The sequence below is a fragment of the Hypanus sabinus genome, chromosome 4, assembly GCF_030144855.1.
Source record: "Hypanus sabinus isolate sHypSab1 chromosome 4, sHypSab1.hap1, whole genome shotgun sequence".
Taxonomy (NCBI): domain Eukaryota; kingdom Metazoa; phylum Chordata; class Chondrichthyes; order Myliobatiformes; family Dasyatidae; genus Hypanus; species Hypanus sabinus.
In genome coordinates this window covers 11698720-11945710 of record NC_082709.1, presented here as the reverse complement: position 1 = coordinate 11945710, position 246991 = coordinate 11698720, and the positions used below count along the sequence as shown (strand labels likewise).

Below are 246991 nucleotides of genomic sequence, written 5' to 3'. Positions count from 1 at the left end.
TAAGTATACCAAAATAATAGTGGGACTAGGTGAGAGTAAGCGTTCAGCACAGACTAGAAGGGCCGAGATGGCTTGTTTCCATGCTGTAATTGTTATATGGTTATAAGTGGCATCACAGGAGTTGCCAATGAGTGTTGAACTCAATGCAGGACTGCCTTAACGAATCCAGCTCTAGATTTTTCCTCAGGGTTCATTTCCAAAGCCCATGAGTGGCTATAATTGCAAAACAGCAGAGGTTTGAGATCAGTTTCCCGTCTCCTAGATGAGCTGCCAACCTAGCTGACGAGCCTTGTTTGCCCAAAGTGACTGATGGTAAGGTGCCAGTAACATGCCTTTGCCCCTTTGGATGTCAGTAGAGACGGATCCACTGGGTTTAGTAGCTAAACCTCACATGAAGGCCAAGAATTGGATTTGGTTGTCAGGCTATTTGAGATGTACGCAATCAGGAGCATTTAATAGGTAGTGGGAGCTTATCCCTATTGCTTTTTAAGAGTAACTTCCAATCTGGATTAGTAAATAATCTTACTGTTCTTAAAAAGAGCCACACATATTACTGCTATTTCAGTCCTGCCAACAGATGCCAAATATTGACCTCAGACTGTGCATATGGAATCCATCTAGCATGTTGAGGTGTTTTCTGTAAACACTATGGAGAGTATTGTGGTATGAGAGGGGTGATGGGAACATGCCTACTGCTGTCCTGAGAAAGGACAAGAGTTGTAGTTTATGGAGGTGCGCTTTCATTTCTCCTCCAGGAGAACCATGTCATTGATTGGTGGCTTGCATGCCTCAACGACCTGGAGAGCCCATGCCAAACAGGTCCAAGGGTAGAGACCGGACTAGGAATACTCCACCGCTCCTCCAGGTTCAGGAGCTTAGCTCAGGGCTAACCCTGACTGGTAAAATAAAATTGTTACAGAAAAGCGATAGAAGAATCCTTCTACATCTGAGTGTGATGGCATTCCTGAGTCTCCACCTGGGACTTGCATGAAAACTGAGAAGCTACAGATATGATGAAGGAAGCCCTGACCACTAGAGATGGAGGATCTTCATTGCTGCCCTAAACGCTTGTGGCATAACGAGCAGTAAGTAAGTAACCTTCCACTTCTCTGAGTCAGTGCCTTAGCAAATAATTTTAGGAATACATTGAAGAACAAATTGCTGGACTATGGTGACACCTTGAATTGGATTTTAATAATGTAGTGTGTCAACCTTGATTGTGCATGGAACATAATACATAATTCTGTTGCTTTGTTATTTGTGTACTGTAATCTACATAATGGCAATGTATACTTTTGTGGCACTTTCATCACAGCACACAGAAAAATGGCATGTTGTTGCTTAAAAAAAGATAAATATTTCAGAAATGACAAATTTCACAAATGGAAGAATGAAGAAGTGATTGGCTGTGGCAGGTGGATAATGGTCTAAATTGCTCTGACTGCTTTAAAATGCTTGCAGATACAGTTAATAAAAATCCTCATTCAGCACAAAGCTGCCTGCTGCATTGACAGCTGTGAATTGCCTTGAGCTTTGACTGCTCTCCATATGGACTCAGTGCCTGCACTGTGCACCTTGTAGGAAGCATTTAACAAAGATTCAACGAATTTCTTCTCATCACAAGCAAAGCCCTTGACTTGTCATGCTAATGCTTGCAAACCCTGAACAACAAAGTATGAGGAACTGTGTCTTCTCTTTCCTGTAGGTTTTCTGATTTCTAATCCTGGCAATGTCAAAGAAACAGTAAAACGCTGGAAGCACTCAGCAGGTCAGGCAGCATCTGTGGAAAAGAAATAGGGTGAATATTGGATTTCCACAGTAATAATATCTTTCCTTCATCCCCCATAGGAGGTCAGGTGCATCTCCACTTGTCCTGGACTTGTGAAACGTGGAAGTTAGGATGTTATCCAAAATTGCCCAGTCCTGCTGGAAGAGGTAAGGGTATCACTATTAGGGAATGGGATGGCTATGGTGATCAGGAGGGATTTGGAGTTGAAACAAGCAACCACAGCAGCTGTGATCTTATGGAATGGGGAACTAGACTGGAGGCATAGCGAACTGCTTCTATTGCATATGTGCACGGCTGGATGGGGAAAATGCTGCACGTGAAATTCTCCTGCTTGCCTTTAAATACAACTGAATTATTCAAGTATTCACAATCTAGCTTAGACCATAAGATATAGGAGCAGAATTAGATCGTGTGGCCCTTTGAGTCTGCTCTGTCATTTCATCACGACTGATCCATTTCCCTCTCAACCCGAATCTCCTGCTTTCTCCCTGTAACCTTTCATGCCCTGACTACTCCAGAACATATCAAGCTCTACCTTAAATATACCTGAAGGCTTGGCCTCCATAGCCGCCTGTGACTATGAATTCTACAGATTCAGCTCGCTGTGGCTAAAGAAATTAAACCTCACCTCCGTTCTAAGTAGACGCCCCTCTGTTCCGAGGCTGCTTACTCTGATCTTAGGTTCCCCCACCATAGGAAACATCCTCTACTCTGTTGAGGCCTTTCCATATTTGATAGTTTCCCATGAGGTCCTCCCACCCATTCTTCTGAATTCATGTGAGTACAGGCCCAGTGCCATCAATCAATCCTCATTTGGTAACTCCTTCAATCCTGGAATCAATCTTGTGAACCTCCCCTGAACCCTCTCCAATGTCAGCACATCCTTTCTTAGATAAGGAGCCCAAAACTGCTCGCAATACTCCAAGTGAGACCTCACCAGTGCCTTATAAAGCCCCAACATTACATCCTTGCTTTTATATGCCAGTCCTCTCAAAATTAATGCTAACATTGCTTTTGCCTTCCTCACCATTGAATCAACCTGCAACTTAACCTTTAGGGAATCCAGAGCAAGGACTCCCAAGTCCCTTTCTTAAATTTATTAACTTTAACAGCATAACCCTTAATTGTTATCAGATAACCACTTTGAGAATGAACTTTTCCAACCGTTGAGTTCGCATTCCTAAAAGTTTCAGTCATTTTCAAGTTTCGAATTTTTCTTTTATCTGTCTCATAATGCTGCGTTTCTTTTCATTTATGTAGTTTCCTATGCGCAAGAACATTAGAAACAGGAGCAGGAGTCACACATTGAGCCCGGTCTACTATTCTATAATATAATGTCTGATCTGGCCATGGACTCGCCTCCGCCCGCTTGCCTTTTCCCATAACCCTTAATTTCCCTGCTAGGCTAGTATTGATTGCTCTAATTGATTCAGATATTAATATGTTTTATTTAAACATTCTTGCTACTCTTTTTAGTGTTTTGAGTTTATATCAGGCATGAAATTCAGACGTTGTGCCTTCAGAAATGGAAAAGATTTTTTTACTGTGGAGTATGCACTTAATGGTCCAAACAGCTTTGTTTCAATTGAACAAAAATGGGAAACATAAAGGAATTAATATCTTTGATGTGAAAATGTAATATTATTTGAATTTCATCATCATTATGTGCCATGTCTTATGATGTAGCTGATCATGGTCTCATGACCATGATTGTTCTGGGCAAATTTAGTTTTAACCTGTTATAAATGATATATCATTTATTTTTGTAATACTTTCAAATTTTTAGCTTCATTTTGTAGCTATGATATAAAACAACAGGATTAGTATGACAAGGTCTAAATTTCAGCAGGTCAGGCAGCAACAACATTTATGGCCACTTTATTAGATGCACCTGTCCACCTGCTCATTAACACAAATAGCTAATCAGCCAATCATGTGGCAGTAACTGAATGCATAAAAGCATGCAGACATGGGCAAGAGGTTCAGTTGTTCAGACCAAATACCAGAATGGGGAAGACACATAATCTAAGTAACTTTGATAGTGGAATGATTGTTGGTACCAGAACAGGTAGTGTGAGTTTCATAGAAACTGCATTTGGAATTGGACAGCTGCATCCAATTCCAGCTGTGTGGCCACAAAGTCTATGTGCACGGGAGCATTTCAGTTACTGTGTAGCCACGCTACCGCGCAGCTGAGAGGAGACAGTGAGTATAGTATTGACAATAATCTGCTGACTCCTTGGAAAAATGAAGAAATATGTTATAATATGCAACTAGAATGTTGCAGTTCAACTGCTGGTTTGACCAGACGCAGCTGATTCCAACCACAGCAACAGTTAAGGCAAAGTTATTGTTTTTTATTGATTAATAATTAAGTAGCTTACATTGTAAACATTAGCTGGAATTTAAGCAATAATATACAAAAGTGATGAAGATGAACTGAATGAGCTGCCAGATGAAGTGGTGAATGCGGGCTCACTTTTGACACTTAAGAAAAACTTGGACAGGTACATGGATGAGAGGAGTTTGGAGGGATATGGCCCAGGTGCAGGTCAGTGGGACTAGGCAGAAAAATGGTTCGGCACAGCCAAGGAGGGCCAAAAGCCTGTTTCTGTGTTGTAATGTTCTATGTTTCTATGAAAAGGAGTACAACAGCAGCTGCTTCATCAAGCATCATCAAATGAAATATGATGTAGTCAAAAGAGATGTTTTGTTAAATGATTAAAAGCTTGATTGGAGTGGATTTTAAGGGCTGTCCTGGGGAGGAAAGACTGAAGGGTATAGGCAGGGAATTCCAGACTGCAGTGCCCTTGTAGAGGTAGGTGGTACCACAAATGATAGTTGTTAAATTCAGGAATGACAGGGATGCAAGAATTATATAGTTGTAAAGGTATGGGTGGGGGTGTAATAGTTGGCTTACAAATTACAAACAAGCAAGAAAGACAAAGGAGAATTGGTGGATGTTGTGTATTTGGAATTTCAGACGACCTTTGACAAGTTGCCACACACGACAGTGCTAAACAAGTTGATAGCCCATGCTATTACAGGAGAGGTCCTAACATGGATGGAGCTTCGGATGCTTGTCAGGAGGCAAAGAATGGGAATGAAGGGGTCATTTTCTGATTGGCTGCTGGTGACCAGTGATGTTACTCAGGGGTCAGTGTTGGGACAGCTTTTTATGTTGTATGTCAGTGATAGGACATAGAAAACATACAGCACAATACAGGCCATTTGGCCCACAATGCTGTGCCAAACATGTCCGTACCTTAGAACTCTCTAGGCTTTACCCATGCCCTCCCTCTATTTTTCTAAGCTTCATGTACCCATCCAGGAGTTTCTTAAAAGACCCTATTGTTTCTGCCTCCACCACCACTGGCAGCCCATTCCATGCACTCACCACTCTCTGTGTTTTTAAAATAAACTTACCCCTGACATCTCTGTACCTACTTCCAAGCATCTGAAAACTGTGCTCTCTTGTGCAGCCATTTCAGCCTTGGGGAAAAGCCTCTGACTATCCACACGATCAATGCCTCTCATTATCTTGTACACCTCTATCAAGTCAACTCTCATCCTCTGTCACTCGAAGGAAGAAAGGCCAAGTTCACTCAACCTATTCTCATAAGGCATGCTCCCTAATCCAGGCAACACCCTTGTAACTCTCCTCTGCACCCTTTCTATGGTACTATTATATAGGCCTTTAAGATTTCATCTGGACTATTGCATAAACATTTCTTGGTCTTACCAGGAAGTCTCATCTTGTTGCAGTGTGAGTATAGTGAACATTCTCACTCAATGGGTCAGTATGCTAAGAGGCATAGAAACGTACAGCACAAAAGCAGGCCTTGCAACCTATCTCATCTATGCCAAAACCATTTAAATTGCCTACTCCCGTGGACCTGCAACTGGACCATAACCCTCCATAACCCTACCATCTATGTACCTATCCAAACTTTGATTAAACATTGAAATCAAGCTTGCATGCATCACATTCCAATCTTGCACAACTCTGTGAGTGAAGAAGTTTCCCCTCATGTTCCCCTTAAACGTTTCACCTTTCACCCTTAACCCACATGACCTCTAGTTGTAGACGTACCTAACCTCAGTGGAAAAAAGCATGCTTGCATTTATCCTATCTATATTCCTCATCATTTAATATACCTAGAATGAGCATTGAGGGTGGTTCATGAAATTGAGAAGGTGAAGGAGGTGAACCTGTGGAATTCATTGCCACAGGTGGCTGTGAAGACTCGGTCAATGGGTGCTTTTAAGGTGAAAGTTGGTAGGTTCTTGATTTGTCAGGGCATAAAGAGTTTGGAGAGAAGGCAGGAGATTGGAGTTGAGAGGGAAATGGATCAGCCATGATGAAATGGTGGAGCAGATTCAATGGACTGAATGGCTCAATTTTACTCCTATGTTTTACAGTCTTAAAGGAAGCATCCTCTCCCGCATATACCTTTCTAAGAGGTCTACAACTAGTAGAGATGTTGTCAAGGTAATAATTCACCTAAAGCTGGAAAAAATTGTTCGCCTTGAGAATGGTAAAGCTTCAGAATTTTTTATTCAAAATGGAGATTGATACATTTCTAGATACCTGAGAATTCAAGAGATAGGGTGACATGGCATAAATGAGTGCGGTCAAAAGTGATTTTTAAAAAAAAAATAGAGGTGTATAGTGAGGGAACTGAATGGCTTTCAACCATCCAGGACAAAGCAGTGCACACTAAACAATCATTTGCACAGGGGTTACTGTATATACACAGGGGCAGCAAGGTGACACATCTGCTTCTCTAGTCTTTACCTTGGCTGCTGACTGTGTGGGGTTTGAACGTTCTCTGTGTGATCATGCCATTTGAGGTAATTTACTTGCACATCCTCAAGATGTGTTACTAGGCAGCTAACTGTAAATTACCCCCACTATGGATAAGTGGCAAATCATACAAAAACCGGGGGATTTAATAAGCAGGTGAAAGAAAATGAATTACAGAGCTACAGGGAAATATGGAATGGGATTCTTCTGAAGAGAGCCAGCATGGACCATGTGGTCTTTCTCTGTGTTGTATAAGGTCAGTAAAATGTTCATCAGTTTCTCACTTAGACCAATCATGCTGCTGTCTGTAAGGAGTTTGTACGTTCTCTCCGTGATTGCTTGGGTTTCCTTTGAGTGCTCCAGTTTCCTCCCACAGTCCAAAGACCTACCAGTTTGTAGGTTAATAGGTCAAATGTTGTAAATTTCCCATTATTAGGCTAAGATTAAGTAAGGGGATTGCTGGGCAGTGTGGCTCAAAGGGTTGGATGGGCCTATTCAGAGCTGTATCTCAATAAATAAATTAAAATTTTTTTAAAATCAAACTGCGACCTTAGTTAGAATACAGGACAATGTTAGTGACCAGCCATTGTCATGGGATCTCTTGCAAGATTGCTCCAAGTTGCTCATCAACCTGACTTAAAAATAAATCAGCACTCCTTGTCACTGGATCTGAATCTGGGAACATATCACTAAGAGTAATAGAGTCATAAAAAAATGCAGTGGAGAAACAAACCCTTCAGCCCTTCTAGTCTATGCCAAACAATGTTAAGTTCCCAAGGTTGGAAAAACAGTGGTGCCTTTGCCAATCAGATTCATATTTCAAAGAATGAAGGAAGAAATTAGGCAATTGAGAAGTAACCTTGAAGGAAGAGTTGTTGAAAGTACTACTTTAACGAGTTTTTTTTTGTGCAATCTGTTTTTTGCCAGTAGAGCAATGTAATATGAATTTAAACTGGTAAAGTGTTCAAATATATAAAGAATTTCAATCAAAGCATTCAGTACTTGGACAGATTAATGGGGAAAATAATGGAATTATCTCAAATAACTGAATCTGCTGCATTCGGAAAAGCCAGAGATTTTCTTAAATGGGCAAGTGGAAATGTCATTTTTGCAGATTAGGTGTTATTGGCTGAGAGTAGGTAATTCATGTTGGGACTTTGTAGATCATTAGGGTCCAGCCAGAACATTCTGGTCACCACATTGCAGGAAGGATGTGATGACATTAGAAATGGTTCAGAGGAGATGTGAAAATGTTGGCAGGGTTGGAATATTTCAGTTATGAGTGGCTTGGCTGAGATTGTTTTCCTCAGAACAAAGTCCAAAAGCAAATTAAAATGTGTGTAAAATTGAGAGGCTAAGAAAGGGTGAACAGAGAAAAAAATCTTAATTCCCTGAGAAGAAATCAAAGTACCAGATTAATAATCTTAAATTCATTCATAGCGGGATTAGAGAGGAGTTGAGAAATGATTTATTTCACTGAGTTGTGAGAATTGATTCTCATTTTATGAAAAGGTGAAGTGAACAGTGAACCTCAATGTACGGTAAACCTCAACATCAATTGCACAGCAGTGGACAGAGGACCGGGAAATGCAAAGAGCTAAAGAGATTTTTTAAAATCAGATTCACTAAATATCTCCAAATTTTACCTACAGTACTGTGTAAACATCTTAGACATGTGTATATAGCTAAGATGCTTAAAATTATTGCGCAGTATTATAGTAATTTTATGCACTACACTGTACCTGTGTTACAAAAAAAAACAAATTTCAGGATATGAGTGATGATAGACCTGATTCTGATATGGATCTCTATTGTGGACTGAGAATGGGAAAGAGGCAAGGAGAAGGGGAATCATGCTTGGGAAAAAGTGGTTGGGGGGGGGGGGGCTGGAAGCACCAGAGAAACCTTATGCAATGATCAATAAACCAATTGACTGGAAGTCAATTACCTTGCCTGGTGTCTTATGACTGGGTGTGTCTGCACTTGTGCCAACCCTCCCCCACCCCGTCCCTTGCACTCCTACCCTGCCATCTGTCCAACACCTCTCCCAAGGCACTTCATCATCCCCAACATCCTTTGCTCCCACCTGATTTACAAACTTGTAAATCACTCTCCTCCTTGCTGACAAATACAGTACTAGGTTTTTTATATATGTATGTGTGTGTGTGTGTGTATATATATACACACACACACACAGTACTGTATAATTATGAATCACTTATTGGCATTCAAAACATAGCAGGTGCTACTGACGATTGCAATAATTTGGGAGGATATTAATTAAGATTGTGATCAGCTTCCAGAAATTAGTATTTGACCTATTTGACCTTTCTCTCCAGTAAAATACACACTAAGTTCAAATAAATTTGAAAATACTGGTAACACTCAGCCTGTCAGTCCATGCATGTTGAAAATGAAACAAACTGAGATTTCATGCCAAAGATTTTCAAAGTTCTGACAGATTTGATAGAAAAACCTTTCAGAAAGACCTTGGTCAGATGCCCTTGGACTACTATGTTCAGTTCTGGTCACCTCACTACAGGAAGGATGTGGATACTTTAGAAAGAGTGCAGAGGAGATTTACAAGGATGTTTCCTGGATGGGAGAGCATGCCTTATGAGAGTAGGTTGAGTGAATTTGGCTTTTCTCCTTGGAGCAATAGAGATGAGAGGTGACCTGATTGACGTGTGAATAGGCAAAGGCTTTTTCCCAGGGATGAAATGGTTGACATGTGGGGGCATAGTTTTAAGGTGCTTCTAAGTAGGTGCAGAGGGGATGTCAGAGGTAATTTGCACAGAGAGTGGTGGGTGCTTGGAAAGCACTGTTGGTGCTGGTGACAGTGGTGGAGATGGATACAATGAGGTCTTTTAAGAGATTCTTAGAAGAATCTTGGAAAAATAGAGAGCTATGCAGTAGGGTAATTCTAGGCAGTCTTGGGTAGGTCTGTAGTCTAGTGTAGTTTTTGTGTTGGTTTACATAGTTCAGTGTAGTTTTTGTATTATTCATGAAGCACCATGGTCCTGAAAAACATTATCTCGTTTTTACTGTGTACTGTACCAGCAGTTATGGTCGAAACGACAATAAAAAGCAACTTGACTTGAACTTGAGCTTCTGGAGTAGGCTATATGTTTGGCACAACATTGTGGGTCAAAGGGCTTGTAATGTGCTGTAGATTTTATGTTCTATGTAATCTGAAACATTAATTCAGTTCCTATTTCCATTAGTGTAGAATCCAGAGTATGTGTCACTTTAACTAGTAGTCATTGTTAAGTCTTACAATGGATTCTGGTTAATTGGGACATATCAGGACCAGTACAATTCTGGCTCAGTTAAGCTGATACCAAAGTTTCATGGAAATTGTTAAAAAGGTTTTGAAAAAAAAATGTAACCCTACATTTAACTGAATGACAAATTATGTATTTAAATGAAATACAGAACAAATTAGAACACCAATATCACAATGGTACTATAAAACTGTATATTAATGCCTAATAGTTATCAATAGAGGACTATTATGCAGCTATGTCCTTTTGATTGTAAATGAATAAAAATTAGTGCAGACAATGGACTGCTTTCATACAATGCATCCTTCAAGTCTTCATTGTTATTGTAACATTCAAGATGAATGTTGATACAATGCCAAGTTCTTCATAGGTCCTAACTTGTTGAAGTAGTGAAATTGTTTCATTTTCACTCCTGGTCATTTCTGGCATCTCCAAACCTGAACGGTTGAAACCACAATGAGCAAAACAGTTCAGTATTGTCTTGCTGCTTATTTCTCACCAAATGTCAGTGACAAAATTCACTGCTGTTTGAACACAAACACACACAACTAAGGCTATTTAAAAACTATTCACTGTAAGCTTGGTGTGGTGTCTAAGCATGGTGTGGTGGCAAGTGGACGTGTCTGGGTCTAGTTAGAAACTGTACGGCAACAGTCTGCTGTCTGGATTAAGTGGAATAGTGTCCTAAGTAAACTAACTGAATCCTGGCTATTTTCTTAATTAGTTTTTGTTGTTTTTTAAGAGTTGTCCCAAATAAGCATCAACCCCAATTAACTGACAGCCCAATTAACCAATATCCATTTTATATATACAGTGATATTTTTCTAATGAAGCAAATTGATCCTGAATGAATTAGATACCCCATTTTTAAAATTTTCAGCATGCATTGGATACTTTTTGTTCCTTCATGAGGTAAAAATGCATTGAGCAGTGTTTGATGAGCATGAACTGAGACAACCTTTGTTCTTTTCAACAAAGTTCCAATAAACAAGTGACCCTCATACAGGTGCACAGTATGTAAATTAACTGACATTTACTACTAAATCTGTGTTAAAAGTACACAATGATCATCGTTCGTGAGACTACAAGATGGCCAGCACTGGGAAATGAACATATCATATTATTAGATAAGGGTAAAGATGGGGGAAAGTGGTAGAAGGAAAAGTTTTAATAATTCAGAATGAATTACTTCAATAATGGGATAGATGTGATGAGAAAGGGAGCTTGGAAATGCTATTGAGAGTGTTATGAAATGGACAGGGAATTCTGACTATTGTGGGATTGTGTAGATAGAGGATGTGAAGTGGCAGAATACACAGATACAGGTGAGTTTGTACCCAATGGGGGAGGGGTGGGTTAAATTTTGATGAACAGATGATCTCATTTCTGAAGAATATTTAATTGTTACACCATCAAGATTACATCTAGACCAGAGGTCCCAACCTGGCACCCACAGACCCCTCAGATAATAGTAGGGATGCATGAATTTAAAAAAAAAGTATGGGAACCCCTAATCTAGACAAAATACTGGAATTTTTTTTTAGCTGTTATAAACTCTGGTCCAAATGGCCTATTACTTTTTCATTAAACTTTCTTTGATTCTGTAAGTGTGGTCCCAACAGTTTTCTGTAAGTTTTTTTAAGCAACCACCACTGGAGGATCCCATTGTAGATTTTATGACGAGTGCTGAGATAGATCTAACTGAAAACCTGATTTTGTTAACGGTAATCAAAATATAATCAAATCACTGCAATGCTTAAAAGGGAAATGAAAGCTCCAGATTTCTTGGTTAAGGGAAGACTGCCAACAATGGGAAGGGAATATTAATAAAGCATAATTTGACGGCTAAGAGGGAAGTGTTCGCAAAAGAATTTTATATAATGTACAATCAGCTTGTGACTTAGGAAGGCAAGTATTATTTTTCTTACATGGGGGCAGGAGAAAGAAAAAAAAGGTCCAGAGTAACATAAACTCTTTGAAAATATAAATAACAACAGTTTTTTTTTGATCCATCAGATTGCCTAACAGCAGCTCTGTTAGGAATGGTTGTCAGCTCTTCATGGTTCATGTCATTCTGGAAAAGATTTAAAGTATGCTCAGTGAAATGTGGAATTCAAAATGTTTGGAAGATTAGATGCTGATCTACCTGATCTCCTATTCTACTGCTGGACTTCACTTGTCTTTTTTGAAAAAAAACATTTTACCGTGCAAATAGTTGCTTTGTAAATACTTGAGATTAAATGAAATAATATATTTTTAAATATCTGAGGCTATCCAACATACTTAAATCCAGTTCAAACCTTTCATGGTGATGAGTTTGCCCAGGGGCTTTTTAAAATGGAACTTTCTGAGGTCTAGTCACTTTGAGCCATCTCTCATTTATGAGTCATGAAGAAGGGTCTCTGCCTGAAACGTTTAAGTTTATCCATTTCTATAGATGCTGCCTGGCCGGCTGAGTTCCTCCAGCATTTTGTGTGCTTTGCTTTGAATTTCCAGCTTCGGCAAAATCTCGTGTTTATGACTTGCTGCTCTACTGTGGTGTCTCTTTGAGGAATGCCTACCCTGATGACCCTCTCTCACTGCTCCCCTTCTGTCCTCCAACTCTCTGATCATGTGCTCACCCAGACCTGGCACCACAGCCACCTATCCTCCCTGGGAACTTACCTTCGCTGCTATCTTGTGCTGAGTCTTGATGAAGGGCCTCGGCCTGAAACATCGACTGTTTACTCTTTTCCGTAGATGCTGCCTGGCCTGCTGAGTTCCTCCAGTGGCTTGTGTTTGTTGCTCTGATTTATGGAAACCTTGATTAGGTCATTCTGCCCTCTGCATCCAGAATTTTGAAGGGCCAAAAGGCCTGTTTCTGTGCGGTAATGTTCTATGGTTCTATGCAGGTCAGTGGGACTAGGCAGAAAAATGGTTTGGCACAGCCAAGAAGGGCCAAAAGGCCTGGTTCTGTGCTGTAACGTTCTATGGTTCTAATAGGATGCGTCAGTAGGTAAACTCTGGGGGTGGAGAGTCTGGGCAATTTAATTGCAAAAATATTTTGTACCAGTATTTGTTGTAGAACATTTTGAACATACCAAGGAAACAGATGCATGGCTAGCAAATCTACTGCCTCGCAGTGCCGGTGACCCAGATTCAACCTTAATCACAGATGCTGTTGGTGTGAAATTTGTGTTCCTCCTTGTGTGTTTCCTTCAAGTTCTCCTGTTACCCTTCTCGTTTCAAAGTGTTTAGGCGTGAGGTCAAATCTGGAGGTTTGATGGGAATTAACTGGTGGGTTGAAGGGCATGAGCTATGACTGTAACAGGTCACCTTTATTAAGCAAGTTTACAGTCAGATGGTAATCAGTTACAAGAGAAGTTGCTGATTTCTGGGATCAGGTTCTCTAGGGTTTTTAAATTAATTGAGCAGATGTAACAAGAATTTAGTAGGACTGTCAGGGTGAGATGATATAAATTGGTGATATGTTGACAATAAAATTTGTATCAGTAAGCAATTTGCATGGGTGTATTAGACCATTAGATATTGGAGCAGATTTAGGCCATTCAGTCCTTCAAGTCTGCTCTGCCATTTCATTGTGACTGATCCATTTCCCTGTTAACCTTATTCCGCTGCCTTCTCCCCATAATCTTTCACACTGATTAATCAAGAACCTATTAAATTCTGCTTTAAATATACCCAGTTACCTGGTCTCCACGGCTGCCTGTGGCAACAAATCCTGCTGGCTAAAGAAATTCCTCATCATCTCTCTTCTAAAAGGACATCCCTCTATTCTGAGGCTGTGCCCTCTGGCCCTAGACTCCCCATCACCGGAAGCATCCTCTGGCATTGGTAAGAAATGTAAAGAATTTTCACTCCTGAAAGTAGATAATTCTAGATGGCAAGATACTTGCATATTCTCACATTTAGGGAATTGTCCCATTTTGGATGTCACCTCTGTACTTACGGAAGTTATCTTACCATATGTTGTGAAGTTGTCAGAGTTCAATTTTAGGGATAATGTGATCGATGAGTTTCAAGATTTTAGCTGATCAAAAAGAGATTCCCTGGACCAGGGTTTCCCAGCTGGGGATCCACAGACCCCTCGGTTAATGGTAAGGGTCAATAGTTTTAAAAAAGAGTGGGAATCCCTGGTCTAGCGTATAGAAGAATGAGGGGAGATTTGACAGAGGTATACAAATGGTAGCATAGTGTTTATCGCGATGCTATTACAGCTTAGAACATTTCGGAGTTTAATTCTGGCCGTGTTCTGTAAAGAGTTTCCATTGTCTCCCTGTGGAATGCTTGAGTTTTCTCCGAGTCCTCTGGTTTCCTCTCACAGTCCAAAGATGTGGATAGTATAATTAATCATGATAAATTGTCACAGGATTAGTTCAGGAATAACCAGATTTATGGCGTTTTTGGTGGTATGGTGTGAAGGGCTGAAGGACCTACATGGCACTGTATTGCTAAATATTTCTTTTAAATTTTAAGTGTATAGTAAGGTAAATGCAAGCAGGCTTCTTCCGGTGAGGTTGTGTGAGACGAGAACTACGGGTCATGGGTTAAGAGTGAACGATGAAAAGTTTAAGTGGAACATGAGGGGAACAAGAGAGGGTGCTGTAGAATGAGCTGCCAACACAAGTGGTGGATGCAAATTTGATTTCAACAACGTTTAAGAGAAGTTTGGATAGGAGGGGTATGGAGGGCTGCGCAGATTGATGGGACTAAGCAGATTAATAGTTTAGAATGGGCTGAAGGGCCTGTTTCTGTGCTGCAGTTTTCTGTGACTATGTGAGGTAGTTTATATTAGGCCAAACAGATTTAATATTTTTGATTAAATTAATAGGACACAAAGTTAATAGTGAATTTTGGAAATGACTGTGCAGCAAGAGACAGGTAATCGAAAGGAATCCCAATTATCAAGGTGTGACTGCTCTGCCTTTGTGACTTTATTACACTTCTTCATTACTTAAATGATGAGCAGAGAGCTGATGATATTAATGAATTTCAGTACTGATAATTGTGATGTCATTCACTTGTAACCTAAAAAAAATGATCAAAGCACTTTAAAAAGTGACTAGGTAGAATCAGAAGAGAGTAGGAATGTATAGAACATTCTAATTAGTGAAGCTGATTGAATACCCACCTTTATCATTGTAGAAACTAGCATTAACTTACTAGTATTTAGAAGGTAAAGGGCAGATAAAAAATTTCACCACTGGAAGGAGAACTGGTAATTTAGAGACAAAACATCTGTTAGTGATTAGTCTAAAAAATGGAGCCAGGCCTTCAAGGGGTAAGTTGTGGGGGGAAAAAAGATACTATTTATTTGGAAATCAAGACAATTAATGACATTTGCCTATGAGTTCCACTCTTCACTCTGGGTCAGGTAGGTCAGATTGAAAAGGTCAGGGTGTCGGGGCTGGAGACAAAAGGACAGGCTGGTTCAGCTCGCTGTACCACAATGTTTATTTGGTTCTGGTCTGAAGGTGATTTGCTTGCTTTTATTGTTTACATGATTTGTTTTTTTTTCCTTCTGCTCATTGGGTGTTTGATGGACTCTTTTAAAGTTGGTTCTTTTGAGTTCCTTTGTGGCTGCCTGTAAGGAGGCAAATCTCAAGGTTGTATAATACATTAATAAACAAACAAACTGAACTTCCATGCTACTACTGACAGATTTTTGATAATGAAAATATAGTCAGCAATAAGTTAATAGATCAGTTATTAGATTAGTGGAAGGCAATTGAAGGGTCAGAGACTTCCTCCTGCTCTTGTGTTTAAAATCTACCTATTTCACTGAACTTTTGATCATAGGCCTCCATTAGTCTTGATAGATCATGGATTTGTGCCTTGGAAAGTTTCCAGGGCGCAAGCCTGGGCAAGGTTTTTTTTAATGGAAGACTGGCAGTTGCCCAAGCTGCAAGTCTCCCCTCTCCATGCCAGCAATGTTGTCCAAGGGAAGGACATTAGGACCCATACAGCTTGGCACCAGTGTCATCACAGAGCAATGTGTGGTTAAGTGCCTTGCTCAAGGATACACACATAGCCTCAGCCAAGGCTTGAACTAGCGACCTTCAGATCACTAGACAAATGCCTTAACCACTTGGCCATGCGCCAGCTTTCGATTACCTGTCCATTATCTCTCAATCATGTAATTTTCAAAATTTTTGGGAGGAAATAGAAAGCAGGGAGAGTCAGCTGCATTTATTACTGATAGGACATATTCTGGAATTAGGGTATGTGGCAAATATTAATTTCAGCAACCAATCTTTAGACCCAAGTCTAGATGTAGATTAAATTTAAAATGCATTGCTGAAGAATAGTTCCCTGGAGCCGTGGTCAGCAGTTAATTGAAAACAAGATGAGATCAATTAACATCAATTTTGGGTGGCTGGAGCATGAGTGCGAAGGAGGTGTGAGGATTATATGTAATAAAAAGGAATCATTGTAGGTACATTGTAACTATAGAATTGTCCTTTGATCTTTAGCATATAAAATCATATTATATTGTATTGAACAGGCCTTTTCCATATTACAATTACCACCAATATGCAAGTTGTAAGGTGTTCTACATGAGTTCATTATCAACTAGACTATGTTTGCCAGTAAATAATTATTGCTGAAAAAATGTACAGAAGAAAGTACCAGATGTGAGTGATGGAAATTCATTCAGTTCTGTATTTTGGCCTCATTTCCTACAGCAACGTAGAATAATTAAAACATAGAATTTTCACATTCTGACCATCTATAAGCAACAGCTGTATGTGCAAAGAAGACAACGAACTTCTGAAACAATACATTGTCTAATTTTTACAGGTCCCAAAGATGCAAGTTAATTGTACAAATATCAAGTCTGCACCTTGCAATAGCTGGAATACAAACAAGTAGACATTGTAAAACTAAAGCTCATATAATACATACAGCCATAACAATTAGCACTAATGTACTAGCAACAAAAAAAGTTACAGATATGAATTTGCAATATACTGTTGCAACAAACCACAATAAATACATCGAATGTCTGCATTATTCATTCATAATAAATACTGAACAGATAAATACTACCAAGTATACAGCTATTGGGAAAAATTTTATTACAATATATAAGACCCGGCTTGATTTCAGTTCTTGGGATTGTGTAATAGTGTAGCCTACCTTCTCTTTTGGCAAAACTGGGATCACAGGTAGACTGTATAAAATGCAATATCTAGAGTTTTTTTTAAAACAGCAATGCAAAGTATTGCCTGGATGGTAGGATCCTGCATGAGACAACTAAACTGCTTGTCAAATTTGAGTTGTAAAATTTAATGTGATATTTTAATTCCTCTTATACTTACGCAAAATATAAAGTAGTGTCCAACAATTGTCCTTGGAACAGCAGTCTGTTTGAAACGTATTAGCTGTCATATAAACTTAGGTCCATTTTGATCTTTAAAAAAAAGATTTCTTCTAAAAACATATGGAGAACTATCTTTCTGCAGTTTTCTCCCAGGATGAATTATTGTAAAAATAACAATAAATGAATGTACAATTTGTGATCTATATATGATTAACACTTCTGTCATCAACAATTGGAACAACAGCTTTTTCTTTAACACACCTTTCCTTTCCCTTAATGGCCTCAGTGCACTGGACAAAATACTGTTCAAGTCAGTACTTGAAGTGATTTTTTGTTACCAAAGCATTGAAAAAGAAAATCTAGTTGCAATAATCATGTCTGAAATTGTCCCTTGAACTATTGACCAAGCAAATTATTCATTCATATCTCTTGTATACACATTGTGCTCCTACAGTCCACTATAAACTTAAAAGGATAAGCTCTATTTATGTAGGGCAACGTGATCTAACACAGGAGTTCCCAACCTTTTTTATGCCACGGACCAATATCAACGCCAGGTCGGAAACCCTTGGGCTTTACAGGTACTAAATCAATCATTCAGCTTGCTAGTTTTTTTTAAATTTCTCAAATGTTATTGAGCCAAGGATGATGTGATTGTTTGTAAATACTGCAGTTCATAGATAGATACTTGTGCAAAGTATATTGTAAGTTGTTTAAAAAAACATGCTGCAGTCTTGATGTTGCCTAAAGTAGTACAAGTAAATCACAAGTAATTTGAAAGGTAAAGAATGTTTGTAACCTTAAGTTGTAAAATATCTGAATATTAGTTGCATATGTTGGATGTTCAGCCAATGGAATATTATACGTGCCAATTTTAACTATAATTCTGAAATAAATTAAAGGAGAGTAAATTTTCTCATCCTTACTTAAGTTTCCCTATGGATCTGAGTTTGCAGCACTAATACAAGTTTACGGTGGTATTTTCCACGCTGTCGCTGTGCTATGAATCCACTATCTGATTGATGCCTGCATGTAGACAGTAGTTTCCATTCAGATGAATGGGAGGTAACAAGTGGCAGGAAATGGACAGTTTGTAATGTTAAATGCTAACATGAAGTTATTTTTTACTGACTGTTAATGTAAACTTATCCAAAACCAGTAGCACGGACCCTCATTTAGCTCAGACAGGTAATTGGTGGAGGTGTAGCCCCAACAGCTACCAAAGCTGCTTCGGGAGTGTAGTCTGACATCTGTGCTGAGACAGTCTATTTGGTCAGGCTGAAGTTCTGGGAGTTGACCTGCCAGAAGAAAACAGACCAACAGCAATACCTGAATCAGGCACTCAGGGCAGATCAGGCAATTAAAAACAAAATTTAACCATGTCAGATATGATTGCTTTGATAATAAGATTTGTTTGCAAATAAATTAGTCATGCAAAATTATAGGACAGGTTAATCTCCATGTTTCAAAATGTGATTTGAAGTCTTGACTACTTTAAGCAGTAATGTACTTCTGTTTTTTTAAGTCACTTTATAAAGAAACTGAAAATTAAAGCTTGCCTGCTTCATAAAAGCTGTATTTTAAACAAAAACTATTCATAGTTAAATTAATTTTGGCCCTTCTTAAAAAAAAATGCAAGTTAATCCAATTATTGATATCAGATTCAGAATTTACAACTAATAAGTTTTAGTTGAGTTTGGGGTTGAAATGTTAAAAATTACCAATTTGGAATTCTGAACACTTATTCCAGCTGATTGGAGATAGCAGCTTGTTTCCTTCTGATACAAGCACAAATAATGAACAGTTATGATTGTATTCTGTTTACATGCCAAATCTGAAATAAATTTCAATATTAATGACGAAGCTCCAACTTAGAGTAATTACCTAGATCACTTTAAAAGCTAAGACATGTTTGATAACTAGACAGAATTTAAAGTGCATGACTATTTTAAAAAATAAAATCATACTTTGACTTTTTGAACCTTTCAATAATGTTTTGTTAAATCACGACCTGAAATCCAAGCTTTTATACACCGACGCAACATACTGAGCAGGAGTACTGTTTAAAGTATGATGTATTGTGTAAAATGAACTTGTCACCAAGAAAGGATGTATTTCCCTCCCTCACCTCAGGCATAACTTCACACCCCTCTGATTGCTGTCAAAAGATAACAGGAATCATATAATGGAGTGTTAAAATGAGGCTCTCAGAACAAATGACCTTCACCAGGGTTGCCTGTATATTTTCTTCCCACTCCATAAGCATTATTCCTCCCTAAAGGGAATTTGTGATGCAGTGTTTTCTTGGAATGCCTCTTGAAAAGCCGCGACTTGATCAAACATTGCACGGATTGTTTCTTGAAATTTTTTTTATCTCGCTACATCTGAATGTCCGCACTATTCCATTTTGTGAACTGTTTCATGCAGTTAGACATTGGTAGTACTATTTACACTGTTAATAAATTATAAATCACAGAGGAGTGACACAAAATAGAAATACATTGCCAGATAAAACCTCGATTCCCTTTCTTTAAAAAATTCAATCTTAACTTGAAAAACGTTACAATAACTATAAAGAGCAGAATCTTTCTTCTGTAGTAACAATTTCACTCAAGTTTGCTTAACAGAAGTGATACTCTTTTAGTGATCAGTAATAACAGGAATAGAATTCCCCTCACTACCACTTTTCTGTGTTTCCCACAGAATTATTAAATGTGTTATCTGCACAATGTGGTCAGTAGTTGTGGGGCAATACAGGATTTCTCATTCAGCATTGCTCATGCTATAAGCTGAAATAGAAGATTCTGTTTTGGGATAGTTTCCCCACACTTAAGAGACACTTTTTATAGAGTTTAGCTTTTCTGCCAGCTGTTCTGCCTTTACAATTCCATCGAGTACTAAATAAAAACACAGCAAAGAAAGAGCTGTATACGTAATCAGTTCAAAATAACTCCTTAAGTGAAAATGACGTCTTGATCATTTCAAACAATCTTTGCTGTTATTACAAATTGGATTATCAGTTGCCCTTGCCATTAATCAAAGAAATATTTAACATATACTTCACGTAATTGTACACTGACTGGCATAAATAAATTCACAAATTATTTTCACGATTTTCACATGTACAGTACATAAATAATCTTTCCACGTTTCTGATGAAAACAGGGACCTTATTTAAATTTTTTGAGATTGTCACATTGAGAAAAAGCCAAGAAGGAAGATTCAACCTGGCTGACTTGGTGTCCATTATCAGTGATGCTTATTTAACAGTTAAAATGCATTAGAAAGTCAAATAAATTATTAGTGACTTGAATGGCTTACATTAAATCACAATGTTTAATGCAGTGTTTCACAGCTATGCATGAAACTCACTTCCAATTACATTTTTGCCTTCTTTAAACCACAGAAATTAAGTGGTATTAATCACCGCTACTGATCAGTTGAACTAAAGGTGACGACTGTTTAAAAACTGTAAACTATTAAATAGTTTTTTCCCCATTCTGACAGCAGCTGATCAAACTAAACAGACAGAGCTTCCACTACTGATGTTTTTGATTGTCTCTTCTAGCAACGCACTACCCTCTGGGAGGATGATGGTATTTTCCAGTACCTGCTTGGGTGCATAAACATCCCCGTTTGAAGCTGCAACGTAATCGTCTTGCATGTGGTTATTTAAATAGCTCTGTAGCTCCGCTCGAGAGTGGCTGGGCTGCTGCTCAGAGTATAAACCGTTACACTGTGCATTGTTTTCGTGTGCCGAGGGACAACACACGATCACAGAGGGTGTTGTGATGGGGTAGTGAGCACTCGTAAAGCTTCCCTCTGGCTGTTGCTGCGTGTACTCAATGTACTGATCTGTAGCTGAACCGTAAGGCACCAAGGAAAGTGCTCCCGTCTCCTGACTCCTCTCAGTATAGTTTGAGGTTAAGGTGGCTTCTACACAGAAAGGCTCGTTGCCACAATCCGTGGCAGCGGTTGTGGTGCTGGTAGTAACGGTAGTGGTGGCAGCCGTGGCGTTACACTCTATCTGATAGTACAGTGTTGATGAATTAGTATAATAAGGGACGGCCTCTAGTGGTGTGCCATCATGCACCGAAGTGCCATCAGCATAACATAATACAGATGGAAGGGAAACAGCCTCAGGCTGTGCCACAACAGGGGCGCCCAGTACTTTGCTGTCTGCCTCCTCGTCTGACTCGCTGGCTGCCAAGCTCTGAATGCTAGAGTCTGTGATGACACTACACAGACTACTCCCATCATCGTCCTCTTCTTCCTCCTCTTCCTCTTCCTCCTCCTCTTCCTCGTCGTCATCTGCCTGCCAGTCCAGGTCCTCGGCTGACTGTAGGTGCATCACCGCCGTTTCCGGTTCGTTTTCGATGTCAAAGCTTTCCGCGACAGGATAGTTGTGGGGCTGCTGGCTCGGCACCAAGTGGCCAGCGTGGGCGTTCACGTCTCCTGAGAAACCGTTCTCCATTCCAAGCTGCTGCTGGTTTTTTTCCAATTCCAGCTTCATTATCGTGTGCAAAAAGTGTGTCCGTACCCTGATAGGGTTGAACTCAATCCTGCCTGCGGAATTGCTGCACCCTTCCTTTGTGCATCCACACGGAAAAGACATACGGTCCACCTAGGGAAAATGGGACATATCAATTATTATGCTATAGGTTCCATCCCAGGGGCCCCAAAAAACCATGTTAATGTCTAATATACTGTACGCTACAGCAGTTAATGCTATGTGCTTTCCTGGTTTCATTTCTTAGTATAGGATGCTATGCAGCCCCACGCTCAAATCCTATTTCTCATCTGTTTTTAATGAAAAAACAGGTCAGTGACACGCACAGCCTCCCTGTGGAATGTGCAGGATTTCTATGGGTGCTCCGATCTCCTCCCAGAGTCCAAAGGTGTCCCAGGCGGGTTAATTAGTCATTGTAAATTGTCCTGTGGTTGGGTTAGGGTTGATCAGGTTTGTCAAGGGTTGCTCAAAGGTGCTGTATCGCTAAGTAAATAAAATAAATAAATAAGATGATTTTTTTTCTCTCCTTAGGAGCTGTAGAGGATGTTTCCTGTGCTGGGAGAGTCTAAGACCAGAGGACACAGCCTCAAATTAGACGGGCATCCTTTTAGAATGGAGAGGAGGAGGAATTTCTTTAGCTGGGGAGTGATAAATCTGTGGAATTCATTGCCATAGGTGGCAGCCGGAGACCAACTGTTTATGCATATTTAAGGCAGAGGTCGAAAGATTCTTGATTAGTCAGGGCACGAAGGGATACAGGGAGAAGGCATGAGAGGGAAAATGGTTCAGCTAAGATGAAATGGCGGAGCAGACTTGATGAGCCAAATGGCTTAATTCTACTCTTTATATCTTATGGTCTTAAATAATGATAATAACTTGAACTTGACAAAGAGAAGCTAAGCAGCCATATTCACCAATGACCATAAAAAGAGTGTCTATAGCTACTGTAACTATTCCATGACTTGGAATTTCTTTGTACTAACTTTTGCCTTCAATTCACATACATCGTTGGCATCCATCAGTCAGGCTGAAGAGCCAACTACAACTGGGAAACTTCACAAGCAGCAAATGTTGAGAAAAGCAAGATGTTTAGGTAACATTTTAAACATTTTACAGAATTTTAATAACATTTGGAACATACATTAGATAAATGCAGGGACTGAGCTGACAAAAATATCTTTAAAATAGTTCACTATATTCTAAAACCTTTGAAATACACAAATATAAAATTACTGATTGTCTGTTAAGTAATGATTTTATGAATAATTTAAAAAACTCACACCCCACGCTGTGTGAGTTTAACACTTTCAAAGCATTTGACAATGAGGTCAACTCATTATTTTCATTGTTTCTTAGATATGATTCTACAGTGGCAGAATGTTTGTGAACAAAGCAGGAAATTGTTGAAAGCATCTTTAGGACTTCTGTGTATTAATTCATTTTTCTTGAATTTCAAGTCAGTTTCAAATTCTAATGATAGAAAAAGCTGGTGGATTTTTTTATCAGTTATAAAGAATGACTCAACACACACCACACACACAGGCACACAGGCCACTTTTTATAAAATTACCTTGTTTACCAAAACAAGGCCTTTCAGTCATTCCACTCCATAAGATATGGGAACAGAATTAGAGCATTTGGCCCATCGAGTCTGCCTGGCTATTTCATCATGGCTGATCCTTCCTCCTCTCAGCCCCAATCTCCTGCCTTCTCCCCGTAACCTTTCACACTCTGACTAATCAAGAATCTATCAACCTCTGCTTTAAAAGCAGCCGGTGGCCTAGTCTCCACAGCCGCCTAGGGCAATGAATTCCAGTGATTCACTATCCTCTGGCTAAAGGAATTCCTCCTCATCTCTGTTCTAAGTGGTAGAACAGAGCTCTCGTGACAGTAGCGCGCGAATCGTTTAAAAAGTCTGCCATATCCAGGCTGGGTCGGAGTGGGCAGCACAGTAATAGCGCTTTGGCTCAGTGGGCTTAGGTGGTAACAGGAGGAGGCAAGATAGGTTTCACTGTGTTAATTGCGGGAAGGTACGTGTGTGAGGGCCAGTTTTCTGTGCTCGGTGTCAAATGTGGGGGGTCCTGGAGTCTCCCAGCCTCCCAGAAGGTCATATCTGCACCCGGTGTGTTGAGCTGCAGCTCCTGAGGACCGAGTTAGGGAACTGGAGATGCAGCTCGATGACCTCCACCTGATCACGGAGGTGATAGAAAGGAGTTACAGACAGGTGGTGACACCAGGGCCACAGGAGACAGACAGGTGGTCATAGTCCGGAGGGGGAAGGGGAAGAGTCGGATACTAGAGAGTGGCTGTAACTCTTGACAATAAGTACTCCTGTTTGAGTACTGTTGGGGGGGGGGGGGGGTGACAGCCTACCTGGGGGAAGCGACAGTGGCCGCGCCTCTGGCACAGAGTCTGGCCCTGTGGCTCAGAAGGGTAGGGAAAGGAAGAGGAAGGCAGTAGTGAAAGGGGACTCTATAGTCAGGGGTTCAGACAGGCGATTCGATGGATGCAGGAAAGAAACTCGGATGGTAGTTTGCCTCCCTGGTGCCAGGGTCTGGGATGTTTCAGATCGCATCCAAGATATCCTGCGGTGGGAGGGAGAACAGCCAGAGGTCGTGGTACATATTGGTACTAATGACATAGGTAGGAAAAGGGAAGAGGTCCTGAAAAAAGACTACAGGGAGTTAGGAAGGAAGTTGAGAAGCAGGACCACAAAGGTAGTAATCTCGGGATTACTGCCTGTGCCATGCAACAGTGAGATTAGGAATAGAATGAGGTAGAGGATAAATGAGTTGCTGAGGGATTGGAGCAGGATGCAGGGATTCAGATTTCTGAATCATTCGGACCTCTTTTGGGGCAGGTGTGACCTGTACAAAAAGGACGGGTTGCACTTGAATCCCAGGGGGACCAATATCCTGGCGGGGAGGTTTGCTAAGGGTACAGGGGAGAGTTTAAACTAGAATTGTTGGGGGGTGGAACGGAACTGAAGAGACTGGGCAAGAGGAGGTTGGCTCACAAATAGAGAAAGCTTGTAGACAGTGCGAGAGGGAGGATAGGCAGGTGATAGAGAAGGGATGTGCTCAGACGGAAGGTTTAAGATGTGTCTATTTAAAGGCAAGGAGTGTTGTGAACAAAGTGGATGAGCTTAGAGCACGGATCAGTATTTGGAGATATGTGTGGCCATTACAGAGACTTAGATGGCTCAGGGACAGGAATGGTTACTTCAAGTGCAAGATTTTAGAAGTTTCAGAAAGGACAGGGATGGAGGCAAAAGAGTTGGGAACATGGCACTGTTGATCAGAGATAGTGTCAATGCTGCAGAAAGGGTGGATGCCATCTACATTTGTGTTTGCTAATGCTTGAGTTCAAACGGTTTATTAATGGAAAAGGTATGGCTCCCAAAACAATCTTAGCTGAAATAGCATCGTTTCTTTCTCATTGCTTACTTTCTTGTAATCTACGTCTAAGTTAATACCAATCGTAAAAAGAATGCTTGCTAGGCAATCTGCTTCATAAAAAATGAAATTCGTAAAGTGAAACAATTTTAGATATAGCAGAGACTGAGACACATGAGAGCAGGTTGAAAAAATGAAGGCAACGAAAGCTGTGGGAGCGCGTGCGCGTGCACAACTGATCCGGCCCGCATGAAGTCGCATTTTTCTCAATCCGGCCCGTGACCTAAAATGAGTTTGACACCCCTGCCATAGAGGGTTTGTCTATGGAGTCTCTGTGGGTGGAGGTTAGGAACAGGAAAGGGGCAATAACTTTACTGGGTGTTTTTTATAGGCCGCCCAATAGTAACAGGGATATCGAGGAGCAGATAGGGAAACAGATCCTGCAAAGGTGTAATAATAACAGAGTTGTTGTGATGGGAGATTTTAATTTCACAAATATCAATAGACAATAGGTGCAGAAGTAGACCATTCGGCCCTTCAAGCCTGCAACCGCCATTTTGAGATCATGGCTGATCATTTACTATCAATACCCGGATCCTGCCTTGTCCCCATATCCCTTGATTCCCCTATCCATAAGATACCTATCTAGCTCCTTGAAAGCATCCAGAGAATTGGCCTCGACTACCTTCCGAGGCAGTGCATTCCAGACCCCCACAACTCTCTGGGAGAAGAATTTTTTCCTCAAATCTGTCCTAAATGACCTACCCCTTATTCTCAAATCATGCCCTCTGGTACTGGACTTTCCCAGCATCTTGAACATATTTCCTACCTCTATCTTGTCCAATCCCTTAATAATCTTATATGTTTCAATCAGATTCCCTCTCAAATCTCCTTAATTCCAGCGTGTCCAAGCCCAGTCCCTCTAACCTCTCTGCATAAGACAGTCCAGACATCCCAAGAATTAACCTCGTGAATCTATGCTGCACTTCCTCTACAGCCAGGATGTCCTTCCTTAACCCTGGAGGCCAAAGCTGTACACAATACTCCAGGTGTGGTCTCACCAGGGCTCTGTACAAATGCAAGAGGATTTCCTTGCTCTTGTACTCAATTCCCTTTGTAATAAAGGCCAACATTCCATTAGCCTTCTTCACTGCCTGCTGCACTTGCTCATTCACCTTCAGTGACTGATGAACAAGGACTCCCAGATCTCTTTGTATTTCTCCCTTACCTAACTCTACACCGTTCAGATAATAATCTGCCTTCCTGTTCCTACTCCCAAAGTGGATAACCTCACACTTATTCACATTAAACGCCATCTGCCAAGTATCTGCCCACTCACTCAGCCTATCCAAGTCACCCTGAATTCTCCTAACATCCTCATCACATGTCACCCTGCCACCCAGCTTAGTATCATCAGCAAACTTGCTGATGTTATTTTCAATGCCTTCATCCAAATCGATTGGCATCTCCCTAGAGCAAGTGGTTTAGATGGAGTGGAGTTTGTTAGGTGCGTTCAGGAAGGTTTCTTGACACAATGTATAGATAGGCCTACAAAAAGAGAGGCTGTATTTGATTTAGTACAGCATTGGGAAATGAACCTGGTCAGGTGTCAGATCTCTCAGTGCGAGAGCATTTTGGAGATAGTGATCATAATTCTGTCTCCTTTACAATAGCATTGGAGGGAGATAGGAACAGGTAAGTTAGAAAAGCGTTTAATTGGAGGAGGGGGATTATGAGGCTGTCAGGCAGGAAATTGGAGGCTTAAATTGGAAACAGATGTTCTCAGGGAAAAGTACGGAAGAAATGTGGCAAATATTCAGGAGATATTTGTGTGGAGTTCTGTATAGGTATGTTCCAATAAGACTGGAAAGTTATGGTAGGGTACAAGAACCATGGTGTACAAAAGGCTGTAATAAATCTAGTCAAGAAAAATGAAAAGCTTACAAAAGGTTCAGAAAGCTAAGTAATGTTAGAGATCTAGAAGATTATAAGGCTAATAGGAAGAAACTTAAGAAGGAAATTAGGAGAGCCAGAAGGGGCCATGAGAAGGCCTTGGCAGGCAGGATTAAGGAAAACCCCAAGGCATTCTACAAGTATGTGAAGAACACGAGGATAAGACGTGAAAGAATAGGACCTATCAAGTGTGACAATGGGAAAGTGTGTATGGAACCGGAGGAGATAGCAGAGGTACTTAATGAATACTTCAGTACTTCAGTATTCACTGTGGAAAAGGATGTGTGTAGTGATGACTTGCAGCAGACTGAAAAGCTTGAGCATGTAGATATTAAGAAAGGATGTGCTGGAGCTTTTGGAAAGCATCAAGTTTGATAAATCACCGGGACCGGATAAGATGTACCCCAGGCTACTGTGGGAGGCGAGGGAGAAGATTGCTGAGCCTCTGGCGATGATCTTTGCATCATCAATAGGGACAGGAGAGGTTTTGGAGGATTGGAGTGTTACGAATGTTTCTTTATTCAAGAAAAGGAGCAGAGATAGCCCAGGAAGTTATAGACCAGTGAGTATTACCTCAGTGGTTGGTAATTTGATGGAGAAGATCCTGAGAGGCAGGATTTCTGAACATTTGGAGAGGTATAATATGATTGGGAACAGTCAGCATGGTTTTCTCAAGGGCAGCTTGTGCCTTACAAGCCTGATTGAATTTTTTGAGGATGTTACTAAACACATTGATGAAGGAAGAGCAGTAGATGTAGTGTATCTGGATTTCAGCAAGGCTTATTGAGAAAGTAAGGAGGCATGGGATCAAAGGGGACATTGCTTTGTGGATCCATAACTGGCTTGCCCACAGAAGGCAAAGAGTGGTTGTAGACAGGTCATATTCTGCATGGAGGTCGGTCACCAGTGGTGTGCCTGAGGGATCTGTTTTGGGACCCCTACTCTTCGTGATTTTTATAAATGACCTGGATGAGGAAGTTGAGGGATGGGTTAGTAAATTTGCTGATGACACAAAGGTTGGGGGTGTTGTGGATAGTGTGGAGGGCTGTCAGAGGTTACAGCGGGAGATTAATAGGATGCAAAACTGAGCTGAGAAGTGGCAGATGGAGTTCAACCCAGATAAGTGTGAAGTGGTTCATTTTGGTAGGTTGGCAGTGTGGAGCATCAGAGGGATCTTGGGGTCCGAGTCCATAGGATGCTCAAAGTCGCTGTGCAGGTTGACTTTGGTTAAGAAGGCATACAGTGTATTGGCCTTCATCACTCATGGACTTGAATGTAGGAGCCAAGAGGTAACGTTGCAGCTATATAGGACCCTGGTCAGACCCCACTTGGAGTACTGTGCTCCATTCTGGTCTCCTCACTACGGGAAGGATGTGGAAGACATAGAAAATGTGCAGAGGAGATTTACAAGGATGTTTCTTGGATTGGGGAGCATGCCTTATGAGAATAGGTTGAGTGATTTCGGCCTTTTCTCCTTGCAGCGACAGAGGATGAGAGGTGACCGGATAGAGGTGTATGAGATGACGAGAGGCACTGATCATGTGGATAGTCAGAGGCTTTTTCCCAGGGCTGAAATGGTTACCACAAGAGGGCACAGGTTTATGGTGCTGGGGAGTAGGTACAGAGAAGATCTCAGGAGTAAGTTTTTTTACTCAAAGTGTGGTGAGTGCATAGAATGGGCTGCCGGCAACAGTGGTGGAGGCAGATATGATAGGGTCTTTTAAGAAACTTTTAGATAGGTACACGGAGCTTAGTAAAATAGAGGGCTATAGGTAAGCCAAGTATTTTCTAAGGTAGGGACACATTTGGCACAACTTCGTGGGCTGAAGGGCCTGTATTATATTGTAGGTTTTCTGTTTCTATATTCTATGTATGGACATCCCTCTACTTTGAGGTTGTGCCGACTTCCCTACCAAAGGAAATATCCTCTCCAATCCACCCCATCTAGGCCTTTCAACATTTGATAGACTTCAATGATTCTTCTACATTCCAGTGAGTACAGATACCTTTCATTTCTGGAACCATCCTTGTGAACCTCCTTTGAACCCTCTCCAATGTCAGCACGTCCTTTCTTAAATAAAGGGCCCAAAACTGCTCACAATACTCCAAGTGAGGCTCCAGTAGTGCTTTATAAATCCTCAGCATTAAACCTGGCTTTTATATTCTAGTCATTCAAAACAAAAATGAGCTGAGAACAGCAAGCATCACAGAATACTAATCCTATTTTATTTCCACAAATCTTTTCAAATCTTCTCAGGTTCAGGGTGAGTTTATAATGACTGATGAACCTAAATGTCTTGGGGATGTTCGAGGATACCAGAACTCTCTGAAGAAACTAGAACACTTTGGGGGGAAGCTTCACAGTCACAGGGAGAACATGTAAATTCCACACAGACAGCACCAGAGGTCAAGACCAAACCCATTCTGCTCCACATGTAGTTCACCAAATGAAATAATGTTGGGAGCAAAAGCACGAGAAAAAGGCGCAAGTTGGGCATGTGAACTCAATTTTGGATGCACAGGTACGTGGATGATAAGGGTACGGAGACCTATGGACCTGGTGTAGTTTGAAGCAGTTTAAATGGTTTGGCATGAACTAGATGGGCCAAAGGCCCTGTTTCTATGCTGTACTTTTTTATGGCTGTATATGAAATACTCTGAACCGGACTGGGACAAGGAAACAAACACTCATTTGATTTGCATCACATAATAAAAGTATTTGTATCATGAACCGAGACCGAGAAATAATAAAATATGTTTGCAACTATCTTAAATCTATTGTTTTTTCTACATAACAAGTTACTGCTTACCTGGCACTTAATCCCTGCTTGACTACAAGCACAAAGTTCAGGATCACAATAAATTCGACAGTCACAGCCACAATCTTCCCTAGACACTCGAATTGCACGCAGCTCATGCTTTTCTTCTCCATCAATCTTTTTAACACCTGAAGCTCGTAACAACGCCCTTCTCTTTTTGGTTGGCAATGGTTGTAGGAAGAAATAGTCATCTACCTCCGTGTTATCGAGATCAATGTCATCATCAGAAATATCATCTAATGTGAGTGTATTGGCCTCTTCAGATTCCACCGTTCCATTTTTCGTTAGCTGCATTGAAAAAAAGTGACTTAATTACATCCTTCCTCAATAAAACTTCACCTGGGTTAATTTGCATTGTTAAATTTAGGTTTTAAAATATTTTTAAACAAAACTCAAGCAACACCTATTCAATTCATAACATTTCTAAAGTAGTACATTTTCATGCATGATTATCTGAAAGGTTGGTTGACAGATTGGAGATACGGTACATTTCTACCAAAGGAGGTGTAAGGTGCTCCTTCCCTCCTCTGGCCTGCGCAGGTCACCCTTGGGCAAGGTGAAGAACCTGTTTAGCACCCTTATCAGGGTCTCGTGAGGTCTTGGGAGCAGGAGTTAGATGGTTGTATGAGTAGCTGATGTATTATACAAGTCCTGGTTACATGACCACTGACACCAGGCAGAAAATCTCTAAAGAGTATTGATAATGGCTAGGGTCACCCATCTTGTAAAGACACTGCCCAGAAGAAGGCAATGGAAAACTACTTCTGTAGAAAAACACAACTTAAGCAATGTCTGTTCAATGCATAAAACTTCTAAAGTTGCACATTTTTATGGGTCATTATCCTAAGGGTGTAAAGCAAGGCTTCCCAGCTTGGGGTCCGTGGACCACTTGTTTAATGGTATTTGCCTATGGCATAAAAAAAGGTGGGAACCCCTGGTGTAAAGGCTATAAGCAGAAATAGTAAAACAACCACCATCATGGAGATCAAGGCAAAACAGTGGGGATGCTGGAAAGATTTTAAATAAAAGCTGAAAATTGTGGACATACCCAAATGGCTAGCCAGCATCTCTGGAAAGGAAAATCAAATGAATGTTTTGGGCCAATCACAAACAGGAGAAAATCTGCAGATGCTGGAAATCCAAGCAACACCCACAAAATGTTGGAGGAACTCAGCAGGCCAGGCAGCAACTATGGAAAAGAGTACAGTCGATGTTTCAGGCCAAGGCCCCTTCATTGGGACTGGAGAAGAAAAGATGAGGAGCCAGGGTAAGAAGGGGGCAGGGGAGGAAGAAACACAAGGTGAAACCGGGTTGGGGGGGTGGAGCTGGGAAGTTGACTCATGAAAGAGATACAGGGCTGTAGAAAGGGGGGCAGAAGGCCATGGAAGAAAGAAAGGGTGGAGGAGCACCAGAGGGTTTGATGATGAGCAGTAAGGAGCTAAGGTAAGAGAGGGAAATTGGAATGCAGAATGGTGAGGGGGGGGGGGGACATTACTGGAAGTTCGAGAAATTGAGGTGTCGGAAATGGACTAAGTAAATTTGAGGGCAGGGTGGAAGTTGGAGGCAAAGTTGATGCGTTCCGCGTGGGTGCAGGAAGCAGCACCAATGCAGTTGTCGATGTAGCATAGGAAAAGTTGGGAAGTGACACCAGTGTAGGCTTGGAACATAGACTGTTTCACGTAGCTGATAAAAAGGCAGGAATAGCTAGAACTCATGTGAGTGCCATGGAGGAGCCAAAGAGGATCTGTTCCACCATATGGAGTAGAGTGGTGGTGGAGGGGAACTGATTGGCTCTGGTGTCCAGAAAGAAACTGATAGCTTTGAGGCCTTCCAGGTGGGTTGGAAGTGTATAGGGACTGGATATCATCCCATTTCCTTCAAGCAAAAGTTGGGCACTCGTCAACTTCATCAACTTTGCCTCCAACTTCCACCCTACCCTCAAATTTACCTGGTCCATTTCCGACATCACTCTCCCCTTTCTTGATCTCTCTGTCTCTGGAGACAGCTTATCTACTGATGTCTATTATAAACCCACTGACTTACACAGCCTCCTGAACTATCTCTTCCCACCCTGTTACTTGTAAAAATGCCAACCCCTTCTCTCAATTCCTCCATCTGTGCTGCATCTGCTCCCCACTGATATGCACCTGTCCCTACACCTCCTGCCTCACTACCATTCAGGGCCCCAAAAAGTCCTTGCAGGTGAAGTGAAACTACACCTGTGAGTCTGTTGGGGGTCATCTACTGTATCCGGAGCTCCCAGTGTGGCCTATATATTGGTGAGACCCAACCTAGATTGGGAGACAGTTTACCAAGCAACTACGCTCCGTCTGCTAGAAAAAGCAGGATTTCCCTGTGGCCAGCCATTTTAATTCCACTTCCCATTTTCCATTCTGACATGACAGTCCATGACCTCCTCTACTGTCGTGATGAGGACACACTCAGGTTGGAGAAGTAATACCTTATATTCCATCTGGGTAGCCTCCAACCTGATGGCATGAACATCAATTTATTGAACTTCTGCTAATGCCCCACTGCTCCCCACCCCCACTTCACCATTCCCCTCTCTCACCTATCTCTTTACCTGCCCATCACCTCCCTCTGGTGCTCCTCCCCCTTTTCTTTCTTCTGTGAACTCTCTAGCTGCCACAATTGTTTATTGTTCATTACGGACACCCTTCCAGGGTGACACTTCTTTATGTGGCACCGGAGTTCAAGTGAGTATGCTGCCAGCATCGCCTACTGATGAGAAGGCAAAGAGTGACAAAACCTTACTGGAGGCTGCCAACGGCAGCAGGGCCCAGGCCTACGGGTCACGCCGGGTGACGCTCTGCTTCAGTGGGGGTGTTACACATGCGATTTCATCCTGGCTAAAGTGGTTAGACCTCTGTTCAGTGCAAATTTCCAGTGTACTCAAGGACTATTAGATGATCTTAAGAACTACCAGCTTGTGGATGGCAGAGAATTGGAGAAGAAATCTTGCTGTTCCGTAAACAAACATGTAGACCTCGATCCTATTTATGACGATGCAGGCTAAATCCCAGACCACAATGCACAAAGTTCAACACACAGCCAATCAGCGAAGAGATCTCCACCCCCACCATCACAAATGGGTTTCCGAAATCACGTCCAATCAACTGATTGAAAAGTGTTTAAAGGCCAAGCATTCAGAGGACACACCACTGACAAAATCTCATATGGTGATGAAATGTTTGTTAGTAAATTGGAGAACAACTTAACAGAACCATCAACCACCCAGGCAACATATCTTCAGAATTATTTCCATGGACTACTTCTATATTTAGTCTTAATGGCCTGTTTGTGACATAGCACGAGTTTCCTTTCTGTGATAGCTTGTTATTTAACAATTCTTCTCACTGAAATACATCTTTCTGAAGTAACCAGTAAGTGATTTGGCAAAAAATTGGGTGCCATGGTAGCTCAGCGGTTAGCGCAATGTTCTTACAGCAACTCCAGTGCTGTTCTGTAAAGAGTCTCTGTATGTCCTCACTATGGAATGTGTGGGTTTTCTCCACATCCTCTTTATTTCCTGCGGAGCATCAAGAAAGCTCACCTCTGTCCCAGGATACTGACGGACTTTTACTGCTGTACCATTGAGAGCATACTCAACAACTGCATCTCAGTGTGGTACGGCAATCGTCCCGTATCAGACTGCAAAGCACTCCAGCGTGTGGTGAAAACTGCCCAGTGGATTGTCGGCATCCAATTGCCCACCATTGAGAACACCTACCATAAACGCTGCCTGGGCAGGGCGAAAAGCATTATCGAGGATGTATCTCACCCTAACCATGGACTTTTTACTCTCCTCCCATCCGGTAGGCGCTACGGGAGCCTCCGCTCCCGCACCAGAAGGCACAGGAAGAGCTTCTTCCCTGAGGCTGTGACCCTGCTGAGCCTCACATCACAGCGCTAAGCAGTATTGCACCCATATTGGACTGTCTCAGTACTTTTATATTTGTGTGCTGTAGCACTTACTTTTTATTCACAGCTATTTTGTAAATAACACTATTCTTTGCAATTCTGGTTAGATGCTAACTGCATTTCATTGGCTTTGTATCTGTACTCGGCATGATGACAATAAAGTTGAATCCAATCTAAACTAATCCTCCGGTTTCTTCCCACAGTATAAACACTTACCGGGTAGCTTTGCAAATTGTCCTGTGATTAGGTTAGGGTTAATTGGGATTGCGGGGTCGCTGGTGTCATGACTTGAAGGGCTGGAAGGGCTGATTCTTCACAGATTGCTAAACAACTAAATAAAGGTTTCTCCTGAAGACAGTATACTGCAGTCACCAGTGTTAAATGTACATTAACATGAGTAACACAAATATATCTTTAGCATCTTTGTTATTCTTAGAAATCTGCATCCCTTGTGTTCTGGGAACACTATTCACAGCCAGAAAGTGCTGAGAAGCTCTGTGAATCAACATAGCATGCTCTTCAACGGGAGCAAGGACATTTTTGGAATAATCCACAGCAGGAAATACACACAATCCTTTTCAAAACTGTAGGAAATTAGGTTTAATTACAAGCACATTTCATATATTGGCTGTAACAATGTGTGGTCTCCAGAATGACAAAACCACTGACCTCACCCTGTGGTTAAATCTGTAGAACATTTGATGATATGGTTCACAAGTAATTATCTGGGAGGTGAGGTGGGGAGGGGTAGCTACCAAAAGTAAGTCTCTCTCTCTTTGATAACTATCTTCCCAATACTTCTCATTTACTGAAAGGATCTGTCACACACCCCTGCCACGGCACTCCATCCTTGCTATTCCCAACATCGTTTGCTCCCACCAGATTTTACAAACTCACTCCACTCCATGGTGACAAATACAATACTGTGCAAAAGTCTTATGCACTCCAGCTGCAGTATATGTATGTACCCAAGACTTTTGCACAGTACTGTACAAAGAGCATATCAGGCTGATATAAATAAATGGACTGCATAGGAGCAGAAAAAGATAAAGAGTCAAACTGCAATTTCAAAAAGAGTACTAATCTGCATGGTGTTGGTGAAAAATCTGACAATACTGAGAGTGACACAGGACTGAGTGGTCTTGAGATTTACAGTGTGAAAATTAACAATAGACAAGCAATATGATTTACACCAGAAGTGAACAGCAAATTAATTAAAATGGAATTAGACATTGGCTCCACTGTTTCAGTCATTTCACAAAATGAGTTTCCACAGCAAAGATACTGAAGTGAAGACTGCACATACTCAACTAAGAAACTATACTGGAGATGTGCACAATTTGACCAACTGAATGATGTGACATCGAGGAAGGTCTCATTTCCCCCCCGAGAAACAGGCACCCTTGTTTGGCCGCAGCTGAGGTGAAGGGGATTCTAGCCAGGGTAAACCCATGCAAAGCTGTGGGGCCAGACAACACACCACTCAGATCTTGAGGGAATGTCCAGCTCAACTACCAGAGGTCTTAACGGACATTTTTAATACCTCACCGAAACAGCCGGCTTCAAGGCAGTCACCATCATTCCAGTGTGTCAAAGAAGCAACATTAGCCTTAATGATTACTGTCCAGTGCCATGACTTCAACAATCATGATAGCTGCAATTGGGAATGGATCACATTATATCCCATCTTCCAGCTGCACTGGACCCTTTCCCGTTCACTTTTCACTCAAACCGGTCCACTGATGATGTCATAGCCTTGGCCCTTCACTCCATCTTACCCCATCTAGAAAAAGATGCCTCAGTGCCAGGATGTTGTCCATCCATTTCACCTCAGCGTTTAACACTATCATTCCTCAGAGGATGGTGGTAAACCACCTTTCTCTGTAACCAGCTCTTAGACTTCTTGACAGGAAGACCACAGAGAGTCTGAGTTGGTAGCAACATCTCGAGCTCCATCACGCCGAGCACTGGTCCACCCCAGGGCTGTTCCTATTGCTGATTCATAACTGCATTGCCAGATCCACCTCAAACAGCATCATCACATTCGCTGGTGATACAACAGTGGTTGGCCTCATCAGCAACAATGATGAGTCCGCACAGAGAAAGGAGGTAGAGGGGCTTCTCTAATGGTGTGAGAACAACAACCTGAGTCTTACTATGTACAAGACAAAAGAGATGATTGTGGAATTTAAGGTGGCACAGGTTGAACACTCTCCATTGCACATCAATGGCTCTACTATGGAGAGAATGAAGAGAAAAAGTTTTTTGGTGTGCATGTAACAGATGATCCAACCTGGACCCACGACACATTCTCACTAGTCAAAAAGGCACAGGAGCTTCTATACTTTCCAATAAGACTGAGTCATGCAAGGCCCCCTGCCCCCTTCCTAACAACTTTCTACAGGAGCAGCATCAAGAGTGTCCCATCTGCTACATCATTGTGTAGTATGGAAGCTGTAAGGCACTGGACCGCAAGACCCTACAGAGGACCGTTAAAAACCACCAAGAGGATCATCAGGGTCTCCCTCCCCTCTACCTGTGGCACTTACTGGGAGTGTTGTAGATGAAGGGCCTGAAGCTTTGTTGAGGATCCCTACCACCCATCCCACAACCTCGGAACCACTACCGTCAGGAGGGAGGTACAAGAGCGTCAGGAGGGAGGTACAAGAGCATCAGGACTAGGACTGTCAGACTGGGTAACAGCTTTTTCCCCTCAGGCTGTGAGACTAATTAATAACCTGCCATAACCGAGATCTCATCACTAAGGCAGCAAGCTGTTTACCATTTACTATACTGTTTACCTGTGCTCTGCGTCACTACATGCATGTTGAATAATGTTTTGGCTTTTGTGCTGTGTGTGAAATACCTTGTGTGGGTGCATCGTGGTCCGGAGAAACATCGTTTCATTTGTTTGTATATATGTACAGTCAGACGACGATAAACTTAACTATGAATTTATTTACTGTCACATGTACCGAGATACAGTGAAAAGGTTGTTTTGGCCATCATTCATACAGATCAGATCATTACACAGTGCATTAAGGTAGACAATATAAATCAATAACAATATAGAATAAAGTGCAATAAACAATCTATATTTATAGACCAGACCAATGACCTAACAATAAGGAATTCATTCCCACTCAGGGTGGAGCAGCAACATTCATATTCCACCTGGGTAGACTCCAACCGAATGGCATGAATATTGCTTTCTCCTCTGGTTAAAAACAATTCCCTCCTCCTCCCCTCTTCCTCTATTGCCCACTTTGGCCTCATGCATCTTCTCACCTGCCTTTCACCTCCCCCGGGTCCCCTCCTCCTTCCCTTTCTCCCATGATCCACTCTCCTATCAGATTCCTCCTTCTGTAGCCCTTTATCTTCCCACCCACCCGGCTTCACCTATCAGCTTCTAGCTGTCCTCCTTCCCCTCCCGTCACCTTTTTATTCTGGTGTCTTCCCCCTTCCTTCTCAGTCCTGAAGAAGGGTCTCAGCCCAAAACATAGACTGTTTATTCACCTCCATGGATGCTGCCTGACCGGAGTTCTTCCAGCATTTTCTGTGTGTTGCTTAGCAACTAATGGAGATTTTCCTCTGGCTTTTACCCACATCTCATAGATAGAAATAACTTTCAACAAAAGGAACCCCTTCCACCATCTATGATGGACAATTCAGGACATGAGGAACATTCTCTGCTGGCCTGCCTCCACCGTTCAAGTCAACACCATCCATAACAGAGCAGCCCACATGTCCGGCATCCCATCCATCACCCTAAATACTCTGTCTCTATTCTTGTCACACAGTGGCTGTAGTGCCAACCACCTTCATGAATGTATTGCAATTGCTCAAGCTATTTCCAAAGCACCTACCAAACTTGTGAGTTCCGACACCAAAACCAGCAAGTACTGAAGGCAGCATGAGAACTCTACTAAAAGATTCCTTTCTTGCTGCACTCCATCTTTAGATTTCTGCAGCTTCTGTTGGTCGGGGTCGACCTTGGATGTTGCGTCCCAGCTGTCTAGATACACAAAGCCTGGGCAGTACAATATGGAGAGCAAGCTGTTACCCATGTAGCAAGCTCCCACTCTCCATACATCCCTTGAAACCGAAGGAACGCCAGAGACTGATACAGATTGGAACCAGCAACATCGCAGGAGTTACCAATCAGCATTGAACTCAACGTAGGATGCCTTAGGGACACCACCTCTGGATTTTTCCTCGTGGTTAACTCCCAAAGTATTTCCCGTATGTGGGTGCAGCTGCAAGGCAGCGGACGTTTGAGATCAGAGTTTTCCTTGTACTAGATGGCCGCTGATGGCTGACGAACCCCATCTGTCCAAAGTACCAGTAACCTTTCTTTGTCCCTTCTCCTGTCAGTAGAAATGGTTCCACTGGGGTTGGACACTAAACCACACGTGCAAGCCAGGAGCTGCACACAATTGTTAGAGGCTATTTAATGTGCACACCATGGGGAGTATTAATAGGTAGTGGGAGCTTATCCCCATTACCACCTCTGGCTATACAATCTTATATACCACTGCCTTTATATTACCACTGATGTAAGTCCTGGAAATCCCTTCCACACAGCCCAGTGGGAGTACCGTCAGGGAAAGGAGTGCCATTACCATCTAAGAGGGGGTTTCCCAACCTGGAACCCACGGCATAAAAAAGGTTGGGAATCACTGTTGTAGGGAAAGTAGGATTGGTATTAAGTTCTGCCCTTGCCAGAAATGGGAAGACACCAAAAACGTTGCCATAGAAATACACCAGCTGATGGGCTGCCATGACGGTGTGCACTAGGATGCTGATCCAAAGATGTAGCTAGAGAACTGCAATCAGTTCCTTTCCTCGGTTGGTTACCGCTTTGATCAGACAAGTGAGATGTATCACAGATCGATGAAGATCAGTGTTGCCTGAGATTGGTAACCAAGGTGCATTCATGTTTTTGTTCATGTAGATCTGGGCCTAAGGGAGATCAGTTTAAAAATATTGTGAAAAATAAGAGACCACTCCAATAAAAACTTGCAAATATTCCTTCAGGGTTTTAAAAATGTGTTCTCCACAAACTATAGAACTTCCCACCACTGCATATATGTCAGGTAAGGATATATATTAAACTCTGGCAACCCAGCACCTTGAGGCTTTGGTGGCATCAAACCAGCAGAATCAGAATCAGGTTTATTATCACCGGCATGTGATGTGAAATTTGTTAATTTAGCAGCAGCAGCTCAATGCCATACATAATATAGAAGAGAGAAAAAAATAAAAATAATAACAACAACAAGTAAGTAAATCAATTGCAGTATATGTATATTGAATTGATTAAAAATGTTCAAAAAAACCCAGAAATACTGTATATTAAAAAAATTGAAGTAGTATCCAAAGATTCAATGTCCATTTAAGAATCGAATGGCAGAGGGGAAGAAGCTGTTCCTGAATCGCTGAGTGTGTGCCTTCAGGCTTCTGTACCTCCTCCCTGATGGTAACAGTGAGAAAAGGGCATGCCCTGGATGCTCGAGGTCCTTAATAAAGGATGCTGTCTTTCTGAGACACCACTCCCTGAAGATATCCTGGGTAATTTGTAGGCTAGTGCCCAAGATGGAGCTGACCAGATTTACAGCCCTCAGCAGTTTCTTTTGGTCCCGTGCAGTAGCCCCTCCATTCCAGACAGTGATGCAGCCTGTCAGAATGCTCTCCATGGGGTACAGCTATAGAAGTTTTGGAGTGTATTTGTTGACATGCCAAATTGCTTCAAACTCATAATAGTATAGCCACTGTCTTGCCCTCTTTATAACTACAACGATATGTTGGGACCAGGTTAGATCCTCAGAGATCCTGACACCCAGGAACTTGAAACTGCTCACTCTCTCCACTTCTGTTCCCGATTGGTATGTGTTCCTTCATTTTATCCTTAAGTCCACAATCAGTTCTTTCATCTTACTAATGTTGAATGCCAGATTGTTACTGTGGCACCACTCCAATAGTTGGCATATCTCACTCCTGTATGCCCACTACCAACAATGGTTTTATCATCAGCAAATTTATAGATGGTAATTGAGCCATGCCTAGCTACACAGTCATGTATATATAGAGAGTAGAGCAGTGGGCTAAACACACACCCCTTAAGTGCGCCAGTGTTGATCGCCAGCGAGTGAGGAGAAGTTATCACCAATCCAATTAATTCAATCAGTCCAATTAATATTCACACATAGTTCGATTTCACTTTTTTTAAAAACACAAGACCATAAGATATAGGAACAGAATTTGGCCATTTGACCCATCAAGTCTTCTCTGTCACTTCATCATGGCTGATCCATTTTCCCTCTCAGCCTCTACCTCCTGCCTTCTCCCTGTATCCTTTCATGCCCTTTAAGAGTCTATCAACCTCTGCCTTAAACGTCCTGACTGACTTGACTTCCACAGCTGCCTGTATCAACAAATGCCACAGATTCACCACTCTCTGGCTAAAGAAATTCTTCCTCTTCTCTGCTCTAAAAAGACAGCCCTCTATTCTACCACTGCCACCTGTGTCTTAGACTCCCCCACTGTAGGAAACATCTTCTCCACATCCACTCTATCAAGGCCTTTCAACATTCAGAATATTTCAATGAAGTCCAATGTTGCACATAATGCCCAGTAGCATAATAAATGTTCCAGTAAACCTGGTGGGGTTAAAATGGGTGAGAAATAGACAAGTATTTCAGATGCCTGGCTCCAGCCGAACACAGAATTTACTCTCTGGACCCTTGGCTCACATTCTGGACCAATGACTGAGCTAGATAGATGAATCATAAGGTTTTCTAAACCACCAGATTCCAGAGTCTTAATGTATAAAGAAATGATCCTACCTTCAGTTTTAATGAATTCAGTTTCTCCTCCTTCAGATGTTCCTTCAGCATTTCTCCATGGAGTCTCTCTTGTTCCAGTGCAAATTCCCCAAGTGTGTATTGTCGTACACACTTGTGTCGCTTGGACATTCCCAGTGTGCTGCCCCCTTGGCTGGGAACGCTGGTGAAGCCCTGTCTCCGTGTGAAGTAATACACAGTCACATAATCAAAGCGAACATTCTTTGTTCTCATCCGCTTCTCCCTTTTCAGAATAGATGACGCTAGAAGTTGCAAAAGGATAAGTTAGTTCAGACACTATTTTCCACATATTAACCACAATCGATGAAAGGTATTTAGTTTACAAATCCCAGCAGACTCTTGAACCAAAGGGGGTAAATCCACTCAACTTCACTTGTCCCATCATTGAAATGGACTCAGTTTCAAGGACACTTCATCGCATGTTCCATATTAATTGTCCGTCTATTTATTTATTTGTTTGTTTGTTTGTTAATTATTACTTCTTTCTTTTTGTATTTGTACAGATTGTAGTTTTCTGCACTCTGGTTGAACGTCAAGTTGGTGGGGCCTTATGTCCACAAGAAAAAGAATCTCAGGTTTGCATATGGTGACAATATATACTTTGATAATAAATTTACTTTGAACTGTGATTCTTTGTTGGCAAAGTCTGCTGCCACTAAAAAACAACAAATTTCTTGAGATACATCAATAATAATAGACCTGATTCAGATTTCTTGCTTTATTAAATTGGCAACTCATACTCTACGGGGAGTATCTAAAACTGTGGTAAATGCTATATATATCTTTCCCTGACTTAGTGAAGGAAATACACCATCTGGTGTACTTTTAGCTGCATGGATCGGCAAGGTACAAGGCTCAAAATCAAGGTTGTGTTGATTTGCTGATCTCAGTCAGGACCGAAATTGGCAATATCATTTCTTTAGTGTCCTCAGCATACAGAGAATAAAATCAGTCAGCACCAACTTGCAAAGTTCACAAGTTCAAAATAAATTTATTATCAAAGTACATATATGTCACCATTTTCTTGCAGGCATACTCAATACATCCATAGAATAATAACCATAACAGAATCAATGCAATGCTGTACCAACTTGGGCATTTAACCAGGGTACAAAACAGCATAAAATCAAAAATAAAGAAATAGCAATAATAAATAAAATAGCAACATACATTGAGAACATGAGATGAAGAGTCCTTGAAAGTGAGTCCATTATTTGTGGAAACTTTTCAATGATGAGGCAAACATTACTAAATGTAAAATATCCCAGAATTCCAGCAAAGGAAAAAGCCATGTCTAACTGACACGTATACTTTTAGTGGAATCATGAAGAGACACCTCCAAGAGGACCACAGCCTTCTTGTGGTTTGGAAGCTTGCGTGCCTCAATGACCCAGAGAGCTATCTTGGCTGGAGTCAGGGCTTTATGCTTTAGCTCTTTGTAGGGTCACCCATGCTAAACAGGTCAAAGAGTTGAAGCCAGACTAAGAGTGGTCCACCGGTCTTCCGGGTTTGGGTGTTCAGCTCAGGTCTAACAACCCTGACTGGTCAAAAGAAATTGTTACTGAAACAGCAAAACAAATAGCTGCTCTAAACACCAGTGGCATAACAGGCAGTAACTAATATATTTGAAGGGAATGTATTCATACCAAGTAATGTTAACAGTTGGCAGAACAGATATGGCATCAGCTGAAATTCTATGCACCTTTACTATTCTGTGCTGTTAAGCTTGCATCTATTTATGGAGCAAAGTTTGTATTTTGCACAACGATGCAAAAGTTAAGCACAGTTCACGATGCTTTCATTTGATTTTGTCTTTTGTAATGTTTATAATATAATTTTTGGTTAAATTTATTAAAGTATCTTGGGTGTAGTGTATTATTAAATTTTGTGATATAAATCATATTATTAAAGCAAAGTTGATCCAATTGTTCATACATAACCCCAGGCATTCCACATCTTTAACACCTACCCTTCTGCCTCTGTATTCAATGGAATCTCTGCGAAATGTGAGCAGAATTGAGATCCTAATGCAACTGTACGTTAAGATAAGCTTAATTTATTTGAATGTAGTTTAGAATAACTTAAATCTATCCTCTTAGAAATTCACCTTTACTTCCTTTACAGTTTTAAATCAGCAATAATTGTCACTATATTCATATTTGAAATATCTAGTGAAGAAAATTGTAAAATTCATTAAGGGCATATTCAGAAATAGCAAGTGGTGCTGGTTGAGTTGTCTTTGTGAAAAGCAGGTTTTCTCAATTTTCAGTCTCTGGAGGTATTGAAATATCCTTTAAAATATCACACCATAATAAAATCAGCACTTTGAGGAGTTCTGACAAGGTTGAACATGGAAAAGCTCCAGACCAGGGTTGCTGAACCTTTTTGAGAACACGAAAATTGTCAATAATCTAAAAAAAATCACTTACGTGCTGTGCTAATTTTGAGAAGAGATAATCAGTGACTAATGAATTAATCACAATAATTATGACTTTTTAAGGGAAAAGGATGAGTCCTGTTGCTTATTTAAATGTATTCACTGTTATACTAGTAATAAAAGTATAACAGAGACAGACTGAAATAAATGAACCATTTTAGAAAACATGTTCAAAAAAAATCTTTTAAAAAACAATTGAAGAATAATATTTCTAAATTATATTGTTATTGCTCCTTGTATGTAACAAGAAATCTGAACATGGAATCATAAGCATACTTTGCTTACTTTTCCTTGATCCTTTATGAATAGTGAGATGTTTGTTGCCGCACTAACAATGATGAATGTTTCATATCCAGCTTATACTTGGGTAGTTTTGAGAGCTGTGTTTGCAATGCCAGTTTCATCAGTAAGCCTACTCAAACAATTGGACTTGACCAAGGCCATTACTGAAAACAATGACACAAGAATGTTGATGAAATTATAAGCTGACACTGCTACTGCAAGATTATTTCAACAGAAGTTTCTGGAACAGAATCCCAGAGATTCAGAACCTGATCTCCATGGTCATCTTGTCCTTAAATACCACCCAATCAGCCTCCGCATCCAACACAATATCCTCCACAACTTTTGCCAACTCCAAAGGGATCCTAACGCTGAACACATCTTTACCTCCCCCATCTCCACTTTCCTCAGAGATCGCTCCCTCCGTGATTCCCTTGTCCATTCGTCCCTCCCCATTAATCTCCCTCCCAGTACTCAGCCCTGCTACGCCAGCCAATATGCCTCCTCCCACAACACCACTGAGGGCCTCAGGCAGTCCTTCCAGATGAGGCAACACTACATGTGCGAATTTACTGGGGATATCTATTGTGCTGTCTCATTTCCATTGGTGAGACCCGTTGTAAATTGGGAAACCACTTTATCGAGCACATCTACACCATCCACCACATGGGACTTCGCCATGGCCTTACACTTTAATTGCGATTCCCATTCCTGTTCCAACATGTCAATCCACGGCCTTCTCTTGTGCTGAGACGAGGCCACCTTCAGGATGGAGGACAACACCGTATTTTCTGTTTGGGTAGCCTCCAACTTGATGGCATGAATATCGATTTTTTCTTCTGGTAAACAAGTTCCACTCTCCCCCTCCTCTATTCCCCACTCTAACCATTTACTTCTCACCTGCCAATTACTTCCCCAGATCCCCTCCTCCTTCCCTTTTTCCTGTGGTCCACTCTCCTCTCCTGTCAGGTTCGTTCTTCTCCAACTCTTGATCTTTCCCACCCACCTAACCTCACCTATCACCCTCCAACTATAATCCTTCCCCTCCTCCCATGGTTTTATTCTGGCATCTTCCCCCTTCCTTTCCAGTCCTGAAGAAGGCTCTGGGCCCAAAATGTCGACTGTTTGTTCATTTCCATGGATGCTGCCTGAACTATTGAGTCCGTCCAGCATTGCGTGTGTGCTGCTTTGGATTTCCAGCACCTGCAGCGTTCGTCTGGAATTTGATGCTTTCAAAACCTCTTCGGATTTTGATGCTTTGCTCCAATCACTAACCGACCTCTTTCAATATTTTCCAATTCAGCTCTTATGTTGACAAATTTTTGCCTACAGATCGAGTGGCTTTACAAATCATCAATTGCATTTCAAATTATCCAGATCACTTCATTGCAATGTGTCCAAATTCAGTCTATCTAATGTTATACTGCAGCATTTGCTAATCCAGTTTACCACATCCTCATCCAAATCATTAACATTGATGTGAAACAACAACAGACCCAGCAACATCACTTGCAGTGCACCACGAGTCACCTGCCTCCAGTCAGAGAGGCAACCATCTGCTACCACACTCTGGCTTATCCTGTGGAGCCAATGTTCAAAGTAAATTTACTATCAAGGTACATATATTTTACCATATACAACCCTGAGATTCATTTTCTTCTGGGCATACTCAATAAATCCGGAATAGAATAATAACCATAATAGAATCAATGAAAGACTGCACCAACTTGGTCATTCAGCCAGTGTGCAATAGTCAGCAAACTGTGCAAATACAAAAATAAGGAAATAATAATATTAAAAAATAAATAAATACGAAATATATATCAAAAAGATGAGATGAGGAGTCTTTGAAAGCAAGTCCATAGATTGTTGGAATATTTCAATGATGTGGCAAGTGAAGTTATCCCCTCTGGTTCAACAGCCTGATGATTGAGAAGTAATAACTGCTCCTGAACCTGGTGCTGTGAGTCTTGAGGCTCCTGTACCTTCTTCCTGATGGCCACAGCAAGAAGAGAGCATGACATGGGTGGTGGGGATGATGTCCCTGATGATGGGTCCCTGACCATGGATGTTGGTTTTCTTCGACAGCGTTTCATATAGATGTGCTCAGTGATGGAGAGGGCCAAACTCATGATGGACTGGGCCACATCCACTACATTTTTTTGAATCCAATTTACTACTTCATCCTGAATAATAAATCACTGATCCTTCTGAACCAGTTTCCCATGAGGAACTTTGTCATGTACTCCATGGTTACACGTCTCACATGGATTTTGTAAATCCCCAGTTCAGTTACTGAGAACACAATGTGAATTCAGAACTGACTTTTCCTGACGCTATTAGTGGGATAGCTAACTGACTGAAGGTTTTTCTAAAGCAAATTGAGTTTAATGGTTTAGCAAATGCATCTCTTCACACACCTACAGTACTGTAAGTAAATCTCTGCAGTACTATGATATCAATCTGATGCTTAACTGGGATAATATAGTACTGTACAAAAGTCCTAGACACATATACAGTATATAGCTAGGGTGTTCAATCTGACGTTCACTGGGATGACAGAGTACTATGCAAAAGTCTTAGGCTTTAGAAAAACACTTAGTCTCTCTCCTCCCAAAGATATTCCAACAGAGAGTTACAATCTCATTACCAAGGGAAGCATGAGTACAAATATCAGATGCTGCTATTTTTTAAATTCTTGGTTAATAATCCAATGTTAATGAATACATAATATATTCCACACATTATAGTGGATCTACAAAAACTTCCTACTCCAATAATATTCATTTGGAAATAAAAAGGTGCTAGTACCAGTTTTTAGGTGATTATTCTGGACTTGAAAGCCAATCTAGAACTTTAAAACTTCTGCAACAAAACACACAAAGGTGTATGCTGGTCAGCAGATTCTTTAATATGTGGGATACAATTTATGTTTTAATGACAACTTCCTCTTTTTTATGTCTATTTTTATTTTTTAAGCTTGGTCATATGCCATCTGTGATTAAGCAACCTGCGATCAAACCTCAACCAAAATCCATGGTTCATGACCAGTTATTACCCCTTAACCATCAGGCTCTTGAACCAGAGGGGGATAACTTCTTTCAACTTCATCTGCCCCATCATTGAAATGTTCCCCCAACCTAAAGATTCACTTTCAAGGACTCTTCATCTCATGGACTTGATATTAATTGCTTATTTATTTATTATTATGATTTCTTTTTTTTCTTTTGCATTGCAGTTTGTTGTCTTTTGCACACTGGTTGTTTCTCTGCCCTGTTGGGCATAGTCTTTCATTGATTCTAGTACAGTTCTTGGATTTAATGAGTAAGACCTTAGTACCCCATATCCCAACCATCAATGTACCTATCCAAACTTCTCTTAAACATTGAAATTGAGCTTGCATGCAAAACTTGTGCTGGCAGCTGATTCCACGTGCTCCTAACCCTCTGAGTGAAGAGGTTTCCCCTCATATTCTTAAACTTTTAATCTTTCACCCTTCACCCATGACCTCTGGTTAGAGTTCCATCCGATCGCAGTGGAAAAAGTCTACTTGCATTTACTCTAACCATACCCCTCATAATTTTGTATACCTCTATCAAACCTCCTCTCAGTCTTCTACCTTCCAAGGAATAAAGTCCTACCCTATTCAATCTTTCCTTATAACTCAGGTCCTCCAGACCTGACAACAGTCTTGTAAATATTCTCTACACTCTTTCAACCTTGTTTCCATCCTTCCTGTAGGTTGGTGACCAAAGCAGCACACGATACTCCAAATTAGGCCTCACTAACTTCTTGTACAACTTCAACATAGCATCCCATCTGGACCTGTATTCAACACTTTGATTAAGAAGGCCAACGTGCCAGAGTCTTTCTTTATGACCCTATCTGCCTGTAATGCCACTTTCAGTGAATTATGAACCTGTATTCCCAGATTCCATTGTTCTACTGCACTCCTCAGTGCCCTACACCATTCACTGTGTAAGGTTGTGCTCTGGTAGGTCCCACTGAAGTACAACAGCTTGCACTTGTCTGCATTAAATTCCATCTGCCATGTTTCCAGCTGATCAAGATCCTGCTGCAAGGCATGGGAGAGAGTCTTTCTCACTGTTCACTACAACCCTAATCTTGATGTCATCTGCAAATTTGCTGATCCAGTTAATCACACTATCATCCAGATTGTTGATATAGATGACAAACAGCAATGGAACCAACACTGAACCCTGCAGCACTCCACCAGTCACAGGCCTCCAGTCAGAGAGGCCACTATCAACTACCACTCTCTGGCTTCTCCCACGAAACTAATATCCTCTCCAATTTGCTACCAAAAACCCCTTACACTTCCAAAAGTGATGTGATTACTGATATTTAAGTGTAAGAATGATGAAGATTTTGGTTTGCACGTCTTGTAATTATTTGAAGAAATATTTAGATGAAGATATTTTATGGGGGATGTGCAAACCACTTAAGACCTAATTCTGCAAGTTCCAGGTGCTAAGTTCATATTTCAGGGACAAACAACAGTCACGTATATTTAAGGCAGAGGTTGATAGATCCTTGGTTACTCAGGGCATGAACGGATATGAGCAGAAGACAGGAGATTGGGGCCGAGAAGAAAATTGGATCAGCCACGATGAAATGGTGGAGCGGGCTCAATGGGCCAAAACGCCTAATTCTGTTTCTATATCTTATGGTCTTACAATACCGGGAGTGAGGTGGGGGTGGAGCAGGGAGAGATGAGGGAAAGGGAGTCTCCACTCAAAAGCAAAAAGACTGAACAAAGTAAGTTATAATAAAACAAAATAACTAGAACTGAAAATACACCAAAAAGACTTAGATTGAACAAAAAGCATCTCGAAGTGAAATAACAATTAAAAATTCAAGATAGTGATTCGGGTTGAGGAAAATAGTAAGCTAGCCATAACTGAATGACGGAGCAGACTTGATCAGCTGAATGGTCTGTAATTCTGCTCCTATGTATGATGGTCTTATGAAGAATTTTCTTTTAATATGTAACATATCCTTCCAGCTCATAACTAAATATGCATTACTCTATAGATATAATCAGATATCTAGACATAAACATGTCTGAATTAAGAATACTGTACTAGGAAGGAATTAAAACATAATGTCATACAAATATATTTATAGATACAAGTATCTGTCGGTCCCAAAGGAAAATTTTTATTCAATACATATTATTAATTTAGCAATGCTATTATTAAGAGGAATACTGAATGTGACCTCAGTGACACAACTAAAACTTATGCCTCATTGTCCAGTCAATGTTTAGGATAAAATTCATCTACACTCAAATGAATATTGACACATATGTCAAGATGAGGCCAACCTCAGGCTGGAGGAACAAAACCTTATATTCCATCTGGGTAGCCTCCAACTTGATGGCATTAATATCCATTTCTCCTTCCAGTAAACAACATTCACACCCCACCTCCTTCCTCTATTCCCTACTCTGACATTTTATTCTCACCTGCCTAATACTTCCCTCTGGGTCCCCTCATCCTTCCCTTTCTCCTATGGTCCACTCTCCTCTCCTATCAGATTCCTTCTTTTCCCCCCTTTACTTTGCCCAACCACCTGGTTTCACCTTCTAAGCTTTTTATTCTGATACCTTCCCCTTTCTTTCCAGTCCTGAAGAAGGGTCTCGGCCCGAAACATGAACTGTTTATTCATTTCTGTAAATACTGCCTGACCCACTGCATTCCCTCAAACACTTTGTTTGTGTTGCTTTGACACATACAGTCAAATATACGCCTTGTGTTTAATTCCGAGTCCTAAACAAACAGAATGAAGGCTGCAGAAATGCTATATCAAAATAATTGTTTTAATTTGGCATGGTATCTTTAATGAGTCTTAATACATGACAAAACAATAGATAAATCACAAAATGTTTAGAAATATATTGGAACTTGATGATGTGTCCAAACACTACACTATTGTGCAAAAGTCTTAAGCACCTTGGATTTTCCCGATGGTTTCAGAATGCATGGCCTCTGCAGAGCCCTGATCTCTACATTACGGAGGCTAACTGGAATTACCTGCAGAGACAGAAGACAGCCAAAGTCTGCAGAACTGTGGCAAGTTCCCCAAGATCCTTGGAACAACCTAACCAGTCGATTTTCTTATAAAACTGCACATCAGTGCGTGTACGAGAATTGGTGCAGTTTTAAAAGCAAAGGGCGGTCACACTAAATATTGATTTGTTTCAGATTTTTTTTTTACCGTTTACTGCTCTTTATCATAAATTCCTTGATGTTTAGAAACTGCTCATTTCACTATTTTTGAAAGCGTCTTCACTTTTCGGAATTTTTTTTACATGTGCCTAAAGCTTTTGCAAACTACTGTATGTTGCACAAGGATTAATCAGTGTCACATAAGAACCATTTTCTAATGTGTACAAAATGTAATCTGACAACTGCACAAGTTACAGGCATCCTTATTGCCGACATGTCTTACAGAAACTGCACAAAAAGCCAAGTCACACGAAAAGGGCAACCCACCAGCTGGTTTATTTATTGAGATACAGTGCGGAGTCGGCCTTAGCGACCCTTCGAGCCTCACAAACCAGCAACCCCTGATTTAATCTTACCCTAATCATGGGGACAATTTGCAACGACCAATTCACCTACCAACCAGTACATCTTTGGAATGTTGGGAGGAAACCGGAGAGCCCGGAGGAAACCCACACGGCCACAGGGAGAACGTACAAACTCCGTACAGGCAGAGTGCGAATTGAACCTGCGTTGCCTGTATCGTAAAGCATTGTGCTAAGCACTATGCTACCGTGCCACCCCAGTTTTATAGGAAATCTGATTACCAGCGAGGAACGTAATTGAAGTATCAGTTCCCAAACAGTGAGATTGTGTTTTCTGTGAGTGATCGATGGGTAAGAGCACCACTCATTTCATAAAGCTGATGCTACAATGTACCAGTGGAAGAAGGCATCCGGGGCATGTCCTTTGTCCCAACCATCTACCCATGTGGGCACCCACTAACCCTAAACACAGGCAGGTGAGATGAAAAAATGGAGTTATAAATGGGATTAAGGTGGAAACAAATTATAATAACTTCAATATTCCCATATGAAAACCTCTGCTCACCCATCACAGTATGAGAGATAAGCAGTTTTACAGTCACGAGTTAATGAACTGTGGTGATGAGCTGGAGCTGAGACCTGTCAGCCTGTCCGTGGAAACTAATGTTGTGATTTCACATGTAGTCAGCGAGGGGTCGTGTGTGGCGAAGGGATTTGGGATCCATAAATGAGCAAGTGATTTGTTTGGCTTTGCCATCCCTCATCTGGTGTCACAGGACTCAGGAGATTCGAATGGAATCAAAACAGAATAATTGACCTACGCAAACATACACAAAATGCTCACAAAGTCCTGAAGAAGGGTCTCTGCCCGAAACGTCGACAACGCTTCTCCCTATAGATGCTGGCTGGGCTGCTGTGTTCCACCAGCATTTTGTGTGTGTTGTTGTTTGAATTTCCAGCATCTGCAGAATTCCTCGTGTTTACACAAAATGCTGGAGGAACTCGGCAGGTCAGGCAACACCCTTGGAGATGAATAAACAGTCAACATTTCAGGCCGAGATCCTTCTTTAGGACTGAAAAGGAAGGGGGAAGATGCCGGAATAAAAATATGGGAGGAGGGGAAGGAGGCTAGCTGGAAGGTGATAGGTGAAGCCAGTTGAGTGGGAAAGGAGAGGAGAAGAAGGAACCTGATAGGAGAGGTCATTGTAAATTCTCATGTGTTTAGGCTAGCACTGAATCAAGGAATGCTGGGCGGTCTGACTCAAAGAGCCAGAATACATTCTGTGCTGCAGCTCAACAAATAAATAAATAATCAAATATTTTAACTGGTTCTTCCTACCTTATGCTCAGCATGGCTCAATTAGAATCCTTTCCTTTTCTGTGAAGCTTGCCCTTTTCACACAGGTTCTGGATTCGTCATGAAGTACATCATGGTGTTAATATAATAAATGCTTTCCAGTGCAAATCCTCTCAGTCAGTCTGATGAACCACTCAAAGTCAAATGGACCACGAATGCTGCTTGATCATCACTGACTGCACATTCTGGAATATTAATAATTAGCTCAAGGGATGCAAACCTCCAGGAGGAGCAGACCCTTGTCATAGGGTTTGGAGGCTTGTGTTGCCTCAGTGACCTGGAGAGCTATGTTGGCTGAAATCGGGGCATTGTGTTTTGGCAGGGTCACCCCATGTGGAAAAGTTCGAAAGGTAGGGTCCAGACTAAGGACGATGCACTGCTCCTCCAGGTTGGGGGCTGAAACTCAGTTCTAACAATGCTGACTGTGGAAAGCACAATGAAGAACCTGTCTACATCTGTGTGCGACAGTCTGGGCAGAGATGGAAGGCCCTCACTGCTGCCCCAAACGCCAACGGTGTAATGGGTAGTAAGTAAGGGGATGCAAAGGACACTGGCGGTTCTGAAATAGAACATTTTAAGATATACTTACGAGTGAAATGGCTGGAAGTGGATGGGTTGACACTGTCACCACTCTCAGCACTCTCACTCCCAGAGACTTCATCATCCGACTCCCTCACAGAGAAACATGGTGAGGTTCCTTCAACATCTTCAAACTTTCGCTTCAAAATTCCGCTCATGGTGCTTCAAAATTATTTACAGCAACTGCAACTAAAGGTACAGTAGGTTGAATAACGTTTCATTTTGAATTCAACAAGAAAAAAAAAATCACAGCCCATCACAGATCACAACTGCAATACGTGAACTGCTATCTACTGCAATAAAAACAATTAATACTGCGGTAATCTATTAATAACTAAGCCAAGACTGTAATCAAGTAATAGATTTGCTTCAGTGCTCTCTATTTTTAACGCAGATAGATGAGACACACAAATTGGAGTGTGAGGTAGCACTTCATTTTCTCTGTTAATTCTGACCCTAGTTTCCACAATCAGTAAGATCTGTAACAGTTTAGTATGCAGATCAGTAGTAGAATTGTACAAGCTGCACACACACTTCATTCCCTGTGAGGAAAATCACATCTATTTTAAAGATGTTTTTCCCTCCTCTGCACTTTTAGGGGGTTTAAAAATGCAATAATTCATGAAAGAAAAATCAGTGTTTGCAATTCCTGAAAATGTGTGTTTCATTTAATTGTTCATGTTTAATTTGATGCCACATTTGGTCAATAAGCAAATATTGTGAACATTTATAATATTCAAATTGGGCACTGCAAATGGTATCTTGTTTTGCAAAATAAATATAAATATTCCTGAGGCTCTTAACTTACTATTGAATGAAAAGCCTTTCCACACCTGAGTAAGATGGTTAAAATGCTGACGTGCTTCTCAGTTGCAAAATAAAATGAAAATTCATCTGAGTTGAATTGGCTTTATTTCTTGCATCCTTCACATACATGAGAAGTAAAAATCTTTACGTTACATCTCTGTCTAAATGTGCAATGTGTAATCATAGTAATTTATAATAAATAGAACAGTCAATGTAACATGGACACACACTCAAATCAGCGTGAGTTTATCTGTCTGATGGCCTGGTGGAAGAAGCTGCCTCAGAGCCTGTTGGTCCTGGTTTTTATGCTGCGGTACCTTTTCCCAGATGGTAGTAGCTAGAATAGATTATGGTTGGGATGACTTGGGTCCCCAATGATCCTACGGGCCCCTATTACACATCTGTCTTTGTAAATGTCCTGAATCATGGGAAGTTCACAACTACAGATGGGCTGGGCTGTCCGCATCACTCGCTCTAGAATCCTGTGATTAAGGGAGGTACAGTTCCCATACCAGGCAGTGATGCAGCCAGACAGGATGCCCTCAATTGTGCCCCTGTAGAAAGTTCTTAGGATTTGGGGGTCTATACCAAACTTCCTCAACGTCTGAGGTGAAATAGGCGATGTTGTGCCTCTTTCACCACAGAGCTAGTGTGTACAGACCACGTGAGGTCCTCGGTGATGTGGATGCTGAGAAACTTAAAGCCATTTACCCTCTCAACCCCAGATCCATTGATGTCAATAGGGGTTAGCCCATCTCCATTCCTCCTGTAGTCCACAACCAACTCCTTTGTTTTTGCAACACTGAGGGAGAGGTTGTTTTCTTGACACCACTGTGTCAGAGAGATGACTTCTTCCCTGTAGGCCACCTTGTTATTGTTTGAGATTAGGCCAATCAATGTAGTGTCGTCAGCAAATTTAATTAGCAGATTAGAGCTGTGGGTGGCGATACAGTCATGGGTATACAAGGAGTAAAGGAGGGGACTTAGTACACAGCCCTGAGGGGCTCCTGTATTGAGAGTCAGAGGGGTGGAGGTGAGGGAGCCCACTCTTACCACCTGTCGGTGATCTGACAGGAAGTCCAGGATCCAGTTGCACAAGGTGGGGTCAAGGCCGAGGTCTATGATTTTCTTGTTGAGCCTGGAGGGAACTCTGGTGTTGAATGCTGAACTGTAGTCCAAGAACAGCATTCTCACACAAACATCCTTCTTCTCCAGATGTTTAAGGACAGTGTGTAGAGCTGTGGTGGATAATTTGAAGCAGGTGGGCAGTGCACACTTTATTAAACTTAGCTGAACCTTATTGGAACAGAATATGTGGATAATATACTTAATTTAACCCCTCCCCCAATATTTTGAATTGTTTGCAAACAGACAAATCCAGATGTGGCACCTTTGGAATTTTATGGAAATCCAGCAAATTTAGCAAATAACTTCCAAAGACCAAAACTTATATTTAACAACCTATTGAAGTACGTGGATAGTAACTTGATTATTTCAGCTAATTCATGATAAACTTCCAGGACAATGGGAAAGCAACATACACAAAATGCTGGAGGAACTCAGCAGGTCAGGCAGCGTCTCCAGATGGAAATAAACTGTTCACAGCAGAAACATTCTCTGTTTATTTTCCTCCAGAGATACGCCCGACTGCAGAGTTCCTCTATTAAATCTGAAAAAAATCAACATTTTATGAAGAAACATAAATATATTCACATATTAAATGAATTTCTGAAATGGTAATTGTTAATAATACTGGCTCTATTAAATGGATCTGAATTAATATAAAACTGTATTTGAGCTAAGGTCTTAGAACTTAAGGATTTGAGTGCAAAAATCAATCCCTGCATGGATATTTTTCCACCCTTATTATTCTTAACCATTTTCTTCAACAATGAGATTAAATGACCCGAAAGGTGACCTTAACTGTGTACCTGGTGGAGCACTGAAAATCTGTGCCAACCAAACTGGTGGGAGTGTTGAAGTACATTTTCAATCTCTCTCTGTTGCAGTCGGTGGATTCCACCAGCTTAAAAAGGGCAACAACTACACCAGTGCCCAAGAAGAGCAGGGTGAACTGCCTCAATGTCAATCACCCAGTCTTCTACCACGATGAACTGTTTTGAGAGATTGGCCAAGGCCAGAAATAACTCCTGCCTAAGCAACGACCTGGACTCTCTGCAATTTGCCTGTCGCCACAGGATGTCTGCAGCAGATTAAATCTCACTAACTTTCCACGTAGCCTTGGATTACTTGGACAATAGCAACACCAACAGTATATTAGGCTGCTGATTATTGATTACAGCTCAGTGTTCAACACAATCATACCCTCAGTTCCAATCAACAAGCTTCAAAACCTGTGTCTCTGTACCTCACTGTACAAATGGATTCTTGACTTCCTCAACGGAAGATCACAATATCTCCTCCTCACTGTCAATCAACACTGGCACAACTCAAGGATGTATGCTTAGCCCAATGACACTCTTTATACCGGCAACTGTGTGGTTAAGCATGGCTCAGATGCCAGCTGTAAATTTGCCAGTGGCATAACTGCAGTTGGCAGAATTTCAGATGGTGTTGAGATGTACAGGAGTGAGACAGATCAGCTGGTTGAGTGGTGTTGAAATAGCAACCTTGCATTCAACGTCAGTAAAACCAAGGAATGGATTGTGGACTTCAAAAAGGGGAAGTTAAGGAAACACACATCAGTTCTCATTGAGGGATCAGGAGTAGAAAGGGTGAGCAATTTCAAGTTGCTGGGTGTCAACATCTTTAAAGATCTATTTTGGGCTCAATATATTGATGCAATTACAAAGGAGACATGACAGGGGCTAGATTTCATTAGGAGCTTGAGAAGACTTGGTACATCACTAAAGACCCTCACGCCTTTCTAAAGATGTACCATGGAGAGCATTCTAGTACGGAGAGGCCACTGCACAGGATTAGAAAAAGCTGGAGAAATTTGTAAACTTGCCCAGCTCCATCGTGAACACAAGTCTCAGATACCTTCAAAAGGTCACGCCTCAAAAAGGTGGCATCCATCATTAAGGATCCCCATCACCTGGGACATGCCCTCTTCTCATTGATACTATCAGCGAGGAGGTTCAGGAGCAATGGTTCAGTAACAGCTTCTTTCACTCTGCCATCAGCTGACCATGAACACACAGTGGATTCCAATTAAATGAGACACATCGGGGCCAGTATATTTTGGCCTAATTGAGCGGCTGCCCCAATTAGCTAAAGTTTCATGATTAAGATATAAAAAAGACAAAATATCATTTAACTGAAAAACAAATCATGTATTTAAATAAAATACAGAACCAACTAGAACAATACCAGTACAACTATAGCACTATAAAACTGTGTATTAGTTACTAATAATTAATGATGGAAGAATTCATCCAATGTATGCTGCTATGCTCTTTTGCTAGACTCTAACTGAACAAAATCAGTGCAGACTTCTAGTGCAGGAAATGGACTGCCTTCATTCAATGCTTTATGTTTTGTAAAACCAGAAATTAATAGAAACAAAATCATGGGAACCCAGGAAAACATGTCTACTTTGTTTTACTTTAGTGAGGTGTGCACATGACATGGTGCCACTATGACATATGCCATTCGCATACTTTTTACACATAGCCCATAATGAATTATATAAACAAAGAATATTTAATCAAACTTTATATTTACAATATTACTTAAATATTAAATACACAACACTTTCAAGAATTGTATCTCCTAAGCTTCATTTTCATTGTAAAATTCCAAATGGTTGTTGTTGCTTTCAAATTCTTTGTAGTTCCTAACTTGCTGAAGTACTGAAATTGTTTAATGTTCACTCCTGTTTGTTTCTGGCATCTCAAGTTTGAATGCTTGAAACCACACTGAGCAAAGCAGTTCTGAATTGTCTTAATGCTTATTTCTTGCCAACTATCAATGATGAAAATCACTGCTTTTTGAACACAAACACACACAACTGCAGCTATTTAAAAACTGTTCTCTCTAAGCACTGTGCAGTGTCTAACAGTCACACAGAGTGGACATGACTGCTCCCAGTTAGAAACTATTCAGCAACAGTCTCCTGTCCCTATTAAGTAGCATAGTGCCCCAAATATACAAAGGCAATCCCTTTTTTTTTTGCTTATTTAACAGCTGTTCCAAATAAGCAGATGGCCCAATTAACAAGAATCGACTGTACACATTTCTTATTCTAATGTATATTCATTTTTTAATTATATATTGCAATGTACTTTGGCCACGAGACAACAGATTTCACAGTACATGCCAGTGATATTAAAACCTGATTCCGATTCTGAAATAAAATTTCTGACACAGACATAGTTCCTGAACCGTGAGGAGTGCCTGAGGAGAAGTGAGTAATATATCTGTGATATATCATTTGGCCACACCAACTTGCAATGTATGAAACAATTACACTGGACAACAAAGGTTTTGCTTCCTGAATACTTTTGGGTGTGTCTTATGGAATTTGGGCTGCTGGTCATGAAAGTTGGAATGAGATTTTCCAAACACACCTCATTTCTTAAAAAAATTGCCTGTCTTTGATATTTCAATTCATCATTCAGGTCAATTCAAATGTTGCCCACAATATAAGCTGAAAAGTTTTCTATCTTGTCCAAGCGTTCCTGGGCATGGTTAGGCAGGGTGGATGCTACATGGCCGGACAGATTTTAGAAAGGCTATACATTTCTGTGAAGGATTTCTATATTTGAGACAGATGTTTCCCAGAATAAATTACGCCAAGATTATGGAAAGAATTTTTCGGTGGTCCACAAATCAAACAGGTCATCAATGACAGGCAATTCGAGGAACTTCTAGTGGGATTGGAGAAAGTCACATAGAAGGCATTCAAGGACATTGCTGAAAATTTTCTTGGCAACTACAGAGCACCAAACTACATGCGTCTGGTTAACAACATGCTTCAAGCATACAAAACCATGAAGTGTAACATGCTATAAAAAATTCATTTTCTGCATTCTCATTTAGACCTTCCCTGCAAATCCTAGTGCTATCAGTGATGAGCGTTGGGAAAGGTTCCACCAGGACACTGTAGTCATGGATAAAACAGGAATCCATCAATCTTGGATGATTATTGTTGGACACTTAATTGACAAACCTCAGACACTGAGTACAAATGAAAATCGTCAACATTTTAGCTCATTTGAACTATTGCAAAACATCAACACCATTATGCAATTAAATGAATTATATTCAATAAAAGATAATTTCTTACTTCTCCAGTAGTCTGAGTTTATATTTGTGTTCAGTATCAAGCAGTCTATCATAAACAAAACAATTCTGAGGAAGCAATACTTGTGAAAAAATTGTTGTTCAGTGTTATTTTACCCTAGTTTTTTTTTCAACCATCCTTAGTCAATCAACAATTACTTAATATTTCTGGGTGGAAAAGCTTCCGGCAATGGTGCAAGTTTAATCCTTGAATGGAAAGTGACCCTAAACTTTCAATCATGTTTAGCTGACCCTTTCTTGTGAGTAGATATCAGATTGTCCATTGTTCACAGCATATCCACCATAGGTCTGGATATATCATTAACACAGCTGGAAGAGTAACTGAACACTTCTCTCTGTCGTGTGGGTCGCCCAGAGGTTAGGAATCCAGCAATTAAAGATGCAGTACCAGTGAGAGACTTCTCCAGACCTCGACCACAGCCCTTCATGGATCCTTTGAACTTCTCTTTTCTGCAAATCCACTTTCCTGTACACTGTCACTATGGAAGATAGAAACGTAGAAAATCTACAGAACAATACAGGCCCTTCAGCCCACGATGCTGTGCCAAACATGTACTTACTTTAGAAATTACCTAGAGTTACCCTTAGCCCATGTACCTATCCAAGACTCTCTTAAAAGACCCTATTGTATCTGCCCCAGCACTGTCACCGGCAGCCCAATCCATCCACTCTCTGTGAAAAATTTACCCCTGATATCTCCTGTACCTATTTCCAAGCACCTCAAAACTGTGTCCTCTCATGTTAGCCATTTCAGCCCTGGGAAAAAGCCTCTGACTTTCCACATGATTAATGCCTCTCATCATCTTATAAACCTCTATCAGGTCACCTCTCATCCTCCGTCGCTCCAAGGAGAAAAGGCCGAGTTCACTCAACCTATTCTCATAAGGTATGCTCCCCAAACCTGCCAACATCCTTGTAAATCTCCTCAATCTCCTCTGCACCCTTTCTATGGTTTCCACATCCTTCCTGTAGTGAGGTGACCAGAAATGAGCACAATACTCCAAGAGGGATCTGACCAGAGTCCTATATAGCTGTAACATTACCTCTCAGCACTTGAACTCTATCCCACTGTTGAAGAAGGCCAATACATCGTATGCCTTCTTAGCTACGGATTCCAATATTCCTCTGATCCTCCACACTGCTAAGAGCTTTACCATTAATACTATATTCTGCCATCATATTTGACCAAAATGAACCACCTCACACTTATCTGGAATGAACTCTATCTGCCACTTCTCAGCCCAGATTTGCATCCTATCAATGTCCTGCTGTAACCTCTGACAGTCCTCCACACTATCCACAACACCCCTACCCTTAGGGTCATCAGCAAATTTACTAACCCATCCCTGCACTTCCTCATCCAGGTCATTTATAAAAATCATAAAAGGAATGGGTTCCAGAACAGATCTCTGAGGCACTCCACTGGTCACCGGCCTCCATGCACAATATGATCTGTCTATAAACACTCCTTGTTTTCTGTGGGCAAGCTAATTCTGGATCCGCTAAGCAAGGTCCCCTTGGATCCTCGTGCCTCCTTATGTTCTCCATAAGCCTTGCGTGGGGAACCTTATCAAAAACCTTGCTAAAATCCATATACTCTGCATCTACAGCTTTACCTTCAACAATGTATTTAGTCACATCCTCAAAAAATTCAATCAGGTTCGTAAGACATGACCTGCCTTTGACAAAGCCATGCTGACAGTTCCTAATCATTTTATGCCTCTCCAAATGTCCATAAATCCTGCCTCTCAGGATCATCTCCAACAACTTACTGAAGTAAGACTCACTGGTCTGTAATTTCCTGGGCATTCTCTACTCCCAACAGCTGTAACCCTCCAATTCTCATTGATGATGCAAAGATCATCAGCAGAAGCTCAGCAGTCTCCTTCCTCGCCTCTCATAGTAGCCTAGGGTATGTCTCATCTGGTCCTAGTGACTTATCTGACTTGATGCTTTGGAAAAGTTCCAGCACATCCCCTAAAATTGTCAAGATCCTTTTCCGAAGTGAATACTGAAGCAAAGTATTTGTTAAGTACCTTTGCTGTCTCTTCCGGTTTCATACACACTTTTCCACTTTTCCAGAATCTGTCTCCCTATCTGTTCCTTGATATCCCTGTTACTACTGGGTGGTCTATAAAAAGCACCCAGTAATGCTATTGACCTCTTCTGCTTTCTAACCTCCACCTACAGAGACTCAGTAGACAATCCCTCCATGACTTCCTCCTTTTCTGCAGCTGTGACACTATCTCTGATCAGCAGTGCCACACCCCACCTCTTTTGACTCCCTCCCTGTCCTTTCTGAAACATCTAAAGCCTGCCACTCTAAGTAACCATTCCTGCCCCTGAGCCATCCAAGTCTCTGTAATGGTCACAACATCATAGCTCCAAGTAGAAATCCACGCTCAAAGCTCATCCACTTTGTTCATGATACTTCTTGCATTAAAATCGACCTACCTCAAATCATTGGTCTGAGCATGTCCCTTCTCTATAACCTGCCTGTCCTCCCTCTCACACTGTCTCCAAGCTTTCTCTATTTGTGAGCCAACCGCCTCTTCCTCCTGTCTCTTCAGTCCAGTTCCCACCCCCCAGCAATTCTAGTGTAAACTCTCCCCAATAGCCTTAGCAAACCTCCCCGCCAGGATATTGGTGCCCCTCGGATTCAAGTGCAACCCACCCTTATTGTACAGGTTATGCCTGCCCCAAAAATAGTCCCAAAGATCCAGAAATCTGAATCCCTGCCCCCTGCTCCAATCCCTCAGCAATGCATTTATCCTCCACCTCACTCTATTCCTATACTCACTGTGAAGTGGCACAGGCAGTAATCCTGAGATTACTACCCTTGAGGTCCTGCTTCACAACTTCTTTCCTAACTCTCTGTAGTCTGTTTTCGGGACCTCCTCCCTTTTCCTATCTATGTTGTTGGTACCAATATGTACCACGACTTCCGGCTGTTCACCTTCCTAATTCTGGATATTGTGGACACAATTAGAAACATCCTGGACCTTGGCACTTGGGAGGTAAACAACCATCCCTGTGTCTTTCCAGAGTCCACAGAATCGCCTGTCTGACCCCCTAACTGTAGAGTCCCCTATCACTGTTGCCATCCTCTTCCTTTCCCTACCCTTCTGAGCTACAGGGCCAGACTCTGTGTCACAGACGCAGCCACTGTGCTTCCCCCAGGCAGGCTGCGCCTCCCCCCCCCACCCCGGAACAGTACTCAAACAGGAATTCTTATTGCTAAGGGGGACAGCCACAGGGGTACTCTGTAGTATCCAACTCTTGCCCTTCCCTCTCCTGACTGTTACCCACCCCAGTCCCTGGAATGACTACTTGCCCATAGCTCCTTATCCATCACCTCCTCACTTTCCCTGACCAGACGAAGGTCACCGAGCTGCTACCCTGCATCCTCATGGATAACCTGCCTGATACCAGCCCCCACCCCAATCCCTTATGGTGGGAATTCTATCCGGCTTCTACCACCAGGGACGGTCTTCTTCATCCTCTACCACTATCGAAAACGTGCTTATACACAGCCTCAGCGTGGACAAACTGCTCAGCGATTCCTCACTGTCACTGTGAACAACCTTTTCCCAGCTGCACCATGGAGAAATGTTCTTGCTCTCCGTTGTCGTGGCAAACTTGTCCAGCTTCCACAACCATGGACAATCATCCCACACTCAGCCAAACTGCTTCATCAATTTTCTTCATGGACAACATGCCCAATATTCCTTCCTATTTGATACCATGCCCACACTACATTTGTATTGACTGAGTCAGTGTCACTGGCAAGGCCAGGACCCGTAGCACACCCATCATTTCTCTTGGTGACTACTGGTGGTGGCGGATGGCTACTCCTCCTTTGACATCTGTGACAGAGGGAGAGGCAGGGTTAGAACCGAGCAGTCATCAAAGACTGGTGATCTATTTCCTGGTCAGGATGATCCATAAGGAGTGGATCATCTCAGCCAATTGCCTTTACCGTCCATCACTGAAAGTGATACAGCTCCCTGGCGAGGTTGTACCTGGAGTGTCATGTCCCTCCTTAAGTAAAGATAAACAGGTACCTGTCCATTATTTGTCTGGTTAACCATCTCCTATGTGGGAAATGGATTGAATTCTTTGCTTGAATCACAAATTTTCTAATTTTGTTGAGTTACACAGTGAATAATACTATACAGAGAGTTATATAGTGTTCAGCTCACTTCTCCTTGTCAGCCAAGGTCCCCGTTCCCCCCCCCCCCCACCCCCGAGCTCATCCCATCAGCCTGCGTTTGACCTCTTTTCTGCTGCCACCATTGAGTGGAAGGCGCAGGAGTCTTGAGTCTCATGTCAGCAGGTTCGAGAGTAATTGTTGGCCTGCAGCTGTCGGGACCAGGACTGGCTTCACTCGCCTCGGCACTGAACGGACTCTGCAGCTATGGCCTGTGTCCTGTTTTTTATATGTACCGTGGGCTTCTAATAACAAAACATATTCTGGAAGAATAGAACTAGAACTTTTATTTACAACAGCAACAACTACACGTGTGTCTTAAAGTGCCATGCTTCTAGATCATTCTGTCAGTTCTGCGCATGCTCGGAACTCTGTCCAATCACGTTCCTACACGTGACACGTGACATCACCTCAGCCTGCAGCCATCGTGCTCCTGGAGTGACCTCACTCACCTCCAAGATGGTGGGTTCACCTTCAGAGACTTTGTGGCTATGTTCTGTGTATTATTTGTTCACTTTTTTTTTCCTGTTTGCATGATTTGTACTTGCTTTGTACATTGGATGTTTATCAGTCTTGGCTGTGTGGGGGTTTCATGAATTCTGTTGTGTTTCCTTGTCTTATGGCTGCCTGCAAGATGAATCTCAAGGTTGTATAAGCTACACCTACTTTGATAACAAATTGACTTTGAACTTTTATTGAAACTTTGAATAGGATGCACCAGAAACAGTCTTTATTCCACACATCATGACAGGACTACAATGCAACATGTAGCACCAACTGACAACCTTGACTGAAATAAATCATTTTGAGAAACAGCTTTCCATAAGCCCGTGGCCCGGCACCAAACTTTCAAAGATTCAAGGTACATTTATTATCAAATTATGTAGATAGAATACAACTCTGAGACTTGTCCTCCCACAGACAGCCATAAAACAAAGAAACACCATGGAACTGATTCAGGAAAACATCAAAGGTCTAATGCTCGAGAAAAGAACAAAAAGCACAAACGGCAAGAAACAAGTGAACAACAAATAGAATATTAAATATCAAACCAGGAGATGAGTAGTGTTCAGTTTAGTTCCGCCTAGCACTGTGCCGCAAGCCCATTCTTTGCCGAAGCACAGAGTACCCATCGATCACCCCAAACAAACCACTCAAAAACCGCAAAAAACAGAGTAACCAGAATCCAGATCCACATGCACCATGAACCTCAAAGTCCTCCGAAAGAAAAGAGTATCCTACATTAAAAGCTCATCCTACATTTCGTGACATAGCCGGTAATATCAAACCCGATTCTGTTGTAGACAAAAGCTGGAGCTAAAGACACATCAGCCAGAACAAACATTGTGATTTTATGTGTTTGCTTAAGGCTTGGGTGAGGATTGCCTGTTCACACTGCCCAATGTACTGAAGAATGAACAATCTTGAATATACCTTAGAGAAGCTGCAGAATTATACCATGTATTGTTCAACTGGTCAAGGCATCAAAGGATATGGCGAGAAGGCATGTGTATGGGGTTGAGTGGGACCTGGGGTCAGCCATGATAGAACGGCAAAGCAGACTGGATGATGAATGGCCTAATCCTGCTCCTGCGTCATACAGTCTTAGAACTAGATGTTTCAGCTAGGACAGGGAGGAAGGTAAAAGAGGTAGGGCTTGGCACTGCTGATCAGAGATAGTGTCATGGCTGCAGAAAAGGAGGAAATCATGGAGGGATTGTCTACTGAGTCTCTGTGGGTGGAAGTTAGAAACAGGAAGCAGTCAATAACTCTACTGCGTGTTTGCTGTAGACCACCCATTAGTAACGGGGACGTCGAGGAACAGATAGGGAAACAGATCCTGGAAAGGTGTAATAATAACAGGGTTGTTGTGGTGGGAGATTCTAATTTCCCAATTATCAATTGGCATTGCGCTAGAGCAGGGGTCGGCAACCATTACCACTGAAAGAGCCAATATGGACCCATTTCCCACAGAAAAGAAAACACTGGGAGCCACAAAACCCGTTTGACATTTAAAATGAAATAACACTGCATACAACGGTTTTTTTTTGCCTTTATGCTATGTATAAACAAACTATAATGTGTTGCATTTATGAAATTGATGAACTCCTGCAGAGAAAATGAAATTACATTTCTGCATGCAACAAAAACATTTTGAACTCCGAAAAAAAGACGTTGGGTTGAAGGTAACTCCATGGTTAGCCTACCTTCGATCGAAAAATTAAAAGAAATCGCGCACTGGCGGGTGTCAGGCTTTGGCAGTGGTGGCGTATATTAATAGCGATAAAAAACACGTTGTGGTGGTGCTACACGCAGCGCTAAAATAACGACACTGCAGTCAAAGATAACTTTATTCGAACTAAACAGCCTTGCTTTAAAGCCTCCCTCAACCCGCCCCCCGTGGGCACAGATACTCCAAAAGACACGTACTCACAAACCCCCGTAGGCTATCTCCCTTAGCCGGAACGGTGGCTAATTGTGAGCCGGTTCAGATGTGCTAGGAAATGGGGTCGTCACAATCTTGTACAATTTAGATTGTACAAGATCACCATAATCTTCAAATTTCTTATTACATTTCAAAAACTAACAAACCACGGGGAGCCGCAGCACAGAGATGAAAGAGACGCCTGTGGCTCCGGAGCCGCGGGTTGCCGACCCCTGCCCTAGAGCAAGGGGTTTAGATGGGGTGGAGTTTGTTAGGTGTGTTCAGGAAAGTTTCTTGACACAATATGTAGCTAAGCCTGCAAGAAGAGAGGCTGTACTTGATCTGGCATTGGGAAACGAACCTGGTCAGGTGTCAGATTTCTCAGTGGGAGAGTATTTTGAAGATAGTGATCACAACTAGAAACATTAGAAAACCTACAGCACAATACAGACCCTTCAGCTAGGCCAAACATGTCCTTAACTGAGAAATTACCTAGGGTTACCCCATAGCCCTCTATTTTTCTGAGCTCCATATACCTGTCCAGGAGTCCCTATTGTCTTCGCCTCCACCACCGTTGCTGGCAGCCCATTCCACTCACTCACGACTCTCTCTGTGAAAAACCTACCCCTGATATCTCCTCTGTACCTACTACCAAGCACCTTAAAACTGTGCCCTCTCATGCTAGCCATTTCAGTTCTGGAAAAAAGCCTCTGACTATCCACACAATCAATACCTCTCATCATCTTATACACGTCTATCAGGTCACCCACCTCTCATATGGTAAATTCTATCTCCTTTACTGTAACATTGGAGAGGGATAGGAACAGACAAGTTAGGAAAGTGTTTAACTGGAGTAAGGGAAAATATGAGGCTATCAGGCAGGAATTTGGAAGCATAAGTTAGGAACAGATGTTCTCAGAGAAATGTATAGAAGAAATGTGCCAGATGTTCAGGGGATATTTGCATGGGGTTCTGCATAGGTATGTTCCAATGAGACATGGAAAGGATGGTAGGGTACAGGAACCGTGGTGTACAAAAGTTGTTGTAAATCTAGTCAAGAAGAAAAGTAAAGCTTACAAAAGGTTCAAAAAAACTAGGTAAAGATAGAGATCTAGAAGATTATAAGGCTAGCAGGAAGGAGCTTAAGAATGAAATTAGGAGAGCCAGAAGGGGCCATGAAAAGGCCTTGGCGGACAGGATTAAGGAAATCCCCAAGGCATTCTACAGGTATGTGAAGAGCAAGAGGATAAGACATGAAAGAATAGGACCTATCAAATGTGACAGTGGATAAATGTGTATGGAACCAGAGGAGATAGTGAAGGTACTTAATGAATACTTTGCTTCAGTATTCACTACCGAAAAGGAGCTTGGTGAATGTAGGCATGACTTACAGCGGACTGAAAAGCTTCAGCATTTATATATTAAGAAAGAAGATGTGCTGTTGCTTTTGTAAAGCATCAAGTTGGATAAGTGACTGAGACTGGACGAGATGTACCCCAGGCTACTGTGGGAGGCGAGGGAGGAGATTGCTGAGCCTCTGGCGATGATCTTTGCATCATCAATGAGGATAGAAGAGGTTACAGAGGATTGGCGGGTTGCGGATGTTGTTCCCTTATTCACGAAAGGGAGTAGAGATAGCCCAGGAAACCAGGAAATTATAGACCAGTGAGACTTACTTCAGTGGTTGGTAAGTTGATGGAGATGATCCTGAGAGGCAGGATTTCTGAACATTTAGAGAGGCATAATATGATTAGGAATAGTCAGTATGGCTTTGTCAAAGGCGGGATGTGCCTTACGAGCCTGACTGAATTTTTTTGAGGACGTGACTAAACACATTGATGAAGGTAATGCAGTAGATGTAGTGTTTATGGATTTCAGCAAGGTATTTGATAAGGTACCCCATGCAAGGCATATTGAGAAAGTAACGATTCATGGGATCCAAGGGGACATTGCTTTGTGGATCCAGAACTGACTTGCCCACAGAAGGCAAAGGGTGGTTGTAGACGGGTCATATTCTGCATGGAGACCGGTCATCAGTGGTGTGCCTCACGGATCTGTTCTGGGACCCTTACTCTTCATGATTTTTATAAATAACCTGGATGAGGAAATGAAGGGATTGGTTAGTAAATTTGCTGATGACACAAAGGTTGGGGGTGTTGTGGATAGTGTGGAGGGCTATCAGAGATTATAGCGGGAGATTAATAGGATGCAAAACTGGGCTGAGAAGTTGCCGATGGAGTTCAACCCAGATAAGTGTGAAGTGGTTAATTTTGGTAGGTCAAATATGATGGCAGAATATAGTATTAATGGTAAGACTCTTGGTAGTGTGGAGGATCAGAGGGATCTTGGGGTCCAAGTCCATAGGACACTCAAAGCTGCTGAGCAGATTGACTCTGTGGTTAAGAAGGCATATGGTGCATTGGCCTTCATCAATCGTGGGATTGAGTTTAAGAGTCAAGAGGTAATGTTACAGCTATGTAGGACCCTGGTCAGACCCCACTTGGAGTACTGTGCTCAGTTCTGGTCGACTCACTACAGGAAAAATATGGAAACCATAGAAAGGGTGCAGAGGAGATTTACAAGGATGTTGCCTGGATTGGGGAGCATGTCTTATGAGAATAGGTGAGTGAACACATCTTTTTTTCCCTTGGAGCGACGGAGGATGAGCGGTGACCTGATAGAGGTGTACAAGAAGATGAGAGGGATTGATCGTGTGGATAGTCAAGAGGCTTTTTCTCAGGGCTGAAATGGTTAACATGAGAGGGCACAGTTTTAAGGTGCTTGGAAATAGGTACAGAGGAGATATCAGGGGTAAGTGTTTCCCATTTTAGGTTGATGCCCTGATACTGTGGCAATTGGAAATTGGTGGCTCTCAGGCTGAGGCATTGTGGAGAGATATCGTAATCACTTATGACTGATCAGTTGGCACTGAATTAGTTTTATTTTTATATTGGTTATGTATACCCAATGTTTCTGTTGGGTATACATAAAAAAATGGAACTTTCCTGGGTCGATTATTGAGTGTTACCAGTTATCCTCTTGGTTATTGATTTATTTATTGACATACAACGCAGAACAGGCCCTTCCAGCCCTCTGAGCCACACTGACGAGCAAACCCACAATTTAATCTCAGCCAAATCACAGGACAACTTACAATGGCCAATTAGCTTACCAACCTGCACGTTTTTGGATTATGGGAAGAAACCAGAGCACCCAGAGGAAAACCAGGTGGTCATGGGGAGAATGTGCAATTCAGGCAGTGGCGGGGATTGAACCTGTGTCACTGGTACTGTGAGGTTTTGTGCTGGTCACTACACCCCCACACTGCTAAATACCTCTTAGGACTGATCCAGTGCAATCACAGATATTCCTGAATTTGCAATTTAAAACTAAATATGATTCATTCAACCCAGAATAATTAAAAATACCTTGGTTCCTAAGGAGACAAACCCAACAGTTTGTTTAAACTGCACTGCTCGGCACCTAGTGTTTGACAAATTCTATGCATGTAAGCAGAGAATTGTGGACCTTCTCATCTCCACAATTTCTTGGAAAATTTAACAGTGATTTATTGCAGTGATATTATTCACTTTTAGTAGGCTTAATAGATCTACTTTTATTACTTTGTAGCTCGGGTTTTGGCTCTATGATCTAATGATTGGTATTGAACATGCTGAATAATGCGTCCATTAACCCATCATTTATGAGAATGAGCTAAGTCCACAGTGCTATAATTTAGAAGCACAAATGCTACTTAAATTATTATGGTCATGAGATATCCAGGACAATTTTTACATCTGCATTTTGGTGATGTGTTTTCAGGCTGACTGAGTGACAGATATATGCTGTCTCTGAGGGAGTGCAGGGAGGTTTTGAGAAACGGGTGCTGTCTCAAGGCCAAGAAGCCTGGAGAAAGGGCGTTAGCCTGTGACTGACTCCATTTCTTGCCAATCTCACCAAAGCGCTCCTCTGTCTTCTGTTTGGGAAGTCGGATCACTCCTCCCGCTTCCTTCTGCCGACATACAGGCAGTTCTTGAAACAAGAGGCAGCCATAGTTAAAACCATCCACTGTTGGTCCGACTAATCGGTCTCCATGCTGCAGGACTGCTCTGATGATGTCAACTGAAATGTCTTTCATGATGAGTTCACAGATGGGGTCACGAGCTTCATTGGGAAGTACAAACGACCATCGCGGATGTTGTCCCCCCCAAAAACTGGTCAGGGTCTATCCGAGCCAGGAGCCCTGGATCAACAGTTCCATGCGAGCAGCACTAATCGTGTGAGACAGAGCTTATGTTGCTGTAACCAACAGGACCTCAAGAGGTGCAGCTATGATCTACACAAAGTCATCAAGGCAGCGAAATGACGATACAGGCACAAGATCCAGACACAACTCTCCAGCAACAAGAAACACAGCTTATGGTAAGGCCTGCACACCATTGCCGACTTCAAAGCTAGGTACAATGGTGCTGTCAACATCGCTGCCTCTCTCCCAGATGAGCTAAATCACTCAGTTCGATGTTGCCAACACTGAGCCCCTAAGGAGAGCTGCAGAAGCAACCGGCATCTTGGTCATCGCTGAGGCCGAACTGCGCAGGTGTTTCCAATGAGTAGACAGTTGGAAGACAGCGGGATCGGACGGCATCCCAGGGCGAGTACTCAGGATGTACACAGCACAACTGGCAGGTGTGTTTACAGACTTTTTAATCTCTCCCTCTCTCAGTGTAGAATGTCCCCCTGCTTCAAAACAACCACCATTACCCTGTACCTAAAAAGACCAAAGTAACATTTCTGAAGGACTGGCATCCTGTCGCACTCACCTCGATAATAAGCACATACCTTGAGAGGCTGCTCAAGGACTACATCTGCAGCTTGCTGCCAACCACACTGGACCCCCTACAATTCACCTACCGACACAACCGATCGACAGATGACGCAATAGCTACAGCTCTACACAGTGTCTTTACACATCTGGAGTAGAAGGATAGTTGTGTGAGAATGCTGTTCTTGGACATTCAACACCACAATTCCCTTCAGGCTCGACAAGAAGCTCAGAGACCTCAGCCTTCACCCTGCCTTGTACAACTGGATCCTGAACTTCCTGTCAGATTGCCAGCAGGTGGTAAGTGTGGGCTCCCATACCACAGCATAAAAGCCAGAACCAAGCAGCTCTGGGACAGCTTATTCCACCAGGACATCAGACTGATTAATTCGCACTGATACAATTGTATTTCTATGTGATATTGACCATTCTGTTGTATATACTATTTATTACAAATTACTATAAATCACATATTGCACATTTAGACAGAGATGTAAAGATTTTGACTCCTCGTGTATGTGAAGGATGTAAGTAATAAAGTCAATTCAGATGTTCCACAACTTAGTCGTGGCCAGCTGCCTGTGGCAATGAATTCCACAGATCCATGATGCTCTGGCTCAAGAAATTCCTCTTCCTATCTGTTTCACAGTGATGTCCCTCTATTCTGAGGCTGTGACCTCTGGTCATAGACTCTTCCACTATAGGAAGCATCCTCACCACATATATTTTTTCTAAGTCTTTCAATAAGTTTCAATGAGATTCCCCCCATCCTTCTCAACTCCAGCAAGTACAGTCCCAGAGCCATTAAATGCTTCTCATACTTTAACCCTTTCATTTTCATGAACCTCCATTGAACCCGCTCCAGTACCAGAACATCTTTTTTTAGATAAGGTGTCCAAAACTGCTACATCACTCCAAGTGCAATCTGACCAATGTCTTATAAAGACTCAGCACCTAATCCTTGCTCTTATCGTAGTTCAAAGTAAGTTCATTAGCAAAGTACGTATATGTCACCATATACAATCCTGAGATTCATTTTCTTGTGGGGATACTCAATAAATCAATAATAGAATAACAAACATAATAGAATGAATGAAAGACTGCACCAACCAGAGTGCAGAAGACAACAAACTGCAAATGCAAAAAGAAAAAAACAATAATATAAATAAATCAGCAATAAATACCAAGAACATGAGATAAAGAGTCTTTGAAAGTGAGTCCATAGACTGTATGAACAATTCAGTGACGGGGTAAGTGAAGTTATGCCCTCTGGTTCAAGAGCCTGGTGGTTGAGGGGTAATAACTATTCCTGAGCCTGGTGGTGTGAATCCTGAGATTCCTATGCCTCTGCAAGAAGGGAGCATGTCCAGGATAGTGCAGGTCTCCGATGGTGGATGCTGCTCCTATGTCTTATGGAGATAGTTTCCAACAGATGTCTGTGCTAGAATTATACTGGAGGAAGCATTGTAACCCAGAATGCAAACAAGCTGCAATGTTAAAACCAGTGGAAGCTTTCTCACAGGACGAACTGCCACTTTAGACAATCTGAGCAGGCCTTTCTGGTCACAGGCCTCTGTTCCCAAGGTATCACATTTTATGGCATTAATGCCTCTACCCTCTCTACCAAGCATACCATTTCAGCCATTTGAAACACGATACAATTGGTTGGGTTGAACCAATTACCCTCACAAAAATAGAATTTAAATAGTGTCACAAGAGTGCACATTATGTTTTTAAGTCATGGTATTGCTTTAAAATGGGATCATTAAGATGAATTAATCCTTTGGGTCCCCTTCATAGTCATTACGTTATTCCCAAGATGAATGGCAATTACTGATTATCTTGATCGCTGCATTTCAGATAGAAAATTATAAGGAAGTTTTAAATATACACAAATATTTAAGGATGCTAGTTTGCATGAAATTACATTTTGCACTACAAATAATATTAATTTTAAAAATACTGATTTTTTTTCATACTCTCATCCTGGGATTTCAACTATTGCTGATAATCCTAACTTAATCACTGTTTCAGATGATACATATAACTTTTCTTCACAAGCAATTTACACAATAGTTAAAAGTGCCAAGGCTTTAAAATCTGATCTCAAAAACATACAAATTACATCTATTTATATGGTGACTACAATTATCTTTCGTTATCTTGAGGCACATCACAGAGTGCTTGTTAACCAAACTGTTCATTGAGCCACGCGAAGGTGTGCGAGGGAACACTGGTCCAGGAGTTACTTAAAGAAAGTAATGAGTAATGAAAAGCTTGTGAAGGAAATTCGAAAGAACAGAGGCTGGTAGATGAAAGACATGAAGAAATGCTGCTGTAATTCCAATTTACGATGGCCAAAAATCTGAAACACAAGGAGCACTGACATTGGACGGGTTGCAGAGACAGGGGCAGCACATTAGAAAGCAATGCTCCCTCTAATTTTTTTTAAAGATGCAGAGTCTAACCATTGCTTTGAGGAGGAAATTTTTACACATCCTGAAAGCTGCACGGCACTTTAAATGTTTTTTGTTAATAATATGCAGACAATGAATGACTAGACAGTGTTAATGTTCAGCAGGCCTGTGGTTTATAACAAAGAGCTACTGGCTTCCATTCTGTGTTTATTGTTACAATTTGTAACAGTCTTGTAACTTGAAACACTGACAATGCAAATACATTGAAGCTCTAAAATGCTTTTAAGTAAAGGCTGTGGTACTGATATTATTGAGAAATTTTATGGATTATATTCCTTAACACAGTTAATTACAGGGTACTTCACAATTATATTGACATGTATATAGCCAGGGTGCCTAAGACTTTTGCACAGTACTGTATTTGTCAATGTGGTTTGTATATCTGTTGGGAGTTAAGGATGTTAGGAATAGAGAAGGTAGCATCCATGGGAGTGGTGAGGGATAGGTGGAAGGGAAGGAGTACCAGGGGCAGAAGTTAACATAAACCTTGAGACACTAGGCAAAGTCATTTGATTCCAAACAGTTGGTTTACTGATCATTACAGAATGTCTCTCTGGTGCTTCCCACACCCCCTCCTCTCCCTTCCCCATGCCCCAACCATGATTCCCCTTCTCCTGCCCCCTTCCCACTCTCAGTCCACAATACAGACCCATATCAGAATCAGGTTTATCATCACTCACATGTCATGAAGTTTGTTTTTTTTTGCAGCAGGACAGTGCAATACACAAAATTACTGCAGTACAGTGCAAAAATCTCAGGCACCCTAACTATGTATATGCACTTAAGCCCTTTGCAAACTATTTATTAGCATAATTTCAAAATTATATTAACAATGGCAAAATTACATTAACACTACATAAGAGAAAATCTCAGCTGCACAGCAATTAAAGCAACGTGTATGGGGTAATTTCAGTTTCTGTGCGGCCATGCAGCAGTGCAGTTTAGAGGGAACACTGCAGGGAAACCTCAGGAAAAGAGCGAGAATATTAAAATAAAAGAGCTAGTGTTGCTCAGCCATTATAATAGTGATGGGCAGTGAAGGGCCTCAAAGTGAGTAAGGTCAAATAATAAAGTTCTGTATCACCTCACATTTTAGCAGAACATTAGATGTTGACACTGTCAATTTTTGAGCTAACAAGGGTATTGCAGCAGTTAATCTGATGCAGCAATATGTCAAATGGTTACAGAGTTGAAACCGAGTAGCATAAGCATGTGGTCATATGGTGTTTATCGATCAAGGGGCCAGACAAACTGAGTGAGCTGTACAATACAAAACATTTTTTGAACAGGTACTTCTGAGACAATGAGTACAGTTAAAGAACATAAGGGTGGAATCCTTAAAAAGAGTGTTTTATGAAACATTCCCCTCACGGTGGTTTCCTTTGTTTACATAATGGTAAGTCGATGAGCAGTTCAACAAAGGGGTGGCACAATAGTGTAGTGGTTAGCACAATGTTTTCCAATACAGGTGACCCAGGTTCGATTCCCACCACTGCCTGTAAGGAGCTTGTATGGCAGCCTGGTGGTTAGTACAACACTTTACAGTACAGACGACCAGGGTTCAATTCTTGCCGCTGTCTATAAGGAGTTTGCACCCCATGACGGCTTGGTTTCCTGTGGGTGCTCTGGTTTCCTCTGACATTCCAAAGACACACCGGTTAGAGGTTAAGTGCTCATGGTAAATTGTCCTGTGATTAGGCTAGGGTTAAATTGGGGGTTGCTGGGCAGTCCGGCATGAAGGGCCGGAACAGCCTAATCCATGCTGTACACATTTCCTTTACATTTAAAATGTCCAAGTTAAATGCATGATATCTTTTAATAATGACTGGATTGTACGCTCAGTATAATGCAGTTAAACAAACTGGAGTCAGCCTTTGATTTCTAAGCTATCAAATAGTGATATCAGGCAGGGTAATAATACTGTTCGTACAATGCAGGACAACCGTGACAAAACACAACCTCATCAGTCTGCATTAATGAAACAAATAGACATATAGTACGTATTGAATGCCAGGATAAGTATGCAGTTAAAGACTCACAGCATTTTCCCAGCAGCTTGGATGCTAAAACACTGCAAGTGCAGATCTGCACGCTGAATTTGAAATGTGAGGGAATTTATTGATCCATTGTGCACTGCCAAACTTGAATGGAGGGTGCAATAAATAACATCATTTTCATGATATTTAGTACATAGTGATTGTCTGCTTTCAGTTGTATCTCTGCTGTTACAACCTCATTAACAATACTTTGATACGAACAAAATGTTGTTTGTATTGAGGTAAATTTAAATTGCAAAGCACTACATTTCCGATTAGTCTCTTCAAAGAGACGGCACGGTATCGTTGTGGTTAGCACAACGCTTTACAGTGCTGGCAACCTGGGTTCAATTCTCGCCACTGCATGTAAGGAGTTTGTATGTTCTCTCCGTGTGACCGTGTGGGTTTCTTTTGGGTGCCCCCGTTTCCTCTCCCAGTCCCAAAGACGTACTGGTTGGTAGGTTAATTGGTCATTGTAACTTGTCCTGTGATAAGGCTTACATTTTGATTGCTGTCTTGAAGGGCCAAAAGCACCTATTCTACGCTGTATCTCAATAGAAAATGCCTAACAGTTGCTGTAGGTAGAAAACCACATTGTGACTTTTACCAGTCCTTTTAAAACATCATTTTCTTTACCACATTAACAAGAGATGTACAGTACCTTGTGTAACTTGGATTCATTCAGCTCCACAGGAACCTCCTCAGATCTGAAACCGCTATGCTCCCCGGCACAGAGAAAACTACAAGCAGCATATGCTTTTATCGTTTAATGACAACAGTAACACACTGTACAAGGGCTCATTAGCTTCTGCTGCCTGAATAGCTCCAGTCTGACTCGGGCTCCCTGTGCAATCACTTGGGAGGAATGTCTGAAACAGCCCAGCATGCCAGTGTTCCACTGCCTGGGGATATTTTCAACAGCTCAGGGAAACATACGACCAGGGTCCAGCCATTATTCCACCTGAATAAATGATACGGGCTTCCTTTGGTGTGCATTGACCCACAGAGTCTCTGGTAGGGAAGTGGCTGCGCTAAAGTCGGGAAAAAGATGAGCGTATAGCGCAAATGTTGAAAAGCAAAGGAAACTTGTCAGCATTTTGCTTCAGTAATTGCCTTTCTTTGTAAAAATCTACCCTGGGTCCAACATATCAATGCAACATGACAGCAGCTATATCTCATTAGGAGTTTGAGGAGATTTGGTAATGCCACCAAAGACATCCGCAAATTTCTACAGATGTATCACGGAGAGCGTTGTAACTGGCTGCATCACCATTTGGTATGGGAGGTGGGGGTGCTGCAGAGAGTTGTAAACAGAGCTTAATGCCCCAACATGGGGACTAACCTCACCAGCATCCTGGACATCTTCAAGGAACAATACCTCAAAGAGGCGGCATCCATCATTAAGGACCCCCCATCACCCAGGACATGCCCGCTTCTCATTGCTACCATCAGGGAGGAGGTACAGGAGCCTGAAGGCACACACTCAGCACTTCGGGGGTCACTTCTTCCCCTCTGCCATCCGATTTCTGAATAGGCACTAAACTCATGATCTCTCCCTCACTACCTATTTCACTTTCTTAATATCTATACCTCTTACAGCAATTCACATTTTATTATTATATATTGCAATGTACTGCTGATGCATAACAATAAATTTCACGACATATGCCGGTAATATTAAACCTGATTCTGATCTTTTTAAAGTGAAATGCATGACGTACAAAAATGGCACTGTCAGCTGAATTCATTTAAACTTGGACTTTTATCTTCAGCTTTTGGGAAGACTCCGCACTGATCTTGTTCTTCCAGCTGTAACAGATGTAGCCAATGGGAACAGCTAGATAAGTTTCCCTCGGTTGGCTTATATCTAGAGGGAAACTGAAGGCCACAGGTTATACGTTCATCTTCTTGGCAGGGGTGCATAAATAAAATCTGCAATAAGAAAGGTAGCCACTGGGGGATTCTTGCTAATGACTCTCCAGGATTATACTTTAACTGTAATAATTTGACATTTGGTTTGAAGATGGATCTCAGCTCCAATGACTGAAGTCACTTGGATAAAAGCACCCCCCCCCCCACTTAATTCTGGCCTGTGTTGTTTGAAGTTCAAAATACATTTATTATCAAAGTATGCTTGCATTATGTAACTTTGGGATTTGTCTCCTTACAAGCAGAAACAATGAAACCCCAAAAGAATCCATTATAAATAGACCATCGAACACCCAATGTGCAGAGAGAGAAAGAGAACAAATCGCACAGACAATGAAATGAAGCATATAGCATTCAGAATTGAACTTTTACGAAAGACACAAAAGCAAACATCGTGGCAGCTGGAGCAGGCTACTGCTTCAGTTCATCGCAGAGCGGAGTAAATGTCACGAGGGACATTAGCTAGAATGTCTGTTAACGATCCCACAATTACTGTTCCTTGCACGGGTGCGCAGCCGCACAGTAACTGAAATGCTCCCGAGCACTTAGTCTTTGTTGCTGTACAGCTGGATTTTCTTTTAGAAAATGTCAATATAATTCTGAAAATATGCAAATATAACTTTGATAAGTATGCCAACACTGAGTCATGTCATCTGCAGAAATTCTCTGATCACTCACCGATAGTTGGGTGTATAAAGTGAGGACAGGAGGATGAATACAGGCCCCGGTGGAGGACTTTGTCCAATGGTGCAAGCTGAATCATCTGCAGCTCAGCATCGGTAAAACAAAGGAGATGGTGATGGACTTTAGGAAGTCTAAGCTTGCACGGTTCCATTGTCACTATTGATGGTGAAGATGTGGATGTGGTGAGGACCTACAAGTATCTGGGGGTTCACCTGGATGACAGACTTGAGTGGAACACCAACACCAACACAAGAAGGGTCAGAGTCGCTTTTACTTCCTGAGGAAACTGAGGTCCTTTGGAGCATGCAGGCCTCTCCTTCACATGATCTACCAGTCACCAGTGGAAGCTTGTATGTGGCGGTGTGCTGAGGCAATGGCATCAGCAGGAGTGATGCCAACAGGCTCAATAAACTGATTAGAAAGGCTGGCTCTGTTACAGGGGTCAAACTGGACGCACTGGAGGCTGTGGTAGAACAAAGGACCCTAGGAAAAGTCCTGGCAATTCTGGTCAATGTGTCTTACCTCCTTGGCTGAACAGAGGAGCACTTTTAATAATAAACTAAGACAACTGTGCTGCTCCAAAGAGCGTTATATGAGGTCATTCTTACCCTTGGCCATTAGGCTCTATAATTGGTCAATCTATAGTCAGGGAAGGGATGACCCTCCCTCCTGTTAGACTATTTAAGGTAACTTATATTTTATTCTTTCTTACTTCTCTTTCAATGTTTGTAATGCTACTGTGACACTGTAATTTCTCTTGGGATCAATAAAATACCTATCTATATATTTAATATAATTGTGAAATATCCTGTAATTAATTATGTGTTAATGAATATAATGTAGAAATTTTCTAAAAATAATAAACATACCACAACTGTTACCTTGAAATAGTTCAGATCTTCAACGTATTTACATTGTCAGCCTTTCAAATTATAACACTGCTACAAATTGTAGCAACGAACACAGCATGCAGTTGGTAATTCATTGCTAATAAATGGCTGGCCCGCTGAACGCCAATGCCATCTAGGTTTAAAAGTTTATAAAACGTGGAAGTTCTTCCTCTGTTGTACTGTATTTCATTATAGCCATCAATTAATAGATAAAATCAAAAAATTGTGATTTTGAATTTTCATATATTGTATATTACAAAAAAAAAATTGAAAGTGCCATGCAACCATTTCCTGATCAGAACAATAGTTGGTCCGTGCAGCTGTAAAAAAAAATAAGAGAGAACGTTGCATCACAATTTATGAGACCAACCAGAAGATTGTTTATTCACTCCCTGCTGGAAAATTTGGGTGACTATTTCATAAGAATTAAACTAGATTCAGTTGTAATGCTGTTATAGTTGAATAGTTTTCCTGTATTTAACTAGTCTGCCAGCACTGTAAGACTCACAGATGAAGAACAGCATTTGGGCAATGTACCCAAGATACTTGCCAACTATAAAACAATATCCCAATAGGAGTCAACACATGCACAAAGATGAAAGGAACATGAATCTTAGCAAAATAAAATTCTAATCTCATTGCAGAAAGCCCTGCAGTTCCATGGTATATTTAGTTATGCTTGAAGCCTTGGAAATCAGTAATGTGCATAATAAGCACATGATTAGCATACCGTTGCCTTCACCCAGAAGATCTATGAGATCACTCTCAGAATTTAATTTAAACAGCAAAATTATTCCTCTGCACCTAAGAATAACTACGAGGCCCAGATTCTGCCAAGCATTCTGCATAATTTTAAGATATACCTGAAACTAATTAATCAACCAACCAGGAAAAGATCTTATTTTATTCATTAAGTGAAGACTAAATTATTTTACTTTTATGCTTAATCAGTTCAATTGAATGAAAATAGGAATATATAAAAGTATAAAATCTGAATTAGGATTAATATCACCGGCATACGCCGTGAAATTTGTTAACTTTGCAGCAGCAACAAACACAATGCAAAACATGATAAATATAGAAAAAAACTGAATTACAATAAGTATATAACTGAATTGAATAAGTAGTGCAAAAATGTAAATAAAAAGCTAGTGAAGTAGTGTTCATGGGTTCAATGTCTATTCAGAAATCGGATGGCAGAGGGGAAGAAGCTGTTCCTGAATCACTGAATGTGTGTCCTCAGACTTTGACACCTCCTTCCTGACAGTAACAATGAGAGGAGGGCATGTCCTGGGTGATGGGGGTCCTTAATGATGGACGCTGCTTTTCTGAGGCACCGCTCCTTGAAGATGTCCTGGATACTACGGAGGCTAGTGCCCATGATGGAGCTGACTGAGTTTACAACTCACTGTAGCTTATTTTGATCCTGTGCAGTAGCCACCCCCCCCCCACCCCTTTGCAGACGATGATGCAGCCAGTTAGAATCTGCAGAAATTGGCGAGTGTCGTTGGTGACATACCAAATCTCCTCAAACTCCTAATGAAATATAGCCACTATCGTGCCTTCTTTGATACGTTGGATATCTATGTTGTTAACTGAACATTAAAATATAAATTCTGAATTAATTGAATTGAAACATTACCTCTTTTTATCCCTCTAGTAGTGTTGATTGTGTTACATGGTTGACTGCTTATTTATGGTATCACTTGCATACGTTTTAGACTAAAATAGGGTTTCCTATACTGTAAGGCACTGTCCGGTCTGAAAGTCATGGCCATACCTGATCAAAGCAAACTCTATTAAATACTGAGGTAATTTGAACCTTTTCTACTCAACAGATTTTTCTGATTCTACTTATGCACCAGTTCAGCCATTGAAAACGTAGCCACCTGTCTTAGGGCTGAATATGGTCAAGGTTTAATGGGATTCTGGTCACACTTTAACCTCTGTGCAATCAGTGAAGCTAGATTGTTTTTTCTGATAAATCCAGCTCTGCAGCTGGCAAAATAACAAATGCACCATCCATAAATTAAATAATGTTCTCAGACTCTGAGACAATAACATCTCAACTAAGCGTCATGAATTGCCTACTTGCCAGTGAATTTTCCTTTGAAAATTCCTCATCACCTGCTGACTTCTGAAATTCCATCACTGTTTGCCCGCTTTAAACTGAACTTGACCGGTGAGCTGACCTGTTACATTCTGCTTCTCAAGAGTTAAAATACCAAGCTTCGGACATGAGCCTGTGTATGCATTCTGCCCTCTCCGTGACCCTTCCCAAAGATTCACCTCCACTTCACACATAGCCTGCCTGTATTGTCAAGTCACTTTTTATTGTCATTTCGACCATAACTGCTGGAACAGTACACAGTAAAAATGAGACAACGTTTTTCAGGACCATGGTGCTACATGAAACAATACAAAATCTACACTAGACTACAGACCTACCCAGGACTGCATGAAGTGCACAAAACAGTGCAGGCATTACAATAAATAATAAACAAGACAATAGGCACAGTAGAGGGCAGTAAGTTGGTGTCAGTCCAGGCTCTGGGTATTGAGGAGTCTGATGGCTTGGGGGAAGAAACTGTTACATAGTCTGGTCGTGAGAGCCCGAATGCTTTGGTGCCTTTTCCTAGATGGCAGGAGGGAGAAAAGTTTGTATGAGGGGTGCGTGGGGTCCTTCATAATGCTGTTTGCTTTCTGGATGTAGCATGTAGTGTAAATGTCCGTAATGGTGGGATGAGAGACCCTGATGATCTTCTCAGCTGACCTCACTATCCGCTGCAGGGTCTTGAGATCCGACATGGTGCAATTTCCAAACCAGGCAGTGATGCAGTTGCTCAGGATGCTCTCAATACAACCCCTGTAGAATGTGATGAGGATGGGGGTTGGGAGATGGACTTCCCTCAGCCTTCGCAGAAAGTAGAGACACTGCTGGGCTTTCTTTGCCATGGAGCTGGTGTTGAGGGACCAGGTGAGATTCTCCGTCAGGTGAACACCAAGAAATTTGGTGCTGTTTCCGATCTCTACTGAGGAGCTGTCGTTGTTCAGTGGGGAGTGGTCGCTCCGTGCCCTCCTGAAGTCAACAACCATCTCTTTTATTTTGTTCACATTCAGAGACGGGTTGTTGGCTCTGCACCAGTCCATTAGCCGCTGCACCTCCTCTCTGTAAGCTGACTCGTCGTCCTTGCTGATGAGACCCTCCATGGTCGTGTCATCGGCGAACTTGATGATGTGGTTCGAGCTGTGTGTTGCAGCACAGTCGTGGGTCAGCAGAGTGAACAGCAGCGGACTGAGCACGCAGCCCTGGGGAGCCCCTGTGCTCAGTGTGATGGTGTTGGAGAAGCTGCCTCCGATCCGGACTAACTGAGGTCTCCCAGTCAGGAAGTCTAGGATCCAGTTGCAGAGGGAGGTGTTCAGGCCCAGTAGGCTCAGCTTTCCAATCAGTTTCTGAGGAATGATTGTGTTGAATGCTGAACTGAACCTATGAACAGCATTTGAACGTACATGTCTTCTTTGTCCAGGTGGATTAGGGTCAGGTGGAGGGTGATGGCAATGGCGTTGTCTGTTGAACGGTCGGGATGGTATGTGGACAGCAGGGCATCCAGTGAGGGGGGCAGCAGGGTCTTGATATGCCTCATGACGAGCCTCTCGAAACACTTCATGATGATGGATGTGAGTGCAACGGGACGGTAGTCATTGAGGCAAGACACTGCTAGGTAGTTTGCAGTCTATCTTAATGCTATAAACTTATGTCACAGATAGAAACATAGAAAATAGGTGCAGCAGTAGGCCATTCGGCCCTTCGAGCCTGCACCGTCATTCAGTATGATCATGGCTGATCATCCAATTCAGAACCCTGTACCTGCATTCTCTCCATACCATAGGAAACCTTTACATTGAAAAGCTGAAGAAAAGAGTTAAAAGAATTAGTTATGCTCTATTTTCGCCATGTTAGAAACACAATAGAATTGGCAAATGCTGGAAACACAAGGCAACACACACAAAATGCTGGAGGAGCCTGACAGGTCAGGCAGCAGCAATGATGGAAAAGAGTACAGTCGACGTTTCGCGCCAAAACCCTTCAGCAGGATGAGCAGGATTCATCTCAGAGAATCTCTCCAGGGACCAGCACGTTAAGTGCCATCACAAAGAAGGCACAGCCATGCCTCTACTTATTGGAAATATTTATAGATTCAGCATGTCAACTAGAACTTGGACTAACACCTACAGATATACAGTGGAGAGTTCCTGTCTGGCTGAAAGCACCAATGTTCAGAAAAAGAAAAGGCTTCAGAAAATATTGGATACAGCCGAGGGCATCACAGGCAAAGCCCTCCTCACCATTGAATACATTTACATAGAGCACTTCCTAAAGAAAGCAGTATCTATCATGCAAGACCCTCACTGCCCAAGGCCACTTTTCAAGTTCCTGGGTGTCAACATCTCTGAAGATCTCTCCTGGGCCCAAATAATTGATTTAACTATGAAGAGGGCATGCCAGCAGCTGTATTTCATTAGGGATTTGAGGAGATTTTGTACATTACCAAATTCCCTAGCAAGTTTCCACAGCTGTACCACATAGAGCCTTTTAACTGGTTATATCACTGTCTGGTATCAGGATCGAAAGAAGTTGCAGATGATTATAAGCTCAGCAGCTTCATCACAGGAACAAGCCTCCCCTGCATCGAGGGCATCTTCAGAAAGCGATGGCTCAAGGCAGCAGCCATTATTACGGTTCCTCACTATCCAGGTCATTATCAGGATGGAGATGCGCCTCTACCAGAGGAGGTTTAAGGCACCCCTTCCCTACACTAGCCTGCAGGTCACCCTTGGGCAAGGTGCAGCACCTGCTTAGCCCTCTAATCAGGGTCAGGTGAAGCCACGGGAGCAGGTGGTGGATGGTCATATGAGCAGCTGGTGTAACTCACAAGTCCTGTTTATGCGACCACTAACATGAGGTAGAGAATCTCTGAAGAGTAGTGATAATGGCTGGGGTCACCCATCTTGTAAAGACACTGTCCCGAAGGCGGCAATGACAAACCACTTCAGTAGAAAAATTTGCCAAGAACCGTCATGGTAATGGACGGCCATGATCACCCATGTCACACCACATGGCACATGAAGATGATGACGACTACCTAGGACATGCCCACTTCTCACTACTATCACCAGGCAGGAGATACAGGAGCCTACAGCACACACTCAGTGTTCTTGGAACGGTTTCTTCCATTCACCATCAGATTTCTGAGTGGTCCATGAATGACAGGGGCCTGCCTGGCGACAGTGGTCACCCAACCAGGACATGCGACATGAACAGCACCTCATTATTCCTGCTTTCTTACTATCAATTTATTTTACTTCTTGACATAACTTATAGTATTTTTATGTGTTACACTGAACTGCTGCCACAAAACAACACATTTCATGAAGTCAGTGATAATAAACAGAATTGCATATATATTTTTAGACATAAATAATAAAAAAAATTAACAGCAGACTACTATAACAACTGCTGTGGGGAAAATACTCCATGATTAATGAAGAAGTGACCAAACACTTTGAAAATGTCAGAGGATAAAAGAAGGCTGGCCTGGATTTTAAAAAATGGAGGTCATGTTTGATGGACCTTATTGAATTTCTGACTAAAGTAATGGAGTCTATCAAGGGATGTTATTTATTTAGATTTCCGGAAGGCTTTTGACAGGTCCCTCCGTCAAAGACCGTTAGCTGAAGCTGACACTGAAAAGTAAAGGCAGATTATTGACCTGGTTAGAAAACAGGCTGAGTGTCTGGAGACGAATGAGAAATGGCCACTTTCCTAATTGGAGGAACACGTGACTCATGTCCTGCACTATTCAGGGCTCAACTAGCCGCTGACTGTTAGAAGCAATCTGAAAATAAATTAGTGTTAAAAGTAATGGGCTGGATTTAGTTGTAGTCAAAATTATGGGGCTATGAGAGCTTACTATTATTTTTTTTTTAAATTTTATTTATTTATTGAGATAAAGCATGGAATAGACCATTCTGGCCCTTTGAGATGTGCCATCCAGCAACCCTACATTTAACTCGAGCCTAATCACAGGACAATTTACAATGACATATCAAGCTACCAACCAGTACATCTCTGGACTGTGGGAGGAAACCTCACACAGTCACAGGGAGAACATACAAGACAGTGGCAGAAATGGAACTTGGGTTGCTTGTACTGTAAAGCATTGTGTTAACCACTACACTATTATCAAAGTATAAATTGAACAGCAACATTCACAAACTTTCAGACAAATTTAAATATAAGAGTGAAAAAAACCCTGCTGTCTCGGTTGCCCACCCTCCACTCACTTCGCTATTACATCATCCTGTCACACAGTTTGATGTAGTTGCTTTATCTAAGTTCACTAAACATACCAGGAAATACCAGCAATTATCCATTCTACTACTATAAGTTAAAATAAGTGTAATAAATATTAATGAAAACCAGGTAACCCTTTTGCACTGTGAAGTCACGTTCTCCTTCAGCAATGCTTCTATACTAGTGCTGCAGATTCAGTACAGAGGTGGGGGAATTCCTGTTGCCAGGCAGTGGTGAATCTGTGGAATTCTTTGCCACAGGTGGATGCGCAGACTAGGTCACTGGGTATATTGAAAGCGGAGGTTGACAGATACTTGATTAATCAGGGTGTTGAAGGTTATAGAGAGAGGGCAGGAGGTTGGGTTTGAGAGGGTTGATAGATCAGCCATGATGGAATGGTGAAGCAGACTTGTGGGCCTTAAGAACTTAAGTTCTTAAGTCTTAAAGACTTCTGGTCTCTCTGGTGAATGATGATATCCACGTGGAACATGTGAACTCTGCCATAGGCTGGGCTAATGGCGCATTATGTTCATGGCTGGGTGGGTAGTATGTGAGATGGTATATGTTTACACTGGGTTTCTATCTGCTCACAACAATGAGACACAATATCCTCCGTGTGATTCTGGGTACCTCATTCCTAGCAGTCAAGAACCAAGGAATCACATGAGTCTGTGGGAATTCTATATTTGATTAAGAAAGCTTTGAGAATGTCCTGTAAGTTACTTCTCTGCCCTTGGTAATTCTTTGATGAAACTCGAAGTGCTACTTTTGGGAGCCTGGTGCCAGACATAAAAACTATGTGGCCCACTCACTGGACGTGGTTGAATGTAATCCGAGCCTCAACACTAGACATTCAGGTCTGGAAAGAGGAATCCAAAGATGGTTCAGTCATCCTTCTAATGGATTTGAGGGAATTTACAGAGATAGTTAGAAAGATTGAAAAGCATTTTCCCCTAGAATTTTATCTCAAAGTTCAAAGTAAATTTTATTATCTAAGTACTTTTATATCACCATATATAACAGTGAGATTCATTTTCCTGTGGGCAGGCTCAGCAAATCTATGGAATAGTACTTATTATAGAACCATAGAACACTACAGCACAGTACAGGCCCTTCAGCCCTCCATGTTGTGCTGACCCATATAATCCTTAAAAAAAGTACTAAACCCACACTACCCCATAACCCTCCATTTTTCTTTCATCCATATGCCTGTCCATGAGGCTCTTAAATACCCCTAATGTTTTAGCCTCCACCACCATCCCTGGCAAGTCATTCCAGGCACTCACAACCCTCTGTGTATAAAAACTTACCCCTGATGTCTCCCCTAAACTTCCCTCCCTTAATTTTGTACATATGCCCTCTGGTGTGTGCTATTGGTTGCCCTGGGAAACAGGCACTGACTATCCACTCTAGCTATGTCTCTCATAATCTTGTAGACCTCTATCAAGTCCCCTCTCATTCTTCTACACTCCAAAGAGAAAAGTCCCAGCTCTGCTAACCTTGCTTCATGTGACTTTTTCTCCAATCCAGGCAACATCCTGGTAAATCTCCTCTGCACCCTCTCCATAGCTTCCACATCCTTCCTATAATGAGGTGACCAGAACTGAACACAATACTCTAAGCGCAGTCTCACCAGAGATTTGTAGAGTTGCATCATGACCTCTCTACTCTTGAACTCAATCCCCCTGTTAATGAAGCCTAGCATCCCATAGGCCTTCTTAACTACCCTATCAACCTGTGCAGCGACCTTGAGGGATGTATGGATTTGAACCCCAAGGTCCCTTTGTTCATCCACTCACACTCCTTGTTTATAAAGGATCAACAACTGTGTAAATATAAATATAAGTAAATAAATAAATAGCAATAAATAACGAGAACATGAGATAATGAGATAAAGTGTCCTTAAAGTGAGATAACTGATTGTAGGAACATTTCAACAATGGAGCAAGTTATCCCCTTCTATTCAAGAGCCTGATGGTTAAGGGGTAGTAACTGTTCTTGAACCTGGTGGTGAGCGTCATGAGGCTCTTGTACCCCCTACCTGATGACAGCAGTGAGAAGTTGGCGTGACCTAGCTGGTGGGGATCTCAGATGATGGACGCTGCTTTCTTAAGACAGTGTTCATATGGCTGTATTCAATGGTTGGGAGGGCTTTACTTGTGATGTAACGGGCTGAATCCACTGCCCTTTATAAGATTTTTCACTCTAAGGCAATGGTGCTTCCATACCAGGCTGTGATGCAACTAAGCTCACGCTGTCAAGTTTGAAATATTTACCTGGATTTAGAAAAAGATGTAATACAGATAAATAATTACTTTGCTGCTTACGTACCATGAAAGTGCCAGCAGTTTCTAAAGGCTGCCAATGAGGTTCAGCAAGGAAATGCTGAGGTTGCTGTTAGTAATGTCCCACCGTTCCACAGATTAACCAGTGTACTGCACGTTTGCAATTTTTAAAAAAATAGCCTTAACTTTTTATAATTCATTTGTGTGTTGAAAACTCTTGAAAATGTTATCAAAATATCAGCATACCCTTGAAATTTGAAATGGAAGTAGAAAGAGGTGGGAAATCTCAGCAGGTAAGGCAGAATCTATGGAGACAGAAACAGTTAATCTTTCAGAATTCTGAAGAAAGGTCACAGACCTGAAAAATTAGCTGCTTTTCTCACCACAGATGCTGTTTGACTTGCTGAGTTTTTTTTTCTGAAAATATTATGCCTTATGGAATGAGACGTAATGTAACATTCAATACTATAGAGAGCATCCTATCCAGATGCATCACAGCTTGGTATAGCAACTGCTCCACCCAAGACTACAAGAAATTACAGTGTTGAGGACACAGCTCAGTCTGTCCGGAAAACCCACCTCACTTCCACAAACCCAACAGAATCAGAGGCTTTATTACTGATGACATATGTCATGAAATTCATTGCATTGCAGCAGCAGTACAGTGCAAAATATAAAAAGTACTTTCAGTTACAAAAATATATAAAAACAAATAAAAGCATAAAAAGAGAGTAAAATAGTGAGGAAACATTTTAATTCTGATTCCCGTTCCCATTCTGACATGGTCTCCTCTTGTGCCAGGATGAGGCCACCCTCAGGGTGGAGGAGCAACACCTTATATTCCGTCTGGGTAGCCTTGAACCGGATGGCATCAATATCGATTTCTCTTTCGGGTAACCAAATTCTCCCCCACCCTCCAATTCCCCACCCTGACCTCTTCCCTCTTCTCATCTGCCTATTACTATCCCCTGGGTCCACTCCTCCTTCCCTTTCTCCACTCTCCTCTCCTGTCAGATTCCTTCCTCTCCAACTTTTTACCTTTCCCAACCCACCTGGATCACCTTCCAGCTAGCCTCCTTCCCCTCCTCCCACCTTATTACTCTGGCATCTTCCCCCTTCCTTTCCAGTCTTGAAGAAGGGTCTTGGATGAAACGCTAACTGTGTACTCTTTTCTGCAGATGCTACCTGACTCGCTGCGTTCCTCTAGTGTTTTGTGTGCAGTGCCTTGGATTTCCAGCATCTGTAAACTTCCTCATGTTTAAAGTAGTGAGGTGGTGTTCAGTTACAGATCTGATGGTGGAAGGGATAATGCTGTTCCTCAGGCTCTACACTTCCCGTTGCCTTGGGAGAGCCACAAACATCATCAAAGGGATCTCTCAGCTCCCACTTCTTTCCACTAGGAAGAAGATACAAATACTGAAATGGCTGACTTAGCACTGGGCTCAAGGACAGCTTCTGTCCTGCAGTTGCAAGACACTTATATGATAAAGCAGAGTACTTGCTGTCACAATCTAGCTCGTTATGGCCTTACTCTCACTGTCTAAGTGCACTGTGTTTTCTCTGTGATTCTGTTCTGCATTCTGTTATGGCTTTTCTCTCAAAACCTGGCGTTCACAACACTTTTTATGCCAATACCATTATGTAAGGGGGTCCGTGGACCCCAGTTTGGGGACACCTGCCCCAGTACTATTTCGATGTACTTACATCTTGATCTGTATGGACGGCATGCAAAGCAATATCTTCTACTGTATTTCAGTACGTGTGACAATAATAAATCATTTAGCAACAGGAGAAAATCTGCAGATGCTGGAAATCCGAGCAACACACACAAAATGCCAGAGGAACTCAGCAGGCCAGGGAGCATCTCTGGAAAAGAGATTTCGGACCAAGACCCTTCACCCATCCTGATGAAGGGTTTCAGCCTGAAATATCAACTGTTCACTCTTTTCCTTAGATCGGGGTGTCAAACTCATTTTAGGTCACGGGCCAGATTGGGCAAAATGCAGCTTCATGCGGGCCGGATCAGTTGGGCGCGTGCGAACGCAGCTTTCATTGCCTCCGTTTTTTCAGCCTGTTCTCATGTGTCTCAGTCTCTGCTATAACTACAAAGTGTTTCACTTCACAAATTCCATTTCTTATGAAGAAGACTGCTGAGCAAGCATTATTTTTATGATTGGTATTAACTTACAATCATAGGCTTCATATCGCTGGGCCATTAATAATTAAAATAATAGATCTATCTAAAACGATCTCGCGGGCCGGATATAATTGTATGCCGGGCCGGATATGGCCCATGGGCCTTGAGTTTGACACCTATGTCATAGATGCTGTCTGATCTGCTGAGTTCCTCCAGCATTTTGTGTGTGTTGCATGAATCACTTACTGTTTATTTTAATGGAGTCCAGTTGAAGTACCTAACAGATGGAGCAGTATCTTCTGGGGAAGATATGACATGTACAAAAAGGAATGTTACACCTGCATTTGAATGGCACCAATATCCTTGTGGGCACGTTTGCTGGAGTTGTTGGGGAGTAGACTAATTTGGCAGGGGAATGGGAACTGGAGGGAGAGGGCTGGGGATGGGGCAGTTGGCATACAAGTAGATGCAATGTACAGTGAGACTGCAGATGTTAGGGCAAAGTTGCAGTCAGTAGAATGAGTTGAAGTGTAACAGGGTGGGCAAAATTGAAAAAGGTAATGAATACAGGATTGAATATGTTATATTTAAATGCACACAGTGTACAGAATAAGGATGATGATTTTGTAGCACAGTTAGAGATTGGCAGGTATGACGTTGCGGGCATCCCTGAGTTTTGCCTGGGACCTTAACATCCAAGGATACACACTGTATTGGAAGGACAGACAGATAGGAAGAGAGGTTGGGTGGCTCTGTTGGTAACAAATCCTTAGAAAGAGGTGACAAAGGATCAGAAGGTGTGGAATCCTTGTAGATAGACACTGCAATGGTAAAAGGACCCTAATAGGAGTTACATACAGGCTTCTGAACACTAGCCAGGATGGGGGCTACAAATTACAACAGGAAATATGAAGGTAGATTGGGAAAACTTGGATTACAAGAGAGGGAATTTGTAGAAAGCATACAAGATGGCTTTTTAGAGTAGGTTGTGTTTGAACCCACTAGGTAAAAGGCAATTATGGATTAGGTATTGTGTAATGAAACAGATTTGATTAGGGAGCTTAAGGTAAAGGAACCCTTAGGAGGAATGATCATAATATGCTAGAATTCACCCTGCTGTTTGAGAAGACGAAGGTAAAGTTAGATGATATCAGTGCTACAGTAAAGTGAATGGAATTGTAGAGGCATGAGAGAGGAGATGGCCAAAGTTGATTAGAAGTGGATACTAGCAGGGATGATGGAAGTACAGCAATGGCTGGAGTTTCGGAATATATTTTGGAAGGCACAGGATGGATATATCCCAAAGATGAGGTAGTATTCTTAAGTGAGAATGAGACAACCATGGCAAGTCAAAGACAGCACAAAAGGAAAAGTGTAGCAAAAATTCAATGGAAGTTAAAGGATTGGGATGCTTTTAAAAACCAACTGAGGTCAACTAAAAAAGCACAAGGAGGGAAAAGAAGAGCATAAGTTCAGAGTTCAAAGTAAATTAATTATCAAAGTACATTTATATCAGCATATACAACCCGCCTTGTGGGCATACTCAATAAATCTATAGAATAATAACCATAACAGAATCACTGAAAGACAGCCAACGTGGGTGTTCAAATCAGAGTGCAGAGGACAATAAGGTAGCTGATAATATAAAAATGGATTCAAAACATTGTTTCAAATACATAGAGTAAAGGACAGGTGAGAGTGGATATTGTCCTGCTGGAAAATGAAGCTGCAGGGGTAGTAATTTATTTGGTTACAAGCTACACCATTCAGCAACCTACAATTTAATGCTAGCCTAATCACAGGGTAATTTACAATGACCAATCAACCATTACGTCTTTGGACTGTGGGAGGAAGCTGGAGCATCTATTGAAAACCCATGCATTCCTTAGAGATGACGCTGGAACTGAACTCTGAACTCCAGTGACCCGAGCTATGACAATGCCATGCTAACCGCTACATTACTGTGGAGCCTCGTGGGGGACATAACAAGTCTGAGCACATAAATAGTTTGACTGATCATATCCGTAAGGAAGTGGCTAAAATAGATCAATCTGATGGATGGGATTTATCTGACTGGGTTCATTTAAGCCCTTGAAGCTGGGGTTACTCAATGTGATGTCATATTACTCAGACTAATATACTTTATCATAGTTTACATCTCTTTTACTCGTTTAAGAATCATTAACAGACCAGTTCAAATTCGCGTAAGTCTGCCTTCTAATCTGCCTAATAATGACATTATCCTATGAATACCTTGAAGAATATACACTATACCGACCTTGAACACCTAACGATCAAATGCCATCTGTTCCACTTACCAATGGAGTTCTCATCCGTGATCCTGACCACCAGCAGTCAACTATAATCAAGTGCTTGAGATACCGCGTGATGCCATCTCCAAACAAGAAACAGCCCATCCTTATGCATTTCAAGTCATAGTCGGGAATTTCATTCGGGCACGTTTGAAGAAATCCCTGCCCAGTTACCATCGGCCTATAACCTGTAGCACCAGAGGTCCCAACACACTAGACCACTGTCACAGTGAGATAAGGAAAGCCTAGCACTCCATGCCCAGATGGCATTTTGGGAGGTCTGCTCTCTTGCCTGTCCTTCTCTTACCTGCATTCTGGCAAAGGGTAAGGAGCAAAGTTCTAGACATTGGATTAACAAGGAGGTCGTCTGGGAGGCAGAAGAGTTGGTCGTGGGATTGCTTTGAGGTGATGGTGGCCTGGGCTGTGTACAAGGGCATGAATGAAGAATAGATTTCTCTATCCAAGCTTAGTCACTGCAGGACAATGATTGATATATTCTTAAATCAAGGGATACAGGGCGAGTTCAGGAAAATGGTACCAAGGTGAAAATCATTCAAAGGTGGAGCAGGCACAAAAGTTTGAACAGCCCATTTCTACTCCTATGCTCTCAGATATTCAAATGCTTAGAAGCTGCACAACTGAGCAACAGGGACAGACGCTGTTTCCAGAAATGCCCAGATGGAACAGAGAAGCAGAAAAAAGCAGCCAAGTGACCTACTCCCTCTTCTGCTATTGGCCAGCACAGTAGTGTAGTGGTTAGCACAACGCTTTACAGTACAGGGGACCTGGGTTCAATTCCTACTGCTGCCTGTAAGGAGTTTTGTACGTTTGCCCAATGACTGCCATGTGGGTTTTCTCCAGGTGCTCTGGAGAATCAGAAGACATACTGGCTGGTAGGTTAATTGGTCATTGTAAACTGTCCTGTGATTGGGCTGGGGTTAAATCTGGGGATTGCTGGGTGATGTGGCTCAAAGGACTGGAGAAGCCTATTCCGCACTGTATCTCAATAATTAATTAATTATGCCCTAATGTTTTAGTCATCTCCATTCAATATAAGAAGTGTAAATAGTAGAAATATTTTGCATGGCAGACATGAGGAAATCTGCAGATGCTGTAATTTCAAGCAACACACAGAAAATGCTGGTGGATCGCAGCAGGCCAGGCAGCATCTATAGGAAGTAGTACAATCGACGTTTCGGGCCGAGAAACGTTCAGGTCTAACGAAGTAACGACTGTACTTCTTCCTATAGACGCTGCCTGGCCTGCTGCGTTCCACCGGCATTTTCTGTGTGCTACATGGCAGACAGTGCCTGCTGGGAGCCAGTATTTCCACTAATATTTCCATTCTGCAAAGATACTTTCTGATATACTATATTTATGAGACAATATGTAGGTTACATGGTCAGCACAGCATTGTGGGCTGAAGGGCCTGTAATGTGCTGTAGGTTTCTATTTGCAGTTTTATTTCTATATTAACTAATTCCAGTGAGGAAGTAATCCATATTGTAGTACCGATAGCAATTGTATCTCTCTAACTGCAGAGTCATGTTTTCAGTGACATATCAAAACCAAATGCAACTTCCAAGTCAATAATTTTGCCTCTTGTTTTTAAATTCACTTCAACACCTACGTGTGGATAGACAAAACTATACAATAGTTGGAGGGTTATGGGCTGAGTGCAGGTTGATGGGACTAGGTGAGAGTAAGCGTTCGGCATGGACTAGAAAGGCCAAGGTGGCCTATTTCTGTGCTGTAATTGTTATATGGTTATATAGTATAGAAGTGGTTTTAGTATACAACTTTAAATAATTTACAACAGGAAAAGAAACTTAGAGTTGATAACGTATGATTTAATATCTCAAAAAAAAAATGATGAGAAAAGGGACACAAGCTTTCAGTGACAATTCTCTTGTCAAGAGGTCAAATAACAACAGTGATAGTTCCTGGAGACACATATGTTCATGGTTTGAGGGCAGGTCAGTCCATTGTACCATAGATACAAGGGCTAATGCACAGCACTGTAATCAGTCACTTACACACAAAGAGATTCAAAGAGACAGCAGGCTCCATCTGCTCTTATGGCACTTGTGTGTGTGGCTCTCTGAAGGTGACCCTAAAACGCTCAGGAGCCTATATTTAAACATTCGAGGAGTCAGAAATGAAGGCAAACAGTCAAACATTAGAGTAGTAAGGAATGTGGAAGGGATCGGATTGCAGGAGATGGACATTATTTTGTGCATACACTGAATTTAGTGACGTACAACACACTAGAGAAGTAGAGGAGAAATACATGCAGGTACACCAGTGGCTCGAAACATATCTGTCCACATTCAAAACCCCTCCAAGAGCCAAAGAATAGAAAGCATCCGATTAAAAAAAAACTCCCAATACAAAATGTGCAGGAATGAGGTGTTCCTCTGTAGGATTGCTTTAATTAGTTGAAGCACCGAGTTCAGAGGTCAGGAGTTTATGTTGCAACTTTATAAAACTGTGATGAGACCACATCTGGAGTAGTGCATCCAGTTCTGGTCACCCCATTACAGGAAGCATGTTGAGGCTTTGGAGAGGGTGCAGAAGAAACTTACCAGGATGCTGCCTGGTTTAGAGGCTATCAAAAGAAGCTGCATAAAGCTGGGCTGGTTTCTCTGGAGTTCTGCAGGCTGAGGGGAGATCTGATAGAGGTTTACAAGATTAGGAAAGGCATAGATAGAGTGATTAGAGAGCGTCTGTTCCCAGGACTAAAATGTCTAATACCAGAGGGCATGCATTGAAAGTGAAAGAGGGTAGGTTCAAGGGAGATGTGAAGGGTAATTTTTATACTCAGAGAGTCGTGAATACCTGGAATGTGCTGCCTGATGTGGTGGTGAGGCAAATACGTTAGAGGCTTTTAAGAGATGTTTGGATAGGCACATGGATGGAGGGATGTTGGCTTGGCACAGTATTGTGCACAGAGTGGCTTGTTCCTGTGCTGTACTCTTCTTTGTTCTATGATTCGTTGTTTACTTATATAACTGTGTTAGGTTTGAATATACCTTACATGTTCTTGTTAATAATATAAAAACAATATTGTAGCATTTCATACAAAGACAGTTATTCGAGTGCAGACATACAATTCAGGTTATCTCTATAATCAGGGAGAAATTGCCTATATACTGTTTATAGGAACCTCTCCTTGTACTGTAAATGGACCAGAACACAGGCATTCTCCCTAGTCTCTACCCACGAAGACCAAGAGGGCACAAATTTGACTGGGCGCCATTGAAAGTCATGGCAAAAGCAATCACGTGGTAGGTAAAAAAATTCCTAGAATCATGGATTTTCACAAACAATCCTGTAAACAGATATGTAGACCTCAATCCTATTTATGGGCCAACTTGGACAAAATCCCAGACGAGAACACATGGAAGTTCACTGTACAACCAGTCAGCAATGAGATTGAGTTTCTGTGATGATCACCAGTCGGCTGATTGATAAGTATACAGAGGCCAAGCTTTCAGAAGACACACCACAGTCTACAGCGCACTGATGATGTTTCCTCATATGGTGACGAAACATCTTGCAAGTAAATTATCAAGATGAGAGAACAACTCAACCCAACAATCAACCACCTAGGCTGCACATTTTCCAAATTATTTCCAACACACGGATTCAAGTAGGGTCCATCTTGGATACTGGTAGCAGACTCTGAACACATACCAATCCAATCCATTGTTGAATAATTGGAATCCAAAGGTGAAGTGTTGATATGCTGGGATACCCCAGCACTACAGAAGTACCTACATTTCACATCCCTCTCTCTCATCCTACACTAGCACAGGTTCAGAGATCCTATCAATTTGTATGGGGTTCGTGACCTGGAATTTAAGGTTAAAAGGTTAAACTATTTATTTTTACTGTTTCCTTATTTTATTTTTTTAAATATATTTTGGTTCTCCATGATCACACCCACTAACCCCTCCCCTCCCCCACCCACACCAATACCCCAAGGAAAATATAGGTTAGGAAATTAATTCGCTACTGTAAATGACCACTTATGTAGTGATGGTAGGAAAATCAGAGGGCAGTTAATGACTATTGAAAAAAAAAGAGGTTTTAATGAAAGAAGTGCAGGAATGGGATTAAAGAGCTTGTTCTGAGAACTAGCATGGACCTAATGAAGTAAACAGCCTCCTTCTCTCTGGTAAGGAAATATATATATTTTTTTAAGTATAAATTAGGTGGAGGAGTAGACCATGACAACTAAAGGCCTACTCTGGCATTCAGTAAGATTATGGCTGATCTGATTGGCGTCCCAGCTCTGCATACTCATCTTCCTGTGGTAATATTTTCAAAACCTTATTTATCAAAAACCTAATTGCCTCTGCTTGAAAAAAATATTCAATAGATGCTTCTAGCTTACTTTGAGGAGGAGAATCCAAGGACTATTAGAAAAAAAACCTACTTATTTTCATCTTAATGAATGACCCATTATTTTTAAACAGTGATTCATAATTCCGGATTTTCTCACCAAATTAAACATTTTTTTCCACTTACACCTTATGTTTACATTAAGATTCCTCTCACCCTTCTAAACTAAAAAACAATTGTGCCTAGCCTGGCCAATTGTTCCTTAGAAGGCAATCCACCTACTCCAAATATCAATCTCGTAAATATATCTGAAAAAATCCAAGTACAGTAATATGGTTCTATAAATAAAACTATATACTTCAGTGAAGATCAGTTGGTATAAATATTCACAAACAACTATAGCCACTCCCTTCTCCAATCTGTGGTTCCCATCTGCTTCCAGAGACTTCCATCATCGAGGTAACAAAGAAGAATTCAATTCAATCATAGATGAGTACCCATGAATACAGCTGAATGAGACAGCATTACTCTGGGACCAAAGTGCAAATCACAGTACAAAGTCATACAGCACAATGCACACCCAGCCTGTAGAAGACACCAGGCACGTAAAGGTGTCAGTAATATATAGCCATGCAGTACAAAAGTCTAGAGTTGAGCCACAATAGAGCTTATTTTTGGATGAGTGAACACCAGGGGGCAGCACTGACTTCAGCCTGGACATTGTGCCACTCAGCCCCAGTGGCTCCAATGCCTCTTTCCTGGCAGGCGAGACTGTGGCTTGGGGTATCATGCTCATGCATACAAGGTAGCGAGAACATATAAGATTTCAGTAAAATACAACCTTGCTATATTTGATTGCTGGTCATTCTATACGTCAACTCTAGCCTCCGAGGGAATCTAGACTAACTGCAAGTTAGCTACCTTCGAAACAGGTCCATGGCCGGTGCTATCTCCCTGGCTCTAAACTTATCTCTGGAACAACTGATTAATGAAGACATCGACGTCAAACTCTTATTTAAAACCTTATCTCCAGACCCAGGTCCCTGTACCCCTCTTCTCAACTGATTCTTTGACTTCCTGACCAACAGAGCACATTTGATTTAATGGTGCTGGCGTGGTGATGGTTGAAAGCTTCAAGTTCCTATATGTAGATAATACCAACAATTTGTCCTGGTCCAGGAAGAAAGCACACCAGCACTGCTACTTCCTCACAAGGCTAAGGAAATCCAGCACTCTCTGACAGATATTACCAGTTTTCGCAAACACACCATTGAAGCATCCTTTCACAACTTGGTATGGCAACTGCTCTTCCCAAGGAAACAAGACACAGCAGAGTGTGAAAGTAGCCCAGTCCATCGCACCAATGAGTATCTGCTCCACTAGTATGAAAGACTCTGCCAATGCCGGAAACCTTGAGCAACACATACAAAATGCTGAAGGAACTCAGCAAGTCAAGCAGCACCTATGGAGGGAATGAATAGTCAATGTTTCATTGGCGTTGATAAGTCTGCTCAATTGAACTCTACATTTCCTGCTGTCTCAGGAAAGCAGCCACCACGATCAAAGACTCACCCCAGCACTCCACCCTCACCAAATTCATTCTCTCTTCTATCAGGCAGAAGATACAAAAGCTTGAGAACGTGTACCGCCAGATTGAACCATAGAACCATAGAACACTACAGCACAGTACAGGCCCTTCAGCCCTCTATGTTGTGCCGACCCATATAATCCTTAAAAAAGTACTAAACCCACACTACCCCATAACCCTCTATTTTTCTTTCATCCATGTGCCTGTCCAAGAGGCTCTTAAATACCCCTAATGTTTTAGTCTCCACCACCATCCCTGGCAAGTCATTCCAGGCACTCACAACCCTCTGTGTAAAAAAACTTACCCCTGATGTCTCCCCTGAACTTCCCTCCCTTAATTCTGTACATATGCCCTCTGATGTTTGCAAAACAGGTACTGACTATCCACCCTATCTACTATACTCCAAAGAGAAAAGTCCCAGCTCTGCTAACCTTGCTTCATATGACTTGTTCTCCAAACCAGGCAACATCCTGGTAAATCTCCTCTGCACCCTCTCCATAGCTTTCAAATCCTTCCTATAATGAGGTGACCAGAATTGAACACAACACTCTAAGTGTGGTCTCACTAGAGATTTGTAGAGTTGCAATATGACCTCTCTACTCTTGAACTCAATCCCCCTGTTAATGAAGCCTAGCATCCCATAGGCCTTCTTAACTACCCTATCAACCTGTGCAGCGACCTTGAGGGATGTATGGATTTGAACCCCAAGGTCCCTTTGTTCATCCACACTCTTAAGTAACTGACCGTTAATCCTGTACTCAGTCTTCTGGTTTTTCCTTCCAAAATGCATCACCTCACACTTATCCGGATTGAACTCCATCTGCCATTTTTCTGCCCAACTCTGCAGCCTGTCTATATCCTCTTGTAACCTTTGGCAACCTACAGCTCTATCCACAACTCCTCCAATCTTCATGTCATCCACAAACTTACTCACCCATCCTTCCGCCTCTACATCCAGGTCATTTATAAAAATCACAAAGAGCAGGGGTCCCAGGACAGATCCCTACGGCACTCCACTAGTCACTGACCTCCAGGCAGAATACTTTCCTTCCCCAACTACCCTCTGCTTTCTTACTTTGAGCCAATTTGCTATCAGAATTTTAGGACTGCTTTGTTATCAGACTCTTGAATGGACTTAAACCATAAGACCAAAGGTTATAGGAGCGCAATTAGCCTATTCAGCGCTTCAACTCTGCTCCATCATTCCATCATGGCTGCTTTACAATCCCTTTCAACCTCAGCTTTAAATATACCCAAAGTCTTGGCCTCCAAACCCATCCCTGGCGAAGAGCTCCACAGGTTCACCACCCTCTGGCTACAGAAATTCCTCTTCATCTCTGTTTTAAAGGAATGGTCCTTGTTGTGCCTTTTACACACAGGACACAGAAACCGCTGGTGGTGCAGTGGCATCCGCACCAGGTTCGAATTTTGCGCGTTTCCTCTGTGTGCTGGGTTGCACATTGAGCGAGAAGCTCAACCTCGTAAAACAAAACAAACAGACAAATGCGAAAGAGATGGCAAGGCATGGAGAGGAATCCTTCTAATTTGATAGAACAGAGAACAGTACAGCACAGGAACATGCCCTTCGGCCTTTTTACTTAAAAATGCACAGAAAGTAATCCCTTCTATCGACACAATGTCCATATCCCTCCATCTTCTTCATATTCTTGTGCCCATCCAAACATCTCTTAAAAGCCTCTAATGCATTTGCCTCAACCACCACACCAGGCAGCGCATTCCAGGTATGACCTGGAAAAAACTTACCCCTCATATCCCCTTTGAACCTACCCCCTCTCACCTTCAATGCATGCCCTCTGTTATTAGACATTTCTACACTAGGAAGCATACACCCTGTCTACTCTATCTATACCTCTCATAACCTTATAAACCTCTATCAGATCTCCCCCTCAGCCTCCAATTCTCCAGAGAAAACAACCCAAGTTTGTCCAGCCTCTCATGACAGCACATGCCCTCGAAACCAGGCAGCATCCTGGCAAACCTGTTCTGGATTCTCTGCAAAGCCTCAACATCCTTCCTATAGTGGGGAGTACATTACTGGTTCAACTGTAACCCTACGTTGTTCTTCACTGTATTACCTCAATGTACTTTGTACAGAATAATCTGCCTGGATGACGTGCAGACAAAAGCTTTTCATTGCATCTCATTACCCGTGACAATAACAACATCATCACTGAAATTCTATCTTTTTATTTATTTTGACATGTAGCTAAGAACAGGGCCTTCGGGCCCAATGATTTGTGCTGCCCAGCGACCCACCTATTTAACCCTATAGCCTATTCACAGGACAATTTACAATCACCAGTTAACCTACTAACTGGTACTATACTTCTTTAGACTGTGGGAGAAACCCACACACTTATGGGAAGAATATATAAACTTTCTTAGAGAGGTCACCAGGATTGACCTCCCAACTCTGACTGTGATAGTGCTGCCCCAAATAACTGAAGGAAAACCTCATACATTTATATTCAATTCCTTTGCAATGAATGATAATACTCTTGTTGGTTTCCCTGATGATCTGATACATTGCACATTCAGACTTTGCAAATTATGTACTAGACATCCAGATCTCTCTGCGATCTCCCTATTTAGACAACATGCTTCTTCTCCAGTTTCCCGCTAAAATGGACATCTTCCCACACGGTTGCTTATCTTTGTTTTTTGAAAGAGTAATAGAGTTAACATTTCGCGTTGAAAAATGGCAAAGGTTTCTCTTTCCACAGTTGCTGTCTAACCTGCTGATTATGTCCAGCATTTTCTGGTGTATCATTCTGCCTACATTTTCCTGCCTACTCACTCACTCTCTATTTGAACAAAGGAATTACAATGTCTCCTTTCTAAATTTATGGAATCTTCTCAAAATTTTGGAAAATTAAAAAAGTATCAATTTTATCACCACCTATTTTATGTCCCAAGAATGACGCCTATCGGACCTCAACTGCAATTTATACAGTTATTGGATTATGCCTCAGTTTCTCTGACCCTCCAAACTTAATCATTAAATGTTCCACTTATTAAGCACATTCTAAATCCTAACAGTTTGCTGTTATATTTAATCTATTCGCCCTTTGCCCAAAAAAAAAGCACTAGACTGCAGTAATTTGGAAGGTACAGGTTATATACATCCCAAAGAGGAAGAAGTAATCTAAGGACAAGATGACACTGAGAAGTCAAAGCCAACATAAAAGGCAAAGAAAGGACATATAGAGCAATAATCAGTGTGAAGTTAGCGGATTGAGAAGCTTTTAAAAACACACAAAAGGCAACTAAAAAGTCATTAAAGATGGAATACAAAAGTGAGCTTGCCAATAATATTAGAGCTTCTCCAGATATATAAAGTGCAAAATGACATGAAAGTGGATATTGGACCACTGGAAAACGATGGTGGAGAGATAGTAAGTTGGAATACAAAATGGCTGACGAACAAAATAAGCATTTTGCAGGTCTTCACTGTGCAAAGCACTGGCAGAGTGGTGGAAGTTACAGGTTTCAGGCGTCATGAAGTGTATGAAGTTACCACCACTAGAGGGAAGGTTCTTGGGAAACTGAAAGGGCTGGGCCAGATGGTGTACACGCCAGGGTTCGGAAGGAGGTGGCTGAAGAGATCATGGAGGCATTAGTAATGATCTTTCAAGAATCACTAGATTCTGCAATAGTTCAGGAAGACTGGAAATTTGCAAATGTCACTTCATTCTTCAAGAAGGACAGAAGCAGAAAAAAAGGAAATTATAGACCAGCTAGTCTGATGTCAGTGGTTGGAAAGATGTTGGAGTCGATCGTTAAGGATACGGTTGGATGTAAATGATAAAATAGACTTAGTCAGCCTGCTATCCTCTAGGGAAAATCTTGCCGGACAAATTTGTTGGAATTCTTTGGAGAAATAACAAGCAGGATAGACAAAGGAGATTTGGTTGATGTTGTGTACTGGATTTTCAGAAGGCCTTTGACTCCTTAACAAACTATGAGCCCATGGTTTTAAGACCATAAGATAGAGGAGTAGAATAGACCATCTGGCCCAATGAGTCTGTTCTGCCATTTCATCATGACTGAAACAATTGCCTCTCAGCCCCAATCTCCTGCCTTCTCTCTGTAACCATTGACACCTTGATTAATTAAGAACCTGACAACCTCTGCCTTAAACATACCCAATGACTTGGCCTCCACTACAGGAGAGATTCTAGCATGGATAAAGCAGAGACTGATTGGCAGCAGGCAAAGGGTGGGAATAAAGGGAGTTCTTCTGGTTGGCTGCCAGTGACTGGTGGTGTTCTACAGAGATCGGTGTTGGGACCGATTATTTTTACATTATATGCCAATGATTTTGATAACGGAATAGATGGCTTTGTTGCAAAATTTGCAGATAGTATGAAGATAGGTGGAGGGGCAAGCAGCACACACAAAATGCTGGAGGAACTCAGCAGGCCAGGCAGCATCTATGGCAAAAAGTACAGTCGATGTTTCAGGCCAAACCCTTTGGCCCAAAATGTTGACTGTACTTTTTTCCATATGCTGCCTGGCCTACTGAGTTCCTCCAGCATTTTGTGTATGTGTGATGCTTGGATTTCTTGCATCTGCAGATTTTCTCTTGTTTGTAGGTGGAGGGGAAGGTAGCTTTGTGTAAGTAAAGAGGCTACAGAAGGACTTCACTTAGGAGAATGGGCAAAGAAGTGGCAGATAAAATACAGTGTCAGGAAGTGGTCATGCACTCTGGTGGAGGAAGTGAAAGGGTTGACTATTTTCTAAATGGAGAGACAATACAAAAAATCTGAAGTACGAAGGGTCTTGGGAGCTCTTGAGCAGAATTCCCTAAAGATTAATTTGCAAGTAAAATCTATGGTGAAGAATGCAAATACAATGTTAGCATTCATTTCAAGAGGACTAGAATATAAAAGCAAGCATGTAATGTTAAGACTTTATACAGCACTGGTGAGGCCTCACTTGGAGTATTGTGAGCAGTTTTGGGACTCTTATCTTGGAAAGGACATTTGGAAACTGGAGAGGGTTTAAAGGAGGTTCAGGAAAATGATTCCAGCTTTGAATGGTTTGCCATACGAAGATCATTTGATGGCTGTATTCACTAGAATTCAGAAGAATGAGGGGTAACTTGATTGAAACCTATCGAAAAGTGAAAGGCCTTGATAGAGTGGATATGGAAAGGATGTTTCCTATGATGGAAGAGTCTAAGACTAGAGGACACAGCCTCAGAATAAAGAGGCATCCTTTTAAGACGGAGATGAGGAGGAATTTGTACAGTCAGCAAGTGGTGAATACAGGTGTCCCCCGTTTTTCGAACATTCACTTTACGACAGCTCGCTGTTACGAAAGACCTACATTAGTACCTGTTTTCACTAACCTAAGAGGATTTTCGCTTTTACGAAAAAAAGACGCCCACTTTATACGTGTGTTACCCCAAAGAAAGACTACCATGACCGTAAAGCCTTGTGCGGGCAGTTGTGCGCACATGTGTGTACGTGCATAGGCGTGTATGTGCGCTTGCATGTTCTTGCCGATTTTTTTTTCTCCACATCGAATTTGGCTCACTGTCTTCCTGATTTTGATAAGTGAAACTACACCATACATACAATATTTCTATTTTATATAGTCTGTATACTTATCACATCATCCCTGCTTTTACTATGTGTTCGTGTTATTTTAGGTTTTGTGTGTTATTTGGTATGATTTGGTAGGCTATTTTTTGGGTCTGGGGACACTCAAAATTTTTCCCATATAAATTAATGGTAATTGCTTCTTCACCTTATGACATTTCAGCTTACAAACAGTTTCATAGGAATGCTCTGCCTTTGAATAGCGGGGGAAACCTATATGTGGAATTCCTTGCCACAATCAGCTGTGGAGGCCAAGAGTTTATGTATATTGAATATGTATATTTAAAGCAGACATTTACAGATTCTTGATTGGTGAGGGCATGAAGGAATATGGGGAGAATTGGGACAGATGAAATTTGGATCACCCATGATGAAATGGTGCACATCGATTTTGAAAAAAGCAGATGTGATGGGCCGAAAGGTCTAATTCTGCTCCTATATCATATGGTTATGGCTTCTGGTAAAATGTAGTTGCTACTTATTTTATGCAGTTAACCTGTCAAATTACAGTGGATTCTAGTTAGTTGGGACACATCAGGACCAGTACATTTTGGCACAATTAAACAGTTGCCACAATTAGCCGATGTTTCACAGAAATTGTTAAAAAAGTATAAAAAAAAGAGACAAAGTACCAACTAACTGAGTAACAAGTTTCTTATTTAAGTGAAGTGTAAAACAAGTCTGAACACTATGAATACTGCTACATTGCTATAAAACTGTTTTAATCCCTAATAGTTATTGATGGAAGTATTCATCCAGTGTACACAGCTGCGCTCTTTTGATTGACTATCAATGAACAAAACCAGCAAAGACACCTAGTGCTGGTAATGAACTGCTTCATACAATGCTTTCGATGACTGCTTCCTCCAAGTCTTCATTATCATTGTAACATTCAAGACGATTGCCATTAGCTTCAAATTCTTTACAGTTCCTAACTTGTTGAAGCAACGAAATCATTTCATTTTCACTGCCGGTTGCTTCTGGTGTCTCCAAGCCTCAATTCTTGAAACTGCATTCAGAAAAATGGTCCTGAATCAGAGACAAAAATCATCACTGCTTTTTGTATACAAGTTTATGCAACTAATGCTATTTAAAAACTGTTCACCCTAAGTGTGATGTAATGTAACGGCCACAAAAGAGTATGCATCTGATGCTAGCAGAATTGAATGGCATAGTGTCACTGTGAAGAGAAACTCTCTGTGTGTGTGTGTGTTTAAATACTCACACACACACACACACATATGTATAACATGCATAACAAATAATGACTCCTTAAATGAAGGAAACCTGACCATTTTCTTGATCAGTTTTTTAAAAAAAAATTTGTTCCAAATAAGCTGCTGTGCCAATGAACCGATGGTCCGATTAACCAAAATGCACTGCACGTGCGCTGACGTGCTTTTGATTCTGCAAAAGATTTGCTTGCCGTGTTTGTGATTTCATTGGAACAGTGTGTTTACCATTACATTTTATTTTTAATCAATTATCCACCTTGCCTAGAAGGAAAACAGAAATGTTTCTTCAGACAAAACCATCAGGCCAGACAGATTTTTTTCTGGGACATGCACATCCTTGTCTCATGCTCAGCAATAAGCACAGCCTCATAAACTACAGAGTCCCTTCATATATCAGACTGCGAATTATAATAGATTGTCTTTATAGCTGAACCTACTCACAGGCAGAGTTTATGGCCTCCAATTTAATAAATACACTCAACTCTTGGTAACGCTGACCCTAGCAGATATTTTCTTAAAGAAAACAATACATAAAGTTATAATCACGCATTTCCATTTTTTTTCCAATAGCCACATTTTTTAAAAAAAGTTTCCCTTTTCTTCTTACCAAGATACAACATTTCAAACCGCAAAGTACCTTGGATAAATCTTTCATGTCTGAAATCAGCCGGCTCTTTGGACTCTTCATCATGTTCAAGCTATTTCTGATGCAGTTAATGGCAGACATTCCAATGAAAACCATTCAATAACAATCAAGAGAAAGTTTGCTGCCTGATTTTCCTGTCTCCAGCCTGGGTATATTGAAACCATTTGTGGCCTCAACCATTTCCCCGACTGAGATCACGTAACTTAATACGGGTGAGGATTAAGTTGTGACTAACTGCAATGTCTTTCCCGTTTTAACTTGGTGCCAGAAATGCTGAGAAATCTTGGACATACTTTGAAGATCTGATGGCTTACTACATAATCACCTACCTCATCTAAGAATCAAAATGGCTGAAAAGCATGCCTTGGTTATCACACCGCCTGCAACAGACAACTCCACTGAATACTTTTTAAAAAGTTGAACATGTGAATTAAATCACATTTCAGTGGTTGTTAAATATTCGTCTCCACTTGCTTCTGTATCATATTACTGAGCACATTGTTTGATGTAAGTAGGACATTAGAAACTCTAAATAGAATAATTATTCTGTGCTGTTCAATTACTGAAAAGGTCTGTTAACATTTTACCAAAAGCAGAACATTATACCATTTCATAGATCAAAGCTTTTGTCATCTACGCGCTTGACTGGCCGGTTCAGAATTGCATTTCAACACAATGCCATAATCCCGTAGGTAAAAATACTTTGTGTCTTACATTCTGAGGAAAAAACGGCCAAAGATTTTGGGAAAAAAACCAGAAGCCAGCTTTAAATACCAACTAACTTGCTTTCACCGATTTTTAAATTACATGTTAGGAGCAACAAACACAAAGTGCTGGAGGAACTCAGCAGGCTAGGCAGCGGCAATGAAAATTGTAAACAGTCGACGTTTTGGGCCAAGATCCTTCATCAGAACTGGAAAGGAAGGGAGAAGATGCTAGAATAAAAAAAAGTTGTAGCAAGGGAAAGAGGATAGTTAATAGGTGATGGGTGAAGCCTGGTGGGGAGAAAAGGTAAAGGGATCTGATAGGAGAGGAGAGTGGAGCACCAAAGGAAAGGAAGGATGAGGGGACCTATGGAGAGGTGGCGGGCAGGTGAGAGGCCAGAGTGGGGAATAGGTGAAGAAGTGAGTGGGAGGGAAAAAAATTTTTACTGGAAGGAGAAATCAATATCCATGCCATCAGGTTGAAGGCTACCCAGATGGAATATACACGAGGAAATCTGCAGATGCTGGAAATTCAAGCAGCACACACAAAATACTGGTGGAACACAGCAGGCCAGGCAGCATCTATAGGGAGAAGCACTGTCGACGTCTTGGGCCGAGACCCTTCATCAGGACTAACTGAAAGGAAAGATAGTAAGAGATTTGAAAGCAGTGGGGGGAGGGGAAATGTGAAATGATAGGAGAAGACCAGAGGGGGTGGGATGAAGCTAAGAACTGGAAAGGTGATTGGCAAAAGAGATACAGAGCTGGAGAAGGGAAACAATCAAGGGATGGGAGGCCTAGGGAGAAAGAAAGGGGGAGGGGAGCACCAGAGGGAGATGGAGAACAGGCAGAGTGATGGGCAGAGAGAGAAAAAAAAACTAAATATGTCAGGGATGGGGTAAAAAGGGGAGGAGGGGCATTAACGGAAGTTAGAGAAAATGTTCATGCCATCAGGGTCCCCCAACCTGCTTCTCCGATAGATGCTGCCTGGCCTGCTGTGTTCCACCAGCACTCTGTGTGTGTTGCCAGATGTTGTTCTTCCACCGAGGGTGGCCTCATTGTGGCACAAGAGGAGGCCATGGACAGGAATCGGAATCAGAATTAAACTGTTTGGCCACTGGGAAGTTCCAGACTGTATGTGGCAATTAAAATGAATCATGTGTCAATTATGAGACAGCATAACTTTCAAAATCTCTTATACTGACTGAAAATACATTTTCACCTGCCATTATATTGTTGCCACAAGGGATTTGTCCATGAGCACACAGAATTTTATGTTACTTTAGAATAAAGAAATGGAGTCAAGCTTTTTCAGTATTCATAAATTTTGTTCAATATTTTATCCAGACACATGCTACTTCAAAACAAAAGGAGATTAATTTTCAAAGATGCTGCATTAAAGAAGTTTGCTCTTCAATTGGATTTCCTTGTACAATGCACATCTATTACATGTCTTTTAGAGCAAGTGTTGGCCAACAGTTTCTTCCCAGCGGCATAAGAAAGTAATCAAAAGTATCCCATGCAGCTACACTTTGATGTCCTACATAACACGACTGCCAAGTAAAACCTAATGGAAATTTCCATTTGCTTATATAAAAGTTACAAGTTGTACTCTTTACTAAGGTTAAGAGCAAAATCTCTTTTAAACACTACTCTTCCCAATTCCCAATACATCTTTTTATGATTCCCCTTTTCTTCAAACTTTCTTTATCAGTGTCCATCATGAGAGATCCCCAACACCCAGGCCACGCTCTCTTTTCATTGCTGCCATCAGGAAGGTGGAACAGGAGCCTCCGGAGTCACACCACTGGGTTCAAGAACTAAAAACTAAAGCATGTGGAGTCTATGAAAAGTACTGCGCTTAGGCATTATATATACATATATACACACATAAACCTGAAACTGACATGAACTGATACTATTGTGGACTGAGAGTGGGAAGGGGGCAGTGAGAGGGGAATCATTGTTGGTTAAAAGGGGAAGGGAGACAAGAGGGAGCAGGAAGCACCAGAGAGACATTCTGTAATGATCAATAAACCAATTGTTTGGAATCAAATGTCCTGCCTGGTGTCTCAGGGCTGGGTGTGTGTCTGCACTCACATCATCCCCTGCCCCTGGCACTCTGTCTCTGCCACCTGCCCCACGCCCCTCCCATGACACTGCACCTCACCTTTCCCAACATCCTTCACACCTGCCAAATTTACAAACTCACTCTCTGCTCTACGTTAACAAATACAGTACTGTGCAAAAGTCTTAGGCACCCTAGCCAGATATATGTGCCTAAGACTTTTGCATAGCACTGTAGGTTTAAGAGGGAGAAGAAATGGTGGGTGCCTGGGACTTGAGTTTTTCTACTTAGGTAACATTGATGTTGGTGGAACTGTAATACAGTATTAAGATTAACTGCGGCATTTCTCAAAGTTACAAGTTACTTCACTAGCTCTAATCCAATCGTAAACAAGAGGAAATTCTGCAAATGTTTGAAATCCAATCAACACACCCACACTCCTTTAGGATCTCAGCAGGCCAGGAAGCATCTATGGAAAAAAGTACAGTCATTGGTTTGGGCCGAAACCCCTCGGCAGAACTGGTAAGGAAGGGGTAAAATGTCCTGACAAAGGGTTTTGGCGCAAAACATCAAATGTACTTTTTTCCATATATTCTGCCTGGCCTCCAGCATTTCATGTGTTTCACTCACTGTAAAGTATTGATGTTGTGAAAAGTCAATACTTAAAGAAATTGTTTAGTAAAACAAATCCACTATTTGGTCAGGGCATGAAGGCATATCGGAAGAAGGCAAGAGACTGGGGCTGAGAGAAAAATTGGATCAGACATGAAATGGTGAAGCAGACTCAATGGGCCATATGGCCTAAATCTGCTCCTTTATCTCATGGCCCAAATCCTTTAGTTTCATTACATGCCAAGGTCTGGTGTGGTTATGAAGAAGATTTGTATGGACTATCATTTCATTCTAATAGTACTCTGTCTTTCTGCTTTCTGTGTCCATTTACAGCAGCATGTTACAGCTTTTGCTACTGAAAATAAGCCTGCTATTCTACAAAGAATCAGATCTGGTTTATTATCACTGACATGAAGTGAACTTTGTTGCTTTTACCTATTGCGTACAATAGTAGCTACAATAATAGAGATAAAAACAAAACCTATGTTAAAAGAGATCAAGATAGTAAGGTAATGTTGGTGTACCATTCAAAAATCTGATGGTGGTGGGGAAGGAGCTGGTTTCTAGAACTACTGAGCGTATGTCTTTAGCTCCTGTCCCTCCTCCCTCATGGCTGTAATGAGAAGAGAGCATATCGTGGATGATGAGGGTCCTTACCACCTTCTTAAGGCAATGCATTTTGAAGACGTCTTTGACGGTGGGATGGCTCATATCCGGTGGAGTTTACAATTCTGAGGCATCTTTTCCCCCAATGTCCTGCCTGATATTACTGCCTTGATACTCCTGCAACCTCTGGCAGTTATGCATTCCTTTTTGATAACATGCAGTTGTTACGAGTTTCAGTGCTTTTAGTACCTTATACATAAGGCCATAAGACATAAGCAGAATTAGGCTATTCAGTCCATTGAGTCTGCTCCATTTCATCATGGCCGATCTACTGCCCTCTTAACCCCATTCTCCTGCATTCGCTGCCATAACCTTCCATGCCCTGACTATCAACCTCCGCCTTAAATGCTACTCAGTGGTCATGCCTCCAAAGCCACCTGTGGCAATGAATTCCACTGATTCACCACCATCCAGCTACAGAAACCCCTCCTCATTTCAGTTCCATTTTGAGGCTGTGTCCTCTGGCCTCCAAAGGAAACACTTTTTTACATCTATCCACTCTCTCTAGGCCTTTCAGAATTCAATAGGTTTCAATGAGATCTTTCCTCATTCATCTAAATTCCAGCGAGTACAGGCCCAGAGCCATCAGATGTTCCTCAAATGATTAGCCTTTCAACTCAAGAATGGTTTTCATGAACCTCCTTTGAACCCTCTACAATGTCAGCACATCCTTTCCAGCAAATATAGGCCCAGAGCCATCACTCCTCATATAACCTTTTCATTCCCAGAATCATTCTCAATTTATCTACATCTGTGTAGTTGAACATGGCCTTTATGTGAGAATGCAGTCCACATCGCAAAGCCATGAACTCTCTCCTTATGGAAAGAAGATGACCTATTTCTCAGCCTTGGGAAAGCTATGATTTATAGTCCAGAGATCCTGTTGAAGGAGGTTTCAAAGGACTGTGATCATCTGGAGAGGCGCTGAATTCTTCTTTCTTTGATCTAGGAAGGTGATGCATGACTGGTAGACCCTGTGCATTGAATTTAGAAGCTGCATATGGAGTCCCTCAACTACTTAGTATTTCATCCACTATTTTCAGAGTTCAGATACTGGTGATGGTGATGACAATTGAAGATATAATTCACCCATGCTTCTCAGAAGAGTGCAGCAGGAATGGCTTTCATTATAGGTGATGAGACTAAAGGGATGTGAAGCAACAATATATAAAAGTCATGGTCTGTACACTGGAAATTGTCTTGGTGACTAAAAACAGAATGATCATAGTGTGTTTCTGTGAAATTAAGCCCCTTTTAACTGCCGCACAAATTCTCAAATTCCAGCTCTGATAGCTTCTGGTAATGTGTATCAGGAAATCAAGTTAAACACAGTGGTAGCCAGCATAACACCACTGGAGAATGTTTTCTTAATTTGGATTTTGCTTCCCTGTGTCTGAGGTCGGAATCATAGCCCGAAATGTCTTTTAAGATTTTATGAGTTGGGAGTGTGGGGGGGGGGGGGGGGGTGGTTCTTCTCAGTGCAACCAAAGAAAGTAATTTCACTGCAACATCAAAGTCCTGTCCCGAGCCTTTGTGGCTCATCAGGCCGGTGTTTATGCCAGTTTCTGTGGCGTGAAGCGACTGAGAGTCCGAGAATCCCCCCTCCCCCACCCCTAGATAGGATGCCAGTCTATCGCGAGGTTGACCCCCAGCATTTTCCTGCCGGTACCCATTTTTCAGCTGGGTAGACTGAAGCACTGTGTGGTTAAGTGCCTTACGGACACACACGCTGCCTCAGTTGGGCTCGAACTCACAACCTCCAGGGTCGCTAGTCGAACACCCTCACCGCTTGGGGTGCTAAACACACTGCAATATATATTGTTCTTATTGGAAGGGAAGGAGTCAAAGAGACTGACAAGTTAACAGCCAGCCATTTTTAACAGCACTTAATTCATTATGGAAGTACGAGCCACCTATCTATTTTCTGTCTGAATTGTATTTTGGATTGTGCATTTATAATGAATGGGTAATATGCCACGCGGGTTGCGGGAGGTAGAAATGAGTGAGTGTGGTTACATATTCAAGTTTAGTCTGAGTCAGTGTAGTCTGGTTAGAGACAGCCAGGGGGTTGGAGGTGATTTTTTTTGTTGACCTCAAGTGCTTAAGTTCACTGTTACATATTGTATATTGTTATTAGTCGGCTTATTTTGTTATATCGCTAGTTTCAGTACTTTTGTACAATATCACGTGACACTACAAGAACTCTGGAACACTACAAAAATCCTGGCAGAAACACAAACAAGAGATGAAGTAAATTCTTAGAAGCTTGGTTCTCAACAGAAGACTCAATTAACAAGTATGTTGAACTGGATGCAATTTACGAACCCATGGGTCTGCGGGATCGGGACCCAGGGATGAGCAGCGGGCCCCTGAAGAGCCAAATCCTCCCAGTGACTGATAACCAGGGTCACAGGCCGGCAGAGGTCACTCAGCTACCCAGCTGGCTGGGACCCCGTCTATGAACCAACCCGCCAGAACATTGAACGTGAGCACTCCTCAGAAACAACTGTGCAATGTACTGTGTATGTGAATCAAAATGGCTTCTTTGTTTTGTTAAGAGTAGGAATGCTTCTTTGTATGATAAGTGCTTTCTCTCGCAGTTGTTTAGCTTTAGGCTTGCTGATATTGGGATTGTATTCGTTTGTTGACCAATGGGGAATGTTATTTCATCTTGTGGGGCTGGGAGCGGGGGTTTCGCGGTCTTTTCAGGGGAGGCGGGAAGGAGACGCCGAGGAAGGCGGACGTGCGCTGCACTGCTCAGTCGACCACCCGGGTGGTCCCAGGTGCGAAGACGTGGAGGTCGGAGGAAAGCGACGAGGGGTCGAATGGTTCGATGGTTGACCTCCAACAACGTGCACTAAACTGACTGAACTTTGATAAGTTGGCGCCTTTTACTTTATTTTCTTTTCCTTCATATATACTGTATTGCATAGTACTCTTTCAGTTTTAGTAAAATCTTTAAAGTGTATTCCATAACGGTATTTGGTGTGAGTTTGATATGGTGTGTGTGCATGCGGCATAAACTTGATTCTAACAGCACCTGCGTGTACGGGAGGTGGGATTGGTGAGTGGCTGGATCTCCTTTTCCCCTAGACCAGGGGTCGGCAACCCGCGGCTCCGGAGCCACATGCGGCTCTTTCATCTCTGTGCTGCGGCTCCCCGTGGCTTTGGAAAATAAATGATGAGTATTTAATTAAAATGTATTTTATGTTAGTTTGTTAGTTTTTGAAATGTAATTCGAAATTTGAAGATTATGGTGATCTTGTACAATCTAAATAAAACGTTGTGGCGACCCCATTTCCTGGCACATCCGAACCGGCACACAATTAGCCACCGTTCCGGCTAAGGGAGATAGCCTACGGGGGTTTGTGAGTACATGTCTTTTGGAGCATCTGCGCCACGGGGGGGGGGGGGGGGGGGTGGGTTGAGGGAGGCTTTAAAGCAAGGCTGTTTAGTTCGAATAAAGTTATCTTTGACTGCAGTTTACCGACTCCTTGTCGTTATTTTAGCGCTGCGTGTAGCACACCGCTACAACGTGTTTTTTTATCGCTATTAATATACGTCACCACTGCCAATGCCTGACACCCGCCAGTGCGCGATTTCTTTTAATTTTTCGATCCAAGGTAGGCTAACTATGGAGTAACCTTCAAACCAACGTCTTTTTTTCGGAGTTCAAAATGTTTTTGTTGCATGCAGAAATGTAATTTCGTTTTCTCTGCAGGAGTTCATCAATTTCATAAATGCAACACATTATAGTTTGTTTACACATAGCATAAAAGCAAAAAAAACATTGTATGCAGTGTTATTTCATTTTAAATGTCAAACGGGTTTTGTGGCTCCCAGTGTTTTCTTTTCTGTGGGAAACGGGTCCATATTGGCTCTTTCAGTGGTAAAGGTTGCCGACCCCTGCCCTAGACATATACCAGCCTGTTGGGTAAGTGTTACACAACGCTCATCTGCACACAGATGATGTCACCTTGACTGACAACAAAACGTATGCAACGTAACCTCCAGGTTCAATGAACAAATTACAAACCAGATTTTATAAGTTGCAATGAGATTACCTCTCATTCTATTCAATGTACCCTCAAACTAAAAACCTGCCATTACTGTACCAGTACAGTGAATCTCTGCTACACTCCCTCAATGGGAAGGGTACCCTTTCTTCATGACGGAGTGCAAAACTGAACACAATACTCCACATCCAGTCTCAGTAAGACTCTATGCCATTCTAATTAACCACTTTTTTGATAATGGTTATTGTTATGTTTTGTAGCTCCAAAACTAATTAAAAGAAAAACTCAGGAGCCGGGGATAAATGTATCTACTTCAATGATGTTGGAGCAACTCAGCAGGTGAGGCAGCATCTATAGAAAAGAATAAGCAGTCAACGTTCAGGGCCGAGACCCTTCTTCAGGTCTGAGAAGAAAGGGGAAGGGTGCCAGAATAAAAAGCTGAGGGAGGGGAGAGGCTAGCTGAAAGGTGATAGATGAAGTGAGGTGGCTGGGAAAGGTCAAGGGCTGGAGAAGGCAAGCTCCCAGGAAGAATACCTGGCTGTAGTCCCTCCCTCCATCTTTCCACCCTTCCTTCTCAGTCCTGAACAAGGGTCTCTGCCTGAAACTTTCACTCTTTCTTCATTTTCACGGATGCTGTCTGACCTGTTGAGTTCTTCTTGCATTTTCTGTGTTGCTTTGGATTTCCAGCTTCTGCCAACGTTCTCAAGAGTATGTCTACTTCATTTAGTTTTACCTTGGTGAGGTGCACACATCAGCATGATAACATTTGCCAGTCATATACTTTTATATGTAACCCATAATGAATTATGTAAATAGTCATATAGTAGTACAGCACAGAAACAGGCCATTCACTCCATTGAGCCCATGGCAAAACCATTTAAACTGCCCTCTCCCATCAACTTGCACTGGGACCATAGTCTTCCATACTCCTACCATCCATGTATCTATCTGAACTTCTCTTAAATGTTGAAATTGAGCTCATATGCACCACTTGTGCTGGCAGCTCATTCCACTCTCTTACGACATCCCGAGTGAAGAAGTTTCCCCTCATGTTCCCAAAAAACTTCTCACCTTTCACCCTTAAACCATGACCTGTAGTCTCAGTGGAAAAAGCCTGCTTGCACTTACCCCCATCCCTACCCCTCATAATTTTGTATACCTCTATCAAATCCCCTCTCAATCTTTTATGTTTTAATGAATACAGTCCTAATCTATTCAATCTTTCCTTATAACTCAGGTGCTCTAGACCTGGCAACATCCATGCAAATTTTCACTGTACTCTTTCAACCTTATTTGCATCTTTCCTGTAGGTCGCTGACCAAAAGTGCACACAATACTCCAAATTAGGCCTCACCACCATCTTATAGAACTTAAACATAATATTCCATCTCCCATACTCAAAACATTGATTTATGAAAGCCAAAGTGCCAAAAGCTTTCTTTATGAACTCAGATGTCATACTCAATGAATTATGAACCAATATTCACAGTTTCCTCTGTTTCTTTGCTTTGTGGCCATCTGCAATAAGATAAAAATCAAGGTTGCATACTTTATATACTCCGATAATGAATGGATTTTGAACTTTGATGGTGCACAAAAATTTTGTTTCAAACTTTACAGCATCAAATGAGAGTCAAACTGACCAACATAATTTAAAATTACTGCACGTGATTTTACTTGGGTCAAGACCAATCAAAATTATTAAGCAACGACAGTAGAAAATAACCTCTATACAAACTTTAATTTTCCTTCTCACTCCTATTCTGACCTATTGACCTGTTGCCTCCTTCCCGTAGTGTCACAATGAGGACTGAAACAGACTTACAGATCAACATAATAATATTTCATCTAGGCACATGCAGACTTCTGGACTCCATACTCAATTCAACAACTTTAGGTAACTTGATTTTTCTCTCTATCTGTCTGAGACAGTCGCTGAACCTGTTTGCATTTCCTTTCTTTCTTTCTCCTCCTCTGGCATTGGAGGACGTGCCCTGCCTGGTCTACTGGTCATCTCTTCCTGACCTATGCTTTGCAACTCCTACATTCCTTTATTGATGTTTCACTTTCTTACGGCTCCCATTCAGTGACCAGATAACCTCTATATAAGCTCATCACTTTTCCCCTCTCACAGACATTCCACCATCCTGTCCACTCTCTCTGCAGTTAATCAAGCTTCATTTAATTCCTTCTGAAAAATTACCTTTGTGATTGAAAAACTATAATATTAAATCTTATCACCAAACATACCTTTCCCTCTCCCTGCCCCCCACTTTCTGTAGGGATCTATGACTCCTTGTCCATTCATCACTCCCCACTATGCCAGCTATGTAGAAGTCCATGTTTGAAGACTTTCCCAGTAATAACCCCCAATTCTTAGACAATAAGACACAGGAGCAGAATTAGGCCATTCAGCCCTTTGAGTCTGGATTCCATCATGGCTGATCCTGGATCCCACTCAACCCCATACACCTGCCTTCTCACCATATCCCTTGATGCACTGGCTAATCAAGAAATGATTAATTTCCACCTTAAATATACCCATGGACTTGGCCTCCACCACAGTCCGTGGCAGAACATTCCGCAGATTTACTACTCCCTGGCTAAAAAGGAAATGCCTCCTCATCTCTGTTCTAAAAGGTCACCACTCAATTTTGAGGCTGTTCCCTCTAGTTCTGGATACCCCCACCATAGGAAACAGCCTCTCCACACCCACCCAATCTTAGTCCTTCAATATTCAGTAGGTTTCAATGAGATCCTCAAGTATTCTTCTAAACTCCAGTGAGTACAGGCCCAAAGCTGCCAAAAGCTCCACATATGTTAACCTTTTCATTTCCAGAATCATCCTCATGATCTCCCTCTGGACTCCCTCCAATGTCAACACATCCTTTCTTCTTCTCCAGTGACAACTGCATTGGTGTTGATTGATACACCCATGCAGAGCTCGTCAATTTTATCAAATTTCCCTGTAGTTTCTAGTTTGCCTTTAAACTTGCTTGGTCCATCTCTGACACCACCCTCCCCTTTCTTGATCTCTCTGTCTGAATCTCTGGAGACAAACTGTCAACCGATACCTTCTCTTAGAAAATTACTGACTCCCACGGTTATCTCGACTATATCTCTTCCCACTCTGTCTCCTGTTAAAATGCTATTCCCTTTTCTCAGTTTCTTCTCATCTGCATCTGTTTCCAGGATACTGCTTCCCATTCCAGGACATCAGAGATGTCCTCCTCCTTTAAAGAACGGGGTTTCCCTTCCTCCACTGTCGATGCTGCCCTCACCCACATCTTTGCCCCTCCACTCTCCTTCCATTCCCCACTCTGGCCTCTTACCTCTTCTCATCTATCAGCTCCACTCAGTGCTCTCCTCCACTTTCTCCTATGGTCCACACTCCTCTCCTGTCAGATTACCTGGGTTCACCTCCCAGCTATCTTCATGACCTTCCACTTAACATTTTATTCTGGCAATGTTCCACGTCCTTTCCAGTCCTGGAGGAGGGTCTCAGCCTGAAGTGTTGACTGTTTATTCATTCCCATTGATGCTGCCCGACCTGCTGAGTTCCTCCAGAATTGTGTGTGTGTTGCTTTGGGTTTCCAGCATCTGCAGACTTTCTCATGTTTAATATTAAACCTATTTTGCTTCTCTGCATGTGACCAAATCCGCTGATTGTTTCCAATATTTTCCGTTTCTATTTCAAATTTCCTACAGGTTTAGATTTTTTCCCAAATTTTCAAAATAACTGGTCAAGTTTGCAAAGTACAGTTCCATGGTACATTATTTATTTAAAACAAGATGAAACTTCATTTGTCCCAAAGGAAATTATGGTTGCAAGGTTGCTCAGTTAGAAATATATACTTTAAAATACAAAATGTAAACATTGAGGTACAAAAAAATACAAAATGTGTATTTAAAAGTAATAGTGCAAAATACAGATGTGTAGTGAAACCATATACTTAGGGAGGAGGAGTTGTAGAATCTTAAAGCCATAGGGTGAAAGGATCTCCTCTCCTGTGATGGTCAGTGGTGCACCTCAGTGGAACCAGTCTGTTCCTAAAGTGCCCCTCAGTTAGTCCAGTATGTCACGGAGGGGATGAGAGGGATTGTCCATAATGCTCTGTAGCTTCTGCAGCATCCTCCTCTCTCAGACACACCCATTTATTGAGATACAGCATGGAACAGGCACTTCCAGACCTTCGAGCCGTGTCACCCAGCAACCCCCCAGTTTAATCCTAGCTAATCACAGGACAATTTACGATGACCAACTTATTTACGAACTGGCACATCTTTGGACAGTGGGAGGAAACCAGAATACCCAGGGGAAATCCACACGGTCACGGGGAGAACGTACAAACTCCAGTGACAGCCAATAAACTCTGGATGCTGGTAATGATGGTGTTGTGCTAAACACTGCGTTATCATGTCACTTTTTCTATGAAAGTCTATCATACAAAGAGAAAATCCATCATATTGCTACATAAACTCTATCAGCCACTGTGGAGCTTTTGCCAAGTCTAGGAAGCTCATTTATTGAAATTTATTCTGTTTGATCAAAAGCTTGATATATTGTCTTCTGTTGATATTCTCAGTTGTAATAAAATCTCAGTTGTCTTTATCCAATGAGAACCATGGACTTTGATAAGTTATAGACATTTAAAAAACACTACAGAGGTAACAAAGCAGCAACAACAAAATATATTTTGAAATATTCACAAATATCTAACTTCTTCTTTTAAAAATACATTCATGTTATGGAGAAATCTTGTGGCAGTTATAAAAGAATTGTTTACAGAGAGACTCCCTGAATAAGTTTCAACTGACATGATGGTCTCCATTGCTCGTGGTTGACCATAACTGTTGCGCCCTAGCTGTCGAAGTCAAGCCAGGACAATGCAATTTGCGATTTAGAGAGCAAGTTGTTACCCACGCAGCAAGCTCCCCTCCCTGTGCAGCTGATGAATCTAAACGCATGATAGAGTGTGAATTCTCCATAGGATGACTGTCTTAAGGACTCCAACTCCGGAATTTACCTCAGGGTTTACTCCGGAAGCCTTCCCCCTGAGTGGGAATAGCCGCAAGGCAGCAGAGGTTTGAGATCAGAGTTTTCCTTCTTCTCGGTGAGCCACCGACTACAGCTGACATGCGCCATCTGCCCGGAGCACCAGCAGCCCGCCTTTGGCCCTTCTCCTGTCAGTGGAAACGGATCCGGCAGGCTTAGTGGCTAAGCCACATGTGAAGGCTGGGAGCTGGACTTGGCTGTCAGAGGCTATTTGAGGCGCATGCCATTGGGATCATTTAATAGGTAGTGGGAGCTTATCCCCACTACCACCCCCAGCTATAATAACCCTCAGGAACTTAATTAACAAAAGGTCTTTGAAATACCCAGTGATTGTAAATTTTGTTGTCAGACGTATAAAGGATTACATTATTATATAAAAAGAAAACAATGACTTCAAACATGCGTTTTGCCTTCAATTTTCATTTGCTTTCTGCTTGCCATAATGAAGGATTAATCTTACTGCCAGAAAGCTGAGTAGTTCCCGCAGTTAAAGCAGCTTCGATGTACTGCACGTTTTGTATAAAAGACTGAGAGCTGCTGAGGAAAGCAACAGGCCACTATGGTGAATTTAAATTAAATACATTATCTTGTAAATCAGGTAGGTGCCCGATTTGTGAACTTTTAAACTACCCAAGCAGAATACATTCAAATTTACAAGACTTCCTCAAAAAATATAATGTAATTAAGCTACTTCATTGCTCTGTTTATGATCCTCAAACCAAAATGAGGTTTTGTTAGCATCACAACATTAACCTCCCAAAACGAAGAAAAACAATTTGAAGTCTGCTATCATCTCGACAAAAAGCTCAAGCTGTTTAATCTCCACACAAAACATCACTAAAATTGTGATGTCAAACCAATCTATTTGTAAACATATAAAGCATTTTCAATCTGCTTGTGTCAATCAAAAGGGAAATTCAGCTCCTAAATATTGGCCTGTCCCTATTATTAACATTTTTCACATTATTCCAGATGAAGGCCAAATTATGAGCTACTGGGCTTATGTTTACAATGAAATTATAATATCCTTGCTGGTCTGGTGCCAATTCAGAGATTCAAAATTGCTTGCTGTCATTGATTAGTACATGAGCGTAAAGAACCAAGTTATTCTGGATACGATGCAGCATAAAAAATAAATATAACCATAAGAGCAATCCTCCAGTATACAATGTACAAAATCAAAAATGGCAGCACACAGCAGCTTCTCCGGCTCCCACCAGTGGCTCTTCAAGGCATCGCCAGTGATCAATGTGACCAATGTCGATGTCCTACAGACAGTTCACAAAACTACTATTTCTACTTCTTCTTTCAAATATGTTTTCACTACTAAGCTGCGTGTGTTTGGAGCCAGTGATTTTGGGCTAATTGAGCAATCTGGTACCTTGCTGTCTCCGATGGAGCTCGCTGAGGTTGGGACCAGAGCACGGGGCCGGAAGCCTGGAGATGGGCCGTGAGCCATTGATTTCTCAGATAGAGGCGTTGAGCTAGGAAGAAGTCGACAAAGGCGACAGCGGAGGATGGGCAGGTGTCTGTGTTTGACTGGTCTTCTCTCACGCTAGCTGCTGTCAGAGGAAAGAACCGGAGTCTTGGGCTTCACGTTGTAAGGGTTGATTGGCAAGGCTCATGACTGTGGAGTCATTTTTGGGGGACTTTTGAGATTTATGTCGCATGTGTTTCTGGATTCTGGTTACATATTTTTGCTGAGTTTGAATTGTTTGAGCGAGGCATTTGGTGAAGACTGGGGCACTTTGGAGAAGACCGATCTGCAGCCACCTTGTTGCATGGAGCAGAACTGTTCTAAACTGAACACCACACGACTCCTGGTTTGATGTTTAATATCCTATGTGCTGTTCACTTGTTTTCTGTTGTTTGCGCAATTACTTCTTCTTTTCACATGATGGTTGTTTGATGTTTTCTTTGAACAGATTCCATGGTGTTTGTTTTTATGACTGCCTGCAGGACAAATCTCCGAGTTATATTTTGTAGACACATACTTTGATGATAAAATGTACTTTGAACCTTTGGTGCTAGTTTTAAATTCTTAGATTGCGTTTCAAAGTTTCTAGCGAGAAATTGCAGTCAACCAAAGCTCTCGCATACAGTGCCACTGAACTCCATCAGCCTCAGAGTTGATAGTGGCGCCCAAGGGGCAAGGGATTCTATGGCTATCAGGCCCGTTGACTGCAACCTAGCCGAGACTGCTTAGCTAAGGGCGCGGCAGATGCAGAGGGTGCGAGAGGAAGCAGAAATGCCACAAGAAAGTCGGGGTTAGCTAGGCTCTCCCAACCAGGTACTATCACCTTTCCCGGCTGATGCCCGTTTGCTAGAAAATAAAATGGACTCACTGAGACTGAGAACAAACGCTCAGAAAGACAATAGACAATAGGTGCAGAAGTAGACCATTCGGCCCCTCGAGTCTGCACCGCCATTCTGAGATCATGGCTGATCATTCACTATCAATACCCGGTTCCTGCCTTGTCCCCATATCCCTTGATTCCCCTATCCATCAGATACCTATCTAGCTCCTTCTTGAAAGAGATGAGAGAGTTTACACTGAACCAAGGCTAAACAACAGCGTACCCAACTCAGCATTATAACTCGACAGGATGACTCTGTTCTGCTCAAATAGGAAGAGTGCATCAGCAGAATCCAAAGGAGGTGGACTCTGTGTTCTCAAAGGTTGGTACACACACTCATCTGCAGCTAGCAGTCACCTTCTGGGTCTATTGAAGATCTTACAATTCATTTCTGGCCACAGTACCTGCTCAGGGAGTTTTCTGTTGTGTTGGTCAGCGCTGTCTACATCCCCATGAGTGCGAATGCCAAGGACACATGGGGAGAACATTACAGTATCATCAGTTCTCTGCAAAACAAACATCCAAATTGCCTCTTCATAATTGCGGGAGACTTAAATCATGTTAATCTGCAAGGCATTTTAACCAAATTCCACCAACACGCCACCATGGCCTCTAGGAGAACAAACACACTGGAGTATGTTCAGACCAACAGATGCGGCGGAGAAAACCAGCCCACGCCCTCAACTTGGCCTCTCTGACCACATCTCCATAATGCTAATCCCAGCATTTTGAGGGCTGCCGAAAATGGAGCAACCAGTCAAGAGGACCATCACTGCATGGCCTAATGAGGCAAGGAGACTGCCACAGAGGGGACACAGACCTCGGGGAATATGCCTCGCCGGTCATCAGCGATATCATTAAGTGTGTAGATGACACCAGTACCTCAACAATGGTCATCTCACAGTCCAAACAGAAGCCCTGGCTGGCCACAGGGGTGCACTCCCTACTAAAAGCACCTTCGAGGCGGGAGACAAAACCACTCTGAAGGCAGACAGGAGAAAACTCATCTTGTGCATCAATAGGACAAAGGCCACCTACGCACAAAATATTCAGAAACACCCGTCTGATAACAACCCCCAGTGTACATGGCTGTCCATAAAGAGCATTAGTGACTATGTCAGGAAAAACATCAACTGCGTCTGTGACACCTCCCCCCCCCCCCGACACTCTAAGAACTTCTATGCTTCAAGGCATGAAACAACAGCCAGAAAGGTACCACCCCACCCGCCGCAGCCCCCTTTAAGGTGAACAGTCACTTCCTGTAATAGCAGCAGACGTGAGGAGGAGTCTGCAGGGAATCGGCACCAGTAAGGTTACAGGGCCAGACATCATCCCAGGCCGAGTCGAGTTCTCAGGGAGTGTGCACACCGGACATCATCCCAGGCCGAGTTCTCAGGGAGTGTGCACACCAGACATCAACCCAGGCCGAGTTCTCAGGGAGTGTGCACACCAGACATCATCCCAGGCCGAGTTCTCAGGGAGTGTGCACACCAGACATCAACCCAGGCCGAGTTCTCAGGGAGTGTGCACACCAGACATCAACCCAGGCTGAGTTCTCAGGGAATGTGCACACCAGACATCAACCCAGGCCGAGTTCTCAGGGAGTGTGCACACCAGACATCATCCCAGGCTGAGTTCTCAGGGAGTGTGCACACCAGACATCATCCCAGGCAGAGTTCTCAGGGAGTGTGCACACCAGACATCAACCCAGGCCGAGTTCTCAGGGAGTGTGCACACCAGACATCATCCCAGGCAGAGTTCTCAGGGAGTGTGCACACCAGACATCAACCCAGGCTGAGTCGAGTTCTCAGGGAGTGTGCACACCAGACAACATCCCAGGCCGAGTTCTCAGGGAGTGTGCACACCAGACATCATCCCAGGCTGAGTCGAGTTCTCAGGGAGTGTGCACACCAGACATCATCCCAGGCCGAGTTCTCAGGGAGTGTGCACACCAGACAACATCCCAGGCCGAGTTCTCAGGGAGTGTGCACACCGGACATCAACCCAGGCCGAGTTCTCAGGGAGTGTGCACACCAGACATCATCCCAGGCCGAGTTCTCAGGGAGTGTGCAAACCAGACATCATCCCAGGCCGAGTTCTCAGGGAGTGTACACACCGGACATCATCCCAGGCCGAGTTCTCAGGGAGTGTGCACACCAGACATCATCCCAGGCAGAGTTCTCAGGGAGTGTGCACACCAGACATCATCCCAGGTCGAGTTCTCAGGGAGTGTGCACACCAGACATCATCCCAGGCAGAGTTCTCAGGGAGTGTGCACACCAGACAACATCCCAGGTCGAGTTCTCAGGGAGTGTGCACACCAGACATCATCCCAGGCAGAGTTCTCAGGGAGTGTGCACACCGGACAACATCCCAGGCCGAGTTCTCAGGGAGTGTGCACACCAGACATCATCCCAGGCCGAGTTCTCAGGGAGTGTGCACACCAGACATCATCCCAGGCTGAGTCGAGTTCTCAGGGAGTGTGCACACCAGACATCATCCCAGGCCGAGTTCACAGGGAGTGTGCACACCAGACATCATCCCAGGCCGAGTTCTCAGGGAGTGTGCACACCAGACATCATCCCAGGCCGAGTTCTCAGGGAGTGTGCACACCAGACATCATCCCAGGCTGAGTCGAGTTCTCAGGGAGTGTGCACACCAGACATCATCCCAGGCCGAGTTCTCAGGGAGTGTGCACACCAGACAACATCCCAGGCCGAGTTCTCAGGGAGTGTGCACACCGGACATCAACCCAGGCCGAGTTCTCAGGGAGTGTGCACACCAGACATCATCCCAGGCCGAGTTCTCAGGGAGTGTGCAAACCAGACATCATCCCAGGCCGAGTTCTCAGGGAGTGTGCACACCAGACATCATCCCAGGCCGAGTTCTCAGGGAGTGTACACACCGGACATCATCCCAGGCCGAGTTCTCAGGGAGTGTGCACACCGGACATCATCCCAGGTCGAGTTCTCAGGGAGTGTGCACACCAGACATCATCCCAGGCAGAGTTCTCAGGGAGTGTGCACACCAGACATCATCCCAGGTCGAGTTCTCAGGGAGTGTGCACACCAGACATCATCCCAGGCAGAGTTCTCAGGGAGTGTGCACACCAGACATCATCCCAGGCCGAGTTCTCAGAGAGTGTGCACACCGGACAACATCCCAGGCCGAGTTCTCAGGGAGTGTGCACACCAGACATCATCCCAGGCCGAGTTCTCAGGGAGTGTGCACACCAGACATCATCCCAGGCTGAGTCGAGTTCTCAGGGAGTGTGCACACCAGACATCATCCCAGGCCGAGTTCACAGGGAGTGTGCACACCAGACATCATCCCAGGCCGAGTTCTCAGGGAGTGTGCACACCAGACATCATCCCAGGCCGAGTTCTCAGGGAGTGTGCACACCAGACATCAACCCAGGCTGAGTCGAGTTCTCAGGGAGTGTGCAAACCAGCTCAGTGATGGACATTATCAACTCTTCACTCATCCAGGCTGCTGTCCGCTTCATGTCAGCTACCATCATCCCTGTACCAAAGAACTGCACAGCTTCAGAGCTAAACGACTACCACCAATCAATGTATATCAGCTATCTTATGTATATTTGTTGCGTTTTTTACTTGAGTTCTTTAACTTATTTCATTTTGTTTTGTGCTGGGTTGGATCTGGTGTAATAATTATTTCATTCTCCTTTGCACTTGTATGCTGGAAATTTTAGTAATATTAATGTAATTATATTATATTAATTATATTAAGCAATCTTGAATGTACAAGTAAAGTGGTATAGCGTGTGGGGATGGGGTTGGGGTGGGCGATGAAGGGTGTTGAGCAGCTGTGGAGAAGAGCGGCCAATGTGGATGTAGTGGAGATGTTGATCAGCTCGAAGGCCTGGTGGAAGTAACCACATTTGTGTCTAATGGTGCGAGAAGAAGGATTTGGGGGTTGATGTGTTGGATCCTGTTTTGTTTGTTTTTTTTGTGGGTGAGGAGGATTTTGGGGGTCGATGTGCCTGATCCTGTTTTGTTTGGTTTTTGTGCAGGGAAGGGTATTCAGGGCTTGATATCTCTTCCCAGCCCCCCTAGATCACAGCTTAGAATCAGTGAAGAAGTATGTCGACTGTTCCAGCGACTTAAGACCCGAAAATCTCCAGGCACAGATGGGGTCTCCCCCTCCTGTCTACGAGCCTGTGCTGATCAGCTGGCTCCCATCTTCACTCAGCTCTTTAATAGATCTCTGGAGCTGAGTGAGTTTCCGACTTGCTTCAAGCGCTCTACCATCATCCCGGTCCCCAAGAAACCCACCATCGCAGGACTGAACGACTATAGACCTGTCGCATTGACATCTGTGGTCATGAAATGCTTTGAACGCTGGTGTTGAACCACCTGAAGACCCTCACCAGCAGCCTGCTGGATCCCCTGCAGTTTGCCTACCGGGCAAATAGGTCAGTAGATGATGCAGTCAACCTGGGACTGCACTATATCCTGCAACATCTGGATCGTCCTGGGACCTATGCTCGGATGCTGTTTGTGGATTTCAGTTCAGCGTTTAACACCATCATCCCTGATACCCTCTGCTCCAAATTGTCTCACCTCACTGTGCCACCTGACCTCTGAGATTGGATTTACAGCTTCCTGACCAACAGAAGTCAGCAGGTAAGGATGGGACAGGTTACCTCGGATACTCGAATCACCAACACCGGCGCCCCCCAGGGGTGTGTCCTCTCTCCACTGCTGTTCTCCCTCTACACCAATGACTGCACCTCCTCCAACCCCTATGTGAAGCTTTTGAAGTTTGCAGACGACACCACTGTCATCAGACTCATCCAGAACAGTGATGAGTCTGCATATCGACAGCAGGTGGACCAACTGGCGCTCTGGTGCAGTCGGAACAATCTGGAGCTCAACACGCTCAAGACAAAGGAGATGATAGTGGATTTCAGGAGATATCCCCCCGTTATGTCCCCCCTCACAGTCCTTGGCAGCCCTGTGTCCACCGTGGAGAACTTCAGGTTCCTGGGAACCACCATCTCTCAGGATCTGAAGTGGGAGCAGAACATCAGCTCCATCCTGAAGAAGGCCCAGCAGCGGATGTACTTCCTGCGGCTCTTGAGGAAATATGGTCTGCCTCAGGAATTGCTGCTGCAGTTCTACACTGCAGTCATTGAGTCTGTCCTGTGCACCTCCATCACTGCGTGGTTTGGAGCCGCCACCAAGCAGGATAGAACCAGACTACAGCGCACAGTGAGGACTGCCGAGAGCATCATTGGAGCCTCCCTGCCCTCGATTGTGGATCTGTACTCTTCCAGGTTGAAGAAGAGGGCAGGGAACATCATAAAGGTCTCCTTGCATCCTGCGCACGGACTGTTTGAACTGCTTCCGTCTGGTAGGCGCTTCAGATCCCTCCCGACTAAGACTAATAGGCACTGGAGAAGTTTTTTACCTACTGCGGTCACTTTGCTGAACAGTTAACTGCCGGTTAACTATTACTTGGATTGCACTACCTGTAAGTATAATCTATATTTTCATTTATATTTATCATCTGTTATGATCAGAGAGACAACATCTGCCGGAAGGAAATTCCTTGAATGTGCACAGGTACTTGGCGGTTAAAGTCTGATTCTGATTCTGATATGCCTGATCTGTTTTGTTCGGTTTTTGTGTAGGGAGGGGAATGATGTGCTTAATCTGTTTCTGTTTGTTTTTTTTTGCGGGGATGTGGGACTTGGGCAGGGATGATCATGCTACCTTTCTCTTCTTTTCTTTCTTGGCTTCGTGGTGACCTGGAATTGAAGAATTTCATGCCGTATACAGGTGTCCACCGTTTTTCGAACATTCGCTTTATGACAGCTCACTGTTACGAAAGACCTACATTAGTATCTGTTTTCGCTAACCAAAGAGAATTTTCACTTCTACGATAAAAAGATGCCTGCATTATACGTGTGTTTACCCTGAGAAAGACTACCATGACCGTGAAGCCTTGTGCGGGCAGTTGTGTGAGCATGCGTGTACGTGCCCATTTTTTTCCTCCAAATCGATTTTGGATCGCTGTCTTCCCAAATTTGATAAGTAAAACTACACTGTACATACAATATTTCTACTTTCTATAACTGTGTCTTTATCACATAATTTCTGCTTTTACTATATGTTCAAGTCATTTTAGGTTTTATGTGTTATTTGGTTTGATTTGGTAGGTTATTTTTTTGGGTCTGGGAACGCTCAAATATTTTCCCCATCTGAATTAATGGCAGTTGCTTCTTTGCTTTATGCCATTTTGGCTTACAAACGGTTTCATAGGAATGCTCTACCGTCAGATAGTGGGGAAAACCTGTACTTTGTTAATAAATAAACCTTTGAACGTTTGCTGTGGATACTGCGTAGCTATGTGGTTACTGTGGATACTGCTGTCCTGATGGGAGCAGGACAAACAGTCCATAAGCAGGATGGGTGTGATCTTTCATGAAACCTTTGTAAAGCTAATGTTGGTATAACTATTAAATCACAATATAGTGAGGCTTATCAATTACCTTTCAGATTCAACTCCCCAAGACAATGGACTGCATATGCTCGCTATAGTACAGTGCATTCTGAGTCCTGTTTCATTGAATCTATTGTGTTCCCAATATGTCTTCTTGCATTGAAGGTCACTGAACGGGCAGGGGAAGGTGCTCCAGTGCGAATCCTGTCACCACAAGGAGCCCACCAGCCAGGAAGGGAAATCCTGTTGACATTCCATTCGCAGTCAGACAGCAGGAACATAGAACAGTTGAGCCCTGAGAAGAATTATGGTAAATCATCCTCACTGACAGCAGATGCAACCCGAGACTGTAATATCCCGACCAAAATGGTTCACTTGAATTATCACAGCAACTCATCTGCAATTCAAAGCAGATATTATTAATATTTCATGAGTGTGAGCTCACCTTTGAAACCTGATGATCTGAATCTCACTGAGATTTCCCAGTTAGTTCCCGTTCTTTTCCTGCCTTCATTCTTCTGCTCCACGTCGCACCTGAAATAGTAATTTAAATATTAGCTGACATGCTGCCACATTCAAGTTCACAGTTCAAGGTAAATTTATTATCAAAGTGCATATACATGTCACCAAATACAACCCTGAGATTCATTTTCTAACGGGATACTCAGTTGTTATGAATGTACCACAGCTCTGAGGGGCCGAAGGGTGCGGGGTAGTCCCCTCCTTTGTGAGAATCGCAAGATCACTATTGATTTGGATCAGGAGACCCAGGAAATGAGAGAGAGACGTGCAGCATGTCACGTTTCTCCCCTCCTCCCCCCCCCCCCCCCCCATAGCGAGGTAAAGCTACGGGACATGACCATTGTCTCCGGAAGACCAAGTTGTGTATTGAGTACTGTACTATTCATTGAAGCCCCTCAGGGGATGACCAGAGTGGGCTGGTTGAGGGATTGCATCATCCCAACCTGATTGACATCTGAGACCCTGTGAGGAAGTATAAAAGAGGGTCTGGGGAACAACCCCTTCAGACGCACCAGAAGAAACGCTAGTGATCCCGTAATAGCGGGAAGCCATTTGAAGGAAGCCACGTGCGTTCGGTTCCCTTGCCTGGGGGCTGGTGGCAGGTACCACGGAAAACGACTTGGAACTAACAACAGGGAACCAACTCCCCCAACGCAACGGATTGGCCTCATAAAAGTCCCGGGCAAGTTTAAAACCGTCTCTCTTAAACCCAAAAGCTGCAGCTTGAAAGGACAGTGACTTTTATCTTTCCATTGGACAATACAATATCCCCTAGACCAGGGGTCGGCAACGTTTACCACTGAAAGTGCCAATATGGACCCATTTCCCACAGAAAAGAAAACACCGGGAGCCACAAAACCCGTTTGACATTTAAAATGAAATAACACTGCATACAACGGGGCTTTTTTTGCCTTTATGCTATGTATAAACAAACTATAATGTGTTGCATTTATGAAATTGATGAACTCCTGCAGAGAAAATGAAATTACATTTCTGCATGCAACAAAAACATTTTGAACTCCGAAAAAAAGACGTTGGGTTGAAGGTTACTCCATAGTTAGCCTACCTTGGATCGAAGAATTAAAAGAAAGCGCGCACTGGCGGGTGTCAGGCATTGGCAGTGGTGATGTATATTAATAGTGATAAAAAACACGTTTTAGCGGTGTGCTACACGCAGCGCTAAAATAAAAACTCTGCAGTCAAAGGTAACTTTATTCAAACTAAACAGCCTTGCTTTAAAGCCTCCCTCAACCCGTCCCCGTGGGTGCGGATGCTCCAAAAGACACGTACTCACAAACCTCCGTAGGCTATCTCCCTTAGCCGGAACGGTGGCTAATTGTGAGCCGGTTCGGATGTGCCAGGAAATGGGGTCTCCACAACGTTTTTAGATTGTACAAGATCACCATAATCTTCAAATTTCGAATTACATTTCAAAAACTAACAAACCACGGGGAGCCGCAGCACAGAGATGAAAGAGTCGCGGGTTGCCGACCCCTGCCCTAGACAAACGATAGAGCTATTGCTTAACTGATGATGATTATTATACCCACGTTTTTAGATTGAGTATTGACAACGTATATTATCTGAATGTCTGTATTAATCTTGTTTTGTGCCCCTTTACAAATAAAGACTTTTAAAAATAGTACCATCAGACTTCAACAGACCTCTCTATCTTTGCTGGTAAGTGATCCAGTTATGGGAATTTCGTAACAAACTAAATCCAATAACCATAATAGAATTAATGAAAAACTGCACAACTAGGGTGTTCAAACAACATGTAAAAGACACAAACTGTGCAGATATAAAAAGAAATAATAATAATAAATAAATAAGCAATAGATAGTGAGGACATGAGATGAAAAGTCTGTGAAAGTGAGCCAATATGTTGTGGGAACATTTCAGTGATGGGCAAGTTATTCACTTTGGTTCAAGAGCTTGATGGTTGAGGGGTAATATCTGTTCCTGAACCTAGCGGTGTGAGTCCTGAGACCCCTGTACCTTCTTCCTGATGACAGTGCTGAGAAGAGAGCATGTCCTGGGTGGTGGTTGGGGGAGGGGTATCCGTATGATGGTTGCCGTTTTCCTGTGACAATATTTCATGTTAATGTGCTCAATGGTGGAGAGGGCTTTAACCATTATGGTCTGGGCCATATCCACTACTATTGTAGGATTTTCCATTCAAGGGTATTGGTGTTTCCATACCAGGCAGTCAATATACTCTCCACCATACATCTATAGAAGTTTGTCAAAATTTTAGATGTCATGTTGAATCTTCGCAAACTCCTAAGTCGAGGCACTGCTGTGATTTCTTCGTAATTGCATCTTTTGGATAAGCAGTAATAAAATTGCTTTATAAGTATATCTTGAGCTTTGACAATATTATTCATCCGCAACTTTAGCTGTTTTATATTCACTGAGTCCTCTCAAATTTCTTTTAAAGCACCCATTATCCGCCAAGCCTACAATTTGTTACAGTGCGTTTAAAGAACAGACAAAAGCCTACATGGCAAATTGAGACTGAAAATTGGGGGTTCAATTTGATTTCCTAGCAGGAAGTGAATGGGTCAAGAGTAATAGCCACTTAAGTAAGTGATGATCATGTTGAAGGTTAAATAATAGTACGAGATGTGCTACCCACAGGCTCATCATAGTTGTAGGCCTTTAAGATTTATGGTAAATTAAAAAGAGATTAACGGAGATGCATTTCCTTAAGATTATAATAGTTGGGGGGAGATAGTGGTGACAAGCTCCCACTACCTAGTGAAAGCTCCCTGTGGCGTGTGTCTCAAATAGCCTCTGACAACAAAGTCCAGTTCCTGGACTTCCCGTGTGGTTTAGTTATTACGCCCAGCACTGTTTCCATCAATAGGAAGAGGGGCAAAGGCAGTTTACTGGTGCGTTAAAGCTAGTCACTTTGGGAAGATGAATCTCGTCAGCGGTGGTTAGAAGCTAAACACTGATCTCAACTTTCTGCTGCCGTGTGGCTATACCCACTCATGAGAAAGGTTTCAGGCCTAAACCCCACAGAAAAGTCCGGAGCTGAGCTCGCTCAGGCAGCCCTCTGTTGAGTTCAACGCTGACTGGCAACTCCTGCCACGCCGCTGGGGTGCCAAACTATATCGGTCTCTGCCGTTCCTTTGGATTCATCAGCTGCGTGGAGAGGGGGAGGCTGCTTCATGGGCAACAGCTTGCTCCCTGTAGACAGCTGGGACGCAGCATCCATTGTTGACCCCAACCAGTGGAGGGACTCATGACAAACAGAGACGCACATTTTATGGTAAAAGGACAGAATCACAGTGGAGATGCCAGAGGATGTTGAAGTACAGCAGGATTTCTAGCAAAGGGCTGAGCTTCTCTGAAGGAGACTAATGAAAGAATTGAGAATAACAAGCCGGTGTCCTTTTTGACCAGTAGCATTTCATTCATTTAGTTTGATTCTCAGCTGTTTTGTCCTTGTTAACGAATCAATAAAAATGTTTTTTTTCTTCGATATTCAAGATCATTAGCCCATTAACATCTGTCCAAACATGCTGCTCTCAGCAACATCATAGTCAGAAAGCACAGAAACAGGTTCTTCAGACTATTATGCCCATGAAAGCCATTGGATACAGTACGTGCAAAAGTCTAAAGCACATACATACAGGTGTCCCCCGCTTTACATTAGTACTTGTTTTTGCTAACCGAAAGAAATCCGAAGAGGATTTTCGCTTTTACAAAAAAAGGCGCCCGCTTTAAACTTGTGTTTACCCTGAGAAAGACAACCATGAGCGTGAAGCCTTGTACGGGCAGGTGTGTGTGCATGCGTGTATGTGCCAATTTCTTTCTACAAATTGGTTTTGGCTAAATCATCCCAATTCTGGTAAGTGAAACTATACTGTACATTTATTATTTCTACTTTATATAGGCTGTGCATTTATCATATCATTCCTGCTTTTACTGTATATTAGTGTTATTTTAGGTTTTATGTGTTATTTAGTATGATTTAGTAAGTTATTTTTTTGGGTCTGGGAACGATCAAAAATTTTTCCCATATAAATTAATGGTAATTGCTTCTTCACTTTACACCATTTTGGGTTACAAAGGGTTTCATAGGTACGCTCTACTTTCGGATAGCGGGGAAGCCTGTATACGGTAGCTCGGGTGCCCAAGACTTTTGCACATACTGTAGTAATTTTATGTTTTGCACTGTACTGCTGCTGCGAAAAAAATCTAATTTCATGGCGTATGTGAGTGATGATAAACCTGACTCTGATATGGATCTCTATTGTGGTCGGAGAGAGTAAATAAATAAATACATAATCAGCAAATGAGGAATAGTGAGGTCGTATTCATAGAAATATGATGATGGCAAGGAGGAGGCTGCTCCTAAAATGTTGAGTGTGGATCTTTCGGCTCCTGTGCCCCCTCCCTGATGGTAGTACTGAGAAGAGGGCATGTCCAGGGTGGTGAAGGCCTGGAGACATTGCCCTTTGAAGATTTTGTCGATGGTGGGGAGCACTCTGCCTGTAATGGGACTGGCTAAGCCTAAAACCCTCTGCAGCTTCCCAACTACATTCGATGAATCATCTTTGAATCTGGGTGAGCATGTTGTCACTGACTTTATTAAAACCTGTGTGGATGAGTGTGTGCCTACAAAAACTTGCTGTGCATTCCCAAACCAAAAGCCATGGATGAACCAGGAGGTTCGTCATCCGCTAAGGGCTAGATCTGTGACATTTAAATCTGGCGACCCAGGTCTGTACTAGAAAGCCTGGTTTGATTTGGAGGGCTAATTTAAGAGTGAAGAAACAATTCCCAGTGAAGTTGGATGTGACATCGGATGCAGGGTCTTCAGGACATTACTTCCTACAAAGCAAAACCCAATAGCATGAATGGCAGCGATGCTTCACTACCAGACAAGCTCAATGCCTCCTATGCCCACTTTGAAAGGGAGACTGTAACTACAGCTGTGGAGATCCCTGCTCCACCTGGTGTTCAGAGGCTCACACCAGGATGTCTTTCAGGAGGGTGAACCCTTGCAAGGCAACAGGCCTGATGAAGTACCTGGTAAGGCAGTGAAAACTCGCACCAACAAACTGGCAGGTATTTTCAAGGTCATTTTCAATCTCTCACTGCTACAGTCAGAAGTTCCAACCTGCTTCAAAAGAGCAGAAATTATACCAGTGCCCAAGAAGAGTAGTGTGAGCTGCCGAATGACTATCATCTAGTAACACTCATATATATAGTAATGATATGCTTTGAGAGGTTGGTTACAGCTAGAACCAACTCCTGCCTCCGCAAGGACCTGGACCCACTATAATTTGCCTATCACCACAAAAGGTCTACAGCAGATGTCATCTCAATGGCTATTTACACGGCTCAAGATCAAATGGACAACACAAACATCTTTGTCAGGATGCTGGTCATTGACTATAGCTCAGTGTTTAACACCATCATTCCTACAGTCCTGATCGATAAGCTACAGAACCTGGGCCTCTGTAAGTCCCTCTGCAAATGGATCTTCATCTTCCTAAACAGAAATCCACAAATCTGTGTGATTGGTAATAATATCTGCTCCTTACTGATGATCAATTAGCTCACTGGTGCTTAGCTCACTGCTCTACTCTCTCTATACACCTGACTGTGGCCAGGCATAACTCAAACACAGTCTTTAAAGTTGCTGTTGGCAGAATTTCAGAAGGTGATGAAAGGGCGTACAGGAGTGAGATATACCAGTTAGTTGAGTAGTGTCGCAGCAACAGCCTTGCACTCAATGTCAGCAAGACCGAAGAGCTGATTGTGGACTTCTGGAGGGGTAAGACGAGGGAACACAATCCAATCCTCAGAGGGATCAGGGGTAGGGAGAGTGACCGATTTCAAGTTCCTGGGTGTCAATATCTCTGATAACCTAACCTAGATGTAACATATCGATGCCTCTACAGAGAAGGTAAGAGAGTGGCTATGTTGCATTAGAAGTTGAGGAGATTTGGTTTGTCATCTAAAATAACTGAAAGCTGAAGGAGGTGAAAAAGAACCCAAGGGTTATGGCAAGACTTGTAAAAGTCTCTGTTCATGGAAGGACACCACGGAAGAAACCACTGCTCTATAAGAAGAATTTTGCTGCGCATCTCAAGTTTGCAAAAGACCACCCAGATGTTCTACAATGTTTCTAGGAGAAACATGTTCTATGGAGAGATGAGACAAAAGTTAAACTTTTTTGCAGAAATGCACACCACTATGTTTGGAGGGAAAAGGGCAATGCACACCAACACCAAAACCTCATTCCAACTGTGAAGTATGGTGGAAGGAGCATCATGGTTTGGGGCTGCTTTGCTGCCTCTGGGCCGGAACAGCTTGTAATCATTCAGGGAACAGAGAATTCAAAATTGTGTCAAGACATTTTACAGGAGAATGTCAGGGTAGTGGTCCATCACCTGAAGCTTAATAGAATTTGGATGATGCAACAAGATAATGATCCAAAACACAAGGGTAAATCAACAGTGGAATGGTTCAAAAAGAAGAAAATCTGTGTTTTGAAATGGCTAAGTCAGAGTCCAGTCCTTAACCCAACTTAGATGCTGTGGTATGACCTGAAGAGGGCTGTTCATGCAAATACAAGTATCCCAGAAGTATTGATGAACTGAAACAGTTTTTTATGGAAGAATAGCCTAAACTTACTCCTTCGCATTGTGCACGTCTGATCAGCAGCTACAGGAAACAGTGGAGATTATTGCTGCTATAGGAGTTTCTTAGTTATTAAGTATATACTTTTTCCACCCTGGACTGAGATTAATTAAACAATGTGTTCAATAAAGACATGAAAAGTACAATTGTTTGTGTGTTATTAGTTTAGGCAGATTGTGTTTGTCTATTATTGTGACTTAGATGAAGATCAGACGATATTTTATGATTAATTAATGCAGAAAACCAGGTAATTGCAAAGGGTTTACAAACTTTTTCTTGCAGCTGTATATATATTTGCAGTAATTGATTTTTCTACATTATCATGTATTATATTGCATGTGCTGCTGCCGCTAAGTTAACACATTTCAGACATGCCAGTGATGTGAAACCTGATTCTGATTCAAATTCATTCAAAATTTATTTCAGTTCCTGCAACCTCACCCAGCTCCTTTCTTGCCTTGGCTCAACTGCATCTGGAAAATTGGATCCCCACCCTTTTTACTTTTGGAGTCTTAACAAAGCCTCCCAATTATCCAAAACTAATATTCAAAATCCGATTTTACATACACCCTTTGATAAATATTATGTACATTTGTTAGGGGAACCTGTTACACAAAGAGCATTGCAAGCACAGGTGAACATTTGGAAAGGTGGCATCATATGGGGAAATTGGAATTAGTCAACTTTGACATTTCATGAGATCATAAGACATAGGGACAGAATTAGGCTATTCGGCTCGTCAAGTACACACCACTATTCCATCATGGTTGATTTATTATCCCCTTCAACCCCATTCTCCTGCCTTCTTCCCTTGACACCTTACTAATCAAGAACCTATCAAGGCTACACCCAATGACTTAGCCTCCACAGCTGCCTGTGGCAATGAATTCCACAGATCAATGATGCTCTGGCCAAGAAATTCCTCCTCATATCCATGTCACATTGATGTCCCTCTACTCTGAGGCTGTGCCCTCTGGTTCTAGACTCTTCCGCTATAGGACACACCCTCTCCACATCCACTCTATCTAGACCTTTCAAACTTCAATAGGTTTGAATGAGATCCCTCATCATTCTTCTAAACTCCAGTGAGTACAGGCCCATAGCTATCAAATGCTCCTCATACATTAACCTTTTTATTCCCTAGGTCATTCTCGTGAACGTCCTCTGGACCCTCTCCAATGCCTGCACATCCTTTCTTAGATAAGGAGCTCAAAACGCCTCACCATATTCCAAGTGCACTTGACCAACACTTTATGCACATCCTGACACTTTACTCCACCTGCCACTTCTTGGGCCGTTCTCCACTACCTGTCTTTCTACCTTTGTATCGTAGTACTGTACTCAAAAGATTGGTACTTATGCCCCCACCATCGCTTCAGCTACCTCTTTCAGAACGCTGGGGTTGTAGTCCATCAGGTAGGCCCAGACCTTTCAGCTTCCTAAGCACCTTCTACTTAGTAATAGTGACCACAGTCACTTCTACCCCCTGAAACTCTTGGATATCTGGCATCTTAAGACTGCCATCTTAAAAGTACAGCAAGATCTAGAAAAACTCACCCATGTATTTATTTTTAGTCGGCTCGACTACTGTAATGACGTTTTCGCAGGTCTCTGTAAAAAATCTGGCAGACAGCTGCAGCTCATTCGGAACCCTGCTGTTGGTCTTGGTCCTCACTAAGACCAAGAAAGTAGAACTCATCACTCCCGTTCTCAGATCACTACACTGGCTTCCTGGCCATCAGAGGATTGACTTTAAACTATTACTACTGGTTTATAAAGCACTCCAATACATCTCCGATCTCCTGCTGCATTATGAACCTTCCCAAGCTCTCACGTCATCTGGGGTGGGTCTACTATCATCCCCAGGGTCAAACTTAAACATGGTGAAACAGCTTTTAGTTACTCGGCTCCATGTATCTGGAATAACCTTCCACAGGATCTGAAATCTGCCCCAATTTTAAGCTCTTTTAAAATCAAGGCTTAAAACTTTTCTTTTCACTGTAGCTTTTAATTAGAATCTCCTGCAGTGCAACTTTTATTGCTTTATTTTTATGTGTGATTTTATTCTTTATATTGTCTGAAATTTTATATTTGACTTTTATATCTTATTTTTTTTTTGTAAAGCAGTTGGAACTGCCTTGTGTTTGAATAGTGATATACAAATAAACTTGCCTTGCCTCACTGCTGGTGTCTTCCACAATGAAGATCTATGCAAAACACTTACTCAGTTTATCTGCTGATTCTATGTTTGGCATTGCTACCTTCTCAGCAGTCCAATACCCACTCTCGCCTCCCTTTTACTTTTTATACAGTATACATGTAAACATTTTTAGTATCCTGTTGTATATTATTGGCTAACTTTAACTTTCCATTTCTTCTTCTCTCCCATTATTTTTTAGTTGTTTTCTGTTAGCACTTAAAAGCTTCCCAATCCTCTAACGCCAGTAATTTAGCTATATCATACATCGTCTTTTTTGCTTTTCTGCCTTGACTTCTCTTTTCAGCCATAGTTACCCCATTCTTTCATTAGAATACTTCTTCGTTGGGATGAATCTATCCTGCAGCTTCCAAATTGCTCCCAGATACTCCAGCCATCATTGTTCTGTCATCATCCCTGCTAATGTCCCCATCCAATCAATTTCGGCCACCTCCTCTCTCATGCCTAATTCCCTTTAATCCAATGTAATACGGATACATCTGATTTTAGCTTCTCTCTCTCTTATACTGCACAGTGAATTCTATCATATTATGAACACTGTCTCCTAATGGTTCCTTTACCTTAATCTCCTTAATCAAACCTGGTTCAATACACACCACCCAGTCCAGAATTGCCTTTTCCCCAGTGAGCTCAACCACAAGTTGCCCTAAAAAGCCATCTCGAAAGCATTCTACAAACTGTGTCTCTTGGGATCCAAGACCCAACCTGATTGTTCTTGTCTAGCTGCATATTGAAATCCCCCATGAGCATTGTAACAATGTCCTTTTTACATGCCTTTTCTATCTCCTGTTGTAATTCATATCCCACGTTCTGGCTACTATTTGGAGACCTGTATCCAACTCCCATCAAGGTCTTTTTACCCTGCTGTTCCTTAGCTCTATCCACAAGGATTCTACATCTTTCAACCCTATGTCAAGTCAAGTCAAGTCACTTTTTATTGTCATTTTAACCATAACTGCTGGTACAGTACAGTAAAAACAAAACAATGTTCCTCCGGAACCATGGTGCTACATGAAACAACACAAAACTGCATTGGACTTCAGACCTACACGGGTCCACATAAAGTGCACAAAAACAGTGCAAGACAGTACAATATTTAATAAACAAGTCAATAGGCACAGTAAAAGGCAAATTACAATATAATAATAAATGATGTAAATGTAAACAATGCTTTAGCAGGAATTGAGAAAGAAATTCCCTTCTTTCTAAGGACTTGGTTTAATTTTTTTATCCAACAGAGCCCTCTCTGCCCACCTGTCTGTTCTTCTGATAAAATATGCATCCTTGAATGTTAATCTCCCAACTGTGATCTTCTGTCAGCCATGACGCAGTGTCGTGCCCACCAATTTCTAACTGCACAAAAAGATCATCTATTTTATTCTGCTTGCTGCAAGCATTCAAGGTTTAAGGTTCAAATTTCAAGGTACATTTATTATCGAAGTACATATGCTGCATACAACTCTGAGATTCGTCCTCTCCAGGCAGTCGCACAACAAAGAAAACCATGGAAGCCGTTCAAAAGAAAAACATCAACTCCCTCCCCCAATCACAAAAAATAAACTGCGGGAACATCAAGAATATCAACCCCCCCACCCCCAGCACAAATCACACAATGACACCAAGAGCATTAAACTCCCCCACGCGCAAAACAAAAGAATTCCACAAACGGAAGCAAGAACACCAAACACCCCCCCCCAGCACAAAAAAAACAAATTGCTCAAATGACAACAAGAACATCAAACCTCCCCAAAGCACAAAAAAATGTAAACAGCAACAAGAAAGAATGGCAAACACAGGATATAAAAGAGAATTGAAACAGTCCAAGTGAACTACAGTCCAATCCATAACACTTTCCAAATCTAACACCTTTAGGCCTTCATTTCTCATCTGACTAATGAACATTTGCTAAATTTTCAGCTAAAGTAGCAATTAGCAATCATGCTGAAATAAAGAGTTTTATTTTCCACAACACTAAAATTTTGTATCTCCCATTTTATTTTTTCTCTGTAAGGAGCCCATGCCATAACTAAATAAATGTCATGATGTTCTTGGTTACGAGCCACATCACAAGGCGAACTATGCATTTCCTCTTTAACTGATAGTTCAAGATTTTGGAATTCGCAGTGCTGTTATGTTCTTCCTTCTCTCACTCTGGAGGGAGCTGTCTGGCACAGCATTGACTCTCTTCAGCAGATGCCAATTCACAAGCAGATGCTGGCAACCCCAAGTGTTTGGTAGCCCTGGTGATTAAACCCACTGCCATCTGGTTTGAACATAGATGCACAATCATCTGCAGGGTCAGGTTTTACTCGCAAAATATAGTTTGACTTACTGCTGTCCATGCTCCAAATTATTCTTAAATCCTTTACATTCTACTAATAGATTATTAAAAGTGCCAAAAACAACAGGCTATAATTATACAAAGCAACACACACAAATTGCTGGAGGAACTCAGCAGGCATCTTCAGATTTTGATCTTCAGATGCTGGAGGAAACCAACTCAGTTACAGGAAGAATGTACAAGCTCCTTACAGACTGGCAGAATTGAACCCCATGAGGTGATGTGCTAACCACCTGTCTGAGAACCTCACGGATTATCAGAAACATTCACTGTTTCATAGTACATGCACCTCTGTGTCTAGACAGTCACACGCAAAGGTGTTCAGTCCTCGGTGTAGCCGTTACATTAAAACAACTAAACCTGCTCAGAGACTAAGCACGGGGGTGGGGAGGGGTTTGACACTATATGATGCACTCTCCTTTATTGAGAAACCAGCAAAGACAAACCATTTTGCAACGATAAAAGTCACAAAACTAAATAAACTGTCTAAGCATATTCAAAAGTAATTAAGTGTTAGCAGATTTAAACATTCTAAGCCAGGTCCTGCATTCTTAAATACATTTAAACGATAAGTGAAGTGGTGGACAAAATATATAATTTCCCCCAACTTACTCCCTGCACCAATCAGACTAAACAGTGAATGAAAGGCAAAGCATCTTAACTGTACTCCTCATTTCTACCATGCTCCCCCAGCCGAGACACAAATTACCCATTATAAACATGCAGCACAAAATACAAAACAGGCACAAAATAGGAACACGTCTCCCACCCTCAGGCAATCCGCTGAGAGTCCGCTTCCCAGTGAAGGAAAGCATCCAGTGACCCACTCGCAAGTACACGGGTTTTCAGGGCAGGTGACAAAAGAGTTTGGGCAATCTCCAGGTAATGGACAATCCGAGCCACTAAATCATTATGACTGACATCATAAATCATCATCTTCTACACTGGCACCATAATGGCTGAAGAGGCTGGATTAGAGGGGCGCACGTGGGGAGACACCAGCCACCAGCAGGCTTCACTTGAGCCAGAAGGATTCCCTAGAGGACCTAAGCACACTGCATTTGAGGATGCAAATGATTGTCCTGTATACAGAAAGGCTGATGCAGATGCAGGTTAAAAAATGCACTTGGTATGTTAGTCATTACTCAGCTTGTCTGACAGAGTGCAAGAGATGTCAAGAAGCAGAGGGGAGTTCATCGCTAAACTCTCAGAGGAATCAGTGTGAAGTCTGGAGCACATAATTTCCAGTCTGGAAGTGTCAGCCAGCACTGAAACTCCACTGGGACACTAGCAGTTGGAAAAGGTTTCTATTTCCTTTAAACAATAGGCAGAGTCATACAAAACTTTGTCTTCAAGGAGCATCGCCTTAGCAAGGCAGTGTCCATCATTAAGGACCCCCACCACCCAGGACGTGCCCTCTTCCCACCGTTACCATTGAGGAGGAGGTACAGAAGCCTGAAAGCACACACTCAGTGATTCAGGAACAGCTTCTTCCCCTCTGCCATCAGATTTCTAAATGGACATTGAACCCATGAACACAACCTCAATATTTTATTTACTTCTGTTTTAATTTTGCGCTACTTATTTTTAACTTATCTATTTAATAGACATAGTTATTGTAATTCAGTATTTTTCTTTCTCTATATTTATCATGTATTTCATTGTCCTGCTGCTGTAAGGGTAATGAATTTCATGACATGCCTGTGATATCAAACCCGATTCTGATTCTCATTGGAGTTTCAGATCATTTCAGTTAGGGTTGGAAGCTTTGTGCTGAATCGGTGATCAACATATCACCCCAAACAGTTATTCTCTCTCTCTCTGTATGGATGTCCAATGAGTTTTCCGGATCTGGAAAGCATATCCTAATTTCAGCTAATGCTCAAAACTTGTGGCTCATGGCAAATGCCAAGCATCTGATATACCCAAACCACACAATTGTCACAGAGGGTCGATGATTTTGAAACTCACAGGGGAGAAAAATACTGATTTTTAACCAGTGCTGCACTTAAGACCAGAATCAAAATCAGATTTAAAATCACAGGCATATGTCATGAAATTTGTTGACTTTGTGGCAACAGTAAAATCCAATACACAATAATAGAAAAACAACTATGAATCGTAGTAATTATAATTATATATATATAAAATAGTTAAATAAGTAAAGCAAGTTAGAAATAAAAAAAAGTAGTGATGTAGTGTTCATTCAAAAAAACAGATGGCAAAGGGGAAGAAGCAGTTCCAGAATCATTGAGTGTGTGTCTTCAAGCTCCTGTATCTCCTTCCTAACGGTAACAATGAGAACAAGGGATGAGCTGGGTAATGGGGGTCCTTAATGACGATTGACACCTTTTTGAGGCATCATTCCTTGAAGATGTCCTGGATACTATGGAGGGTAGTGCCCATGATGGTAGACTGAGTTAATGACTCTATGCAGCTTACTTCAATCCTATGCAGTAGCTGCCCACCCCACCTCCATACCAGACGATAGTGCAGCCAGTTAGAATGCTCTCCAAGGTAAATCTGTAGAAAATTGCGCAATGTCGTCCCATTTCTGAGCAACAGCTTCTTCAGGTTTTTTATATTTAAACATTCAAATATAATTATTGCACATACAATATAAACTTGTAACCTAATACATTCCCTCCATGAAGTTTATATTGTTGAAGACTTCCTTCAGCACTCTAATGGCTTCAGAGGGCATGGTTTTGTACAAGAAACCTCACTCCTTTCATCACTATCTCAGAAATTAATATTACTTTTCTCCAAATGCTACAGAAAGACAAAAAGGAAAGGAAAAATCCTCCATAGCACAAAATCAAACCAAAAACTTTTTACGCATTATCACAGAAGTGGTAATAATTATCTTGGCAATGTGTTCTTGTATTATTAGTAGTATTATTCCACACACACTATTGTCATGCCAGCATTTTATAGTCTCCAGCCTTTTACCTTTCCTACATACGTGGCTTCACCTATCACCTTTTAACAATACTCCTTCCTCTCCACCCTCCACCTCTTTATTCTGGCGTCTTTGCCCTTTCCCGTCCTGAAGAAGGGTCTTGGCCCAAAACGTCAACTGGTTTTTCATTTTCATAGGCATCTCCTGACCTGCTGAGTTCCTTCAGCATTTTGTGCATGTTCATAAGGCCAAAACTCTTGAAAATTCACACAGCCAAAGACAGCACACTTCATGCTCTGCTGTGTCTCGTCTAGAAAATGGCTCACTTGTAACATGTACTTGGTTCTTAAAACCTCCCAAGCCAATAGAAATGAATGAGTTATTGCAGAGAATGAGAATAATCTTTTTATCAAAGATAATTATTATAGAAAACACTATTTTAATTTTTTATACCATGCATAAATTATAACACTTTACCTCAGCATAACTACAAATGGATCCTCTACTTTCAACATTGAACACAGAACTGGATGTATTTTTTTAGATTAACTCAAAGGATTGATTAAAGATATTAATTAAAAATTCCAACACTGAAAATATATTATTGTGAAATTTATTAGGGTTGGATAATTAAATTGACATTTTATTGTTAAACATTTGTCTTGAAAGGTGGTATTTTAAAATAAACCAATAATCAAAAGAATGTTAATTGTCATAGTGTGATCAACTCTGTAAGGTGCTTTTTAAATTGTTTTTGATATTCTTAATTATTATTCTTGTATTCTTCCATTCAATTAATCCTGCCACCCTCCAGTAACTTGCTTTCGGCAGATTCCCCATTGATTTTAATTTAATATTGGTGAATTATGAATACATTAGAAGACTATTTCTGATGTAAGAGTCAACCTATTACAAGGTTTGAAAGAGGGGAAATATTATTACTAAATCTTGGATTATCCCTTTCATTGTTATACATTGACAAATTTATGCAGTTCCTTTTCTGGTTTAAAAATAAATGCTTGGAAGCCTGCATCTAGAGCATAATCAAATAAAAAAAATATTTTTTCCTAAACTGACATTGTGTCATCTATTGGTTGCTAAGCAACACAATGCAGTGCTGATACTATGAAGATGGTGTGCATTTTGTTGAAATTGTTAGTTCTGACACATCATTTATCATTTCAGCTTGGTAAGCAGTCTGAACAAGCAAACCATTTTACTGAATGGTCAGAAGTTTTAGCTTTTTATAACATAGCTGGTCTAATGCACATGGCAACGATTTTAATATTCTTCTGACATGCCTTGATGAAGGTCTCAAACACAAGAAAATCTGCAGATGCTGGAAATCCAGAGTAACACACACAAAATGCTGCAGAAACTCGGCAGGCCAGGCTGCGTCTATGGAAAAGAGTAAACAGTCAACATTTCATGCCGAGACTGTTCATCAATTTACTTAAGGGAAAACTAGAGGTTGGATCGGAGAGTTTGAATCTCCAGGACTCTGTAGTCATGGATATTACTACCGATACTTGCAGCTACACAACAGCCAACACATCCTGAATGGAACAATTGATTAGTGGTAAGATGGTGATGTGATCAGACACAGCACCCCCTATGGGGCCAATCAAAGGTGTTATTGGCTTTTTCAAATGTATTTTTTTCTACATTCGCAAGTCCCTGCTGGGAATTAAGAACTTAAAGTACTGCAGTTCTTCCCCCATCAGTGAGTTGCTCGTTGGCAGAGAAACTGAAGGAGTTGGGCCTTGTGCAGATTGTACGGTTGCCTGTGTCAGAGAAGCGTCAGAGGAGTTGATGCATGTAATGGGTGCGCAGACCAACAGCAAAGGATCACCTTAGTCACTTCTCTTATGATTGCCAGACCCTGTTAGACTTGGTTAACATGGAATGCTGCAAGTCCGACTCACTGATCAATTGGTGGACGTCAGGGGAGCGGCGTGGCCTCCATCGTGGTGAGGACTAGGCCTCACACTACGGAGTCACTGCTTGGAGCCGCCAGCAGAGAGGTGTCGGAAGTCTGTGCGCAACGCTGGCGAGCCAGGAGCAGTGTAGCTCAGTGCCCATGCTGGGGTCGGCACTGCCCTCAGCCTTCTCCACAGAAAACAAGCCAGACTGCAGACAGCTGCGACATCCATGGACTCAGGGCCTTGGACTGTAACTTTTTGTCTGCCAGTTTTTTTTACTGATATCTTAATTGCACCTGCTATCTTATATGTGCTGTACATGCCTTGTGCTAGTACTGCGATTTGCACCCCGGCTCCGGAATAACACTGTTTCGCTCAGCTGTATTCATGAATGTTTGGACAACAATTAAACTTGAATTCGAGGAATCAAACCTAAACACACTAATGAAACAGCGCTGACTGCTATGCCATGCACAAGGTGTGTTTTTTCCGTACACGGTTTAAATATCTCATTTTATTGTGGATTCTAGATACCAATGGGTGATATTTATCAACTCTGCCAGCACTTTGTGTCGCATATCCCCAAAGACCAGTCATCGAAAATCAATATACTGAAATATTTTTAAGGTGTATATTAGGAACTACAGATTTCATATATATATGCAATTCAAAAACAACTTGCCAGCATGGATCCATATTTATTGTTGCAAAGATCAAGAAAAGTTTTATAACTGAATATATAAAATCTATGACACATAGCATATTTCAGTTACTACGAAATCATCTGGACAGTGATGGCAAGTTGTTTTTACTTTTATTGGTTTACATGTGCAAACAGTATGCTCCTCCATTATTAATGATTACTTAATCACACAGCAGATTTAAAATCTGAAGGTTTTAAAAAGTTTGAGAATGAAAATAACACAGAGTCAGAAGTGAGTGAAAAAATCTGAGCCTCATCATCAGAATGCATTCATAGCAGAAAGCGGAATTAACGGCATTAATAGAAAGAAATGTGTCTGAATCTCCACAGCATTTGGTGACCCTGTGATCTCTGCCTCAGAGGCCGATGTCACAACATTCTTCAGGAGGCTGAACCATTGCTAGGTGTCAGATCCCGACGGATTACCTGGTCGGCCACTGTAAAAGTGTGCCGACCTACTAGCTGCAGTGTTCAAAGACGCCGTCGTTCTCTGCCGTGGTCTGAGGCTCCCAGTGCACCAAAAGGGCACCAATCATTCTGGCGCCCAAGAAGAGCAGGGTGAGCTGCTGCAATAACTATTAACCAGTAGTACTCACATCTACCGTCAGGAAGTACTTTGGGAGGTTTGACACGACTAGAATTAATGCCTAAGCAACACAGGTCAGACCAGTGAATGTTCACAGTGGCATCTACCAGCCTCTCGCTCGCTGCTGCTGGAGGAAGTGTCTGTGCGTGGCAGTCTCCCACGCTGCATCTGCAGTAAGGTCCTTGCCTTCAGGTGCTCCATCTTCCCTTCGATGCTGTTGGCAAATGGTGCCAGAGTTCCTGGGCAAAGTTTACTCAATGCGGATTATAGGTTGGGCTCGAATTCAGATTTTAGGATGGGTTTTGGTTCCGCTTCTGGTGGTTACTTTTTCTGACTACTTTTGGGCAATTGTCTTTAACCAGGGTGGCCTGCAGATAAATGAACTTCTCTGAAATATGCCCTTTGATTTTGTGTTTTCGCTAGTTTTTTTTTATTGTCGTCTGTGATTTTTTCTGAATGTGGGGGGAGGGAGGGTTGATATTTGATATTCGATATTCTTCTTTGAACGGGTTGGTTCCATGGTTCATTTTGTGCCTCTCTGTGGGGAAGCTGAACATCAGGCTGTATACTGCATACATACTTTGATAATAAATGCACTTGGAATCTTTGACTCTATGGAAGTGAATAAACAGTCAATGTTTCAGGCCAAGACCCTTCTTCAGCACTATTTATTCTTTTCCATAGATACTACCCAACCTGCTGAGTTCCTTCGGTATCTTGTGAGTGTTGCTTTGTATTTCCTACGTCTGCAGACTTTCTCATGTTTAGAATTAATTCCTGCCTGGACCCACCACAATTTGCCGATCATTACAACAGGCCTACAGTGGAAACAATGTCACTGGCTCATCACTCTGAGTTGGAGCACCTAGACAACAGCAAAACATGCATCAGGCTGTTTATCGATTACAGCTCAACATTCAACACCATCATCCCTCACTATTAATCATCAAGCTCCTATATCAGCCTCTGCGACTGGATCCTCAGCTTCGTCACCATGAGACCACGGTCTGTACAGACCAATGTTAACATCCGCTCTTAATTGACAATCAACACTGGTGCCCCTCAAGAATGCGTGCTTAACCCGCTGCTCTGCTCCCTCTAATTCCATGACACTGTGGCTAAGCATAGCTCAAACACTATAAATCTGCAGGTGAGACCGGTTTTGTTGGCAATGAGGTGGTGTGAGGCGTCACCAGAACCTCCAGAGAACACACCCCAGTCCTCACTCAGGGTCAGCGGTGGAAAGGGTGAGCACCTTTCATTTCCAGGATGTCAACACTGGCGAGCATCTAACCAGGGCCCAGCACATCCATGCAATCCCGGAGAAGATACGCCAGCGGCTCTACTTTGTGAGGAGTTAGAGGAAGTTTGTTATGTCAACAAAGACTTGTACTAATTTTTATATAAGTACAGTGGAGAGCATATCGACTGCTGTATCACAGCCTGGTATGCAGCTTTGAATAGAGGATCACAAGAGGCTGCAGGGGCTTATAGACTCAACTAGCTCCATCATAGGCTCAACCATCCCCACCATCGAGGACAAATTCAAGAGGCAATACCTCAAGAAAGCAACATCCTTCATTAAGGACCCTTGCTCCAGGGCACGCCCATTTTTTATTACGACCATCAGGGAGGTAGTACAGGAACATGAAGACTCATACGCAAAGCAGATTCTCACCTTTGCCATCAGATTTCTGAATAAGTCCATGAATGCTACCTTATTACTCCTTTTCTTTGTCCCTTTTATTGATTCTGTAATCTATAGTAAATAAGGTTGAAGAGTAGAGGGACAATTTACAAGGATGCTGCCGGATCTGGAGGACCTGAGTTATAAGGAAAGTTTCAATAGGTTACAGCTTTATTCCTTGGAATGCAGAAGACTGAGGGGATACTTGATAGAGGGTTGCAAAATTATGGGGAGTACAGAGAGGGTAAATACAAGCAGGCTTTTACCATTGTTATTGGGTGGGATTACAACCAGAGGTCATGGGTTAAGGGTGAAAAGTTTAAGGGGAACATGAGGGAAACTTCTTGACTCAGACGGTGGTGAGAGTGTGGAATAAGCTTCCAGCACAAGTAGTACATGCAAGCTCAATTTCAATGTTTAAGAGAATTTTGGATAGGTACATGGATGGTAGGGGTACAGAGGGCTATGGTCTGGCTGTAGGACAATGGGAATAGGCAGTTTAAGTGGTTTGGCATGGACTGGATGGGCTGAAGGGCCTGTTTCTGTGCTGTACTTTTCTATGACTCTAATTTTATGTCTTTGCACTGTAGTGCTGCAGCAAAACAACCAATTTCATGCCATACAAACTTGATTTTGACCCAATAACCTTAACAAAGATTTGATCATAGAACAAGCAAGAATAGAAATTAATATGTTAAAATAACTAAATATAGGAGATAAGATAAATGGGAACAAAGAGGATCAAACTTGAGAATAAAGGATGGAATAAAGAGTCTAGAGAGAAAGGAACTTTGTTTGGAAAGGCAAGTAGTTGAAACAGATAGAGTGGAGCTAAGCAGTAGTAATGGTTACGTGGGGCATAACACTGGGAACAATATTAGAGGCACCTGCAACAAGGATAATATAATATTCACAGGGGACTTCAATCTTCATATCAATTGAGCAATCTATGTTAGCAACAATACTGTGGAAGATGAATTTATAGAATATATCTTTAATGTTTTTTTGGATCAGTATTAAGAAACCAACAAGGGAATAGATGATTTTATTTATAATAATATAGTTTGAGAAAGGTTAATTAAGAATGGTAGTAAGTGGCCTACAGGGAAGAGTGATCATACTACGGTAAAATAATTTATCATGATCGAAATCGACTCAGCTCAATCCAAAATAAGGGTTCTATACAGCATCTCTCTCTCTCTCTCTCTCTCTCTCTCTATACACACACACACACACACACACAATCTCAATGTATTATCTTTATCTCTCTCACACCATCCATGTATATATTATGTTTTGCAATGTACTGCAATAATTCACAATAATTGCCAGTGATAGTAATCCTGATTCTAAATCAAGGAAGCTGCAAAAGTCATGAAGCATAGCCTGATTGTGTAAAATGGGTAAATATGTTGAAAAATGAGACAGTGAACAAACAACTGACATTGAATAATTAATATACAGTTTACACAAATATTCATACCTCAGAAAAAATAATCAAAAAATACAATGTACTTGTGGGTAATTATAAAGTTATAATAAAGCATAATAATTTTTAAAAGGCAAATCTGACTCCCCTTTGCATACTAAATCTATGCTCTACAAACCCAGCTGAAACCAGTGGGGTTTTGAATTCTGGACTTGGTCCAATCGCTGAAAAGGCAGTTTCCCTGAAAGATGTTACAGAATCTCTAAGTCTAGAATTGCTCCCACTTTCCATCCTCCCCCAGCCCTATATCCCTTCCCTTTCCCACAACCCTCCCACTGGACTTCATGTTTCAACTTTTGAATGCCAGCAAATCAGAACCTCCGACAGAAGTCAGCTCAATCCAGCCACGGTTTATAGAAAGTAGCTCTGTCACTAGGCAACCAGCCATTAAATTATCGCACAAAGGCAAATAGTGGGATGGTGAACGACTGACATCAAATAAAAGCATCATTGACAAACCTGTGCAATATACTACTGGTCAACACACACCCATTGAACATTAAGACACTGGTTATATTTATCACAAATTAAACCCCTGCTTTCAAACAGCAGGATAGTAGCTAGGAATTTATGCTTATACAGCTTTAATATTTTTGCAGAAGCAAATAGGATTATTTTACACCAAAATTTAATAATACCCAACTTTCATCCATAATTGTAAATGAATAAGATTGCATATTTCAAATTGGTGAAATCTGTCTAAAACCTCTGTTATTGCAATGGACAAATGCCAATATAAACTAAAGGAGGATTTAGTGCCAAGCTGAACGCCACCTCCAAAACAAAATGCAGTCAGTATATTATTCCTCCTACCAGCTGTACATCCAGCCCTCTGCTTCATCCCTCCTGATCACTTGCATAATACTTACCATCTGTTCAAACCACTCTAATTGAAACCTTCCAAAATAATAAAGCACTGTTCAGGCACACTAATGCAAACTGTGCCCACAAATAGCACCTGGATTTTACACTCTGCGATGCATAGGCAAAAAAAATATTTTAAGAAGGAAAAAGTTATGAAAGAATTCCAGATGATTGGAGCATTTTAAACCATGGAATTTCACTTTCTCCACATTTCCATATGATCATAAGCTATAGGAGAAGAATTAGGCCATTTGGTCCATCGATCCTGCTCCACCATCCTCCTCCAGCATCATCATGGCTGATCCATTTCCCTCGCAGTCCCGTTCTCCTGCCTCCTCCCCCTATCCTTTTATTCTCTGACTAATCAAGAATCTATCAACCTCTGATTTAAATATATCCAATGGCCCCCCACAGCCACCTGTGGCAATGAATTCCACAGATTCGCCACTCTCTGCTAAAGAAATTCCGCCTCAGCTCTATTCTAAATGGACGGTCCTCTAGCTGTGTCCTCTAGCCTTAGACTTCCCTACTATGGGAAACATCCTTTCTACATCCACTCTATCGAGGTCTTTCAACATTCAATAGGAAAATCCCAATGAATCCCAATGAAATCCCCCCTCATTCTTCTAAATTCTAGCGATTACAGGCCCAGAGCCACCAAATGCTCTTCATAAGACAAGCCTTTCAATCCTGGAATTACTTTCATGAACCTCCTTTGAAACTTTCTCAATTTAAGCTAAAGCAATAAAATTTTTATCATTCTCATATCTGAAATGTGATGTCAAGTTATCCTGAACATAATTGGGAACTGAACTTAATTTATTACTTCCTCTGATACACTATGTTAGATATAAACACAAAATTTTCTGCTTTTGCTGGAAATCCACAGCAACACACAAAAAATGCTGGAGGAACTCAGCAGGTCAGGCAGCATCTATGGAAATGAATAAACAGTCAATATTTCAGGTCGAGACCCTTCTTCAGGACAAATCAGATATAAAACAGCTCTTTGAGACATCATGATGAAAGAACCAACAGGGAGACACAGAGAAGAGTCTCGGCCTGAAACATCAACCATTTACTCTTTTCCATAAATGCTGCCTGGCCTGCTGAATTTCTCCAGTGTTTTGTGTGTTGCACGGACTTTGTTCTATTCGGGTGTGCATCTTGGAAAGTTTGGCTGGGACGGAGCAGAGAAGCCTTATAGGGAACCTCAGTGAGAGGCAGTTAGGTGATGTGGGTCAGGAAAGAAGTGGCAATTTAACTGGAAATTGGATGAGGTTTCTCAGGATGAGTGGAACCCAAAGCCAGACTTGACACAACCTCAACATGAGGCAAAGACAGTCAAAACCAGCACTTGGAAGGAAAGGCAGGATTAAGGGGTGTTCCTGGGAAGTCAATTTGCAAGGAACTTCTTAAAAGTCACTGGAAAAACTGTTATCACATCTCACTCTTGGCCCCAAAACCCAACATTTTAATTCTTCTGTATGGACAGGATGCTGCCTGACCTGCTGAATTTTGCTTGTGCCTTTAAGTTTGAACTGTGCAGATCTTTCCAATCCTCAAAGATATAATTAAGCTGACATAAACATGAAATAATTGTGCCTTCAGACTGTGAATCAAGCCCTGCATGTCTCACTCAGTGAAGGTGATGCCCAAGTTGAACAGTTGTCTCCAAAGGAACTCCACACCAGGCATATTTTCCCTCTATATCCCTCCCCCTTCACTATCCAGAGGGAATGCTCTCTATGACTCCCAAGCCCACTCATCAGAGGCCCTCACCACCGATCTCCCTCCTGTAGTTAACCCTGTAATCGTGCTAAGGGCTACATCTGCCCCTATATCTTCTCCCTCACCAACATTCAACATCCTAAATAGTTATTCCAGTAGAGGCAGGAATCATCTATTGCATCTGGTGCTCATGGTGCAGCCTCTTCTTCTTCTGTGAGATGCAACAGAGATTGCAGGACCACTTTATCAAACATTGTTGCTCCATCCGCTACAAAAGCTAAGATCTTTGAGTGGCCATCCATTTCAGTTCAGCTTTCCATTCCCATACCAATGCATCTCCACTGCCACAACATGGCCAAACTCAGGTTGGGGCAGAAACAACTCATATTCTGTCTTAGTAGTCTCCAAACTGACAGCATGAACATTGATTTCTCTAACTTGTTTTCTTGCTTCCCCATTATTTTACCCTAGTTAGGTGGCCCTCTCACCTCTTTTCTTATCTTTCCCCTCTCTCATGACCTGTCCATTACCTCCCTCTGGTTCCCCACCACCTTCTCTTAATTCCATCATCTACTATCAGATTCCTGCTTCTTCACCTGTTACCTCCCAGCTTCTCACGTTAACCCACCTTCCCCTTCACCTGGGCTTAGCTATATCGCCTGCCAGCTGTGCTCCTCTTCCTCCCCCATCCTCCACCCATTTATTGTCTTCTGCGCCCTTCCTTTCCAGTGCTGATGTACGGCCCGAAACATCGACTGTTCATTTTCCTCCATGGCTGCTGCCTGGCCTGCTGAGTTCCTCCAGCGTTTCATGCCTTTTTCTAAAATTTACAAAGTTGGAACCTGTTAACACTAATTTCACCTGGACGTCACTAAAAATGAATAAAATAAATTAAGAGATGACTAAATATTTAGTTGTGTGCAAATGACAAATGGAGCATTTGGCTGCTGTCTAAGCATCATGGAGCTGTGTGTATTGATTTAGGATTCTGGAATGATGAGGTAAACGGCCCAACTTAGCTTCCGGTCTTAAGCCTCATAAACCTGTGCAATACTAGAGCCAACTGAAAGAAACATGTTCCAACATTAAAACAATTGCAATCCTACCCAAATAGACTGATTCTCCACATCAGCTTGAATCATGCTATAGTTACCAGACCTGGAGACAATCTACAACTAAGGTGCAGTTGTAACATCATTAAAGACCCATCCCATCCTGGACACTGTCTGTTCAATCTCCTGCCATCTGGTAGGAAATACAGAAAATTCTTAGCCAAAACAGTAAGACTGCAAAACAGCATCTTCCCAACAACTGTTGTGTAGCTACACCCCGGCTTGCCAACGGCCTTTGAGTGTTATGGACTATCAGAGTCAGTTGTTGCATGTAAATATAGGAAAATATTATTTTCTAATTAAACCATACTGTAAGCATTGTAAATATCTGTTTTGCACGGACTGGAGTAGCATCATAATCTCATTCTCTTGAGTAATAACTGTAAAGATCTGTTCTATTGTATAGTATTGTAACTTGACGAAATTGAGGATCTTACAGTTTGTAAAGTTCTTCTTCATGCCGTTCATCCAGATTGAACACGCAAATTCATACTGTAATTAATACCGTACCAGCAGCTCCCATACCACAAATGAGCGACTGCCAGGTTTTGCTTTTGAAAAATTGTCTGGCAAAGAAAGCCAGCTAGGTCTGATGTTACCACTTCATTTCAAACGTCAAAAATGCAAATGCTAAATTAACGTGCAAACAGCAAGCAGGATATACTGTCCGCTCATTGTTTATTGGTGACTCATCAGTTATGTCTCATCAGGTGTCAAGGTTCGAATGGGAACAAACAGATGAGAGAAAATGTTAGTTTGCAACACGGTGGTATGATCGGTGTCATTGTTTAACTCACACTAGAGCCCCATTAAGAACATAAAAACATAATTTAGAGAGGCAGAATTAGGCCATTTGGCCCATCAGGTCTGCTCCGCCATTTCATCATGGCTGATCCATTGTCCTTTCACCCTCAGTCTCCTACCTTCTCGCCATGTCCCTTCATGCACTGACTAATCAAGAATCTATCATCCTCTGCCTTATACATACCTAATGATTTGGCCTCCATAGCTGCCTGTGACAAAGAATGCCTCAGATTTACCACTCCCTGGCTAAAGAAATTGCTCATCTCTGTTCTAAATGATATCCCTCCATTGTAAGGCTGTGCCTCTTGTCTTAAGACTCCCCCACCACAGGAAACATGCCCTCCACATCCATCCTACTGAGGCCTTTCAATGTTCGATAGGTTTCAATGAGATCCCTCCTCATTCTTCTAAATTCCAGTGAGTAGGGGCCCAGAGACATCAAACTATCTTCATATGATAAGCCTTTCAATCCTGGAATCATTTTTATGAGCCAAAATTGTGAAAAGTACAAAAAAGTAAATGAAAACATTTTTCAGTAGTTGCAAACAATTGAACTAGTTCACCACAGAATGTGGAACTAACGAGCTGGATTTTGGATTTCTAGACAGGAAGCCTGGAGATTGCTCATTCCCTGCATGCTGTGGAGTTTTAGCTCAACAGCCTGTATGTTATGTGCTTCACAGGCTTCCTGGCCAAAAGTCAACCTGATTACCAGACTTGGCTTTCATTCAGGTGCGACAGGCTCTGCCGCAGACCAAAGCAGGGAGATTCATATCTCTGACTTTGGCAGGATCGTACCCTAAACTGGTGTGGGGAGGTTAGTCCATATTGCCACTGGAGCATGCCGGCTCTTCCTACATCGCAAGGGGAGACGACTCACTGAATCTGTGATCTCCGCCCTCCAGTTAATGGGTGTGTTGAAGCCCAGACATACCTGCTGGCAACTACTGTATCTTCCAGAATTACAAATGTTCAAACAATATTCACAAAGATCCCTTGACATAAATATCTTTTCATCGAGGGAAGATGTGGCATGCTCACAGAGTTGAAGAGAAGATCTCTCGGCACATACAGCCCAGTTGTGGCTAACACCATTGTGGTTTATTTGAAGAACCCACTCAACCAGAGGGAACAACAACACACACAAAATGCTGGTGGAACACAGCAGGCCAGGCAGCATCTATAGGGAGAAGCACTGTCGACGTTTCGGGCCGAGACTCTTCGTCAGGACTAACTGAAAGGAAAGATAGTAAGAGATTTGAAAGTAGTGGGGGGAGGGGAAAATGCAAAATGATAGGAGAAGACTGGAGGGGGGGGGATGAAGCTAAGAGCTGGAAAGGTGATTGGCGAAAGTGATACAAAGCTGGAGAACCCACAGGATCCCACTACAAAACACATTTTCCCCTCCCCCCCTTCTGCTTTTCACAGGGATCGCTCCTTACACGACTCCCTTGTCCACTTGTCCCCCCCGATCTCCCTCCTGACACTTATCCATGTAAATGGAACAAGTGCTACACCTGCCCTTACACTTCCTCCCTCACCACCATTCAGGGCCCCAGACAGTCCTTCCAGGTGAGGCAACACTTCACCTGTGAGTCGGCTGGTGTGGTATACTGTGTCCGGTGCTCCCGGTGTAGCCTTTTATATATTGGTGAGACCCGACGCAGAATGGGAGACCATTTCGCTGAACACCTACGCTCGGTCCGCCAGAGAAAGCAGGATCTCCCAGTGGCCACACATTTTAATTCCACGTCCCATTCCCATTCTGATATGTCTATCCATGGCCTCCTCTATTGTCAAAATGAATCCAAACTCAGGTTGGAGTAACAACTCATATACCAGCTGGGTAGCCTCCAACCTGATGGCATGAACATTGACTTCTCTAACTTCCGTTAATGCCCCTCCTCCCCTTCTTACCCCATCCCTGACATTCAGTTGTTTGCCAGTTCTCCACCTCCCTCTGGTGCTCCCCCCCACTTTCTTTCTCCTGAGGCCTCCCGTCCAATGATCCTTTCCCTTCTCCAGCTCTGTATCATTTTCACCAATCACCTTTCCAGCTCTCAGCTTCATCCCACCCCCTCCGGTCTTTTATCATTTCTCATTTTCCCCTCCCCCTCCTACTTTCAAATCTCTTACTACCTTTCCTTTCGGTTAGTCCTGACGAAGGGTCTCGGCCCGAAACGTCGGCAGCGCTTCTCCCTATAGATGCTGGCTGGGCTGCTGTGTTCCACCAGCATTTTGTGTGTGCTGTTGTTTGAATTTCCAGCATCTGCAGATTTCCTCGTGTTTGCAACTAGAGGGAAACCTGACGGAAGGCCAATGAACAACTTACCACTGAGCCACACTGATCTGGTTCATGGTTATCTGTATCATAAAGTCCCGCTATTTGTCTCTGATCGTGATTAAGTGAGAGATGATTTCAGTAGCAAATATCAGCGATGGGTAATCAGCTGTCTTATCTATCTGCTGAAGCCCAGATTACAGGAATACCAGCATGGCTCAAAGACTCAGGCAACAATGAATTCAGTGGCTGGAAGTTGAATGTATGCAGAAGAGGTCAGATCTTCCACTTGCACCTGTGCTTTTTACCTGTGATGGACTGGGCTGTATCCACTACTTTTTATAGGATTTTCCATTAAGGGCTCTGATGTAGCCAGCCCATATACTCTCCACTACATATCTATAGAAGGTTAACAAAATTTTAGAGGACATGCTGAATATTCACAAGCTCCTAAGGAAGCAGAGGTGCTGTTGTGCTTCCTTTGTAATTGCACTTATGTGCTGGGCCCAGGACCTGTCCTCTGAAATGATAACACCGAGGAATTTAAAATTACTGACCCTCTCCACCCCTGATCCTCTGATGAGGACAGGCTCATGGACCTCTGGTTTACACCTCCTGAAGTCAATATTCAGCTCCTTGGTTTGCTGACATTGTTGCTGTGGCAACACTCTCTCCTTCCTATGAGTGAGCTTCTCAATCTCAGCCATTTTTTACTGTCACTACTTTTTTAGTATAGGAAAAGGCTTTAAACTTCCACGTGGAAAGCTTTACACGGACACCTCTGTAGAACTGTAGTGGGATTCCCCATCCACATCTCATAAGGCTCTTGGACAGGCCAAACAATATTCCACGTATTTCCATGCCTCCTTTCATTGGTCCTTGTGCAAGCACTGTACATGATGCTCCACCATTATCCTCAATTTGATTTCCCTGGGCCAAAAATGAAGCCTGGCCCTACCTTTGGGAAGCAAGCAGATGGATAACCCTTGCGACCGGACTCCACTCCACATGCAGGACCCAGCTCGGAATGGCTGACCATTGTATGGAATGTGTATGGATCTGAGTATCCGAGTCATATTTAAGGTGGAAGTTGATCGATTCCTGATCAGTTAGGGCATCATAGGAAATGGCAAGAAGGCAAGTATATGGGGTTCAGTGGGATCCGGGATCAGCAATGATGGAGCAGACTCGATGGGCTGAATGGCCTAATTCTAATATGTTTTATGGTCTTATATGTATCTTATTCCTCCTACTCTGATTCCTTGTGGTTTCTGTTATGTTTTGTAACTTAAAAACATTAAACTAACTCCAAGGAAGGCTTGAGAGTCCGGGAATATGGGTGCAACTTCGAGTTTACTTTAAGCAATGTGTTCACATATCATCTGGTTCTTTTTGCATGATTACTGTTGCTGTTTTTTTCTGTGGGGGAGTGGGTGGGGGATTCTGGGGTCTGTGAGTTTTGTTTCTTTTACTTATTCATATTTCACGGCTATCTGGAGAAGACAAATATCAAAGTTGTATTGTACATGCATACTTTGACAATAAAATAAACCTTGAACCTTGGTAGCATGATGGAGTATGCATGATAGTATGTATATTTACATATTGTCCACTCCTCTACTCTCTCCTCGCCCATGACTGCACTCTTGCTTACGCTACAAACTCAGTCATCAAATTCGCAAACTACTCAACTGTGATTAACCAAATCACAAATTTCAAGTCTGTACATAGAGAGGAGGTACGGAAATTATCCAATCGGTGCAGGAACCACAACCATCACTCAACATCAAGATGACAAAAAAAAAAGATAATTGACTTCAAGAGGGCAAGAGGTCCTGAACAAGTCCCACGATTCATAAAGGGTGAGGTAGTGGAAAGGGTCTCGAGTTTCACGTTTTTGGGCAGGAAGATCACTGAGGAGCTCTCTTGATCTGTCAACACATCCTTAAGGAGAGCTAATCTCCCCTGAATGTTTTATCGATGTGTGACAGAGAGCATAATGAGATATGGAATGATACTGTGGTACTCTGGCTGCAGCAAGACAGATCACAAAGCACTCCAATGAATGATTAAGATTGCTCAGCACATCACTGGACTTCAACAACTGGACCTGCAGACCATCTAGAATGTTCCTAACATTAAAGACCCTTCCCATCCCGGACACTGTCTATTCAATCACCTGCCATCTGGTAGGAGATAGAGAAACATCTTAGCCAAGACTGTAAGACTGGAAAGCAGCTGTTTCATGAGGACTGTTGTGTAGCTGAATAATACTATACCTTGGCTTGCCAATGGCCTTTGAGTGTTTTGGACAAGTCACTTGTTGCATGGAAATATGGGATTGTTTTAAATTAAGCTTTACTGCAAATACCTGTTTTACTTGGATGGGAGTAGCACGGCAATTTTGTTGTCCTCAGCAATGAAAGCTCTAGTCTAGTACATTCTAATCTCTTCTAACTGGATGTCTGTGTGACTTCTTGTGGAAATGTCTTAACTGTTTCAAGTGCAAATGATGAAAATAATCTAGTGGATGAGTTAACATGATAAAGTGCAAGATTAAATGAAAAAGACTTAGTCTTTGTCATGCCAGCATATTATAGTGTTTATTTTTTTAATCCATTCCATCAACTTCAGTGAAGCAATAAAATGTGGTTGATAAGATGATGGAGAAGATCCTGAGAGGCAGGAATTATGAACATTTGGAGAGGCATAATATGATTAGGAATAATCAGCATGGCTTTGTGAAAGGCAGGTCATGCCTTATGAGCCTGATTGAATTTTGATGAAGGTAGAGCAGTAGATGTAGTGTATATGGATTTCAGCAAAGCATTTGATAAGATACCCCATGCAAGGCTTATTGAGAAAGTATGGAGGCATGGGATCCAAGGGAACATTGCTTTGTGGATCCAGAACTGGCTTGCCCACAGAAGGCAAAGAGTGGTTGTAGACGAGTCATATTCTGCATGGAGGTCGGTCACCGGTGCTGTGTTCAGGGATTTTCTGGGATACCTACTCTTCGTGATTTTTATAAATGACCTGGATGAGAAAGTGCAGGGATGGGTTAGTTAATTTGCCGATGACACAAAGTTTGGAGGTGTTGTGGATAGTGTGAAGGGCTGTTAGAGGTTACAGCAAGACATTGATAGGATGCAAAACTAGGCCAAGAAGTGGCAGATGGAGTTCAACCCAGATAAGTGTGACCTGATGACAGGATATAGTATTAATGGTAAGACTCCTGGCAGTGTGGAGGATCAGAGGGATCTTGGGGTCCAAGTCCATAGGACACTCAAAGATGCTGTGCAGGTTGGCTCTGTGGTTAAGAAAGTATATGGTGCATTGGCCTTCATCAATCATGGGACTGAGTTTAGGAGCCAAGGTGTAATGTTGCAGCTATATAGGACCCTGGTCAAACCCCACTTGGAATACTGTACTCAGTTCTGGTCACCACACTGCAGGAAGGATATGAAAGCCATAGAAAGGGTGCAGAGGAGATTTACAAGGATGTTGCCTGGATTGGGGAGCATGCCTTATGAGAATAGGTTGAGTGAACTTGGCCTTTTGTCCTTGGAGCGACGGAGGATGAGAGGTGACCTGATAGAGGTGTATAAGATGTTGAGAGACATTGATCGTGTGGATAGACAGAGGCTTTTCCCAGGGCTGAAATGTCTAACACGAGAGGGCACAGTTTTAAGGTGCTTGGAAGTAGGTACAGAGGAGATGTTGGGGTAAATTTTGTTGTTGTGTATTTTTATTTATTTATTTTTTTACACAGAGTGGTGAGTGCGTGGAATGGGCTGCCGGCAATGGTGGTTGAGGCAGATATGATAGGGTCTTTCAAGAGTCTCCTGGATAGGTACATGGAGTCAGAAGAATAGAGGGCTATGGGTAACCCTAGCTAATTTCTGAGGTAGGGACATGTTCAGCACAGCTTTGCGGCCCAAAGGGTCTGTATTGTGCTCTAAGTTTTCTATGTGACTCTATAATCTGTTTACTGACACCAACAAGGGATTGCATCAGACAGGAATGGGATATACTTTAGAAAAGTGAGGAGAAAAACCAAATGAATGGAGGCATGAAGAGAAATGGACCAAAGAGTTGACAGCATTTTTGTTTACAAAACTGTGAAAACTGCAGAAAGTTAAAGATTATTTTAAATTGCCGAATGAGATGGAGTAATAAACGTGACAGGTACAATCTAAATGTAGAACTAAGTAGTAAAACTCAGAATATTGAAAAAAAAAATGTTGATGAGATAAAGCGTGTGTAGTAACATTCAAAGTTCAGGGTTCAATGTAAATTCATTATCAAACTTCATGTATATCACCCCACAGAACCCTGAGATTCATTTTCTTGTGGGCATACTCAAAAAATCCATAGAATAATAATCATAACAGAATCAATGACAGACCGTCCAACTAGGTCATTCAACTAGAGTGCAGAAGACAACAAACTGTGCAAATAGAAAAATAAATAATAAATAAATAAGCAATAAATATCAAGAACATGAGATGAAGAGTCCTTGAAAGTGAGTCCCTAGGTTGTGGGAACAGTTCCATGATGAATAGGTGAAGCTGAGTGCAGTTATTAGCATTAGAAAGCATTAAAAAACTTAAGAGAGACAAAAGTGACAGGAGCTGATGGGAAACATTCAATGACTTAGAGACGTCTTAAACGTTATATTTCACAATTGTATTGAGGGTGAATGAGTGTTGAAGGTCTGGAAAGTGGCCAATATAATAGATATTTTAATATAAAGGTCTCCGGGCTAACCTGGTCAAAGTACCATTAAGCGGCTGTAGCACAGAAAAATTTGAAGCCCTTAAATACCCAGATTAAAATTGAATTAGTTGAAAGTGGGGGGGGAAGGGGGACACACGATTGCCTTTAATAAACTAGATGGAAAATGAAAATTACCTTTAGGGAAGAGAGATCCATTCAAGATGGTACAGAGAAATCTGACTACTTCCACCATTTGGTCTCTTGATAGAGAATATGAAAAATTACTACTGGCTTCGTGTACTCAAAACCACTCAAACTCTGTTCATTGCAGAGTGAGCATATTTAAGATGTTGTATATATTTCATTTACTTGCTCAGGAAACAGATAGATGCACTAGTTTATTGATGTTTTGTGGGGGAAAAATGTTGCATTATAACACTTAAGATTTCCTTGCTGGAAAATAAAGTCAGTATTGTGGCAACTTTGTTAATATTAAACATTAATTATTCCAATGCTCCTAGTGAATATGAAACACTGTAATGAAAAATAACGAACTAATGAGGATACAATCATCAGTAAAATCATAAAGATAATTAGTAAGGGGAAAAAAGGTTATGGGGAGAAGCAGGAAAATTGGGTTGAGTGAGGTTATAATTCAACAGTGGTCGAATGGAAGACCAGACTCAATGGGCTGAATGACCTAATTCTGTTCTTATGCAAACATAGATTAGTTGGTATTGACACCACCTCATCAAAAAAATTATATATATTATATATTATCCAATCCTGGCGAAGGGTCTCAGCCTAAAACAACAACTATACTTTTTTCCACAGATGCTGCCTGACCCGCTGAGTTCCTCCAGCATTTTGGGTGTGTTGCTTGGATTTCCAGCACCTGCAGATTCTCTCGTTTGAGCATGCATTAAGTTTCTTTTAACTCAGAATACAGAAGCACTGAGCTGCTGTTTAGTAATTTTCTCTGATTCATTGCTAATAGATGCAATCCCAGAATAATATGTCAAGATTAAAACACACATATCAAGGTGATTGCTTTTTCCCCACAGCCACCCTAACTGCTTGTAATCAAGGGAACAATGAAAACTTCAATTTCCTTTCACAAGTGCACTGTTACACACATGCATGTCTTCCAGGGTGACTCATCTATTTATTTCGTATTAGATGCAGGCAACTGTGACACAGAAACACTGCTGGAAGTAAATCAACTAAATTAGCATCCATTCTGTTTCCTCTTCCAGACTATTTGATCAATTTTTTTAAGATATGCATCTAACTATTTACTAGCAGGTGAATCTCTTCAAAAGCCTTCTTAGGATGCATTTTTTCAATTTATTGAAAAACAATTTGGAATAGGCATTTCCGGCAACCCCCGATTTAACACTAGTGTAATCATGGGGCAATTTATAATGAACAATTAGCCTACCAACTAGTACATCGTTGGACTGTGGGAAGTAAACTTTGGTTGCTGGTAGAGTCAAGTTTTGTGCTAACCACTACGCTACTGTGTCATCCACAGTTGATTTAACTTTCACCTTAAACTCATCCTTTATGGTGAAAATCTCAGTTAAGAGCTTTAATACATAAACTGGTAGTACACCAAAACCACCAATATGTCCTTCTTGAAACTCAACTACTGGTTCCCCTCCAGGATGTGTTTGAGCTAGAGAGGGTGCAGAAAAGATACACATGGATATTACCAGGAATGGAGGCTTGAGCTGTTATAAGTGACTACAAAGGCTGGAACAGTTTTCCCTGGAGTAAAGGAGGATGATGAATGATCTTAGAGAAATTTATAAGACCGCAAGATATAGGAGCAGAATTTGGCCATTTGGTCCATCGAGTATCGAGTCTTCCCTTACGTTTCATCATGGCCGATCCATTTCCCTCTCAGCCCCAATCTCCTTCCTTCTCCCCATATTCTTTCGTGCCACAGCCACTCCTCATAAGGCAAGCCTTTCAATTCTGGAGAATATTTTTGTAAACCTCCTTTGAACTCTCCCCCACCCCCACCCCGCTCTCCTTCACCATTCCTCATTCCCCCTCCCATCTCACCTCCTTACCTGCCCATCACCTCCCACTGGTATTCCTTCTGCTTACCTTTCTTCCATGGTTTTCTGTCCTGTCTTAACAGATTGCCCCTTCTCCAGCCCATTGTCTTTCACCAGTGGGCTTCCCAGCCTTTTGCTTCACCCGTCCTCACCTCCGGCCTTCACCTATCACCTCCTACCTTGTACTTCTTGCTTCCCTCCTCCCACCTTCTTACTCCGGATTCACATCTTGTTCCAGTCCTGATGACGGGCCTCAGCCCGAAACATCAACTGTTTACTCTTTTGCATAGATGCCGACTGACCTGCTGAGTCCTCCAGCATTTTGTGTGTGTCGCTTGGATTTCTGGCATCTGCAGATTTTCTCCTGTTTGTTGTAGCTTGTAACAGTATATGAGAAGACCCAGTACATGACAACAGTAGATCACATTGGACACTTTTAAAAAAAAAAGACTGCTGTACTTTTGAAATAAATGCTCTCAATTTTTTCTTGGACTAGGACGGATAAATCTAGTTAAATTGCTCCATTGTTGCTGATACCAATGCACATGTCATAATTCAAATATGTATTGAGTTGAAGCCATTTTGAAATCTCCCAGCTTCTGAACTGCTGTTGCACAGCTTGAGCAGCAGGTAGTGGGAAAATAAAACCAGAATGGGCACTTTTTATTCATCTCCTTTGAACGAAATTAAATTGCATTTTAACTATTCACCATGTACTGAAATAGGATTTAGGAATACATTGCACATCACAGGAAATAATAAAATGAATTAAGGCAATCAAAAGTTTATTGACATTCTGAAATCTGATTGCTCTATATTGATCGGTTCTTTGCTAAATTGAAAATTCTTTCAAAAGAAATTGCTTGCTAGAGGATGAGTGACCACAAATATCAAGAAACTAGCTTTCTTCTTGCTAGTTCATAAACCATATTTTAAATCCTGGGCTCCATGGACCCCACATTTCATGGTAGTGGGTCCATGACATAAAAAAGGTTGCAACCCTGCTTTAAAAAAATGCTACATGTTTTTCCACAATGCTTTGATTAATTCCATAAAATATTAAGAAATAACCTTCTTTTGGGCACAGGCAAAGAAAACAGCACTGCAAATTGGCCACCCACCATACACACAGTCCAATTTGTTTCCACAGTGACAAAACAGGATATGATAAACTATCTGTAGATAATTGTGAGATACAGTTTTCCACCTCATGGTGTTGATTAAAATCTCCCCTCAGGAACAACTGGAACAAGAGTCCAGAAAGATTTCCAGTTTTGATTCTACATATGTTGAGAGGATCGGAGTTGACGACACTGATGATTTTGTATTTTTGTTGGACAGCCCATTTTTTTTCCATCTTTTTTTTTCTTTTCTTTTCTTTTTCTCTTTTCTGTTTCTTTTAAATATATATCATGATATACCTAGTTTTGCTTTGTTTTTATGTTACTTGTATCGTTCATGATTTGGGAATACTCATTTATATTGTAACTATTGCTTATGTATCCTTTCATGTTCAGTTTAAATTTGTATGTTTGTAATCCCATTACCTATGTATTAATTTTATTATGTTGATATTAATAATAATAATAAAAAGATTGGAAAAGAGTCCAGAAAGATATGCAACGTTACAAACAGAACTTGGAAAAGTTACTGCATCCTTTGCTAGTGTTCTTGACCAGTGGTCCCCAACCTCCAGGCCGTGAAGTATGCAGGAGTGAAGCAGCAGCCAGAACACACCCAGCACATCTTAAGGAAAAAAGCCGAAATAAACAAGCTAATTAATTAGGTGCCGCCTGGCACGTAAATGTCAGCCTAGAGTACCGGCCTAGATCAGAGGCGATTGCTGATTAAATTGGCAATTGCCTCTGGTCTAGGCCGACATTCACCTGCCGGGCGGCACCTAATTAATTAGCTTGTTTTTTTCGGCTTTCTTCTTAAAGATGTGCTGGGTGTGTTCTGGCTACCGCTCCACTCCTGCATGCTTCGCAGCCTGGTATCGGTCCGCGGCCCGGAGGTTGGGGACCACTGTTCTTGAGCAATGTAACAATCCTTTCCAATAGAGTCACTCTGGCTTGTCAAAGAATCAGAATCAAGTTTAATATCACTGGCATATGTCTTGAAATTTGTTTGTCTTTGCCACAGCAGTATTATGCAATACCTGATAACAGAAAAAATATGAATTAAAGTACGTATATTAAATAGTTCAATAAGTAGTGCAATAATTTAAAAAGGAAAATGGTAGTGAGGTAGCATTCATAAGTTCCATGTCCATTCAGAAATCTGATGACAGAGGGGAAGAAACTGTTCCTGAATTGTTGAGTGTGTGCCTTCAGGCTCCTGTACCTCCTTCCTGATGGTGGCAATAAGAAGAGGGCATGTTGTGGGTGATGGGGGTCCTGAAAGATGGATGCTGCCTTTTCAAGGCATTGCACCAGCCAGGTGTCCTGGATACAATGTAGGCTAGTGCCCATGGTGGAGCTGATTAAGTTTACAACTCTCTGCCTAAACTGTACATTGTTCTGCTGCTTCCTGCTTTGTACTGCTTCATTTAATGGGCTAAGAGCAAAATGATTTCCTCCCAGCAAATTAATATTTTACTGTGACATAAACGAGCATATATTTACCCATATGCCATATTGTCTTCAGTACAATTTCGGGATCATCAGTAATAAGGATGTTTCTAATGGTACATAGCTCCACCTGGACTAAGGACCAAGAAAGAGGAGCTTCAGCATTGAAATTAGCTGTTGTTAACACTAGCAACAAGTGTGCTTGGAAATCTTCTTTCTATGATATAGCAGGTGTTTTAATCTACTTAAATAACAGCATATGCCCATGTTAAAGTAACAGACAAATGAAAAATTCAAAGTAAATGTATTGTCAAAGTACATGTATGTCAACATATACAACCTGCAATTCAACTTTGTGTGGGTATACTGAATAAATCCATAACAGAATCAATGAAAGACCGCATCGACTTGGGCATTCAACCAGTCTGCAAAAGGCAACAAACTGTGTAAATACAAAAATAAATAATAATAATAAATAAATGAGCAATAAATATTGAGAATATGAGATGAAGAGTCTTTGAAAGCGAGTCCACAGATTGGGCGAACATTTCAATGATGGGGCAAATGAAATTATCTCCTTTGGTTTAAAAGCCTTCTTTCCTGTCATAGTGTTTCATACGGATGTGCTCAATGTTGGGGAGAGTTCAATGATAGATTGGGCCATATCCACTACTTTTTGTAGCATTTTTCATTCAGAAGCGTTGGTGTTTCTATACCAGGCTGTGATGTAACCAGTCAATATACTCTCTACCACACACCTGTAAGAAATTGTCAGTTTCAGATATCATGCATAATCTTCACAAACTCCGAAGGAAGCTGCACTTAATTGCACTCATGCCCTGGACAGGTCCTCCAAAATGATAATACCGTGGAATTTAAAGTTGCTGGCCCTCTCCACCTCTGATCCTCCAAAGAGAACTGGTTCATGGACCTCTGGTTTCATTCTCCTGAAGCCAATAATCAGTTTCATGGTCTGGCTGACATTGAGTAAAAGGTTGCTCTTCAGGCATCACTCAGCCATCACTCCTATATGCTGAAGATGTTCAATCTCCCTCCTGTATGACTGCAGCTAATAAGAGAAGTCAAAACCAACTTAAAAGCCTAAGGGAGGGCATATAATAGAGCAAAAATTAGTGGGAAGTTAGAGAATTGGGAAGCTTTTAAAGACTAACAGAAGGCAACTAAAAAAAAATCATTAAAGATGCAATACAAAGTAAACTCGCCAATAATATTAAAGATGATACCAAAAGTTTCTTCAGATACATAAAGGTGTAAAAGAGAGACAAGGGTGGATATTGGACCAGTGGAAAACAATGCTGAAGAGGTAGTAAGGGGGACAATGAAATGGCGGATGAACTGAATAAACATCTTGCGTCAGTCTTTACTGTGTATTTTGGGTCAGTCTTCACTCCCTCCTATATGCTAATTCGTCCCCACTTTTGATTCAGCCTCTGACAGTAGACATGGTTATGTGTAAAGCGAGTAGAGCTGGGGCTTGTGGTCGAGGCGTACCTGCACTGATGAAATTGTGGAGATGTTGCCAATCTGAACTGACTGGGATCTGCAAGTGAGGAAATCACAGATCCAATTGCACAAGGAGGTATTAACTCCTCCATCTCAGAGCTTATTGATTAGATTTCAGGGGATAGTAATATTGAATGCAAGCTGTAGTAACTAAAGAGCATCCTGATGTATGTAACTTTGCTGTCCAGATGTTCCACGGTTGAGTGAAACGCCAATGAAATGGCATCTGCTATGGACCTGTTGTGCCAAAAAGCAAATTGAAGAGTATAGAAGTTGTTTTACAGGCAGAAACTGATACTTTTCATCACCAGCCTCTCAAAATACTAACAACACACACAAAATGCTGGTGGAACACAGCAGGCCAGGCAGCATCTATAAGGAGAAGCACTGTCGACGTTTCGGGCCGTGACCCTTCGTCTCGAGACCTGGACGAAGGGTCTCGGCCTGAAACGTCGACAGTGCTTCTCCTTATAGATGCTGCCTGGCCTGCTGTGTTCCACCAGCATTTTGTGTGTGTTGTTTGAATTTCCAGCATCTGCAGATTTCCTCGTGTTTGTTCTCAAAATACTGCATCATTACAGATTCAAGTTCTACTGGCCGATAGACATTGAGAAATGAAAACCACAAACTGCACAAAGCAAGTCACACTGACCAACAATGGTTTCTAACAACTGGTGGGAAGTGAAGCAATGATGCGGCCCATCTGTATTGTACAGAAATTGCACACTTGATCAATAGATGACAGAGAAATGTGAAGTATTCCCTTAAACATGGCTCTTGGATCTCTAGGCGAGGTAGAAACTCTTTAAATGCTAGCATAAGAAATTAATTTGAAGGATAAAACTCAGACAGCTCACTGTGCATTGTAATAAACATGACTGCCTTGCTTTGCCATCTAATACTAAAATTAACACATCCTAATTCTCCAAGTGCAAGAGAAGGAACAGGGATCATTAACTAACCCAAGGCCTGATGCATATTGAGCCCCTTTAAAAATCATTCTTTATTTCCTCCTTGTTTTACTTCTTTTATGTCTGTTCTTTTCCTTAAATGTGTTTCTGGGACTGTTCGAACCTGTGATTTATAGCTTGGAGATCGTTTGAGTGATCCAGTGCTTTGTTGTCTTTGAAGAGAGTCCGGGAGGTGACGGCCTCAAGGCAAAGAAACTGAGACAGGATGCGAGCTGATGTTTGACTCCATTTCACTGGTCAAAGTGTCCATTAATCGCCAATTAAAGCGTCAAGGAAGATGAGACATCAAGGTAAATACAGAAGGCAATCCAGAGTTTAGTGCCCGCTGCTTTCCTTTTGATCAACGCCGGAGGAGTCTGTAAGCGGCCTATCGTTGTATGGCTCACTGGGGCAAGTGGGTAGGCCCCTCTGCCTCCGTATCCACTCTGTCAAAGTCTTTCAACATTTGATAGGTTTCAATGAGATCCCATCTCATTCTCCTGAATTCCAACGAGTACCAGCCCAGAGCCATCAAACTCTCCTCGTATGATAAGCCTCATCACATAATAAGTCAATTCGTTACTGAGGAGACGTAGTACTGTTGGAAATGTGGACTTCCAGATGAGAAATTAAACCAATGGTTTTGCCTGCTCTCTTCTGTAAGATTATTTCAGAAAGCAGCACGGAGCTATATCTGACGCTGTGGACAACATCCAACCTTTAATCAACATGACTAGAAATGACCCCTTATTGTCACATTTTGCTGTTTGTCAGCATGACCCACATGCAAATTGACTGCCATGTTTCCTATACCTCATCTTAGAATGGGTCTGGATTGTAAAATGTTTGAGGCTACCTGATAGGGATGTGAACAGTGCTATACAAATGCAAGATTCTTCCCGCTCTCTCCAAAGTTACTGCCTTTCTGATATTCCTCAATTAGGCTTTTAGTGCATTTCCCAGAAGCTTTCATGCAAAATTAATATTTCCACTTTTCCTTTTGCCTTGTCTAATTTATTATGTAAGCAATTTGTCATGATTCTTTTTGTTTCAATTCACACACATGCTCAGACCCTTCTCATAGTGCAAATGCCTGGCCTCATTCAGGTTCAACCAGGGACGACAAAATGGCTTCCCGACAGCAACATATAGATGCTCCAGGAGAATGATTTGTCTCTGACTGACCTTAACGCATCTAAAAGAGAATGGTTACCTGAAAACAGTTCAGAATAACACAAAACACCAGACCAACGTATTCTTATTCCAATTATATAACAATTATTTTAAAACATTTCAAAATCATCTTCTTTTCCCTATTTATTAGATCTAAGCTCTCTCCCCTTTTCTTTGACCCTCATGTCCAAATGAATACCTTTCATCATCGGAGAGGTTAGCCAGGCAGTCTATTGCCAGCTTTGTTCATGTTGCTCTGTAACCAGTTGCTAGGAGATGAGTGAGACCAGAGCAAGCTGCCTCTCCTTGTACTCTCATTTTCAGTCCTTCATCTGAGAACAAAATCTGTTGTCAGCATTTCCTTCTGCCAAATCAATGTCCTGAAACTGCCACCGTAATATGTAGCACGTATAGTACTGTGCAAAAGTCATAATATAAATAGCCCAAGACTTTTGCACAGTACTGTAGTAATTTTATGTATTGCACTGTACTGCTGTTGCAAAAGAAAACAAATTTCATGACATATGTGAGTGATGATAAGCCTAATACTGACATGGGTCTCTACTGTGAACTGACAGTGGAAAGGGGGTGGGGAGAGGGGAATCATGGTTGGGAAAAGGGGAAGAGAGAGGGGAGGGAACAGGAAGCACCAGAGAGTCATTCCGTAATGATCAATACACCAGTTGTTTGGAGTCAAGTGTCCTTGCCTGGTGTCTCAGGGTTGGGTGAGTCTGCACCTGCACTGCCTCCTCCCCCAGCAGTCCTTCCCTACCATCTGCCCCACGCCCCTCCGATGGTGCGGCACCGTCACCATACCCAACATCTTTTGCTCGCGCAGGATTTTCAAACTCGCTTTCCACTCCAGGTTGATAAAAACAGTACTGTACAAAAGTCGTAGACACCCTAGCTATATAATGTGCTTAAGACTGTAAACAGCTGCAGACACAAGTACACACAATCATCACTTCCTTATCCTCACAATAATTCAGTAATTGGTAGATTTAGACAACTATCCTATGAATAACAGAATCATAATCGTTTTACTGTATTCTAGATATCTGTTTATTTGAGATATAGCAAGGAATAGGCACTTCTGGCTCTTCGAACTGTGCTGTCCAGAAATCCCCTGATTTAACATAGCCTAATGACGGGACAATTTACTATGGCCATGCAACCTACTAAACGGCACATCTTTGGATTGTGGGCGGAAACCAGAGCACCTGGACGAAACCCATGCGGTTGTGGGGGAATGTGCAAACTCCTCATGGTCAGTGGCAGGAATTGAAATACTGGCTCCAGCTTATTCCAATTCAAATACAGCTACTCAAAATTGTGACTTCTCTCTGTTCAAGCACTAGCATCCCAAGGGGATATGCACTAATTAATTCATTTATAAGTTATACCACACATTCCCACTTATATAGCCCTTTTAAGGAAGAAAATTGATCCAAAAGGTATTTAGGGGATAAAAATCAGCCACCAAATTATTAGGCTAGGCCTGATCAACAAAATGGATTGTGAGGAACACATAGGAAGGATAAGGAAGGTTGGAGGGTTGGGGACAGGGGGTGGGAGTGAAACAATGGAAGAGGTTGGGAGATTCACTTTTTATTAGAAACTCCATAATTAGGATCATAACACATAAAGGTATACCACAAATGGCAAAGGAGAAGTACAAACATTTATTTATTGGGCTACATCGAGCTGCGTCATTCCGCAATTTAACCCTAGCCTCGTCACTGTACTATTTACAATGATCAATTAACCTACCAACTAGTAGGTCTTTGGACTGTGGGAGGAAGCCCACACAGACATGGAGAGAATGCACGGACTCCTTACATGCAGTGTGGAAATTGAACCTGGACTGCCTGTACTGTGCTGCCCCACAGTATACTTCATCAAAGTCTTGATCAGTTATGCAAAGGTGCATATTTTTCTCCAGTTTTCCTCCATTTTTACATACCAGATAATTACTGCCGTGGATAGCCGACGTTTCAGCCCTCACTGTACAGCATTAGTGAAATGGACTTCCTGCCTCAATTCTATTCCAACATCAACAGAGGCAGATTGTGGAGGCCACCAAATAATTTGAGGCAGTGCACCTTAAATTTTATTCCAGTTCATTATTTATCCAGCTAGGTTTCTTATGAATGATAAATAACCAGATAACACCAAAACCAACGATGTTTGCAAGTTGCAACAATAGGTGAACAGGAAATCCAGGCCCAGAAACCAACGTCCCACCTGCATCGTCCACACTAAATGTTCAACATCTGGCTTGCCTTCTTCTTGGTCTTCCACTATTTTGTACTCACTATACAGAGGTTTATGTTAAAAATTCATTTGCAATGAGACATGTTTCGTTTTACTGAATCTAAGTATCACAAGCATTTCCTTCTCAATTTTGAAAGGAGAGTGGGTGGGTTGTGAAAGTGCCAGAACACAAAAGCTCTGTGGAATTTCAACCTCTTTCCACATCTTGGCTCATCTACATGCTCTAACCCAGCAGGTACTGGCACTTGGAAAACTGATGGCAGCCACAGGCCATTTTCAAAAGCAATGGAGTCCATCGCTCTTAGGTATAACATAAGACAGGATTTGTTCAGATTCCACCGGCATGGGATGATGGAGATTTGGGAGAAGACCCAAAGATACTCGCAAATTTCTGCAGATATTCTAACCGACTGCACCACCATCAGGTATTTGGATGGGGGGGGGTGGGGGGAGCAATGCACAGGATCAAAATAAGCTGCAGGAAGTTGCACACTCAGTTAGCTCCATCATAGGCACTAGCCTCCCCAGCAAAAAGGTGGCATCCATCATTAACCCCCCAGTGCCCAGGACATGTCCTCCTATCTATCATTCCTTCAATCAGGGAGGAGGTACAGAACCCTGAATATACTCACTCAACCATTCAGAAACAGCTTCTTTACCCTCAGTCGTCAGATTTCTGAGCGGACATTGAAGCCATGAACACTACCTCACTACTTTTTTGCACAATTAAATATAAAGCAACAAATTTCACAACATGCCAGTGATACGAAACCTGATTCCGATTCTGAAATATTTCTCACTGAAATCGTGTAATCAAATTGCGGGAAAGAATATTCAGTTAAGTCAAGAATGCTATATGTACCGATTTGATGCTCACATGTAGTGATTCATAAAATATTGACAGGATGGGAAGAAGGGCTCATTTAACAATATGTTCATTTTATTTGGCAGCTTTGATACACTTGGTCTTTCTTCCTATATTTCCTGTGGCACACAGCTGCTGCCTGTGTCAGTAATAAACTACAAAGCCATCAGCTACAAAAAAAGCAATGTCAGTTTTAAAGGCTCTCTGCCAAAGCCATGAAAGCTGTTCTTGAAGGACACAAATCACTAATACGAGGCCTGTAGTTGGAATGAAAGGACTTTTGCCAGCTTCTCACATTACTGAATGGATTTCAGTGCTTGATGTGAAAACAGCGCTGTGAATTTGGTAAAAAATTTGACTAAGGTGTCATATGCAATGTAACCTACCCAGTAATCTACAGAGGAAAGACCTTAAGAATGATGTGCAAACACCTGTTCTGGATGCTTTCTCAGCCTTTCATAATAACACAAGTTATAGGAGCAGAATTAGGCCATCTGGCCCAACAGGTCTTCTCCACCATTTCATCACAGCTCATTTACTATCCCTCTCAACCCCATTCTCCTGCCTTCTCCCTGTAACCTTTGACATCCTAATTAAGAACCCATCAACCTCCACCTTAAATGACTTGGCCTGCACCACCATCTGTGGCAATGAATTCCACAGATTTACACCCTCTGGTTAAATAAATTCTGGCTCATCTCCATTCTAAATAGACTCCCCTCAATTCTGAGGCTGTGCCCTCTGGTCCTAGACTCCCCAGCTATCAGAAACATCCTCTCCATATCCATTTTATCGGGACCTCTCGATATTTTACAGGATTCATTGAGATCCCCCTCAATCTTCTAAACACTTTAATTATACCTTAGATTCAGATTAATTTGCATATCACATGTACTTCAAAACATACAGTGAAATGTGTTGTTGTGTTGGCGGAAGCTCGCAAGGGCAACACGCATTCCAGCACGACATAACAAGCTACCATATTCACAGAACACGAGGAAACCTGCAGATGCTGGAAATTCAAGCAACACACATAAAATGCTGGTGGAACACAGCAGGCCAGGCAGCATCTATAGGAAAAAGCACAGTCGATGTTTTGCGGCCCGAAACGTCGACTGTACTTCTTCCTATAGATGCTGCCTGGCCTGCTGCGTTCCACCAGCATATTCACAGAACACACCAACTGAACAAGCCTCATTAGGCAAACCTCACAGCTGAAGAATTACACAATGCAGATTTTGCAATAGTGTTTTGAACAACTTCTCTGAGAATTAATAGATAAATTACAGCTTATTGATTGAGATACAGTGCGGAATAGGCCCTTCCAGCTGTGCCACCCAGCAATGACCTGAATTAACCCGAGCCTAATCAGAGGACAACTTACAATGCCCAACTAACCGGCAAGTCTTTGGACTGAGGGAGGAAAGCAAAGCAGTCATGGGGAGAATGAACAAGTTCCTACATATAACGGCTGGATTGAAATACTGGTTCCAATTAATGTTCAACTGTGAAAACATTTAAATATAGCTACTCAAAATTATGACTTCTCGCCATTCAAGCGCAAGGATCATGTGGAGATAGGCACTAATTAATTCATTTAATTATTACAAATCTTTGAAATTAGCTAAATTATACTGAACATTCACACTTATATAGCCTTTTTAAGGGAGAAACTCGATCCAAAGTAATTCAGAGGATAAAAATCAGCCACCAAATTAGTCCTAATATCAGGCAGCAAGCGGGAATTGAACCCAGATGGCTGGTACAATAAAGCATAATGCTAACCACTACGCGACCATGCCAATTTAGTTTTTGTTTATTTATTTATTAACTTCAAACATAGAGTTAATTAAATCAAAAGATCCTGTGAAGATTCTTTGCATCATAATATCCACAGAATACTTTCACAAAATCATTCTCCAATGTTAGGCCCTAGGTCTGTTACCTCCAGAATCTATCCGGTTTATATTACAAAGCAACTTTTAGACTGGCCAAAAAGATTACTGGATCCCCTGTTTGGCCAAAAACATTAAACCTCAGAAGACCGTCAACCCGACTATAGGATATAGGGTTTACATCAACTGTTTGCTTAGTATTTTTCGATGAAGAGCAATCTAGAAAATGTCTGATCTCAACAGAGACATAGACAATTTATGTTTGCACCACTGACCTACATCACATTTTTAGTGATGCTTTTGATTAGTTTTAGTGACGCCCCCAGCCCAAGTTGATTATTTTGGAAAGACTGTTGTTTTGCTGATATTAAATTACGTAGTCTTAAAAAAAATTCTAGATAAAATCAGTCATTAGCTCAGATCCAGATTTTGATTGATATTCCAATGAAGTGTTTGCAATATTTTGCCACATGAAGAAGAACCCCCAGTCCCCTCCCCTCTTCCCGTTCTTCCATGGTCCACGCTCCTCTCCTATCAGATTCTTTCTTCTCCAGCCCTTGACCTTTGCCACCCACCTGGCTTCACTGATCATCTTTCCAGCTAGCCTCTTTCCCTTCCTCCAAACTTTTTATTCTGGCATCTTACCCCTTCCTTCTTTCTCAGTCGTGAAGCAGGGTCTCAGTGTAAAACGTTGACTGTTTATTCAGTTCCATAGATATTATCTGACCTGTTTGAGTTCCTCCACCTTCCTCTGTGTGTTTTGAAATAAATGCAATTTCTTTTTGTTACTGTTATGTAAAATAAATTTTCACTTGGAAACAACAGTTTTTGGGAATTTCTCTTTCCAACATAATGTTTGTGTACAGATTCCAGACCCTAACAGACAGACATACTTTATTGATCCCGAGGGAAATTGGGTTTCGTTACAGCCGCACCAACCAAGAATAGTGGAGAAATATAGCAATATAAAACCATAATTAAATAATAATAAGTTAATCATGCCCAGTGGAAATAAGTCCATCCTAAGCTCTCCCTTCCCAGGTTGATTTGAATATTTGCAGCTACGTCAGTTCCAAACAGTCAAGGCCAGGTTCTTTTTTACACTTGGTTAGTTTGTCTGTCATTTGCTTTGTTTAATTATTAATTTTAAACGCCCACTGTTTCTTCTTCAGAGAAAACCGAAGCAAAGTCTCCATTCCATAACCTCACAATGTTTGTATCACATTCCTTGCTTAGCAACCTTATCCCTTTAACTAGCCTAATGCCATCATGGACCACATCTACACAGACCATTGCCACAGGAAAGCAGTATCCATCATGAGTGATCCCCACCACCCAGGACGTGCTTTCTTCTCACTGCTGCCATCAGGAAGGTGGTACAGAAGCCTCAGGACTCACACCACCAGCTGCAGGAACAGTTATTACCCCTCAATCATCAGGCTCTTGAACCAACATGGATAAATAACTTCACTCAAAGTCATTCACCCCTTCACTGAAATGTTCCCACAACCTACAGACCCACTTTCAAGGACTCCATCTCATGTTCTCAATATTTATTATTTATTTATTTATTATTATTTCTTTTGTATTTCCAGAGTTTGTCTTTTTTTTTTGCACATGGGTTGTTAGTCCATCCCCGTTGGGTGTAGACTTCCACTGATTCTATAATGGTTACTATTTTATTTTGGATTTACTGAGTATGCCTGCAAGAAAATTAATCTCAGGGTTTTATATTGTGACATATATGTTCTTTGAACTTCAGTATCACAGACTCCCACGTTGACTGTCTCATTGCCTTTGATATCCTATTTATTTTACTGCCTGGTGAAATTTACAATAGCATAATTATTCATTATACCAACACAAAACCTATAATGTGAGCAGATTATTTCAGTTTCAAGAACTGTACTAAAAATAAAAAGTGAGACAAGCATGGCAAATAATAAATAATAACTTTTGAAGCAGATGAACAAATAAGCAACTATGTTGCTGCGAGTTTCAATTTTTTTCTTCAGATTATTTACTCTTATCTGGATTTTATTGCTTGACAGTTCATCACGTAAAAGTGCCACTATTGCCTCAATAAAATATTTAGTAGTGGAGAGAAGCACAACACAGTTGATGCTCAAAATTAGTTTTCCTGGATTAGGGGAGACAGAATCTCAAGTAATGAGTTTGTCCTTTTTAGGGCTGAAATGTGGAGAAATTTCTTCATTCCGAGCATTGTGGATCTTTGAAATTCTTGATAGCAGAATGCTGTGGATTCCTGCTGCTATGTACTCAAATCTACAGGCCTTTTAGACTCCAATGAAATGAAGGGATTTTGGGGATTGGTTAGTAAAGGTTCGTTGAGGGCAAAATCAATTATGATCTAAATGGCAGGCCATAGATTCATTTCTATTTCATGCAGACCTAATTTTTGCATGAAAATCTCCTGCAAATATTGACATACTAATTATTCCAATTAATTTTAATTTTAAAAGGTAGGATCAAGTTTAATGATGTTAAAGTGGCATTACCAATCCCACACCTCCCACCAGGAAGGTGGTTCACTATTTCCTCAAGGGCAAGAAATGTTTGCCTTATACAAATCGGCCAAATATAAAAGGCACGATCCAAGCTGTTTAATTTTTCACCAGGGTGTGCGTGAATGTTGCCGTGAAGCATCAGGTCATTTCAGAATCAGAATCAGACTTTAATCGCCAAGTACCTGTACACATACAAGGAATTTATTTCAACATACCACTAATGCAGGAAAACCTAAAATTAATATTGAAGCAAAATTTACTGCCACAGACCCCGTGAAGTCCATTTTGTGAGAGGAGGGATCAAGATTGAAAGAAGGTACAGAGAGCAAATAAAGAAACAATTGGTGTAAATCCGAATGCGACAGATACACTCAGTAGCTCAGAGAGGATCATGAATAGAGAGAAGCAGTTTATGTTTCAGGCTGAGAATATTTAATCCAAAAAGTTGGGCAAGTATGTACATCACTGGGTGATAATCTGTTCAAACCAGAAATACAAGCAAAGGAGCAAGTTGGGCTAGTGATCTCAAGAACACTACGCATTTAATCCATTAACTGAATATACAAACAACTGTAGCTTCTTCTCAATATTTTGGCTATGGAACTTTCTCCAGCAGAAGCAGTGCTCTTGCGATCACTACCCCCACCTTGATCCTATGCTTTACAGCTCTAGTAAATGTGGTAATTATGTAAATGGGCACTTCAACCATTACGAGAAGCAAACCATTATCCTAGCAAATATCCACGACTATTATGGTGAACTCTTATTAACTTGCAAGACAAATAAGACTTCCATGTCGTTATCACAATAGGTATTGAAAAAAATGTCAAGGATTCAAGCTTTATAATTCTTATACTTGCTGGAATTCAGAAGAATGAGGGGTGACCACATTGAAACCTAACAAATACTGAAAGGCCTCAATAGAGTGGATGTTTCCTATGGTGGGGGAATCTGAGACCAGAGGACACTGCCTCCGAATAGATGGGTGTCCGTTGACAACAGAGATGACAAAGAATTTCTTAGCCAGAGGGTGGTGAATTGGTGGAATTTGTTGCCACAGGCAGCTGTGGAGGCCAAGTCATTGGGTATATTTAAGGCAGAGGTTGATAGATTGATTAGTCAGGGAATAGTTGTGGGGAAAAGGTAGGAAATTGGGACTGAGAGAAAAAATGGATCAGCCATGATGAAATGGCGGAGCAGACTGGATGGGCCAAATAGAGTCCATGTACCTTGTAGCTTATCTGGTAGCTCCTATATCTTGTAGCTCATAACAATGATGCTACTGTTAGTCAATTTTCTGTGGGTGCAGTCAAGTGATTATCACAGAGCACGTGCAATACTGCACCAGTTCAATGCAATAGATGCAATAATATCTTTAATTGCTTATGCAGTCACAAGTAATCTCCACCAGTGATTAATGTCATCATTCATTTGAGCTGTGAAAATTAGCAACATGTCTAGGGAACTGGCTTGCAATAAATTTCTATACATAGATAGGAGTTACAAATTTCAGTAAACAGACAGCTAGACTGAGGTCCAGGGGAGCAGCTATGTCAGACTGTTCATTCTTCAAAAAGCAATTTATTGTTATTAATTTAGTAACAGAAAGTTTAAATCACTGCTTACCAACCTTTTAGCACTGTATGTGCAATATTTCAGAATATTATGGGATACAGTCAACATGTGGTAATTATGCAATATTTTATCTTTTATGCTGCTTCTAAATTTTCTTTGAATAGACTAGAACTGTTATGCAAAGAATGAGTCAGTTATTTTGCCAAGTGATATTACATCAGTGATCTCCTTTGCAACTCCAAAGCTAGAAAAGCTCTGAAAATTTCATAGGACCATGTGAACTTTAAATAGAGGAACTTAAAATTCCTCAGTGCTCTAATTTCGGAGGGCGTGTCCTGGGTCCAGCATGCAAGTGCAATTACAAAGAGAGCATGGCAGCGTCTCTAATTCTTTTGGAGTTTGTGAAGATTCAATATGATATCTACCACTTTGACAAATGTCATCATGTGTAGTGGCAAGTATATTGACTGGCCACTACACTAGCCTAGTATGAAAACACCAATGCCCTTGAACAGAAGATCTTATTAAAAGTAGTGGATATGGACCAGTCCATCACAGGTAAAGCATTATCCATCATTGAGAACTTCTACGTGAAATTCTATCATTGGAAAGCAGCATCCATCATCAGGACTTCCACCACCCAGGACATGCTCTCTTCTCATTGCTGCCATCAAGGAGAAGGTACAAGAGCTTCAGGACTCACATCATCACGTTCAGAAACAGTTACTACCCCTGAACTGTCAGGCTCTTAAACCAAAGAAATAACTTTACTTAATTTCACTTCATCAATGGTATGTTCCCACAACCTATGGACTCACTTTCAAGGACTCTTCATCTCATGTTCTCAATATTTATTGCTTTTTTTAAAAATTACTATTTCTTCCTTTTTGCATTTGCAGTTTGATATCTTTTGCAAACTGGTTGAGCTCCCAAATTGGTGTGGTCTTTCATTGATTCTGTTCTGGTTATGATTAAACCAAAAGACCATAAGACATAGGAGCAGAATTGGGCCATTCAACCCATCAGGTCTGCTCTGCCATTCCATCATGGCTGATCCCAGATCCCACCCAACCCCTTGCACCCGCTATCTCACTACATCCTTTGATACCCTGACCGATCAAAAAACTATCAACATCCACCATAAATATACCCATAGACTCGGACTCTGCCACAGTCTGTGGCAGAGCATTCCACAGATCCACTACTCTCTGGCTAAAAAAAAGTTCCTCCTTACTTCAGTTCTAAGAGGTTGGCCCTTAATTTTGAGGCTGCACCTTCTAGTTCTGGATATCTTCACCAGAGCAAACATCCTCTCCACATGCACCCTATCTATCCTTTCAACATTTGGTAGGTTTCAATGAGATCCCCACACATTCTTCTAAATTCCAGTGAGTACAGACCCAATATGTTAACCCTTCATTCCTGGAATCATCCTTTGTGAGCCACCTCTGGGCTCTCTCCAATGACAACACATCCTTTCTGAGATATAGGGTCCAAAACTGTTGACAATACCAAGTGCAGCCTGACTAATGTCTTATAAAGCCTCAGCATTATCTCTGCTTTTGTATTCTACCCTCCTTGAAATAAATGCCAACATTGCATTTGCCTTCTTTACCACAGACTCAACCTGTAAATTAACCTTCTGAGAGTCTTGCACAAGGACTCCCAAGTCCCTCTGCACCTCTGTTTGAATCTTCTCCCCATTTAGATAGTAGTCCACACTATTGTTCCTTTTACCAAAAATGCATTATCATACATTTTCCCAACACTGTATTCCATCTGCCACTTTTTTGTCCATTCTTCCAATTTGTCTAAGTCCTGCTGCAATCACATTGCTTCCTCAGCACTACCTACCCCTCCACCTATCTTTGTATCATACACAAACTATAGATTTATTGAGTATGCCCACAAGAAAATAAATCTCAGGACTGTAAATGGTGACATATATGTACTTTGATAATACACTTACTCTGAAGCACCATCTCCAAAGCTCCAGAACATTCCAGAATCAGAATAAGTCGTGAAATTTGTTTATGCTGCAGCAGTACATTGCGATACATAATAGGAAAAAATGTGAAATATAAATATCAAATAGTTAAATTACATTAGTACAAACATAAAAATTAAAAAGCACTGAAGTAGTATTCATTTGTTCCATATCTATTCAGATATCAGTTGACAGGGGGGAAAAAGCTGTTCCTGAATTGTGGAGTAGGTACAGTCCAATAGAGTTTTATAAAGTGAGAACAGAATTTCCCAGCTCTTGAACTTCAATGTCAGACTAATAAAAGTCCCTTGGAAACTTGGATGGCTCAGGGGCAGGAATGATTACGTTGAGTGGCAGGCTTTAGATGTTTCAGAAAGGACAGGGAGGGAGGCAAAAGAGGTGGGGCCTGGCACTGCTGATCAGAGATAGTGTCACAGCTGCAGAAAAGGAGGAAGTCATGGAGGGATTGTCTACAGAGTCTCTGTGGGTGGAGGTTAGGAACAGGAAGGGGTCAATAACTCTACTGGTTGTTTTTTTTTATATAGACCACTCAATAATAACAGGGACATCGAGGCGCAGATGGGGAGACAGATTCTGGAAAGGTGTGATAATAACAGGGATGTTGTGAATTAATTTCCCAAATATCGATTGGCATCTCCCTAGAGCAAAGGGTTTAGATGGGGTGGACTTTGTTAGGTGTGTTCAGGAAGGTTTCTTGACACAATATGTAGTTAAGCCTACAAGAGCAGAGGCTGTACTTGATCTGGTACTGGAAAATGAACCTGGTCAGATGTCAGGTCTCTCAGTGGGAGAGCATTCTGGAAATAGTGATCACAATTCTATCTCCTTTACCATAGCATTGGAGAGGTATAGGAGCAGACAAGTTAGGAAAACGTTTAATTGGAGTAAGGGAAAATACGAGACTATCAGGCAGGAACTTGGAAGCATTAATTGGGAACAGATGTTCTCTGGAAAATGTATGGAAGAAATGTGGCAAATGGTCAAGGGATATCTGCGTGGCGTTCTTCATCGGTACATTCCAATGAGATAGGGAAAGGATGGTAGGGTACAGGAATCATGGTATACAAAGTCTGTTGTAATTCTAGTCAAGAAGAAAAGCTTGTGAAAGGTTCAAAGAAAACTAGGTAATGATAGAGATCTAGAAGATTATAAAGCTAGCAGGAAGGAGCTTAAGAATGAAATTAAGAGAGCCAGAAGGAGCCATGAGAAGGCCTTGGTGGATAGGATTAAGGAAAACATCAAGGCATTCTACAAGTATGTAAAGAGCAAGAGGACAAGACATGATAGAATAGGATCTATCAAGTGTGACAGTGGAAAAGTGTGTATGGAACCGGAGGAGATAGCGGAGGTACTTAATGAATACTTTGGTTCAGCATTCACTACGGAAAAGGATTTTGGCAATTGTAAGGATGACTTACAGCGGACTGAAAAGCTTGAACATGTAAATATTAAGAAAGAGGACGTGCAGGAGCTTTTGGAAAGCATCAAGTTGGAAAAGTCACCGGGACCAGACTACTGTGGGAGGTGAGGGAGGAGATTGCTGAGCCTCTGGCAATGATCTTTGCATCATCATGGGGACGGGAGAGGCTCTGGAGGATTGAAGGATTGAATAAGTTCCCTTATTCAAGAAAGGGTGTAGAGATAGCCCAGAAAATTATAGGCCAGTGAATCTTACTTCAGTGGCTGGTAAGTTGATGGAGAAAATCCTGAGAGGCAGGGATTATTAACATTTAGAGAGGTATAATATGATTAAGAACAGTCAGCATGGCTTTATCAAAGGCAGGTTGTGCCTTATGAGCCTGATTGAATTTTTTGAGGATGTGACTAAACACATTGATGAAGGTACAGCAGTAGATGTAGTGTATATGGATTTCAGCAAGACATTTGATAAGGTACCCCATTGCAAGGCTTATTGAGAAAGTAAGGAGGCATGAGATCCAAGGGTACATTGCTTTGTGGATCCAGAACTGACTTGCCCATAGAAGGCAAAGAGTGGTTGTAGATGGGTCATATTCTGCAAGGAGGTTGGTGACCAGTGGTGTGCCTCAGGGATCTGTTCTGTGTCCCCTAATCTTTGCGATTTTTATAAATGGCCTGGATGAGGAAGTGGAGGGATGAGTTAGTAAATTTTCTGATGACACGAAGGTTGGCGGTGTGGTGGATAGTGTGGAGGGCTGTCAGAGGTTACAGTGGGACATTGATAGGATGTAAATTTGGGCTGGGAATTTGCAGATGTTCAACCCAGATCCCTATCAAATCCCTATCGTATCCGCCTCCACCATATTCGAGCTTCTCTTTCCTCAGTACATGCCCCAGAACATAATATCAATTCTAAAATGTATGATCACACAAGAATCAGTTTGCAGACAACAGAAAATAGTGAGGATATAGATAGTGAATATAGTTTATAAAGGGTCGAACAGGATATACATTCCAAACCTCCTCTACTCAATAAAGTAGCCACCTAGTGTTTGCTCATGGTGTTTTGCTGCTGTAGCACATCCACATCAAGATTTGCCTCATTATAGAGAGGATGTGGAGGCTCTTGGATGATTCAAAATTCAAAGTAAATTTATTATTAAGTACACCAAGTACATTATTAAACACTGCACCTACTGGGGCGTTTAACCAGTGTGCAAAAGACAACAAACTGCAAATACTAAAAGAAAGAAATATAATAATAAATGCATAAGCAATAAATATTGAGAACATGAGATGGAGAGTCTTTGAAAGTGAGTTTAAAGTGTTTTGGAACATTTTAATGATGGAACAAGTGAAGTTGAGTGTAGTTATCCCCCTTTGGTTAAAGGGCCTGATTTTTCAGGGGTAATAACTGTCACTGAACATGGTGGTGTGAGTCCTGAGGCTCCTATACCTTCTTCTTGATGGCAGCAGCGAGCAGAGAGCATGTCATGAAGTTTTCAAAGTTTTAGATGCCAAGCCAAATCTTTTGCAAATTCCTTCAAAAATAAAGGCTCTGTCATGCTTTCTTTGTAAAAGCACTTACATGCTGGGCCCAGGACAGGTCCTCTGAAGTGATAACACTAAGGAATTTAAAGTTGCTGACCTTCTCCACCTCTAATGCCCCAATGAGGACTGGGTTATGGGCCCCTGGTTTCCTCCTCCTCAACTCAATAACCAGCTGCTTGGTCTTACTTGGTCTTACATTGAGTAAGAAGTTATTGTTCTGGGGCCATTCATCCAAATTTTCAATCTCCCTCCTATATGCCAAAGATCTTCAATCTCCTTCCTGTATAACACAACCATGACTAACAAGGGAAGTCAAAGCCAACACAGAAGCCAAACAGAGGACATATAATTGAGCAAAAATTAGTGGGAAGTTAGAGAATTGGAAAGCTTTTAAAAACCCAGAAGGCAACTAAAATAGTTATTATGGTAAAGATGCAATATGAAAGTAAGCTAGTCTATAATATTAAGGAGGATACCAAAAGTTTCTTCAGATACATAAAGTGAAAAATGATGTGAAAGTGGATATCACACCACTGGAAAACAATGCTGGAGAGGCAGTAAAGTGGGAAATACAAAATGGTGGATCAACAAAATAAGTATTTTGCATCAGTCTTCACTGTGGAAGACACTAGCAGAATGGTGGAAGCTTCAGGTGTCAGGGGTCATGAAGTGTGTGAAGTTGCCATAATTAGAGAGAAGGTCCTTGGGAAACTGAAAGGTCTGAAGGTAGATAAGTCACTGGGCCAGGTGGTGTACACTCCAGGGTTCTGAAAGAGGTGGCTGAGAAATCATGAAAGCATTAGTAACGATCTTTCAAGAGTTACTAGATTCTGGAATGGTTCCAGCAGACTGGAAAATTGTAAATGTCACTCCATTCTTCAAGAATGGAGAGAAACAGAGGGAAGGAAATTATAAGCCAGCTAGTCTGACCTCAGTGGTTGGAAAAATGGTGCACTAAGTATGATGTCTCAGGGTATTTGGAAGCAATGATAAATTAGGCCATAGTCAGCATGGTTTCCCGAAGGGAAAATCTTGCCTGACAAATCTGTTGGAATTCTTTGAAGAAGTAACAAGCAGGACAGACAAAGGAGATTCTTTTGATGTTGCGTACTTGGATTTTCAGAAGGCCTTTGACAAGGCACCACATGAGGCTGCTTAACAAGCTACAAACCCATGGTAATACAGGAAAGATTCTTGCACAGATAAAGCAGTGGTGGGAATAAAGGAGCCTTCTCTGACTGGCTGCTGGTGCTACTGGTGTTCCACAGGGTCTGTATTGGGGCAGATCTTTTAATGGTAATTGTCAGTGATTTAGATGATGGAATTGATAGCCTCATTGCAAAGGTTGCAGATGATATGAAGATAGATGGAGGGGCAGGTGATTTTGAGGAAGTAAAGAGACTACAGAAGGCTTAGACAGCTTAGGTGAATGAGCAAAGAAATGGCAGATAGAATAGTGTCTGCACGGTTATGCACTTTGTTAGAAGAAATGAACAGGTTGACTATTTTCTAAATGCAGAGAAAGTATAAAAAACTGGGGGGCAAAACTGGGCCTCCTTGTGCAGGATTCCCTAAATTAATTTGCAGATTAAGGCTGTGGTAAGAAAGGCAAATGCAATGTATTTCAAGAGGGCTAAAATATAAAAGCAAGAATGGAATGTTGAGACTTTATAAAGCACAGGAGAGGCCTCAGAGTATTGTGAGCAGTTTTTGGCCCCTTATCTTAGAAAGGATGTGCTGACATTGGAGAGGGTTCAAAGGAGGTTCATAAAAATGATTTAAAGATTGAATAGCTTGTCATATGAAGAGCATATGATGGCTCTGGTCCTGTATTCACTGGAATTCAAAAGAATGAGGGGTACCCTCATTGAAACCTATCGAATGGTGAAAGGCCTTGATACCTTGATAGAGTGAATGCGGAGAGGATGTTTCCTATAGCGGGACAGTCTAAGACTAGAGAACAGAGCCTCATAATAGAAGGGTGTCCTTTTTAGAATGGAGAAGAGGAGGGATTTTTTTTTTAGCCAGAGGGTAGTGAATCTGTGGAGACCAGGTCTTTACATACATTTAAGACAGAGGTTGATAGATTCCTGATTGGTCAGGGCATGAAGAGCTAAGGGGAGAAAGCAGGAGATTGGGGGTGAAGGGAAAATTGGATCAGCCATGATGAAATTGCAGAGCAAACTCAATGGGCCAAATGGCCTAATTCTGGTCTTATATGCTATTTGCATCACCAGGATGTGCTAGGAGAGGTTGGACCAGCTAGTTTTGTTTTCTCTGGTGTGTCAGAGGATGAGAGGAATTGCAATAGAAGTGTACAATATGAGAGGCACAGATACATAATAGAGTCAGAGTCTTTTTATTCCCCAGGGTGCAAAAGTTAGATACCAGAAGGCAGAGCATTAACACCAGATGGGTAAAATTTAAAGATTTACAAGCTCAGTTTTATAATGGAAACACAAAGAGATAGATGGCTGCAACATGCCTTCAGGAGTGGTGTGGAAGCAAATATGGTAGGGAGAGAAATCGATCCTGTGTAGGCAACTGGGGTTAATTTAGTTTGGCTTTGTGTTTGTCACAGACATCATTCTCTGAAGGCTTTGTTCACGTGCTATACACTTCTATGGTTTTGAATGGCAGTCTTTGTCCTTAACCATGGCTTTCTCTAAGATAGTGGACAGAAACCCTGAACGTATCTGTGGCCCCCTCCACTGGGGTCCACCTCACACTCAAGGAAATAAAATATCACCTTTCATCTATGTCTTTTGCAATCCTGCAGAACTCAAAGTTGGATTTTCCAGCTTTAGGTTAAAGTCTGTTTATATATAAAGAGCAGGTTACCTATCCGTCTTTCCCCATTTGCCTGCCATTCGTCTCCACCGTCACCCACCTCTGACCCAGCTGCCCAATATGCTTTCATCTGGCGCATCTCTGTGTACCAGACTATTACATTAAACAGACTTTACCAATACATTGCACAAGCAAAGGACTTTGTCTCTTATCCCCACATTTTTTCACAATACCACTCTCCCACAACCATTCCCTACCTTCTCTGCTACCAACGGTAAATAGTAGCCCCCTTTTTCAGTTCTGATGAAGGGCTCCAGATCTGTATCTCTATCTTCCGAGCCTGTTTTACTTATCGATGTGTGACAGTATTTTCTTTTTTTTAGAAATTCATGTACATTTAAACTGTAAAATGCTTTGTTCATATTAAAGAAGTAGAGTATAAAAGTTTAGGTCAACTCAAAATAGAGTTTAACAAATTCTCCACAAGAGCCGCTTCACGTTTTCAAGTTGCTGGGCATTTAAAAACTCAGATATTAATAAAGTTAATGCGTTTTCCTTCTCACTGTATTGTTAACGACTGCTGTTGAGGAACATTAGATTGAATATGTTTTTAATATGCTTATAAATTAACCAGGCTTTGTGATTGATAAAATATATTATTTTCAATAGTTACATGGTCATGGACTCAAATGAAGCATCTTACTGCCAGTTACGCCGCTGGCGTTTTGGGCAGCAATGAACTTCACCCTTCGGTCACTCAGACACAGGATTCGTCACTGCTCCTTCCACAACAGCTTTGATTTACCAGTCAGGTTTGTCAACCCTGAGCTGAATCCCCAAACCTGGAGGACCGGTGGATCCTCTTGGTCTGGCTTTTTCCCCCTTTGACCTGTTTGGCATGGGTGACCACACCAAAAGCCAAAGCATAAAGCCCTGACTCCAGCCAACATAACCCTCCAGGTCACTGAGGCACGCCAGCCACCAAACCACAAGGCTGTATCCCGCTTGGAACAAATTAAGCATAATTTTAGGTTAATCTGCAAAAATAAATTGCAGTGCAAACTATATCCTAATTTTTCTGATCTCCTCAATGACATATTTGGCTTATATGAACTCTTGATTTAACATAAAGTATTCTACTTTTTACAGCTCAAGTCATGTTGAAATTTATCACGCAGCCTACAAAAGACAAACTGATCGCGTTTCACTGATCAAATAAAACAAGCTATAGTGAGAGGACTTAATATGTGTAATTAAAAAGTGGGACATGGCAGATGAAATAAGGTTGCTTTCAATAGTTGAGAAATAAAAAGCAAATGGCTATAGATTCAATACTAACTGCAAGTGATTTATAACAAAGATACTTCGCAGAGAGTAGCTAGGCTGGGAAATTTGCTTCAAATATTAATTGAGGCAGCAAAAATGCCAGTAATCAACATTTGATTCAAATGGTGGATCAAGTAATGTGGGGAGGAAAAAAGTGAATAGAGTCAGGACTGTTGTACGTCTGTAAGGTTGACATGGGCCGGTTGCAATGAAAGGATTGCAAGGATTGCAAGGATTGCATTCTATTCCTGGCACCATCCTTACAAAACTTGATGGGTGCAGAGGAAATGTAGTTGGGTGGTTTGAAGTATTCATGACTACATCAACAGAAGAGACTAATGAAGCAACAATTATTCTCTTTAGGAGCAGAAGTTCTGCAGCCCACAGAAAGCCATCAGTGATCACTGGTGCCATCTTGTCACCAAGTTATTCTACAGATTTGCTGGGTATGCCAAAGGAAAATAAATCTCAGGGTTAAATTATTTTTTTTATTTATTTACTGAGATACAGTGCAGAACAGACCCCCCCAGCACTTTGAGCCACGCCACCCAGCATCCCCGCCCCAGCCCCACCGATTTAATCCTAACCTAATCACAGGACAACTTACAATGACAAATTAACCTTCTCACCAGTAAGTTTTTTGGACTGTGGGAGGAAACCAGAGCACCCGGAGGAAACCCGCATGGTCATGGGAAAAAATGTACAAACTCCTTACAGGCAGCGACAAGGAATGAACCCGTGTCACCTGCACTTTGAATTGTTGTGCTAACTGCTAGCTAACCGTGCCTCCCTTTGCAGGCAGCAACTAAACAAAATAACACAATAGAACCCAGACAAAAACAGACCATCGGACACCCAATCTGTGAAAAAGAGAACAAATCATGCAAACAATATAAAAGCAAGCTAATAACACAGAGAACATGAACTGCAGAGTCCCCAAGAATGAGCACAAAGAGATAGTTCAGCGCTACAGATGGTCCAGGAGGCCGAAGGCTGAAGGCTGCAGCCATGGAGCCAGTTCTGTGCTGAGGCAAGTGAAGCTAGCCCGGGAGGCCGATGGCTTCCCGCCACAGGCACAGAGCCAGTTCCGTGCTGAGGAAGTGCCAGTGGTTGCAGGCCACAGCTGCAGAGTCAGCTCAGTGCTGAGGTGAGCAATTGGATACTGTAAACTGCTCCAGATAAGAGGAAGAATTCCAAGAATTTGTGGGAGTGGTGGGGGGGTGACATTGATGGAAATGTGGGAATAAAAGGGGGATAAGTGCACATGGATGCTTGATGGTCAGCAGACAATCAGTGGGCTGAAAGGCCTTGTTTCCATGCTTCAGATGCATCAACAACCAGATGGCAAAGGAAGCAGAGATTAGACTTATTTTTAATTTACATAGCATATTTCTTCGAGTAATACATACAAGGGATACGAATGTTACTGGCAAGATCAAATCTTTGAACTTCAGGGCTTCATGAGGTAGTTATAAACCTGGAGTCATTCATAGGTCAAATAGGATAAGGTTATCAGGTAACCTTCTTTCAAAGATGTAACTTAACCAAATTAATTTTTGTGCATGAAAAAGTGATTTTTAAAGTCATTATTACCAACACTAGCTTTCCATTACATTTAACTAACAGAATATAAATTCTTCAGCTACAATGGTGCATTTTAAACTCAAATGTCCAAATCAAAAATTCACTACATTTAAGACGCTAGCCTATTGCTTATTGACTACAGCTCCACCAGAGTGCAGCTACACTCAGGCTCATGAACCTAAAGGGATAAGCCTCATCACTGAACTGTTCTCACAAATAATGGGCTCATTTTCAAGTTCTCAATATTTATTGCCTATTTGTTTTTGTATTTGCACAGTCTTCTACACTCTGGTTGAATGCCAAGTTGGAAGTCTTTCGTTGATCCTGTTATGGTTATTATTCTATAGATTTATGAGAATACCCACAAGAAAATGAATCACAGGGTTGCATATGGTGACACATACGTACTGTGACAATAAATTTATTTTGAACTTTGAAGCTGAATTCCAAGCAAACTCATGACCAAACTTCAAGACCTCAGAATCAACCCCTCCCTTTGCAACTGGATAGTCTGCTTCGTGACCAACAGACTGGTGCCCCACAAGATTGTGTCATCAGCCCTCAACATTATTCCCTATGCACTCATACCTGCATGACCAGATTCTGTTCGAACTTCATCTGCACGTTTGCAGAGGGTTGAATCTGAAATAACTATGAATTGGAGTAAAGGAAGGCGATAGAGCACCCAGCAACATGGAGTCACAACACCCATCTATCCCTTGATGTTAGCAAAACAGAACAGTTGGTCATTGACTTTAAAAAGGGTTGGTGCACATGCACTTGGTTACATCAACAATGCCGAAGTTGAGAGGGTTGGGCGTTAAGTTTCTTGGAATGAACATCACCAATAGACTGTCCTGGTCCAACCACGTAAACAGCTTGACCAAAGCAACACACACAAAATGCTGGAAGAACTCAGCAAGTCAGGCAACATCTATTGAAAGGAATAAGTAGTCGATGTTTTGGGCAGAAACCTTCTTCAGGACTGGAAAGGAAGGGGGAAGATGCCACAATATAAAAGTGGGGAGAGGGAGGGAGAATAGCTAGAAGGTGACGGGTGAAGTCAAGTGGGTTGGAAAGATAGAGTGCTGGAGAGGAAGGAATCTGACAGGAGAAAGGGAAGGAGAGAAGTGATAAGCAGATGAAAAGAAGCAAGAGGCCAGAGAGGGGGGAATAGAAGGAGGGGATTTTTAAAAAATATACAAACAGAAGTAAAAGGAAGTGGGGGGGAGGGGGGAATGACATTCATGCTTTCAAGCTGGAGGCTACCGAAACAGAATACAAGGTGTTGATCCTCTGGCCTGATCCTGGCACAAGTTGAGGCCATGGAATAACATGTCAGAATGGGAATGGCATGACCATGATAGCTTACATCACCTCTACTTCAGAAGGCTAAAGGAAATTGGCATTTCCCCTTTGACCTTCATCACTTTCATTACGGCACCACAGGAAGCACTTTTCCAGGATGCACCATAGCTTGGTGGAGCAACTGCTCTACCCGTGACAAGAAATCAGAGAGTATTGTGGACATCCCTCAGCACATCACTGAAACCAGCCTCCTATCCTTGCATTTCCTACTACCCTGGTACAGGAGCAAGACCCCATGCCCCCTCCAACCAGGCAAAAGATACACAAGCCTGAAAGCACCTACCACCACGATCAAGGGCACCTTCTATCCTGCTGTTATGTGAACAGACCCTAGTATGATAAAATGGACTCCTGACCTCATAATCAGCATTGTTATGACCTTGCACCTTATTGTCTATCTAAATAGCACCTCTGTAGCATTTTATTCTACATTCTGTTATTGTTTAACCTTGCAGAGCCTCAATGCACCATTACAATGAATTGATCGGTATGAACGGTATGCAAGGAAATATTTTCTTTCCACATCAGTAATTTTCCTTAATTTGGTAACAGTGTTTTTTTTAATATAAATTCTATTCTAACTTTTATTCCAACTAAACTGCCAGAGAAACGCAAGTTAAAATATCACATGATAGTTGAATGTTCTTAACGAGCATGCAAAGTGATTGTCAATACTCAATATAAAGCTACACCGAAAATGAAAATGGTTTGGCATGGACTAGATGGGCCAAAGGGCTGGTTTCTGTGCATTTCTTTTCTGAGATTCTATCTTGCTGGTTTCCTTCATCACAACCACTCTTACAATATGGAAGACACATAAATAACATAACAAGCAATTGAGGGCGTTCATTGATAGGGGTCAACTATGGGCATCATGTCCTAGTTGTCTACGTGATATGCAAGTCAGGGCAGTATGATTCGGAGAGCATGCAGCTTGCTCTCCCTCTCCATGCAGCTGAAGAATCCAAAAGAACAGCAGAGACCGATATAGTTTGGCATCAGCAGCATCACAGGAGTTGCCAGTCAGCATTGAACTCGACGTCGGACTGCCTTAGAGACTCCAGATCTGGATTTGCCCTATGAGTTTACTCCAAAGCTCTCCCTGTGAGTGGGTGCAGCTGTAAGGCAGCAGAGGCTTGAGATCAGAGTTTTCCTTCATCTGGATGAGCCGCCAACCATGGCAGACAAGCCCAATGTGTCTGAAGTGACTGGCTTTAAGGCACTAGTAACCCACCTTTGCCCCTTCTCCTGTCACTAGAAACCATGCCACCTATTTTATTAGCTTAGCTGCACATGAAAGTCAAGAATTTGACTTGGTTGTCAGAGGCTATTTGAAGCACATGGCATTGAGGGTATTGGGAGCATATTTCTTCTAACTCCCTTGGCCATGCCAACCTGAAGGAACCAACCAATAGAATCAATCTAACCAAGCAGTGTGCTTGATCCTTTCGTAACTTCCTTATTAATTGGTTCCTGTTAGTTATTGAATTTATCTTCTCATTAGGATAAAGAATAAACTCTGCCATTTCCGTGTACATTCCCTCCACTGGTTTAGTCATGACTTGTTTTTCAGACTGGAAGATCCACACAGAATTGAAGGTCCCGGGTGTCTCAGAGCGGCTGCAGAAGATTATCAAAAGGGAGGATGAGCGAGAGGTCATAGTGCACATTGACACCAATGACATAAGTGGGGGTGGGGTGGGGAAGAGGTCACGTGCAGCATGGTTAGATGAGAAAGAAAAGGAATACTTCTAAAATAGTGACTTCTGGATTACTCCCAGTACCACGTGCTAGTCAGGGCAGGAATAGGATGATAGGACCGATGAATGAGCGTCTGGGGGAGCAGTGCAGAATTTCATTATTTCTTGATCGTTTCTGGGGAAGCTATGACCTGTACAAAAAGGACAGATTACCCTGCACCCAAGGGTGTTGGATCAATATCCCTGCAAGCATACAAAGGTACAGCTGTTGGGAAGGGTTTAAACTAATCTGGCAGGGGGTGTGAACCAGGGTGGTTGGGCTGAGGGTGGGGCAGTTGGGGTACAAGTCAATGCACTGTGTTGAGTGACAGTGATGAAGGAAAGGCAGATGATGGGGCAAAATTGCAGTCACGGGATGAATTGAAGTGTAACATGGGGACAAAATCAAAAAGGTTACTGAATACAGAACTGAAGGTGTTATATTTGAATGCACACAGTAGGTAAAATAACGTAGATGATCTTGTGGTGCAGTTAGAGATTGGCAGGCATGACATGGCAATTACCGAGTCGTGACTGAAAGCAGAACATAGTTGACAGAGTATTGGCTAATCAGGCCAAAGGTTATGAGGAGAAGGCAGGAGAATGGGATTGAGAGGGATAATAAATCAGCAGAAGTGGGCCAGACTCAATGGGCCAAGTGGTCGAAATCTGCTCCTATGTCTTATGTAAAGGACAACAGGAATCTGTCCAATAGAGTGAGACCAAGGGTCTTATGTAAAGACCTCTTTTGAAATATAATCCATTTAAAAACTTGAAAAATACGAAATTGGATTTGGAAAGTTAACTTAGTAGGTTTAATGCCATAATTCATTTTCTAACTGGCCTTACTCATTACAAAATAGTAAACTCTTGCTACTAATGGATAACAATCAAATAGAAACAATTACAAAATCTTACTGTTCTTCAGATTCATCAGAACCTTAATCATTTAAACAATTCAAGTCACATCAATACAAGGTGAGATGATAAAACCCGGTATAACAAATACATAACAAATACATCCTGCGCACGGACTGTTTGAACTGCTTCCGTCTGGTAGGCGCTTCAGATCCCTCCCGACTAAGACTAATAGGCACTGGAGAAGATTTTCCCTACTGCGGTCACTTTGCTGAACAGTTAACTGCCGGTTAACTGTCGGCTAACTATTACTTGGATTGCACTACTTGTATGTATAATCTATATTTTCATTTATATTTATCATCTGTTATGAGCAGAGAGACAACATCTGCCGGAAGTAAATTCCTTGAATGTGCACAGGTACTTGGCGGTTAAAGTCTGATTCTGATTCTGATTATCCCTCATTTGTGGATATAAAAACACTATAAAGTCACATCAGTATTAGCTTCTGCTTGCAAAATTTGTCCTCAGAACCTACTGACTGGGGATCCATTTCTTGACAACTCTTTGCCGACTTGAAATTAAATAAGTAAATAATCATCAAGACAAATGATTTTGAATAACTATTCTACTTTGCAAGGTCTCAGGTTCACCAAGATGTTACCTGGATTATTTTTTATTTTATTGAAAGAACAGGCCCTTCTGACCCTTCCAGCTATCCGCCCATCAATCCCTTTATTTAACCCCGGCCTAATCACAGGACAATTTACAACGACCAACTAACCTACCAACTGGAATGTCTTCGGATAGTGGTAAGAAATCAAGGTTCCCGGAGAAATCCCACATGATCACAGGGAGGACGTACAGGCTCCTTACAGGCTGTGGCTGGAACAAAGAGCATGAAGTACTAGAAAAGATTGTTTTCTCTGGAGCACTAGAAGCTGAGAAGTGGTGTGATTCAAGGGCTGATCATCAAGAGTCTTTTCCAGGGTGGAAAAGTCAAATACTGGAGGGCATAGCTTTAAGACGAGAGTGAGGAAGTTTAAAGAAGATTTACGAAGCAAGTTTGAAAAAAATAGTGCTAGTTGCCAGGGTGGAGAGGTGGTGTTTAAGAGGCATTTAGACGAGCGTGTGAACATGTAAGGAAAGAAAGGTTTTGGACCAGAGGTTCCAAGCCGATTTTATACCATGGACCAATACTATTAAGCAAGCGGTCCATGGACCCCAGGTTGGGAAACCCTGCTTTAGAAACAAAAAGATAAGATTTTTTAAATTCAGCATCCTAGCCTACAGACTTTGTGGGCCAAGGCGCCCAATTGTGTGTTGTACTGTTTTATTGTCAAGTTCAATTCTGATTTGCATCACTTGGCAGCAAATCACTTATTATTTTTAGTCCATTTTTTTCTTATTTTAGCGATACAGTGCAGAGTAGGCCCAACCAGTCCTTCGTGGCATGTTGCCCCAGCAAACCCGATTAACCCAAAACTAATCACAGGACAGCTTACAATGACAACTAACCTACCCAGGACATTTTAGACTGCAGAAATAAACCGAAGGACCCAGATGATACCCACGCCTTCAAAGAGGAGGATGTTTAGAGACTCCGTGAAGAACAGCGTTGGAATTGAATTCCAAACTCCAGAACACCCCACCGTAAATTTGCACCTCAAGTGAAAAATTTGTAGGTCCAACCCTCACTCCATGTCCTGGGAACAAAAAAAAGTTATCGTTCATCTAGAAAGAACATTGTGGTTTCAGATATACCGTTCTTTTAGTAACATATTAAGTAACAAACAGTTGCCAAAATTCAAAGAAAACTATGTAATTCTCCTGGTGTCAGGGTTGGATTCACCCCTTAACCAGCAACACTAAAAATTGATTAACAGGTCAATCATCTTATTACAACTTGTAGGATTTTGCTGACTGTGAATAAATTAGCTTGTCACAGAAAATGGAATGCCAAGTGTAATTGCTGGCTGTCAGATAGTTCGGGGCTGACCATTAGCCAAATATGACATGTTGTGTGGATCAGTGTGTAAAGTTGTTGAGCAAGCAAGCGAGCTTTGTACTTAGTCAACACAGATAGTTATTCTCTATGGCATATATTTTGCAATTGGCAGTGAAACAACAGAACTCACCTCTGACCCCAGGAAAATTTCCCAGTGAGGATCTAATAACCTTTTCAGTGATTACATCTCTCTTTCTATTGGCTGGTACTAAAAGCTATCACCAAGCTGACTTAGAAGCAAGTTACATAGAGAAGTTCTCACAGAGGTTAAAGTAAGAAGGAACACTAAAGATCTGAACCCGTACAAATGAATAAAGAAAGATCTGGAAGGGGAAAGGAGTATTTTAACATTGATTCTACTTTCAGTTGTGTATAAGAGAAAATAATATATTAAGACTATTTGCTTTTAAGATTTGAGAGAGCATGCCAAGTAGAATTTAAGGCTTATTACACCACGAACAATTCACACATCTCATGCAATAAACCACTTGAAAAAATATGGTGATACAAAGATATGTGGAGTGGCAGATAGTGTTCAGGAAGCAGGGATAGATTTGGAGAACGGGCAAATAAGTGACAGATGGAAAACAGTTTAGAGAAGAGTACGGTCATGTGCTTTTACAGAGGAATAAACGTGCAGGCTATTTTTCTAAACAGGGAGGAAGTTCAGGATACAGCAGTGCAAAGGGACTTAGGGGTCCCTTATTTATCATGTATTGCATTGAACTGCTGCCACAAAGTTAACAAATTTCACAATGCATGCCAGTGATTTTAAACCTGATAGAGATTCTGATCTGATTCTGAAGTGTTGTATTCCCTAGATTAGTAGTTGCCAACCCGTCGATCACGATCGATTGGTCAATCTTTGAGACTTTCCCGGTAGATCCAGAAAAAATTGAAAAATAAATACACGAATACTGTTGAGAGATTGTTTCTGGGTTGCGGGGTTTTAGTTCCATTCTTTCTGCCCAGTGCGCATGCATGTAGCTCCCCCGCCACGCACTACACAGTGTACTTCAGTGGCCCCCAACTACCAGGCCGCGAGGAAGCAATGTGATTTGGCGATATGAAACGATAGGAATCAGCTGCACCTTTCCTCATTCCCTGTCACACCCGCTGTTGAACTTGAACGCACGCGAGGTCATCAGTCGCCTAAACGCAGTGACGCCCTTGCGCCAGGGATCACTGGCCTTGCGTGGCCGGCGGTAAGTGCTGTTGCTACCGGCCCGGAGCGTGGACAGATGGGTGCCATCTCTAAACCTGTTTAGCACACCGAATGTTCGTGGAAATATTCGCAGACGACCTAATTCGAGCTCAGGGTTTGGTAAGATGCAGAGCAGCTACCTCACTGCAATGTACTGAAAGTCATCCCTCAAGCCAAACTTTTGTCGGCCGACAGATCCTACAAGAGGGCGAGCGCACTTCCTGTCGCATACCCCCTCGGTTGGTCGCTCTCTTCAGACTGTGACTGCCGCAGCCCTGGCACAGGGACCTCCGGCCCTGACCTTGTCCTCTCACCCCACCCACGACCAGCCGCACCTGGCCAAGACGTCTGGCGGCAGGCAGGCGGGAGGCTGGAGTTCAGACCCGGAGGCGGTCTAATGAGGCAATGAAGCACTCAAGACTACTTCAGTAGGTACCCTGAGTTCAAGCACCCTGCACTTAAAGACAAACCCACCGAGTTTTTTTTCAGCGGGAAAAAAACGTGAGCAAGCGGGACAGAAGCTAAGTGCTCAGAGCCACGTAAACTAAATTGCGGAATAGACTGGACATAAGGAACCTGCTTCGAGTATCGCTGTATTCCGGTCTGTGTTTAACACCCCCCATCGGCCGGTCCGCAAGAATATTGTCAATATTAAACCGGTCCACAGTGCTAAAAATGGTGGTGACCCCTGGTGTACATACATTATTTCTACTTCCGGGTTGCAGGGTTTTACTTCCAGTCTTTTCTGCCTGGTGCGTATGCGTATGACTAATCGATTTGGGGTTGATCTCGCCTTTCACTAAGGCCGAGGTAGGGGATCTTGGGCTTAGAAAGGTTGGTGACCACTACCCTAGAGAATAACTTTTGGGAAGAGAAGGTAGTTAGGAATGCAAATGCAATGTTAGCTTTCATTTCCAGTGGACTAGAATATAAAAGCAAGGATGTAATGCTGAGACTTTTAAGGGTGTTAATCAGACCATATTTGGAGTATTACGAGCAGTTCTGTGCCCCATAACTAAAGAAGTACAGCTCAGTGCATTACGGGTAAAGCGCTACCTGAATTGATAGGGTAGAAATTTGGGCAACTTTATTCTAGATATGAGATGCCCACAGCTCAGAGGGAATTGAGCATTTGGTGAGCAATTCTAGTAGTTTTGTTGTTTTTGCATTTCCTAAATACCAGTGACTAATCAGGAAGAAGTGCATTAGTACCTCCCTGCATTACAGGATGGCCAAGCAGTGGATACTGACTTGTGGCGGGAGATCCGATGAGACAGTTCTGGGGTTTGTGTTTTGAGTTTGCACAGTGGTCCAATGGGTCAGATTGCTGAATTTGTACGAGGATGCCATGCTACAGCGTGGAAGGGATGCCACTGATACCGATCGCTTTGACAAAGAAGTAACGTTGGGGGAAATTATCTGGCTGCTCGGTTTTGGGGGAGTAATCTATTTCAGCTAAACTCAACCCAGAGTATGATAACAAACTTAAGGGACTTGAGTCTTAATTGCTCCTGTGGAGTTAAGCGCTTTAAGGGCTGGTATTTCCCTATGTATCATTTGTTTAATTAGTAGGTCCTGATTGTTGAAGTGATTTCCCCCACCTGACAGAGTGTTGGTGTAGGTGGTGTGTTGAGTACACATACAAGGTGGATGGGCAAGTGTGAGCAGGAACAGTATACTGGCATGGCTGTGACTATGCCCAACAGTGTTGTGAAGGTGGGCATTTTCTGGTTGCTGAATGGCACTTACTGGATATCCTGTTCCTAAGCCTACCCGTGGTTTCCACATGGTGATGCCATTAATATTTGGTGCCATATGCATGCCACCCCAGTGCCCAGGATGAGCACTTTGACCATGCTGGTTGGTGAGAGGGCAGGAAGGCAGGTTTTGAATGACAGCCTCTCTCAGCATGGTATGACCAGACTGTTCCCAGAACTGATTTCGATGACCTTAGATTATCTGTTCACAAAGGAAGGTGGCACTTGTACTGTTGATGGCCATAGACCATGATCGCCTCTGTCATAATGATGATGAGTTGTAAATACAACTGATAATATAATGGTCAGGTTAAGGATGAAAATACATTTGTATATTCACCACTTCACCTGCGAGTCAGCTGGGGTGATATACTGTATCCGGTGCTGCCGATCTGGCCGTTTATACATTGGGGAGACCCGCCGCAGACTGGGAGACCGTTTCGCTGAACACCGGCACTCAGTCCTCCAGCAGTGGCGGGATCTCCCTGTGGCCACACACTTCAATTCCACAGACCACTCCCACTCTGACATGTCTGTCCATGGCCTCCTCTACCATCAAGATGAGGCCACACGCAGGTCGATGGAGCAATACTTGTCTCCCGCCTAGGTAGCCTCCTTCCTGCCGGCATGAACATTCAACAGACAAACCTCCATTGAAACCCCTCCCCCCCCCCCTTACCCTATCCTTATCTATAATTTTAGTCTGGTTCTCTTTCTCTCTCTTTTTTCCCCTCACTATAATCTCCCCCCAGCCCTACCTTTCTTTCTCTTTTATTTCCCATAATTCTCCACCTTCCCCCTAGCCCATTTCCCTCCAGCCTATCACTTCCCAGCTCTCCACTTCATCCCTCCCCCCACTTCTTATCCCCTCTCGACCATCCCATGTTACTTCACTCCTGATGAAGGGTTTCGGCCCGAAACGTCGTCACTAACTCCTCCCGTAGATGCTGTCTGGCCTGCTGAGTTCTGCCAGCATTTTGTGTTTTTATACATTTGTCCCTAATTGTTTTGCATTGCCCGTTCTCAATTATTCAAATTGAAATGTTAGTGCAAGGGCTGATCTATTCTGGCTGTGTATCAACAGTAAAGAAAAAGGAAAAAAAAAATGGCACAAGGCAAGGAAAGCTACACCTAGTTGATGATTTTATTATCCATCCACAGTTGAAAGCAAAATCACTTTACTGAATGGAGACTGGAAAGAGATCTCATAACATAAGTAGGTGTTCTCAGCATGTACTATTTTCAAAGTGACTGGCCACTCACTATAGTTGCTAAAGCTGTAAAAGAGATTATAGTGCAATTCAATCCCATACTTTTTTACAATATTTAGTTTTTTTATAAACACAGAACAATAAAGCTACCTTAATTCTCCATTAAACTTGACTCACTTCAGTTGGCATACTCTGTTTAGTCCTGGTATGGCATTTGAGTTCTGTTTTTCATCTAAGAGAAAGAGAAAAGGTCAAGGAAATTACTCTAATTTCAATGAAAGCAGGCCAACATTATCTAAAAAAAACTTAGGAGTGCAGGAAATACACTTGAAGGAAACATTTCTTCAATATATAATAGCCAGGCTACTGTACACAAATAGAACTGCTAGTACATGGTTTAACTGGATGGTTAAACCAAAATTCAAAGCATCAAGTATGCACATATTCCTGCTAATATTTTACACAACATGGGAAGATCATCCTCAAATGACTGGAATTAAAGAACAACATTAATGTCGTACCTTGCTTCTGCAATTCTGTTCTTTAAGTCATTTTGAACAATTTTCAAAGATGGAGAAGAATATGCTACATCTACCATTTTGCATTAGGATTAGGCCACAAGACCATAGTACGTAGGAACAGAATCCATCAAGTCTGCTCTGTCATTCAATCATGGTTTATTTATTTTCCCTCTCATCCTCATTCTCCTGACTTCTCCACAAAACTTCTGATACCCTTACTAAGTACCCAACATCCTCCACTGTAATATACCCAGTGACTTGGGCTTGATGGCAAAGAATTCCACAAATTTACCATCCTGTGACTGAAGAAAGTCCTCCTCATCTCTGTTCTAAAGGGACATTCTTCAATCCCTGAGGCTGTGCCCTCTGGTCTTAAAGTCCCCCACTACAGGAAGCATCCTCTCCTCATCCACTCTGTCAAAGCCTTTCAGTTTTCAGAAGGTTTCAATGAAGTCCCCCTCATTCTTCTAAACACCAGCGAGTAGAGGCACATGACAATGATTAATACATTAACAACCATACATTAACCCTTTCGTTCCTGGAATCATTCTCATGAACCTCCACTGGACCCTCTCCAATGCCAGCACATCCTTTCTTAGATAAGGGGCACAAAACCGTTCACAATATTCCAAGTGTGGTCTGACCAACGTCTTATAAAGCCTCAGCATTACATCATTGCTTTTATACTCTAGCCCCCTCAAAATGAATGGCAACATTGCATTTGCCTTCCTTACCACCGACTCATACCACCAGCTAACCTTTAAGGAATCTTGCATCACGGCTCCCAAGTCTGTAAACATCTGACTTCTGAATTTTCTATTTAGAAGATAGACTAGATCTTTATTCTTTCTACCAAAGTGCAAGACCATCAACATCCCCGCACTGCATTGCATCTGCCACCTCCTTTCCCATTCTGCTAATGTCCTCCTCTGACCACCCGCTTCCTCGACACTGCTTGCCTCCGGTACTGTACTTGGAAATGTCGGAAGTCTTTTCAGTCCACAGCGAGATTTTGCTCATCCTGAATTACGCCATTGTGATAAAGCCCTGGTACTGCTGCTCTGCCACAATCTGTTGTTCATGTTTCTCACCTTACAGATGGCCACCACGGAATTTGCAATCATACTGGTTGTGATACGACCGGTGTTTACTTTCATTACTCTGAGGGACTGACTGCAGCTTCAAGATTTCTGCATTTCTATCTGTTAATGAAAAGAGCCCACTGTTTCAGTGTTTCTTTACAATACTGCTTGATAACACCTCCTCTATTGAATGTAACAGGGAGATCTGCCAAATCATGTGAACTTGGGTTAACCAGCTTAACTATTCCAATGGTCTCCTGCAGATCTGCATGGCCCATGGAGAGGAAAAAGTAATGGAAGGAACACGAGGAAAATATAAGGAAGCAGATTCGAAATACCTACATCACTGATCATCAAAAGAGATAATATAGTACAATGCAAAAGCCTTCGGCACATATATACATAGCAAGGGTGCCTAAGACTGCATTTTGTCAACATAGACTGAAGAGCGAGTTTGCAAATCTGACCGGAGCAAAGGATGTTGGGATTGGTGAGGTTGGAGTGCCATAGGAGGGGTGTGGGACGGGTGGCAGGCGGGGTGGAGATGGTGCAGGTACAGACACACCAAGCCCTGAAACACCAGGCAAGGGTATTTGATTCAAAACAATTAGCTTATTGATCATTACAAGATGTCTCTCTGGCGCTACCCGCTCCCTCCCCTCTCCCTTCCCCTTTTCCCACCGTGCTTCCCCTCTCCCTGACCCTTCCCACTCTCAGTCCACAACAGAGACCCATATCAGAATTGTTCATTGTCACTCATATGTCATGAAATGTGGTTTTTTTTGCAGCAGCAATATAGTATTGTAATGTATAAAATGACGACTGTGCAAAAGTCTTGGGCACCCTACCTATGGGGCCAAGACTTTTTGCACACTACTGTAGTTCATGAAGATCACTTTTCAATATTTATGAATGATATCAACTGCCATGGGTGGTGAGAAAATAAGTCAGAAGCAAATCATATTTGCTTAGACACACATAAACTTAAATTACAAACACGAGAGAATCTGCAGATGCTGGACAGCCAAAGCAAAGTGCTGGAGGAACTCAGCAGGCCAGGGAGCATCTATGGAAAAGAGTAAACAGTTGACGGTTGGGGCTGAGACCCTCCTTTAGGACAGCCTGACCTGCTGAGTTCTACCAGCATTTTGTGTGTGGTAAAATTAGATTGTTTATCCAGTGGTCACTGATGCCAAATGCAAGAGTGCAGATGCTCAAGTGGTTTTGTCCAACTTTAACTCACTTATTTCACCGGCTTCTTCCCTTTAATGTTCAGAAACCAGTATTTCAAAGTCTCCAATGTGTTCCCTGCCTTTTGCTGTGCTAACGACGGGGATCTAGAGTTGTTAATTTAGAGAAGATTTATTAAGACTTTCCGAGGAATGTTAATGATTTTTTAAAATATTTATCTTTTTAAATAGTTTGAGAATATTTAAGCACTGCACAAAGTGTGATATCTGATACATTCTGTTACTGTTTTCTGCTGTTTTTTTTGGACCTGGTTGCCTTTCGTCATATCATTTCTCTGGTAGCGTACAAGTATAGCACACAAGGCACCACGGAAATACTTTGTTCTGTTATGTGGAGAACGATTCAAAATAAGAATAAACCTTTAATTCCGGATACTGCTCAGCACTGTCAGTTCACTGGAGACCACAAAATCTAGGTCAATATTAAATTTAGTTGACCGGTGGTAAATTTGATTTGATCCTTCTTATTATTGGGACTGGTCGAGGGAAGTGCCTGGTGTGAAAAGTGCTAGTCCGGCTCGAGAGTCTTCAGCGAGGAGGCTGAGGGAGGAGATTACGCCAGGCACAATTGGAGAGGGTGAAGACTTGACTGCTAAGCTGATTCAGTGTGCTACGTGCATGATGTGGGAGGTCAGGGACACTGATGGTGCCCCCGGCTGCTACAGCTGTGGAAAGTGTGTCCAGATTCAGCTTCTGAAGGAGCATGTTGCAGCACTGAAGAAAGAACTGGATGATCTCAGGTTTATCTGCGAAAACCAGAGTTTTCTGGACAGGACCTACAGTGAGGTCGTTACACCGAGGGTACTGGTAGAGAGAAAGGGAGCGACGATGAGGAAGGAAAGGATGCTTGAAGTTCAGGAGACCCCAGGGGATGTACCTCTCGTAAACAGGTTCACCCTCTTGGAAGCTGTCAGCACAGAAGGTACTGCCAATCTGAGAGGCGGACAGGTCTGCGAGCCGAAAATTGGTGCAGATGCAGAGCCGAGGAGTCAGACATCAGGAAGAGCCGTGGTAGTAGGGGACTCCATAGTAAGAGGTACGGAAAGGGGTTTCTGCGGCAACAGGCGAGATTTAAGGATGGTATGTTGCCTCCCTGGTGCTATGATCCAGGACATCATGGACCAATTGCAGGGAATCCTCAAGGGTGAAGGTGAACAGCCGGAAGTGGTAGTGCATGTCGGCACAAGTGACATCGGGAAGAAGAGGAAGGACATTCTGCAGCAGGACTTCAGAGAACTCGGAAGAAGGCTGAAAAGCAGGACTTCCAGGGTGGTTATCTCTGGTTTGCTTCCAGTTCCTCGTGCTGGAGAGGGCAGGAACAGAGAGATAATGGATCTGAATGTGTGGCTGAGGAACTGGTGCAGGAAGTAAGGATTTACATTCTTGGACCTCTGGGATCTGTTTTGGGGTAGGGATGAATTGTACAAAAGGGACGGGTTGCACCTTAATAGGCGGGGGACCAGCATTCTGGCAGACAGGTTTGCCACTGCAACACGGATGTGTTTAAACTAAGTAGTGGGGGGGAGGGGATGAACTGGAAATATAAGGATGGAGTTAAAGGGAAAGTGAAAATAAGAAAAGTTAAAAAGGACAACAGAATCAATGGAGTAGAAAGCTCAAGAAGAGATCATACAGTATGGCCAAATGAAATAGGAATTGATATGAAAGGAGAGGGGAGTAACAAATTCAAAGTATTATATATGAATGCACGAAGTATAAGGAAAAAAGTAGATGAGCTTGAGGCTCAGTTGGAAATTGGCAAGTACGATGTTGTGGGAATAACAGAGACATGGCTTCAAGCGGACAGGGTCTGGGAAATGAATATTCAAGGATATACATCTTATCGAAAGGACAGACTGACGGGCAGAGGGGGTGCGGTGGCTCTGTTGGTGAGGAATGATATTCATTCCCTTGCGAGGGGGGACATAGAATCAGGGGATGTAGAGTCAGTAAGGATAGAACTGAGAAATTCTAAGGGTAGAAAGACCCTAATGGGTGTTATCTACAGGCCCCCAAACAGTAGTCTATATGTAGGGTGTAAATTGAATGAAGAGTTAAAATTGGCATGTTGCAAAGGTAATGATACAGTTGTCATGAGGGATTTCAACATGCAGGTAGGTTGGGAGAATCAGAATGGTACTGGACCCCAAGAAAGGGAGTTTGTGGAGTGCCTCCGAGATGGATTCTTAGAACAGCTTGTACTGGAGCCTACCAGGGAGAAGGCAATTCTAGTTTCTAGATCTAGTGTTGTGCAATGAACCGGCTTTGATCAGGGACCTCGAGGTAAAGGAACCGTTAGGAGATAGTGACCATAATATGCTATGTTTTAACCTACAGTTTGAGAAGGAGAAGGGAAAATCAGATATGTCAGTATTACAGTTGAACAAAGGGAACTATGGAGCTATGAGGGAGGAGCTGGCCAAAGTTCAATGGAACAATACCCTAGCAGGGAAGACAGTGGAACAACAATGGCAGGTATTTCTAGGAATAATGCAGAAGGTGCAGGATCGGTTCATTTCAAAGTGGAAGAAAGATCCTAAGGGGAGTAAGGGGCGGCCGTGGCTGACGAGAGAAGTAAAGTGCAGTATAAAAATAAAAGAGAAGAAGTATAAAATAGCAAAGATGAGCAGGAAACCGGAGGACTGGGAAGCTTTTAAAGAGCAACAGAAGATAACGAAAAGGCAATACGCCAAGAAAAAATGAGGTACGAAGGTAAACTAGCCAAGAATATAAAGGAGGATAGTAAAAGCTTCTTTAGGTATGTGAATAGCAAAAAAATAGTTAAGACCAAAATTGGGCCATTGAAGACAGAAACGGGTGAATTTATTATGGGGAATAAGGAAATGGCAGATGAGTTGAACAAGTACTTTGAATCTGTCTTCACTAGGGAAGACACAAATAATCTCCCAGATGTAATAGTGGCCAAAGGAACTAGGGTAAAGGATGAACTGAAGGAAATTTATATTAGGCAAGAAACGGTGTTGGATAGACTGTTGAGTCTGAAGGCTGTTAAGTCCCCGGGACCTGATGGTCTGCATCCCAGGGTACTTAAAGAGGTGGCTCTAGAAATCATGGACGCATTGGTAATCATTTTCCAATGTTCTATAGATTCAGGAACAGTTCCTGCTGATTGGACGGTGGCTAATGTTGTCCCACTTTTCAAGAAAGGAGGGAGAGAGAAAACGGAATTATAGACCGGTGGGCCTGACGTCAGTGGTGGGAAAGATGCTGGAGTCAATTATAAAAGAGGAAATTACGACACATTTGGATAGAGGTAGAAGGTTCAGTCTGATTCAGCATGGATTTATGAAGGGAAAATCATGCTTGACTAATCTTCTGGAGTTTTTTTTAGGATATAACTATGAAAATGGACAAGGGAGAGCCAGTGGATGTAGTGTACCTGGACTTCCAGAAAGCTTTTGATAAAGTACCACATAGGAGATTAGTGGGCAAAATTAGGGCACATGGTATTGGGGGCAGAGTACTGACATGGATTGAAAATTGGCTGGCTGACAGGAAACAAAGAGTAGTGATTAACGGGTCCATTTCAGAATGGCAGGCTGTGACCAGTGGGGTACCGCAAGGTTCAGTGCTGGGACTGCAGCTGTTTACAATATACATTAACGATTTAGATGAAGGGATTAAAAGTAACATTAGCAAATCTGCTGATGACACAAAGCTTGGTGGCAGTGTGAAATGTCAGGGGGATTTTATGAGAATGCAGGGTGACTTGGACAGGTTGGGTCAGTGGGCAAATGTATGGCAGATGCAGTTTAATGTGGATAAATGTGAGGTTATCCACTTTGGTGGCAAGAACAGGAAGGCAGATTACTATCTGAATGGAGTCAAGTTAGGAAAAGGGGAAGTACAACGAGATCTAGGTCTTCTTGTACATCAGTCAATGAAAGCAAGCATGCAGATACAGCAGGCAGCGAAGAAAGCTAATGGCATGCTGGCTTTTATAACAAGAGGAATTGAGTATAGGAGTAAAGAGGTCCTTCTGCAGCTGTACAGGGCCCTGGTAAGACCCCACCTGGAGTACTATGTGCAGTTTTGGTCTCCAAATTTGAGGAAGGACATTCTTGCTATTGAGCGAGTGCTGCGTAGGTTCACAAGGTTAATTCCCGGAATGGCGGGACTGTCATATGTTGAAAGATTGGAGCGACTGGGCTTGTATACACTGGAATTTAGAAGGATGAGAGGGGATCTTATTGAAACATATAAGATTATTAAGGGATTGGGCACACTGGAGGCAGGAAGCATTTTCCCGCTAATGGGTGAGTCCAGAACTAGAGGCCACAGTTTAAGAATAAGGGGTAGGCCATTTAGAACAGAGATGCGGAGAAACGTTTTCACCCAGAGAGTGGTGGATATGTGGAATGCCCTACCCCAGAAGGCAGTGGAGGCCAAGTCTCTGGATGCATTCATGAGAGAGTTAGATAGAGCTCTTATAGATAGAGGGGTCAAGGGATATGGGGAGAGGGCTGGAATGAGGTGATGATTGTGTATGATCAGCCACGATCACAGTGAATGGCAGTGCTGGCTAGAAGGGCCGAATGGCCTACTACTGCACCTAATGGCTATTGTCTATTGATAGCATTTTATTTTATAAGTTTTTAGCTTTTTTAATTATTATTGTTCAAATGGAAAGAAGTAGTAAATAAGGGCATGCGCCTACTACTGTTTTCTATACGAAGTAAATATTATCAGTGTGTGTGTGTGTATATATTTAGTGTAGTGATCGCTGCAGGACCACTGTTTGGCTTGCTACGCCGGTGGTCATTCACAAATAGCCTCTCCTACACTACTGTGTCCACAGCAACATCTTCACGTGGCGTCCCTGTTCTTATTGAGCTTGCAATGTCATGACACGACTGAGTGTCCAGTAGTATAACTGGGCAGACAGTCTGGGCTCATCAGCTTTGCCTGGCAGCCAGCCTAGGAGAAGGACAACTCCCATTCCAAACCCGGGTAGATGGGACTCGTTAGCCTGGCCAGGCAGTCTGTCTAGGAGAAGGACAACTCCCATTCCAAACCCGGGTAGGTGGGACTCGTTAGCCTGGCCAGGCAGTCTGTCTAGGAGAAGGACAACTCCCATTCCAAACCCGGGTAGATGGGACTCGTTAGCCTGGCCAGGCAGTCTGTCTAGAAGAAGGACAACTCCCATTCCAAACCCGGGTAGGTGGGACTCGTTAGCCTGGCCAGGCAGTCTGTCTAGGAGAAGGACAACTCCCATTCCAAACCCGGGTAGGTGGGACTCGTTAGCCTGGCCAGGCAGTCTGTCTAGGAGAAGGACAACTCCCATTCCAAACCCGGTAGATGGGACTCGTTAGCCTGGCCAGGCAGTCTGTCTAGGAGAAGGACAACTCCCATTCCAAACCCGGGTAGATGGGACTCGTTAGCCTGGCCAGGCAGTCTGTCTAGGAGAAGGACAACTCCCATTCCAAACCCGGGTAGGTGGGACTCGTTAGCCTGGCCAGGCAGTCTGTCTAGGAGAAGGACAACTCCCATTCCAAACCCGGGTAGGTGGGACTCGTTAGCCTGGCCAGGCAGTCTGTCTAGGAGAAGCAATACTCCAATACTCAACCGACAGCCTTGCGGTTGCCACAGTTGCTGCAGCTTGCGGTGTCATTGTGGAACGCTCCCTGGCCTGCACGCACCCATCCTCACAATATACCTACGGAGTGTAGGCGGGAAGAAAAATCCTACAGTGATGGAGTTACATACATGTCACTACATACAGCCCCGAGATTAATTTTCCTGGAGGCATACTCAGCAAATCTGCAAAATAGTAACTGTAAGCTGGATCAATGAAAGATCAGAGTGCAGAACACAACAGACCGGCAAATGCAAATATAAATAAATTGCAATAAATAATGAGAACAAAGATAAAGTTAGACCATTGGTTGTAGGAACATCTCAGTGGGTGGGTAAGTAAGTGTAGTTATCCCCTTTTGTTCAAGAGCCCACTGATTGTAGGGTAATAGCTGTTCATGAACCTGGTGGTGCATATCCTGAGACTCTTGTACCTTCTACCTGGTGGCAGCAACAATGAAAGAGAACGGCCTGGATCTCTGATGATGGATGCTGCTTTCCTACGACAGTGTTTCATGCAGATGTGCTCAATGGTTTTTGTAGTCAATTTGAAAACAACTACTTGGAAAGCAAATGCAATAACCAGTTGTAGATAGTTTCAAGGTCAGCACTGGATTTGGACAAAGTTTTGTCATCATCATTTATATGCCATGTCGTATGATATGGGTGATCATGGCCCTATGACCATGATTGTTCTTGGCAAATTTTCCTACAAAAATTGTTTGCCATTGCCTTCTTCTGAGAACTATCATTACAAGATGGGTGACACCAGCTGTTACCAATACAATACTCTTCAAAGATTGCCTGGCATCAGTGGTCACATAATCAGGACTTGTGATAGGCACCGGCTGCTCATATGACCATCTACCAGCTACTTCATGGCTTCACACGACCCTTATGGGGGGGGGGGGAGGAATGCTACGCAGGTGCTTCTCCTTACCCAAGGGTGACCTGCAGGCTAGTGGAGGGCAGGGGGCATGAGCACCCTACATCTCCTTTGGTAGAGACATACCTCCAACCTGCCACCCATGGTTCTGATTCTGATTAAAAAGATGTTTAACAAAATTAAAATTGAAGTTTCAAATGCAGCTGTTATGGGACTACAGGTTGGGCACCCCTCATCTGAAATTCCAAAATCAAAAATATTTTTCAGTGCTGACATCGTGTCCCAAATGGAAATTCCAAAAGGCACTGGTTAGGTTCCCAGGTCACTAAGCACCACAGACAGTTCTGAGAAGTGGCCTCGCATTGTAAAGAACAGAAGTTAATGAAAAATAGAAAAACATTGCTTAAAGCGAAAAATGAAGATCTCGATCATTTATTGAAAGAGTGGATTCATCAGAGCTGGAGTGAACATACGCTGCCTAATGGCATGCTGATCATGAAACAAGCAAAGATCTATCACAACAAACTCAAAATTGAAGGGAATTATGAACATTTGGCAGGCTGGTTGCAGAAATTTAAAAAATAATGCAGTTTACAAAACTATTAAAAATGTTATATGTAACTACCTTCAGGGTATATGTACAAACTATACGTGCAATTAAATGGACTTCGTGTTTACACGTGGATCCCATTCCCAAGGTATCTCATTATATGGATGCAAGTATTCCAAAATCTGAAAGACTCCCAGAACCAGGCATTTCGGATAAGTGGTGCTCAGTCTAAACTAGTCCGTGTTGTTAGGGATACAGAGAGGACAGCCCTGCTCAATATGCATAGTCACAAATCAGAGGCCTGCTGTTTAGCCAAGGGAGAGTACATGGAGAAGCTGGTTACATCTGTGATTAAATGATGGGACATATTTTACCAATTGGTAAACGTACAGAAGATTGGATTACAGTTAGAAAGAGCATCAATGTGAATTTATTGCCTTAAATAATCAGTGAAGCTAAAATGAATGATTGCAATACAAAGAAGAGTTATGTTAATTTATGCAATTCAGGGTCAGACTACAGTTAAAATGCTACAAATAGTTCTGAATACCACATGTCGGAAAGGATATATTGATTTTAAGGACAGTAGTTTGGGTTAAATCTTCCTATGCTTCAAAGGGCTAATTTATGAGGAGAGATTACAGAAATTGAGATTGCATTTCCTGCCTTTAGAAGGTTAACATGCTTGGTTAAGTTCTTCCAGATTTCAGACCATGAGACCATAAGATACAAGAGCAGAACTGGGCCATTTGGCCCATCAAGTCTGCTGATCCCTTTTCCCTCTCAGCCCCAATCTCCTGCCTTCTCCCCACATCCCCCTCCATGCCCTGACTAATTAGGGATCTATTAACCTCTGCCTTAAATATACCCAATGACTTGGCCTCCACAGCTGCTTCTGGCAATGAATTCCGCAGATCTACTACTCTCTGGCTGAAGAATTCCCTCCTCTCCGTTCTAAAAAGGCACCCCTCTATTCTGAGGCTGTGTCCTCTGGTCTCAAGATTCCCCCACCATAGGAAATACCCCTCTAGATCCCAGGCCTTTCAACAGTCAATAGGTTTTGATGAGGTTACCCCTCACATGACAGGCTTTGGAGGGATAGAGAGGAAACAACTAAATGCTGATTGGCAAGTTTAGGACAAAGTACCATGCTCTGCAACTGGAGAATGGCCATTCAGGAACATCAAGTCAAGCAAAAGTCCTAAACTAAATGTGAATGAAATTGGAATACCTCTACCACAAACAAACATTACAGGCCGGTCAATGGAAGAATTTCAACATGGAGAAAAGAGGAAAAGACAGGTCAATGAAGTTAAGATACACAGTCAGCCATGTAACTTAATAAGTGAACACTGATTGTTCAATGGTCAACTTGGGCCCATGTACCAAGCAGATTTTTCTATCTTTTTCTTTGCACAATCTTGCCATAATACTTTTTCTCTTGCTTGGTTCTCTTCTTTCTCGTTTTTTTTTCCATAAATTAACACTAGCAGTTAGTAAACTGGTGTTGCTGAAGTACTGCGAAAGTTAAAATGCATTTTCAATTTTTTCATTATTCATCTTCAATTGTGGTGACAAGTTTGGGACCAACTAATCTTAACAAAACTTTATAATTATCAGTAAAAAAATAAAATCACCAAATGCTGGCAGAACTTAGCAGGCCAGACAGCATCTATGGGAGGAGGTAGTGACGATGTTTCGGGCCGAAAACCCTTTTGTGTTTTTATTTATTTCCAGCATCTGCAGATTCACTCGTGTTGCCTTTATAATTATCAGGGTTATTTTTAATGCTGATTTTTATTCAATTATTTAAAGAAAGTGACTGTAGCAATCTCAAAGTTCAAAGTACATTTATTATCAAAATATGTATCATTTTTATAAAACCGTGAGAGTCATCTCCTAACAGGCAACCACAAAACAAAGAAACACAAAAGAACCCATCAAAAAAAAGGACTAACACCCCATGTTAAGAAATAAAAGTAAGGAAATAGCACTTAGAACAAAAGTGATTCCTCAGGCATGAAGCCCGGAACAGGCCACAGCCTCAACCACAGTTCATCTCATAGCAGAGATGTTGTGGAGCTCGCAGACACGGAATCCAGTTCCACAGCTTCAGTGTCAAGGCAGTGAAGAGCTGAGTAAGCATCACGGAGCAGTGAGTAAAACCAGCCCGATCCCCGCCTTTGGTCCCAACACCCTACCTTTCAATCCATCTGGCCTGGTGTTTAAATCACCCATGTCATTCCTCACTCGGCGACCTGGGCCTTGTCACTTTGATACACTCTGGGCCTGGACCTTGCCACCACATTTCAGCCCTCACCTGACCTTTCCAAATCAGTCTGGCACTTAGATTGCTCAAACCTTCCTCTAGGATTAGGTGGACAGGCCTCAAATCTGCCTCCCCTCCACTCCGCACACTCCACACTTTGTCTCAAAAATGCCTCAACCTACATTACAATGTGGACCTACAATCTGCATTATTGGGTGTCATTTACAGTATATTTGCCTTGCTAATGTCACAGTCCAAAGTGTTCAACCTCCTGGCTAAATAGCAAATACGGCTACAGGATTTAAAGGCAAATAAATTTTAATCATGAAGAACCACCAGAATATTCATAGGCCACTTCACAGCAGAAACAATACAGAAGGTAGAGACTGATGAAATATTAGCTTTCTTTAAAATTGCTGCTTAGAATTCTGAAAGATCACTTGGTGATTCCAAGAGCTGATGCATAAATATGCAAATCACAATAAACTCTTCACATAACATTACCTTTGGGAGTCATAAGATAACTATGTAATAGTGAAGGGCACACTGTTACAAGAATGTTTGTGTACTTCTGTTATTAAATTAAAGAATCATAAATAAAATCAGTTGTATTACCAGCTTCCTGTAACAGTATCTTTTACAGACTGCAGAGCCCTACACCAGTGATTTTCCATTGTTGACTTTGTCCTAAAATAGTACTTGCTAGGGCACTGTCATCTTCCCTTTGATGTGCAAATTTATAGTGCAAAAATAACTGAGCTCCTCCAATAAATCATCTCTGCTCATTGTGTAGTCTCAAATGACTGAATTCACATTGATTTATTTACTTTTTGATTTAGACACTGCCTGGAGTATGATAAGCATCTTGATGTGTACATTACAAGGATACATCTTTTACCTTCCAACTAGAATTAAGATGCAACTCATGAAATAAAACATAGGTTTATATTGGTAAATCGAACTAAATTTCTGAGGAAGACTTGCAATAATTATAGTCTCCAAAAAAATACTGAACAATAAGAACAGTTTCTTCCCTCCATTTAATATTGGGACTTCATAAGTCAAGTTTATTGTAATTTAACTATATACATGTACACCATCAATTGAGACTATGTTTCTCCAAACCAGAGTGTGGCACTTTAGTACACATAACACATAATAACTTAATGAAAGTAAGGATGAAATCAACAGACGGATTACACATAAATAAACTGAAGTGTGTAAATTAAATACTGTAAAGTACAGAGCAGATTAACCAATGACACTTTGAATACATTGTGGCAGGGAGTTCAGAAGCCTAATGGCCTGGGGGAAGAAACTGTTTCTCATCCTGACCGTTCTTGTTTTAATGCATCGAAGTCTCCTGCCTGGTGGTAGAAAGTCAAAGAGGATGCGGGATGGATGGGTGGGATCCTTGATAATACCAAAGGCCCTGATAAATGCCTCTGATGGATAGTTGTCAGCCACTCCCAGTCCTTCATAGGGACTTCCAGTCCGATGCTAACTTAGTACAAAGCTCCTAGTAAATGCAAAAGACTAAATGAATACTCCTTCCCTAGTAGGAAAAAAATCCTTTTCTTAATGGATAACAATTCAGAACAAAATCACATCTTTGTCTTACTCTGCTAATACTGTAAAATCTCTCTATTAAGATTTACTTTGGATTAGGAATATTTTCAAATGCAAATTATCCAAATTCTCAAGAACACTTAAAATAAAAGCATAACATATTGGTGTGTCTATTGCTAGCAGAAAAAAAAACTTTTAAAGAAAATTGAACAGGAAAATAAAATGGGACAATAAAATCGATAATTTGTACAATATTTAATACATGCAATAACTTTTTAAAAAAATTCTTAGCCCTACAAAAAGCCAGCACGAGAGCACAAGAATATTGCCTAGAATTCAGATCTAGTAGGTGGGTGTCCAATATTTGCAGAGTGCACTATTTCCTAAAATGGATCCAGACCAGGAAGATAGATAAATGATAAACTCATAGATAAAGAATGCTTTTTTTTGTTTTAAGTGATAAACTATATTCCTTCATTTGTCAGAAATGCAATCAATTTTACATTAAAATTCAGCTTCAATGGTGTACTACTTTCAACAATAGCAAATCAACCATCTCACCCAATATTCCTTTCTAGTGACCTAAATAAAATAGTCAGATCTAAGATGAGCAGCCAATTTATTAAATCCCCATTTATGTGTCCACTGAAGTTAAGTTGATTTAAGTGATGGGAGAAATTGAAATTGGGACTGGCCACTCTGTTTAGATATCTGTGGGAGCTTTAGTTGATTCTTAAAACATGTATTATGAACACAGAGTTATACAACTGTCACAGCACAGAGAGAGACCATATGACATAGAATTAGGCCATTCAGCCCATCGTCCACTCTGCCATTTCATCATGGCTGATCCCAGATCCCATTCAACCCCATACAACTGTCCTCTCATCATACCGCTTGATGCCCCACCTAATCAGGAATCTATCAACTTCCACTTTAAGTATGCCCACAGACTTGGCCTCCACCACAGTCTGTGGCAAAGCATCCCACAGATTCACCACTCCTTGGCTAAAAAAAATTCCTCCCTACTTCTGTTTTCAAAGGTTGCTCCACAATTTTGAGGCTGTGCCCTCTAGTTCTGGATACCCCCATCAGAGGAAACATCCTCTCCACATCCACCCTATCCTTTCAACATTTGGTAGCCCCACACATTCTTCTAAATTCCATTGAGTACAGGCCCAAGGCTGCCAAACTCGCCTCATATATTAACCTCTTAATTTCTGGAATAATCCTTGTGGACCTCCTCTGGATTCTCTCCAATCATCCTTTCTGAAACAAGGGGCGTAAAACTGTTCATAGTACTCCAAGTGCAGCTTGACCAGTGTCTTATAAAGGCTCATTATTATCTCCTTGCTTTTATATCCTATTCCCACTAAAATAAATGCCAACACCGCGTTGCCTTCTTTACAGACTCAATCTGTAAATTAACCTTCTGGGAATCTTGAACAAGGACTCCTAAGTCCCTTTGCACCTCGGATGTTTGAATTTTCTTCCCATTTAGATAACAGCCTGCATCATTGTTCCTTTTACCAAAATGCATTATCATACATTTCCCAACACTTTATTCCATCTGCCAATTTTTTGCCCATTCTTCCAATTTGTCCAAGTCCTGCTGCAATCGCATTGCATTACCAAGAGGCTAAGCAAGAAAAAAAAAATCTGCAAATGCTGGAAGTCAAAGTAACACACACAAAATACCGGAGGAACTCAGCAGGCCAGGCAGCACCTATGGAAAAGAGTAAACAGTCAAAGGTTCAGGTCGAGACCCTTTACCAGGACTGGGAACATTTATACCTCTTCAGAGTAGACATCCCTGGAAGAGACTTCACAGTGTAGTAGCCAATGTGCAGTCCTGCTGAAGGGCCTTGGCCTGAAACATCGACTGTTTATTCTTTTCTGTAGATACTGCCTGGCCTGCTGAGTTCCTCCAACATTTTGTGCGTATTACAGAAAGAAGCCAGTCGGACTACTATGTATGCCATTGAATAAAGAAATTTCGCAACCCATCATACCGCTGACATTCTCCTCACAGGTAGCTAACTAAACAAAGCAACGCAAAAGAACCATCAAACACCCAATGTGCGCAGAGAAGAAGAAAATCAAATCATGCAAACAATAAAAGTAAGCAAATAGCATTCAGAACAAAAGTGAGTACTTAAACATGAAGCCAGGAGCAGGTCACAGATCCAGCCTCAATTCAGAGGAGAGCCAAGTAAACCGAGTGAAGCCCTCAGACACAGAGCCCAGAACAGGCCGCAGCCTCATTTCAACGCAGAGCCGAGTAAACGGAGTGAAGCACTCAGACGTGGAGCGGGCCGCAGCCTCATTTCAACGCAGAGCCGAGTAAATGGAGTGAAGCCCTCAGACATGGAGCGGGCCGCAGCCTCATTTCAACGCAGAGCGGAGTAAACGGAGTGAAGCCCTCAGACACAGAGCCCAGAACAGGCCGCAGCCTCATTTCAATGCAGAGCAGAGTAAACGGAGTGAAGCCCTCAGATATGGAGCGGGCCGCAGCCTCATTTCAACACAGAGCCGAGTAAACGGAGTGAAGCCCTCAGACACGGAGCGGGCCGCAGCCTCATTTCAATGCAGAGCCGAGTAAACGGAGTGAAGCCCTCAGACATGGAGCGGGCCGCAGCCTCATTTCAACGCAGAGCCGAGTAAACGGAGTGAAGCCCTCAGACATGGAGCGGGCCGCAGCCTCATTTCAACGCAGAGCCGAGTAAACGGAGTGAAGCCCTCAGACATGGAGCGGGCCGCAGCCTCATTTCAACGCAGAGCCGAGTAAACGGAGTGAAGCCCTCAGACACAGAGCCCAGAACAGGCCGCAGCCTCATTTCAACGCAGAGCAGAGTAAACGGAGTGAAGCCCTCAGACACAGAGCCAGCCGCAGCCTCATTTCAACGCAGAGCCGAGTAAACGGAGTGAAGCCCTCAGACATGGAGCGGGCCGCAGCCTCATTTCAACGCAGAGCCGAGTAAACGGAGTGAAGCCCTCAGACACAGAGCCCAGAACAGGCCGCAGCCTCATTTCAACGCAGAGCAGAGTAAACGGAGTGAAGCCCTCAGACACAGAGCCAGCCGCAGCCTCATTTCAACGCAGAGCCAAGTAAATGGAGTGAAGCACTCAGACATGAAGCGGGCCACAGCCTCATTCAGCGTAAAGCAGAGTAACATCTAATTACACGACATACGCCAGTGATATTAAACCTGAGACACAAGAGGTACTGCAGATGCTGGAAATCGACAGCAATACACACAATGTGCCAAAGGAGCTCAGCAGGTCTAGCAGTAACTATGAATGGAAATAAACAGTCGACGTTTTGGGCTGGGACGCTTCATCAGGCCTCATGACGAACGGTTTTGCCCTGAATCGTTGACCACTTGTTCCCATCCATAGAAGCTGCCTGACCTGCTGAGCTCCTCCAGCACATTGTGTCTATTAAACCTGATTCTGACTGATTTTTTTGCACCTTATAAGTATTTTAGTTCAAAAATTGTTTCATAATTATTAATTTTAAATTCCATGATTAATTAGTTGTCTATTTCCACATTACTGTATTGATTTTGAAGTTATTGATAATCTTTTTCCAATATTTTCTACTGCCATTTTTCATTTTTGTACACAGTGGGTATTCTATAGAATGGCTCCACTCCAAGGACCACGCCTCCCTACTTCACACAGAACCTTATTCTGCTTTTTCAAATGCCTTGCTGGCTTAATGCCAACAGCTTACTGCACTTATGTTGAAACAGCAGAAAAATACAATGCCAAATCATTCATCTTAATTCTACATCGAGCATGCATATGTAACTGAAAAGAATGTATTTATGAAAGTGACCTCTCACCTTAGTAGACTAGATGCCGTAAAATTATGTTTAGGATACAAAATTAAATGCTGAGAACAGCATTAACCGTGTTTCAAACAAACATGGTGCTACAAAGTAATTCTTATATTTCTACACTTGTCTCTGTACTTACCAATGCAAAACAATGAACACTTAACAAAATATGTATAATCACAATCAGGTTTAGTATCACCGCCGTATGTTGTGAAATCTGTTAACTTTGCAGCAGCAGTACAGTGCAAAACACGATAAGAGAGAAAAACTGAATTACAGCAAGCTTACAGCAACTACATATTAAATAATTGAACAGAATAAGTAGTGTTCATGAGTTTCAATGTCATTTCAGAAATCAGATGGCAGAGGGGAAGGAGCTGTTCTTGAATGCATTCTGGCTTCTGCACCTCCTCCCTGATGGTGGCAACCACCTGGCTGATGGAGGGGCCTTAATGACGGACGCCGCCTTTTTGAAGCACCACTTCTTAAAATCTACACTCTAAACAGAGTGTACAGGATAGATGCAGAATATTCTAATATCAATTCCCTAATCCCACTACATTTATGACAATAGATTTTTTGATAAGTTACAGCAAATGTTATTTAATTGCACCTGAAAAGATGACTTTCCAGCCCTGCAGTATTAATAGATAGAGCTCAAGTAAAGACTTGAAATAATTTGGAGCAATAAGAGGTAATTTTCATTTTGGGTCAAGTTATTATAATCCTGCTCTACATTGAGGAGGACCAAACCAATGTATTGACCTTGTTCGACAATACTGCAATGAAGTTATATTGAATGAAGATAAAATTATGAGCTACTGATTTCAGCTAACCTCCACTGTGAGGATTTTTATCCAATGCAGCGCTGCAGTTTTAACAAACTATTTGCATTCAGGAGATTCTGCAGATGCTGGGAATCCAGAGCAACACAAACACACACACAAAATGCTGGAGGGACTCAGCTGGTCAGGCAGCATCCATAGAAATGAACATTTCAGGTTGATACCTTTCCTCAGGACTGGAATGGAAGGGGAAAGGCGTGAGAATAAAAAGGCAAGGGAGGGTAAGGAAGGTGGCTAGAAGGTGGGAAAGGGAAAGGGCCGATGATGTCCTTTCTATGAAGTCTTGCAACGGAAAGCCTCATCCTGGGAACAGATGCGGCAAAAACAAAGGAGCTGATTAAATGGTTGCAATAGTTGGAAAAATTACAAGAATTTTAAGGGTATCTGTTTAGGATCATTTTCCCAGCCATCACATGCAGTTTATGTTCTTGTTAAACAATGTTAATGTATGTAATTACTAAATTTCCTTAATGAACACCACACATATAAGGCAGATTCATTCTGCAATCTTATTCCACTGAATAAAAAGGTAAAATATATTTTCTCCTAACCACACAAATATGGATAACTGATTAAAAAAAAGAATGGTGGGAATTCTTAACTTGGTTTTATCTCCCCAAGGTTTACATTAAGATTTATTTGCTTTCCAAATGAAATGAATTTTACATAGCACCTTTATTCCAGAGCTTGTCCTCGACACATTTGGTATTGCAATTAGATTCAGAATTCTGTGATTTAAAAATCCTTGAATGATAATGATCAAGCAGTTGGCATTCATTGGATGCTAACATGAGTACATTTTAAAAAGGATTACTGGAGTACTGCATCTCTTGCTTTGGATTTTGCAAATATACACTCAACAATAAATCTATAAAGCCAATTTGAGAAATAACACAGATCTGCTGAGTATCATTTTAAAACAGAAGTAATTGTACAGACGAGCAGACACTGGGAAGACTCAGTGAATAAATAATTGCTTCGTCGTCATTGTGGTAGGGGCAAGAATGATTGCTTAATTAAAATATTTTAGAGTATCCATTAATCCAAGCAGGATATTGTTGAAACTCACTGAATTCTCAATTGATTTTGCGCAACATTCCTGGAATTCAGCACCAGGCATTTGGTTTAACAGTAGCCAAGAAACCAAATAAAGCTGACCTCTTCTCTGTACTATATCGCCACAAAATACTTTATTTTAAATGAACAGTTATATTTGAAATGTTAAATTAGCAGTCTTAAGGAGCAGATCAGAAAGTGAACAGCATGAAATAAAGGCACGACAAAAGGATTTATCTGGAGGCAACATTGGCAAAATTTATAGAATAATAAACATACCAGCAATTAGCTAAATTCAGAACAATTTATAAAATAATGTTTAAAAAAATGAAACCTATAAAAAAAAGTAAAATCTGCACATAGTATATGAGCACTTATCAGAATTATAACTTCACCAATATATTCAAAACTGGACCCACAATTAGACCTTTAAAACTATGCCACTTTGAAAATCATCTTTTGATATCTCATATCATTTCCCTTAGTTTAATCATGCCTGCCAAAGCACACACACAACAAATAAGCGACCTATAGTCTGTGACAGAAGGCAGATGTCTGAGCGGCCCAGTAATGGCAAAAGTTAAAATGTCTTCAAGTCACTGGTGTCCTCAGTTATCTCTGCTGTTCATACCTGGTCTAAAGTCAGTTTTCTTTCCCTGACAGAGATCATGTTGAATCAAATAAACCATGCCCAAAGCCAATGACTTGCATTAACAAAACATTTCTTTAAAAAAAATGCATCTAACACATTTTACACCTGATACCTGTTTTTTTTCTTAAAAAGTGATGGGATCACACAAATTTAATTCAGATTAAATACATTCTGTTAATGTATTTACCAAGCTGAATCAGGAATGAATTAAAATTAGTATACAGAATTGAGTTAGTTGTTGTTAGGCATTTCAATTCTTAAAAAAGGGAAATAATACTGGTCACTATTTGCAAAGAATGTAAAAGGGAGACTGAATTATGAAGTAAATTTACTGAAGTATATTTAAAACCATGAAGAGGAAAGACAGAACAGACATAGCAAAACTATTCCCATCTGCACAAGAGTCAAGTTCAAAGTAAATTCATTGTCAAAGTACGTGTACATCAGCATATACAACCCTGAGATTCATTTTCTTGCAGACATACTCAATAAATCCATAATGGGACAATAACCGTAATGGCATCAATGAAAGGCCACACCAACTTGGCTGTTCAACCAGAGTGCAAAAGACACTAACTGCAAATACAAAAAGAATGAAATAATAGTAAATGTGATAAATATTGAGAACATGAGACGAAGAGTCCTTAAAAGCAAGTCCATAGGCTGTGGGAACATTTCAATTGAAGTTATCTGCTTTGGTTCAGGTATCTGATGGTTGAGGGGTAGTACCTTCTTTCTGATGATAACAGCGAGAAGGGAGCTTGGCCTGAGCGGTGGGGGTTCCCTGATGATGGAAGCTGTTTTCCTGCAACAATGTTTCTTGTAGATGTGCTCAATGGTGGGGATTCCTTTACCAGTGATGGACTGGGATGAAAAAATAATTAAGTATAAATCGCTGGGGATAATCTAACATTATCCCAGGAACTGCCATGATGGGACCTCTTTAGCAACATACTTCCAGCTTACAAAAAAAATTGATTTGGTATGAAAGAGTCGACATTTCCAGTGAAGCTTGAATCTCTTCATTTATGAGACTGACTCAACAGCTGAACTTGTGGAACATTTTGGGTGGCATTCTTCCCAGGAAAACATGAATCAATGCAATGAGTCAGTTATTTATTTATAATCATACTAACAGTAAAACTTATTGTGCAGTGCCACACTCGCCAGTCAGAAGATTCTTGTTGTTTTCTTCACCGTCCTGAGTACTGTCGGTAACTAAAAGGTTCTCATCCTCGAAGTCCTCACAGATCAAGATGCATTCTTCATGATCATCTTAAGAGTGCTGTACTCATCAAGCAACATGCTGTATTATTTCCATAACGTGTGAAAAAGGTAAAGTTCCTCCTTGCACCTTGTCTGCTGCATCGCGTGGCGAACTTGTTGTTTTCTTAGCGTTTGTCTGTTTTATGAGCCGAGTTGCTCACTCAGCACTCAGTCCGCATAATGGAAACCATGTAAGAAGCCGGCCAGAGTCGAACCAAAGACCAGGTGTGGATACGGCTACCACTGCACAGACTCCATAATGTGACAAGGTCATTAATTTTCAACTAATTTTGCATTATCACCTTTACATGAAAATTTACAGAATTTTTAAAAGTTTCTCTTTACACTACTTTAACAATACTGCTGTTTTAAATTGCGCTGGCTTTTCATGAAGAATACAAAATGTCTCTACACGTCTCGTCTACATGATTGGATACAATGGTTCATCCAGAAGATGTAAACCTGACCTCATTAATTAGCACACACTGAAAGCTTTCCCCATCTGTACCACACGTACTCTTCACAGACCAATCAATCACAGCTTTTGCAAGAATCATTCAAACAGCTGAAGAGGAATGGCAATGTGTGTAGGCGCCCTGCTGGCATTATAGGAGGTTCTGAAATCTGCAGAGCACAGACTCTGCAGTTAATCAAGCTTCAAGCAGCCTAAATCCTGTGCATAATGGTGGGATGGACATGCTGCAGTACACTTACTACAAAAAGGTTAATGGCAATAGACAGTACACAATATCAAACATTTAAATCCTTCAGTGTTAAGAGGAGCATTGTTATACTCACTTCCAAAACATCACAAAGCCAGAGTGATGACAACTTCAACAGACTAAAATCTGCAGGCAATCACATCTATAAACATACAATGCAAATATAGGATACAAACTTATTAAATAATTAGTAATATTTTGTTATTTGTAAACTTTATAAGTTCACCAGCTTAACTGACTGTATTCTGGCATTTGACCCTGATAATGACCTGACTGCCTCAACAGAGGCACATACACACACCCCCGTCATCTTCCACTCCTAAAATCTCATTCATTCAGAATTCACCTATCGGTATCCCAACCCAGCTGAACTTGAGATTGCCTGTCACTCTGTATTCCATATTGGTCCATGGTTTACCCAGAAATAAATTCCTATCCTCATTGGAAAGCCTCTTGCTGGCTTTAACCTTAAATCCCTCTTCATTGGACTTATGACACGAAGTGCCCTCCCTGTGGCATTTTCCTCAGCTACATAACTCTGCCTCTTGTGTTTTGTTTCCCATACTTTTGATGTCTCTGAACTCCAGCTCTCCACTACTGGATGGTGGGGTGAAGATACGTCTCTACCAAAGGAGGTGCAAACCACTCCTTCCCTCCGCTGGCCTGCGGGTCACCCTTGGGCAAGGTGTAGCACTTGCTTAGCCCCTGATCAGGGTCACACGAAGCCATGGAAGCAGGTGGTGGGCTGTCATATGAGTAGCTAGTGCATATTACAAGTCCTAGTTATGGGACCAGTGATGCCAGGCAGACAATCTCTGAGGAGTGTTGATAATAGCTGGGGTCACCTGTCTTCTAAAGGCACTGCCCAGAAGAAGACAATGGCAGACCACTTCTGTTGAAAAATTTGCCAAGAACAGTCATGGTCATGGAAAGACCATGATCACCCCCGTTATATGACACAACATGTAATGACAATGACGACTACTGACCAGGATTTGAGGTACCCAATCAGCTACCACCTTCCTGGTTTGTTGTTTTCACTTCCACGTGCCCTCAATCGGTTCTTAGCTGGGACAGAGATCATATTTTATCAAAAGCAAGCAGTTTAACAGAGTATTAACCTCTGTGTTAGTAAATATGTGGATGGATACATGTCCCTGCAAAATTGCAATTTCACCCTTCCTTGGTATGCCAAGAATGCACTGAATGCAGTTCTTACATCCAATCAGGTCGCTGCAAGTGAAAATGGAGAAATTGGAGGAAATCTCAGAACGGTCACAGTACTGAAGGAAACTATTTGGCTCATTCCATGCTGAATTTGTGAAAGCAATTCATCTTGTTCCCATGCCATTTCCCCATAGCCCTGCAAATTCTTTCTTTCCATACACAGCATGTACTGTTCTATATTCTATATACTCATTCACATCGTGTTTGAATGTCACTAATGGACTCACCTGAACAACTACCCACCAAATGCCAAATTAGTTTCCTCATGACATCTTAAAGCACACAAGGGTGGATAAATCCCCTGGTCCTGACCAAGTGTATCCTAAAAGATTGAGGGAAACTAAGGAAGAAATTACTGGTGCCCTGATACAGATATCTGGTCTGTACCATTAGCCATGGATGAGGAAGAAGTAGATTGGAAGGTGCCATTGCCATGCCTTTGTTGAAAAAGGGCTGCAAAAATAAACCAGCGTGGGAGTTTAGTGGAATGGATTCTGAAAGGCAGGATTGATTAGTAATATCAAAGGCAAGAATTGATTAGTAATAGCCAGCACAGTGTCTCATAAACCTATTCATTTTCTTCTTTGAAGAGAAGATCAGGAGTACTTGGACTCTTGGAGTACTCTGTGCAGCTCTGGTTACCTGACTATAGGAAAGACGTCACTAGGTTGGAAAGAGTTCAGGAATGACTTATGAAGATAGGACCGGAGGGGAGTACTCGAGTTATAAGCAAGGATGTTACAGGCTTTTGCCAAGTCCAACCCTACATCCCCGTCATGAGCGGTGGAAACGGGTAAGGCCGGCCAACAGGGGTCTCATGAAGCTGTGTAGGCCAATCTCCTGCCCAGTGGATACAATGGATTATAGAAACATTGATGAACTCCAACCATACCATCGACTTCAGAGGACGATGAGATGGGAGGTTGTGGCCTATGCTCCACTTGAAGCCAAGCGCCCAAGCCAATAAGGATAAGCTGGGGCATTTTTCCCTGGAGCTTAGGAAGCTGAGGGATAACTTATTGAGATATACAAAATCAGGAGAAGAAAAGACAAGGTAAATGATCACAGTATCTTTGCAGAGTAGTTAAGTTTAAAACTAGAGGGCAAAGGTCTAAGGTGAAAGGGAAAGAGTTAAGGCATATCTGAGTTGGTTCAAAGGGCCTCCTTCCATGATCTGTAACTCTTTTGCCTTTATTCTCTTCACCAGTCATTCCTAACCCAGATTCTTAGCACTTCCAAATTATTATTTCAGAGGATCTGTCCTGGGCCCAGCACACAAGCGCAATTATGAAAACACGGCAGCACCTCTTCTTCATTGTTGGCGAAGATTTGGCATGACGTCCAAAACTCTGATCGATGTTTATAGATGTGTGGTGGAGTGTATATTGACTGGCTGCATCACAGCCTGGTATGGAAATGCCAACGCCCTTGAATGGAAAATCTTACAGAAAGTAGTGGATAAATCATTGTCTACCATGGATAAAACACTTCCCACCATTGAGCACATCTACATGAAACACTGTTGCATGAAAGGAGCATCCATCATCAGAGAACCCCATTACTCAGGCCTCACTGTTGCTATCAGGAAGAAGGCACAGGAGCCTCAGGACTCACAACACTGGGTTCAGTAATAGTTATTACATCAGGTTCTTGAACCAAAGGGGATAACTTCACTTGTCCCATCACTGAAATGTTCCCACAAACAATGTACTCACTTTCAAGGACTATTCATCTCGTTCATATTTATTGCTTATTTATTTATTTATTTATTTATTTATTTATTATTACTTTATCTTTCTTTTTATTTGCAGTTTGTTGTCTTCTGCACACTGGTTGAATGTCCAAGTTGGTGCAGCCTTTCAATGATCCTGTTATGGATATTATTCTATGGATTTATTGAGTATGCCCATAAGAACATAAATCTCAGGGCTGTACACAGTGACATATATATCCTTAGATAATAAGCTTACTTTGAACTTGACTCCTTTGCAGATGGGAACAATTTCTCCATGTCCATTCTGTCTCTCCTCTTCATTGTTTTAAATTTTCACAAGCCTAATTGTTTCAAGAAACTAACTCCAACTTTTCCAATCTATCCCTGTAATTTAAGTCACTCTTTCCTGGAATCATTTCCGCAGTGTCTGAACCAACGACTGTCAGAAGGGAAATGAAGGCGGCATTTGCAATGCATGTCTTCAAAAGCCGAAGCAATGAATGTCACACTTGGGATGTCAGTTTCAGCTCCAGCGGAATGGGCGGATGAGATCTGCAGTGAGATCTGATGCCCAGGTTGGCAGTACCGCAACGCTCCATGGACAGCGAAGGGCTTGGCAAGAACAGAAGATGCCATGGTCATCCACCACAACCAAGGAAGACAGCAGTTTGCAATCCTGGTTTATACCACCTGGACTTAGGAGGTCGAGGGAGTGGAACTATCTCAGTGCAATGGCTTTTCCACTTAAAAAAAAAACTGTCACGCACAGGTTTCCTGCTGCCATCGGTCACAATGGCCAACCCACTGTTGTAGCTAGACAAAACTTAGTTTAGACTGCACTTGGAATATTGCGTACACTGTACCTCTGCTTGCCTATCTACTAAAGATGTGGTAGCAACGTGCAGAAAAGATGCACAAGTATTTTGTCTGGAATGGAGGGTTTTAGTTACAAGGAGAGATTGGATAGGCTGGGATTGTTCTCACTGGAATGTAGAAAGATAGTGGGGGGGGTGTGAACCTTATCGATATTTATAAGGTTATGAGGGGTTTAGATAAGATAGTTATTGAGTGCTTCCTCACCCAGGTTAGGGAAGTCCAAAAACTAAAGGGTATAGGTTTACGATGAGAGGGAAGAAATTTAAAGAAGACCTGAGAAACAAATTTTCCCAAAGAGAGGGTGATGGAGGCAGAAACAATTACATTCCAAAGACATTTGGACGGGGGAGGAGTATGGGGACAAGGGCTTATTGCAGGCAAATGGGATTAAATGTGAAAGGCGTTGTACTTTGGGAGGACCAACCAGGGTAGGTCTTACATAGTGAGTGGTAAGGCATTAAGGAGAGCAGTTGAACCAAGGGATCTGGGAACACAGGTCCATAATTCATTGAAAGAGGTGTCACAGGTAGGTAGGATCATAAAGGCCGCTTTTTGTACATTAGCCTTCATAGATTTAAGTACTGTACAGAGATGGAATGTTATATTGAAATTGTATAAGATGTTGAGGCCTAATTTTGAGTACAGTGTGCAGTTTTAGTCACCTACGTACTGGAAATGTGTAAATAAGATTGAAAGAGTAGAGTGAAAATTTACAAGGATGTTGCTGGGATCGGACGACCAGAGTTATAAGGAAAGATTTTATAGGTTGGAACATTATTCCCTAGAACATAGAAGATTGAGGGAAGATTTAATGGAGGTATAAAAAATTATGAAGGGTTATAGATAAGGTAAATGCAAGTAGGCTTTTTCCACTGAGGTTGCGTAAGACTACAACCAAAGGTCATGGGTTAAGAGCAAAATATTTAAGGGGAACACAAGGGGAAACTTCTTCACTCAGAGGGTTGTGAGAGTGAGCTGACCATGTAAGTGGTGTGTGCGATTTTGATTTCAATGTTCAAGAGAAGTTTGAATAGGTACATGGATTGGAGGGGTATGGAGGGTGATGGTCCAGGTGCAGATTGATGGGAATAGGCAGTTTAAATGGCTTGGCATGGACTGGATGGAGCAAACGGCCTGTTTCAGTGCTGTACTTCTCTCTGACTCTATTATAGATGATGATCACAGTCAGTATGAATGAGTTGTACTAAGGGGCCTGTTTTCTGTGCTGCACAGCTCTGTCTCAACTCTAATAGCTTATCATGACTTCCTTGCTTTACCTCTCAATGCCACTTACATTTCATTTGGAATCACTTTCTCAAACTTCCTGTCACTGCCAACAAATTGTGCTTAGGCACCCCACTGATCTCTCTGTTTTTGTCTCTTTTAATAACCATGTATATTTTCCCAGGTTATAACATTAATGTGAAATTCATAAATTGTGTATAGTTCCCAAAGTCATTTGCTTGTAGGTTCGTACTTTAACAGCCATGTCTTTTCCACTGTGTTTAGGAGCATTGTTAGAGCTTTAAGAACTTCTCACGATCTGCAGAAAAGGCTTCTATGGCTTTGAGAGAAACTACTAGGCAGGGTGGGGGAGGGGAAGATCAGGGAAAGAAATTTCTTCTCACAGAATTAGTAAACTTTAGAGTTCTCTACTCTAGATAGTGGCAGAGACTGAATCATTGAATATACTCAAGCCTGAAATAAACAGATTTTTGTTCTATAAGAATGTCAAAGGGTTACGGTAAACACTCAGGGACATGGAAATTGAGGCTTATCATATTGACTACAATCTTACCTAAAGGCTGGGTGCACAAGGAGCCATAACAGCAATGTTGGCTGGCTTACTTCTTACGGGGCACACAGCATTCCGGGGTTGGTGGAATCCAAAGAGCAAAGTAATGATGCAGCTATTGGGTGACTATTAAAATCACATCTCTCTGCTATGGGACTTGCTCATGATTCTTTTATGAATTCTCCTGGCTGCAAGTTGGTGTTTTGACAGCAACCACTTTTGAAGAACATGGAAACAGTTGCCACACACCAGATACTGTCAATAAATCAGAATCCAATGCCGGGAAATGCCAAGCCTGGCAAGTTGAATTGAGCTGAGAAATGTCCACTAATTTCCAGATGGCGACTAAACAGCTGGAAATTATGGCTAGTGTGGTCAGATCTGCGCAAAATGGCTTTACGGCCATTTTTGCATATAAAGCACACACACAACTTGGTCCAATGTTTAGGCAGTGACGTGTCGCCAAGAGGAAGACAACCTTGTTATGGCTCAGAGGCGCGCATGCCTCAGTGACCCAGAGAACTACGCTGGCTGAAGTCAGGGTTTGTTTCTTTGGCTCTTGGTAGGGTCACCCATGCTAAACAGGTCAACGGGTAGAGGCCAGACTAAAAGTGGCCAACAGGTCCCCCAGGTTCAAGGGTTCAGATCAGGGCCAACAACGCTGACTAGTAAAACAAAATTGTTAAGGAAGCAGCAATGAAGAATCCTTCTGATTGTGACTGTATTCCTGAGTCTCCACATGGCACTTGTATGACTGACAGGTGAAAACCAAGAGGAAGCTATTGACATGATGAAGAAAGCCATGAATCCTGCCAGAGATGGAGGCCAGCAGCATAATGGGCAGTAAGTAAGATGTGCTTTCTGTTAAATTGTACAATAGATAACCAGAAGCATCTTCTTTGCTTGTCCATTGTCCCTTTACCTCCATATTTGCCTCTCCACCTCCTTCACCCATTCATAACAGGCTATGTCACATGATGTGGGCAATCATGGTATTTCCATGATTATGATTGTTCTGACAAATTTTTCTACGGAAGTGGTTTGCTATTGCTTCCTTCTGGGTAGGAACATTACAAGATGGGTGATCCCAGGCACCATCAATATTCTATAGTGATTGTCTGCCTGGCGTCAGTGGTCATATAACCAGGATTTGTGATATGCACCAGCAGCTCATTCTACCATCCATCACCTGCTCACATGGCTTCACATGACCCTGACTGGTTTGGTGGGGGGGTGGGGGGGTGGGAGGCTAAGCAAGTACTGCACTTTGCCCATGGGTGACCTGCATGCTAGCGGACAGAAGGACCTCGTTTGGTAGGGACACATCTCCACCCTGCCACTCTCTCCACCTCCTAGGTTCCCTATAATAAGTGGGGAAAGTGTCTGAAAATGAGGCAGATTTTATTCTTTGTTTATTGGTTATTGAGATACAGAAAAGACAGGCCCCTCCAGCCTTCAAGCTGCACTGCCCAGCAACTCCCCAGTTTAACCCCTAGCCTAATCACGGGACAGTTTGCAATGACAAATTAACCTACTAACCCATACTTCTTTGGACTTTAGAAGGAAACCAAAGCACCCAGAGGAAACCTACATGGTCACAGGGAGAACATACAAAATTCCCTGCAGGCAACATCGGGAATTGAACCTGGGTCACTGGTACTGTAGAGCACCATGTTAAGCACTACACTACCATAGACAATTGAGAAAAAAATCTCAATTTATTTCATTCATAAAATTCCTATACCAATGTTAATCAAAAAGATTCTTATTTCTCATTAGCACATTGTCAACTGTAGAGTACCAGAAACCTAATATACTGCGGTGAACACCACAACCAAGAAGACACAAGGTCAAAGTATCAACCTTTACTGTTAAAAGGGCCATTGGCATAAGAACAATAACATCAGGCAGCAGGCAACATTTGAGCTTTTAAGAGGCAGGGGCAAAATAGGAATGCAGAGGTCATGGAAAGGAATGCTTTGGAACTTCTACAAGAGCAAAACTACCTATTCAACCTTCTGAACTAAACACAATTTTGGAAAATACATTTGCAACTCAACTGTTAGGTGGTCGGCACTAAAATCAAGGGATCCATTTTTATTCGACTTAAGATTAATGACCTGCAGAGCTTCGCTGGAAATCTCCAGAGTGATCGCATGCAACCTGATCATGATGTTATGATTATGTTGACTTCAAAACTCTCTCACAAATTCATACAAACTTGGAGATCGGTACCTGCAATAGCATATACAAGTCCTCGGTTTAACCTAGAAACACAAGTTTTCATTAGTTTCTGAGTCTAAAAGATGACAGATGTTCAGATAACCAATACTTCATGATGAAGGCTTGTATTAAAGAGTATAGAATTTATAAAGATTATAAGATGTATCTTATGTGAAGTAATGTTCTAAAGGACAGTAAAGCACAATTTGAAGGTAGAACAGAACAACCTACAACAGGGGTTCCCAACCTATTTATATGCAATGGATCAATATCATTCAGCAAGGGGGGACCCCAGGTTAGGAACCTCTGATCTAAAAAGTATGACTGTGAAATAGGGGTTCCCAGCCTTTTTTAAGCCATGCACCAATACCATTAAGCAAAGGGTCCATTGACTCCAGGTTGGGAAACCCTGCTGTAAAGTGTGAAAAGTGTAAGTGTCTACCTGTGGTGCTACGATATTGTCCATGAACTTCACGTAATAAACCTTTATATTTATAAAGGTTTGTCCCAAGTCTGATACTCGAGTTTCTACAAATAAATAGACCACACCTTGTCAGTTATTACTGAAGTTACACTAGTACATTAATTTGAGGTAAGGACATTGCATCCTAGCTGTCCAGATATGCAAGCCAGGGCAGTACAATATGGAGAGCAAGCAGGTGCCATTGTAGCAAGATCCCCCTCTCCACACATCTGATGAATTCAAAGGAATGGCAGAGACTGATACAGTTCAGCACCAGCAACAATACAGGAGTTGCCAGTCAGCATTGAATTCAACATAGGGACTCCAGCCCCATATAGTCTGAAGGCAGTAGCGGTTTGAGATCAGTGTTTTCCTTCTCCAGTACATTAATACATCACAATTAATTGCTTACTATGATCACTAATAGTATATCAGCTTCATGTAAAAAGTGCACAATACAAATTTACATTGGAATAAGCAGCAACAAAATGATGCAAAAAAAAGCCACCTCACTAACTAATAATTAGAGTCATAAACACAGGAGATTCTGCAGATGCTGGAAATCTTGAGCAAGCACACACAGAATGCTGTATGAACTCAACAAGTCAGGGAGTATCTGTGGAGTGCACTAAACGGTTGGCATTTTGGGCCAAGAAGGCCTCCAATGGTCAGGACATTGCATCCTAGCTGACTAGATATGCAAGCCAGGGCAGTACAATATCAAGAGCAAGCAGGTGCCATATAGTCAACTATTTAATCCTGCTCTGCCTGACTTGGTGAGTTCCTCCAACATTTTGGAAGTCAGACTCATACACCATGTAGGCACTTGCCCACATTTGCCCCAAATCTCTCCAAACCTGTCTTGTTCGTGCACAATTTTACTCCAAACATCTGAGAACAGCAGAAGGAAGAGTAAGCAATAAAGTTTTTCCAAACAATGACAAATATTAAGATCACAAACAAGAAGAAAATTGCGGACGCCGGAAATCCAAGCAAACACACACAAAATGCTGAAGGAACTCGGCAGGCCAGGCAGTGTCTATGGAAAAGAGTACAGTTGACATTTCAGGCCAAGACCCTTTAGCAGGACAAATATTAAAATGGTGACTCAAGACTTCAATTTTTTGTAAGTTTCAGTTCCTGATCTCTTTTCATTATTGAAAGAAAGCAGTAAGCACTTTTCCTTTACTGGTAGAATAGAAGTCAACAAACAAATTGCCCTCATGCACTCAGTTTAAAGGCCAACTTAACAACATTGCACTCAAGTGACTGGAAAGCAATTAAATTACATTTTGAATCCATACTTTGCTGCAATGCATTTTTATCAGATCAATCACTCTAAAGGTAATGTTAGCATGAATGATCTCAAAATAATTATCATTTGAGCTACTCTAAAATATTTAATAAACACGAGAAAGTCTGCAGATTCTGCAAATCCAAAGCAACACACAGACACACGTACAATACTGGAGAAACTCAGCAGACCAGGCAGCATAGAGTGATAGAAAAGTACAGCACAGCAACAGGCCCTTTGGCCCATCTAGTATATGCTGAAACGATTTAAACTGCCTGCTCCCATCGACCTGCGCCTGGACCATAGCCCACCATAACCTGAAGAAGGGTCTCAGCCTGAAAAATCAACTGTTGATTCATTTCTGTAGATGTTTCAGTTCTATAGGTCCTTCCACATTCCATGTGTGTTTTTAAAATATTTTATGTTAATGTTAAAATATACTTCCAGAAAAAAAACACCAAATTTTAACACTGAAGCTGACATATATTGGTCATGGACCATAAGAGTGGCAGAAACAATGAGTGTGCTTACATACCCGATCAACAGGCAACACACACAAAATGCTGGAGGAACCGGTCAGTTAAGGCAGCCTCTATGGAAATGAGTAAAGAGTCGACATTCTAGGCCGGGACCCTTCTTCAAAACGGAGGGGGGAGGGGAAAGATGCCAGAATAAAAAGGTGGGTGTGGGGGAAAGGCTAGCTGGAAGGTGATAGGTGAAACCAGGTGGGTGGGAAAGGTCAAGGGCTGGTGGAGAAGGAATCTGATAGGGGAGGAGAGCGGACTATAGGAGAAAGGGGAAGAGGAGGGAACTCAGAGGAAGGTGACAGGCAGAGGTGAAAGTCAGAGTGGGGATTAGAAGAAGGGGAGGGGAGGATTTTGTTTACTGGAAGGAGAAATTTATATTCATGTCGTCAGTTTGGAGGGTGCCCTGACCCAATACAAGGTGGTGCCCCTCTCCCCTGAGGGTGGCCTCATCTTGGCATAAGAAGCCACTGATTAACAAAGTTGCAACACGAGTCAAAAGCTCATGCCAGCTCAGAGGACAATCAAGCACTTGCAAAAACACTGTGTGCTTCTCATTATGAAAAAATACTCTCCAAACTATTAGCTGCCACTTTTCTGTTCATCTGATTCTTAAAGAACAGTAGCCGTGAAACTGTTTATGAATCGTTTATCCTTTGTTTTAAATCAATGATGTAAAATAATGGGGGTTACTTATTCAAGTGTAAACAACGTATCATACAAGTTCCAATTAGTTTATTCTGCCACAGCATTGACAGAATGCAGAGAGTGTATAGGCAATGGGAATAACCCTATGGCCCACAGTACGGCTTTTTAAACAGTCCATTTAGAAAAGCAAGGGCCATAATTTTAAAGCCTTCGGTATTACAGAAGATAATTTCAAGCTAGATACAGTTCTATTGGTAATCTTGTTATGCTTTCACAGGACTGAGGAAAATGTACTGCAGAGAAAGAGAGAGAGAAAAAATAAAACCGCCCTCCTAATTATACTGCTGCAGCACTGAAATAAAGCTGCGTTATTCCCAGAATATGCGGCTCCAGTCTGCAGGTTAGACGGCAAGTGAAGCCGAGGCTGCCTAATTCCGGGAAGCGGAGCCTGCGAGCCGACTGCAGGCGCACTTAAAACAAAACGCCTTAAACATCTTGCGCTTTAACATCCTGCCGACTGTTCGCTATAAAACAATGTCAAAGCAAATACGTTCCAAACTCGTGCACTTGTAACGCGAAAATACCTAGCAATTAAATACAAAATGCACATTAAAGCTTCTGGGGAGAAAACCGACCACTGGAACACTCATTCAATTCCCTTGCCTTCAACTTTCATCCCTCCAATTAAAATCACTTAACTTCGATCTTTTTTTTTGGAAGCAAGTTTATAACGATGAAGCTAATTTGACTCCTTTCACTATCACTTGGTGAATTGATGCCTCCGTCCACAACTGCTTGACACACTTGCCAATGATTCATATACTAAAACCTCCGAGTTTCAATGGTTACTTTCATTGGCACCAGATGCCCAGGTTGACAAATCGTTCAGGAGTCACCAGCAACAACGCAGCCCTGGATAAATAATCTTCCTCCTCTTTAATATTTAAATAGCATCAACCCCCCCCCCCCCCACAAATTTAAAACATTAGTAAAAGATAAAAGTCTGACTCTATCTAGTCGACATTACGTACTTTTTGCTGTCTTCCCCTCCCCTTGAAGAAAATCCTGAAGATCAAATGTTGAACGGGAGCTTGGTCACGACGTACAGGCAAGCCCGAGGCTGCTCTGCTTTTCACATCGATCTTTGCCTTCCTTTTTTTTAATGTGCAAAAGCATTAGTTTGCAAGACGTGACAGCTGCAATTTTTTCGTCCCTTGTTCTTACGGACTTGGCGGCGTGGCGTGCACATGAAGGGAGGCAGCTACACACTGACACAATAATCCCAGCTGGAAATAGGAAAGATCTTCCGCCTCTCAATCGAAACAATGGAGCGACTCTGCATCGGTAGAACAGCAGTACGCTGCAACGTGACTCACCGAGAGCCAATCAGGACAGCCTCGGATGAACTATATAGGAGCACTTAGTTCACATGAGTACTGTGCTTTAGTTGCTGGGCTGTGGAACGAGCGGGAGAAAAGGCTCTGCAGATACAGCATGCAGCACCTCGAAATCACTGAAAGGGCACCGTTTTACTGCAACATACAATGAAATTATTATGAGACCACTGGCCAGTTTTCTTCGTATTTGCGAATCAGGTTTATTACCACTGATAATATGTTATAAAATTTATTGTCTTGCGTCAGTAGGACAATGTAAACATGAAAATAACTGTTAGTCACAGAAAAAGTTCAACAAATGTATTGTTCCCGGGCTCATGGACCATTCACAAATCTGGTGGTGGAGGGAAGAATCTGTTCTCAAAACGTTAAATGTGGGCCTTTGGGCTCCTGTACCTCCATCATGATGGTAGTTATGAAAAGAGGACATATCCTTTGATGGTGAGGGTCTTTAATGATGGATGCTGAAGATGCCCTCAGTGGTGGGGGTGGATGGGTGGATGGAACTGGCTAGCTTTACAACCCCCAGCAGTTTATTTTGCTACAACACATTGGAGCTTCCATTCCAAGACGTGATGCCACCTGTCAGAATGCTCCCCACTGTACATCTGCAGACATTTCCTTCATTTCGGTGACATGCCAAGTCTCCTCAAACCCCCAGTGCAGTAGGGCCACTGGTGTGCCTTCTTTGCAATTGCATTGATGCAATGGGTCTTACAAAGATCTACTGAGATGTTGATGCTGAGGATCTTTAAGCTGCTCAGCCTTTCCAGCACTGACCCCTCAATGAGGACTGGTGTGTGTTCTCTCGACTTCCTCTTCTAGGCCTACAATCAGAGGTGGAGAGGGCCAGTAACATTAAATTCTTTGGCAATGTCATTTCAGAAGATCTATCATGGGAAGAGCACATAAGTCCCATTACAAAGAGGTCTCTACAGTTCTATTTACTTAGAAGCTTGGGCTGGTTCAGTGTGTCACCTAAAACTTCTTTAGATGCACAGTGGAGAGTATCCTGGCTGGTTGCGTTGTGGTCATGAATGGAAAAGCTTTCAAAAAGGAGTAGATAGAGCCCAGTCTGTTATAGGGAAAGCAGCCTCTACCATTGAGCACATCAACAAGGAGCACTAAAGCAGCATCCATCGCCAAGGACCCCACCACTCAGACCATTATTGCTGCTGCCTTTGGGAAGGAGATACAGAAGCTTTAGGCCCCACACCTACAGGTTTGGGAACTGTTATTACCCTCCGACCATCAGGCTCCAGGACCAGCATGATTAACTTCACTCACCTCGGCACTAAACTGATTACAAACATATGGATGGAAGACCATGAAAACCCACGTCATATGACATGGCACATAATGATAACGGATTCACTTTCAAGAACTCTGCAACTTGTGTTTTCAGAATTGTCTATTTATTTTTTATTTACACAGTTTGTCTTCTTTTGCCCATTGGTTGTTTGTCAACATTTGTGTTTAATTTTTTATTGATTCCATTGTATTTTTTTTTGTATCTGCTGTGAATTGCCACAAAAAAGTTCATCTCGGGGTAGTATTTGTGACATACAATGCTGTGCAAAAGTCTTAGGCACACACACACATATCTATATATATATAGCTCAGGTGCCTATGACATTTATGGTAGTAATATTATGTATTCTGATTTAAGATTCTGACATAGGTCTCTATTGCGGACTGAGAGTGGGAAGGGGACAGGGAGCAGGAAACACCAGAGAAGACATTCTGTAATGATCAATAAACCAATTGTTTGGAATCAAATGACCTTGCCTGGTGTCTCAGGGCTGAATAGCACTCCTTCTCTGCCACACATCACATGCCCCTCCTACCCTCACCATTCCCAACATCCTTTGCTCCACCAGATTTCCAAGCTCACTCTCCACTTCACATTGACAAATGTGGAACTGTGCAAAAGTCTTTGGCACCCTAGCTATATGACTTTTGCACAGTACTGTGTATGTACTTAGGTAATAAGTTTACTGAGAGCTTTGAAATTCCTTGACTTGCTGACGTTGGCTGCAAGGTTGTCATTGCGATACCACTCAACCAGCCAGTCTGTATCACTCCTGTACATCTCTTCATCTTAACCTGACATTCTTACTGTGACATCATATTGTGGTGAAATTACTGCCGAAACCTCGTGTTACACCACTTTCCATTGTAAAATAATTAATAAGTTGCTCCCAAAAGGGCTACTGTAGCTCTGAGTAATTCAGTTTGAGAAATTTACTTTTAAGAGGAGTTGTCTGAATCAGCTTGCTACTTTGAGGTCACTTTTAGACAATTTTAGACAGAAATAGAGATGTGGTTACATTGTAACACCAAATGTATCTCACAGTGACTATTCTTCTAGGAAAGTTGACAGATGATATTATGTTTCGTAACTCCAGAAGCTAATCAAAAGAAAAACAGAAGAGCTGGGATACTTGTTTACTTTGCTTTTCTCCCCCTTCTTTTTTAGTGAGCTGCTCAATATGATATTTGTGTAACGACATACACTATTCATGTACTTCTAACATAGAACTGATCATGAATTATGTAAACAGAATGCTTCATCAAACAATATGCTTCTAATATTACTCAAATATTAGTGAAATATTAAATACAATACTGATGAGTTTAGAGATTTGCTCTTGTTCTGTAAGTTTGGATGAGTGTTAGTCCAATATAGCATATCTAAAAATAAACTTGGAGACTACTGTTTAATATCCAGGCACAAATATGATGGAACATTCACCACCCATTGATAAGAAAAGGGAGATCATGTCAGTGCAATTGTTGATGGATTTGAAGAGTGTTAAAAATTTGTTAATGTCTCTGAAATCTTAAAGTCTACACAATCAGGAAAGCTCGCCCATGCCTCTACTTTCTGGGGAGGCTGAAGAGAGCTGGCCTATGCAGATATATACTCACATCATTCTACAGTAGAGAGCATCCTATCAAGCTGCATCACTGCATAGCATGGAAACTGCACTGCAGCAGGCAGGAAGGCACTACAATGGCCAAAACTGCCCAATGTCTTTCTGCCATCAAGAGCATACAGTACTTATAGATACAGTAGGTGCCCAAAAAGGGCCAGTAACGTTAAGAATGATCGCACCTGCCCTGCTGATGCACTTTTTGTACCGCTCCCATCAGGGAGGAGGCTACTTAGCATCCATGCCAGGACCACCAGATTCAAAAACAGTTCCTTTCCCCAAACAGTAAGACTGATCAGCACCTCTACCCACTAACACACCCTTCCATTATTACTTTATCGTTTTGTCAGTCACTTAATATCCAGACACTCCTGTACCCAGCGTCACTTATGAACATATGATCAATCTGTATAGATAAGCTATCCTATGTATTCATACTTATTGTATTTTTATGATTATTGTACACTTTATATCAGACCATGATTAGGTCATTCAGCCAATCAAGTCAACTCTTATTGTGTTTTTCTTTGCTGCACCAGATCCAGAGTAACATTTATTTTGTTCTTTGCATTTGTGGACTGGAAATGACATTAATCAATCTTGAATCTTGACGTTCCAAATCATTTAAAAATTCAAAAAAGCAAACTATGAAGTTATATAAAGAATTCATCACTGAAACACCAAACAGTTAAATATTTAATTAAAAACATAGTAATCTCACACAGAAACATAGTAGTCTCACTCCTTCAAGCTGTTCTCTTCATTCAAAGTTTAAAGTCAATTAATTATCAAAGTACATGTATGTTACCATATACAAACCTGAGATTCATTTTCTTGTGGACATACTCAGTAAATCCAATTAGCATAATAGAATCAATGAAAGACCACACCGGCAGGGCAGACAACCAAAGTGCAAAAGACAACAAATTCTGCAAATACAAAAAGGAATTAAAAAAATAATGAATAACTAAGCAATAAATATCAAAAACATGAGATGAAAAATCCTTGAAAATGAGTCCATAGGTTGTGAGATCTGTTCAACGATGGTGCAAGTAGTTGAGTGAAGTTATCCCCTTTGTTTCAAGAGCCTGATGGTTGAGGGGTAGCAGCTTCCTGAACCTGGTGCTGTGGGTCCTGACGGCAGCAGCAAGAAGAGAGCGTGACCTGGGTGGTGGGGGGTCCCTGAGGATGGACGCTGCTTTCCTGCAATAACACTCTGTGTAGATGTGCTCGGTGGTGGGCGGTGATTTACCCATGTTGGGCTGGGCTGCCTCCACTTCTTTTTGTAGGATTTTCCATCCAAGGTCCTTCAAGTGAATGGGCCACTGTGCCAATTCAAGACCACTACAGATTTAGTAGAGAGACGGCCAGAATTAAGTATTGCAATCATTGGATGTCCACAAACCAGCCTGAACTCCATGAGCATCCAACATTGGATGCTCATCAGAAATTACCGGCAGTAGATCAGTGATTCGGCCATTAACCCAGCCCTCCACACTCCCCAACACCACTACTTTGTCACTTTCTTTCAGAATCTTCTTATGTACAGATACTCCTGTACCTACTGTCATTTCATGTACACACATGTCTATGTATAAATAAGCTAATCTTTTGTAATTATAATATCTTTTTTATGCTTATTGTTTATTTTTAATGCTGCATCAGATCCAGAGTAACAATCATTTCATTCTCCTTTAAACTTGTGTACTGAAGAACGACAATAAACGATCTTGAATCTTGAACCATGGATCTTGAGTTGTGTGGAAGTTTGGCTGCTCTGCCTTTAAATATAAAGGCTGATATTCTGCGCAGTTACAAAATTAATGTTTTCTGGTCATTGCCATTTCTAATGAAGGTTCACATCATTAAATTAGTGGCTTGGAGAGTGTCATGTGGCGACATTTGCCAATGATACATAATCCGGTAATGTAATAGGTACTGTTAATGGGAACATAGAAAGGCAGAAGGACTGTGTTAGGTTAGCAGAGTGAGAACAATCCTGATGGGTACATTTCAACCTAGATAAGCATGAAGTCAAACATCTTGGAGCATCAAAGAATGAGGAAATGTGATGGTCAAAAGCGATTTTCCAGGTCTACGTGCCCACATCACTGGAATCTAATACAAATAATTCAGCAGGACACAGTTGTAATAGGGCAACCAGAATCTGATCTGAATTAAAGGGTAAGGACTGGGTACTCCATCTTAGGAAGACCACCCTGGCTGAGTAAAATGTAAGACACTGAAGTTCTATAAGGGTGGCATGGTAATATAGTGGTTAGCACAATGCTTTACAGTACCATTTGTATGTTTTCCCCATGTTCACGCCACTTTCCTCCAGTTGCTCCAGTTTCCTCCCATAGTCCATGTCCTTGTGACTTAGTTAGGATTAAATTTGGGGATTGCTTGGTGCCACGTCTCAAAAGGCTGAGAGAGTCTAATCCACGGGGTATCTTAATGGTGTGAAAGCTGGGTTTCATCAGTGCCTAAGGAGAATGATGTGAGCTGCCTTAATGACTACCACCTGGTACCACTCACATCTACAGTGATGAAATGCTTTGAGAGGTTGGTCATGACTAGACTGAACTCCTGCCTCAGTACGAACCTGGACCCTTTGCAATTTGCCTATCGCCACAATAGGTCAACAGCAGATGCAATCTCAATGGCTCTCCACACAGCTTTAGAACACCTGGACAACACAAACACCTATGTCAGGATGCTGTTCATCAACTATAGCTCAGCATTTAATACGATCATTCCCACTATCCTGATTCAGGAGTAGAAGAATCTGGGCCTCTGTACCTCCTTCTGCAACTGGATCCTCGACTTCCTAACTGGAAGACCACAATCTGTGCGGATTGGTGATAACATCTCCTCCTCACTGACGATCAACACTGGCGCACCTCAGGGATGTGCGCTTAGCCCATTGCTCTACTCTCTATATACAGATGACTGTGTGGCTAGGCATAGCTCAAATACCATCTATAAATTTGCTGATGATACAGCCATTGTTGGTAGAATCTCAAGTGGTGATGAGAGGGCGTACAGGAGTGAGATATACCAACTAGTGGAATGGTGCTGCAGCAGCAACCTGGCACTCAACGTCAGCAAGAGGAAAGAGCTGATTGTGGACTTCAGGAAGGGTGAGTTGGAGAAACACATACCAATCTTCATAGAGAGATCAGAAGTGGAGAGAGTGAGAAAGTTTGAGTTCCTGAGTGTCAAGATCTCTGAGGATTTAACCTGGTCTCAATATGTAAAGAAGACAAGACAGCAGCTATACTTTATTAGGAGTTTGAAGAGATTTGGTATGCCGACAAATACACTCAAAAACTTCTATAGATATACCATGGAGAGCATTCTGACAGGCTGCATCACTGTCTGGTATGGAGGGCTATTGCACAGGACCGAAAGAAGCTGCAGAAGGTTGTAAATTTAGTCAGCTTCATCTTGGGCACTAGCCTACAAAGTACCCAGGACACGTTCAAGGAGTGGTGTTTCAGAAAGGCAACATCCATTATTAAGGACCTCCAGCACCCAGGGCATGCCCTTTTCTCACTGTTACCATCAGGTAGGAGGTACATAAAAGGCATCGAGTTCACCTGGGAGTGAAACCTTGTTGCCATCTCTGTATTTACTTCGTATGAGATGATAGCATTCCAGCCTACCACAGCTACTGAACATCCTTCTGTGATTCAAATTTGGTCAAGCCTGCCACTTTACTTGTAAGATGGCCTACAGGAGGTCACACCTGAACCACTTTTACTGTCCTTAATCCACAGAGCTGAACACCATCGATCTGGTCCTCAGCAGATTGTGGATCTCCTGGTTCATCTCAGACTTCTGGCTGATTCAAAGGTTCAAAGTACACTTATTAACAAAAAATGTATAAATTATATGACCTTGAGAGTTGTTTGCTTACAAGCAGTCGCAAAGCAAGGAAGCCAAAAGAACCCAATTTAAAAAATAAGACCAACCACACAATGTGCACAGAGAAGGAGAAAAACAAAACAAAAACAAATCACGTAAACAATAGAAGTGAGCAATGACAGCATTCCAAACCAAATCGAGTCCTGAGATCCAAATCCCTGGAGCAGCCTGGAGTAGGCCCGAAGCATCAGTATTCAGTTCATAATATTAGCGGGGCAAATTGCTGCAAAGTTCACAGACATAAAGCACAGCTACCAGAAGCAGTCTCACAGCCTGAATGTCGTGGAGACAGGATCCCCCTGTCTATCTGGAATGGTGTTTCAATTGTTTGAACAATGGTTCAAACCCTGCGTTATGGCCTGTGCTCCACTGCAGTGAATTGCTCTGGGCTTAGATTTCACTGTTGATGAAGCCGCTCTTGACCTCTCCAAATCAGTTCTGTGCCCAAAGCGATCCAACCTCATCCAACTCTCGATCCCCTGCTGGTGTTAAGTCTATCTGTGCTAAATTGTTCAAACAGTGAATTGTTGCCTCGCATTAGGACCTGGGCTCCGCTGTGATGAATTGCTCCAGTCTTGGAACATGCCTCTCTGGACCCAGATTTCATAACTGGAGCAGCCGTTCTTGACGTCTCCAAATGGGCTCATTACTTTGAACAGTCCACCCTCGGACCCGGGCCAGCCGGATGGGTACCAGAGCTCTGCTGTCTCGTCTTCTCCTCTCCGAATCACTCACTTGAACCAGCATGGCTCCAACTCCAAGTGAGTTGATTTTCCAGGACACCAGCAGGGCACGTCCCACAAACTCGCTTTGCCTTCACTCATCTCTTCATTGTTTGTGGTGATAGTTTACCGCAATTTACTTCAAAAAAGTGTTATTAATGATGTTTTTAATCAAATTCTTTTGCTTTTGAACTACCAGTAAACTCCCACATGCCTTCAGAAATGCTAACTTAAACTGGAATGACTAAACGATATTGTGGGAACAGCATTGTCCACGAGTGTCTTTATAAAGTCCATGACACTGCAGCGTATTCATTCAGATCTTGTGATGAGTCCTTGAGCAAGGACCAGACAACCAACTCAAAGCAATCCCAAAGTCTCCTACGACCACCTCCTTGTTGCCATTACCTCTGGTGCCTTGCTCTTCAGCCTCTGCCTATATGGAGGAGAGAGAAGACAGCCAGATGAAAAGATTTCTCAAAATGTGGTTTAATGATGGAATGGTAAGCATTCCTGATTGTAACGTAACAGTGACCGAGTGTGTTGGGACCCCCTGGAGCTGTAGGTGACACGCAGATGATAACTGGGCAGAGATTTCTTCAAGCAAGCCTGCAAACAAACAAGCTCCAAGACCTTGGTCTTAATACCTCGTTGTGCAATTAGAACCTCAATTACCTCCCTTGCGGACCGCAGTCTGTTTGGAATGGCAACAACATCTCCTCCACAATCTCCATCAGCACAGGAGTGCACGGGGCTGTGTGCTTAGTCCCCCGCTCTACTCACTTTACACTTATGACTGTGAGGCTAAACACGGCTGATAACATGGCTGTTGTAGGCCAAATCAAAGATGGCGATGAATCAGCACATAGGAGGGAGACTGACGATCTGGCTGAGTGGTGCCTTAATAACAACCTCTTACTCAATGTTAGCAAGATGAAGGAGATGATTATTGACTTCAGGAAAAGGAAAATCAGAAGTCCATGATCCAATCCTCATTGGAGGATCAGAGGCAGAGAGGGTCAGCAACTTTAAATTCCTCTATGTAATTATTTCAGAGGACCTAACCTGGGCCAAGCAGGTAAGTGCAATTATGACAAATGCACGGAAGCGCATGTACTTCAGCATGACTTCAAAAACTTTGGCAAACTTCAGCAGATGTGTAGTGCATCATAGCCTGGTATGGAAACACCAATGGTCTTGAACAGAAAATCCTACCAAAAGCAGCGGATTTGGCCTAGTCCATCATGGGTGAAGCTCTCCCCACCGCTGAAGCTCTGGCACAGGCAAGCAGCATCCCTCATCAGGGACCGCCACAACCCAGGACATCCTCACTTTTCGCTGCTGCCATCAGGGAGGTATGGGAGTTTCAGAGGAGAATGGGAAAAGAAGAGTCAGCTGGAATTTAGTGTAGGGAAGTGTCTGGTCATGCACTTTGATAGGGGGACTAAAGGCATAGACTATTGTCTAAATGGGGAGAAAATGCACAAATAATACATGCAAAGGCTCTTGAGACTCCTTGTGCACGATTCCCTAAAGGTTAACTTGCAGGTTCAAAAGTTCAACGTTCAAAGTAAATTGATTATCAAAGTACATATATGTCACTATATATAAGCCTGAGATTCATTTACTTGTGTGCATACTCAATAAATCCAAGAGTCGACACAGCTGACCCTCTCCACCTGATCCCCTGATGAGGGCTGGCTCGTGAACCTCCAGCTCCCTCTTCCTGAAATCAATGACCAGCTCCTTCATCTTGCTGACAGTGAATAAGAGGTTGTTGCTGTGGCACCACTCAGGCAGATTTTCAATGTTCAAAGTTCAAAGTATGTATGTTATCAAAGTGTGTATAAATTATATAATCTTGAGATTCGTCTACTTACAGGCATCCACAAAACAAGAAACCTGAAAGAACCCATTAAAAAAAGACAAACACCCCATGCAAAGAGAAAGAGAAACAAACACAAATTGTGCGAACAATAAAAGCAGGCAACAGCTTCAGAACTAAAGGGAATCCAGGACATGAAGCCTGGAGCAGCCAGAGCAGGCCACCGCCTCAGTCGTAGTGCCATGGAGAGAGGAATGAATGTCACGGAGCAGCAAACAGAACAGGCGTGACACCCTGCCTTTTCAATCTATACAGTCCAGCATTTAAATTGTCCAAACACCGATTTGTCCCTCACACTAGGACCCAGGCCCTGTGGTTTCAATATGCTCTGGGCCTGAACCGCTCCAATTATTGGTAGAGTATTGAGTTGTATTTCCTGCTTGATGAACCATCAGTAAGCTTTCAACTGTCTTCAGTAGTGCCACCTTAAACCGGATCAATTTCCTGCCTATGAGCTAATTCGTCACCACCTTTGATTCAGCCTATGACACTGGTGTTGTCATCAAACTTAAATATGGCATTGTTTAGCCACACAAAGCAGGTAGAGCAGGGCTAAGCACACAGCCTTATACTGTCTGATTCCTTAGACAGCCTTAGACCATACATGCATTGGCCACCAAAGCATGGAGGAACCATTCACAAACCCCACAGGACCTGACGATTTCTGAGACCAAAGTGTGAACACCCTTTCAGAAGGTGAACCCTTGAAAAGCATTCAGCCCAGACGGGGTACCTGGCCAAGTACTTAAAACCTGTGCTGATCAACTGGCTTCAGTGTTCACTGAGATCTTTAACCCCTCACTTTGGCAGTTTGAGATTCCATAGAGGGTAACTGATGGTTTTTTTTCTGAATTATGTATCAGAAACATTAGAATCTGATCTACTTCAGAAATAAGGTCAACTTTAGACCAATGCCAGGGTCTTTTGTGTTATTGGTGCTGAGGCAAAGTGTGCCTTTGCCTCTGTATGATGTTTTTGTCAGATTGTAATTGGAGCCTGGCCTTGAGAAGGAATGATAGGGTTGGTATTGCAATCAATGCCATGCATTGATCAAATATTTTGTCACAAACCTTTTTGCAACGGGTTAAGATGAGTTCAGTCTAAGGTCAATTTCCACATCGGGGGTATTTACTCTGCTCCCTGTACACACATAATTCTGTGGCCAGATTCTCCTCTAACTCTGTTTTCAGGTGAGACCACCGAGGTGTGCTGCACCTCAAGTAACGATGAGTGGGAGCAGAAGGAGGAGTTGGAGAGCTTTGTGACATGGAGTCATGAGAATAATCTTTCCCTCAATATTAGCAAAACAAAGGACTTCAGAAAAGGGGGCAGTGTGCAAGCTCTTGTCTACATAAACAAAGTAGAGATTGAGATGGTTAAGAGCTTCAAGTTCCTCCGTGTGAGCTTCACCAATAGACTATCTCCAAAGTTCAAAGTAAATTTTATTATTAGAGTATGTCACCACGTACAGCCCTGAGATGCAATTTCCTGCAGGCATACTCAGCAAATCTATAGAATAATAACTAGAAGGGTCAATGAAAGATCAAGTAGGATGCAGAAGACAACAAACTGTGCAAATGCAAAAATATAAATAAACGGCAGTAAATAACAAGAACATGACATATCTAGATTAAAAAAAGTCCTTAAAGTGAGATCGTTAGTTGTGGGAACATCTCAATGGATGGGCAAAATGAGTGTAGCTATCCCCTTCTGTCCAAGAGCCTGATGCTTGAGGGGTTGTAACTGTTCTTGAATTGGTGGTGTGAGGCTCCTACGCCTCCTGCCTGATGGCATGGTCCAATCATGTTGATATCACGGACAAGAAAGCTTACCAGTGCCTCAGCTCCTTGAAGAAGCTAATGAAATCCGGCATGTCTCTATTGACTCTTATCATATTTTATTGATACAGCATTGAAAACATTTTGTCTGGATTCATAAGAGCTTGGTATAGAAACTGCTCTCTACATGACCACAAGAAGCTGCAGATAGTTGTGGACAAAGTTCAGTGCATCACAAGTACTTGTCTTCGCTCTATAGACTCTGTCTTCACCTCACTGCCTCGGTGAAGCAGCTAGCATAATCAAAGACCCCACCACCTTGACAATTTCTCTTCTCCCCTCCCCAGTCTTGCAGAAGATACAAAAGCCTGGAAGCACGTACTGCCAGGTTCAAAGTTTCTATCCCTCTGCTATCCGAATCTTCAATGGACCTCTTGTATGATAAGATGGTCTCACAACCTACCTTGTTATGATCTTGCACTTTCCTGTACTGCATTTGTCCAGTAGCTTTTAAACTTCGTTCTGCTTTTTTCTAGCTCAATGTACTGTACAATATTTCAATCTGTATGAACAGAATGCAAGACAAGGTTTTCACTGTATTTTGTAAAAGTGACAATAATAAACCAATACCAATTTTGTTACTGCCAATGTCAACAGAATAGGTGTTTGCCTCCTGGGAACTCATAATTATCTAGATATGCTGGCCATTTTCAATGAGGCTACATTGGTGAATACTGTGACACCATCATTGTCAGTCCTCTCCCACACAACCAACAAAATCAGTGAGTTTGTATTGTAAGAGAACCCTTGAAGTTTCACTCCATTGCAGAATGGAACCCAACTTATTACTGCTTGGACCTCAGAGAGTCTTAGGGTAATACAGCGTAGAGACAGGTTCCACAGTCCATTATATCCCGGCAACCATTGTAATGATCTCTACTCATGCCATTTACCAGCATTTTTCTGTGCTCTATTTGTCTATGACTTTATATGGTCCAAGCAGTAAAAATTTGAGCCTAGCATTTCTTAAATGTCATTAGAGCATCTGTCTGCACCAGCCCTTCAGGCAGTGTGATCCAGATTTCAACCGTTGTCTGAAAATAAAATTCATTTTTTTATTGACATACAGTGTGGAATAGGCCCTTCCAGCCCCTTATGCACAAGTCTCAGTAATGACCCAATTTAATCCTAGCTATTAATTATAGCTAGTAATTATATACTATTATATACTTGCTAGTAATTATATACTATTGTATATAATAGTACAATTTATAATGACAAATTAACCTACCAACTGGTACGTTTTTGAACTGTTGAAGAAAACCAGAGCACCTGGACGAAACCAATGCAGTCATGGGGAAAAGATAAAAACTGCTTACAGGCAGTGGTGAGAATTGAACCCAGGTCACAGGTGCAGTAAAGTGTTGTGCTAACCATTATACAACTGTGCTGATCCAAATATCCTCTAAATCTCTTGTACCTCACCTGAATCCCTCTGGTTATAAACACTTAAGGGAAAAAAAATTTCAATCATCTACTCTATTTATGCCTCTCATAACTATTTATATCTGGTGTTGATGGAGAATGTTCCTGAGTGTATATTCCCATTCAGCTACCTGATCTTTTCATTGACATTTAGCTGAGGGCGATGTGCACCAACAGAAGGCATCTTGACACCAAATGTGACCTTGATTTATTGTCCATCCCCCCCCCCCACCAGTGCAGTAAAGCATTAACTTACTTCAACAGGTTGAAACAAGAGCTCAGAGATTCAGTACCTCCAATAATTTTGTGAGAGCTCTGACTATAACCTCTCATTCGGAGGCATGGTCATGACAGATGCTGTCGCTATGGAGATCCCCTAGAGTGACAAGCCTGGGCTGCGATGAAGCCAAGAAGCTGGTGTGATCTGCTTCTTCTCTGTCAAGTGGAAGCAGAACCAATGGAAAATCTTCACTGCCTGCACACTGCACCACTGCCAACTGCCACTGATGTTCTTGTACCTTCTTTTATGTCTCTAGATGCCGAACGGCCAAAATGATTAAAGCTTTAAAATCTTTAATTGGGACCTTGTATTTGAGCAGAAACATTTCAAAGTATTTCACTCACTGTTGTCATAGCTACTTCAATACCTAAGCAGAGGCAGTAGCCAATTTGTGCTCAAACAGCATTAAGGTCTCATAACAGGCTTCCCATATAGACCACATCTTGCATGGCTTCTTTCTTCTTTGTTAATGGTGTACAACAGCTTTCCTTAGGTGGGATAATATTGTAATTAATGACATGCAACACGGAATACAATAGTATTGAACTTAATAATGCATTACGTTCAATATTATTGTATTTCAGGGGCGATCGGGTGAAATTTTTTCACTTCGTTTATTGTGGCTTGTCCTCAAAGGAAGCAGGACCTTGGGAATATTTTTAAAGCTGAGATTGATAAATTGCTGTTAAACAGCACGCACAAAATGCTGGAGGAACTCAGCAGGTCAGGCAACATCTATAGAAATGAATAAATTGTCAGTGTTTTGGGCTGTGACCCTTCAACAGGACTGAAAAGGAAGGGGTAAGATGTCAGACTAAAAAAAGATGGGGGGAGGGAGGAGAAGGAGGATAGCTAGAAGTCGATAGTTGAAGTCAGGTGGTTTGGAAACGTAAAGGCTGGAGAATAAGGAATCTGATAAGAGAGGAGAGTGGACCATAAGAATGGAAGGAGGAGAGGACCCAGGGGGAAGTAATAGGAAGGTGAGAAGAGGTAAGAGAGCAGAGAATGGAATAGAAGAAGGGGGGTGGGGGAGGGAAATTTTCTTTTACCTGAAGGAGGAATTGATATTCATGCCTTTAAATTGGGTGCTACCCAGACGTAATCAAAGGTGTTGCCCCTCCACCCAAAGGGTGGCCTCATTGTGGCACAAGATGAGACCATGGACCAACATGTCGGAACGGGAATGGCAATTAAAGTGTTTGGCCATTGTGAAGTTCCGCTTTTGGTGGATGGAGTGGAGGAGCTTGATGAAATAGTCCCCCAATTTATGACAGGTCTCACCTGTGTGGAGGAGACTGCATCGGGAGCACCAGACACAATAGATGACTCTAGCATATTTACAGGTAAAATTTGTCGTCACCTGGAAAGTCTGTTTGGGGCCCAGAGTGGAGATGAGGCAGGTGGTGAACGGGCAGGTTTAGCATTTTGGCTGCTTACAGAGATAAGGCCCAGGAGGGAGAATAGCGGGGAGGGATGAATGGTCAAGGTAATCGTTGAGGGAATGATCCTCATGGAAAGTGGAGAGAGGGGTAAGGTAAAGATATGTTTGGTGGTAGGATCCCTTTGGAGAATTTGCAGGGAATGATGTGTTGGATGTGGAGGCCCATGATGTGGTAGGAATGTACAATAGGAACTCTACCTCTGTTAAGACAGCGGGAAGACAGGGTAAGCGTGGATGTCTGGGAAGTGGAAGGGATGCAGGTGAGGCAGCATCAATGGTGGAGGAAGGAAAACCCTGTTTTTTGAAGGAGGAGGACATCTCTGATGTCCGAGAAAGGAAAGCCACATCCTGGGAATGGATGTGGTGGAGGCAAAGGAACGGAGACAAGGTGGGAAGAGGAAAAGTCAAGATAACTGTGGGAATCAGTAGGTTTATAAAATATGTTGGTTGACAGTTTGTCTCCGGAGATTGCGAAAGGGGAGGGAAGTGTCAGAAATGGAAATTTTTGTTAAACAAGGGAGTAAAACATCACCCTGGTTAGATGGTAATACGGAGTTAGCAAAATAATTGGCCATGATTTTATCAAACAGCTGAGCAGATTTGACTGGCTGAGTGGTTTACACCTCCAAATTCACATGTTTATACATATTAATTAAATAAAATATGATGGAAAAAATCATTTCATTGCAAGAGATGCCAAAATTTCACTGATGGATTCAAACTTACATTGTACATATCAGGAAGGTTCACCATACAGTTGCTTCTTTTTCAGGAAGAGGTGAGAGTGGACTTGCCTGGCTAGCTTGCAAAACTTGTTTTACTATTTGCCTCAACATCATCAGCGTGATACTGTGTTTCTGAGGGATTTTCCACCAATCCTCTGACTCTATTGATGTCAATATCGTCAAGGTGAGGTAGTCAGTCAGATTCCAGGATGTTGCTGCATCTTCTTTGCTGTATGTGCTTCATGTCCTGATCTCAGCTGTGTCAGCTGGTTCTCAGGTGAGAAGTCTGACAAACAGTATTGTTGTTGAGATGTAGCCAAGCTACCTGCCAATGACTACAATGAGCCAAGTGTGTTCCTTACTTAACAGCTGCTTTACTACTGGCAAAACTAGATATGCAAACACTGCAGTTTTACTTCCAAATTCACCATCAGATTGCTCCTATTTTATGCAATTTTAAAGCCAACCGCCATTTAAGTAAGTTCTAATGTAAATGCATTTCACTAGAAGACCATAACGTATAGGAGCAGAATTAGGCCATTGGCCCACTGGGACAGCTCCAGCATTTCATCGTGACTGATCCATTTCCTCTCAGCCCCAATCTCCTATCTTCTCCCAGTATCTCTTCATGCTCTGGCCCATCAAGAATCTATCAACCTCTGCCTTAACGACTTGGTATCACAGCCACCCGTAGCAATGAATTCCACAGATTCACTACTTTCTGGCTAAAACAAAAATTCTCCTCATCGCCATTCTAAAAAGACACCCTCTATTCTGAGGCTGTGTCCTCTGGCCTTAGACACTGCCGCTGTAAGAAACTTCTACTCCACATCCA

General features: G+C 42.0%; 1 protein-coding gene across 15 annotated transcripts; it reads right to left on the bottom strand.

The window, feature by feature from the left end:
- Positions 1-16520: 16520 nt before the first annotated feature.
- csrnp3 (cysteine-serine-rich nuclear protein 3) lies at positions 16521-230915 on the bottom strand. 15 transcript variants are annotated; one of them, XM_059966403.1, is made up of 11 exons: positions 230609-230915; positions 196859-196940; positions 126367-126455; positions 125971-126216; positions 125192-125297; positions 119858-119959; positions 118478-119049; positions 51905-52083; positions 40669-40928; positions 29873-30169; positions 16521-21828 (listed from the first exon to the last, which is right to left on the bottom strand). In XM_059966403.1, the coding sequence occupies exons 8-11, from the start codon at positions 52050-52052 to the stop codon at positions 20719-20721; spliced, it is 1815 nt and encodes a 604-aa protein (XP_059822386.1). In that variant the 5' UTR covers positions 52053-52083; positions 118478-119049; positions 119858-119959; positions 125192-125297; positions 125971-126216; positions 126367-126455; positions 196859-196940; positions 230609-230915; the 3' UTR covers positions 16521-20718. The 15 variants fall into 15 exon arrangements, with proteins under 15 accessions (XP_059822386.1, XP_059822395.1, XP_059822387.1 ...); XM_059966412.1 differs by having other exon boundaries at positions 196886-196940; XM_059966404.1 differs by lacking the exon at positions 118478-119049.
- Positions 230916-246991: the final 16076 nt, after the last annotated feature.

What these genes read in the sequence shown, in the direction of transcription:
- csrnp3 (XM_059966403.1), bottom strand. Translation starts at nt 52,052, where the DNA reads ATGAGCGGAATTTTGAAGCGAAAGTTTGAAGATGTTGAAGGAACCTCA. An exon ending in CACTTCCAGCCATTTCACTC is followed by an intron (nt 40,929 to 51,904) that starts GTAAGTATATCT and finishes TGCAACTTCTAG; the next exon opens with CGTCATCTATTCTGAAAAGG. An exon ending in TGAATTCATTAAAACTGAAG is followed by an intron (nt 30,170 to 40,668) that starts GTAGGATCATTT and finishes TTTTCAATGCAG; the next exon opens with CTAACGAAAAATGGAACGGT.